Source organism: Trifolium pratense, linkage group LG3, assembly GCF_020283565.1.
Source record: "Trifolium pratense cultivar HEN17-A07 linkage group LG3, ARS_RC_1.1, whole genome shotgun sequence".
In the NCBI taxonomy this organism is placed as follows: Eukaryota; Viridiplantae; Streptophyta; class Magnoliopsida; order Fabales; family Fabaceae; genus Trifolium; species Trifolium pratense.
Window position 1 is genome coordinate 54,032,044 of NC_060061.1, and position 279,967 is coordinate 54,312,010.

At 33.6% G+C, this 279,967-nt stretch overlaps 35 protein-coding genes, 1 long non-coding RNA gene and 3 pseudogenes across 79 annotated transcripts; 22 read left to right on the top strand and 17 right to left on the bottom strand.

Annotated features, from left to right (window-relative positions):
• Positions 1-5,136: 5,136 nt before the first annotated feature.
• Positions 5,137-10,001, top strand: LOC123917446 (SUN domain-containing protein 4-like). Of its 6 annotated transcripts, XM_045969169.1 has the most exons (7): positions 5,428-5,681; positions 5,834-5,870; positions 6,103-6,292; positions 7,058-7,195; positions 7,326-8,611; positions 8,733-8,818; positions 9,715-10,001. In XM_045969169.1, exons 3-7 carry the CDS (start codon positions 6,133-6,135, stop codon positions 9,959-9,961), a joined length of 1,917 nt encoding a protein of 638 aa, XP_045825125.1. In that variant the 5' UTR covers positions 5,428-5,681; positions 5,834-5,870; positions 6,103-6,132; the 3' UTR covers positions 9,962-10,001. The 6 variants fall into 6 exon arrangements, with proteins under 6 accessions (XP_045825124.1, XP_045825126.1, XP_045825128.1 ...); XM_045969168.1 differs by lacking the exons at positions 5,428-5,681; positions 5,834-5,870 and adding an exon at positions 5,137-5,359; XM_045969170.1 differs by lacking the exons at positions 5,428-5,681; positions 5,834-5,870 and adding an exon at positions 5,194-5,393.
• A 1,064-nt stretch (positions 10,002-11,065) lies between these two features.
• LOC123915432 (glycerophosphodiester phosphodiesterase GDPD4) lies at positions 11,066-17,936 on the top strand. The gene is made up of 7 exons (XM_045966543.1): positions 11,066-11,573; positions 11,649-11,746; positions 12,546-12,606; positions 13,933-14,013; positions 14,879-14,971; positions 16,377-16,466; positions 17,545-17,936. The coding sequence occupies exons 1-7, from the start codon at positions 11,334-11,336 to the stop codon at positions 17,839-17,841; spliced, it is 960 nt and encodes a 319-aa protein (XP_045822499.1). The 5' UTR covers positions 11,066-11,333; the 3' UTR covers positions 17,842-17,936.
• Positions 17,937-18,390: 454 nt separating this feature from the next.
• Positions 18,391-32,066, bottom strand: LOC123915433 (sister chromatid cohesion protein PDS5 homolog B-like). 2 transcript variants are annotated; one of them, XM_045966544.1, is made up of 28 exons: positions 31,810-32,066; positions 31,264-31,497; positions 30,959-31,140; positions 30,456-30,582; positions 29,811-30,041; positions 29,431-29,650; positions 29,084-29,229; positions 28,852-29,009; positions 28,614-28,763; positions 28,480-28,528; positions 27,134-27,322; positions 26,571-26,750; positions 24,645-24,784; positions 24,240-24,360; positions 23,743-23,883; positions 23,545-23,619; positions 23,319-23,459; positions 23,093-23,194; positions 22,678-22,835; positions 22,130-22,247; positions 21,667-21,801; positions 21,281-21,459; positions 21,027-21,171; positions 20,821-20,934; positions 20,580-20,681; positions 20,057-20,485; positions 18,865-19,443; positions 18,391-18,792 (listed from the first exon to the last, which is right to left on the bottom strand). In XM_045966544.1, the coding sequence occupies exons 1-28, from the start codon at positions 31,909-31,911 to the stop codon at positions 18,550-18,552; spliced, it is 4,890 nt and encodes a 1,629-aa protein (XP_045822500.1). In that variant the 5' UTR covers positions 31,912-32,066; the 3' UTR covers positions 18,391-18,549. The 2 variants fall into 2 exon arrangements, with proteins under 2 accessions (XP_045822500.1, XP_045822501.1); XM_045966545.1 differs by lacking the exon at positions 18,391-18,792 and having other exon boundaries at positions 19,355-19,453.
• Positions 32,067-33,820: 1,754 nt separating this feature from the next.
• Positions 33,821-37,197, top strand: LOC123913641. Its single transcript, XM_045964446.1, has 5 exons — positions 33,821-34,055; positions 34,651-34,721; positions 35,624-35,729; positions 36,411-36,543; positions 36,758-37,197. Exons 1-5 carry the CDS (start codon positions 33,979-33,981, stop codon positions 36,920-36,922), a joined length of 552 nt encoding a protein of 183 aa, XP_045820402.1. The 5' UTR covers positions 33,821-33,978; the 3' UTR covers positions 36,923-37,197.
• Positions 37,198-37,965: 768 nt separating this feature from the next.
• On the top strand, positions 37,966-42,870 carry LOC123913639. 2 transcript variants are annotated; one of them, XM_045964442.1, is made up of 4 exons: positions 37,966-38,303; positions 38,760-39,261; positions 39,379-39,618; positions 41,447-42,870. In XM_045964442.1, the coding sequence occupies exons 2-4, from the start codon at positions 38,760-38,762 to the stop codon at positions 42,508-42,510; spliced, it is 1,806 nt and encodes a 601-aa protein (XP_045820398.1). In that variant the 5' UTR covers positions 37,966-38,303; the 3' UTR covers positions 42,511-42,870. The 2 variants fall into 2 exon arrangements, with proteins under 2 accessions (XP_045820398.1, XP_045820399.1); XM_045964443.1 differs by having other exon boundaries at positions 38,302-39,261.
• A 2,760-nt stretch (positions 42,871-45,630) lies between these two features.
• Positions 45,631-52,063, bottom strand: LOC123913640 (hydroxypyruvate reductase). Of its 2 annotated transcripts, none has more exons than XM_045964445.1 (10): positions 51,942-52,063; positions 51,292-51,430; positions 50,201-50,345; positions 49,998-50,125; positions 49,035-49,106; positions 47,683-47,806; positions 47,477-47,583; positions 47,213-47,254; positions 46,095-46,307; positions 45,631-45,942 (listed from the first exon to the last, which is right to left on the bottom strand). In XM_045964445.1, the coding sequence occupies exons 1-10, from the start codon at positions 52,043-52,045 to the stop codon at positions 45,874-45,876; spliced, it is 1,143 nt and encodes a 380-aa protein (XP_045820401.1). In that variant the 5' UTR covers positions 52,046-52,063; the 3' UTR covers positions 45,631-45,873. The 2 variants fall into 2 exon arrangements, with proteins under 2 accessions (XP_045820401.1, XP_045820400.1); XM_045964444.1 differs by having other exon boundaries at positions 47,677-47,806.
• A 3,339-nt stretch (positions 52,064-55,402) lies between these two features.
• On the top strand, positions 55,403-57,122 carry LOC123915424 (glycine-rich cell wall structural protein-like). Its single transcript, XM_045966536.1, has 3 exons — positions 55,403-55,522; positions 55,746-55,805; positions 55,891-57,122. Exons 1-3 carry the CDS (start codon positions 55,432-55,434, stop codon positions 57,120-57,122), a joined length of 1,383 nt encoding a protein of 460 aa, XP_045822492.1. The 5' UTR covers positions 55,403-55,431.
• A 1,098-nt stretch (positions 57,123-58,220) lies between these two features.
• LOC123914388 (DNA mismatch repair protein MLH1) lies at positions 58,221-68,044 on the top strand. 3 transcript variants are annotated; one of them, XM_045965519.1, is made up of 15 exons: positions 58,221-58,856; positions 59,501-59,573; positions 60,006-60,140; positions 60,285-60,495; positions 60,968-61,116; positions 61,956-62,054; positions 62,727-62,796; positions 62,889-63,024; positions 63,828-63,922; positions 64,615-64,723; positions 64,941-65,106; positions 65,792-65,953; positions 66,321-66,492; positions 67,308-67,468; positions 67,661-68,044. In XM_045965519.1, the coding sequence occupies exons 1-15, from the start codon at positions 58,480-58,482 to the stop codon at positions 67,703-67,705; spliced, it is 2,160 nt and encodes a 719-aa protein (XP_045821475.1). In that variant the 5' UTR covers positions 58,221-58,479; the 3' UTR covers positions 67,706-68,044. The 3 variants fall into 3 exon arrangements, 2 of the variants coding, with proteins under 2 accessions (XP_045821475.1, XP_045821476.1); XR_006811819.1 differs by having other exon boundaries at positions 58,366-58,856; positions 65,792-66,027; XM_045965520.1 differs by lacking the exons at positions 67,308-67,468; positions 67,661-68,044 and having other exon boundaries at positions 58,364-58,856; positions 65,792-66,046; positions 66,321-66,438.
• A 1,459-nt stretch (positions 68,045-69,503) lies between these two features.
• Positions 69,504-71,364, bottom strand: LOC123914390 (E3 ubiquitin-protein ligase RNF170-like). The gene is made up of 3 exons (XM_045965521.1): positions 70,906-71,364; positions 69,947-69,998; positions 69,504-69,806 (listed from the first exon to the last, which is right to left on the bottom strand). Exons 1-3 carry the CDS (start codon positions 71,320-71,322, stop codon positions 69,694-69,696), a joined length of 582 nt encoding a protein of 193 aa, XP_045821477.1. The 5' UTR covers positions 71,323-71,364; the 3' UTR covers positions 69,504-69,693.
• A 2,919-nt stretch (positions 71,365-74,283) lies between these two features.
• On the top strand, positions 74,284-78,497 carry LOC123916489. Of its 2 annotated transcripts, none has more exons than XR_006812155.1 (10): positions 74,284-74,471; positions 75,554-75,819; positions 75,898-75,944; positions 76,033-76,080; positions 76,204-76,271; positions 76,367-76,719; positions 76,795-76,957; positions 77,078-77,213; positions 77,300-77,595; positions 77,834-78,497. It is a non-coding gene; the product is annotated as an uncharacterized LOC123916489 (long non-coding RNA). The 2 variants fall into 2 exon arrangements; XR_006812156.1 differs by having other exon boundaries at positions 76,841-76,957.
• Positions 78,498-79,456: 959 nt separating this feature from the next.
• On the top strand, positions 79,457-82,314 carry LOC123917459 (lysine histidine transporter-like 5). Of its 2 annotated transcripts, XM_045969184.1 has the most exons (8): positions 79,457-79,528; positions 79,641-79,867; positions 80,350-80,736; positions 80,827-81,223; positions 81,342-81,447; positions 81,576-81,667; positions 81,775-81,843; positions 81,953-82,314. In XM_045969184.1, the coding sequence occupies exons 2-8, from the start codon at positions 79,644-79,646 to the stop codon at positions 82,052-82,054; spliced, it is 1,377 nt and encodes a 458-aa protein (XP_045825140.1). In that variant the 5' UTR covers positions 79,457-79,528; positions 79,641-79,643; the 3' UTR covers positions 82,055-82,314. The 2 variants fall into 2 exon arrangements, with proteins under 2 accessions (XP_045825140.1, XP_045825141.1); XM_045969185.1 differs by lacking the exon at positions 79,457-79,528 and having other exon boundaries at positions 79,636-79,867.
• A 2,179-nt stretch (positions 82,315-84,493) lies between these two features.
• Positions 84,494-87,720, bottom strand: LOC123916540 (putative methyltransferase At1g22800, mitochondrial). The gene is made up of 10 exons (XM_045968013.1): positions 87,381-87,720; positions 87,214-87,292; positions 86,992-87,136; positions 86,838-86,907; positions 86,605-86,669; positions 86,439-86,517; positions 85,720-85,807; positions 85,314-85,378; positions 85,087-85,176; positions 84,494-84,875 (listed from the first exon to the last, which is right to left on the bottom strand). The coding sequence occupies exons 1-10, from the start codon at positions 87,579-87,581 to the stop codon at positions 84,762-84,764; spliced, it is 996 nt and encodes a 331-aa protein (XP_045823969.1). The 5' UTR covers positions 87,582-87,720; the 3' UTR covers positions 84,494-84,761.
• A 364-nt stretch (positions 87,721-88,084) lies between these two features.
• On the top strand, positions 88,085-93,109 carry LOC123917430. The gene is made up of 10 exons (XM_045969135.1): positions 88,085-88,347; positions 88,433-88,471; positions 88,893-89,016; positions 89,239-89,300; positions 89,786-89,853; positions 90,692-90,741; positions 90,929-90,998; positions 91,625-91,748; positions 92,302-92,418; positions 92,836-93,109. Exons 1-10 carry the CDS (start codon positions 88,150-88,152, stop codon positions 92,932-92,934), a joined length of 951 nt encoding a protein of 316 aa, XP_045825091.1. The 5' UTR covers positions 88,085-88,149; the 3' UTR covers positions 92,935-93,109.
• Positions 93,110-94,002: 893 nt separating this feature from the next.
• Positions 94,003-95,378, top strand: LOC123918724 (glucuronoxylan 4-O-methyltransferase 3-like). The gene has a single exon (XM_045970854.1). It carries the CDS (start codon positions 94,354-94,356, stop codon positions 95,251-95,253), a length of 900 nt encoding a protein of 299 aa, XP_045826810.1. The 5' UTR covers positions 94,003-94,353; the 3' UTR covers positions 95,254-95,378.
• A 2,776-nt stretch (positions 95,379-98,154) lies between these two features.
• LOC123918726 (splicing factor U2af large subunit B-like) lies at positions 98,155-103,938 on the top strand. Of its 10 annotated transcripts, none has more exons than XM_045970857.1 (13): positions 98,155-98,349; positions 98,704-99,068; positions 99,254-99,373; positions 100,318-100,388; positions 101,084-101,154; positions 101,241-101,294; positions 101,400-101,459; positions 101,697-101,757; positions 101,841-101,953; positions 102,052-102,504; positions 102,600-102,735; positions 102,931-102,998; positions 103,096-103,938. In XM_045970857.1, the coding sequence occupies exons 1-13, from the start codon at positions 98,215-98,217 to the stop codon at positions 103,108-103,110; spliced, it is 1,722 nt and encodes a 573-aa protein (XP_045826813.1). In that variant the 5' UTR covers positions 98,155-98,214; the 3' UTR covers positions 103,111-103,938. The 10 variants fall into 10 exon arrangements, with proteins under 10 accessions (XP_045826813.1, XP_045826811.1, XP_045826814.1 ...); XM_045970855.1 differs by having other exon boundaries at positions 103,539-103,938; XM_045970858.1 differs by having other exon boundaries at positions 101,247-101,294.
• A 1,194-nt stretch (positions 103,939-105,132) lies between these two features.
• LOC123915895 (GDSL esterase/lipase At1g33811) lies at positions 105,133-107,453 on the top strand. Its single transcript, XM_045967172.1, has 5 exons — positions 105,133-105,676; positions 105,780-105,904; positions 105,995-106,243; positions 106,670-106,928; positions 107,038-107,453. The coding sequence occupies exons 1-5, from the start codon at positions 105,418-105,420 to the stop codon at positions 107,253-107,255; spliced, it is 1,110 nt and encodes a 369-aa protein (XP_045823128.1). The 5' UTR covers positions 105,133-105,417; the 3' UTR covers positions 107,256-107,453.
• Positions 107,454-107,937: 484 nt separating this feature from the next.
• On the bottom strand, positions 107,938-111,030 carry LOC123916255 (GDSL esterase/lipase At1g71691). Its single transcript, XM_045967670.1, has 5 exons — positions 110,744-111,030; positions 109,154-109,275; positions 108,756-108,995; positions 108,399-108,648; positions 107,938-108,294 (listed from the first exon to the last, which is right to left on the bottom strand). The coding sequence occupies exons 1-5, from the start codon at positions 110,976-110,978 to the stop codon at positions 108,074-108,076; spliced, it is 1,068 nt and encodes a 355-aa protein (XP_045823626.1). The 5' UTR covers positions 110,979-111,030; the 3' UTR covers positions 107,938-108,073.
• A 646-nt stretch (positions 111,031-111,676) lies between these two features.
• Positions 111,677-114,386, bottom strand: LOC123915425 (annotated as a pseudogene).
• Positions 114,387-117,292: 2,906 nt separating this feature from the next.
• On the bottom strand, positions 117,293-119,908 carry LOC123915427 (beta-galactosidase 15-like). The gene is made up of 2 exons (XM_045966537.1): positions 117,703-119,908; positions 117,293-117,639 (listed from the first exon to the last, which is right to left on the bottom strand). Exons 1-2 carry the CDS (start codon positions 119,906-119,908, stop codon positions 117,293-117,295), a joined length of 2,553 nt encoding a protein of 850 aa, XP_045822493.1.
• A 310-nt stretch (positions 119,909-120,218) lies between these two features.
• On the bottom strand, positions 120,219-123,235 carry LOC123915428 (cellulose synthase-like protein G1). Its single transcript, XM_045966538.1, has 6 exons — positions 122,843-123,235; positions 122,642-122,743; positions 122,295-122,507; positions 122,095-122,197; positions 120,925-121,454; positions 120,219-120,806 (listed from the first exon to the last, which is right to left on the bottom strand). Exons 1-6 carry the CDS (start codon positions 123,149-123,151, stop codon positions 120,333-120,335), a joined length of 1,731 nt encoding a protein of 576 aa, XP_045822494.1. The 5' UTR covers positions 123,152-123,235; the 3' UTR covers positions 120,219-120,332.
• Positions 123,236-131,425: 8,190 nt separating this feature from the next.
• Positions 131,426-137,532, top strand: LOC123915928 (agamous-like MADS-box protein AGL11). 2 transcript variants are annotated; one of them, XM_045967217.1, is made up of 9 exons: positions 131,426-131,600; positions 132,434-132,615; positions 135,445-135,526; positions 135,640-135,701; positions 136,000-136,099; positions 136,205-136,246; positions 136,366-136,407; positions 136,900-137,054; positions 137,219-137,532. In XM_045967217.1, the coding sequence occupies exons 2-9, from the start codon at positions 132,434-132,436 to the stop codon at positions 137,220-137,222; spliced, it is 669 nt and encodes a 222-aa protein (XP_045823173.1). In that variant the 5' UTR covers positions 131,426-131,600; the 3' UTR covers positions 137,223-137,532. The 2 variants fall into 2 exon arrangements, with proteins under 2 accessions (XP_045823173.1, XP_045823172.1); XM_045967216.1 differs by having other exon boundaries at positions 136,891-137,054; positions 137,219-137,521.
• Positions 137,533-139,366: 1,834 nt separating this feature from the next.
• Positions 139,367-140,120, bottom strand: LOC123918459 (eukaryotic translation initiation factor 1A-like). The gene has a single exon (XM_045970520.1). It carries the CDS (start codon positions 139,992-139,994, stop codon positions 139,557-139,559), a length of 438 nt encoding a protein of 145 aa, XP_045826476.1. The 5' UTR covers positions 139,995-140,120; the 3' UTR covers positions 139,367-139,556.
• A 2,909-nt stretch (positions 140,121-143,029) lies between these two features.
• LOC123915429 lies at positions 143,030-163,774 on the top strand. Its single transcript, XM_045966539.1, has 23 exons — positions 143,030-143,527; positions 143,657-143,763; positions 143,863-143,958; positions 144,089-144,187; positions 144,288-144,367; positions 144,773-144,871; positions 145,704-145,836; positions 147,371-147,492; positions 147,831-148,323; positions 148,490-148,579; positions 148,698-148,816; positions 148,897-148,927; positions 149,761-149,774; positions 151,993-152,145; positions 152,549-152,923; positions 153,018-153,263; positions 153,778-153,882; positions 154,342-154,749; positions 161,206-161,586; positions 161,737-161,982; positions 162,364-162,468; positions 162,794-163,354; positions 163,457-163,774. Exons 1-23 carry the CDS (start codon positions 143,382-143,384, stop codon positions 163,715-163,717), a joined length of 4,470 nt encoding a protein of 1,489 aa, XP_045822495.1. The 5' UTR covers positions 143,030-143,381; the 3' UTR covers positions 163,718-163,774.
• A 597-nt stretch (positions 163,775-164,371) lies between these two features.
• On the bottom strand, positions 164,372-168,902 carry LOC123916853 (putative methylesterase 12, chloroplastic). The gene is made up of 5 exons (XM_045968418.1): positions 168,246-168,902; positions 166,670-166,909; positions 166,430-166,573; positions 165,480-165,614; positions 164,372-164,910 (listed from the first exon to the last, which is right to left on the bottom strand). The coding sequence occupies exons 1-5, from the start codon at positions 168,495-168,497 to the stop codon at positions 164,638-164,640; spliced, it is 1,044 nt and encodes a 347-aa protein (XP_045824374.1). The 5' UTR covers positions 168,498-168,902; the 3' UTR covers positions 164,372-164,637.
• A 2,577-nt stretch (positions 168,903-171,479) lies between these two features.
• LOC123916136 lies at positions 171,480-175,764 on the top strand. The gene is made up of 5 exons (XM_045967515.1): positions 171,480-172,417; positions 172,810-173,271; positions 173,492-173,869; positions 173,955-174,022; positions 175,316-175,764. Exons 1-5 carry the CDS (start codon positions 171,770-171,772, stop codon positions 175,524-175,526), a joined length of 1,767 nt encoding a protein of 588 aa, XP_045823471.1. The 5' UTR covers positions 171,480-171,769; the 3' UTR covers positions 175,527-175,764.
• An 881-nt stretch (positions 175,765-176,645) lies between these two features.
• Positions 176,646-183,362, bottom strand: LOC123913712 (O-fucosyltransferase 9). 7 transcript variants are annotated; one of them, XM_045964536.1, is made up of 11 exons: positions 183,280-183,362; positions 182,615-183,116; positions 182,436-182,508; positions 182,098-182,165; positions 181,306-181,394; positions 180,197-180,394; positions 179,085-179,289; positions 178,334-178,501; positions 177,751-177,918; positions 177,456-177,646; positions 176,646-177,317 (listed from the first exon to the last, which is right to left on the bottom strand). In XM_045964536.1, the coding sequence occupies exons 2-11, from the start codon at positions 182,945-182,947 to the stop codon at positions 177,143-177,145; spliced, it is 1,668 nt and encodes a 555-aa protein (XP_045820492.1). In that variant the 5' UTR covers positions 182,948-183,116; positions 183,280-183,362; the 3' UTR covers positions 176,646-177,142. The 7 variants fall into 7 exon arrangements, with proteins under 7 accessions (XP_045820492.1, XP_045820497.1, XP_045820496.1 ...); XM_045964541.1 differs by having other exon boundaries at positions 177,461-177,646; positions 183,280-183,355; XM_045964540.1 differs by having other exon boundaries at positions 177,461-177,646; positions 183,284-183,353.
• Positions 183,363-184,175: 813 nt separating this feature from the next.
• Positions 184,176-186,218, top strand: LOC123913714 (pentatricopeptide repeat-containing protein At1g59720, chloroplastic/mitochondrial-like). The gene has a single exon (XM_045964542.1). The coding sequence runs from the start codon at positions 184,575-184,577 to the stop codon at positions 186,000-186,002; it is 1,428 nt and encodes a 475-aa protein (XP_045820498.1). The 5' UTR covers positions 184,176-184,574; the 3' UTR covers positions 186,003-186,218.
• A 2,666-nt stretch (positions 186,219-188,884) lies between these two features.
• On the bottom strand, positions 188,885-191,817 carry LOC123913715. Of its 3 annotated transcripts, none has more exons than XM_045964544.1 (3): positions 190,985-191,817; positions 190,648-190,827; positions 188,885-189,311 (listed from the first exon to the last, which is right to left on the bottom strand). In XM_045964544.1, the coding sequence occupies exons 1-3, from the start codon at positions 191,688-191,690 to the stop codon at positions 189,199-189,201; spliced, it is 999 nt and encodes a 332-aa protein (XP_045820500.1). In that variant the 5' UTR covers positions 191,691-191,817; the 3' UTR covers positions 188,885-189,198. The 3 variants fall into 3 exon arrangements, 2 of the variants coding, with proteins under 2 accessions (XP_045820500.1, XP_045820501.1); XM_045964545.1 differs by having other exon boundaries at positions 188,885-189,930; XR_006811695.1 differs by lacking the exon at positions 188,885-189,311 and adding an exon at positions 189,398-189,930 and having other exon boundaries at positions 190,107-190,827; positions 190,985-191,816.
• Positions 191,818-192,695: 878 nt separating this feature from the next.
• LOC123914042 lies at positions 192,696-211,278 on the top strand. Of its 2 annotated transcripts, XM_045965015.1 has the most exons (17): positions 192,699-193,586; positions 193,694-193,768; positions 193,853-193,915; positions 194,179-194,355; positions 195,050-195,619; positions 195,737-196,462; positions 198,040-198,318; positions 198,437-198,592; positions 199,200-199,564; positions 201,941-202,400; positions 202,638-202,958; positions 205,068-205,842; positions 205,931-205,989; positions 207,013-207,489; positions 208,351-208,389; positions 208,829-209,079; positions 211,087-211,278. In XM_045965015.1, exons 1-16 carry the CDS (start codon positions 192,885-192,887, stop codon positions 209,012-209,014), a joined length of 5,430 nt encoding a protein of 1,809 aa, XP_045820971.1. In that variant the 5' UTR covers positions 192,699-192,884; the 3' UTR covers positions 209,015-209,079; positions 211,087-211,278. The 2 variants fall into 2 exon arrangements, with proteins under 2 accessions (XP_045820972.1, XP_045820971.1); XM_045965016.1 differs by lacking the exons at positions 205,931-205,989; positions 208,351-208,389; positions 208,829-209,079; positions 211,087-211,278 and having other exon boundaries at positions 192,696-193,586; positions 207,013-207,175.
• A 659-nt stretch (positions 211,279-211,937) lies between these two features.
• Positions 211,938-214,565, bottom strand: LOC123914043 (basic leucine zipper 6-like). The gene is made up of 4 exons (XM_045965017.1): positions 213,782-214,565; positions 213,120-213,195; positions 212,900-213,026; positions 211,938-212,512 (listed from the first exon to the last, which is right to left on the bottom strand). The coding sequence occupies exons 1-4, from the start codon at positions 214,294-214,296 to the stop codon at positions 212,307-212,309; spliced, it is 924 nt and encodes a 307-aa protein (XP_045820973.1). The 5' UTR covers positions 214,297-214,565; the 3' UTR covers positions 211,938-212,306.
• A 2,269-nt stretch (positions 214,566-216,834) lies between these two features.
• On the top strand, positions 216,835-220,331 carry LOC123913329 (phenylacetaldehyde reductase-like). Its single transcript, XM_045964041.1, has 5 exons — positions 216,835-217,152; positions 217,247-217,608; positions 218,078-218,240; positions 218,760-218,946; positions 220,007-220,331. The coding sequence occupies exons 1-5, from the start codon at positions 217,032-217,034 to the stop codon at positions 220,149-220,151; spliced, it is 978 nt and encodes a 325-aa protein (XP_045819997.1). The 5' UTR covers positions 216,835-217,031; the 3' UTR covers positions 220,152-220,331.
• A 6,255-nt stretch (positions 220,332-226,586) lies between these two features.
• LOC123917606 (MICOS complex subunit Mic10) lies at positions 226,587-231,621 on the bottom strand. The gene is made up of 3 exons (XM_045969372.1): positions 231,351-231,621; positions 227,299-227,438; positions 226,587-226,856 (listed from the first exon to the last, which is right to left on the bottom strand). Exons 1-3 carry the CDS (start codon positions 231,481-231,483, stop codon positions 226,836-226,838), a joined length of 294 nt encoding a protein of 97 aa, XP_045825328.1. The 5' UTR covers positions 231,484-231,621; the 3' UTR covers positions 226,587-226,835.
• Positions 231,622-234,785: 3,164 nt separating this feature from the next.
• Positions 234,786-236,570, bottom strand: LOC123917417 (carboxymethylenebutenolidase homolog). The gene is made up of 3 exons (XM_045969119.1): positions 236,234-236,570; positions 235,556-235,839; positions 234,786-235,444 (listed from the first exon to the last, which is right to left on the bottom strand). Exons 1-3 carry the CDS (start codon positions 236,372-236,374, stop codon positions 234,922-234,924), a joined length of 948 nt encoding a protein of 315 aa, XP_045825075.1. The 5' UTR covers positions 236,375-236,570; the 3' UTR covers positions 234,786-234,921.
• A 1,170-nt stretch (positions 236,571-237,740) lies between these two features.
• LOC123916877 (DNA replication complex GINS protein PSF1-like) lies at positions 237,741-244,420 on the top strand. 8 transcript variants are annotated; one of them, XR_006812274.1, is made up of 9 exons: positions 237,741-238,011; positions 240,359-240,477; positions 240,867-240,934; positions 241,172-241,285; positions 241,363-241,525; positions 242,500-242,652; positions 242,730-243,001; positions 243,757-243,876; positions 244,006-244,420. XR_006812274.1 is itself a non-coding variant. In XM_045968454.1 (8 exons), the coding sequence occupies exons 3-8, from the start codon at positions 240,403-240,405 to the stop codon at positions 242,754-242,756; spliced, it is 600 nt and encodes a 199-aa protein (XP_045824410.1). In that variant the 5' UTR covers positions 237,773-238,011; positions 239,533-239,599; positions 240,359-240,402; the 3' UTR covers positions 242,757-243,004. The 8 variants fall into 8 exon arrangements, 5 of the variants coding, with proteins under 5 accessions (XP_045824409.1, XP_045824410.1, XP_045824407.1 ...); XR_006812272.1 differs by having other exon boundaries at positions 243,757-244,420; XR_006812273.1 differs by having other exon boundaries at positions 243,762-244,420.
• On the top strand, positions 242,871-244,420 carry LOC123916879 (annotated as a pseudogene).
• Positions 244,421-248,344: 3,924 nt separating this feature from the next.
• On the top strand, positions 248,345-252,170 carry LOC123916779 (protein TRIGALACTOSYLDIACYLGLYCEROL 1, chloroplastic-like). 3 transcript variants are annotated; one of them, XM_045968310.1, is made up of 4 exons: positions 248,345-248,547; positions 250,029-250,654; positions 250,744-250,899; positions 250,978-252,170. In XM_045968310.1, exons 3-4 carry the CDS (start codon positions 250,853-250,855, stop codon positions 251,996-251,998), a joined length of 1,068 nt encoding a protein of 355 aa, XP_045824266.1. In that variant the 5' UTR covers positions 248,345-248,547; positions 250,029-250,654; positions 250,744-250,852; the 3' UTR covers positions 251,999-252,170. The 3 variants fall into 3 exon arrangements, with proteins under 3 accessions (XP_045824266.1, XP_045824267.1, XP_045824265.1); XM_045968311.1 differs by having other exon boundaries at positions 250,491-250,654; XM_045968309.1 differs by lacking the exon at positions 250,029-250,654.
• An 884-nt stretch (positions 252,171-253,054) lies between these two features.
• LOC123915734 (UPF0301 protein Cpar_0662) lies at positions 253,055-256,513 on the top strand. Of its 4 annotated transcripts, none has more exons than XM_045966946.1 (4): positions 253,055-253,213; positions 253,383-253,571; positions 253,894-254,033; positions 255,469-256,513. In XM_045966946.1, the coding sequence occupies exons 2-4, from the start codon at positions 253,394-253,396 to the stop codon at positions 256,141-256,143; spliced, it is 993 nt and encodes a 330-aa protein (XP_045822902.1). In that variant the 5' UTR covers positions 253,055-253,213; positions 253,383-253,393; the 3' UTR covers positions 256,144-256,513. The 4 variants fall into 4 exon arrangements, with proteins under 4 accessions (XP_045822902.1, XP_045822905.1, XP_045822904.1 ...); XM_045966949.1 differs by having other exon boundaries at positions 253,063-253,209; XM_045966948.1 differs by having other exon boundaries at positions 253,086-253,254.
• A 1,852-nt stretch (positions 256,514-258,365) lies between these two features.
• Positions 258,366-262,871, bottom strand: LOC123914102 (protein NRT1/ PTR FAMILY 5.10-like). Its single transcript, XM_045965104.1, has 4 exons — positions 262,568-262,871; positions 261,082-261,299; positions 260,503-260,990; positions 258,366-259,756 (listed from the first exon to the last, which is right to left on the bottom strand). Exons 1-4 carry the CDS (start codon positions 262,689-262,691, stop codon positions 258,943-258,945), a joined length of 1,644 nt encoding a protein of 547 aa, XP_045821060.1. The 5' UTR covers positions 262,692-262,871; the 3' UTR covers positions 258,366-258,942.
• A 7,769-nt stretch (positions 262,872-270,640) lies between these two features.
• On the bottom strand, positions 270,641-272,227 carry LOC123916631 (annotated as a pseudogene).
• Between the last annotated feature and the right edge of the window lie 7,740 nt (positions 272,228-279,967).

The window sequence follows — 279,967 nt, forward strand, 5'->3', positions numbered from 1 at the left end:
TGTTCTTGTGATAAGAACATTGTTCTTGAGATAAGAACTTTATAGTGTTGGTTCTACCGGCAGGTCGCGGTTAGGGTCGCACTTTATTTGATAACTTTGGTTCTACCGGCAGGTCGCGGTTAGGGTCAAGTTCCTCTATATCTTGATAACTTTGGTTCTACCGGCAGGTCGCGGTTAGGGTCAAGTTCCTCTTTTACCTGTTTTCAAGACGATCCTAAGCAGTCGCTTATCAGTTGGTATCAGAGCTTCGGCTCTTGAAATCAGGTTTGATCTATCATTTTTTTTTATCTTGTTAAAAAAAAAAGAGTTGAAAAAAAAAATATGGAGGAAGAAAAGCATGTCTCCATGAAATATTTGGAGAAGTTATTATTTCAAGAATTTCAAAAGCTTCATGAAAAGTTTGATCGCATAGAGAGGAATTATAGAAAAAATTATAAAAAAAGAGACGGAGAAAAGGAGATAGAAAATAGAAGAATGAAAAGTGAGGGACAAACAAAAAAACATATTGCAAATTTTGATGTATTTTGGGGTAACTTCCAAAATAAAGAGATTGATAGAGAGAAAAGAAAACAAGAGAGCAAGGAGAAACTTGAAAGGGAAGTGAAGGGAGAAGAGATTATTGAAAAAGAAATTGAGAACATTTTTGTCGCTATCGAAAATGTCACCATTCCTAAGAGTGAGAAAGAAAAAGAAGAGATTATTGAAAAAGAAATTGATAGCATTTTTGTGGCTACCGAAAATGTCATCATTCCTTCTAATAATGCTTCTTTTACTTCTTGTACTCTAGAGTCTTTATCTCAAGGAGAAGTTAGTGAAGAAGATAGAAATCTTACTTTTGAGAGAAGTAAAGAAAATGAAGTAGAGAAGATGGAAAATTGTGAGAGAAAATATAATGATGTTATAGAAGTGGAGGAGAAAGAAAATATTGAGAGAAAAGAAGAAAAGAAAAATGAATGTGAAGCAAAGGAAATTTATGAGAGAAAAATAAATGAGGAGGTTGAAAAAGATGTCAACTTTGAGAAGATTGAAGAAAAAAAATTCAACTTGCAAAAAGAAAGGGAATATCCAAAAGAGAGAATTTTTTTTACTAATCCTTTAGTTATTTATGCAGGTTTGGATTTGAGGACAAATCCTCTTGAAGAGGGAGAGAATGATACGATCATGAGTTCCCTAAACATGTGGAAGGAAACATATAAAAAAATGCATAAAAAAATATTTGGATGAAGATGCTTGAGCCCAACTTGAAGCTCAATTCATATGATAAGAAGCATCTTTGCGCTGAATTGTGGTCTAATAATATTGGACTAAATAAAAAAATAATTAAGTCCAATTTTCTTTATTTTTTATTGTAATTTTCGTTTTTGGTATTATGAGGGTTTTTAGATGACCTTTAGTTGCTCCCTAGGCTCTCTAGATGCTTCCTAGTGGTGCACTAAGTCATTATAGTGGCTTGTGGGAATTTATAAGCATGTTAGTGGGAATTTTCTAAGTCCTATGGTGAATGTATGGTAGTGGACAATAAATCCTACTATGTAAGGATATGCTATAAATAGGACTATCATGTACTTTTCAAAGAACTTGGAATATAATCTAATTTGAGAGTTTCTCTTGTGAGAACTTTTTATTTGTTCTTGTGATAAGAACATTGTTCTTGAGATAAGAACTTTATAGTGTTGGTTCTACCGGCAGGTCGCGGTTAGGGTCGCACTTTATTTGATAACTTTGGTTCTACCGGCAGGTCGCGGTTAGGGTCAAGTTCCTCTATATCTTGATAACTTTGGTTCTACCGGCAGGTCGCGGTTAGGGTCAAGTTCCTCTTTTACCTGTTTTCAAGACGATCCTAAGCAGTCGCTTATCAGTTGGTATCAGAGCTTCGGCTCTTGAAATCAGGTTTGATCTATCATTTTTTTTTATCTTGTTAAAAAAAAAAGAGTTGAAAAAAAAAATATGGAGGAAGAAAAGCATGTCTCCATGAAATATTTGGAGAAGTTATTATTTCAAGAATTTCAAAAGCTTCATGAAAAGTTTGATCGCATAGAGAGGAATTATAGAAAAAATTATAAAAAAAGAGACGGAGAAAAGGAGATAGAAAATAGAAGAATGAAAAGTGAGGGACAAACAAAAAAACATATTGCAAATTTTGATGTATTTTGGGGTAACTTCCAAAATAAAGAGATTGATAGAGAGAAAAGAAAACAAGAGAGCAAGGAGAAACTTGAAAGGGAAGTGAAGGGAGAAGAGATTATTGAAAAAGAAATTGAGAACATTTTTGTCGCTATCGAAAATGTCACCATTCCTAAGAGTGAGAAAGAAAAAGAAGAGATTATTGAAAAAGAAATTGATAGCATTTTTGTGGCTACCGAAAATGTCATCATTCCTTCTAATAATGCTTCTTTTACTTCTTGTACTCTAGAGTCTTTATCTCAAGGAGAAGTTAGTGAAGAAGATAGAAATCTTACTTTTGAGAGAAGTAAAGAAAATGAAGTAGAGAAGATGGAAAATTGTGAGAGAAAATATAATGATGTTATAGAAGTGGAGGAGAAAGAAAATATTGAGAGAAAAGAAGAAAAGAAAAATGAATGTGAAGCAAAGGAAATTTATGAGAGAAAAATAAATGAGGAGGTTGAAAAAGATGTCAACTTTGAGAAGATTGAAGAAAAAAAATTCAACTTGCAAAAAGAAAGGGAATATCCAAAAGAGAGAATTTTTTTTACTAATCCTTTAGTTATTTATGCAGGTTTGGATTTGAGGACAAATCCTCTTGAAGAGGGAGAGAATGATACGATCATGAGTTCCCTAAACATGTGGAAGGAAACATATAAAAAAATGCATAAAAAAATATTTGGATGAAGATGCTTGAGCCCAACTTGAAGCTCAATTCATATGATAAGAAGCATCTTTGCGCTGAATTGTGGTCTAATAATATTGGACTAAATAAAAAAATAATTAAGTCCAATTTTCTTTATTTTTTATTGTAATTTTCGTTTTTGGTATTATGAGGGTTTTTAGATGACCTTTAGTTGCTCCCTAGGCTCTCTAGATGCTTCCTAGTGGTGCACTAAGTCATTATAGTGGCTTGTGGGAATTTATAAGCATGTTAGTGGGAATTTTCTAAGTCCTATGGTGAATGTATGGTAGTGGACAATAAATCCTACTATGTAAGGATATGCTATAAATAGGACTATCATGTACTTTTCAAAGAACTTGGAATATAATCTAATTTGAGAGTTTCTCTTGTGAGAACTTTTTATTTGTTCTTGTGATAAGAACATTGTTCTTGAGATAAGAACTTTATAGTGTTGGTTCTACCGGCAGGTCGCGGTTAGGGTCGCACTTTATTTGATAACTTTGGTTCTACCGGCAGGTCGCGGTTAGGGTCAAGTTCCTCTATATCTTGATAACTTTGGTTCTACCGGCAGGTCGCGGTTAGGGTCAAGTTCCTCTTTTACCTGTTTTCAAGACGATCCTAAGCAGTCGCTTATCACAAAGGTTGTTACCCAAGCAGGTATGAGAATAGATACATGTATTTTTTCAACGTGCGGGTATGGGAATAGGTATCATAGTACTCTTACCATACCTTACCCATTGTCATCCCTAATAATCAAAATATTTATCATAAAATAATTATACATAAATATTTTCAATGATACATCATAATTTTAGTCTAAGTTTTAATCTCCCAAAATTTTTATCTTTAATATTATAAAAAATTAATTTTAAATTTAATCCACCCGTGCTTCGCACGGGTAAAACCCTAGTCATGTTAACAAAAGAAACTCTCCGACGAATACCAAAAAAAGTAAACTCTCCAACTATCAATATTAAGATAAAATAAAAAGTCCCACATGTAGGAAAAAATATATCCACCAATTTCTCGTTGCCTTGTAACATTTGTTTTGGTCAACTTGAGTTGAGGATGTGGTGTTGTTTTTTTCATTTATTTAGCCAATGAAAATTGAATCTAAAATTTCATACATACTACTCAAACCTTTTATCAATAGATAGATTAAACATAGTGATTTAGGCTGTGGTGTTTAAGGCAAGGTAATATCTTATAAAAATAAATATTGAAAAGGAAATTTAAAAGTAGTTACTACTAATAAGGTCGAATAAATATATCTAGAGTAAAAAGTTTTCCAAATAAACTCAAAAAAATTATCTTATCCGTAAAAATCTAAATATATTAATGAAAAATTTTAATAAGTTGTTTTTATGAGAATAAAGTTTAAAAGCTATTAAGAGCTCGTTTGGATTGATTTATTTTTAAGCTTATATGAAATAAATTATGTAAATAAATAAGTTTTTATGTATTATTATATGTTTTTCAAGGTAATTTATGAAAAAAAGCTTATAAAGACACAATATTTATTAGTTAAAACTTATGAATTAATATTCCTTAAAAAAATTTATTAACATAAAAGTTTATTTATTTGCATAGGTTAAAAATAAGTCAAACCGACCCTAAATTTTACACACACCTATTCACATTTTATCATCTTATCACAATCTCACTTTTAGTGTAAAAACTTTGTACACATTCATTCAATAATGTGTTGCCATAATATATCATGTTTTTTTTATTGTAGAACATCGTGTGTTTTTTTTTTTTGACAACAAAATATTGTATGTTTTTAAACACAATACATGATGTATTAATATATCACAGGACGTATGTGTAAAATAATTTTACACGAATAGTGTATATAAATTTAATTCTAAAGTTTTTATTAAGTAAGTCCAATTTAAAATAAAAAAGGAAAATGTAACAAACTACCGTTTAGAGAAAAAATCTTAGTTATCGTTTGACCTGACTTTTTTCCTCTTATTTAGAGCTTATGCAAACAACTTATGCAATTTTTATATATTATTATAAGTTTGTCAAGGTAATTTATGATAAAATAGCTTATAAAATTACAATTTTTACTAGTGTGAACTTATAAAATAACATAAAACCGAATTTATATTGCATAAGTTATTTGCATAAGCTCAAAAAAAGCTAGGCCAAACGGACCCTTAATATTAGTTAATTGATTAAAAAGCAAAAGTGAATAAAAAAAGCCTACCCTGTTCAAAAAATTAATTTATTATAAGTCAAAAAAATTAATTTATTTACCCTTGAATATACAGTTTAGTTTCAGCAATAGTAACGTTTTTCGTTGTCCTATATAATGAACAGAGACACGAAGAGAAAAAAATAAAGACTCATTTTTTGAATTTAAAAGAAGAAGAAGAAGAAGAAGAAGTTGACAGTGGACAAGACAACCTGGATTGCTGATTCCACGCGTTGTGTTTTCATTGCTTCTTTCACTCATCTTCATGATTCTCAATTAGATATCATCATCATTCTTCAATCCCAAAGGTCATAATTCAATGTTTCCTTTGAACTATACTATGTATGATGTAGATCCAATATATCAATTTCTTTATGTTTCTGCTTCAATTCTTGTTTTTTCTTAATACCCTTTTATATTTCATGTCTTTTTCTGTTCTTTATATGTTTCTTTTTTATGACCCATTTCAGCATTGTATTGCATATTTGCATGCTTATTGTTTTGCTTCAATTTGAATTTGGATCTTATTTTTGCTGATGAGATTGAATTGAGTTTGTGTATTGGGAATTTGGGTTGTTGAAGTTTTGTCATTATCTTTCTTGGTGACACTTTGCTCCATTTTCTATAAAGGTTATTCTTTTACTTTACTATTAAGATTTGTGATATTTTTGTCCCTTGAAGATTTTCTTAGAATTGAAAATTTTCTCTTTCATTGGTGGAAATGGAATATCTTTATTTTACTACATATACTCTATCGTGGTAAACCGAGGTATCCTCTGCAGAGACTAATCCATCGAGATAATTGAGACTCGTTTAGGGGTTGGCCTCTCTTCTTAGATTTTTTTTTTATATTATTTTATATTTTAATATTTTTTTTATGTTATTTATATATACATTGTGTCCTTGCATTTGTGACCTTACATGGATTTTAGAGCCTTTGTTTATCTGTAACACTTTGATCAACTCAAAAGTTGGTTGAAAATTTGAAACACTTTTACTACATTTTATGAAGCTTTGAATTGAGGAAAAAAGATGTTTTACCTTTCTGCAGAGAAGCTGAACTGAATCGGATTGATGAACAATGCAGAGATCGCGTAAAGCTCTTCAACAAAGAAGAGCTTTAGAGAAGGGTGCAAGTGGGAGAAACTGTCTTTATAAAGTTTCTCTGTCTTTGGTTTTTGCTTTGTGGGGATTGGTCTTCCTTTTCAGCTTATGGATAACTTGTGGCAATGGATATGGAGGTACATTTTGTTTTCTAATCACCTTTTTTATTGAAGATATTGAAGTATTATGACTTTTTTTGGGATTGGTAATGTTAGTTTATTAGTTGATATGTCAGTATTTTCTCGTTTACTCTTGGTCCTCGGGTTGGATACTGAGTGTTAAAAAAAATCTTGTTTATCAGAGTTTGAATCCTGATCCTTTAACTTTTTCAACTTGTTGGTAGATGGCTACATGGCATTGTTTTGTGATTAAACTGCAGTTTTTGCATTAGTTGTCCTATTTGATCTTTTTCTAGAATAGATCTTGAAAATTGTAGAAAATTGATTTCTTGACTTGGAATTTCATTTCATATTTTATTGACAAATGTTGGTAATAAATTTTTTCGGAGAAATTTGTTAGTGGCAGGGATCAAACCCTGGACCTAATGGTTTCACGATGAGTTTATAGGATGAGCTTGGTCCAAATGATTACTGTTTTTTTTTTTTGGCTTAAATCGTTAGAAAACAAGGCAGGTTCCATGATATGCTAGTGGTTGAATTGAATGTAACAACTTATTTACTAGATTTGTAAGTACTGTCTGTGCTTAACGACATAAGCAAGCAGAGGTTCAGATTTGTGTGTTACTGCAAAAAACATTTAAGTAACATTTGGAAAATAATGATTACAACAAAGAAATAATTTAAAAGAAGCTGAAGATTTTAACCTTAGAAATTTTTTATAACAATGATTACAACAAATCAAAATTCTTGGTCTGATTGTCATATTTCACTTCAATTATGTAGCACTTGTTTGGTTCCGCTTGCAATTTGTGATCCTCACATCCCAATGTAATTTACACCGCAATTTTACGAAGCTAGAAATTCAAGCTTCAGTCTCGTCGCACACTGCCATTGTGAGAAAAAACACAAATGTAGTGGAAGGTAAAAGGCTAGAAGTCTGCATGTTTTTGTTTTCTGAAAGAAAAAAAAAATCAAATGCTGTTTTTTTTATATTGTCGGTGCTTGCAAATTAAACCAATTCTTATGTGGTCTGCATATTCTTTATATGTAGATATTTCCGGAGAAGTTCCAGTTGTGGAATCAAACTGGAAAGAAAATGAGCACGGACAACGTAAAATCTCCAAATCGGATGATGAATATTTGACTAAAGGGACTAATGCTTACATTCCTTCTGATACTTTATGCTCTTATGGTGCGAACACTGATGATTTTATCGGTGACTCGCTTTTCGTAGAAGAAAACATGCACTATTTTGATCACTGTGATAAACAAAAGTACATTTCACCTAATAGAAAGGAACATGAAGTTGAGAGATCTGAATCTTCTGTGAAAAATGAAAATGATGTGCAAAAACTTGATCGCTTGTCTGCGGCCGTGCCAATTGGTCTCGATGAATTCAAGAGCAGGGCGATTAGTTCCAAAATTAATTGGAGTACTAGTACATCCGGAAGTGTAATACATAGAGTAGAGCCAGGCGGTGATGAATACAATTATGCTTCATCATCAAAAGGTGCAAAAGTTTTAGCTTCTAACAAAGAAGCTAAAGGAGCTTCTAATATATTAACCAGAAACAAAGACAAATATCTTCGGAATCCGTGTTCTTCGGAAGAGAAATTTGTCGTTATAGAACTTTCGGAAGAAACTTTGGTAGATACAATAGAAATAGCTAATTTTGAGCATTATTCGTCTAACTTAAAAGATTTTGAATTGCATGGTAGTTTGGTTTATCCGACCGATGTTTGGCTCTTTCTTGGGAATTTCACTGCCTCAAATGTGAAACAGGCTCAAACGTTTGTTCTTCAGGAACCAAAATGGGTCAGATATCTAAAACTGAATCTTCAAAGTCACTATGGATCAGAATTTTATTGCACGTTGAGCATAGTTGAAGTTTTTGGTGTTGATGCTGTTGAGAAAATGCTTGAAGATTTGATATATGCTCAAGATAATGTTGAAAAGAAGGTGGCAATAGCATCGTCCGATCGTAACTTGTTCGAGGAAGATGGCGATGAAGATATTTGGAAAATCAATTCTGACACTACTTCAGAAACTTCTTCTGCGAATGATGAAAGTGTAGATAGAAAAAATGTTCCCGATCGGATCGAAGAAACCCGGCAACAAATTGGCAGGATGCCAGGGGATACTGTTCTCAAGATTTTGATGGAGAAAGTTCGGTATCTTGACTTGAATTTGTCGGTTTTAGAGTTGTATTTGGAGGACTTGAATTCTAGATATGTGAAAATTTTCAAAGAGTATGGCAAAGAGATAGGAGAAAAAGATATAGTTCTACAGATGATCAAAGAAGACATTAGGAGTTTCCTTGTCAGACAAGATATTATAGTACGTTAAATTTCTTCGTTGATCTTTTTGTTTTTGGCAATATTTGTATATATAAACTATATTACTTCACTATGTTTTTAGTTTGTATATTGATTATAGAAATATTTGGTTTTCCTTGCAGATGAAAGATGTTGGTGATCTTGATTCTTGGAAGTCCCAATTTTCTGCGCAGTTGGATCATATACAAAGGGACAATGCTGTTTTGCGGTGAGAATTTACAAGTGTTTGTGTTGATTAGTTTAACCACGTTCGTTTGTAGTCCTTTTGTACCCGACTGAATTGGCTTGAATCGTGGTTTTGCCACAGTTGATTCAACTGAATTTTGTTTTTAAATAAAACATTTTAAATACTTTTATTAGTCATCCAGTTAAACCATGATTGAACCATGACCTGGAAGTCTCACTGTTTTGATCTCTGATCCAGTTTGGATAACATTGATGACAACTGACATAGTATGATTAGGTTGACATCAATTTGATCCTTAAAAGATACTAAGTGTCATCAATTTCATCCTCTAAGAATATGACATCAGTAGTTCAATAATAGAACGAAAAAGAGGGCGGACAGTTGCATGATGTACACAGTCTTGCTGTCACAAGTGGATAGGTTGTTTGCGTGATTTGAGCTTGTGACCTGACCTCCAAGTGACAAGGCAGCAACCTTACCGTTACGCTAACTCTTGCCCTCAGTTCTATAATAGAAAGGCGATATAAAAATAAACAAAGGAAGTGATCAAACTAGAGTTGGTTGGACACCATGCTGATCTGAATTCACAAGTCATTGAAACAGTTAATGTTTCTGTTAGAGGTATATAATACAAAAATAATAGGGTAAGTTTTTGAAATATATATTATTTTATAGACAGATGTTAGAAGTTAGTTTGTTAATTAGGTCGAATTTTTAAGCAACAGAGAGATCGAACTCGAGACTTCCTTTTTAATACTCCTGCAGCATTACAGCTCATACATCAAGACTTTTGTTAAAGATATAATTAAATCCTATAATTAATATAAAATCATTTATGTATCTTAGAGAATTTTTTTTTTGAGATAGTTGGATTATGATGATTGCTATTAATTTTATTTATTTTTTAAATAATGCAGGTATGAGGTTGAGAGGGTACTGGAAAATCAAGTATCTTTGGAAAACAAGGGTGTATTAGTCTTTTGTGTATGTGTTATTTTTTCATTGTTTGCTATATTAAAGCTATCTCTAGATATGATTATGAGCATATATAGAGTATTAAGTTTTAATAGAGCAATTAAATCCAGGAAATTTTGCCAAGGTAGTTCTTCCTGGTTTTTCATATTATTGAGTTGTAACATTATTATTTTCATATTAACTTCGTAATAATCCATTTTTAATTTAAGTGAAGATGATTTTATCTTCAGGGGTAATTGTGTTGATTTTATTTTATATAGATTCCAAAGCTTTTTTAAAAGGTTCAGTTAGTGCTTTTTTTTTTTTTGGAGAAAAAATCACACTGTAAGTTTAAATAATGAACTGTTTTCATTTAATTCTAGTTTCTATGCATTACCTTGAACTTGATGTTTTTTTTTCATTGAAAAAACAAACGAAAAATATAATATAGCCCAAATACATCACTTGTGCAATGAATTTAAAAAGATGAAATTTACTTATAAAATACGGAGGGAGGATTTGTGCGAGTGTATGCATCTGTAAAAATAATTGGACACAAAATTCATATACTGCATGACATGACAAATTGACAATCAAAATCTCATGATAACCTTATTTTCATATCTAGTTGTTTCATCAAACACTGTATTGTGACATGATATGATACAATTATCATATTCCAACTCTTATCCTCAATATCAAACTAGCCCTTAAGTTATTGGTGAGAGCTTAGAGTATTCGCAATGCTGAAATCAATCATATATAATATTTTAATAATAGTAATTAATAAGCGACTATTTTCTTCAACTCAGCACCTCAAAAAGAAATTAAGTTATTAAATATGATCCACTACTAATATTATATCATTTATTTTTTGACACAATCCAACTTAATTCATTTTATTCATAGTTATTTCAATACATGGTGGACAATCATTATCTTGGGGACTAGATATAAAATAAGTCGCATTAGTTAAAGTTATGAACTATACGATTTAACTAACCTAACAATAGCTGAAGCTGAAGCCTGAAGCTACAGGGATGATGAGAGAAGCATTGAATTGGCTTTGGCTTCATTATAAGGAGGCTGCTGGTGGAAAGTGATTGCCTTCAAGTTGTGCAGGCCATCAATTCAAACTGAATTTGGTAGCTTGATTAGTATATAAGGTCAGTAAATTGTAAGGTCAGAAAAAATCGTGTATATATATATATATATATATATATATATATATATATGCATACGATTTGTTTGTCTCCTAACATAACTGAAATATTAGTATAAAGATAAATATTAGTATATGAGATATTATTAGATTTGTCTTGACAAGATACACAACTAAAATATTAATGATCAAAATTTTACGTTGACGAGTGTGTAGTAGTAAAATGCGACTTTGAGACGGGACAGGGAGTAAAACAAACTCGAACTTGTGTGATTTATATTTTGTGGAGAGGAAGTAGTTACTACCACCATTGCATATTCTAGAGTTGCTGCTCATGCTGTGGTGCTTCATCTTCCCGGTAACGAAGAGTAACAGAAAAAAATTAGGGATTTAGAATTCAACAATCAAGTACTAGCAACAATGTTGTATAAATCAAGAGATTCAAAATTAAGATCAAGATCAAGATCAATTTCAAGAAGATTATGTTCACGGAAGGTGATGATTTTGTGTCTTGTATTTCTAGCTATTTTGCCTCCAATCTTCTTCCATTTCCGTCTCCGTCGTTTCCATCAGATTCAACTCCGGAGATGCGGTTGGGTTAACAATCCTCCTCTTGTTTGTGCTCACGGCGGTGATTCTTCCAACGCATTCCCTAATACCGTACGTATTCTTCTTCTTCGCTTTCAAATTCAAATTGAAATGTAAATTCGAATTGAAATGTAAATGCAAATGTAGATCGCTGCATATGTCTCTGCTCTTCAATCTCGAGTTGACTGTATTGAGATCGATGTTTCTCGTTCTTCGGACGGAGTTTTGTTCGCTCTCCATGATAGGTAGGTAGTACATTCATAATTTTCTTCTCAATTATTTATATAGTAATTTAATTATTTGAGAAATAATCTAATTGTTGATATGATAGATGATAATTGAAGAGTTTAGGTTATGTTTGGTTAAAACCAGCTGATAAACTAGCTTGGAGCTGCTAAGCTTGCAAATTGAATTTGAAGATTGGTTAAATTTGCGGTTAGACTAACTTATTATTAAATGACATAAAAAGACCCATTTAGTTAATATTTAGGCTTTGTTTGGTATAAAATAGCGGATAACTGATAAGTGAGCATATAGTGAATGACTTCTAAGCTAGCTTATAGCAGAAACAATAGCTGATTAAATTTATAGTGTTTGTTAAAATTGGTGGTTAAACTAACTTATAAATATAAAATGACAAAATGCGGTAAAATTTGTAGTATTCGGTAAAATCTTCAGTTGAGCTAGCTTATAATAGCTAAATTAAAATTCATAATAAAATGCAGTTTAATGGCTATGTAGTAAAACAATATTTATTTACACAATTTTCCAATCATATCACACTCTAAATATTTGTTGAGATATTTTAAGATATGATATAATATAACAGAGCATTATAGTGAAATATCATTGAACGATTGTTTTAAATTTTGTTACATAAATTCATAAAATAGAATATGGAAATAGAAAATATTTTCTAAAAATGATCAGGTCCTGTATTTTCCTATTTTATATTTTATTTATCTAACTCTTAATAAAATCTCATTTTATGTAGTTGTAGCTTTATAGTCACTTTTGAGATTAATTCTCATATAATGCAGGCAGGGATTTGCAGCGGTTGTCTGGAAACACGAGTTCTAGAGTTGGTTACATGAGCTCAAAACAGGTGACACTGGAACATCATTTCATTTTCATTTTATCTGTAACCTATCATAAATGTTGCTATTGTTTTCTTGTTGTGATTTCCAATTTTATTTTCCTAAAATTGTATGTAAGATTTTCTTATTAAGAGTTTGGTCAGCTACCACTCTAATCTATTAGAGTTGGAAGTGTTTCACATACAAAGGATACTCAAACACTCACACTTAGAGTAAAGAATCACACAAAAGAAAGTGTTGAATCAATTGAACTGAATGCGAGGATCATTTCTTATATTAGATGTATTTCTATCAAGCACAAGTATTGTTACAATGATGCGTACTTAGCACAAAACAAGTTTTTCAATGTAACTAACTTTTAATTACTTAGCAGATTGGGATTAATTACAACATAATCAAGTTGGTTGCTAACATGGGTATGAAGAAGAAAAGAAAAAGGAACATATATGTAGTTTATATATTGAGTTTTTCTATTTATCAGTTGTTTGCCTAAGTGTTTGGGTCAGTATAACCTACCCGCTGTGATTGACATGAAGTTCTTAAATTTATCATTGTTAGTAGAATTGTTGTACTGACAATATAAGCTAGGAAACATTAAATCAAAAGATAAATCAACTGTTCACTTGACATGATCCCTTAATGGTAGTTTGGGAACATTATCATGATTATCAAGTGTGAAAGAAAGCTTTTCCGTATGTTTCTATCCCTGTATGTGCATACGTGTGCATGTAATTATTTTTTTCTTTAGTGCACTGATTTCCAGGAAACAACCATCACCTCTGGACATATTTGGGTTTCAAACATGTTAGATATAAAATATCATTCATTTGTCATCTCCAAATAGTTTAAACATTATGGATTCATGTAGTCCAGAATTTTGTTCGTATGTCCCTCTTTATTCTATATAAAGATTAACTTTCAACACATGGTATTATACTTTCTTCATGCTTCAAGTGGAAAGAGCACTAGCATGAGGAGGTTTATTACCATGAAGCCGTTCATGTGCCTTCACCCATGGGATAATTGGTTCATGACTAGAAATTTTGACAGTGCTCTAGTTGAATTAGCTGTAAATTTTGGCATGTTATATTTTTCTTAAATGTTGATCGTTGAACGATATTAAGCCTCTTCAGAGTTTGTGGGATTGCTTTTGGCAATATTGACATTTGTATTTGATGAAACAGAGAAAAGAATGCATTATATGGGATAATTTATTCTAAAGTAGTTGATACAAACTTTTTAAAATCGTTTCCTTTTGTTATATTTTCTTTGCTTTATTGAGAATTGTGTTAAAAAGAGTAACATTGACAAGTGTGTTCTGTTTATTTCTGTAGATAAGAGAGCTTAGTGCTTCACATCAATCTACTGATAAGGTTAATGATGAAAGCATACCCACAATTCAAGATGCTCTGATGGTATGATTCAGGATTCAGTAAATGCTATTCCATTCTCTTTGTTCGGTTCACATGGGAAGGGCTTATGATGAGGGGAAAGGAATAATATACTTTATACACCGTTATAATATTTCATGTTACATTTTATGTAAGGATATGTTTAAATTAATGTAATTAAAATACTTAACCCATTTTGTCTCCCTTTAAATCCTCCAATATTGGAGGGGAGCTGATAGAATGTTACCCAAGCCCAATCCAAGTGAAGGGGATGTGTTAGTGGGCGTGAACCTTGCTAAGTCCAAGGTTTAGAGAGTTTATGAGAGGAAGAAGAAGAGAGAGAGGAGTGGAAGCAGTAGAGTGCCAGCTGGCCAGTTGGTTAGAATATTCTCCTAATAAGTTAGGAGTAGGGGAAATGAAAAAATCATCCAATCATTTGCTTTCTTACCTTTACTGTTAGGCAGTTAGAGAATAGTTTTCTCTGCTGAGGACCTATCAGCTCTGAACTATCTTGTATTCTGGTTTCCATAATTCCATAGTAGTCAAATAATTGCTTCCACCAATCCTACTTTGTTTTACCCTTTACTCTATCAGGAGCCAAATTTGAGTGAGGAATTTTGCTCCCCTTTCCTCCAAATTGTTGGATCAAATCCATTTCCCTCTAGACAACCAAACACCCTGGAAAGGTTTTGCTTGTAGGTATATATGGTTCTTGATCCCATTTATAGATTTACTATTGAACCAATTTTGGTTTGCATGCTGTCCTTGGCTGTATAGCCTGTATTCATATTCTGTCATTGTTGACAATTTTTTCCCTTATATGTTTTACTTGTCTTTTGAATATTATTATCATTTTTTTTAACTGTAGTGAAACTGTACTTTTTTCTAGTTGGCTGCAAGTTCTGTACGAAAGATAATTCTAGATGTTAAAGTTGGACCCCCGTTGTATGAGAAAGGGCTTGCCAAAGATGTTCTCTCTATTGTAAGTATGATGGTTCTGTCCATTCCCCATTGTATGTTACATTTCGATACAACCTCTAGCTCATGTAGAAGTTAACCTTGCTTTGTATTCTCATATTTTCAATATATGTTCTCTCTTATGGAGACATTAAATATAAGATTTTGAAATAAAATGAATTGCAAAAGCTATTTCAACTTATGTGTCAAACTATTAGTTGAAACACTAATAGATAGGAATAGTAAATTTTATTCAAATCAAATTCCAATCCATCTCAGTTCAATTTTTGTTATAAATGTGATAAGTATAGGCCTAAGTGTGTCTATGTTCTGTTAATATGCTAAAAAGTTAGATAATTGGGAAATAAGGCATGTTGCTAATGAATAACAGGGGAACCTTAAAGAGTGATCTGTCTTGTCATTTGTATAGACTCGGGGCCTGTTAGTCAATTAGGGTAGTCTAGAGTCTCTCGAATACTCTAGGAATAATCCATAATTAGGGGTTTTCCCCAATGTTGGCATAATATTAAACCAGTTGGTTCCTATCGAAATGTAACTTCCATACGGGTAAAATACATTTTTCTGTTTGAAATCAGCGCCCACTACCACAAACTTAATACACCAAGTTCAAAAGCCAACAAAACCCACTTCTATCTTGATTCTAGTTGAAATGTTACTTTCTCCATTATGCTGGTTTGGATTTCTCCCAGTGTTCATTCATTGTGTATCTCCCTTTCTTTTTCATCATTACCTTCCCCCCTGTATGGTTGCTTAAATTCAAAATCAAGTAACACACGAGTTCTACTACTACTACTACTACTACTACTACTACTATCTTGTTCATCTTTCTATTGAAACCTGACATAACTCCTCCTATACCTCCTAATTAGTTGTGGTAGCATGACTTTAATATTGACTACATTCTTTTTTCCTTCATGGTCTTCAATTTACTGGGTCATTTATGGCTTGCAAGTAAATGGAGAAAGAAAGAAATTAATGAGCTGGTCTTGATGGAGAAATTGGGAATCTACGGACTAGCTTCTTTACCTACATCCATCAAAGTAAGATGTGAGAACCCTTTGCCTACTTTGCACCACTTGTAGCTCTTCTTATGTAGCGTATCTTGTTCATTTAACATCATACTAGCAAGAATATTTTTTGAGTTTTCGTTAATGCCCGATGGTAGAACTTTCTTCTACAAGATGCCACACAAAATTATGTTAAGTGTTCTACATTGTATGGGATGAGGCCTGAAAATGTGTTTATAAGAGGTGGCAGTAGTCCTCACCTTACAAGCCAGTTTTGTAGAGGTTGAGTTAGGTCCAACCTAAATTCTAAGAGCTTATGATACATTGTATAAGATATTTTCTTTAAAATATTTCTACTTTTGCAGCAATGAAATTTCAAAGTGTAAACACAATCTCTTTCAGGTGGAGCAGGCAGAGTGCAGAAACTGCATTGTATGGGCTAAAAGTGACAATTTAGCAAGAGATGTCATTAAACTCTCATCAGAAATTGCAGTAAGAAGCAATTCATTTAGCTCAATTTGCAAAACTTTATCTATTTGTATGGCTAGAATTACCGATGAAAATTTGTGCTGTCTTGTGTCATGGTTTTTCCTATACTGTAATGTTTTTTCTTTAGGCCTCTTTTCATTTTAATATGGCAAGGGAAAAGGAATGTGCCTTATATTCTAAACAATTGATTGGCAGGGGAACATAAGAACAAAAGCTTGTACAGAACTTTTGGGTTTTGGCTGCACCATATACTTATATACATGCTCAGCATTAATTTAAGGCTGTTGTTATCAATGATTTAATATAAAAAGTGAATGAAGTAATGCGTGAGTGCGTGACAATAACATCATGTTTCTTAGGAATACAGCAACATTCTTTCAGAAAAGCATGGAAGGTCTAGTTTGGTGCCCAATCTGGTCTATTAGAATGTTGAATATTTAGTATTCCCGAAGTATTAACTATTAAACTGTGTTTAGATACTATATTAGACATTTTATACATTCTTTTTGTAATAAGTAAACTTGTACCACTTTACGAGTTGAGTCTAGGAGATTTCCATAAGTATGATGACAACCTTGTTTAAAATTGAGTCTAAACCAGTCCAACATCAACCCAAACTATTAGCCACCAAAATAAATAACTTGCCGTATGACAGTGTAATACTAAATGACTATCTGCACAAGTAGGAGAAGATCATAATTCCAAACATTAGGTGAGTTTTTTGTGATTTTTCCTTTTGGATGGTAATCCTGTTAATAAATATTCCAGTACAAATGAAAGACTTAACCTTAATTGGAGAGTTCGATTTTCAAATTAATGTAGCAAAATGAAGATTACCCTTGTTTGGAGATTACCCTTGTGTGGAAAAAAGATTCATGTCACTCCGCATGATTATTTATAAGAACTGAATTTAAGCCTTTACATTTGTTATGGCTGATTAATTTTTGTATTGATTAATGAGAAGTCATTCACATCATTACATGGCTACAAGCTGGAATTTTATTGTAGATGTGTGTGGCTTTTACGTAGTTTCTCTCGTGTCTTCAACATCTTCCACACAATTTAATTTGGGATTATGCAGGTTGGCTATATAGTCATGATCGAACCCTCTACAGGGGCTAGATCAACATTGTTGAGGATAAAAGGTGCCGAGGTTGTTGGTGTCTACCACCCATTGATTGATGAAAATCTTATGAAAGCTTTGCACAGGAGGAGAAAAAAGGTGTATGCTTGGACTGTTGATGATGCAGAATCCATGGAAAGGCTATTGTTTGAGCATGTTGATGCTATTGTTACGAGTAACCCAACTTTACTTCAACGCCTAATGCAAGATAGCAAAACACAATGTCTGGAAGAAGGTTTTTCATTACCAGACTAACATTTGTTTCAAAACATACATCTCTGATTAAAAGATTCCTTGTACATTGTGATTTGTAATGAGCATAATACCAATCCTATGTGTAACTTTCATTATTTTCTTTACAAATGGACGTTATTTTACTTTTTTTAGGCAGGATATCAACTGTCAGATTGGGAAAAAAAAATTCACATGGCATCAAAGATGGGACCACATTCAAAACAAAACAAACAAAAGTAGTAGAACACAAGAACTTATGTGGGTTGGCAATTCATGTCTACAACCATCAATTTTGTCCAAATAAATGGTTAAGGCTCTTGATAACCTAAATATAAATTTAAGGAAAATTTTTGTTAGCTATTCCAATTTCCAATTGCATATACATAGGCCCCATTTATGATTATCCAATTATTATTTAGTTTATTCGTAACTGAAGGTCTGTGCAATCCCTATTATCATTAAAATTTGATTTATTTAGTGATTTAGGCATATCTCCTCCAATGTCTGACTCTATAATTCGAACCGGAGGAAAACTATAATGCATAAAAGGACTATAATCAAAGACAAGAATGGATATAGGTAAGTTCACTATCAAAATATCATTCTATATATGATTAGTTTTATAATTATATACATTTTGTATTCCATTCATCTTATATCGAAATATCATTTAAGATTCTAATCATATACATTTTAACTGATCTTTGGTCTGGTCTATAATTTCACTTTTTACACCATCTTCAAACTTTGTATCATTTTATCTTTCTCAAGATCTTCAACCTTTTTATCATCTTGAGGTTTTAAATCATCTTCAACTATCACACCACCACCACCACCATGAACACGATTTAGCTCAGTATACCAAATCATCCTTTGAACATATCTATCCGGCCAGTTTGATGCATCTGGTCGACGGTGTTTTTCCCACAGTGGACTTGTAGGAGGTAGTGGACATCCGTTCATCAAATGTATCTGTAATAACGAGCACGATGGTTACACACATGCAACAACACTAAATATAAATTTAAAAACAAATAAATTTACCTGCATGAAATGATTATTATGCACATATCCAAGGCACATGAGTTGTTCGGGGTCTTTTGGTGCACCATCTAATGGAAAATATGTTTCTGAGTACCCAAACCTGCTAAGTAATACTACAACATATTTGTATCTCTGTGCAATAAGAAACCCCATATCTGGCATCATCATCCATTTATTAGTGTAACCGATCCCAGCATAAGTCAGGGCATACTCAATGTCATTGAGTCGTTTCTCCGTCCCAAACATACTAGTATAACCTTGGCGGTTCTTGTTTAACTCATTTCTAAGTTCAAAACGGATGGTGTCATATTCATCAACAGACCGGCCAAGTAGTCCAGAAACAGCACGGAATCCACAGTGTCCATCTCCGGCAACATCAATCACATCTTTAAAATATTGATGCATAAATAGAGGAAGTTCGTCTTGGTTTGGGAAGTTGCGCGGATTGGGCGACTGATTAGTATATCGTGCACTCTTTCTAGGTAGGTCTGATGACTCCGAATGTGAAACATGTGTATCTCGATGCAAAGAGTCCACATGCTCAACAGAAGATGTTGAATGCTTAGCGGAAAGATCATCCTGGTTATAACTAAGACATGTTAGAAACATGAGGGAAAAATATTAAACGCGTTCTATTTGGAGGTAGAAAAGTTGATGAAGAAATGTTGTTTTTGTCTGAAGGTCAATGCATATATAAGGAACATTTTGAATTATAAAATTTGAATCTACAATTTGAAATATGAAATTTTGCAAACAAAATAAAAATGTGGGGGAAGTGAGGGGGGCTAACTCAACCCCTACAAAGCGGATTTTATACTAAAGAGTTAGACCCAATATAAAATCATAAATGGTATCGGAGTCTAATAGCGTTGGGTATGAGGGGTGTATTGGGAAAAACTCAAGGCCTAAATAAGCTTATACAGAATGATGATACCTCTGACCTTACAAACTGGTTTTGTAGGGGTCGAGTAGAACCAATTCAAGAGTTATAATAACATGTCAATAAGACAAGACATCACAAATGTATGCTGTTACCAAAAGACTAAGAATAAAAATTCTTAATGCTATAGACAAGAACAAAGAGGAAACTGACATATTGTTTCTATTTTTTCTTTGTCATATGTTTCATCATATCAGTTACAAAATTAAACATGCAAGTATGAAATAGTATAAATCTTTTGATCATTAATACCTTAGAGCCACATGTATCTTCGGTGTTGGTTCTAGGGCGTTTGAAATATGGATCAGTATGTATACTACTTGTCACAGTATGGATAGTACTTGTCACACCTGGTTCGACTAGAGAATCCTTACAGCTGGCAGAATCACCAGATGAAAACTGGTTTCTTTCAGGAGTATTTTCAACTTGTTTTGATGGTAAATTTTGTTGCTTCACAATTGGAGAGGATTCATGCAAACGTATTGATCCAGAATCAGACGTAGGCATATGTTTTCTCCTTTTCTCTGAAGATATACCTGGCTTCACATTATTAGCATTTGTTATGTCTCTCATTGGAGAACCGGCTGGTTTGCTGGAAGATATATTTCGCTTCACATTAACTTTGAACCTTGGGACATTCTGTTGATCCTTGCGAGCAGGTCGACGAAGTGTGTTCACAGGCTACGAGCATAAAAAGGAAAATAAATAAAAATAAACGGCAGCGCCAAAATGAGCTATAAAATGTTTACGGCCTAATTTTCATAATCAAATATACCTTTTGAGCATATCTCTGAGAGGCAGCAGAGTTTTGAAGTATGTCAAAGACTCTACTTAGAAAACTTTCATAAAAAAAGGACTCCGGAAATTTTGAAGTAGCCTGCAGTTAACAGATTCACCAAAAAACAGAAACTCATGAATAACAGAAACTAAAGTGTAGTATAAGTGAAAATTGAAATAAAAAGAATGTGTTCTATAAATAGAATGTGATAGAGAAATTCATCCCTAGTGAGACTCACTTTATACAATGACGGAGGCAGAGATAATTGTTCCGGGGCTTGTGATACAGAAATTTCACCGGGATATAATGCCTTTAAAGTGAACATGCCAATTTCAGCCAGCTTGTGCAGTTTCTGCATTACATGAAGTTTATATTAAACTTGTAACAACGACGACGACAACAAAAATAAAACAGTAGTTAATGAACATGTTGAAAATGTTTTACAATGGTTGTTGTGTGTGAATCCACAGCCTCAAGGTTTTCGATTCGTCGAAAAATGGCAAATATATACAAGACAGTGTCATTAACAAGCTCTCGGTCACGAACAATACTGATATCAACCAATGCTTGCAGGAGAAAGAAAAGTGGTCTACAAAAATAAGCGATATGTGTCACCATCATAAGCGCTGAAGTTCATGTCATGATTAATAAAATTAAAATGAGACCGGATAATATTATTAACAACAACAATATATTACCTGGAAATGTCAGCATAGACTTCTGCATTTAGATTTGCTTCAGGAAAGTCGTTACTCCAAGCAAGCACGTGAATCAAGAACACCAAAATGTATTCAGGGTAATAGCAAACAGAAGAAGGTCGTCGTCTGCAAGCTGGTATACTGTAATCCTTAATAAACTCTGCCATATGTTTATAGTTCTAAAATGATCAGAATCAGTAACCATTAATTAGCACAAACATACCTCCTCCAAATAACAAAAACAGGCTCTAAAGCATAATAATAAGAACCAACATACTAGCTTAAACTTTTGGGATAGTAGGTTCATGAGAAAAAGTAATACAGTTTAATATGAATACAAATAATAAAAAATAGCAAGAGTGGCATGCATATAAGAACAAACGTACTTGAAACCGCAGATTGTCAATTCTCTCGGTAGTTGCCAATGCAAAAGCACAAGCAAATCTGATAGGTAGTTTACGCTGCTTCAGCAATTTCTGAGTTTTACTGAGAAATTTGCTCCTAACAAAATATGAAGAATCCTGGAATACAAAAATAGGTGCATTAAAACATTGAAATGAATAATATATATAATTGTAAACAAAGGAGAATTGGTAAAATATTTATAGTTCAGGTATAACTCATAAGAAATAATAACTTTGGCTTAACGTAGAACTAAATACACATAATTCCTTCCGATGAATATTTTTTCGATTATTCTAGAGAACTAAATATTTTCAAGGAAGCACAACACTACAAAACATTAGTTGTACCACGTACCAGTGACAAACGCGTATTCATGTGTTGGATGCTTAGTAGTTTATGATTTTTTTACTTTTATTTCAAACGGAGACAGGATAATATACATACCTTTACAATCAAAATAGTTAAGCGAAATTGTTTTGGAGTGATATCAAAATCCCACATCTTAGCAAGATGAAGAATTGCCGTTGCAGCAGCTAATCTGATGTGAGCCTTATCCTTTTCACTGCACACAGTAAACACAAAACAAAGTTCATAAGCAAGTTTAATAGTTAAGTGAACATCAAACGACGTGGAAAGAAAAAGAAAACCAACCAAAAAAGTTTTAACAAATCCGTTTGAAGTTACATAAATAACATAATCACTTATATTAGTCCCTGCCAGGACTACATCCTCACTCACTGTAGTATCTCTCTGTAACTATCTCCTAAAAATCAGAACGTCTAGTGAAGGATCTATAAATAGATCCCACATGCATTGTATCAATCAAGATTTTAGAAATACAAAACTGAATAACAGTTTCAGTTAAACCTCTTCCAATATTCTCTCAGAATGCATGAGATTCTTACAATTCTAACAGGAACAAGGCATGCCCAAAATTACATGTTAACAACACTCTCCCTTGACTACAAAAATCATAAGATGAGTATGTATACCTATTAACAAAACTATCACTTTTCCGTAGCATTCTTGATAAAATATCCAAGAGTTCTTCTTTTTTTTTGCGAAAACCCAAGAGTTTAATAATGTTCTGCTTCGTCTGGTTCCCTTGGTCAGGAAAAAAGCTTTTTACTAGTGTTTTCAGCCCATAAATCTGCAAAACAAGGATGCCAGATAAATTACAAAGCCAATATGGAAGAAATATAATGCACGTCAGATAAAATATTCACCGTCTTCTGTTTTTTCACAAGGTAAAAATTATTTTAGAAATATTTTTAATAATTAGTATAAGTATTAAATAGTATCTGTCCTTTATTGTAACATACTTAAAAGATATGAGCATTGGAACATCCCATAGTCGAAGGTGTAGTAAAAATATTTCAAATGCTTTATCAGAATCCTCATACTAACCTTCAATTGACACGATTTGCCGCACTTAGGTGTATCGTGCAAGAAGTTCAGATCATGATCATCATCACCATCATCATCATCGTCATCATCCAAACACTCCATCTGATCAAACATGAAACTTATTCCATGAACAATACAAGCAACTGAAAAACTTCTACAGAACATCAACATTGTTCTGGCTAAATAAATTTAACAGGCAAAACAATTGATGGTTAAATTCAAGTACTTTAATAATCCTCTCGCATATATCTGATATGATCTCTTCAACTTGAGATCGAAGTTCTGAAACGGAGCATTGTGCGATGCATCCCAGAGATTGCAAAATTGTTGGAACATTCCACTGGCAATTTAAACAATAATTTTTTTCCTGGGAACACACAGAAGAACAGAAAGATATAAACTCAGCTGTCACAAGTAAGAAGTAAATGCTCAATCAGATTGATCATAATTACCTTCAATTGACAAGATTTGCTGCACGGAGAGGAACTATACGAGGATGTCAGATCACTATCATCCAAAGACTCCATCTGATCAAGCATGTAAATTATTCCATGGAAAATACAAGTAGCTGGAAAACTTATAATGAACATCAAGATTATTTTGGCAAAATAAATTTAACGAGCAGATTATTGATGGTTAAATTCAATTACTTGACTAATCTTCTGGCTTATACATGATGTGATATCTTCTACTTGTGTTTCAAAAGAAGAAACTGAGCACTCTGCGGTGTATCCCAGATTTTGTGTAATTGTTGTGACATTCCATTGGATATTCAAAGAATAAATTAGTCTCTAGGCACACAGAACAACAGAAAGATAGTCAGCTTGCATTATTAAGAAGTAAATCATTTAACATAAATAGAATTCCTAAAATTAGCTATACACACACTTAGAATTAGGATTAGGCCAAAATCAACTCCAAAAGCTCGCTCAATTGGTGAGAACCGCCATCAATTAGAAATATGGTTGAAATAGTCCTTAATAGGCTTGGGCGGTTCTCACCAATTGCACATGCAACGTAATAGATGCTTTGATTGGTTGAAGTAGTCCTTAATAGACTGCAAATGTTGTTTTGATTGGGCATGCAACGTAATAGACTAAAAGAAATATTATAACGCTACAAATAGTAGCCGACAAAAAATGTGTACCTCAACTAATTTTGAGACAACTGAGTATTCAAAACCCAAGGAGACAATAGCAGAGACTGCAAGTTTGGCTTGTCTGCGAGTTCCACGTAAGCACATTCTCTCTAGAAATGGAAAAATGCCACTGAAAAGTAAAAACAAAGAGAGTAAATTAACATAGTAGTCAAAGATTACTTTACAATAATGAAATGGTTGATTCAAAGCCAAACTTTCTCCATCGAAAAGCTAAAATAAAACTTGGTAAAGCCCAAAAGAAAAGACCTATTTTCAATGGGATATGTTATGTTTGTAATATCTATCTTTGTGTATTTATAATGTATTTCCAATAAATACAATGAATGCGCAAGATAGTTCTGTCAGAAACACAGGTTAGAGTACTTAAACATAATAGGAAACACCATAAGCTACCTCAGATTGAAAGAAATGTTAGGACCTTCCTTTGCTATAATCTCAATCAGTGTGTCATTTACAGGACATGTATGCTCCAACAACATTTGAAACTTCTCTTCCGAGTCTTTCAGCATTGAGGGGAAAATTATAGCAATAGCCTTGGTCGAGTAAATGGAATAAGAATTAATCAAAAAATCTACATTAAAAAAAAAAAATATTCCCTCAACTATTCCCTGATTCCCACAATCAGATAGCTTTCCTTTAATTTGGCTACAATAGCCAAAATACTCTAAATATCTAAGTAGCCATTGGATCATTTCACATTTGAAACTCTACTTTTTGAATTGATTATTTCACATATCATGAAGAAAATGTTACAAAATACACATAAAACATGATAATTGTTGGAATATATATATATAAATAATAGTGTATTCAAAGAAGTGCATTGTGTTGGTTAGGAGGAATCATGCAATTAAGGTAACAACATAACTGTGTAATTATTACCCTTAATTCTAAATATTTTAGCACTAATGTCTAACTGCACAGACACAGTTAGGTGATCTATGTAATTACTATACACATAACTATAGTAGTTTAAGTCCTATACTATACGCTCCAGCGAGATAGATGAGTGGTGTTAGACTACATGTAATTGATGAAAACAAGTACAGCATATTGACTAAACAATTAGGTAAATATAACCTATGTACTTATGGTAATGACTACATTTTAGTATGTGATGTATATAGAAGAAAGTTCCTTGACTCTTTTATGCATTTGTCAAAAATTTCCAAATATTTTGAAGCATGATTGAAACAACTCAAGTGTTCTAAAACATATAGACCTGTTTCAACTCTCTTCAATACTGCCCAAAATATGAAAGCCAATAGATAGTCCCATAGGCAAAGGAATGGCAAGAGGGGCATGTGCACAGTATGCACATCTGTATCCCACATTTCTGATACAAATATGACAACTCCTACATTTGCGGCCTAATTCAATCTCACAAAATCAGCTTGGAAGGTGAAGAGTGCACAAGCTCTATACGCTTTTATTCGGCACTATCTCTAATGAATGTGTTACTTAGGTTATTTTTCCAATATGTCTCTTTAAACCCAGCAGTAATGACTTGATGTGTGAATAGCATTGTGGGAGATGTTAGCCGCCAACATTTTGGTGGGATTTAGTCCCACATCGGATAGATAGGATTCTTGAGAAGAGTTTATAAAAAGGAGGCACTCCTCACCCCGTACAAGCCGGTTTTGTAAGGATGAGTTAGGCCTTGATATTCATGACATGGTATTAGAGCCTATCGGGTCTATCGTTGGGATTCCTACATCGTTCACGCTTCAGGCCCCTTGGACCAGGCTGAAGCGTGAGGAGGGGGTGTGTTAGTGGCCAACATTTGGTGGGATTTAGTCCCACATCTGATAGATAGGATTCTTGAGAAAAGTTTATAAAGGGGAGGCACTCCTCACCGTACGAGCCGGTTTTGTAAGGATGAGTTAGGCCTCGATATTCATGAGACGAGATAGGTGAGGAATACCCAAGCTTATAATCTATTATTAGGCTAATAAAAAGAAATGCAGTTTTAGTAAAAGGAGAGTTGATTACTTGGGGCATATTATATCTATGGGCGGGGTTTAATCAGGTATTATCTAATTTTACAATGGCCCATTCCCAAAGAAATTAAAGCAATTAGGGGATTTTTTTAGTTTATTCGGGTATTATCCTCACTTTGTTATAAATCATGGCAAGAATGTTCGACTCTAACCCAACATACACTCACCTAATTTGCATTGTATAGTCTATAGAGCCAACTTTAATTTTTCATACAACAGGGTCAAACGATTTATTCCCCCCCTTCCCGTAAAAAAAAAACACTAATTAATGATGCAAAAGAATGTATGTTAAGATGCACTAAGAAGTAACTGTTATTACCAGCAGAAGATTTCCAACAGAATCCTCCAAGTCCTTAAATATACATTTATCATTGGAAAGATAATTTAAACTACACTTGACGTGCTCTGAGCTGAAAATGTTAGATGAACATTTGGAGAAGAGTGAACGAAAAAATTCATAATTTGGATTTTTGTCTCCAATCATTACAAGAAGTTCATTCTGCCAACATAAAAACAAAAGAAGTGAAACTTAAAAAGGGGAAAAGCATGGTCAAAAACAAATACAAATAACATACTTAGGGAAAAGCATGGTTAAAAACAAAAGAAGTGAAACTTAAAAAGGGGAAAAACATGGTTAAAAAATAGGGTGAATGCTAAATGCTATTATGATTTATTCCTCATCTCATGGTCGATTTAAATATAGAGGATACAAGTAATTCTCTTCCTTGAATCAGAGAGAAAATAATTACAAAGGAAAATAAAAAGAAACAAATGAAAATATCTAGAAGTGCGTACAAATAATAAAAAAGGAAAATAAATATTCATGGATTCTACAAATAACATACAATTTGTGAAATATAATTGGATATACAAACAACATACTTTGATGGTTCGTCCTTTTGTGAAAGTTGGTTCCTCCAATAATTTTTCAAGAGATTTAAAAAAGTTATTATCTTTGATTTGGTTTAACTTGTGAAGGCACTCTTCTGCTTTGTGAGAATCTGAGAAAGATGCAGCTATTTTTGTAAACACATTTTTTATTTCCTTCTGTATTTCTTCGGCACAAATTTCCTGAAAAAGTAATAAGGCTCCATTACTTCCAATCCGTCAAATCATTCAAAGAGCATAAACGTGCCCGAATACAACATGCTGACAAGATAATAATAATAATAATAATAATAATAAAAAAAAATGTTTAATAGTCAATGAAGGAAGATTTATACACCATAAGAATAGCAACCTGTACTTATTAAATTAAATCATAAGAAGCATGTAAGCAGACCAAACCATTACTCTCCAAACCCTCATTATTTTTCTGCTATCAAGAGAAAACAACATTCTAGTTTCATGTCATCTTAAAGAAAACTTGATGAATCCCACATATGTAGTACGGACACGATATGATGTGGATACGTGAATATGGGAAAAAAAATCCAAGATACGGTACTGCTTTAGATACAATGGCAAAATTTTATAAATAAATTAATAAAAAACTTTAGATGCAAAATGCTTGTAAAGAATGAGACATTGATCGCTCCTCATTAATGTATAACTATATTGATCATAACAAAGTTGTGGAGTTCGGTTTGTTTGCGTAACCAATCATGGCATGCTGTATCCCAAACCTCTCCAATAACCAATTTTTTAAAAATATTTTGTTTTAGATACTTTTGAGATGTATCCGAATGTATCCTAGGAGTATTTGCATCAGACATAGATACTTCACCCATTTTGAGTATCCGGACATCATAGCTTGAGGTTCGTAGCTACCCAAATTACAAACATAAGATTGTATAACAATAGCACGCGCCTACTCTCCGTCCCAAAATATAAGAGCTAGTTTGACTAATGCACGTATGCCAACACACAATTTTGATCGTTAATATTTTTAATTCTCTATTAGTAAAAATTATAAAAACTTGATATTTTGAAAATACTCATCAAAACGAATCAAACAAGATCTTCTATGCTAATATTTATATCTATATATTATTAGAAAAATACGGTCAAAGCAAGATAAATGAATAGTGTCATTTAGTCAAATTAGCTCTTATAAAATGGGACGGAGTGCAATATATACTTTGTAAGACATTTTATCGCCAATGACCAATATATAAAAAACTTATTACTATTATTATTATTATTATTATTCCACCTACTATAAATAGAAAGGGGCCGCATGATCTTCCCTTTGTTATAAGAAAAACCACTAAATCGTTGCATTTTACCTTTAATTTCTTCCGTATAGCCAAATAGGTTTTCATCTCATCCTGCAACCTGAAAGATAAAAGAATAATTTGTAAATATTTCTAAAATTTCACCTTCCAACATACATACCACGTAGGTATTGCCAGATTGCTACCTTCTCTTTTGAATCAAAATAGTATTCAGTGCCTTTTCATGACAAGAACTGAAAAGAGAAAACATGTGTATCCAGTGATTTGTCCTTTCCTCAACAGAAAGATCATCAGGAAATAAATTATCAGCAAGAATCAATTCCATGCTCTGTGATCTGAAATTCAATTAAAAAAAAAACGCTTACTTATGACAGGATAACTTAAATTTAGATTCAACTAGCAATCTAGAGTGCATAAGCTGACCTGAACTCTTTGTACTCGTTATCACAGCAAAGCTTTAAAATTTTACATGGAATCTCTTCAAAGTCATCATTAATTATCATGCTTCCTTCAAAACATTTCTTACAATAATCTCGATATATTTCCATCAACTTCTGCAAGGCCCTCTTTCTAACAGATATCTGGAAAAGTATTTTGATTGTTAGGAATCATATATTTTGTCCTTGATCAGGCAAAAAAACTCATCAGCACAAACCTTTTCATCCTGAAGTGTCTCGATGGCTTCAGCCATTAGTTTCACGGGAACACACTGCGAGTTTGAACTGCAAATATCACAAACTACAACAACCGCATGCATCCTCACTTGGGCAATAGGGTCAGATAATAGACCTTCAACAGAAGCTGTTCAGTTGAAAAGTTATCAGTAATTGCTAGTACGAAATTATTGGGGCATTGAAAATTAAAAGCAGAACTACGCAGTTGAATGAATATCAGAAATTACTAAGATGAAATTATTAAGGCATTGATATATGAATACAGAACCAAACTAAATAACATAAACCGACATTAAATAAAAACAAGAATATCAGTTAAGCAGCTTACTGATAAATTTTTCAAGTGATCCACTCCCAGAAGGATTCGCCTCATAGAAAGCTTTGGCACAATTTAGAACACTAATTCTTACATCCACAGATACATCATTAAATCTCTTCAAAAAAACCTCGAAGAGATCACCAAACTTCTGTGCAGCATGTTGTTCAGGAATTGCAAAAAGTTTCCCCACCAAATTAACAGCTTTTAACCGAATATCAACCTGATCATCCTACGAAGTGGATTGTAGATATAGTAAAAATGGTAAGTAAGAATAAGAATATAAATATATTTGAAGAAAAGAAACAGAATAAACATATCCAAAACTGATTTCGACCAATTGAACCCAGCTTGTATATAATATTAAATCTTGACTAGAAGGGAGGATATACCTCTAACTCTTTAATCAAGCTAGGGAAGATCGGAACAAGCATATGAGGTGCACACTGAAAAATTTCAAAGATAATTTCATGGTAATATTCTTTAAGCTTGCAGTCCACAGCGTCTTTGTCATGTATACAAGAAGATATAAACTTGCAAACTAGGGGCTTCAGCTCATCATCCACTTTAGGAAGAGTTTTGATTACTGATTTAGCAAGTTCATAAGAAGCGCGAGTTGCACCCTGTTGGACAAAAAGGAGTCATAAAATATAAATATAAGTATATAACTACCACTTCATAAGCTAATGGTATTCTTATTAATTAATTTGAAATTCAAATTGTTATATTCATTAATTTGAGAATGAGAGGATAGAAGGAGACTGTTAAGCATTCCAGGAGCATTATCAAATAGATTGTGTTCCTTTAAGAGGGAAAAAAAAGTAAACATAAAATTGACCAGAAAAATAATGAACCTTATTTTTTAGATAACAGACACATTCTTGGGAGAAAAATGGGCAAATATACAGAATGTATTACACACAAAATATTTGACATCACATCCAACTTCTCTGTATAAAACTTTTAATCGTGAAAGAAATATTAGAAAACTAAATATGTATACTAAGGTTAAAATGAAAGAGAAAACAGGTTCTTACTTTTTTTAGCTTTATAAGATTTCGTAATATCACTTCTAATAGTTCCTGAGAAGCATCTTCGCTCTCGTCCAATATGTTTCTCATCATAGAAGACATGTCCTTAATCAAGCGATCATCATGATCATCTCTGCAGAAAAGGGTAAAGTAGATTAGGTGTCATTAATTCTTGCATTAAAATTAACAATCATTCTGAACTGATTTTCTGTAGTTACTAAGGTCAAACTACAACCTCCCACCAACTGCCGCACCTCATCACTTTATGATATTGTTAAGGGAAACTAGATAATACATGACCGATTCACTATACCGTAAAAAATTAATACTTTAGTCTCACAATCACAAATTAAACACTGTAAGTGCCAAACGTAAAGACCTTCTACCAATCAAACAAAATGCAAAGTGGTTGACATCCCAATTAAATAACAAGCTCAGAAATCAAGTTATACAATGAAGCACGAGGAGGGGCAGAGAGAATGCGATAGAATATAGACATAGATCTGAACCTCACAACTGAGAAGAAAACATTGAACATCTCAAGAACAAGGTCTTTGCAGTCAATCTCCAGCATTAACACGCAACAATTTAATTGAGCCACAGTATTCAATACTTTAACTCTTTTTGAAAAGAACGGATTTGCAGTATTAGCTAGTTCCGCAAACAAACCAATGATGAGTTTAAATACATCCTGAAATCAAAGAACAAATATATTTATATTTTATACAACAAAAAGGTTAATAAATGGGAAGAAAAGAAAGGTTCACAATCACAGACTCGGGTTTCAATTATGCATAATATAACTAACAAGTACCCTTAAATGCTGGTCTTGAAAAGGGGGTTCAGGAGCCTTGACTCTAAATAGTTCAGTTACGCAAATAGCAACCAGAAGCTTGACATCGTTATCCTGATGACAAAGTAGACCGCGACAAACCACAGCATCAATCAGTGGCTTCAAAGCATCTTCTTGTTTCTTAATAGCTTGTACTTCCTTGGGCGTTTGCGGCTCACCAGACTGTTGTAACTTAGACAAAGCATCTGCAGCTTCCTATACAAGAACATGATAAAATAACAATTAATACAATACAAGGGTTTAACAGAGATGCTAAGTGAATGTAAAACTATTTTACACGGTGATTTAATGAAATTTGCACGTAAGTTGACTCTGTTACCGCAATTTATTTAACAATAATTGCAAAATGGTGGATTGTGATTGAACTCTGTTACAGTAAAACTAGTTTGCACTGACAATACTACTAGGGATTGGATTGGAGTGATTGAGAAACAAATTATAGAATTAGGTTTGTATTATTATTATTATTATTATTATTATTATTATTATTGAAGAAAGTGGACTTACTTTAAGAGAATTGATGAAGAAGTTGTTGTTAGGACGAGTTCGTTGGGCGAGGCGAGTTCCGATTTGGGAGAGTCGTTGCAGCGAGGATCTGAAACTCACCATGCTTGTTTGCAGCGCCGACGCAACCAGCAATTAGCATTGAATGTGTGTTTTAATTTAAGCTCAAGAAAATCCCGCGTCATAACTAAATAACCGCCGATGCGATACCAAATTCAAAACAGGAGGCTTAGGCTAGGAGTAGGATAAGACGACCTCTTTTTTTGTTTTTTTTTGTTTTTTTACTATTTATTTCCCACTTTCCGATATATAATAGGAGTAAAAGATAATAAAAGTTTAATGGATATTCATATCCTCCACTAACTCAAATAAAAATCAAGTTTTTTTTTTTTTTTTTAATGTTAAGAATAATGGTGATTAGCTAGTTATCTTGCATTAGTTAGTTAGACTATTAGAGCATCCACAATGGAGATACTCATTTTTGAGTACTTAATTGTACCTCACGTGTACACATCACTCATTTATAGTTTGTTAATAATACTCCCTCCGGTCCTTATTATAAGAAACACTTTGACAAAATCACACAGACCAAGGAAGGTAAATTTTCTCATTAATGATTCTAACATTTTATGTTATATTCCAAAACTAACCTTTGACTAGCATGAGAAATAGACTTCTCTAATTAATGCACTAGCATTATAATGAATTATTTGATTGTATTTAATAAGGGTACAAATGGAATTGTGTCAAAGTGTTTCTTATAAAAAGGACCAAATAAAAATTCCAAAGTGTTTCTTATAAAAAGGACCGGAGGGAGTAGTACCTAATAAGTACTCAATCCCTCCAACCCAACATCTTTTAAAAGTTCTAATTAGGCCCTACCAATAACACATCTCACCAATAACTATACATCATTATAAATGGGACCCACAAAAACAAAATAGGTATTAATGCTTATTGTAGAACCAGTACCTATTAGGTACTCAAAAGAATATTGCTCCAATGGTAGTACCTAATAAGTACCATGAGTACCTAATAGGTACTACACCATTGGAGATGGTCTTAGTTAGTTGAAGTTTATATTAGTTTGTTTGAGCTTGTTATTAGGTAGTTAGTTAGTTAGTTAATCCTCAAATTGCTTTATATAAAAGCTATCATTGTACTATTTTTATTATCTTTTATCAAATATGAATCCTTATGATTTTTACTATCTTGAAGACTTTCTAAAGTTTACCCCAAATCATGCAAATCTTAACCGTTTACAATGATCAAACACACGACTTCTAATATACTAGCCAATTTTTTATCGGTGGACTAAATTTAGTGGCTTAAAAATCAAGTATTTTATTATGTCGTACTAGCTGTCGTTCCACGTGTCTATTATACAAATTTATGTAAAAAAAAATTATATTATAGTGAGTTTGTTATTAATAAAAAAGTTTTGTTGTTAAAAAAATCTCAAAGGTATTATTGATATTATCAAAATTTCACGCCAATTTTTTTTATCCTCTTTATAAAGAATATGTTTCGCAATATATATATATATATATAGATATGTGTCTTATCTTATACTAGCGGGCCAGACAGACGCGTTCCGTGCCTGTCTGTGTCTAACTTATGTCCAACAAAAATCGACATGTCTTATGTTACGGTGAGTTTGTTAATAAAAGATTTTTATCGCTAAAAAAAATAAGGGTATTGTTGGTATTATGAAAAGTCCACACCAAAAATTATTATTACATTATGTATAGAATAGAATAGATGAAGGAAAAAATTGGCAAATAAAAATCCACACTAAAAAATGGTTATGCACGCGGTTATCAATTCCTTGAATCAACCACTCATGTATGAGAGGGTAAAGTTGAAAATAAAAAAAATCCACACCAAATAAAAGTATCCTCTTTATTATATGTATAGATATAGAATAGATATAGAATAGATATATGTATAGATATAGTGTGAACAAAAGAACTATTTTTTTTGGCACCATAACAATAATAATAAATAAAAATATAATATAATAAAGTAATTAGATTGTGTTTTGGTGTGGAAGTGGGGGGTTTCTTGCGGTGAGAGAGAAACTCTGATTCTGTTGATTGGAACCATTTCATTTCAATCTTGTTGATTACCCTTTCAATTTTCAAGCTTCAATTTTTAAACTTTGCTCGAAAAATGGCGATTGGGAATACGGGAATTACCAATTGGTTCCACAAGAAAATCACTGATCCTCTTCTCGCCATTCTACACAGGTACTCTTCAAAAGTTCCACTTTTTTCTCCCTTCCTCTCTGATCCACTATTCATTTCTTGTTTTTTAATCACTATTAGATGTGATTCTTATGCATTTTGTTTCTGTAATTGTTATATGAGATCTGTTTTTGGATTCTAGCACTTGTTTCACATGTCTCAAATTGTTAACTTGTTCAAGTTTGTTCTTCATTTCAGTTATCCTCTAAACTAGTTTTTGATTATGAACTATAGGACCCGCTTGTTACGGATTATAGAAAAAAGTGATTTTAGTGTTCTGTAATTTAAGGATTATTTTTAGACATTTTTAAGCAAAATTAAGCTGTTTTTGTAATGAAAAAACACTTTTTTTTAATCTTAATAGAACTTCTAAAAGTGATTATTTTTTGTAATATTTTTAAAAAAATAAGAGGTAACAAACGTAAAATTATTGTGCCTGAGCTCTTATTTGTGTTTGACAGTCATGTAATTATGTTTTTATGCTGAAAAATTAGATATCAAATGTCTTTATGGAACATAAGTTGTGATGTTCTTCATTTTGAAATCTTTGTTTATTGGTTATATATGTAATTTGATTATTTTTCTTTTTTTATTTCAGAGGAGCAGAGCCAAACCAGTTGGCTTTCTCTGCTGCTCTTGGCATTACTTTGGGAGTATTTCCTATATGTGGTATGTTGTAATTAATTCACCTTAATTTATGCATATTACAATTCTCTGTATGTAGCATCGTTCAGAAGATCGTATGTAATTCCTTTCCAGTGTGGTTAACATTCTGATATACATTATATTGGTCTATAAAATGGCTGATTCCATTTTTACTTTGGTGAATTGAGATCATCAGCGGCGGTTTGTAAGGGAGGAGTTTTCAAACGATATAGTTCCTAATTATTAATATGGTGATAAGTTGAGAATGCAGCATAGGTCTAAACTAGGTTCATCAGTTTGGTCTTTGTCCCAAAATGAAACTTGGCTGATCCATAGTGTAATGTTTTCCCGACAGAAATGGTAGTGTTCATCCAGGGTTAAAGTCTTCAATAGAATTTTTTTTAGCTGGCTCTCACACCTCATTCATCTGTTTGCGATGAGGTTTTTAAATAATCATGGCATAATCAGTTTGGGTTTTTTGTCTTTATATGATTGGACATTAATGACATTGTTTGATCCATGTAGCCAACAACAACTACTAGAAAAAATTTATATTGTTAGTGTGTGCGTGTGTAGTTCTTATAATTTCACGAACTATGTACTTCCATAAACTCAAAGAGTGGTAGTTATTGGAAAATGTAAATGTTAGCTAACATAATTTCAAAACTACGTGTATGGATTTTAGTTTAAAACGGAGAAGAAACTAAAGTATGTGTATGGATCATTCGTTGTGGCTGTACAGTGAAGCACAGTGCAGAGCAGCTGGATTAAGTGATAGAAAATCCAGTTTATTTTTTCTCACTTAAAGCAACGGCTCTGCAGCGAGCTGTACTGTGCATCACAGTAGAAAATATGATAAAGCAAAGTAACTTGAAATGTGGCAGTTCTACAATTTGTTAAATACCAGACTAATGTTTTTTGAATAGGTGTTACTGTATTCCTCTGCGGAGTGGCTATTGCATTGCTTGGATCATATTGTCATGCTCCAACTTTGATGCTCACAAACTTTATGGCTACTCCAATAGAGTTGAGGTAACACATGCATTTAGAAATCAGAGCTATCTTTGCTATACTTTCCATCCATATTGTGAATCATTCTGTTTATATTTTGCTGATCATGTTAGAACCAAGATTTTTTATGCAACTATATCCTAAAGAACTTCTTTACGACACATTTTATTAGAAGCATGTCTTCTTACTTTCCTATGGAAAACAACATACAATTTCTAATCGAATTGCATCCTAGGAGGACAAATAGAGGCTCCACCAATACGTGGATCAAACGGAAGACAGTTCAATTAGAAAAATCTAAGAAAATTCGATGATAATCCTAGTTGAAAAGATCTTAACTCTTAGTTCATTGAAAATTTTGTTTTTGATAGAGAACTGTGGCGTTCGTTGACCCGTGTAATCAATCTTGCCTAGTGAATAGGGCTTGATAATTAATGTTAAATTAAATCCTAGGAGTTTGGAGTTGAGGAGGTTTAGACTGTAGACATTATCTATGGTAAATCATGTTAATACAGTAACAACAATTTTACATCCGTGTCTTTTTATTGCCCCTGTTATTTCATGTCTTGGACATTTAGCTTCTTTTTCTTATTCCCATGTCAATGTTTGTTGTGTCTCACAATTGATGCATTTCTGTGCTGTTATGGTTATTCTTGTGAGAAACTTTGTTATTGATTATTTAATATTTATTCGGAATTTCAGTCTGATTGTACCTTTTCTACGCTTCGGTGAAGTTTTGTCTGGCGGACCTCATTTCCCTTTAACATCTGATGCTTTAAAGAAAGTTCTTACCGGTCAAGCTTCACATGAGATCATATTAAGCATTGTCAATGCGGTAGGTGCCACTGTACCATCATATTTTCTTGTGGATTTGTCTTAAAAAGACTGTTAGGTCCATGTATATAGTATTTACCCATATTAAGTAATGTGATTTTCTAGCTTGGATCAATTTGCCTTTTGCAATGCATGATTTATGCTTGATTTCCTGTCCAAAGTTTATACAATGATCAATTTTTAAAATTAGTTATTTACTTATCAAACTTTTGCAGTTATTAGGGTGGCTGGCTGCGTCACCGTTTATTCTCGGAACATTATACATAGTTTTTTTACCATGCTTCAGAATTCTTGTTCAGAAATTCTCAAATGTACCTTTAAGTCCAAAGAAGCCGCTTCTTTCACACTCAGAAATAAGGTTAAAGGTAAGAGATGTTTGACAAATATAGTAACAAGCTATGTAGCACCGACAATTCAGATTGAAGGTGTGTCCGTGTTGACATGTCAATGTTGTTATGTTGTCTGTGTGTGTCTATGTCAGAGTGATCAGTTATGAATATGATCTTTCGTTGACACAACTTGTACATAATCATCAAAGATTTGTTGCTGTTTATAAACTGAGATTGATGTACCCTATGTTGTAAAGTATGTTGTGACAAAAAGTAGTGGACTATGAAACAATGAAAACAAAGATTGTTCAAATTCTTCTGATAAACAGGTTCAAAGAGATAAAGGTAATTCAGAAACAATTTTTTGACAAGGAAAAATTTACTTCAAGAACATTGTGATAGTCACCATATCATATGAATGACATCATTTTGTTCCATATCTTTGACCTTATTTCTCTATAATTGACGGATATTAATTAAGGCAAAAACTAACATGTGCCCTTTTGGGGGGCATTTGTTAGTGTACTATTTGAATAAACTTTGTATTGAAACTTGTGTACTTTATGATTTTAGAAGTCAAAAATTTATTTTTTCAAAACAAAATTACTAATTAAAGTAACCTTAACAAGGGCACATATAAGCATGATCCATTAATTAATTAATACGAGAAAACTCTATTTTCTAAAATTCAAGCATAACTGTATGTGTCTCGAATAAATAATGTATACAATTTTTTTTTGTCCATTTTGTCTGTCTTTCTAAAATTGTAGATGATAATAGAAGGATGTTTTTGCAACACAAATACGAGTTTGTGTTATTAGTATCTTATTAACCACTTATTTAGAAAGATAATAATAGTGTAGTTATAAAATGAATGTAGTATACAAATATTGTATTACGCATTTTTTTTTCTTCACCACCAGTTTAATCTGGTTTGGAGTCGGTTTTGGCATGAAGTGGTTTTTAACCCCCTTCTAGTTGCAGTTGTCGGGATCGAACCGTGATCTTTCCTACCAAATTCAGCGTTAATTATCTTTGAACCAACTAACAATTAATATCATCACTATAATACAAATACTGGTTATCTACTTAGCATACTTCGGTTTAGTGGTCAATGGACTACATTATCTTGAGATGTGAAGTTGGTGCAAATTTTGTATTTTTATTTCTTTTTTCTCTCTCAAACCAAATATAGCCATAAATTTCAATCAATGAATCAACAGAAGAAAAGACGTTGAAAAGTATTGAAAAGTCAGTGTTAAAGTGTGTGTGACTAGTCCATTCCAAAATAAATAAATAAATGTGTGGGTGACTGTGTGTATATATTGAATAGATCGGGTCATTATGAACGGTTCGGGTATTGAATGAAAACGGGTCACCGCTCCAACTCGTCCACATTCTTCTTGTTCAACGCTGTTTCAATCTCTTTCAGGTTCGTTCGTTCGATTCTGAAACCATTTTCTGATCATTATTATAATCAAAATTGATTTCATATTTCATAAAAAATAAACAAAACTATTATTTAAATTCAATTAGGGTTTAAATTAGGGTTTATATTAACAACACAAGCTTCACTACTTCACTACTCGAATATTGTTTTGAATTTCAATGAATTAAGCTGAATTCATATTAATTTGGCGTTTGAATTAACAACACAAGCTTCACTTCACCACTTGATTTGATTCATGTTTTCATCAATTTATTTTTCAGTTTTGTTTTGAATTAAGCTGAATTATTATTATTTTAGCTGAATTAGGGTTTATATTAGCAACACAAGCTTCGCTTCACCACTTGAAACTTGTTTTCATCGATTTATATTTTTCAGTTTTTTTTTTTTTGGATTTGAATGAATTAAGCTGATTTTTTTTTTTTGTTTATTTTCTTCAAGATGACAAACTCCATATATGATGCATTAGCTTTAATCTCAGCTGTAAAAAGTGTGTTTAAAGATGAGAATGGGGAAAAGTATGAAACTTTTTTAGAAGTTCTCAAGGATTTTAAGGCTGGAAGAATTGATAGAAGAGATGTCAAATATAGAGTGTATGAGTTGTTTAAAGGTCATCAAGATTTAATTTTTGGATTCAACAAATTCATGCCAACTCAATATGAAATCAAACTTCCAATGGATCATGATGACAATGAACAACAGGGACGCCAATTAGAGACAAATGATGCATTAGCGTTTCTCAAGAAAGTAAAAGATGTGTTTCAAGGTAAGAATAGGGAAAAGTATGATGAGTTTTTAGAAATTTTAAAGGATTTCAAGGCTCAAAGAATTCATACAAGTATTGTTGTGGAAAGAGTCAAGGAGATGTTTAAAGGGCATACAGATTTAATTTCGGGATTCAACGTCTTCTTGCCAAACACATTTCAAATCCAGCTTCACACTGGTTAGTATTTGGCATATATTGATAAAAAAAATTATTGTATATTTATTCATACAGTTTTTTTTAATCAATATGAAACCAAACTTACATTGGATAATGATGATATTGATGAACAACAAGGACGCCGATCAGAGACAGAAGATGCATCAGCGTTTATCGAGAAAGTAAAAGATGTGTTTGAAGTTAAGAATAAGGAAAAGTATGATGAGTTTTTAGAAATTTTAAAGGATAGCAAGGCTGGAAGAATTGATAGAAGTGTTGTCGCGGAAAGAGTCAAGGAGATGTTTGAAGGGCATACAGATTTAATTTTGGGATTCAACGCTTTCTTGCCAAACACACTTCAAATTCAGCTTCGCACTGGTTAGTACTTGACATATTTGATAATTTTATATTTTTTATAAATTTATATATGCAGTTTTTTTTCCTATAATGAATAATCTGCCATAGACTTAGTTATCTAGTTATATAAAGTGTCTTTAATTTGGTCCGTCTTTGACGTATTGAGAGAAATGAGTCTAATGGAGTCTTAATATAGGGACCAATTTGATGGTGTTTTGCATGATTAAGGGATTAAGTTGCGACGCTTTGCATTTGTTGGGCATGACTCTTAATTTACTGATATGTGGGCAGGTCACTCGAGGTTTAGGGAATCTTGTAAACTGAACTTTAGTATTTAACCACCAATAATCTGTAACCCTAAGTTTGAATGATATAAAGGTATTGAAGTTGCTCTACAGTTGGAGACGTAGGCACAATTGGCCGAATGCCGTGATTAAATCTTGTGTACTATTTGTTTGCGTTTTTGTATCAGTTTAATTTTGAACATTGGCTGCTGTTCTAACTGAATTGACAATACAAGTATTGCATATAACAATCTGATGGAGGCTATATCTTTGGAGTATTGAAAATAGGGGTTAGTGGTTCATGCATTTTATGTCCATGAGAAACTAATGTTCACTGATAAGAGCTGTCTTGATTAAAACAAAATAGAGCCGAATCTCCCTGCAACCAGAAAATACTCTCTTTCTAAAATAAACATGTGTGCCATTTTTCCATCCTTTTCTAGAATATTATATGGTCCATAGAATTGAGGGCTTAGCTTCTCATTTGTCTTGGGAGCCATAAGCCATTGAATTGAAATGGCTTGTATCTAGTGTAATCTTTCAATAGGTTGTAATCTGTGTAAATCCCCTTGATCAAGCAATTACACCAAATAGCTGAAATTATTTTGTTTCTTAAATTAGTGATACGATCTTGATGCACGCTCTTTATAAGATTGTTCAATGAATATCAATTCCACAACTTGTATACTCTACAATGGAAGGGTAATCGTGATTCTTAAGTTGGTCCATCTGCTCCTAACTCAAACGTCATGATTTTTCATGTTGGAAAAGAACACGGGGATCAAAAACTTATCTCTAGATTTTTAAGGTGTACTATTATACTAGGATGTCTTCATGTAATCAGTTGTTGGAGGATATTGAAAAGTTCTAGAGCTTTGGAAGCTCTTTGATAGTATCTCTAGTCCAAATATCTTTGTTGTTGTTTTTCTTCTTTTCATGCAACTAAAATAAGACCTTTATCACCTTGTAGGTTATTTTTATCTTCGATAGCATAAATGGTTTATTCTGTTTGTTTTCAACCCTCTAATAATTCCACTCCACTGTATTGTTTTTCTTCGTAGCGTTTTCACTATTTCAATTTTCAGTTTCATCAGTATTCTAGTATCTTTTATGTTTAAGATTTAATCTAAATTTTCCATTTTCTCTCGCATGATTGCAGGAGAAATCACATGGAAATGTTTGTTTCATCTTTATTTGGCCTCTCTCTGTTTCTTTTTCCTTTTTGTTGGGGACTAGGGGTCAAATAAATGTCATGTCTATAAATATTTTCTGCTTTCAGTACAAAGATGAGTGATCATGCCACTGTACTATACAGTTCACTCATCACTGAAATGGGAAAACAAACTACTCACACTAACAAAAGAGGATGATGATAGTAAATAATTGTATTATCCGTTGGTCTTCATTTTTGTTTGGGAATAATGGGGAAACAAATCTTTCTTTATTTCCTCGTTTTCTATGATAGAATAAGATGAACAAAACAATACAAAACCATATCTTTCACAAATATGAAGGAAAAAAAATGTTTGTAAATCACCTAACATTGTTATTGTTGTGATACAAAGGGGGAAAAATGAAGAAGTTATCAGAGAACTGTGAAATTCCTTGGGATCTGCTTGATATCATTTCCAGAAAACTAGATTTTGACGACTTCTTCGAATTTGCTGGTGTGTGCAAGAATTGGAGGGAGTTTCATAAAATTTATTGGAGAAATTTCTTGGCATCCCAAGAACCATTACTTGTTCAAAAGTCTTGCCATGATAAGAAATGTTTTAACTTCATGAGCATACCTGACCAAAGAGTTTATCACTCGAAGATGATCAATCATTACTGGGACTTTGCCTATTGCGGGTTTTCTAGTGGATATATGATCATGATAACGCAAAATAATTCATTTTTGCTAATGAATCCATTTACCAGAAGAAAGAAGATAATCCATACATCGGCCTTTAAAGTAAAATTTTCATATTTTGCTTACCATGTCTTACTTGCTTTTTGCAAAGGCTCAGAGGAATTTGTCTTTGTGGCTTTATGTAATAGCTCTGGCAGTTTGCATGTTTATCAATCTCGAAACTCTTGCTGGGTTACTTATTCAACAATAGGAAATCCATGGAAGGTTGTTGACTTTGTTGTTTTGTATAATACAATATATGTTGTCACCGACAAAGCCATTATAGGTGTACTCGACTTGAATTCCGCAAATATAAAATTTTTAGAACTGAAGAGTACTCCTGCCGTAACATCTTCCTCGCACCTAAGGTTGGTTAGTTGTGATGGACAACTTTTAGTGATTCATATTACATCTGAGGAAATATTGAATGTGTACAAGATAGACTTCTCAACCAAGAATTATGTCATGCTGGAAACTTTGGGTGACATTGCATTATTTTATGCTTCAGGAGAATACTTCTATGCATTGAGCAACCCGAGAATGTGGGGTTATGAAACCAACTCTTTGCATGTCATCAATCTTTCATGTACAAAATGCATAGTGTGTGTGGGGGATGACAACAAACTGCCAGAATACATTATGCATGATACACATAAAGTTCCTCCAAGAGAAGGAGGCTACTTGTTGGACTGGTGTTTTAAACATCTACACTATGAGGTGGATTATTCTCCAAGTTAAGTAACAGTTTAGTTTGTAATCTGTGTTTGGACATTGTTCCTTGAGTTTCCTTTTTTTTTTCTCCTGCCAATAATTTGACTAGTCTGAAAAAAATTGTTATGGTTTATGGTTTTGATATTTGAGAAGTATTGAGATGAAAAGTAGTTGAATATTTTCTTGATTAGGGTATGTTTGGATATATTTGTAATATAGTTGATGGTATAGGAAAACATTGTACTATCCTTTATGGCTGTGATTAGTTGTGAATGTCATATGTGATTAGTTGTGAATTTAGATCACATTAATGGGATTGTTGTCTTCTATCTTTAGGTTCATTCATTGCTTGGAAATTTAAAAATATGTTCGATTTTTTTTTCTTTCGGTAATAAGTTCTTGTACTTTAATTTGATTTTGTTTGAAGATTGTTATTTCTCGTATTTTGCATTTGATGGAAGAGGGCTTGTTTTCTAAAATGCTATACAGGTGTATAAAAGTATACTTCTGAAATGACTATGGGAGTGGAAAAAGAAGTTCCCCTGATAGAATTCATGTTCAATTATTTGCAGTAGCTTGAATTTCATAAATGGAAAATGATCTCAATTGATAAAACATGTTGATATTATCCATGAACTCTTTACATAGTTTAAACTATAGAGTAAACTTTTCATGATAGTTTTTTATTGGCTTAAATATTATTTGGTCCCTACAAATATGGCTCATTTTGATTTTAGTCCCTGGAAAAATAAAATATTGATTTTTTTTTGGTTATAGTAAAATTTTGATTCATAACCCTACAAAATCACAAAAGTTTTAAAAAAGCACCTGAATGAAAATTTTAGCTGATTTAGCAAATTTTTACTTATGTGGCAAATGATGACTGTAAAGTTAGCTGACATGTATTTAACATTTTTTTCAAATATTGAATTATTCAATTAAAATAACATCTCCATTTTTTCTTAAAAACAGAATTTATTTTAGGTTAAAATAGAAAGTAGGGGAATGGGATGGATGGCACTGGTCTTTCTTTCTTTAGAGGACAAGGCAAAGACATATGGCTATTTCCGATCCGAGCAGTTAACGGATATGGGCTGCGGTAAGCATTCCTTGGATGAAGAGCATTAAGTTGTTCCAGAAAAATTGAAGATTCAGGGCGTTGATTGTTCATGTTTGATGCAGAGAGGAAGAAGGGGAAATCACGTTTGTGTTTGATCCTCGTGATAGTGTGAAAATTGTGATGCTTAAATGACCCCTTCGTTTAATTCCCTCTATCTCTCTATCACTCTCTTTCTGTCACCACTCACTGTTTCTGGGTTGAAATTGGCAAAGTGGTGGGGGCTGTTGCGGTGGTGGTCGTGGAATTTTGGAACTGGTGCGGTGAGATGGGGCTGCCGCGGTGGTGTTGAGTTATGATTGGTAAGTGATAACATATGATGTCAAGGACATCAGATCTGAATCTTTTTGGGTTAAATAAGTAAATTTTAAAGTTCCTTGTTGTGATTGGTAAGTGATAAGATTGTAGCTTGTTTAGAGTTTCATAGTTTTTAAGTTCCTTTGTTTGTAGTGCTGCAACCTTAGTTTAGTTTGGATATCTGCATTGTTTGGGTGGGTGGATCTTTTGTTTATGTAATCCATTGATTGTTGGGAGTGGTTGTGTTGGATTTTGTTTGTTGCACTGCTTCCTTGATTAGCTAGTCTTGTGCTTAGCCTTTTGATTTAATATAATTTTGCAGTTTTAAGAAAACGAATATATGGTTGAGAGTCTCTTACAGAGAGATTGAAGGGTATGGAATATAAATTTATGATAGTATGGACCATGAAAAACCCCTCAATAGTCACTACAAAAAAATTGACTTTAGAGTAGCTTGCTTGCACATAGTGATTCTACCACTATGCAAAATGATTCAGTTTTGTTAAAAAATCAGCCTGGTTTGCATAATGAATTGAATACTCAAAAAACAGGCATCATAATAGTATTATATAACATATTCAGATCAGTTAATAATGCATTATACAAGATTTAAAGCAAACATTCAGAAATTTGTGCAGCACTTAGCAAACATTATAAAATCTAAATTGTCCCTCAAATCATAGAAAATCAAATAGATTTCATCAACCAACAACAACTCAAACAAACAATTCAAATTAACAACAAATTTTCAACCACTAATTAACAATGATCCAACAAGTACTGGTAATAGGAAAATGCATAAAATAAATAAATTAACCATATAATGTCGTTAAGAGCAAGGTGATATCAAACTTTCAACGTAGACTATTGGGTACGTCCAACTAGCGGTGTTTTGATTCTCAGGGTTATTACCATCTTTACTCCCATAAACAAGCAAGTTCAATATGCCACCTCCCATGTAATAATAACTCATCAGCACTTGGTCATCTTGTGAAATATATAAAACATTGGGGTAGAGAGAGAAACCATGTCCCACCTTGTAAGGAACATGGTATTGTCAACCAATTAACAGTGCCACTCACAAATACTCCCGGTCTATCACATGGGCCCAACATGGGGCTAGAACATGGGAAGTCTTGTATCCTTCTCCAGTAATCGGAACCCATAATATTAACCCTATGATCAATGACGAAACAAAAGATACCATCACAAGTGGACACATTGTAAGGTTCAACGAGTTCATGAATTTTGTTGCGAGTGACAGGGTAATTGAGTTGAGTCTGTGTAATGGTAGAAGTTGACGACAAAACAGAGGATATTGGGGAATTGTAGAAAAGCAATCCACGTGAGCTTAGCATGAGGTGGTGGTGTTGCTTCATGCGAAGGTGCTTCTTGGCGAATTTGGGATCAGAGGTTAGACAATTAAAAGATTTGCAGAGACACCGAAGTTGCACAAGTAATCTAACAGGAAGCTTACAAAGAAAAAAAATATAACTACATGAAAAAAGAGAAGAGAAGAGAAGTAGTAATTTTAGTCCATCAAAATAGAGTAAAGTAGTGGTTTGATCGGAATATGGTAAACCAAAACCTCGTCTCATCTCAATAAGGTTTTACAACATAGGTAATAATGAGACAAACATCACACCATTTATTTGGTTTTCACAAACACCTACTAAAGAACAAGTAGTTCACTACAATCTACGAAGCACCGACACATATACGATACATGACACTGATAATAATTTGAGAAAAATTAATTGATTGAGTGTAATCATGTGTTGGTGTTGGACACCGGACACGCCTTCAATTAGATGTATCGTTGTTCTAGAGACTACAATAATAGAGATCAAAATGCTCAATACACAACCATTGCCTGATCTCAATTTTATATATAATGTCAAAGTGTTTCTGCACTATTGAAAATGATCATAAACTATGAAAAAAGTTCAAGAAGTTGATGAACCTTTTGCACTAATTCAATTGACTAACTCAATCCCTGTCAAAGGAAGCCCGTCATGAAGTTGAAGAACCACATCACCAACAACCTATAGTAAAACAATAGCCAAGCAAAATATCAGATTTCACAGTATTTTTGCTTTATTTTTCATAAGAAATTCAATGGTAAAATATGATTCAAGAAAGTATAAAAGCAATTTAAGCAAAGCGAATAAGTGGAATATTATACAGCCACACACACCTTAGCCATGGATCTATAGGAATGTTCTGTAACGCCTGCAATATGAGGTGTCATGATAACGTTCTTAAATTTCAATATCCGGTCGTCTGGATCAAATGGCTCCGTCCATGCAACATCGGTGCCTAACCCTCCTAAATGACCAGATTCAAGGTGTTCGACAACAGCCTCATAGTCTAAAAGACGGCCTCTTGCAACATTCACCAGAAGCGCACCCTGAAATATAACTATAATTGTTTAACTAGACAATAATTCATCAAAAATTACAATTAACAAGCAAAACAAACTTGTAGATATTTACATTAATTCTTTTCTGATTAGGATCTGATAATCTCTTCACGTATCTAAGCCTATATAAATAACTATTCACTTCTGTAATCATATCTTTCCAATTATAAATACTCGTCGTAAGTCTCAAGTTAAGTTAGTATTCTTCCCCTTATCTTGATCAAAAGTCTCTTTTGTTACAATTCATATTAGACAAATTCTTTCAGCATGTGTCATACCTAACCATAATTGAGATCAGCATGTGACTGGAATCTTACCATCACCGATAAAAGCTTTGGTAATTTGGCCTAATTACATCCCTAACCATAATTGTATCGCCGTCTACTCATGAGCGGCATCCCTCATTACTTGTTTTTATTAGAGATAACTATTCAATTAACAAAATCAAAATTCAAGCAATGCTCTTAGGAGAGTTCTAGGAACGAGTTACTTGCATGTTAAACTAAAATTCAGATTTTCTTACATGAATTTCAGAGCCTCTCCAATCACAGCAGAGAAGCATTTCAATAGTACATTTTACTATAATTTGTTTCACACAACATTATTTCACTCTGATTTTTTAGAAACTTTGCATTAAGTAAACATAACCAAGGCTCGATTGTAAGGGAAAACCCCAGGAGAACAGTTTTTCTCCTCGCGCAATTCACTTCACAGTTAAACCATAAAATCACTCCACTCTTTTCTCTATTTCCATTGTGTTCCTAAAACACAATGAAACTTGATCCTAAATATATCTACACCAAAAGATAATGACATTGACACAGTTCCTAACATCATCTGCCCCAGAAAATGAAATAAATAAATTTGAGGAGTTCGTCAAGGATGGTACAAACCTTTTTCATGGAAGATATGAAGTTATTGTTTATAATACCAACCTGAAAAAACATCATCTCCAAGTCAATAAGTATGCGTGCCAAAATTACAGCATACTATGCTTAGTTCATTAAAAGCATTTAAAATCCAAAAAAAACAGAATCACGTGTAATTGAAGCTTTCAAGCACAAGCAAATTGTAATGAAAAAACAAATATGCAACCGAACGTAGAAGCTTAAAAATTCACTAAAATGAAATAAACGAAAAGTTGGACAAGGTTTGACCGTTTCACTGTTTAAGATTAAGCAGCAAACAACAATGTCAGCTTTCGCTGCGAAGTCATATATATCTTCATGACTACCCTTCACATCAACAAGAGCATCAACATCATCTTCAAAAAATAATACAGAACACGTTAAGAAATAGAAGAACAAACTAGTCTTATTAAAAAGTAATAATCCACGACTATAGGGAAGGAAAATACTTTTACTTAATTCGTTGGTGTTTTGTGCATATGAAGCCCAACTCCGCTTTGTAGCAATAACTTTTACGCCAAATGGTTTCAATCGCCGTGCTAAATCAACTCCAATGCTACCGAAGCCCAAAATGAATACCTACATTATCATAAAAAAATAGTTTTTCCACAAACAGTGTTAGATTTTGCAAATACTACCACCATGTAAAAGTTGCACAACATGAGGAAACAGATGTTAACAGAGAAAATATGATCTTTCATGGTTCTTTTATCAACTGTTCCCCATAACTAGGAATGGAACAGGTCAGGCTGCTCATTTGAGCCTATGGCCTAGCCTACATCAGAGCTAGATTGGGCCAATCTTATTAATTGAATAAATCAGGTCAAGTAGATAAAAAATAAAAAATTGACTTAAAGCCGTCCAAAATTTTCACTAATAGTACATTCCTACTATTATTTGCTTCACACAACATTATTTAACAAAAAAATTAATTCAATCGATTTTCATGAAACGGGAAATCCCTTAAAAAAATAAAAGCCATCTATATGTAATACATGTTATCCATAATATTTTTTAAGTCCATTGGCCAACTATACAAAATATTTCTTAGACTGTAAATCCCCTTAACCCTACTTTAAAGGTAGAAATATAGGTTTTACTTAGGTAGAATATGTTGAGAACTTGAGATCCATTTTAATCAATGTATGCAACTATACTTGTTGGATATTCCGCCTTCATTGCGGTCCACCCCCATCTGCCTAATTGCGGCATTTGGGTTGCCTTCATTGCAGCCTCCAACACCTTCATTGTGTTGGGTGTGAAGGGGTGGATTTAGTCCCACATTGCTAAGAGATATGGCCTGTGTAGCGTTTATATAGCTTTGGCAACCCTCACTTTACAAGCTAGCTTTTGTGGTTGAGTATAGGCCTCTCAAATTCTGACATGGTATCAGAGCCTATCCTAGATCTATTGTTGGGCTTCCCGCATCGTCCACGCTTCAGGCCCATTGGGCCTGAGCGTGAGGGGGTGTGTTGGATATTCCGCCTTCATTGCGGTCCACCCCCATCTGCCTAATTGCGGCATTTGGGTTGCCTTCATTGCAACCTCCAACACCTTCATTGTGTTGGGTGTGAAGGGGTGGATTTAGTCCCACATTGCTAAGAGATATGGCCTGTGTAGCGTTTATATAGCTTTGGCAACCCTCACTTTACAAGCCGGTTTTGTGAGGATGAGTTGGGCCAAATATAAAATCTCACAATACTCATGCATCTAACCATCAACAAAATTAATGCCCGATAACATATTATAAAACAAGAACAGAAAGCAGTAAGAGATGCAGAATACTAAACGGAATGAATATACTCACAGTTTTCCCAAATAAAGCATCACCGGTAGGCTCTCCAAGCTTCCTTTGTTGTATGGCAATCGCCATTTCATTCTACACAGACGATTTTATTTTATTTTTCGTAAATTAAACAACATTCAATGAACATATTTCGATATAAAAATTCATACAGTATATATACTAAGCAGATTGAAACTTAGGCACAAAAAATCAAAGCATGGTAGATTTGTTGTGGCGAGATGCACAAAAAGGGTAATGGAGAGACGAGAAAAAGATGCAGCGATTGGTGTATTTTAATCTACAAATAAAACTCACTATGATCAACAAAGATTAGATGAACACACAAGCCGTTCAAAAAAAAAAAAAAAAGATGAACACACAAATTGCTCAACCAAGCTAATACCAATACAATCATAGGTTTCCCATACCCAAGCTTGAGAACATGTTAGATAATTCTATAGGATCTAGTTTCTTTTAGTTGACCTGCAAGGTGGTTCTTGACAAATTGGATTGGCTTTGGTGATGAGTGATAAATTGTTTTTAAAACCGAACATGGCTTCTATAACTGATTAGTTATGTCCTTTGATTTGTCCAATGCTCCTAGTTTCGTCATGCGGATTATTACATAACCTACAATAGTTCTATAGCAAAAAAATTGAGTTGTCCCCAACAGGAAAGAGAAACTAAACACATATTCTTAAGCATGACTAGGCTAGGTATTTTCTTCTCAATTTTACTCTGATCTATCAAGTAAGACAACTAAGGTCAAAGGGTATGTTTGGCTTGAGGAAACGTTTACTGTTTACACTTCTAATTTCACAAATGCCCCCATGCTTTCATTTTGTTTTCTATTTTCAAAGACTTGCTAATAAAAATGTGGACAAATAGTTATTTTCATTGTGCAACCACATTTCGTAACCCTGTGTCACCTCATTTAGAAAGAATGAAGGGACATTTTTTATTTCTAAATTGAAGATACTGTACTTGCTTACGGAGGAGACCCAATGTTAGATATATGGCCATTTCAGCACAAGAAGCTGCATTTCCGGTAACATCACCAGGAATCCTAGCAACTTTGATTCCATGCTTTGTTGCAGCATCGATGTCAACACCTAATTGATCACGGAGGAAAAAATGAAGCTTTCTGAAATCCATCAATAAAACTCAAATGACAATAATTGCAGTACCTTCCAGCCCTACACCATACTGCATTATAAGCTGCATCTGAACTGCACGAGAAATTAAGTTTGAATCTAGCTTCATCATTTTTACTATGCAAACATGATAGTTCGCAATAGCCTTCGGCACTTCTTCCAAAGGGAGAACATCAACCTACAAAGGCAAGGCAAGTTAACTGGAATTATTATTTTTCCATTGTAATATAAAAGTGGTATAACTGCAAGGCAAGTTCAAATACAAACTATGAATTTCTGTTTCAAAAAAAGGGTACAATCTAGGAATTGTATTAGCTTAAATTACTACAAGTATCGGCATTGACAAGAGTTACAAGTATATAGAAAATAGATAGTATAAAAGCACAAGCACCAGTTTTAATGATTGTCAGATTGGCATCCCAACCATTACATATTCTAAATTATCCGATGCCGTCCTATAGGAGTCCAAAGGAAAGCACCGAAGATAGCTAATTCATTCAAGGTAATATGCTATTAACTAATTTGAACTGTACAGTCATGGAACTTTAATTCAAATACATTGTCAGAATAGGAATTGAGTTGCCTCCGGTTCAACATACCTATCCTTCTTAATTCGTAATTCTACGAGGTTGATCAGCTTTATTATAAGTCAAATAGGAAGCTATGTTAAGCAACAAAGCAATGTTTTTATTCGTCAAATCTCTTCTATTTTTAGGCATGAAATAACCCTACCAACTGAGAGGATGATCCCATATTTTCTTTTGTTTTAACCCTCCGGTTCTCAAGGCAACGTGGCCTTGGAAATCCGGAGTTCGGCCAGGAAGTAAGTTAAGTTTGGCTAAAGATTGTTCTAACCATGGATCGAATTCAGGTACTACCAATCAATTCGGTCTTAACTGAAACTCATTAATCACTTGAACCCAACTAGACTAAAAATGCAAGAGACAATTATAATATTAATATCATTTATTGTTATTGTTGGAAATAGTAGTAGAATTCAACATGTGGTTTTGATGTATCTATCTTCTTTCACGCAACGTAAAACATCAACATATGAAAAAACAGAGAAAATATTAAAATGAAAAGAGCTACAAGACAATATATATTGTCTAATAAAGAGGTACCTTGATAAATGAATGATTCTGCAAATACTCTGTTGTATATAGATGAGAACCTGGGAACTGATGTCCACAAAATAAAACACGAGTGATTTTTCTCTCAATTTCTTTTGTCATGTTCCCATTTTTCTCCATCAGAATTTTCCTACACAATAACAATATGAAGCAGGTGTGAATGAAATCACTTAAAAACATTTAAAACAAAAACCTCAAAGTCTCATTGGTTCCTCTTCAATTCATCCATTCAAACAAGACAGTGTGAATCTATGAAACATGGCATGGATACAGACGCGGACACCAGACACAACACTCAGACTTGACACTGATGATAATTTGATAAAATATCATAAATTCAATATAATCATGTGCGTTGGACTGGTGTCGGACACCAGACCATGGCTGATCCTAGCAGTGTCTATGCTTCATAGTTGTGAATTGCAAAAAGTGAAGGAAACTAAACATAGACACGACACTAACACCTGGACACCGATAATAATTTGAGACAATGACATAATTCAATATAATTATATATATCTGACATAGGGACACAGCTAATCTAAGGAGTTTCCATGCTTATATATTGAATTTGAAATTAAAAATGAAATTTGAGTGATTCCAACAAGAACAAAATGGTTAAAAGAGAGAAACATAGCAACCTCGGATCCTGGGTAGCAGTAGAGTAGACAAGTGACTGTTTGGAGTTTGGACCAAACAAAGATTTGCTGCTCCTCACTAACAACCTCACACTCTCTCTTCTCATTTTACTTTTATTATTGTATTTTATTTATTTATTATCAAATTATTACAATATCTATCTGATTTGAACGTGAAGGGGGTGTAAGTAACTCGACTGTAGGTAGTAATTATGATAATGGGGGGTGCTGATAGTGAAATTAAACAAGCCCATGATAGCCTATTGAAAACATGACACGGCCCAGTTTGGCAGAAATAAAGAAAATAACATGCGGCAGGATTAATCGGACGGGCAATATTTGGCCAAAGGCAGGGTGCCTTTTCCGCGTAAATTAAGGGCCCGTTTGGTGCGCAGGATAGCATAGTGACAGGATAGGATATAAAACAGGATAAGGATAGGATATGATAACAGCAGGATAACAGTTATACTCAGTTATCATATCCTGTGTTTGGTGCACACAGGATAACAAACATGATAACTATTATATTTTGTTTTTAATAGCTCATAATAATATGATAAGATATATAACATATTTAAATGATAATGACAAAATTACTATTGTAAAACAATTGTTATTTTTTTAAAATTATTTTGTAATACTTTTAATTTTATAAATAAAAAATATGAATAGGTAATCAAATAACTTTATATAATTTCAAATAAAAATTATGAGAAAATAATCAAGTTTAATTTTTTATATGAATCATGATCAAATAAATAACTCAATAATATATACATGTTAGATAAGCCAAATAAATATATGATATATCTCATACGTAAATAATCAAACTACTATTGCAAAAGAATTATATTTAATTTTTTATAAAATTTAAATTAATATTCCTATTTGTCAATTTTTTAATAATCATTTTACTTTAAAATATTGTAATTTTAGTAAAATTTTGATTTTTTAGAATATATAAATTACAAAATTACCCCTGTGAGAAAATCACATATATATTTAAAAATTAATTATTTTATTATTTATATTTTATTAATTTTATTTTATGTATTTTAAAATATATTTTATAAAATAAATCAGTGTTTTTTTTTTCTTATCCTATCCTGCTGGTAACCCAGCTCAAATTCAGGATAAGAATTATAACTAGAGAGACAGGATATGATAAGCTTCAGGATTAACTTATCATATTCTGCTGTATCACCAAACACTGAATTGCGGCAGGATATGATACAGTTATCCTATCTTGTCTCTTATCCTGTGCACCAAACGGGCCCTAAAAGTCATCTAATAACAGGTAACAAGATATCATATCCATTCAGTTAATTTCTGATGGAACTTGAGTTCATGTAATTCATGTACCTTGTCCTTATGTAAGGCAACAAACTTTACTTTACCCTTGTAATTCGACACTATAATTTTAATTATCCGGTACCAGTTGTACTGTCCTGTATAAAATCCTAAAAATTCATGTATGTATGTGGGGTATTAGCTAGTTAAGTAGCTAATGGAATTCTCTACTTAAGTAGAGAATGTTGTAAAATCCTGAAAATTTCATGTATAGGGGATGTTAGTGGGTTAAGTAGTGAACTCAATCCTTAACTTAAGCAGCAAACGTGTAAAACCTTAAAAATTCTATTGGGTGTCGGCTAGTTAAGTAACAAATTCAATTTGCAAGTTAAGTAGTAAGAGGGTATTTTGATAATTTCACGGGGCGTGCGAGGAAACCTAAGTGGCGCAAAAAGAAGATCTCATTCAAATATAGTTTCTAAAGTTTCTCTTGTGTTTTTAGTGCTTATCTTTTAAGGGTGTGAAAGACCTTTTGGACTCTATTTATACTTGTATTGTGTTTTAAGTTGGAATGTAGCTTCCGGATTGTAGCAGTACATAATACAAAATTTAAAATTGTTGTTTCACAAAACAATAGGTTAAAAGTGCACATTATCTTATCTTTAACACAATGTTGATTTGAGATCCAAGAAAATGAAAAATTGTAATTTTTAGAGAGAAAATGAGATAGTACGATGAATAATAGTTGGTGTGTGTATAAACCGGCATAGTTTGGAACGTATAATCCCACCAAGCAGATTATAGAACCTGAAGTATACATGCAATTCGGAATTAACGCAACTTCTAAATTGTGTTGAAGGGGGGAAAACGAAATTAAAGAGAACCATAAATAAACCTTCACTTTAATTTTCTATTTCCAAGTTAACAGAATGGAAAGAAACGGATGCAAATTGCATTTTCTATTTCCAAGTTCATATTGGTGAAATGGTAAAAAAGAAAAAAATTAAATATGCAGATAGATTTTTATTTTTCTTCATAAATACAATTTAGACATGTCTCTAAAAAATATCTTATGACACAAAAAACTTACAAAGCAATTTTATATTTATCTTCTTTATAAGTAGAGACTAGCGAGACTCAAACCTAAAACCTTCTAATTAAAATCTATCTTTTTAACGTTAGACTGATTTCCAAAAAATTAAATATGCAAACAATTAATTATTGCCTTTGTCCGCAGTTATACACCGTAAACATCTTTTAAGAAAAAATTGTATTATTAAATATACGCATATTTTAATTTACTAGATATATTTATTATTAAATTTAAAAATATATTATTTATTAATACTACTGATTTATTTTTGGAGATAAAAATTCATAGTATGATATATAAAAAATAATTCAATATATTTATACACAAAATAGACTCTTCAAAATCTCGATCAATTTTTCATAAAATGTGTAAAAAAGAAGGAAAAAAATTGTAAAATGCCACCAAGGTAGCAACTCATTTTCTTTTTTGGTAAACAGGTAGTAACTAATTAAGTACTAATGAATTTAATTAAATTATCAACTAATTACCACTCATATTTATTTATTTATAACGTGGCCCCAATTTCATAAAATTTAACCACAAAAAGACATTGCCAACCGACCTAGTCAACTTTGTGACCCCATTTTCTTTTCCTTTATTAACAAGTTTCATCACTTTCATTTCATCAACTTCCATTACCGTCATTGTCATCACTCTTAACTTAGATCCCTTTTTTCTGTGTCCTCTTTTCATTTTCTTCTTCAATAATCCACTGAATTAATTTAGCTAATTATAGTAAAGAGTTTTCTCTTCTTTCATGAACACACGTATTCTATTTCAAGGTGGCACAACAACATGAAAATGTGCTTCATTATCTTCATGTATGAACAATTAAAATGTGAAAAAACTTTAAAGTTCACACTTGGTAGTGGCAGATTATATATGGAGTATGAAACTGACTTAAGATATGGTTGAAATTTAAATGAAAACAATTAATTACATCAAAATATGATAATGTGACAAAAAATATGGTTAATGGGTAGGTCACACTTTTCTACAGCATTTAATTCCATGATACTCTTCATGCACTATAAATAAGGCCCTTTGTGAACCTTTGCATTCATCAATCTTTTCTCAAAGTATTGTTGTGTGTTCTGTTTTCTAATTACAATGATGAATTTCAAACCTTTTGTTTTTCTCATACTTCTGTCTGGTGTAGTTCTCATCTCTGCAGTGGTGGCTGATGAACCTGCACCACCAGGTATGAAGGCCTCCAAATCCACACTAGTTATTTTATTTATCAACTTTGTTAAATATTTTGGTGAAATGCATGTGTGCATGAAATTGATAAAAGCTTTTAGGAATAACATTCATATGATGAATAGTTCTAAATATTAATTTTCTACGTGAATGTATTTGGTTTATAGTTACAATTTTATAACCCAAAGTAAGTTAATTAAATATACATGTTTTTGATGAAGCAGGTAGAGGGACAACCCGAAAGGATGATGAGCTTATGGGATGTGATCACAAACAAGAATATGGTAAAAAATAATTTAAACTATTTTGATGGGATTGATATATAGTGTGAATGATGGTTATTTAAGTTAATCGTGTAATATTATGCAGTTTTAAGTGGAAGGAAATTGACATTGGAACCACTTCATGGTGGTAAGTGCGGAGGAAAGGGAGGAGGCGGATCTGGTGGTAGTGGGGGTGGTGGCGGCGAAGGAGGAGGAGGAGGTAGTGGAGGTGGTGGTAGTGGTGGAAGCGGAGGAGGAGATTATGGAGGTGGCGGAAGTGGAGGTGGAGGCGGTAGCGGTGGAAGTGGAGGAGGAAGTTCAGGCGGGGGTGGAAGTGGATCAGGTGGTGGTAGCGGAGGAGGAGATTATGGTGGTGGAGGAGGTGGTGGTAGTGGAAGTGGTGGTGGCACAGGTGGTGGAAGTGGAGGAGGAAGTTCAGGTGGGGGTGGAAGTGGATCAGGTGGTGGTGAAGGCGGTGGTAGCGGAGGAGGAGATTACGGTGGTGGAGGAAGTGGTGGAAGTGGAGGAGGCGGTGGAGCAGGAGGTGGAAGTGGAGGAGGCAGTGGTAGCGGAGGAGGAACAGGCGGTGGAAGTGGAGGAGGCAGTTCTGGTGGTGGTAGTGGAGGAGGAGACTATGGTGGTGGAGGAAGTGGAGGAGGCAGTTCTGGTGGCGGCGGCAGTGGAGCCGGTGGTGGTAAAGGCGGTGGTAGCGGTGGAGGAAGTGGAGGAGGTAGTTCTGGTGGTGGCGGCGGTGGTAAAGGTGGTGGTAGCGGAGGAGATTATGGTGGTGGAGGCAGTGGTGGAAGTGGAGGAGGCAGTTCCGGAGGCGGTTCTGGTGGAGGAGGAAGTGGTGGAAGCGGTGGTGGAAGTGGATCAGGTGGTGGCGAAGGAGGTGGAAGCGGTTCAGGTGGCGGTGGAAGTGGAGGAGGAGGATATGGCGGTGGAGGAAGCGGAGGAAGTGGTGGTGGAAGTGGAAGCGGTGGTGGTGAAGGAGGTGGAAGTGGTTCAGGTGGCGGTGGAAGTGGAGGAAGCGGAGGAAGTGGTGGTGGAAGCGGTGGTGGTGAAGGAGGTGGAAGCGGTGGTGGTGAAGGAGGTGGAAGCGGTTCTGGTGGCGGTGGAAGTGGAGGAGGAGGATATGGTGGTGGAGGAAGCGGTTCTGGTAGTGGTGGTGGTGGAGGAAGCGGTGGTGGTGGAGGAGGTGGAAGTGGAGGAGGAGGTGGTGAAGGAGGTGGAAGCGGAGGAGGAGGATATGGAGGTGGAGGCAGCGGAGGAAGTGGTGGAAGCGGAGAAGGTGGTGGTGAAGGAGGTGGAAGCGGAGGAGGCGGTGGAGGTTATTAATGCGATTATATATGAGACCTTTATATTTTATGGCAAATATCAAAAGAGAATATATACTCTTTTGAAGTTTATTTTATCTTTAAATGTTTGTCATATATATGTATCGTCTCAGTTTATGTGTAATACATAAATTATGAATGACAAGATATTAATAATAATCATAATCCAATGATTCATTACATGTGTTAGTGATAGAGAAGTATCCATATATAATTTAAATACAAACAATGCTCAAAGACTCTAACTATAAGAATGTTGTGAACAATGCATCAGTAATATCTTTTTATATATTTCACTCAACATTATTCAACAAAATAAATAAATAAATTAATTCAATCAATTTTTAGGGACTATCTTATCTATAAATATTTTTTAAGTCCTTTAGCAATGGATAAAACCAAATATATCATGATGCTTCAAACCATCATGAAAAATCAATGTTCCATGACATAAACAAGAACATATATATGTTAATATATATATATACTCACAACTTTGCCCAATGAAGTATCATCAATTGGCTCTCCAAAGTTCTTTTGTTGTATGGAAATTTACAGTCGAAGCATGGTATGTGAGAATGAAACTAATACACATAAAATAAAAGCTTAAATGATACTGAATCGAGAACTAATTAAGGGTCTGTTACTTTGTCTGTTTGATTTCAAAAAACTTGTTTATTTACATTTTTTGTTACAAAAATAATGGCATGCTTTCATTTTTATTCACATTTTCATGGATTTATTTTATACGTAAAAAATGTGGGAGAAAAAAAAAGTTATTTTTATTGTGTCAATGAATGCTTTTATTTTGTTCACATACATTTTCAGAATAGCTATATTATATAGCCAAGATCAATTAGCAAAACTATATAACAATTTGTGACTCAATTTGTAACAGAAAATACAACTGTGAATGTGATAATGAAAAGCTTCAAGAATTATTATTCCCTACCAAGCAACCACCAGTGCCTTTGTAACATCTTTATAGTCCTCTCTTAGACCCACTTGGAATTGACTCTCATCCTTCTCATAATAATCTCATGTAATTTGCTTCCAATTTCCTGATCTTTATTCATCTTCTGTTACATTGATTCAATTTAGTTCGACACTCAATACAATACTTAAATTACTCTTCTTACTCTTTTATATATATTTTCATGTACACGGATAATAATGGTCTCAATAATATTTTAAATTAGTAATAATGCGTTTCTTAGTTAAAACAATCTTTACAATTAAATATATCGGACGGCTCAGAGTTATTCTCGTGTTCTGCTGTCACAGCAGGAAATCCTTTTCCCGCCCACTACACTCGCGCGAATTTCATTTCCTGTCAGTCAGTCACTACGACGGAGGAGATGGAAGAGCCACCCAAAATCCAGCGACTCAGCGAGTCGGTTGTTAACCGAATCGCCGCCGGTGAAGTCATCCAGCGTCCTGTATCCGCCGTAAAGGAGCTCGTCGAGAACAGCCTGGACGCCGCTTCCACTTCCATAAACCTTACTATCAAAGACGGCGGCCTCAAACTCATCCAAATCTCCGATGACGGTCACGGCATCCGTCACGATGATTTACCGATCTTATGCGAGCGTCACACGACTTCCAAGTTGTCTTCATTTGAGGACTTGCAGAGCATCAAATCGATGGGGTTTAGAGGAGAAGCTCTCGCTAGCATGACCTACGTTGCACATGTCACCGTTACTACCATTACCAAAGGCCAATTGCACGGTTACAGGTGGTTACTCTCTCTTTAATTTAATTAACCGCTTAAGGGCCCGTTTTGATTTAGCTTATGAAAATAGCTTATGCAAATAAATAAATTTGTGTTAATTCATAAGTTTTCGCCATCAAAAATTATATCTTTATAAGCTATTTTCTCATAAACTAGCTTGAAAAACTTATAATAATACATAAAAGACTTATTTATTTGCTTAAGTTGTTTCGCATAAGCTCAAAACTAAGTCAATTCAAACAGGCGCTAAAAGCATAATCGCTTATGCTTATGTATAAGTTACTTCTATAACAAAAAATAAATAAAATCCAACTGATTCCATATAAGCTATAATGGAATCAGTTGTCAATTATGGATTGCAGAAAATAGCGGTTTGTTCAAATTACACTATGCAACAGTGTTATAGCGCCAATATTTCACAATATTTTGTACTAAATAGCATATTGCAAAATAATAACGATTTATCTAAATTCCACTATGCAATAGCGCTATAACCCTGCTATTTAACAACACTAGTTTACCTATTGTGTATGCCAATAGGTAAAACTCAAATAAGTCAATTTAAATGTGCCCCATGTCATAATGTGTTTGAGTATGATGATATTGAGTATTGATTATTGATTTTAATTCCGTTGATTGTTTTTTAGGGTATCTTATAGAGATGGTGTCATGGAGCATGAACCTAGGCCATGTGCTGCTGTAAAAGGAACACAGATAATGGTATACTACTATATACTATTATCTTATATATATTCTCATTATTTTTTATTTTAATCAATTTTCTATATAATGAAGACAAATTGAAGTTTATTAGGATGTTGTATTTTGATTACTCATTGATAGAAATGATAGTACTCTTTTGGGACTATCTTGTGACTAATGCTAGTGCTTGTTTAAATCAGTAATTGAAATCGGATGAACATTAATTCAGTCTCTAAAATTGTAGGTGACAGGCAATTTGGTTTTTGAAATTAACAAATCTCGATAATATCGGTCTTATTAGATTCTTCAATTTAGTTCGTGATAATGTGGTCGAGAAATTTTGAATTTTCGTTGATTTCAGGAACTAAATTAGTGATTCACTCAATTGGAATTGCATTCTGTATTTAATTGATTGAGATTCTCATGCCTTTTTTGCGCTTGTGCTGCCAGGTTGAGAATCTATTCTATAACATGGCTGCAAGGCGGAAGACACTACAAAGTTCGTCGGATGATTACTCAAAGATAGTAGATGTTGTCAGTCGGTTTGCTATTCATCATACTAATGTCAGTTTCTCTTGCAGAAAGGTTTGTTTTTTTATCTTGAACACTAAAACTAAGCTTATTTACGACTACATTCTTATAGCTGCATGTGTTATGACTTATGACATGTGAGTTATATATGTTAATTAATTTTCATTGACCAATCTGGGACTCGACTGTTATTATCAGCACGGAGCTGTTAAAGCAGACATTCACACAGTGGCCACATCTTCAAGGCTTGATGCCATCAGAACAGTTTATGGGGTCTCAGCTGCTCACAATCTGATTGAAGTTGAAGCTTCAGACGATGATCCGTCTTCTTCGCTTTTTGAGATGAAGGGTTATGTTTCTAATGCTAACTATGCTGCCAAGAAAATCACTATGGTGCTTTTCATCAATGGTATACATTAGCTATATAAACATAAACTATGGTGCTTTATGAAATATCTAGGTGTTTATTTTTATTAGATGAAGTCTGTCATTATTAGTTTATACCGTCAGATAATATGTTTTGCCACATAGTAATTCTTATCCTGAATGCTACGGTGCATAACATGTAAAAGCTTCTTTGTGTGTTTCTCTCTATACCTCTTTCCTTTTCTCTCATCTTAGTGCACAATCACACAACTTTATGGGTGGAACATAGAGAAACTCTAAAATATTGTACTTAATTTTACATATTTTTCTTTATTTCTTTCTATACCCTTCTCAACATCAAACAAGGTTACATGTTATTCTGCCCAAGTACTTAATTTTAATTACTTCAATTTTTTCACTGAACAATGTTTAACATTTATATCTGAAACCTGACATGAGCTAATGACCAGTTGTTTACAAATTCTCATGAAAATCTTCTTCTCTATGTTCTTCAGATAGGCTGGTCGAATGGTCTGCATTGAAGAGAGCTATTGAAATTGTTTATGCAGCAACATTACCTAAAGCAGCCAAGCCTTTTATATATATTTCAATTGTTTTACCACCTGAGAATATTGATGTCAACGTGCATCCAACAAAAAGAGAGGTAAAAACTTAATCAAGAATGTAAATGTGTATAGTGTGCATTCTTTATTTGTCATTTGCTGAATTCACTTTCTTGCTGAAATAAATTTCCATGTAGCTGGCAATGACCTTCAATTTTTATGACGTTGATCTGAAAAGTCTTCTAAAATTCATACTTATTTTTACAGAACATGCTTTGTGTGCAGTGTTGCTGTCAAGTTGGTTAACCATTTCTTTTTTACTTTCTCTTTTATTTGTTGTAATTTTGAACAAACTGTTGGTTTAGTCTTTTCTCAGCATAATTACCCATAATTTATACTCTTTTGAATGATGCGTTTTTTTTTCTCCTGACTTTGGTTTATTTATGTTGCAAGCCTACAACTAAAACTTTAGGTAGTCAACCAATTATCCCGAGAGCTTATTATTTTAGACAAAGGCTTGTGAATGGTTTTATATCTAACATTCTCTCTTGCAAGAACCCTCTTGGCTTGAACTTTGAAGCGTAGACAACACAGAGGCCCATTGTTTTTTGAAAGCATCAATGGGCCCACTCTACCTTGGTATGAAATTTGACTTTTAATATAGAGTTGTGGACAACCATCAATTGTGATGTGCCAAGGATCAAACAGTTACATGTTGGACAAAGACACCATCGATAGGGTCCATTAGTAGTTGTCTTAAACAAGCTAGGAAGCAATCTTATTTAAAAAGTGTGTGGATAAAGTTCTATTCCCGAGGAATTGATACCATCTTACCCTACTATGTAACTACCGTTGAATTTAAGCATTTGTTAAAGTTTTAAACCCAACATTTACTAGTTCTCTCTTTTTTATTGAAAACATTGTGTTTGTTTTCATTTAGGTGAGCCTCTTAAATCAGGAAGTTATCATTGAGAAGATACAATCGGTGATTGAATCAACATTGAGGAATTCCAATGAGGCTCGGACATTTCAAGAACAAGTATGTTTACGACACGCTTTCTATTTTTTAGCAGTTAGAAATATTTGCTAATTTTGAGTATACTGTGCTTTCCTCCTTCAATTGAATGCACGGATAAAAAAGGGAGGTGCCAAATTGTTGTTTTATATACCGACAGTAAATGAACTTTTCCTAGAACTGTTTGCAAATCAACTTTTACAATTTCCATGGTCTTGCTTTCACCAAAGTTTTATCACTAGTACTTACTCCATATGACACCGTGACTGTACACTGTACAGTCTCTTTTTAGAAGCTTTGCAGAAACCTAGATAATAATTATTAGAATGCAAAAACATAGGCCAATTCCTAAGTGTGATAAATTAGAATGCTGCTGTATCTAGCACTGCTTCGTTTCACAAATAATTAGATTAATTTTCTTTCTTTATAATGAAGCCAAAGTTTATAAAAAGTTTTATTGAAATGATGTGCTCCAAGATCTAGTTACCTTCAATCTTTATTATGTATTCTTACTCAAATCCCATGAAATATATCCTGGATCACGTTTTTAAATTTCTAAAATATCTCTTCATTTTAAATTATTAACAAATTTCTGGACAACATGAATGCAGATTCTGCTTTATTTCACGTTTTATTAAATTATAGTCTTACTCGGTACCTGTATTTTCTGTGTATTTTGTCTCACACTTGTGGCAGACAGCTGGACAATCTTCTACCTCTCGTATTAATAAGAGCAAGGAGGTTAACCTAAGCCCTATGCCATCGGGTATGGGAAATGTTCTTGTTATTTTGTGTTGCATGCCTTTTGTTTGTTTTTGGTTTATACCCTTAATTTGTTTCATCTTTTATTGATGATAGGCTCGAGATCAGAGAAAGTGCCAGTACATAAGTTGGTTAGAACAGATTCATTAGATCCTGCGGGAAGGTTACATGCCTACATGAAAGTTATGCCTGGTGGACATCTAGAAAAGAATGTCACTTTGAATGCAGTAAGGTGACTAGTACTACCATTTTCTTCGTGTACATTATTGTATCAAACAAGCTAATACTCATTTTCAAATTGATTTTTGTTTGCGGTTATATCTTACTCCTTTCACTTGCAGCATGTTTAAGTTTCTCCAAGTCCTGTTTTACTTTACTGTTTTTGGAACTTTTACGTATTTCTTTTGTTGTACATGTTTATGCATCTCTACATTTCTTTATACTGATCCATGCAATTGTTATCATTCTTAAGCATAAAATCTACAAATTATATTAACCATATAAACTCGAAGCAAACAAACCATTTAGGCAAGAATAGAAATGGGAGAGGTACAATACAGAAGAATTGAAAACTTGCTGAATTGCTTTATTCCATATATTTCTAGAATATACTGAGTACAGGATTGGGTATTCTAGGAAACACAACTGTACCATCAATCTATTAATTAATACATTGATTCTAATTAACTCATAGCCAAATGAGTTAATAAAGTAAACAATAACTAAAAGAAAAATTAAATTATGAAACTAAATTTCTTCCCCTTATTTGGGTTATATTTGATGTTTAACTAGTAGAGTTATGATTCTGATATGTATATTTTTTGTGAATTATTTTCCATTTTCCTAGGTTCTTAAAATTAGAGATTGTATTCATGTTTTATTTTATATATTCAATCACGCTAAGGATTTCGTCATGCAATTTAGAAATATACTATCCCTTTTCAAGTATATTTGGCTGCTAGAAATATGCAAGTATTGGACTCCTATGTAATGATTGGAATATATGTATTTGTAATTTTATTTGTATGTTGCTAGGTCCTCAGTTAGACAAAGAAGGAGCCTAAAAGATTCTGCAGAACTCACTAGCGTAGAAGAACTTCTTGACGAGATCAGTAACAACTATGATCCTGGTATGCCACTAGATTAATCATAATGATGACTTTTGATGTAGCATGTGACCATTAATTTCTATTCTGTTTTGAGATAATCTGTTTCCTAGTTTCCTCTAATTAGTTTTGGTTTTGGTTCTTGTTAAGAGTCCTAAATTGGATGTGATATGACTTGAAAATTTGTTTATAAGTGGGAGGCATCCCTCACCTTACAAGCTGGTTTTGTAGGTTTGAGTTACACCCCACCCAAATTCTAAGTTTTGTCTTGATGTTTTGAGTTAGTTAGTTTCATAGTTGTTGAAGTTATGGGTTTTATACAAAATAAGGAGGAGAGAGATTATAAACACTTTCAATATGATAATGATTTAATACTAGTTTGATACAAAAGACTAAGCACCAGTCGCTATTCATTGGGATAACATTTAAGAAATATGGAAAATAATCTTAAGAGGCGATATAAGATAGTCTATGATTGATCCTCCAAGATAAACTAAGACACTCTAATATAATATCAAGATATTATAAGATGTTTTCTTATCATTCTGAAAATAGTTTTCATTTTTATGTTAGTTTCCTTTGTGGTGTTATTGTTTGAGAAATTCCGAATAAAATATTTTCTGGTTTGTGATCAAATCTATCCTTCCGCTGCACCAACTCTATTCTGTGATGTAGGTTGATTTGGAAAATGTTACATACTGACATCTACCCTGTAGGAATGATGGACATTGTAAAGCACTGCACATATGTTGGAATGGCAGATGATGTTTTTGCTTTGCTTCAGCATAAAACTCATCTTTATCTTGCAAATATTGTAAACTTGAGGTATTGATATTTTGCTTTTGTTAACTTAACCTATGTTGATATTTTTTGTTATTAATTTGAAAGTTAACGAGGTTAAACAGACCTGTAAGTATTCAGACTTCAAGCTCAATGAGCTCTTGTATGATGGAGCATGTTATAGACATACAATATTTTTTGCCATCTATCTAACAGCTTTTTAGAATTGATAATTGACAGTCTGTCCTTGATCTATTTGCAGCAAAGAGCTTATGTATCAGCAAGTTCTGAGCCGTTTTGGTCATTTCAATGCCATTCAGCTAAGTGATCCAGCACCCATCAAAGACTTGATTATATTGGCACTGAAGGAAGAGGATATAGATTCAGAATGTAATGATGATGATACATTTAAAGAGAAGATTGCAGAAGTAATCTCTCTTTGGCTTTCTAGTACTTCTAATTTTATAAATAATATATATCTCCTGTCATTGTAGCTTTTGTTTACCCTGTCGTTCAGAATAGTGATAGATAAACCAGTTATTCATTTAGTTACTTGTTAGATTAGGCTGTGATGCATATAATGATGCGGAATGGATTAGAGGAAAGGGGATTGTTTGGGAGAATTAGGGCCTTTGGGTAATTGAGAGGTTTGCAAACAGTTGAAATTCTGCTGTATTATAGCCTCAGTATTTCCCATTGAGAATATAGACCCTGCAGAGTTCAAAAAGTATGTAATAACATGGGATCAATGGATCAAATGAACACCGTACAACTTGTGGTTAGTTAATAGTTGGAATGTCAAATGCTTCTTCATACCACCTCGGAAAAGGAGTGCTACAGCCATCTGACGCACCACCTCAACGCTCATGCTGTCACACCAACTGCTTTTGGTCACGTTGCTTTTACTATACAAAGTTTATTTTACATCTGTCTTCATATGATTCATCTAGCTCTTTTAGATTTTAAATTTTATAGGGAGACTAATTAATGCAATTTGATTGCTAATGTCGATGTTGGAAATTAATTTCTTGGACATGCATATTTTCATTTGATACTTTCCTTTTCTATCTTCCTTTATGCATATTTATGGGTGTTTCCTTTCCTGTTCTCCAGATGAATACGGAGCTGCTGAAGCAAAAGGCTGTAATGCTGGAGGAGTATTTCGGCATTCATATTGATGATCTTGGAAATATCTCTAGACTTCCTGTGATACTTGACCAGTATACTCCTGACATGGATCGCATCCCTGAATTTGTGCTTAGTTTAGGCAATGATGTTAGTTATAAAACTCTCCATTCTCTGCCTCTTCATCTGTTTATGGAGAAGTCTCCACAATTTTTGTTCCTCATGTATATGTCTGACTAATTGGTAATATTATCAGCTGTTTATATGTTCCCTGAATTCAGTTATGCTCCAAAATGATAAATACTGTCATACTATCTACACATTTTTTCTGCATTTTGATTACACTTTTTGTTTTTGGGAGCAAACATCTTGTGAATCTAGTTGTTATTCCATTGAAATTTTTGCCAACTAAACATTCAACTGCATGCCTTTTGATAATTTTGAACATGCATAGTGTTTTCCAATCACCTCTTTTTTCTTTGCATGTTGAAAATTGTGGTATGCATTTTAATGATAGGTTGACTGGGAAGATGAAAGTCACTGCATTCAAGCCGTATCAGCTGCTCTGGGAAATTTCTATGCTATGCATCCACCGTTGTTGCCCAATCCATCCGGTGAGGGAATGCTTTTCTACAAGAAGAGAAAACTATTTGACGGTTTTGCCCTGGAGAATACCTGTGATAGTACTGGTATGGACTTCATGCTTAGATCACTCGCACTCATACATATATATTCACACTTACCAATTATCATTGAAATATGTATACTTTTAGTGTAGTGAACAATAAAAATCTACCTAACTAGGTTTTGCAGGAGACAAGTTTTGGAACTATTCTTGTTAAATTTTGGATGTGGTGTCACATAGTAGTTATTGAATTCATACAAACCCGCAGATGTTTTATGCTGTATCACAATAGTTTGCTTCCCCTCTAGAACTCGCCTCACAATAAGAGTACATCTGGTTTTTACAAGTTGTCCAAATTTTGTAAAGGAAGGAAATATTCAAAATAGGCCCTTCCCCTCAAGTCCTTTGGGCTTGGACCCTTGTCATTGCTGAAATCCCTCAACTGCTGAGCAAAAAACAATCAATCTCTGAAAATAGAGTATTTCGTTATTCCCCACTCTATGTCTTTGGGGCAACTTTGTTATATATATTTGAAAATATAGGAAAAACACAACTTTGGATTAGAAGCCACCTTATTATCAACTTTCAGTTCAACCGTGCTTATTCAGCATATTGCATATACTTTTTCCTTTTAATACTGCATGATGTGATTTAATGTTTGTTGGAGTGTAAAAGCTTGAAAAATTCAACTTGATTCAAACTTTCATCACATGACCTGCAAACTTGTTGGTTCTTAATTGGGTAAATATATAGAAACTTCTATTAAGAAAATGTCATTAGGGGGATGCAGTAAAATAGAATTGGCTTGGAATTTTATTCTTCCATTTAAGTTTTTGGTGGATGTTACTGGATTTCAACGTAAGTGAATTTTGTGTTCAGGGAGTGATGTTATTGACAACAATATTGAACAAGAACTCCTTTCTGAAGCTGAGACAGCGTGGGCCCAACGTGAATGGTCAATACAACATGTGCTTTTTCCATCCATGAGACTTTTTTTCAAACCACCTGCTTCCATGGCTACTAATGGGACCTTTGTTAAGGTAATGTGTGTGAGTGATTATTACTAAAATATATAATGGAATCTTCCTGTATAGCTTACCATATGCTCCCTTTCCCAATAATGCATGACCAAAATCCTTACTGTTTCATTCTTTTTTATTTTACTAAGTATCGAGAGGGAATTTTACTAGCACCATCTTTGATTTATTTCATTTTCTCCTTTCTTTTTACAGGTAGCTTCATTGGAAAAATTGTACAAGATTTTTGAAAGATGCTAGTCAACCAAGTGGATTTGGTAAGACTGAGGACATTGATTTTGCACTGGGAATTATGATTTTATTGCTTACACATGTGTATATGTATCTACTAGTATATAGATGATTAAAGTGGCCTAGTGATCTTTTTTGCTAAGCGATTTCGAATGTATAGGCGTGATACAGTTGATTTTGAGAAGTGATGTATTGTGTGTGTCTTATGTATCTACTACATCTTTTATTTTGTGCAATCTTCACCATCAGTACTATGCTTAGATCATCAAATGGACTCTATAAGGCTTCAACTACGTGCATAAAGATATTGATTTTACTTTTGAATGACACATATAATATTGAAATCAACTATGTGCATAAAAATGTTTTTATATGCTTTTGAATTTTCTATTACTTTCTCTCATCTTGGATAAAAAATACACTCACTGTCTTGGGAGTGTATTGTCTATATCATGTTGCGATTCCATGTCGAAACAACAGTACTAGTTCATTAGAATGATTCATTGACGTTTAGAATGTTTTACACTTATTTGGATTTGGATGGAGAGAAATTATGTAATAAAAAAGGTTTTCAATTTTTTAAATGTGAAGACTAATATTTTCAAATACAATAATGTCTATAATATTTTTTTAATACACCTGTTTATTTATGATTATTTGTTAAAATGTTAAAGACAAAATTTCTGTAAAAGTAATAAAATAGATCGATCACTTTAACGTGATAACTAAGCTCCAAAATCCAAACAGTCCCCCTTGCCAATTTGATAACTAAGGATTTCAATTTAACGTGAAAAATTGATGAACTGAACTAATCTGATTGGCACAATGCCAGCAACTATCATACTCTCTCGCAAGGTAAAAAGAAAGAAAGAACGAAAGAAAAAAGTTACACCGTAAATGGCAAGGAACAAAAGGCATCAATGCTGACAAGTTTTAAGGTCTATGTTAGGACCCCGAATGAGAAATGTGGACCGAATGGGGTGTTAGAAGAATAGCTGCAAACCCCTAGCCTAGTATCCAATTGACTTAGTGATGTAGGGTGGGGAAACATGCAAGTTAATCGTGGAGAGGAGATTTTACCAGTACCATACCATCATTGATTTATTTCATTTTCTCTATTTTTTACAGGTAAGCTTCTTTGGTAAAACTGTACAAGAATATGGACATCCCTTTTGTGCTGGAAACTATGGTTTGGACTCTTTGCATTATCTATGTTCAGTGCTACAACTTTTATCACTCAAACATGTGAATATGTATCTACTACTATCTAAGATTATTCAAGTGCCCTTTAGAAAATTTCTTGGCATACTGTCAGATGTATGGTCATCATTTCAAAGATGCAGTTGGTTTAGGAAAAAGTGATGAATTCTAGTATGTCGCAAACTCTTAAATCTCTCATTTTGTTGCAATCTTCATAATCCATATTATTATGCTTTAAAAGATCACGATCTTAGACTGCAACATCGTGTTTTTGACGTTGCCACAGCAACAATTAAGGTCATGTCCGCGTTTGAATGCAACTATCTGTCATATCTTTGCTTATTATAGTACATAATGAAGGGATGGACTTCACTATTAAAACTACGATTTAAAACCTTGCTTATTATACACTCTAATGTCCAGGGATGGACTTCCCTATTCGTCTATTAGTTTTCATGGGAGGTTAGAACAAATACAGAACCATGTTCCCAAATTCACATCATTTATGCTCTAACTTGACTAGGTAATCTAATGCTATAAATGAAATAGATGTGTGTCATATATAGCCAGCAGCATGTATGAACTATGGTAAGATAAACTTTGATAATTCTTTTGGCTCAACAAAATATTTGAAATTTAAAGGAGGAGCTTTTCTGTTGGCCTCTTGTTAAATTCAATATTCCAAACTTAACTGTGTCTATGTACAAAACAAGGTATTGTCAATTTTCAAAAGATGGAAGTAAATGCAACATCTAAATTCCACTGTTTTACCTAAAAAATTACAAAAGATGGATAACTCATGAACCCCCATGGCGGATGTAAAGTACTGATCTATAAAGGGCAGCAACATGTAGGAAGAAGATTAGTGCAATTAGGACATCATCCAACAGACCAATTATTCCCAATATCGCTGCAGACAAAAGGAACAAAATTCATGCATAAGCAATAGATAGTTACAAAAACAACTACACAAATCCAGCAAACTAGCAAAATATAACTGAGAAATTAAATTGAAATTGAAATCAATATACATATGTTATACTACATTACCTTCTGGAATAATGTCAATAGGGCTTAAGATGTATATAACACTCAGTATCATCTGTATAAAAGAGGCAATGTTAGTGTCAAGATCCACACTACAAAAGTGTTACAATGTGCCAAAATTGGTTAAACATGGTTTTAATAAAAACACATATGCTTGATTACTATTGATTTGAACCTCCAAACCTTAGTTTCACTTAAACAAAATGTAGTTTTATTGTTGAGTTGAAAATTTTACACAACGTTTTATATCCAAAAAAAAATCAGGTTAATGCTATTCAAACATAAACAACTCCATTTAACCATCGATTCAATCGGCAAACAACAAAAATGAAGCAAAAGAAGAAGCACCAATATCAACATTTGCTTGATTTCTGTCGCATAAAAATAGCTTTTTAGTTGGTTGAAAATTTTCTTTCAACACAATCTTCTCAACATATACTCTCTAATTGGTTGAAATTCAAGGCCACACATAAATTTAGTGAGACCCATTTAAATTTCAACCAATGTCTCTGATGAAAATAGTAGGTTGCTAGGATAATTCTTCAAAGTAATACATACCATCAAACATGAATTACTTAATTTCACCTACAAAAATTGATTCAATTGGAGTCCCCTTGAGGTAAGTTCAGCTGATAGAGATATCACATTCGAACCTCAAACACCCCACTTATTCACCTTAAGGGTGGAATTTCTAGCCACAACTAATTGACCCAACAAAAATTGATTCAATTAGCAAACACTAAATATGAAGCAAAAAAAGCAAATCCAAAATCAACACATTCAACAACAACCCATTTCTAGACATGAATTAATGTAAAAAAATAAATTAAAACATTAAAATAATCCACCCCCAAAAAAAGCCTAAACCTAATAAAATTTGTTTGATTGAATTTGAAGTAGAAATTAATAAAGATTTGATTTTGAATGAATATAAATAAGAAGTTGAGTTATGAAGAACTAACAGTAATGAAGACACGAGCTCTGATAACAAGAGGAAGAGATGTATTAGGATTAACAAAATCCCTAAAAAGTCTCCTCAAAAGAAATGGAAGATCACGGATTCTCTGAGTAATAGGAGCATTAGATTGTTGACCAAACATACGGTTATAGGTTTGAAGATCAGACATAGTTTGAGGATCGTCATCGCTGTTGCTGCTGTTGTTGTTGGTTGGAACAAGAAGGTTGATGGGTCGGCGACATAGAGGACATTTACAAGGTTGAATGCCGGAAGAGTGTCGCCAAAGAAGCATAATACAATTAGCACAAAACCAATGAGAACAGTTAGCTTGACATGGATTCTGGAAGTTTCCATGACATATTGAACATAAATCGTTTGATGGTGGACCTTCTTCTTCTTCTTCCATCCTCCTTGAATCCATATCTTTCTTTCTCTGTGTCGTGAGTGATACTTCTTTTTTTGGTTTTGTCGGTGATAATAATAATAATAATAATAATAATAATAATAATAATAATAATAATAATAATAATAATAATAATAATAATAATAATAATAATAATAATCTATAACAATATATAAAGGGGATAAGGGAGTTTGGGCTGGATTTTTTTTGGTCCATTTTGCCCTTAACTTCCTTTATGGTTTTTTAATTATTCCATAATTGCCCTTAACTTCCTCTCTTTTTTTTTTATGGTTTTTTCATATATATTTATTCTATACTATAATATATAAAAAGAATACATGAGTTTTGGGGTAGAATTTTCATAATACCAACATTACCCTTGCTTTTTTTTAGTAGCAACAAAAATCTTTTATTAACAAACTCACCATAACATAAGGCGTATCTTTTTTTTTGGTACATAAGTTAGACACAGGCAGGCGCGGAACGCGCCTTCCTGGCCCGCTAGTAATAATAATAGAAATGAAAGTTTAGACACATAGAGATTATTAGTTGTTTGTGTAACATTATCTTTTAATCTCATAACAATAAGAGTTTAATGAATATAGACATACAGAGTAAAAAACTTTACACACTTAATCAATAAGAATGCTTCAACCTTCCCTGTCATATTAAGAAAGTAGGGTTAAGTGGCGAAAAATATGATTGTGATTGATTGACGGTGTAAAATTATTTACACTGTCTGTCTGTGCATATTCTTTTTTCTCTAATAATAATTAATAATAAGAGTTTTTATATCATGTTGCACATATGAAATTTAAAATAGTAAGAGTGTATCAGAAGTTGTGCATTACTCCATTTCATATTAAATGTATAAATTTTTAATAAATAATTGTTGTTTTTTATTAAAGGGTAAATAGGTGTTTACCCCCTGCAAAATACGTGATTTTTGCATTACCCCCTGTAATTCATTTTTTTTAGATTACCCCCCTGCAATATGGAGATTCTGTGTATTACCCCCTGATTGAACAAGTTGGCAGATGACTGGATCACTAACATGACGTGGCACGTACACGTGGAATTAAATTATTTTATATTTATTTTTAAAATTCAACTCATTAATGTATGTGTAATTATTAATTTTTATTAAAAAAAACTAAAAATGAAAGAATAGGTAGAACAACAACATCTCATCCCGTACAAATAAAAAAAACAACAATAACTTCTCATCTTCTTCCTCCAATCTCAATCTTTTATTTTGTTCTTTGAATTGCAAAAATTTTATTGAAAGGAACTCATAGTACAAGGACAACACAGTAACACTACATCACATCATCATCAACATCATCATTGTTTCAAAAACTCATAGATGAACAGTAACTCATCTTCTTCCTTGAATCACGCCTCTTCAGCGCAGTTTCTGTTTGTTTCGAGCGATTCCTGACCTATGTTCGATTTCCATTTCATTTGATTTCTTTGTTCTTCAAATCTGAGTTTCTACAAGATCTATGTTCTTTGTAGATCTATTTTTTCTAATGCTGTGTTTTTTAGAATGGTTTTATGGCAATGGATTTGATGAATTTTGTTGTTGTTGTTTTTTGCTTTTTTTAATGTTGTTGTGAATTTTGGGAATGTTTCTGGGAATGAGTTTGAGGGAGGGAAGAAGAACATTGTTGCTATTTTTTTATTTTTTTTTAAATTAATCAATTAACATAATAATTGACGTGGCATTAAAAATTAAATAAAAACTAAATAAAGTCCACGTATAACCGCCACGTCAAGATTCTGATCCAGTCATCTGCCAACTTGTTCAATCAGGGGGGTAATACACAGAATCTCCACATTGCAGGGGGCAATTTCAAAAAAAAAATTTACAGGGGGTAACGCAAAAGTCACGTATTTTGCAGGGGGGTAAATACCTATTTACCCTTTATTAAATATTCCCTCTAGTCTTAATTAAAAGAAAAAAATTAACTTTTTAGATATATTCAAAGTTTGATGTATCTAGACTAGATACAATAAAAAGTGACTCTTCTCTCATAATTAGGACCGGAGGGAGTAGTTACTACTTTTGGTTATTTAAACATGTGCAATATTGCACATTTTAGACACTTACACTAGTGGGTTAGATTAGGGATAACAATTTGACCCAATTTGACCCAAATCAAGTGGATACCAACAACGGGTAGGGTTAAAAGTTTGAATTTTAGGTATGAGCATGGGTACGAGTAAACCGCAAAAATGAGCGGGTATGGGTGTGGGTACCGATACCTAAGTATACATCTCGCTTCATACCCATATAATATATATTTATTTGTTTTATATTATTAAATAATGTTATATGTGTATCAATCTTTAAAAAAATATAATAATATTAAACTATTACACATTTTTAATAAAAATGTTTATTTATAACAAAATGAAAATATAATGTGAATATGTCAACAAATATATGAATTTTAGTATGGGATTAGTAATAATTTTCAAAAATCAACATTAAAATCTTTGGAATTTTTTTTATTTTATTAAAATAATATGATATTTTAGAATTGATCGAATTATTTTTAGCAAAAATCAACATTAAACACTAGTGGGTTAGATTAGGGATGACAATTTTGTTTCTAAAAATTCATAAATATTTTTTTTGCACTTAAAAATTCATAAATAATTTACTCTATGTTAAAAAAATACTAAGTTTTTTGGGAGAGATTATTATTCTTATAATATTATAAAAAAATATGAAAATAAACAAGATTTAATTAAAAGTAGGCATCAAAAGTTGTGCTAGACAAAATTTGAGGTACCAGAAGGGATACGGATTTCGTGCAGTCATGCAGTCGGTCACTTTATGGTCGTCCGATCAAGATCGGACGATCATGATTTAACAACTGTATTTTTTACTGTATTTGTTTAAACAATCCGATCGTGATCGGACGGCTATCAAGTAACTGCAGTGAAAATTCGAATGCACCTGATCCCAATTCTTCTTCTTCAGTCTGATCTGAAAATCATCTTCAACACATATTCAAGAAAAAGGAAAAAAAAAAAGTTTTATTCTAAGTCATTTTTGGCGCCAAAAAGACCACTCTCAACAGTTTGGATCGCTGCTCATCTTCAACACAGACTCAAGAAATCTCAGTATGCTTCTACTCACATTCCTTCCACAGTTGGTAAGTCCCCTTTTCTTAAAAAAAAAAAAGAAAGGAAAGTTTGTATTTTTCTCAAAATTCCATCTGGGTTTTTTTTTGGTTACAAAATTCCATCTGGGTTTGAGATTATTTGAAGAAAAAAATCTTTTGTTTTATCTCAAAGTTTTAAAGTTTGCATTTTTTATCAAAATCCCACCTGGGTTTTCGGTTGATATTCTTTGAGGGACAATGTTACTCATTCTACTGGGTTTAAATATTACATAAATTTTGTTAATATTATTTTTTATTGAAAACAAAAAGATTCTTTGAGTGGGTTGGGAATGGGGGTGTTTAAGACAATTGATAACCTTGGAAATCATTCAAGTTGGTAATTCCTTGAATTTGAAATTTATTTATTGAATTTTGGTGGTTCACAGTTTCTTTGATTGCATGATAGTTTTATTTTGTTGTTCTAAACTTGGATTTAGAGAACTTTGTTTTTATATTGCTGTTATTGTAGTGGTTAATTATTAATCTTAGTATATATGTCATGTACATAATAATTTTAATATTATTTTAATTTTTGTTAAACTCGTACGATTTTACGTGTCGAGTTTACATAGACAAAACGAGTTGAGGTAAAAACTCGATCTGACAACCTTGCTTAAGAGTTTCTTTCAGAACACATAATTCCTTTAGAAACAATGTTACTCGCAAAATTTATTTTTTTCTATTGAGATTGTTTGAGGGACAATGTTACTTATTCCAGCGGGTTTAAATTTTCCATACAAAAATTTAATTTTTATTGATCGGAAACAAAAAGAATGTTTGAGTGTGTTGGTTACTCTTGTGCTGTGTTAATGACTGTTGAGAACCTTGGTAAAACTTGAGTGTTAATGTTTGAATAATATGCGTGTCGAAACTTGAGGAGATGTGGTCAAGTTGAAAAGTAGGTTTTAGAAGTCTTACACATAGTTGCAAAATATTATCAGCGAGCTCAATAAAATAGTGTGAAGTCTTACTTTTTTTTAAGTGTATAGAGGTTTTGCTCTTTAAAAAGTTTGTTAATATTGTTGTTTTTATTGTTGTTGTGACCAATAATTGATTTTGAATGTTTCATTCAGAACATATAATGGATCCTGGGGTTCCGATTGCATTGAGAATGTCAGCTCACCTACTCCTAGGTGTTGTTCGTATTTATTCAAAAAGAAGTTGATTATCTTCTTAACGATTGCAATGCTGTTCGTACTGTTTTGTACAAAGTATTTCCTTCTGTTTTAAATCATACTTTACCTGAGGATGCGGGGCAAGCACCTGTTCATTCTATCACCATGCTGGCCACTTTTGACCTTGATTTGCTCACTGTGGACTATGAAATAGATACTGACGGGTAGAGTGTGCTTTATCTTTTCAAATTATTACCAAAATCTATATACAACTGATATATAATTGGATGTGTGTGTCTTAGGTATGAGGATGTTCACACAAGGAGTCAAGAAGATATTGCACTTCCAGGTTATTTAAATAGATCCATAATTTTAGTTATGTGCTTTTGAAGTAATACTAGAAAGTTAAAAATATTTTAATGCTACTTCATTTGCAGATCAAAATCCTATTGTACAGGATAATTATATGACTATGTTTCGATGAGGTGCATGTTTTTTCTTCCCTTTTCATTCTTTTTTATCTATATTTAACTTATGCTTTTAATAACTGGAATAATTTTTTCTTGAGTTACAAATTTATTTCATCTACTTGTTTTTGGTTTTTTTAGGATGAAACATTTGGTTATTTGAACGCACAACAGCTACCAGATTCTGAGGCAACACCAATGGAGGAAGTGTAAGCTTTGTTGGTTTTGGTGTTTAGTTGCTTTTTTTTTTCTTCTATATTTTCACTTATGAACCAATAGAATAATACATTGTTTGTTCTTATAGTATTATTTCCCAATCTCCATCGACAAACATAGTGGATGTTCAAGACGGTGGTCCAAGTTTCCGCAGAGAGTCACATACTACCAATCATACTGGTGATGATAACCTACGTATCTTTCAGGATCCTATTATAAAAGAGACAATGCCAGTGGAAGAACTTCGTAATCCCTCCAACGATTATGATACTATTGGAAACTTACCAGACCTTGGGTTTAATGAGACTGAACCCAATATGGATTTCAACCAAACTGTGAATGAAAAAGATCAAACTGTTGAAACCTCACCAACACAACCAGCTGGACCACAAACTCCAGTTTCTACTCAAGATGGTGCCTCAGATGCACCAGTTTGTGGTGGTCAGCACTTATTTGTCTCTTACATTTACATATGAATCCTAGAATTTAAAACTGATTTTTCACACTCAATTGTAGGGCATGATTCTAGACCAACTTTTGAGTGTGGTTCTGTTGAATTTAGGCCTATTCATACCCCTCAAATGGAGCAGGGATGACAGGATCAGGTACAGGATCAAAGGCATCAAAGAGGAAGGAAGAGAAAACAATTCTTTGATGATCCCATAGTGTTACCAAATAGGTAAATTTTTAATTGTTTGATTCAACTGCTTTCATCAGTTTCATGGCTTACAACATATAGTTATTTTTAGAAATGTCTGGTTTTTCCATGCTTGTTACTCATGTTTGGATGCCTCTATAGTTTTATGAGGGAAACCCTTAATGATACACGCAAGATACTGCATAAGAGAAAGGATGTTACTACCTATATACTTTTGATTCATGGGAATTGAAGTGCAAACGATTGGAGGATGTTTTTGACCAACCTTTATTTACAGGTTGGCTGTTCATTATCTTTAATTTACAGATTTTGTACTTACTACATTTATGAATTTTTATTTGAAACTTGTGGCTTCTTATTCAGGGACATGCAAGGAACTTATAAACATACACAAAAGGGAATATATACATTCAAAACCCCACTTGGTCATCTCATCTCTGAAGAAAACCATGTCGCTGATGAGCCAATAACCAATGCACCTGAGATTATTGTTAATGCATCTGATGAGCCAATTTTTTGAAGAAGCTAAATTAGCCCACCCAAATTGGCACCAGAGAGAATCGAACCTCAGACCTCAAGAGGAGCACACTCCCAGGTTCCAAGCCAATACCAATGCACCAACCCAAATGGGTCTTGCCCGGATGTTCTTTGAAGTTTCGGTGAGTTTCATGACGTTTCTATCCATTGAAATGGACTTCATTTATGTCCAAAGAATTATAATATTTGTGGCATGTTGAATTATGGTTCTGATCTGGTTTACAATAGTGTCTTCAAAAGAAACCATTCTTGTGAACAGCTATATATTTACATTGCTACACTCTTTGATTAATTTTTTTGTGAAATGCAAATTTTTGTTTTATGATTGATGTGGCAGTTTTATTTGATGTTGCATTACAGGTGTTAAAGACTCATGATCTTATTGATGTAAAACAAGAGGAGCCTTATGGTGATGTCAGCTTCAAGTTGACCCCAACACTTACAAAAGCTAAAATTTGATATTTTCAGTTATCTATAGTCAGTCAGTCCTGTGCAGTCCCTGATGTAGATAGGCCAGGTTCTACAATTTTTTGAGTAAACTTTTTAAGACTGATAGTGGAAACATGTAGTTTATTTGGCATGATGAGAAATGTATATTTTACCTTAGAGTAAATTACAGGCTAACCCCTTGGAAGTGTTTCTTCAGTACTACAAGTTTACAACTCCTAGTTTCAAGTGTTTTATTATAGATAGGCTATTGTGTTGTGTTTTAGGTGTGAATAAACTAACCTAAACTAGCTATTCTTTAAACTGTTAGTTAGAAAAGCTCACAAGATCACATGTTCTCAGTTTTGCTATGGCTTTGTCGAGCATTTGGAAGCGGCGGAATGAGAAACTTTGAAATGGTGTTTTACTGTAGCCACACTTTTCCTTTCATCTTGGTTTCCCTTCTCGGAGTTCCACAACCAGGCGGAAGCTTGGAGTTTAAAAATGCAACAAATTGGCTTGAAGGATAGGGCGTCACAACAATTTCTATTGGACTTGACCGTAACCGTAAGCTAGCGGTAGGGCGGTATCTATCTTGTACTCCTGATTTTGGTTATATCTATTTGTAAGGCTTCGCTACATTTTCTGTCAAATTTTATCTGGAGACATACAAACAACGTTGTCCAGTACTGCTATATGGTACGATGAAAATTTACAAGAAAAGCTAGAATGTATACGTGTCAAGCATGAGATAAATCAAATTATATAATCTCCTTCAATAGCGGAAATCATGCTGTGCCTTTGGTTTTAATATTGATTCGCGTATTTCGTTTGTTGATATGCTTCGTATCAATAAGCATTATTCTTTTGCAAAACTCAGCCAAATTTATAATTTTTTAATATAAAATAAAGGTCATGTTTGGGGCTTTGCACCCTTTATGTACCAAAAAAATTTTAAAAAAATAAAGGTCATGCTAACTAGTGTCCTCGGACACAAGTTAAGAAAAAGAAAACTAAAAGGAGTAAGTTTTGCATTGAAAAAAAATATTTTTTATACTTTTAAAAAGTAGATCACACAAATTTCAAGTCTTCTAAGTTATTTAGTATCTTAACCAATGCTTCAGAGACACTAATTAACATTTTTCATAAAATAATGTCAAATATCGAATAAAAATCGATAGACTTATGTATTCGCAAAAAAGCGACTAAAGAAGATATCATCTTCAATATATATTAAAAAGAAGAAAGAAGATATGTATACAAAAAAGAAGTGACGAAAGAAGAAGAAAATAAATAAATTAGAAGAGGTATTTGAATGAATTATTCAACAATATATCCCTATTTTGTTGGATGTATAGGCATTAGACATGTTTTAATTGTGTGTGTTGAACACGAACACATAGTTAGAGTGTGATCCTATTATTACTCGATCCACACACACCTTAGTCACTTACTTCACTCACTCACTCATATGGTTTACACTTGGCCATAATATTCCCCTTCATTTTCTCATACCTCATACGACTAATTCAACACCCTACTTTATATATTCATCCACAACAATCCTACTAGCTGCAAAACTCTTAGAACAGTATCACTAATTAATTCATTATTACGATAATAATTGTGGTAATCTCAAAATCATTATTATTAATATTATTTCTCTTGGTTCAGTTATACAGTGATATATGTGATTAATTTGTTGTTGTTGTTGTTGTTGTTGTATTGATTAATAATTCAGGAGATGAGTGGTGGCAATGCTAATGTTAATCAGAATGTTCAACAAGATGTTGAAAGAGAGGGTGGTGCAGCGAATAATAATAATAATAATCAACAAAATTTGGAAAATTGGTTGCCAGTTAGTGCATCTAGGAAAGCAAAATGGTGGTATTCAACCTTTCACAATGTCACTGCTATGGTTGGTGCTGGTGTCCTAAGTTTACCATATGCTTTATCACAGCTTGGATGGTATTTTTATATCTTAATTCATTTCATTTCATCACTTCATTCATTAAGTGGCTATACAATTGAATGTAATCACACGTGTCCATATTATTAATACATGTCAGACATGCTTTCGATCACAAGTGTTGGAAACATTAATTAGCCGACAACACCTATAATAATGAGAAGATGAATTAATTAAATGTTGTCACATGTGTCAATGTCATTGTTGGACACACTTTTGATTCAATCACAAGTGTAGATGCTATAGAGCTATAATTAGCAATGTAGCACTAACACTGACACATCATATCAAAGACATGTCTAGTGTCCGACAACAATGACCCACATGATTGCATTCAATTACTTTTATTTCATCCGACTACTATCTATCAATGTCATTACTGCTTGCTTCATAGTTAGCTAGATGTAATGTAAATAATTTGATTTGAAACATTAATGCATACTAATTAAATATTATTTTGATGGATATATTATTTGTATAGGATTCCAGGTATTTCAGTGATTTTAGTGTCATGGCTAGTGACATTTTACTCACTGTGGCAACTAGTGCAAATGCATGAATTGGTTCCAGGGAAGAGATTTGATCGATACTTTGATTTAGGAGAACATGTATTAAAAGGAAAAGTTGGATATTGGATTATAATGATACAACAACTAATTGTTCAGGTTGCTTCAACCATTGTGTACTCTGTCACCGGTGGAAAATCACTGAAGAAGTTCTGTGAAATAATACCTGCAAAAATATTTGATGAAATCAGACAAACATATTATATTGTCTTCTTTGTTTTTATACAGTTACTCCTTTCACAAATTCCTAACTTCAATACTTTGAAAGGAATCTCTTTGCTTGCCGCATTCATGTCTGTCTGGTACGTACCTAGTGACCACGGTTTATACTATGTAATGTATGCATGCCCTTTGAGATTATAATAAGACTAAGATATTGTGATGGCTTGCAGTTACTCAGTGGTGGCATGTGCGACATCAATTGCAAAGGGAATCGAACATCATCCAACTCACTATGGCGTTCGATCGCATACTACTGCTGGGAAAACTTTCGATGTTTTTAATGCACTTGGAACAATAGCTTTTGCCTTTGCTGGACATAGTGTGGTTCTAGAGATTCAAGCTACATTACCCTCTACGGAAGAAAAACCTTCCAAGATACCAATGTGGAGAGGTGTGGTTGTTGCATACACCATAGTTATACTTTGCTATCTTACCGTTGCCATATCTGGTTATTGGGCATTTGGTGATTTGGTAGAAGATGATGTACTCATCTCACTCGAACGTCCTGAATGGGTTATTGCTGTTGCTAACTTTATGGTTTTCTTACATGTTCTTGGAAGTTATCAGGTACCTGATTCTAATTAACATTCTCTTTTCAACAAGTCTTGATAAAATTGTGGTATTTCCATAAATTTCAATGAATGATAAATGAACTGATACCAACAATTTTTCCTTTATGTTCAAGGTTTTTGCAATGCCGGTTTTTGATACGATAGAGTCTTGTTTGGTGCAAAAGTTTAAATTCAACCCCTCAAGTATGCTTCGTCTCGTTGCACGAAGCATCTATGTGGGTAAGATCATTGTGTAAAGTAAATAACATTTTTAGTTACCATTTGATGTAATAGTTAAACATCAATTATAATTTTCACATATATGTTATTGGAAATAAATTTAATATAAAATTTTCATTTCTTTATAGCTGTGGTTGGATTCCTTGCCGTAACCTTCCCATTTTTTGGAGGATTGTTAGGATTTTTTGGAGGACTAGCATTTTCAGCAACATCATATATTGTAAGAATTAATATTCATTATTATATTAAACATGTCTTGAAATATATATATATATTTTCATGTATTAGTTGTCTTTTTACTAACTAAATTTGAAATACTTGATGCAGATACCTTGTGTCTTATGGCTTTATGCCAAAAAACCAAAGATGTGTAGCTTTCATTGGATTGCATCGGTGGTAAGTACATTTTTCGTTGAACTTATTCATACATAAGTTTAATGTTCATAGCAAATAATTAATAATGTATCTAAGTTATTTACTCTTTGTTTTTTTTTTATTACTACAGACTTGTATAGCCATTGGCGTTACAATAGCAGTTGTTGCACCGGTTGGAGGAATACGAACAATTATTGTTTCTGCACAAACTTACAAGTTTTATTCACGATGATAATTAGAAGGTTAATTAATTGATTGATTGATGTTCTAAGTATTCTTTTTAATCACTAGAACATCAGACTATAGAACTTACTAGTTTTGTTTTTTAGTTTCTAGTATGTTCGGCAGAAATTTTAGCTGCCTAGTGATTAATGAGATTTGTAAATTATTAATCCAAGGATTCTATGTTGGCTTAGCAAATGTTATGCTAACTATGGTTGAGATTAAGGTTAGGGTGTTAATGTGTTATGCTAGTTATGGGGAGAGTAAGGTTGGCTAGGAAAGACATATTAACGTTGTATTTGCTTTCAATTTTGTAACGGAGATATTCATTTCATGCTTGCTTGTAAACCAAGTCAAGCAATGCGAGTTTTTTCACAATTGGTTCAGTTCAAAGTTCTCTTTTATCAATTTGATATTTCATTATGTTTTGTAAATGAGTTATACTATTTGAACAACTAGTTTTTTAGACGTTGTATGTCACACCGTATATTTCTATTTCTCATACAACTTATTCAAATTTCGCCAATACACCAAAAAAACAAAGGACACCATATGATGTCCCCATTTTTTATATTCAAAAATATTTTCTCTTTTTAAATTTTCATTCACTCAATTAATAAACTCATTTGTACTAAAATATTAGTAATGATTACATACTTAAATAATTAGGAGAGCGCATAGTTATTGTATATTTGTATGTATGGTGCAAGTCTCAAATAAGTAATAACATTCTTAACTCACTATAACCTTTTGCAATGATTTAAACTGAATGGTGAGTCCTTGCACGTTGATGGAGATTATGAGTTAGATTATACTTAGTGACAAATTTCACGTTGATGGAGATTGGAATTATGTTTAGCGAAAAATCTGTTGTGGCATGTTTTTAGAGAGTGAAGTTGTTACAGCATCATGTTACTTGTTCAACGAGCTTCCATGTGTGCAAGTCAGGTGTTGAAGATGATTGGCATACGTTTATTGCTTGTGAAACAGTCCGCGGGTGTTGGTCCAATGCAGGCCTGGTGCGTGTGTTGATGCCAAGGCTGAACAAGTTTGATAATGTAGCAGAATTTTTTCTGGATATATGCAGAATTGAGTGTAGAGAGGTAGCAGGTCGCATTGTAGGTGTAGCAGATTTAGCATGCTAGCAACCAATGATCTGGTATGGAATGGTAATAGAATTAACTCAAATATTGCTAGATTGCAAGCATTTAATTCCTGGCAGCAGTGGCACGGTCTGAACCAGGTGCAGCAGAGGCGAAATGAAACGGTTTAGCATCAAATTAGTTCAGGATAGGAGAAGCCTAATCATGGATGACTCAAATGTAACTTGGATGCGGGTTTCATGCACAAGAGGGTATCACTTCCTTTGGGCGTCATGTTACAAATAATAATATGGTAATTTTGTGATGGCACAAACAAGTTGGAAGAAAGTGAATACGTCAACTATTGAAGGCGAGTCTATCGCGTTACTTAAAGAAATCCGGTTGGCCAACATGAAAATTTCTCATCCCACTACCCACTTTCTCACCACACCCCTGGAAATTCCATTTTTGCCCTTGGTCAAAAAATTCGGAATGCGTTTTCCGAATTTTTTTAGTTCAAATTTGGAAAAAATTCGGAAAACACATTCCGAAGTTGTTTTTGAAGGCAAAAAAAATTCGGAAAACGCATTCCGAATTTTTTTACCAGGGGCAAAAATGGAATTTTCAGGGGTGTGGTGAGAAAGTGGGTAGGTGGGATGAGACAACATGGAATGGGAGAATGTGATTTTTGAAAGTGATTCACAAGTTCTAGTAGACTCAATTTATTCCAACTCTAGAGGTCCTTCCGAGTTTAGCAATATTGTTTCTAGCATTATTTTTAATTTGTCTTTACATTGTAGCTTTGAGGTGAAGTTTATTAGGCGTCAAACAAATATAATTGTCCATACTCTTGTAAGGACTGTCATTTATTGGACTAATCATCCTATTATTGAGTTTATTCCTTGTATTGAGTACTTATTGATTAATAATATGAGTTAAGTTGTTGTTTGTCTAAAAAATTGGATGGTAGTGTATCCCAAACAAATTTTATGTAGAGAAAATATTAATTATGTGTATCAAAAGAAACATTTTACAATTAGATGTTCTATGCCTAAAAAGAGTTAGATGAGCCAAAACAAAATTAAATATTCTAATAATATGGATTTTTGTATAAGCTAGTAACTTTTTTGACGGCTTGTATAAGCTATATATTTTCATTTAAATTCAACAAAACTCATAGACCTGGTTGTTACTATCCAAGATTTGAACCATAGACCTCCTTCTCAAATTCATTCAGTTCAGATGTCCCAACTCAGCTACTTGAGCTATTTAACCAATCCTAATGAAGAGTACTCGTGGATTTAATGATCTTGATACATAAATTAAACATAGCACTAATGAGAATTAAGTGAAAGGAAGAAATCAACTTTGGTTTCCAAATTGCATTTGAATATCCTTGAATGAAACAGTAGCTGGTCCTCTTCGTTTCGCTTTTTATTGAGACAAATGTTCCTCCCAACCCGTCAATAATGATCGTATCGTTTATCATTAGTAGTACATTATGATTTCGAACCTCAGAAACCTAGTGTTGAATGGCTCAAAGTGAAAGTCATATGCTTTTAATGTTAATGGCCTTGATACATAAATTAAAACTTAAATGCCACAGGTGAGAATAAAATGAAAGGAAAAAAAAAGTTAACTCTGGTTGCCAAACTGAGTCTGAATATCCTTGAAAGAAACAGTAGCAGATCCTCTTCGTTTTGGTTTCTGTTGAGAAGAATGTTCCTTCCACCCCGTCATGTATATAACCTATTTAAACATAATAATGACCATATTGATCATAATTAGTAGTACATTATTATATCAACGGGTTCAAGAAGAAAATTGTAACTACATGTAAAAGAGGACATAGCTATATAACCATATTATGAAGTAAAATATGCACGAAACTGACGAACATAAACATGTGAAGTTTGAGCATGGACCAAGAATTATTTCCTTGTACTTCTATTTTGATTACCTGGAAGGTTGCAGGTACAGTGCCATCTTCTGAAGCAAACATTGAATCATAAATAGCTGCTGTTGCTAAGGCTGTGTCCCTCTTCAGCATCTATTTCATTTATGCACAACTTTTTTTCAAGATGAGATGAAACAACATCCAAGGTTCCCCATTTGATAAAATGAAATTCTATTTAACATCTATTGCACCCATTGCAATAGAAAAAAGAAAGAAGAAAAAAACTTTACCGTGTTCATTTGGGAAAGTGCATTTGTTTCACCCATTGCACGAAGATGTTCTATAAGCTCAAGGGCTGTACTAAAGAGAGATAAGAACAACCATTACAAAAATGAACCACTTAAGAACAACCGGTACAAAAATGAATCACAAGAGTAAGAAGGTTATTGAAGACGCGTACATTATAAAGAACATGTAACAACTTGAATGAATGTTATTATAACTTATTATAAAGCCACCTTTATTTACTATACGCCCATTTTAGTTAGCAATAAACATTGCCTTTATTAACTTCGTATTTGGACATCAACTAAGAAAGAATCTCAGTAGCCAATGTTTAAGGAGAACTCACAACTTGATTAATTTATGCCATGCATTTAGAATATTTCAATTTCAGAACCAAGTGGAAAACCTTACCACTTTCATATTTAACTGTATACTCGTCAACATCCACACCTGGAAGGTTGAATCCTGCCCTAGTCAAAAGATTCCCAGCATCTCGAACCTAATGGGACAAAAGGTGTTTTCAGTTCCAGCTTCACTTTTTTACTTGTAAGAAATAAACTCTTGTTTATAAAGCATTAAAGTTAAATCTAGCCAAATTAACCAAAAGATCATAAAGAGGTATGCTAGAAAGACTAATGTTACCACGGCAGATATGTGACAAACAAACTTATGAGAAATGATATTTTGACAGAAATTTGACACATCAATCCCCGGAGCTAATTAAGCGCATCGGTTTCTACTAGACACCCAAAAAAGTCCCCCTAAAGATGACTATGGTATCCCCGTAAATTCCCCTCAACCAATGTAAGATAACAACCTCAGAAAAATCAGCTAAGAAAATGGTAGAACAGAATTATATAACCTATGGAAATGACAAACAAAATAACTGTGTAACCGACCTTCACTAGTTAACATCCCCTGTTCACACATCATTAGCTGGTTTATTTTTCTACTTATACTAGATTTCCTCATGTAAACTCTTCAAGTGCGGGGATTAGTATTATTATGGATCAGGGGTCTAACAGAACCTTATTATTCTATATGAATGAAACACCATTACATAATTAATATTCATTCAACATGCTAATGACCTTAACTAACAAGTAAATAAGTTTTGCAATAATGCATACCTGTGCTAAAGGTGAAATTCGAGGACTGATCCCTCCCTCACGCTCCATTTGTGCTACAGTACAAGCTATTCTTAGTTCCCTGATAGCAGCAAAATGTTATAAAAATGGTGGAGACATATATTGGTGTTGGAAATAAAGGTGTAAAAATATAAGAAGAGTCAGTGACTTTAAGGTTTCTCCTCCGAGGATAGCTGCTAAAAATAGGCCATCAGGCTTCAATGCCAACATAGACTGTGAAAGATGAAAAAATGACATTATAATAAGTGAAATATTTGTAGCATGATTTAGTGGTGTTTTTGAGATAGTAAGAAGAAACAGTGAAAGTGAAATAGAAATGAAGCCTTATAATAAGCAACATGATGTATCTGTGTGTGTGTCTGTATAAGAAAGTAAGTTTACTTGTATCATTGCTCCTGGCAGATCATTTGTCCAGTGTAGCCCCAAGCAACTAATAACCAAATCCACAGAGCTGGGAATGATACATGTATGTAATATTAAATCAATAAATATGAAATGCAAAGTATATAATTAAATAGAAAGCTAACTCCCACACTTTTCTTTGATAGGCAAGAATTCTTCGTCACCAACTACAAACATTGTCTCGGTGTTATCGGGGTTGTTGGATGCATGGTAATCATTTTGACAACGCTGTACCATGTCATAAGATGCATCCATGACAATAAGCTTTTGTATGGCATCTGCAATCAATCAATCAATCAATTTTCATATTATAATGTGACGCTACTGAAATGAATGTTAGTTATTTAGTTAGTACCTCGGGTGCGAAGAGAGCGAGTGATGGCTTGTAATGAGCCTCCCAAACATAAAGCAGAGGGAAAAGTCTTCTTAACATCCTAAATAGATCATAAATTGAAATTGATATTGAAATTGAGAAGTAGTAGTAATTAGAAAAATAGTTAGTTAGTTAGGATGGATACCTACCTGTAAGCGATCTAATAGATTATCAGCAACGGTGTGAAGTAAAGGATCGTTTTGGGGCATTAACCATGCGGCACGGTCACGCTGATTGCGTTTCAGTTGCCGATCGAAGATGTTCACTTTAGAGGTTGTTGAGAACGGCGAAGAAGAAGAAGAAGAAGAAGAGGAACTGCGAAAGAGGGAGAATAGTGTTCTTCTCATCATTTCCACTTTCTTTCGAGACTACTCCAATCGAGAATCACTCTTCACTTCCAATATCTCATCTCGTCTCATCTGCTTCGCCTCCTTCAACTCTTTTCTTCACTTTCATTTTCTATTCTCAATTTTTTTATGTTTATTACTCTTTTTTTTCTTTTTGTTTGTGAATTCATTTTTTATTAGTTTAATCATAAAAATATATATTTTTTTCAATAGTTTAATGACTATTTAAAATTAGAGTTTTTTTTTTTTTTCTATCAAAAAAAAAAATTAGAGTTTTTTTTTCTCCTTAATTTAGTTGACAGACACATTGTATTATACATGTAGAGCCGGCTTTGAAATTCGAACACTCCACTTCTCTTAAAAAAAAAGTTGAGAATTTTTACTTTTGTACTATGAACTAGTCTAGTCTACAGTGACATTAGGAAATCTACTTGAGTGAAGATATTAAGTGGATTAAAAAAAAACACTCTTTGGCCTTTATATTTATTTATTTTAAAAAAAGTAATAATATCCGACATAGTGTAGGCCACTTCCGCATGTAAGTTGAGAAGAAAAAGGAAGGAGAACGAACATGATGTCGTTCCAATGCTCTTACTCCTCCTCTTCAGTTCACCACCAGTACTCTATTATCAGCTGCATAACCCCAATAATTCCCACTCTCAAACTCAATAACAGATTCAAAATTCATGCAAAATCAAATTCAGATGCTGCACAATCCACTTCAACCTCCTTTCTCTCCTTTCTCTGTCCCTTGCTCAAGCTTTTCTCTGTAACTTTTCTAAACTATCTCTATGTTACATTTATTTATTATATTCTTAATGTTTCTCATCTTATGCCTCTCTCTGCCTTGCCAGGGAGGAGATCCTTCTCGACAACGTAATTTCGCTTTAGAGGTGACCTCACCTCACCTCACCTCACCTCACCTCACCCTTTTACTAAATAATTCAATTTAGTTTTGGTCCCTTTATTTTCTCTCATTCATCATTTTCATTCAAATCCCACCATTTTGCTCAAACAAAATGGTATTCATTCAGACCCTTTGCAAATCAACCCGACCCTTACCCTTGAGGTATTCATTCAACAATGTTTCGCAAACAAAATGTTATTCTTGTATTTGGGACAAAAATCCTGAATGAAGCAAAATACAGGGACCAAAATTGTAGTGTAGTATCTAATTGAGGGACCAAAATAGAGGGACCAAGTACCTTTTTTTATATGATAAAATGTTCTTTTGTCCCTGCGATAGAGTTGTGCGCTTTGTCAAATTGACTAATCTTTTTGAGTTTTCATGGTGATGATGATTCATGATGATAGCTAGCAACATCTTCCTTGGCCAGCACATCAAGGTTTGCATGGGGAACAAAATCCGTAGTTGAGAATGCAGCTAGTAAAGAGATAGATTCAAATCCTCCTCTTAGTTTACAGCTTTTTGAATTTGGTATGTTTTTTAGCATAAGCATCAGGCTTGATCTCACTGTTGATAATGCTATACCTTGATACAAAAAGTTTCTTTCTTTTACCAGTCCTACAACTAAACCTTTATTCAACTTAACATTTTCTCAACCTTTTATATTATTGTGGTTTTCACTACTGTTATTTATTAATCATAAAAGTTTGTAATTGTCCCTTATTTAAAATCTTTCAAACTATTTGTCAACAGAGGCATGCCCATTTTGTAGAAGGGTACGAGAGGCAATGACTGAACTAGATCTTTCTGTAGAGGTTAGCTGCAGATTCACCACATTCAATGTCTTTATTGTTCTTTTGAGTGAGTTTTGTCTTCACATTGAGGCACTATTATTCATTGCCATCATAACAGGCTCCATGGTTTTGGGATCTTTGTCTACAACAGTTGAATCTAGTGTGTTAGCTTTTCAACATTTAATCCTTATGCTATCAAGTATGAAACACTGACTCTGACATGGATACCAAACACGGCACTGGCACGTTCACATCAGTAATAACTTGAGAAAATAGAAGTAATTGAATGTAACCACACGTGTCAGTGTCGTGTCGATATCCGAGATTGGACACACCTTCAATCTGAAGTACACCAACTCCTATCGGACCGCTGCTATTCAAATGAATTTCAAGATAATTTGATTTAATGTCTTATGTCATACTTATCAATGACATGAGAATTGATTTATGGTGACTTCTTTCTATCAGTTCCCCTAATATATTAACACTGTTGGTGTTATCAATAGGTTTATCCTTGTCCTAAGGGTTCTGTAAGACACAGAGAGGTGGTCAGAAAAACTGGTGGCAAAGAGATGTATGCTGTTCTTCATGATATTTTTTGTTTCTTTTTATCTATTGAGTGTTGCTGATTTTATTACAGTATTATTCATGATTGTTGTAAATCAAAAGCTGTTTTTTTTAGGATAGTCTGTTAGGAACCAAAAACAAATTCTGAGTTTCCTGAGAGATGAGAAAAAAGGTAAAGGGAAAAGAGGAAGAATACTTCTGCAGTGTTTATTAACGAGAATCTCTTCTTCCAAGAGTACTCTGAGATGGAATATAAAGGAGTTATCACTCTATTGTTTGGATATTTTATGTTAGAATGGAGAAAAATACTTGCTTCATCCCATTCCCTGCAAATTGAAGGGGGTAAAAAGTGGGATGCTTGATGAAATGAGATGAAATGCACTCCACCATGTTCCATTCTATTTCAAGTTTCAACCTATTTTAACAAATCAAACAATGGAATCTACTTTGATTCCGTTCCATCCCATACTGCCAATCTAACTTAACCGAACCCTTTCCTATAGTTAAGCTAATACTAAGTTTTCAAATTGTAACAAATCAGTGTGTCTCCTATTTTACCCTCTCGTCCAATTTAAGCTAGTTCCCTACATTTAACACTAACCACCCAAAAATAACCATTCTAACTAACTCTCTGGCCATACAAGTATCTCAGCTCATTTATTTTATATTATGTTGATTGATCATGGTAAAACAAGTTCAATAGAACTTACATGTTGATTTCCATTACATTTTTGTTGCGTATTTGCATTTTCAACATATTCATTACTCGTTGATAAATTTGATGTTTTCATTATCTTTAAAAATATTTTGTTTGTTTAAAATATGTCACTATGTTGTTTTTGTAGGTTTCCTTTTCTCATTGATCAAAATAGCGGCGTTTCTATGTATGAAAGTGGTAAGAAAGGAAGCTTTCTCATTCTTTCTCCAAATTCATAGTTGTTAGTTAGTTTCGATTCATTCATCTCAATGGCTTATTATTCTTCTTCTCCCCTCCACATTTTCTTACCTAAGTTTCCAATTATGTTCCTGTGTCAGTTATGTTTGTAAATGATTTTGTGTATTTTCTTGGTTTCTTGCTGTAGGGGATATTGTAAAATACTTGTTCGAGAGATATGGAGAAGGTAGAAGTCCATCATTGGGGCTTCTAGAGAGGTATAGAATGTAAATCTTTTTTTTTTTGAATGAGTACATAAAATATTATTAATAACATTTTAGGGGAGGAAAACTGAGTTCAATATTCACCACACAAATTTGCTGCATTTATAGGTTAGGAGGGATTATAATATTTATTGGTATATTTGTTTGAAAGCATATTAGCCTTCAACTAAGTTGCGTAACATGCCTTTGACATAAGCATGCCTTTGACATAAGCAGTATATTCCTCATCTTAGGCAACATAAGTGATGATTGTGAATATTGTGTGTTGAAAATGTCTCATAATTTACCGATAAGTGGGCAGGCCACTCGAGCAGGACTGCATCCCTAGCTTATAAACACAAGTTGTATTTTGTAAACCCTAAGCTTGTATTTTGTCTCTAACTACTTCGAAGTTAGAGACGTAGACACGATTGACCGAACTCTGTGATCAAATATTGTATGTTCTCTGTGCTTTTTTCCGTATCTTTATACTTTTGAACTGGGTTGTTGTTCTAACATTGTGACAAAGAGATGATGAACCATTACCAAACACTGTCTATCCTGAGCGTTACTGCATGTTTCATGGTTTTCATCCATATATATGTTTGACTTATTTGCGCTTAATAACCATTCATGTGCAGCACTATTTTCACGGGATGGATGCCTACACTTCTACGAGCAGGTAGAGGAATGACATTGTGGGAACGTTCTAGGGTTGACCTTCCTCCTAGAAAGCTGGAGCTTTTCTCATACGAAAATAACCCGGTACGATAATACTTTTATGTCTCCAATTTGTGGAGGAAATGCAAAAATGCAGAGGACTGTGTCTGTGTCTGTCTAGTTGTGCTGTGAGAAAAGTTGCTTTTGAATGAATGTGAAGTGGGTTAAGTTTAGATATGTTCACGTAAAAGTGGGTGAAAAAATAAATTTGAGAGTAAAAATCACATTTGGAGTTAAAAACTACAAATCTTAGCTTCAAGTTAAAATCAACTCTATTGGCAAAATTAATTCTAAACAAATCACCGAAACATGTCAAAATCGATTTTATGTGTCTCAAATCACTTTTGTATCCCCCTACCGTGAAACCAAACACACATCTATCTTGTCAACCTTGATGGAAAAAGACATTCATATAATGTGCTCAAGTCATGCATTTGATTTCTAACAAGGGTTAATATGTAGGATCAGAAATGTTTTGCTATAATTGTCATGTTTTGAACTTGTGATTTAGCAGTCTTTATGTACAATCAAATATCTCTCTCTCACTTTGATGTTGGGTATATTTTTTGTTCTAACTTTATACATTTCAATTTTCTAGAACGCTCGAATTGTGCGTGAGGCCTTATGCGAGTTGGAACTTCCTTACATTCTTCAAAATGTAGGAGAAGGATCCCGCCGAATGAAGTTACTCTTGGAGGCCTCTGGATCAAAAGAGGTAAGAATTTTATTAGCTTATAAGTTTATCCTAAAAAAATTGCTTCTGGGTTTAATTGAAATCAAATTTCTATGCTTCTAGATCTTTTGGTTATTTGTCTACAATTTGAAGTTCTGGAATTGTTTTGCTGCCATATATCACACTATATTTGTAGTTGTACTGAACTAGGCACCATTTTCTCAAGGACAATTTGGCGTAGTAAAAAGAAAATGCAAGGTTATATTCGATTGGAAAATACATTCAAATGTAAAGTGAACTGCTCATTTTAGAAGAGCTAAAAAAGTAGATAACCGGTTATGTCGAATAATGTTCCGAATAATAATTGAATATCTTGCTAGTCTTTTTCTAATATTTCCTGGTCATGTTGTAATTTATCAATTTAAACCCTAAGATGAATATGATAATTGTCCTCTGCAGGTTCCTTACTTTGTTGATCACAACACTGGATTTCAATCTGGGGACTACAAGATGATCTTACCTTATTTGTTTGAAACCTATTCATCGGCTAATTTATAATTTCCACATTCTACAAATGAAAAACTTTTGTGCTTTCAAGTCATTACAAAGCCTGTTTAATGTTGTATTATTATGTGATAAACAAAATCACAGGTACATGTAATAGAAAAATTGTAAATAATTTCCTATACAAAAAGGTTAAGTCGAATAACTTTTTATTTGGAGTTGTGACCAAGCAAGCTTCTCTTGACATTGTTTTCTAGATATTCGGGAAGATTTTTTTTGCCATTTGGAGTGGTTAGACCTCTTGTTTAGTGGCTGTATTGTGCCAAAAAGAAGGAAAATTAACACAACTTTGGTTATGAGCATCTGCAGAACTCTGTTCAACCTATTTTGTGTGTGTTTGGTATGTACATATAGTATAATGTCCTACCAAACTAAGTTCACGAGAATATCACGGACTGAGCTAAGGTCACGGGAACATCACAGACATGCACTTTAATCCTTTATTACTATTATTTGATTCTTGATGTCCAACTAAACATAATAATTTTATAAGCACTCAAATCAAATATAATGTATCTCAATTTCTTGTCAATAAAAAAACAAAGCTTAGTAGCTTTCTGGTCATAATCATATGGGGCCAAAATTGTTTCCTTCATATTTAATTAATATATTTTCCATTATGTCACATAATAAAATCATTTCTGGTTGGCACCTTACCTGCTTCTTTTCTTCCTTTTGTAGTCATCCCCTCCGTTACAACGTGTCACTATTGGTACATATTATAGTTTAAACTTTAAATATACAAATTTTTAATTATTTGACATAGAAGACTATGTCTATACTCCTATAACATGGTAATTAAAGTTCAAATTTTGGCTAAAAGAAGTATTTAAATAAATGTTCAACACGTCTTAAATAGATTATCTCTACTAAAAAGATCTTTATAGAAAAACAATTACAACCAAGTGTTGAATAAGATAACTTTAATTAGAGTCAAACATTTTTAATAATGGTATCCAAAAAAAACATTTTTAATAATTCCATATTTATAATTAATTTATTGTATAAAAAATCTTTACAACTAATCTAATCTTTATATATACAGTTAACAGTTATACACCATGACATGACTCCTCCATAATCTCCAATCCATTCAAACACCAAATGTTAGGTGTTCTGTTCTCTACCAAATAATTCCTTTAGTTGGTGCAATCCAATTATCCAAATAATATTTGACACCTCAAAAATCAATATCATCAATCCTTTGTCATCAACTTCTGAATCTTACACATATTCTATTCCCTTTCACTTTACTCTCAAGCAAATTCACATCTCCAATTTCCAACAAACACCTCTCTCACAACACACATAAAATCTTCAAAATCAAACTCATTTCATCTATCTACACCACACCCTTAACACTTGAGATTCAAAAACAAACACAGATTATTTTTTTCTTCTATCAAAAAAAACATGAGATCCAAAACACAACTCTCATGCAATCTTAAACTAGTCATAATCTCTCTAGTGTTTCTCTTTTTCTTCATCATGCTATTCAAATCATCAACATTCTCATTTTCTCAACCACCCACAACTACCTCAAACACCAACGACCTCTCAATAATTTCATCACAAGAAACAGAAAAAACAACAAAATTACCAGATTGCCCTTCACTCCCTTTAACACCAACATGCACAAAAAATCCTCCATCATTAGCCAGTGCATTAATCCATTATGCAACCACAAATATCACACCACAACAAACAATTAAAGAGATTTCAGTCTCAGCCAAAATTCTTCAAAAAAAATCACCTTGCAACTTTTTAGTTTTTGGATTAGGCCATGATAGTTTAATGTGGACATCATTAAACTACGGTGGCCGGACCGTTTTCCTCGAAGAAGACAAATCATGGATCGAACAAATTCAAACAAAGTTCCCGAGTTTAGAATCACACCATGTTGTGTATGATACAAAAGTGCATCAAAGTGATGAACTAATGAGAAGTGGAATGGAACAAGAGGATTGCAAAAAAGTTAGTGACCCAAGATTTTCAAAATGTGAATTAGCACATAAAGGTTTTCCAAGTGAAGTTTATGATATTGAATGGGATGTGATCATGGTGGATGCGCCAACAGGGTACTTCGAGGGTGCGCCGGGGAGGATGAGTGCGATTTACACGGCAGGTTTGATTGCTAGGAACAGAGAAAATGGTGACACTGATGTGTTTGTTCATGATGTTGATAGAAAAATTGAGGATAAATTTTCAAAGACTTTTCTTTGTGAAGGTTATTTGGTGGAACAAGAAGGAAGGATTAGGCACTTCAATATACCAAGTCATAGGGCTCGTTTGGGTAGACCATTTTGTCCATGAAATTTATTTGTTATCATTTTTTTACTCAAACATTCTGCTATATTAGTTTAAAATCATATATGTCTTTGCTTTTTGGGATACATGTTATATGAATAAATTTAAAGATTTTTTATTTGCTAATAGAATTTAAAGACTTTTGTCCCGTCAACTTTAGTTCAGAGTATATATATATCAAGCTGTGGTTTGAATCCTTAATAAAGAATTTTGCTATTGAGATAATGAGATAAAGAGTTGTTTTATTGGAAGGGCAAACCAATTATTAAATTCATTTTGTGTATAAGGGTTTTTTTTTTTTTTTTTGGGTACAATGTAGTATATATATATATATAAGTGTATTTTTTCTTTTGCTTAAGGTATATAAGTGTATTTAATATTGAGTTTTTATAATCGAAGGTCAATCGATAGTCTTAATAAGAAATATATTTCAAAAGAGTAATATATGTATCTAAAATTATTTGAAGGTCAATCAATAGCATTAATAAGAAATATATTTTTAAAAAATAATTAATATATTTAAAATTTGTATAGAGTTTTACAGGGACAAACAAATTTTCTAAAAAGCCTTATAGAGAGAGAGTTTCATATAGGGTGTGTTTAGTAAGTCCAATAAGCTAGCTTATTGAACTAGCTTATAAGTTTGTTTGAAAAAAATAAAAGTGTTTGGTAAAAAGCTTTTCTCACGAGCTTATAGCTTTTTTTGAGATGCTATTTCAAGTAGCGTTTGAGCTTATAACTTATAACTTTTTACAGTTTTTTCCATTTCCATGAGTTTTATGGGATTGGTTTTCAAACAACAAAAGTCAATATACTAGTTATTTTGGAAATTATCGTGAATCATAACACTTTATGAAATATTTTTTATTTGTATTCACAAACTTACTTTCTCAACAATACTTACGATGACCAAGGATATTGAGCACTATGAGTATACTCTCAACATGAAACAATTTACATCGGTTGAAAAATCTTCATGGAGATTGGATCAAGCTTAACAGTGATGGAGCATACAAGGATTCAATAAACATTGCAGGTTGTGGTGATTTTTTTCGAGACTCATATGGTCGATGGCTAAAAGGGTATACACAAAGGATTGGAGATTGTGATGACCTTCATGCTGAAATGTGGAAAATGTATACATATATGGAAATGGCGAGAAGACAAGGGTATACACATCTTACAGTGGAAAGTGACTCCAAGCTTCTGATTTATATGGTAACGGGAAGGTGCAAGCTCAATGGAAACACTCATATCTTGGTTAATTGTAGGGGTGTGCAAAAAATTTGGTTATCCTTAACCAAATTACTAACCAATCCATATCCAATTTTAGTTTGCAAAATCCAATTAAAAAAAAAACCACACCACTCCAATAAAAAAACACCAATTATAAACCATAACCACATTTTGTAATTTGGTTTGGAATTGGTTTGAAAATTTAGGCCCAATAGCTAATTTAGGCCCAATCTTCAATTTTTTAAAATTCTTTATTATATAATAAAATAATTAATTAAAAGAGGGGTGGAGGACCGGTGGTCAACCGGTGGTCAACGCCGGACCACCGGCGGCCGGTGCGGCGGCGCTCCGGCGGCGGACGGCGGTTTCCGGCGGACCTCCGGCAACTTTCACGGCGGCCGGCGGTGGTGCTCCGGCGGCCGGCCACCACCAACCACCCATACTATTTTAATATTATTTTATTTTAAAAATCAGATTTTTAATAATTATTTTAAAAATAATTAAAAAAATCAGTTTTTAATGTTTTTAATTTTTAAAAATAATTAAAAAATTCCGTTTTTTTTTTAAAATAATTAAAAAAATCAGTTTTTAATGTTTTTAGTTTTTCAAAAATTTAGTATTTTAATTTTTTTCCTATTTATTAGTTTTTTTTGTATTTAAAAATCAGATTTTTTAATTTTAAAAATTACTCTTTATTTTAAATAATAAAAAATATTTTTAAAACAATATAAAAAATAAGTTTTCGGCTAAGTAAAAAATAATTTGGGTTTAAAAAAAATATTTTGTGGGTTGATTATAAACCAATTCAATCATAAAATTAATGAAAAATTATGTTTTTAAAATAATTAATAAATCTATTTTTTTTAATCAACTAATAAAAAAAATTAGTTTAAGTAAAAAACCTATTTAAAATTGGATCATGTGAATAACTTAAATTTTATTACAAACCGGTTATAAATTGGTTCTATCCGGTTAATAACCAAATCCAAATTAGTTTTAAAAAATAACCGGTTTGTTATTGAAATGGTTTTGGTTTAGAACCAAAACCATCAATTAGGTGTGGTGTGGTGTGGTTTCCAAACCATGCACACCCCTAGTTAATTGTATCCAAGATCTCTAAAACCTACGATGACACGTTATTTTTAAGCATACATGGGGTGAAGGAAATAGATGCACAAATTGACTAGCTAGTTATAGTCTCAACCAAAGTTTACATGATGTGAAAATTTTGGAGGGAACTCCAACAACTCATCTTTAATGATATATATATCCGGAACTTGCATGCCTAGGAGTGTTAGAGTATTCTTGTAGTTTTTCTTTTTCTTTTTCTTTTTCTTTTTCTTTTGGGTTTTGCCCTCTTTATCCACAAAAAAAAAAAACCTGTGTATTCCGTCAAATTACACAAATCATAAAATTAGGGTTACGACATGAAAAATTGATGGTTTGATGTCGGTCGACAGTCGTGTAGGTAATTGGTGTATGCATATAAAATTCAAAGATAAAATGTACGGTTTCATTTCATAAAAAATGCAGGGCAAGGGTATAAATGTACGGGTGCAAGTAGATATTTTCAAAGTGAAATGATATTGGGCTGTAGCCCAACTAGTGGAATATTATTGGTGGGCTGTAGCCCAACTCGTTCGCAGGGTAGATATATATACTCATCTAATTAACCGAAAATGAACACAGAATTGAATTCATTGATTCGAGAGAGTAAGAGAGAAACGAACGATGGGTGAATACGAATTCGAAGAAGAGAGAAGATACGAACAACCAGAAGGAGAAGGAGAAGATAACTATCACAATGATTCCTCTCCGCAACCACCTGCCGCCGCTGATGAAGATCTCACCGACTCCAAATCTAACGTATTCTCCTCTCCTTTATCTCTCTGTTTAGGGTTTTCTGTTCATTCTGCCTTTTTCCATTGTATTCTAATAATCACAATTAGGGTTTCGTTTTGCTTCCAATCGAAATTCTAAAACCGCAAATTAGATATCTGTATGTTGTGATTTGGTTTGGATTATTTTCTGTTTTAATTACATATTAATTAGAGATTTGTTTGGTAATTGTTATTTGTTTTTGGATTATTTTCTCATTTAATTGTATAATAATCTGGTGAAGCTTCTTAACCGAACAATTCCGTTTTTTTTTTTTGAAGTATTTGATCTGTGCACATGATTTTATTTTTGATTATTTTAATCTTTTGATTATTTTGGCAGCATGTTTCTCGTGATAATGACAGAGAGTCCTCCAAAAGTAGGGAAAAGGACCGGGAGAATGGGAGAGAAAGGGAGAGAAAAAGGGAAAAGGGAAGAGACAGGGATAGAAGCAGGGACAGGGATAGTGAGAAAAGTAGGGACAGAGAGCGGGAGAGAAGCAGGGACAGGGTTAGAGATGGGGAGAGAAGCAAGGACAGGGGAAGAGATGGCGAGAAAAGCAAAGACAGGGAACGTGATCGGGATGGGGAGAAGGAAAGGGACAGGGACCGTGACCATCATCATAGAGATCGACACAGGGATCGTAGTGAGAGAAGGGTAAGGGATAGAGATGACGATGATTATTACAGAAGCCGAGGCTATGACAGGTAAGAGTTACTTTTGGGTTTGGTGCATCAGAATCAGTTTATTTGCATGTGATCTTACATGACAATTCACAATTTGATAAGATAATTAGAAATGTTTTATTGTCAGCCAATTGTTTTACTTAGTATTAGTATTAATATTCTTTTTCCAATTTTTATTATCTAACTTTTTTTTTTGTGTGGTATAGACGAAGGGATTATGATCGAGAGGATAGGCATAGGAGTAGGCGCAGGTCTCGATCTAGATCAAGGTCAAGGGCTCGATCTGAGCATAGATCAAGGTCACGTTCTCGTTCACGCTCAAAAAGGTAAGTCACAGAAAGATGCTTGTGATTTGTTATTTAGGTGTGCACTAACATACATAATCCTTGTGCTGTGTATGCCATTTGTAAAGTTTCAAGCAGTGTTTAGTTTAACAAATAGCTAAAGAAGGAAGATGCAACAGGAACTAACCTTGTTGTGAATGCATGTGGAAGGGACTAATAATTTATTTAGTTAATTTAAGAAGCCTTTTTATTTTAGTTTTCACGTCTGATATATCCTTGATAATTTTAATTTGGTTAAATGATTCTTTTGATTGTTATTGTTTTCATTAATTAATTTTTTTAATTAGTGGAGTACAATTTATAACTCAACGTCTTTATTATTTTATGATTTTGTAAACAAGTCGCTTAATGCTTACACTACAAATTTGTTATGTTGACTTGAAATTTGTGATAACGACAATCATTTATTCATAAATATACATTCAAGTGCTGATATGGCTAAGTTCTATGCTCTCAATTTTGACAAAGTCCATGGTATTAGACTTAGTGGAATTTTAACAGTGTTTTGGTGGCCTTTTAAGAACTTAGTATGTGTTTGCTATGTGTTGAAGCCACAGGCACAGCGGTGTTTTGAACCTGCAACAATAAGTTGTTGCAGCCGAGTCCAATGTGCATCAAATATGCATGAATGCGAAAACAAACACACTGTTAATTGCAAAATTTTGGAACTACATGTGCTTAAAAGTAACCCTTAAAACTAAAGGGACTTATGCAGTAATGCAACCCTTTAATGTATGGAATATTATGATAACATCACCTATAGTATGGCCAACTTATAATAAGGTTGCCTTTCTGCTCAGTTTTTGTAACATTTTAAAAACTTGTGAAAGATGAGTTTACTTTGAATTATTCATTATTTATTCATACACATCCTCCGCATGAAAAGTAACATTCATTATTGGGAAACTAATTTGATTTATGTACAGCAAAAGGACTAGTGGTTTTGATATGGCTCCCCCTGCTTCTGCGATGTTGCCCGGTGCTCCTGTTGTTGCAGGTACACTAGCTCATGTGAATATCACATACAGTTTTAAACTTAACTTTTTTTCTTTTTTGTTGTTTTTGATCCTAGTATGGAAAATTCAATATCGAATTACACGGTGTTTACTTGGTAAGATAAGTTTCAGTTACTACTGGGTGGGTATATAATTCTTGAATACCGGTTTCCCTTGGTGTGTAATTTTGTCTTTATTTTTACTTAGTGATATAATTCTGGAACTAAATGGTGCTTTGGTTTTTGTCTTGTGTTTGGTGTTTGTTTGTTTTGTTGTATGTCTTGTCTTATGCTCTAAGAAGGCAATGTTGGGCTACTAGCCCCACTGTGCTGACAATGGGCGTGAGCCGACCTCTGTAGCTTTTATGTCCAAGGAAGAATCAATGCACCTGTTTTTGGTGGGTCTTGTTCGTCTTCAACTGGAAACTATTACCTACTTCGGTAGACTTACGAATATTATCTCTAAAGCTTGTTTACAAATTACAATATTATATATCTAAAGCTTATTGATAAAAATACATTATATAGAATAAAAATATAATAAAATATAGCGATGAGGTAAATTGATGCTTAAGCTGAAGCCAGTTTTAGCAGGAGTCAGGTGGTACTTAATTATCATGTAATTAAATTGCAAGATGAAAGGTTGAGGTTTTTTTTGTTTCCCTTTTCTGAAATGCAATATGCCTTTTCACTTGCAGGTCAGATAACTGGGGCAAATCCTGCAATTCCTGGAATGTTTCCAAATATGTTTCCACTGGCTACAAATCAGGTATTTTTATTTCCATTCCCAACTCTGGTTGTGCTGTACAATTTTTTTTTATCAAATTCACCATATTTTTGTTTGTCTTTTTTAAGGTTCAGCCATTTAGTGCTCTTCCTGTCTTGCCAGTTCAAGCTATGACACAACAGGTAAAGATGAATTTCTGTGAGATGATGACGTTTAACTTTTTCACCTTTTAGCATTACTCTACTTTCGCTAATTTTGTCCCCCTTTTGGATGTACAAAATATATAGGCTACACGACATGCTAGGCGGGTGTATGTTGGGGGCCTCTCTCCTACAGCTAATGAGCAGGTAATGTAGAGAAGCTCAATATCTGGTTTCCATGTTTCATAAAATGTTGAACCTTTTTAGAGTATATTACTGGCGTACTGCACACACACTATTACAGTTTCTTGTGATTTGACTTTAAAAAGCAATTGTAATAGGACATGGTTAAGTGGAGAACATGCTGATTAAATTTTTTTATCTTGTTTTGTTTGTACTGCTTTGGGATTTTAATTTTTTGCTTGTAATTTTGTTATACTGCAGTCAGTTGCAACTTTCTTCAGTCAGGTTATGGCTACAATTGGAGGAAACACTGCTGGTCCAGGTACATAATTATATCTTAAATGGATTATGCCAGTACGCTGACCTTGTAATATTCATAATTGATTTAATTTTTATTGTGTGTAGGTGACGCAGTTGTGAATGTTTACATTAACCATGATAAGAAGTTTGCCTTCGTGGAAATGAGGTCCGTTGAGGAAGCCAGCAATGCAATGGCTTTGGATGGAATTATTTTTGAGGTATCTTTTAATTATAATTGATGCTTGAGATTTTTTTTTTTTCTGTGAGAATGTGAGTACATACATTGGTGTTAATCTAAATTTCATTTTTAAATCAGGGTGCACCAGTGAAGGTCAGGAGACCTACTGATTATAATCCTTCTCTAGCTGCCGCCCTAGGACCAAGCCAGCCTAACCCAAACCTTAATCTGGGCGCAGTTGGGCTATCACCTGGGTCTGCTGGGGGACTTGATGGTCCTGATCGGATTTTTGTTGGTGGAGTTCCTTATTACTTCACTGAAACACAGATCAGAGAGCTTTTAGAAACTTTTGGTCCTCTTCGGGGTTTTGATCTAGTGAAAGATAGGGAAACAGGGAATTCAAAGGGTTATGCATTTTGTGTTTATCAAGATCTTGCAGTTACAGATATTGCCTGTGCAGCTCTCAATGGAATAAAAATGGGTGATAAGACTCTTACAGTTAGACGAGCTAATCAAAATACAAACCCAATGCAGCCTAAGCCTGAGCAAGAGAGCATTTTAATGCATGCACAGCAGCAGATTGCTCTGCAGGTATGATGGGATTATCAATTTGGATTATATTTCTTGCATGGACCTTTTTTGAATGTGTTCTAAATTTAATTGCTATGTACTTTTGATTTTTGTAGAAACTTATGTTACAACCAGCATTGGTGGCAACAAAGGTGCTGTGTTTAACTCATGCAGTTTCTCCTGACGAGCTCAAAGATGATGAGGACTATGAAGAGATTCTGGATGATATGCGACAGGAATGCTCCAAATTTGGTAATTTCTGATTTAGTTTGCTTATCTGTCACTGCAACTTGCATAACATGTAACATACTATAAATTTTGTGTTTACAGCCTTTTGTAATATTACAGACAGAAGCCTCCATAACTTTCAGTCTTTACGCATACCATTTCCATTGTATCCCTTTGAAAATGTGTGAATAATTCAGTTTTTCTTTGCACAATATGCAGGTAATCTGGTGAATGTGGTGATCCCTCGCCCACGACCCGATGGAGAACTGTGCCCTGGAGTTGGAAAGGTTTGTTCTTTTGACCTATTTTGGAGATTCTCTTCCCTTTTGCCTCTGGTCATATTCATAATCTTTTGTTTGTTGTTTGTCTGTGTTTCTGCTTCAGGAAATAATGGCGTGATTCATGCAGTCAATCTCACCTAGCAAACAAAGCTTTTGCTGTTGTTTTTTTTGTTATATAAAAATTTGATAAATTATTTGGATTTAATTTATATACAATACAATACAATGTTGGTGTAAAAAAGTTTTTACCCTTTCATCCAAAACGAGTATGACAATTCATTTGTTTAACTCAATAATTGATGTGGGTTGCACATTATTGGATGCATATGTAATCTTTTTTTACACCGACCATGTATATAAATTAAACTCCTTTTTTTATTGCCAATGCTGCATTATTTATTTTGAAAAAATAATGGGTATTTGTCATAAAATTATTTATGAAAAATGAAAACATTAAGTTAATTATTTTCTCATGAATGTGCATTTTTTTGGGGGGCAATATTCAATAAATTGTGGCTGTGAGAACCTATTTTGTACTTGTTGCAGGTATTTTTGGAATATGCTGATGTTGATGGTTCTACAAAAGCCCGTGCTGGTCTTAATGGAAGAAAATTTGGAGGGAATCAAGTAGTAGCTGTCTTCTATCCGGAGAACAAATTTGCTCAGGGTGATTATGAAGGCTAATGGTGTTTGTGTTTGGATTATTGTATCTTCATTGAAGATTTATTTGCAGGGATTATTATATTTTGTATTAGTGATGAGTTATTGGGGTATACTACAGAATTGTTCTATTCAGCTGGAGTAGCACATGGAGAGTTTGTTAATAGGTTTATTCTATACAATACAATAGATCTATGTTGTCGCTTGAGTTAAGTTTGTTTTGAAGTAGACTTCATATACTGTTTGTTAATCTAGGGTTTGTGCAATATTGCACACTTTAATGCAACTTAAAGTAGTAATCTTTTATTAAAAGACAACAATTACTTATTAGTGTTATAACATTTAATATAAAATGCACAAGCTTTAACACAAATTTACTATTTTTAACTTAACATGTGTAAATTTGCACATGATATAAAAGCCTATTAATCAAATTCAAACTTGTTTGCCCCGGAACTAATTATAATGACTGTTCGTGTTTGAAAATAAGTAGCAACTACTTACCGTATTTAAGAACTGAAACAAAACCCTATCTAATATACTCGGTACTAGTATCACTATAAAATGAGGGCTTCAACTTATTTAATTTGAAATGAAATACTTATTAGGACCCTTTATCCCTCTACTGAGGTGAAGTTCCACAATGTGTGATTGATGCAAGAGAACCAGTAAAGATTTTGAACCAAGAAAAAAGTCAGTAACCCATCTCATCTTTCGTGCGCTTAGACTTATCATGAGGTAAGTTATATCTATTTAAATGTTGTTCGCTTTCAACAAATACTTTTTCATACACAGGCTAGAGATTGAATTCAGAAAGAGATATTTAGGAGGCCTAAGTATCTACTACTTATATCCGAACAAATTTTATCCAAACAAATTTTGGTTTTAAAAATGAGTTTAAAAAAAAAAACAAAAAACTGAACACCACTTTGAACATACTCTTGTTTTGTCTCATAGTCTATTAATGTCCTCATTTGTATTTTTCACGCATATTAAGAAAAATTGATAGTGTGATTTATAAGCACTAGGTTTGGTCTAATGGTGAGGGGTATTTAATACATGTGTCTAGGTATTTAAAAAGAAGCTTATAATTAGTAACGTAGCGAGTAACTGTTTATTTTCTTCGGGGATTACGAGAGGAAAAGCAACAGTGGGAGTAAATGAGAAGTGAGAACACTGTTTTTCCCTTTCAACTGCCTCATTAAATTCTTACAAACAAATAATACTAGTAACTGCCACAAGCCTCTTTCTATCCTCACCCATTATTTAATCATTAAATTGGTTGTTCAAATCAAACTATTGGTTCTTTCTAAATTCTGATAAGCCATTGTAGAACTTATCCATGTGAATGTTATTAAGTCTAATCAGATTGGAAACAATTTCACATAAAGTAAGTAACCAATTTGCAACTACTTCATTACAGTATTTATTAGTAACTCTAACCATTACATTTCTTGGAAGGTACGTTCCATTAACAATTGTTGGTCACGAGATTGAGCCTCCAATCACCGTGTAAAGTAAGTCTCATCTTGTTAAACACCTTACCAAAAAGTACCACAAAAAGCTTCTCTTGCCATCTTCACATTTTCCCAACCAATTACTAGCAAATTAAATACTACTAGAACTAGACTTAAACTTATCACATGAATGCCATTAATATGTTGTTACCATGAACACAACTATCTCTAGTTATAGTAAACAGAACCATATAAGAATGCATAATCCATTTGTGGCAGAATAGTTTGATTGAGTTTAGTTTACTAAAATGAAGCATTTTATTTTGACATTCACCTGTATCTGGTTGAGCCTATGTGCTACAAAATGTTTGTCTCAGGTGCAGCCACGGCTGCCGGAGGGACAGCAAGTACCATGCTTCTTCATATTTGGCGACTCTTTGGTTGATAATGGAAACAACAATGCGATTCTAACACTCGCTAGGGCCAATTATAGGCCTTATGGCATTGACTTCCCACAAGGTCCCACCGGTCGCTTCACCAATGGTCGAACCTATGTTGACGCATTAGGTATATTATATAGAATTACTTTACTATGCATTGATAATGTAACATAACAATATAACATCATGATGGTGAAATATCTGTGTGAATAAATTTTTGTATATTGCAGCTCAGCTTCTGGGTTTCCGAACATATATTCTTCCATATTCAAGAGCAAGGGGTTTGGATCTTCTAAGAGGAGCCAATTATGCATCTGGAGCTGCAGGCATCAGACAGGAAACAGGAAGTAACCTGGTATACATTAATTCAACATTACTGATAAGTACAATAATATATACTAGTTATTATGTAGTATGATTTTGTTTTAATTGTATATGCATGCAGGGGGCACATACATCAATGGATGAGCAAGTGAGTAACTTTGGGAACACAGTGCAGGAACTGAGAAGATTCTTTAGAGGAGACAATGCTTCACTTAATAGCTACTTAAACAAATGCATATATTATTCAGGGATGGCAAGCAATGATTACCTTAACAACTATTTCATGACTGATTTTTATTCAACTAACACTCAGTACACACCTCAAGCTTTTGCATCTGTTCTTCTTCAAGACTATGCTCGCCAACTATCTGTAAGTTAATTAAGTAGATAACACAAGAATACAAACAATTAATCAGGGCCTTCGACACCAGAGCGGTTGTAGTAGTTTTTCTGTAATATGCATACTAAGGTGTACAAAGTACAAAATTGTGTCTTAATACTTTTTGTTGGTATATCAATTGTGACTAAAAGTCCCACATTGAATAGAATGGTGGATATTGAGCAATATATAAGTGAGATGATCCGTATATTAAATTTATGAAATGTTAAATCATAAGGAATATTTGGTTATCATTAGCAATGTTGTTATTTCTCTCTATCAAGATTGAAATTGATAAACAAATATTGCTTATTATTAACATAATTTTTGTTCTCTTCTACTTTAAATTTATCACAGTAGCTTTATTTTCTTCATTTTTTTTATTTATTATTAATTTGTTGACTTAATATTGTCCAGCAATTACATTCATTAGGAGCAAGAAAAGTGATTGTTACAGCAGTTGGGCAAATTGGGTGCATACCATATGAATTAGCACGTTTTAATGGTAACAACAGCAGATGCAATGATAAGATCAACAATGCCATCTTGCATTTTAACACAGGTCTTAAGCAGCTAGTTCAGAATTTCAATGGAGGACAGCTTCCTGGAGCAAAGTTTGTGTTTTTGGATTTCTATCAAAGCAGTGTAGATCTAGCTGAAAATGGAAAATCATATGGTAATTTTATTTTCTAGAGCCACTACTTAATTAAAAACACATATATGGTGTCACTCACTCAAAAGCTGATTTTGTACTACTTGTTATTATGACCACACATACATTACAGGGTTTGATGTTATAGACAAGGGATGCTGTGGTGTTGGCAGAAACAATGGACAAATAACTTGTCTTCCATTGCAACAAGCATGTGAAAATCGTAGCAAGTACTTATTTTGGGATGCTTTCCACCCTACTGAGATGGCAAACATCTTACTAGCAAAGGCATCATACACTTCACAAACATACACTTATCCTATCAATCTTCAACAATTGGCAATGCTTTAGAACTATGTGTCTGGTGTTTATGCAGTGCAATTTCATCATCAAACTTAATCACAATAATGTTGTCTAATTAAGAATGTTTTCATGTTTCTTAAATTTCCTTTCTACAAGTATGGATTGATGTCATTTGTGTTGTAATAATAACTATGTTTCAGTCTAACTCTAATCATTTATGAATAAATCACCAATCTTCAAATTTTATTATTTTCCCTTTATCTAAGTTTAATCTTCCTATTTTGTCACATTTATAATTTTTATCCTTTGAATTACAACATATTCATGATTTAACAATTTTCTCATTGATGCATATGTGGTTGATTTTGATGATTTGGCAGCTGACATACAGACAATTGAGTTGACGACATTGAAACGATGTATTAAGTGAAAATCCACTTAGACATTGTTTTACATAAAATTAAGTTGTTTTTGCGATATTAATATATTTTGACGAAATAGAAATTGTCATGTCATCTAGTGAGTTATCACATAAACATCGCACTTGTTAAATTATTGAAATCCATTTTTAAATTATATAGGTGGAGGAAATGTCAATAATTTTAAAATTTCGGAGATTAAAATTGTGGATTTAAAAATAGGGGGATTAAAATTGTGAATAAAACACTATTTGGGAGATAAAATGTAAATACTTAGTGTAGTTTAAAAAGCATAATTAGGCACAAGGTAATTGTTTAACACCACTAAATTATTCATCTTCTCTGATAATTGTAAATGTAGGAAGCAATACATGATAGATATTGTTCTCTAATAATTCCTTACACTAATAGTAATAATTGAAAAGATAAGAGAAGAGACAACAAGATTCACAGTTGAGCAAGTTGCTGAATGTTTAGAGGATAAACAAAATTGGTGTTGCCACTAAAAGCCATCCTTCCCATCAGAATGTTAACTGCTTCTGTTGGATGGAATGCATCCCAAAATACATATTGGTTTCTATTAGGACATGGTCTTTGCAATGGTAGACATGTAATTTGACCTCTGTTTCTTCCAAGGCCACAACACCCTTCGGTCACATCAGTAAATCCTACACACAACATAAATTAATTCAACTATTTATTAGTCTCATGACCAAAAATATGTTACAAAATGTGCATTCTAGTCTAGCGTGTTAATGAATATGATTCATACCAAGAGATCTAGCATTGAGAAGGATTTCCTGGAACATGCGAGAACTGTCGATGAATATGAATCTGGAATCAGGTAGATTATTGTTGAGATTGCTTAACATGGTCTTCACATTTTCATTGAAAGGTTGCACTAACATGTTCACTTCATCAGAGCAGCTTCCACTATTGCTTTGAGCCAATATGCTTGGAATACATCCCAATAGCCCTAATCCAGCAATCACAAATTTCCTTGCTCCAAGATTATAAAGCCTCTATGAATTAGATGAATACCAAATATGAAGCACGGATACTCCTTGAATTAGATGAATACGACATAGACACCAACACATATAATAATTTGAGAGTAAAGAAATCTTACAGTCAGTTGGTTGTTATATGTTTGAACCAAGAGATCAGCATACTGTTGTCCATTGTACTGATTTCTGGTGTTATAATTAGGCATAAGGTAGTTGTTTAGGTAGTCATTGCTTCCCATTCCAACAAAGAATAAGCATCTTGAAAGCTCTGTCGCCAGATTATCGGCTCCAAGATTTCCAGTAATATCATTCAATGTGTTCTCAAAGTTCCTAAGTTGTTCATCAAATGGTATCCGCCCAACCTGCTCAAAACATATATAATCAGTTAATTCTTCTGCCGTGACAAAAATTGATACTGACTATAATTGAGTTTAATGTAAAATTATTTATGTTTGGATATGTTCGGATTGAACGATGAATTAAAGACTAAAAATCAATAAATGAGAGTTAGTCTACTGACAAAGTTTCTTCCAGTGGCATCAAGGATTCCAGCAGCAGCTGAAGCATAGTTTACTCCATTAAGCACTTGATTCCTTGTGGCTCCATTGTATGCAGGAATTAAAGGAAGTCCAAGTAGTTCAGCTGCATTTATTCATAACAAGCACACATCATTTTCAATTAATAGTACATAATTCAAAGCAAGCTACTTTGACTAGTCAAGCAAATATTTGTGACAAAACAGAAATTTATGGGTCTCATCTTAACATGAACTATCGTTTCGACCAATGTTTTAAAAATCAAAACGGAGTTCAAATCGATGAAATTTGTGAGTCATGGTTCAATTACATTTGAACTAGATGGGATACAACCGAAATTAAATCCACTAACAAACTAGTTAGTTCCTCATTTAACCGGCCAATTCAGTCCAATTTTTAAAACATTAATTTAGACAATATTAATCATATAATGTCACACAAAGATTTATGTTAACATTAAATAATACAAATGATTTTGTGTGTGTTGTTTGATTGGTTTAATTAATCTACCCAATTTGAGGAGGCAGAATCTACCCAACCATACCATCTTTAATGCATCATTTACTATTTTAAGAATGCAATGAAAGAGATTTGTCTAACCTTTTAATCATGTACACAAAACAAACATATACTACTAGTATGTATATAAAATACATTCATTCATTCATTGAAGTAGAAATGAGAAAGTCACTGTTAGCAATTACTTCAGATAATAGTCTTAGTTAGGCTGTTAGGTGTGGCAGTTGTTTACCCTATTGAAGGATAGATGGAAATGAGACAAAAAATGACAGCTTGCGACTTCCAAATAAACTTTAAAGCCAAAATGTAATAAGTTAAAAAAAAAAAAAAAAATCAAAATCTGTCAAGACAATCAGTCCTTAAGCATGGAATATGAAATTTTTGTCACTACTAACTATAGCTAAATTACAAATTAGAAGAATATTATTTTAGAATTTTCCTTCTAACAAAGGTATTCAAGTAAAGCTTACTGCCAAATAATACACAATTTAATCAACTCCCAAAAATAAAACTAACCTTGAGATAACAATTTATTCCAAGGGTTGTGAAATGCATAATTTTCTCAAGTGGTTCCTCTAAACCACAATACTACGGTGCACAACTGTAGATATATACTAATTTAACAAGATATCAACTTAAGAGATTGACTTTGTTTAACAAGTGATTTTTCAACATAAACCAAAGAACGAATTTCTGACCAAATACTTAAGGGATCGAAGTGTATGTTTTTGTGTTTTGGACTAGAAATGCACGTCCGTCCGATGTTTCTACCGTGATTTCTAAGAAGCTGCAAAACCAAGCTTCTGCGTTGCCATTGTTTTTTGCAAATGTGACGCAGATCCAAATAGACGCAAAGTATCTTTTACTCGTGTCACATTATATTGGTTAATAAAATGCATACTTAAAATGCATATTATGAAAACACAAAAAAAAAAAAAAAAAAAAAAAAACTGTTTAGCTTAAGATTAATATTTTAATCATTTATGGAATGTGATAAACTGATAATGAGAATTAAGTATATATAAGTAAGAAAATTGATGATTAAGAGGGGGTACCTATCTCATCAACAATGGTGTAACCATTTGAGAAACGACCAGTAGGTCCTCCATTGAAGTCAATACCATATGGAAAATAGTTAGCCTTAGCTAAGGAAGCCATATTGTTGTTGTTACCATTATCAATAAGTGAGTCACCAAATATGAACATGGCAGGAACATTTTGGCTTGTGACTACACCATTCAAAACCATGAAAAGCACCAACAATATTTGAGATACTCCAAACTTAGCCATCAAAATGTTTGTAACTTGTAAGAACAAAATGAAGATAAAATAGTTATTAAATTTGAATGGCATTGAAATGAGGGGAAAGAGAGTTTAATAGGGAGATGATGGTATTGGCGGTTGTTGAAAAGCAATTAATATTTTCACCTGTTATCTACCTTGCAGTAATTATACTACTAGCTACTATTCGCTCCGTCCCAAATTGAGCGACACAATTGACTATATTGCATTATTCACACATATTGTTTTGACCATATTTTTTTACTAATAAATAAAAATAAATATTAGCATATAAGATGTTGTTGGATTCGTCTCGATGAGTATTTTCAAAATATCAAAATTTTATAATTTTTACTATAGTATAATGAAAAATATTAATCATCAAAGTTATGTATCGGCATACGTGAAATAGTCAACTGTGTCACTCAATTTGGGACGGAGGAGTAACATCCAACATTTGTGCAGGCTTTTGACCATAAGTTGCTTAAAAAAAATAAAATCATAAGTTATCTTGGAGTACGTTTATAGATTATACTACTGCAATTTTATCTTGTCTTAAAATCTTTAAAGCTAGCCAGTACAGGTTCAAATTTAGAGCAATACATACAGTAATAATTTTAGAGCATGGAAGTGAGAAATAGAGATAAAAGAAAGAGAAGTTGCAATGAAGATTAAAATAAATAATTTTTGAATGAAAAAGATGCAACAATACAGTCTACTCTACTCCATCGAGATGAACACATTGAATCAAAGTTCATCTTCACCTGGACCAGGCATATTAGTTATGAGATTTTCAAGTTCTTCATGTAGATTCTTCACCCGTTGTTCTGGACTGATTTTAGGATCATACCAATCACATTGGAGTTGCACAGCTAATCTACTACTACCATCACTGCCAATTAGTTTTAAATTAAATGTTGAACTCCACACGTCAATTGAACATGATTGTTTTCCAATACATAGATTTTCAACCACCGAAACACTGTCCGGTGTTTTCCATTTCCCTCTTTCGAACGATCCACACTTTCCACTTGTATCACCATAACTAACGAATTCAGTTTTCGAAAAAACTTTTCCATCTGGGCATTTCAATTCTAATGTTTTGCCATCATCAGAACCATCTGCACATATATAACCAATTGAAATTGTTTGAACACACACATTCAAAGGGCTTCCTCCACCCATTTCTTCAAACAAAATCAATGTGTTGTAACTTTTTTTCTTTTTATTTAAGAATGACCTTGGTACATGGTAAAACCTCTGAGATGGTTCTCCACAACCACTCAAACATTTGTCAGCTACATAACTTCCTCTATAATCACAATTGTCACTGTCAATGCACCCATTTGTATATCAGCTATCATTGCAGGCCAATACCTTCCAATACTATGACCATTAATCCATGCTTCTCCTTTTGTAAGGCCTAACAAATCCAAGACTACAGAGTCATTACCTTCAGGAGTCTTGAAACTGGTCTTGTACCAAGTCATTGGTTTTCCTGTACCAACATTATTTACCTGATTCCATTGTACTCTATTACTACTAAATTTAGGATCATAAAACTTTTTAGCCTCACCATTTAACCCAACCTTGTATGACCAACTAGATTTTGATAAATCCAATGTAGTAGTATTGCTTGAAGCAATGAGTTTCACAGGACCGCCTACAATGCCGGTATTTACCATATCAAAGAATGGGCCGTAATGTGCATGACCAACTGTACCACTAAATAAACTTATAATATTGACACCTTGTTTCAAAGAATTAATGGGCTTTTCATATATAAAAGAAAGTTTATCATGTGTACCCCATTGTGTACCAATATATTGTCCATTAACATAGGCATGAAGAACATGACCTGTTGTGTTCACTTGCAAATTTGAATTCTTCCAAGTAGATGTGTCATTGATGTGAACTGTGGTCATGTACCACAAGTAATCGCTAGCACCAACGGTGATAGCCTTTTGTTCCAAAAGTTCAGATGCATTAAATATCCCGACGCCTTGTAAGGTGTCTTCCACTGGTTCTGATGTCCACGTCCAGGTGAGTGATGAGTTTCCAGCTGGTTTCTTAACATATTTATTTGTTTGCACTTCAACATTTGCAGTGTTGAAAATTTCAACTTGGCAATTTTTGAGGATAGACACTGACCAAGCTGGCACATAGTATTTTATATTAGGATATAACTCAACTTGAGCATCCTTAGAATTATGTACATTGCTCAAAAAGCAGAATGATTCCCAACTGCCCTGCATTTTATAACTTTTCACATATACAGAATCTCCATGTTGCTTCTCAGTAATTGTGATACTGGCATTGGTGAGAAACTTTTCTCCTGATTTTATGGCAGCATGAAGTTGTTTAAGATGTCCCCATTTTGGTTGGTTCAAGTTACCATATTCATCAAGTGGTGCATCATAGTCATATGCTGTCATGATATATGGACCGCCTGCGGTTCGCCCAAAATTTGTTCCTCCATGATACATGTAGTAATTTTGGAGGACACCGCCATTTTGAAAGAAACGTGCAACTGCGAATGCTACATCTTCAACAGTTCTGTGTGGCCTCTTTTCACCCCATTTTTGGAACCAACCAACCCAATTTTCTGTAAACATTTTGGGACTTTTAGGGTTGTTTGGCTTGAAATCGTCACAATAATAACCATTGCATGTGTTGATAATAGGCGATGGAGCATTACTTTGCTTGCACATGATCCATGGAATACCAACATTTTGAGATAAGGCCATCTGGGCACACCAATTAATGTATTGAATTTCCCGGTTCTCCGTAATGACTCATGACATCTCCATATTCATTCTCAATTTGAGCTAAAATAATCGGTCCTCCTTGTGGCGCAAATAATCCAGCTTCTTTGCACATGGTCACAATCTTTGTTGTGAATATTTTCATTTCTTCCTTAAATACTGCATTGTCTGTCCTTAGCTGAATCCCTGGCAAGTTATGTAACCACATCGGGAAACCTCCGTAGTTCCATTCATCACAAACATAAGGACCGATTCGAAGCACAGCATAAAGTCCCGCTTCATGGACAATTTTTAGAAACTTGATGAAGTCTAGATCTTTAGAAAAATCATATTGGCGCCGGACAGGTTCGTGAAGACCCCAAAATATATATGTTTCAATAGCATCAAGACCACCATCTTTTGCTTTCTTTATAAGATCCGGCCACATTTGCGAAGTACTGCGCGGATAGTGAATTGCGCCAGATATTATTAGTCGTCGTTCTCCATTGATAATAATGGCATTTGCATCATAATCAACGGTTGTTGCTAATGAGATCGCACACAACAATGTTGAACATGCTATCAGAAAGATCACAATCCTAAGATTAAACATATTGTTTTGTTCTCTAGCTAAAAAGAATATCATTAACTGTGTTTCATCCAAGGCCAACATGTTTTTATAGGCACACTTTTTGTTTTTGTTTTTGTTTTTTTTTTTTTTTTTTTTTAAAAATTTTTAGTTTATTTGTTTGCTATGATAATATCCATGCAATCAAATAAGATAAGAATGTGCGTCTCAAATTAATTTCCGACTGTACCTTGAAATAGTCTTTTGATTGCTTATCAAGAAAACAAAAATAGTCTTTTGACTAAAATTTTGTTCCTTATAATTTCTGATTATAAATCGTCATTCGTTTTCTAATGGAACAGTTGATTTTGTAAAAAAAAAAATATATAGGTTAAAAGTTAAAAATATGCATAGACATATATAGTATTAGGGTCCGTTTGGTGCAGCTTTTTTAAGAGCTTATGCAAACAACTTATGCAATATAAATTATGTTTTACTAGCGAGTCAGGCAGGCGTCATCCTGCCTGTGTCTAACTTATGTTCACAAAAAAAAATGTCTTATGTTATGCTGAGTTTATTAATAAAAGATTTTTGCTACTAACAAAAAATATGTATCTTATGTTTTGATGAGTTTGTTAATAAAATATTTTTTGTTACTAAGAAAAATAAGGGTATTGTGGTTATTATGAAAAGTCCACACCAAAACTCGTGTATCTTCTTTATATATAGTATAGATGCTATTTTATAAGTTCACACTGGTGAAAATTGTAATTTTATAAACTATTTTATCATAAACTATACCTTGACAAACTTATAATAATATATAAAAGGCTTAAATGCAGTTTTACCCCCCCTATTTTAAAATGCGGAATTTTACCCCCCCCTATTTTAAAATGCGGAATTTTACCCCCCCTATTTTATAATTTGTTGGATTTTGCCCCCCCACCAAAATTTTGCACAAAATCTGCTTCTGAGCCTCAAGTTCAAAGCTACGCACAGAACTCAATTTGGATCAATAATTCACCAAACTGGTACCGAAACGACCGCAATCGAGTTAGTTTTCCACAGAATCAAACTCCACTAAATTTGGAGTTACAGAGAGAGATTAATTACTGTTTTAGTGAAGGTCTGTTCAAATTAATTATCGTATGAAACTACTACTGGTATTCTCGTCATTCCTCTCACCCTGTAGCTCATTTTTTAATACTATTTACATGTATTGAAATCTAACGAAATTACCCTTGTTGGCATTTCAATTTCGTCGAATTTGGAGTTACGATGTGTTCGGTAGACGATGTTGAATTTGAAGATCACAAGTAGATTTCTGCAGAATTAGTAATTGGACAGACCTTCACTAAAACGGTAATTAATCTCTCTCTGTAACTCCAAATTTAGTGGGGTTTGATTCTGTGGAAAGATAACTCGATTACGGTCATTTCGGTAGCCATTTGGTGAATTATGGATCCAAATTGAGTTGTATGCGAAGCTTTGAAGTTGTGACTCGAAAGCAGATTTTTTGCAGAATTTTGGGGACATACCTTCACTAAAACGGTAATTAATCTCTCTTTGTAACTCCAAATTCAGTGGGGTTTGATTATGTGGAAAGATAACTCGATTACGGTCATTTCAGTAGCCGTTTGGTGAATTATGGATCCAAATTGAGTTGTATGCGAAGCTTTGAAGTTGTGACTCGAAAGCAGATTTTTTGCAGAATTTTGGGGGACATACCTTCACTAAAACAGTAATTAATCTCTCTTTGTAACTCCAAATTCAGTGGGGTTTGATTATGTGGAAAGATAATTCGATTACGGTCATTTCGGTATCCTTTTGGTAAATTATTGATCAAAATTGAGTTGTGTGCGAAACTTTAAAGTTGTGACTCGAAAGCAGAATTTTATGGGGGGCAAAATCCAACAAATTATAAAACAGGGGGGGTAAAAGTCCGCGTTTAAAAACAGGGGGGGTAAAATTCCGATTTAATCAAAACAGGGGGGGCAAAACTGCATTTAAGCCTATATAAAAATTGTTTAAACTGTTTACATAAGCTCTTAAAAAAAGTTGGGCCAAACGAAACAAACCCTTAGTAAAGAAACTAAAGCGAGCTATTTTATTAATCTAATCATAACATAAAGATGGAGATTTAATTTTAAGGTACAAATACTTGTTGTAATTAATGAATATATTTTAGTTCACCATGAGCTTAGTTCAATTATTAGTTCAATTCTAAGGACATCGCACTATAAATAGCAGATTTGACTCACTTATAACTTATTTTCCAGGTTTTGTAGATGGAGAAAATATAATTGAAAATAAGACCTCACTAAAAAGTGGTTAGTACAATTTTTTGGTGGAAATTACTCATCACTAAAATTAGTAAATACTCCGATCCTTTTTATAAAAATCAATTTGAAAAAAAAAAAAAACACACACACTAATGAATCTTATCTTTCTTATTAAAAACTCTAAAATTTTACGTTCTATTTCAAAACTAATATTGGTGTATTAATTTACCCTTGTCTATTGTAATATTAGGGAATATGTCATGTCACTCTATCTAGTTAATGCATAACTTTAGAATGAATAAATTTAAATCAATTAAGATTTTTACTTGTTTTTCTTTTTTGACACACAAGGGGTGGAACATAGGATGATAATATATAGAAGTAATGTTTGGCATATTTTGCATATATTGCAGAAGATAAGGTTAGTTGACTCAAATGAGCTATAATTGTAAAAAAAAAAGAAGACGGTAAGGAAGCAAGTAAGATGGGTCATAAATGTATCTCAGTGTCAAAAGTTAGTTTATACAATTTTATCTTCTCTTAATTAATAATAAAATCTTTAAAGATAGTACCTTCAAATTTTAGATCATTGAAGTGAGCAAGAAAATATGAGATAAAGATAAAATAAACAGAAGTTGCACAGAAGAATATAAATTGTATAGCTTTCAACATAATTTTTTGAATGAAGAATTTAAAAAAGATGCAAGAAAATAATACACATGAACACAATCAAAGTTCAGACTCAGGACCAGACTCATTAAGTGAGAGTTTTTCATGATTCTTCACCTTTTGTACACGACCGATTTCAGGATCAGATCCATCACATAAGAGTTGCACAGCTAATTGACCATCATTACCACCTTGGTTGTTTATTTTAAATGTCGAACTCGTCACATTAACTGAACATGATTGTTTTCCAATACATGCATTTTCAATCACCGAAGCACTGTCGCTCGATTCCCATACACCTACTTGGAACGATCCACATTTTCCTTGTGGATTACCATAGCTAGCAAATGCAATTTGCGAAAAAGTTTTTCCATCAGGACATTTTATTTCTAATGTTTTGCCATAACCTACAGTTGCACATATAGAACCAATTGTAATTGTTTTAACACACACATTGATAGGGTTTCCACCCATTTCTTCAAACAAAATCAATGTGTTACTGTTTGTGTTTGTGTCATTATTTAAGAATGATCTTGGCACATGGTAAAATCTCTGAGATGGTTCCCCACAACCACTCAAACATTTGTCAGCTCCATAATTTCCTCTATAATCACATTTGTCACTGCAGCTATTGTTATCAGCCACCATTGTAGGCCAATACCTTCCAATACTTTTACCATTAATCCATGCTTCTCCTTTTGTAAGGCCTATTAAATCCAAGACTACAGGGTCTGTACCTTCAGGAGTCTTGAAACTGGTCTTGTACCAAGTCATTGGTTTTCCTGTACCAACATTATTTACCTGATTCCATTGTACTCCATTACTACTAAATTTAGGATCATAAAACTTTTTAGCCTCACCATTTAACCCAACCTTGTATGACCAACTAGATTTTGATAAATCCAATGTAGTAGTATTGCTTGAAGCAATGAGTTTCACAGGACCGCCCACAATGCCGGTAGTTGCCATATCAAAGAATGCGCCGTAATGTGCATGACCAACTGTACCACTCAATAAACTTATAATATTGGCACCTTGTTTCAAAGAAATGGGCTTTTCATATATAAAAGAAAGTTTATCATGTGTACCCCATTGTGTACCAATATATTGTCCATTAACATAGGCATGAAGAACATGACCTGTTGTGTTCACTTGCAAACTTGAATTCTTCCAAGTCGATGTGTCATTGATGAGAACCGTGGTCATGTACCACAAGTAATCGCTAGCACCAACGGTAACAGCCTTTTGTTCCAAAAGTTCAGATGCATTAAATGTCCCGACGCCTTGTAAGGTGTCTTCCACTGGTTCTGATGTCCATGTCCAGGTGAATGTGTTTCCTAATTCTGTAGCTAGTTTCTTAACATAAACATTTGTTTGCGCCTCAACTTTTGCAGTGTTGAAAACTTCTTTGTTGCAATCTTGGAGGATAGACACTGACCATGCAGGCACATAGTATTTTCCATCCTGTTGTAAATCAACTTGAGCATCCTTAGAATTATGCGCATTGCTCAAAAAGCAGAATTTTTCTCCAGTGGCCTGATTTGCATAAGTTTTCAAATATACAGAATCTCCATATTGCTTCTCAGTAATTGTGGCATTGATGGTGAGAACCTTTTCTCCTAACTTTATGGCAGCATGAAGTTTTTTAAGATGTCCCCATTTTGGTTGGTTCAAGTTACCATATTCATCAAGTGGTGCATCATAGTCATATGCTGTCATGATATATGGACCACCTGCGGTTCGCCCAAAATTTGTTCCTCCATGATACATGTAGTAATTTTGGAGGACACCGCCATTTTGAAAGAAACGTGCAACTGAAAATGCTGAATCTTCAGCAGTTCTGTGTGGCCTCTTCTCACCCCATTTTTGGAACCAACCAATCCAATTTTCTGTAAACATTTTGGGACTTTTAGGGTTGTTTGGCTTGAAATCGTCACAATAATAACCATTACATGTGTTGATAATAGGCGATGGAGCATTACTTTGCTTGCACATGATCCATGGAATACCAACATTTTGAGATACGGCCATCTGGGCACACCAATTAATATATGCATTTCCCGCTTCTCCGTAACTACTTATGACATCTCCATATTCATTCTCAATTTGTGCTAAAATAATCGGTCCTCCTTGTGGCGCAAATAATCCAGCTTCTTTGCACATGGTCACAATCTTTGTTGTGAATATTTTCATTTCTTCCTTAAATACTGCATTGTCTGTCCTTAGCTGAATCCCTGGCAAGTTATGTAACCACATCGGGAAACCTCCGTAGTTCCATTCAGCACAAACATAAGGACCGATTCGGAGCACAGCATAAAGCCCCGCTTCTTGGACATTTTTTAGAAACTTGATGAAGTCTAGATCTTCAGAAAAATCATATTGGCGCCGGACAGGTTCGTGAAGGTCCCAAAATACATATGTTTCAATAGCATCAAGACCACCGTCTTTTGCTTTCTTTAAAAGATCTGGCCACATTTGCGGAGTACTGCGCGGATAGTGAATTGCACCAGACATTATTAGTCGTCGTTCTCCATTGATAATAATGGCATTTGCATCATAATCAACGGTTGTTGCTAATGAGATCGCACACAACAATGTCGAACATGCAATCAGAAAGATCCCATTAATCCTAAGATTAAACATATTGTTTTGTTCTCTAGCTAAAAAGAATATCATTAACTGTGTATCATCTAAGGCCAACAAGTTTTTATAGGCACACTTTCTTGGTTTTCTTAATTTTTATTTTTAGTTTGTTTGTTTGATATGATAATATCCATGCAATCAAATAAGATAAGAATGTGTGTCTCAAATTAATTTCCCACTATACCTTAAAATAGTCTTTTGACTGAAATTTTGTTCCTTATAATTTATGGTTATAAATCGTCATTCGTTTTCTAATGGAATGGTTGATTTTGTAAAAAAAAAAAAAACCAAAAATGATTGGTTAAAAGTTAGAAATATGCATGGACATAGTCATAGACATATATTAGTAAAGAAACTAAAACTAGCTATTTTATTAATCTAAACATAACAATGGAGATTTTTCATTTTAAGGTACAAATACTTGTCCATTTTAGACTCTTGAAACAGTCTAATCACACTACCCACTCTTACTTTTCATAGTTATTATGCCCTCAAAAATGGGATAACTAAGAGCCATTACATAGCTAACTAGGAAAAGTTGACCAAACATATCTTCAAAATCTCTAGTATTGAATAGTCTCCATAAACCACCAAAGAAGCAAACAGTGTTGACTATGAGTAAAACAACCATTGGAGACATGTACAAAGCTGCACCTTGAAAATCAAACCTACCTTGTTCATATTTCTTTATTTTCTCTTGGTCTTTGTCAGCTGCTTTGTTTGATAAGTTGAATTTTTTCTTGTTCAATCCTAACCATTTCTTAACTGCCTCTATCATTGCAAATAAACTTGTTACTGATTTCAGAATCCAAATTCTTTGTTCATCCCACCACATTGAAACTGATCCATCACCAGAAATGACTTCTATTAAATGTTGAATTTGTGTGGCAATATATAAGAATGCAAACACTGCAAACCAAGGGTCTGTCACCTGTAACACCAATAAATTAAACACATGTTCAATTATAAAAGCAGGACAAAAATATTATAGATTTTGAAGTATATAATGTAACGGTCTCGCAACCGTGATTTCAAGAAGCATTAATTACCTTTGGAAAAACAGGTATTCCATTGAAGAAGCATACTTGAGGTACAATGCCATAAAGGATGAAACCAATAGCATAAATGGATGAAATTGACATGAAGCAATAAGTGAAGTTATGAATAGCTGACATTCTTGAAAATCCATAAGTAAAAGGGCTGTATTTAGAGACAGCAAGCAAGCAAAGTTCAGACAACCACTTCACTAATTGAAGCATTCCTTCTTTGATATCAGTTGGGGCACATCCTAAGAAACATGGTGTTTTTGGGTAAAGGTATGCTGATTTCCATCCTCTACAGTGCAATAGATAGCCAGTGATTGTACTCTCTAGTAAGATACCATATGAGAATCCTACCTCAGTGCCCCATTTAGTGTTTGATTCATAGGAAGAAGATGCAACAACTTGAGCTTCACGTAATATTTCTTCTTTTGAAAGAATATTGTTTTTGATAGTTTGTTGTCCACGGATGGCCTTGAGTGATTCTATGTATGAACTTGACTCACCAAAGTAGTTTTGGGCATCAACAAGATAGTCATCTGCAATCATAGATTAAAAAAAAATCAACTTTTGTTGTGGATCAATGCAACTCATGTCATTAAATAGTACCCAAATTTTATGTGTTAATAATAGAGTGCTATTTTTACTTAGATTTCTTAAAAAACACATCTTCTAGATTTGTCAATTTGACGGAGAAAAAAGTAGAAAAAAATATACTATTTTCTCATGAATAAGTAAATCCAAACAAAAAGAACTTTTTTTGTCTGAATAGATAAATTTAGACGAAAGTAATTTTAAAAATTACGTAGTAGATAAAGAATTTTCCTTCATAGCAACGGTGAAACAACTAAAACCAAATTTACAAGACAAAAATGGGTGGATCTATCTATGCATAAAATTAATTTAGGATAGGTGGTGTGTAAGGCTAAAAAGAAGGGTGGCTTAGGTGTTAGAGACGTTAGATTAGTGAATGTGAAGTTTCGTCAAGGATATATAATGTTATGGCATGCAAATGCAACCCTTTGGTGTCTTTGGAAGGCAAGGAATAGTTCTAACTTTAATTGTCCTCTGTTGTAAGGTGTTCTACACCATTTTCTTTTGTTTCTAGCTCCTTAAATACTCCTTGTATCGAAGGAATTAAGAAAAAAAAGTAAAATGATAGTTTGAGGCAATATGTACCTTTTTGATTAGGACTCCCAAATAATAATGCACTTCTATTCAAGTAATTACCAGTGCCAGAAAGACCTGGACCTCTCAATCCATCCATCCCTTGCCACATTGTCTAAAACAAATTGGCAATTTATATGATCAAATCAAACACAACAAAATAAATGAAGGACTAATTAATGAATATATATATATATATTTTGTTGATTTACCTTAAAAGCAGTCCTAGATTGATTATCATAAATGTCTTTTTTGCTAAGGTTGTGAAACATTTGAGGGAATTGAACAAATGCAATATATTTAGAGGTTTCTGGATCAAGAAAGAAACACATTGCTTGTTTGGCTGAAGATGGGTCATTGCAATACATATCACAGTCCACTGCAAGTACATAAGGCCCATTACTGATCAAACCTGAAACTCTTAGCTGCAACCACAATAAAAAAAAATATAAGTAGTGTTAAATTTATTAAGTATATGCCACAGAATAAATTAAAAAAAAAACTATTATTTAATTTTATTATATAGAGAAAAGCATGAATTAAATTCAAAAGTACACACCAATGTATTGAGGGCACCTCCTTTGAACTTGTGAGGAAGTGATGGTCTTCTTTCACGAGACACATAAACAACGCGTGGAATTTCTGGTTCGTCATTTATAATCTAAAATAAACAAATAATAAGTGATATTAGGAAAAAATTCTTCAATTTTAAACAAATAATAAAAGTTTAGTTTGTGCACTTTATCTAATGTTAACAAACAAAAATCTTCAAAAAATGGTGTTTATTTCCAAAAAATATGTCGAGTCCCGGTAACTTGTCATCGACTGGTAATTTCTCGATCATGACCGAACGACTGACCGGGCGCCACCGGTATGCTTGGTTGAAAAACCACATAATTGATAGAATAATTTCAGCTAGTGTCATTAAAATCCATGGATAGGAAATAATGAAATTGTTGATACGATAGTAAAAGAGAAACAAGACACATATGAAGTGGAAAAATATGTGAAGTCTGCTTAGAGGTAACCATGATTGAACTGTTTCTTTGTGAAGTGTGAAGGTTGCCATAACAAATCAATAATAATTTGACTACTACAAAATTTGTATATCTAAAAAAATAATAACATGTGTGGCTAAATAAATAGTGCAAAATGGAATTGGAAATGTACGTAATAGCTAGTATAGTATAGTATAGTAGCTAATTATAATAATTTATTTAAAAGTAGGTCTCGTGGAACTCGCAGCAACGTTATTATTTGTTTATATTAGGAGAAAACAAAAACCACCAGAGCCCTCGTGACTCACGTAGTTTGCTGCGTGGCTATTTTTTTAATTATTATTATTATTATTATTCTAGGTTTTTATTTTTTCATTATGCCATTTCATATATACTAACAAGTTAGTGAAGCATGGGCATCATGTTTGATTTTTTTCTTCTTTAAAGCCTAAAAAGATCGAGGAAGTCTTGAGTTATCACAAAAATATGATCTTCTATTTGGTATACATACATATTTGATAAAATGTAAAAAGATAAAATAAATAATTAAATGGTGTGTATTTCTGAAATAATTAAATGATATATATTTTTATGTGACCATGACCAAGTAAAGTGACGGGAATTTCTTTTCGTGCCTCCTATATTTTCTGTTACACCTTATAAAATTTCTAAATATCTCAATCATTACTTAAGTCGTAAACTCAGTTCACATCTTAACTATCCTAAAAATCTACTCTTAACTGTGACTCTATCACAACCCCTCTTATTTTGAGCTTAGTTATATGTAAGGGTAGACATATATGTGGTCATATTGAGTGGAAAATGTTATTTTCACCTGCCCCATTTAAATTTTGGCCTTAGAATAAAAAATTGAATTACCATAAAATTTGAGTGAATAGTTTTGTTGGTCCTTAAAGTTGTACTAATCAATCATTTTTGTCGTCAAATTGATGAAAATTATCCTATTTCTTTCTTGTTTCTCTTTAGTTTTTCCCTTTCAATTTACTTCTTCCTTGTAAAATGTTTCATATTTTGTTCTTCGTTCTTCACTTCTCTAAGAACCCTAAGTTTCATTCATCATCGTCTTGTAAGTGTGGAATTTTAGGGACTAATTTGCTTATATTGACACTTGTTTGAACCAATGAGGTATGAAATGAGAGGTCCAATAATACATGTTGATGGATTTGTGGTTTCAAACATCCACAAGAGGGTTCACACCAACAAAATTTTCTGCGCAAAAAGAGAAATCTAAAGATAAAGCATCAAAAACTAAATCGCCTTATAACACTCTCATTCCTAAGACTATATGACACAGGATGTGAGTGTAGTGAACTAAAATTCAACATTTCATTTCAACACCAAGGTTTCCACCAAATAAAAATTTACTAGTACTAGTTGCTTTTATTTTTGGATTTGTAAAGACTTAATTGTGACATTTGTTGTCTTTATTCGTAAGGATCTAACTATGACATTTGTTGCCTTTATGACACTTATCATATTTATTTTGAATTTATAATGACTTAATTATTGTAATTAATTAACGCCTATTATATACTCGAATCATTTATTTTTGGAGACTGTTATGTTAAAGAAATAAATATAAAAATTATTTAAATTTTTTACATTATTAAGAATTTCTATAATAGTATATTTTATTATGTGCCTTTATGACACATATTAACATGACATTTATTTTTATGTGTTTGTTTCATTTATTGGTTGTATCATTTACTCTATTAAGATCAATGACCGATCTGAATATGTAAGTTTGATCATAGGAACATATATGTATATTGAATATACGTAAATAAATTAGTTGATTCAGTGGTGATTGACGCTGAACTTTGTAGGGATGATTACGGTTCGATCCCCCACAACTGAATTTTGGAGGGGACTGGAACCACTTGATGTCAGAATTCGCCCCGAACTCTGGACAACTAAAAAAAAAAAAAAAAAAAATTAGGACAACAGAGGATACACGTTAGAAACAAATGACATAATTACAAGATAAGCACTAGATCCCATAGTTATAATCCCCTCAAGAATAGGATAACTTAGAGCCATTATTAATGAGGAAAAGTTGACCAAACATTTCATCAAAATCTTTCACTTTAGTAGTCTCCATAAACCACCAAAGAAGCAAACAATATTTATTATTATGAGTAACAAAACCAATGGTGCCATCAACAATGCTGCACCTTCAAAATTAAACATACCTTATCTTTCTCAATTGCATGCGTTGTTTGATAAAGTCAATTTTGCCTTGTTCAACCCAAGCCATTTGAGATTACCTCAATAAAATGCTGAATTTGAGTGATACATATACAATACTATAAACCAAGGTTCTGTAACATGTAACATAGCTTCTTATATGAAGAATTCTTAGATTTTTTTTCCTCGGATTACTATTATTTCTTAAATCCTGAACAAATGGATCAAAACCTCTAAATTTTTGTTCTTCAAAAGTGTTTACCATGAAAAATTGCAAAAAACTATAGCGTATTTTTTTTTTTTTTCACCTTCTATTGTTATAGAAATGACTAATACATAAATATTTATATCTTGCACTTAATTAAGCTATTTATCCATATTTTTACCTTTGAAAATACAGAAATTCCTTTAATGAAGCAAATTTGAGGGATGATTCCATAGAGGTTGTGCTCAAAAGTGAATGGGCAATCTTAAAAGCCCAAAAGTGAATGGGCTGTATTTAGAGATTCCAAGCATGCATAATTCAGCGCATTTCTTTTCGCGTCCCCATTATTACTTGTGTGTCCCTGCAAATTTTTAAAAATATTATGCTCGCTATTTAACACGTGTACTTAGTTTGTACCTCAACTAAATTTTTTTCATCTCAGCCCAACATTTTCACCAATCACGACTGCAAGAAAATATACTGAAAAAACACAATTCGTTATTTAATAGTTTGCACTTTAACTATTGAACTTTATAGAAATTTAATCATTTTGTTTCCACACCCCTTCCTTCACTCCATAAAAATATTTTAAATAAAATATTTCATGAGTGAGTGATTATAAACAGAGGTTTAAATTTTTAGAATTATAGGGTGTGTGATTTGTCATGGAATATCACAGCCCTCGAAGACCGATCAAAATTGGTCACCATCCAAGACCATATTTTGATTGGCCATTGGAGTGACTGTGACATAGCATCAACCATCACACTCTTCGTAGAATTCTGTAAATTAAAACCTCTTTATTCATTTTACAATCACTCACTCATATAGTTTAACTCACAAAATATTTTTATGGGGGTGATGGAAGGGTGCGGAAAAAAAATTAGATTTTTATAAGGTTTGCTATTTAAAGTGAGAAATGAGTTTCCAATTTAAGTAGAGTGAACTGTGTTTTCCTATATTTTGCATTCTTACACACTCATTACTTACTTAATCTACAAGGGGTAAATTTGAAAAGGCAGGAAGCACATGAGAAATGACAAGGGATGTGTGAGAAAGGTAGACTTGATAGGAGGACAATTGTTCGATCTCCCGCAAGGAAGAAGACTTGAATCACTTAATGTCAGAACTAATCTCCTAACCAAATTAGGCAGTTCAGTGAACCGAATACTGATGGTGAAAAAACAAACCTCACTTGTACATATCAATCAAGTTAATTATGAATATGAAATGTCCAATGTTTTAATTATAAAGAAATGTTTATTTAATAATTACAGAGAATTTTCTCCACCGCTAAATTAAGGACTTATTTTATTGATGGGCATATCAAAGAAATGCAATAAAATGTATTTACATTGGGTTGAAAATGTGAGTAAAATTTGAACATTCACTCACTCATATAAAGAGGTGATCATAAATGGAAATTTTAAAAATTTGGGACATGGTCTACTTATAACACCATTGCTGCAAAGTACAAAGACCTTAGATCTGATTTATGTAAAAAGTAGAGTGGGGGTGTCTTGAATGATGAATTTTTTATTGCTTGCAGTGCCTGACTGAAAATGACATCCAAATGGAATCAGATTGGAAGAATGCTTCGTACCAATTTCCAATTGGCTAGCTGGCTTCCATATAGTCACCATAAACATAGATAGCGATTGCCAACAATTAATCAAACTCATTTTTCTATTATGTGTTGATATGAAGACATAAGAGGGTTTGATTTTGTAATTTTAAAAGTTGGTACTATTTTAATATCTTTTAGAGCGACTACAATATTCAATATGATCATCATTAGTGTGACTTTATAATGTGCATAGAATGGCATATATTGCACTATTAGATGTTGGAATTTACACCTATATAAATATATGAAATGTTGAAGAATAATCTTTTGTGAATTAATAGAAGACAAAACTTAGACAAATGTTATATCAACAAAGGAACATGTAGACTTTGGTCGGTTCATTTGAACAAGAAGAAATATGATTACCCAACAAACAAACGTAACTATCTTTGGTGTGCCCACTAAAGTGGTCCTTAATTATTATATTATATTATATTATTCGTTGATGAGATTGAGACATGAGAGGGTCACATTCATTTTCATTTTGAGGACCACTAACTAAATAGTGACACTCATGCAATGCAACCATTTCCTCGTACCCGCTTTTTCTTTTTCTTTTTCTTTTTCTTTTCTTTTAGTCAGGCACTCTCGTTACGTTCGTGTATACATACATGTAAGTAATTAATCTTCTATTCTATGTAAATAAATCAAATAACAAGCCACATACACTATAGATTGTTGCAGCGACAGACCGAAGCAACAACGTACATATATATGTCTCAGTGGATGATGATGTATTAGGATGTGTTCGAGAAATGAACATAACAAATTTGTAGCGTTAAAGACACCTTGATATATACCAAGGATCACCATACATATATAATCTTATGATGCGGAAGCTTGTAGTTTAAGAGCCGCTCTCATCATGTGACTTACAAGTATATATATATGAGTTTAACTTGAGTGTCAAGTCTCAATGAACTTGATTTTGTAAGAAACTTGTTGACACCATCTACTATAGCAAGCTTTAGTATAAATATTATGATTTTAGAGCTATTTTAAACATGAGTAAGTATATTATAAATCTTTTCTTTGTAAATTACTAAATTTTAAGATAAATTTTATTCATATACAAATAAATAGTGTCGCCCATTTATTTATTAACAAGGGGTCATTGTTATATGCTACTTTTTAAATAATTCATGATTATATGTCATCTTGTATTATGACTGCAGTTATGAATGAAATGATGTTTCTATTCAAAAAACAAATTGTTAAAGATTATTAAAAAAAAATCTATTTAATAAATTTAAAGATTACATTTTACTCCATATTATAAAATATATATTAATTTTAAAAAAACAAATAGAATTTATTTATATTTGTTTATCATAATGAAAATATTTTTTTAAACAAATTCAGGTATATATCAAAAAATGACTTTTCTAAAAAACTACTCAAAATTCCCATTAAAAAAAAAAGAAGAAGAAATTACTCAAAATAGTTTCTCACTTGAAGTAGTTTTTGACTTTTTCCTTTTTTCTTGATGTTTTTTTTAATGCCAAAATATATTATATATAAAATGCAATAAGAACAAGATAAAAGTCAAAATACATAGGGATATCATCAAAAGTATATCCTGCCAACACCAAACAAACTCTAAAACACACACAACTATACAAAAAGACACATCAAAAACTAAACACATATAATCAACTACCGCAAAAAGGTCCGAAAACCCATATGAGGGAGGGTTAATTATCATTTACCAATAAGGCCACATACATGAGGCTTGCCTTCAATCAATCAGACTTCATGAAGACCCGTGTTATTTGTTGATGATTACTTTTCTTTTCTTTTTTATAAAAGATTTACTTTTTCTTCTTCTTAATGTTTTAATTTTATTTCTATATTTTGGCGCAAACATTATGTGGAAAGCACCAAAAATGTAATTCCACAAACATTGTGGTTTTGAGTATTCACCAATTACAAGAGTTGGAATAGCCTTAATTGTATTGCTTAATCCTTTTTTATAGGTTAATTAAGGCTTACTACTAACTTAATACTGCTAGCTTCCATCCAAACTTGAAGTTCCATAGGGCTAGCTAGGCAGCTCCATTATGCCTGAACATTTTTGCACCGGTAACTATTTATAGGAGACTGAAAGTGATAGATTTTGTCCAGGGGTAATTTAGTCATCCAAATTTCAAAATGCGTTAATTTCACGCAAAAGGATAAAGTGGATTGCAGAAAATCATGACCTCAAGCGATATCTTATGACCTAATCCAAGATCTTTGTGTTTTTATCTATAAATAAATATAAAATTCCCTTCTTATTCAATTCAAAATACATTTAGTTGACTAGTAATTCACCCAAATTAAAGATATATTTTAATGATTTAGTTACTTTTAATATAAATGTAAAGTGAAACATTTACGATGAGCTGTGATTGAACTCAGAACCTATAACGTACGTATTATCCAAATCTCTCGTCACTAGACTAAATCTAGTGGTTTAAAGTGAAACATATTTAATTAAGAGTGATATGTGTAATTTAGATGCTATAAATTGAAAATAAAAGTATTGTTGTATTAAAAATTGAAATGGGTAATCATTTTTTAAATATTTTTTTTTTTTGGAAACAATTCAATTATTTTGGGACAAACAGAGAAATAAAAAATGACTAATTATCAAAATCAAATCATTAATAAATTGCAATTAGTTAATTTCAAATTGGTCGTTTTAGTTTAATATTTAGTTAATTTCAATTTTTAATAAATGGATGCAACCATCTTCTTAGTACAAGCCAATTTTGTACAATTTAAGTTACTACGTGAAGAGAATGTAGAAGATGATGTACACACTTTTTTCACCTGCGTTTTTGCTCGATCTAGTTGGCAAACGGATGGACTGTCATCTGTTTTAGGTTTCGCAGCTTATCAACAAGGTAGTGCGACAGGTAGAGTGTTTGTCTTGTGTCAGAATGAGGACTACGCTACTATAGGTAGAGTGGCTACGCTGTTTTGGAGTATATGGCACAACCGAAATGATAAAATTTGGAATGATAATGTAAGAAGTCCAAACCAAGTTGGTCAGGCTGCGTTTGACCATTGAAATGAGTGGTTTGCAGTCCATAAGATGCGAAGTAATGATGATTATGATGTTCCGCTTGTAAGCACAAATCGGTGGGAAAAGCCTCGTATAAGATGGTTAAAGTGCAATGTGGATGCATTATTTTTTGTCGGCGCAGGAAGGACCGCGATGGGTGCTTGTTTTCATAATAATTCTTGTGAGTTTAATGCTGGACTCACATAGTGGCGACAACTGACTTTATCAACAGAGGAGGTCGAAGCATGGGCAAGTCGAAGCATGGGCATTATTGTAAGCCATGAATGAAGCTAAGAGTAGAGGTTTTGAACGCGTCCAATTTGAAAGTGATTCTCAAGTGTTGGTTGATGCTATTCATACCGAGCGGCGAGTTAACTCGGAGTTTCTTTCAATCATTAATGAAATTAAGTTTCTCATGTGTGAACTTTGAAGTTAAGTTTTCAGGAGACAAGTGAATTTGGTTGCTCACATTTTAGTTAGGACGGCCAATTCTTGGACTAGTTTCCATGATGAAAGGTTGAACATACAGGTTGAAAACATTCTAAAAGACTTTGGAGATAAACTTACTGGAAAATGAGATTTTTGTGTGTAAGTACAAAAATAATATTTTGACCATTTTGATTTTAATTTTTTAATTTAAAAAAGCAGCCTTAAGCGGTGGATTTGCATGTTAAGTTACCGTTCGCGTGTTTTTTGCGAAAATACTCTCGCACCATATAGCATAGTTGATTAATAAAATGCATTAAGTTTGTTTGGTTTAAATAAATTACTACACTTCTATTGGTGCACGATTATTAACACATATTATAAGTAAAATATATTTTATATAGGTTTTTTTTTTAATGTATATATAGATACTTATAATAATGTTTCATTGATCTCTTGAGAAATTCAGTATTATTTATTTTCCAACATACAAGAGACAATGTTATTAATATATATACATATGTATCTTTGGTATATATACTTTAGCTGTAAATGGTTTGGTTTGACCATCGTCTAATTTTCCAACATGAAATTATCCAAGAATTAACCAAGCAATATTTTTTTACCACTCAATTAATTAATGGCAGTCATAGTAAAAATTGAAAATGAAATAAGAAAAGAAAAAGTTTCTGTTTATGGTGCAACTTGAGAACTGGAAAAGATACATTGTTTAGCTAAAACATCAACCTCTACTACTCACTTTGAGCAAAAAACCATTTCCCTCCATCAAAGCATCTCTCTCTCTCTCTCTCTCTCTCTCTCTCATGCGTGTTAATTATTGGTGTTGGTTTGAAAGATAGAAAAATAAAATATACAAAGAAAGAAAGGGCTATAAATAGGGAGAGATAGAAGTAGAACAAATTATATAGTGAAATTTCATTTCTTTGGGATTCCAAATTTTTCCAAAACCTGAAATTTGAAACCATCAAGCCACTCAGCCAGGTCTGTATACAATAATTTGTTCTTTTGTTCATCCTATAACAAATTAAAACTACCCCTTCTTATGGAATTGGAACCACCACAAACTACTTATTATTTATCATACCTCCAACTTTCTTTCTCAATTTTCTACTATTGTTTTCTCTTCAAAACTTTTTTAAATATCATTTTTTTTTTAATGTGTGAGCTCATTATTTAATATCTTTGATTCCTTCCCCATAAGATGGTCTTTTTTTTCTTCCATGATGAAAAAATAGAGTTTAATTTAGGTTTGATCACTATTTGTGTATTTTAAATAAAGATTTTTCTTATAATTTTTTTTATGATTTGTGCTTTGATCTAATAAAACTAAAAGTGTCTTTGATCTAATTAATTTCTTTTTAGTTCAACAATAATTGTTTGAGAAGATGAGGGTTTTTTTATTTTATTTTATTATGACAAGGGGTTTTGGTTATAGAATGAAAAAATATATGAATTTTGATTTTAATTTAATTTGTTTCAAAGTAATCACATAAATCATCTCCAAAACATGTTTATATTCTTAGATCTTGCTCTTAATAATTTTGATCTGAATTATTCATCATTCAAAAAAATTGAAGATTATTAGTTTTTTCTCTTACCCTAGGTGGCTATACTTTGTTATTTTTATTTTTAGCAAGAAAAGAGGGATTCTCTATAAATTAGAGTACATGATGTATACATATATATATATATATGGTTGAACACATTAATCTTTCTCTCATATATCTTAGATCTATTATTTATGTAGGAGAAATTAATTTTGATTTTTGTTTTAATAAATAATTAATTTCCATTTCGAGGAGTACTATATATAGATGGGAAGAGGAAAGATAGAGATAAAAAGGATTGAGAATACAACAAATAGGCAAGTGACATTCTGCAAGAGAAGAAATGGTTTGTTGAAGAAAGCTTATGAGTTATCAGTTTTGTGTGATGCTGAAGTTGCTCTAATTGTCTTCTCCAGCCGTGGAAGACTTTATGAATATTCAAACAACAAGTATGTATCTTCATTTTGCATGGCCTATTTCTCTATCAATTTTCTGCTCTACGTGCTTAACTATAGTTAATTATTATTATAATTAAAATTGTTATAGTTAATCATTTCATTAGTACTCATTACATTAATTGTTGGTCATTCTGTGTAGATCTATTCATAATTTCAATTTGGGCCCGTGAACTAGGACAGCACCCTTGATATATATAGGAAAAAAATTAAAACTACAACTTAATTAATGTTATATATTCTTTAATTGGAACTGGAATCAATCGCCACTTTGCAAGACTTTTTACTGCCAAAGGACTTACGGTTAAAAAAACTACTAAGCTTAAGCTAGTCTATTTTTTTCTTTCAATTTTTACTTATTTTTATAAACATTTTCAATTATTTACTTAGAATAAAGTATTAAATAATTTTACATTTATTAAAATATCAAATTTTTATATCTTTTGTTTTATGTTTTTCTCTTAAAAAATTGTTTGTATTATCATTATGCCTTCTTTTAAAAAATATTTTTTGTTGTTGATACAATCTACTTTATTATCTTAACCCTAAAAGCACCATGAGTAAATTTCAAGAGCTTAATCTTACCTAACCTATAGTATAAACCATGTTGCGTATAATGGTGAGAATAATTGTATATGTTTGGTTCTATTTTTGAAGGTGTACTCAATTAACTTTAGGGGTGTAAAATTAATTAATTTTTACATTTTCAGAAGTTTTTAGGTAGAATCCATTTTCCTTCCTCAATTATCCTATAACTTGAAGTTATGGTTTGTAGAGATTTTTCTAAGCATCATAATTATGGGTCTGTTTGGATAAGCTTATTTTTGAACTCATGAAAAATAACTTTAACAAATAAATAAGTTTTTATGTCAATTCATAAGTTCTTGCTAGTAAAAATGTTTAAAAAGAAAGGTAGAATTAAAAAAAATTTAAAAAAAAAAAAAGAGTACTTTTGTGTAGTAATTAATGATATAATGATGAAGTTGACCTGCAAGAATATAATAGCAACAAAAAACGTATCTAGAGATCCTGTGTGTAAGAAGAAGAAGAAGAAGAAGAATGCAGAAGCTAGGATTTGTTTTGTTCACGTACACAGCAGAGCAGAGCACATTGCATTGATACATATCAATCAAAACTTGTCTTTTTGCCATACACTTTCGGCTATTCAATTCTGTTTCATGTTGAAGAGACAGAGTGTGTGTGTGTGATGATTTTATGTTTAACTTATTGTACCATATAGTTTGGGTTATATATGTTACTAACTTTCTCCTTTACAAAGGTCGATTTGCATAAAAAGGGTGAAACATTAGATTTTGTAGGATTTCCATTCACTTTGTTTAAAACTTATAGTACTACACAACACAACACAAGAGTGAACAAAATTCTATGTCTCATCGTATTCATATATATATATGGACTTTTTTTTAACAATATATATGGGCATGTTATGGAGTGAATTTAAAAAATAAATCATAGTACGTACTATAAATTATAGGTTCTATTTGATCTATAAATAAATATATTTTCGTCAAAAAAATAATTATCTTTATGTATTAATTAATATCCCATAAAGCAAAGTGAAACCTGAAAAAAGTAAGTTAAGTGAGAAATGTGTAACTTAACTAACCATTTCAGAACTAACAAATGAAATTTGACCATCAATAATAATAATAATAATGAGTACATTGTTGGGCAGCAACATTATAAGAGACACACACTCAGTTTTGCACTGAAATGGAAGCATGCAGTCTCTGTAATTTTTTTTCCATTTGGGTGATAAGAAATATGAGAATCTGTGCACATATAGAGAGAAAAAGAGAGTGAAGAAAAAAATTACTAAAAGGAAAAGTCTTGGTTATTCAAATTTCTGATCTGAAATGAAATCTGAGTTGCTTGTTGTTGTTGTTGTCTTCTTTAGAGAAAATCTCTTATCTTTTCAAAGTTCATCATTCATTGATCTTCTTCTTGTACTTTCACCACTTTTGACCAGTCTCACCTCAAGTTGTTACTTCCTTATACATTTGTCCTCTGTACAGAACCTTTGTCCTCTATTTGAACTATTTCCTTTTGCAACAATTAACTAACTTCAAAAGAATATATAATTATGGACAATATTGGATGCTTGCACCAATTCAAAGATGTACTATCACAATAATTAATACTTAAAGTCCTGATTTGTAACTTAGGTATAATTAATGATTTTAATGGTATAAAAAATCTACAATATTTTTAAAAAATAAGTTGATTAAATTTTTTAAAATTTCAACTCAATTAAACTCAACCAAACCAACCAATTTTATTTATTTTTTGGTTTTGTTTGATTTTTGTGAAAAAATATGCAGAAAACCGAATCAAACCCCGGTTAACCAAGTCTCTTTTCTTATGGATGATTTTGTATCAAAGGAAATAATTTGTGGTACCTAATTTGTTTTATCTTTGAATGGAATCTATGAATGCATGGGAGAATTCAATATGAAGTTTGAAAAGTGTTGTTGAGAATGGCTAAAAGTTAGACAATGTATAAAGTGATAAAAGTACAAGATATGAACATTGAAAAGATAAGATAAGAGATTTTCTATGAGACAGAAATTAATTTGACCAAGCTAGCAAATTGAATATATATAGCTGATACTTTTTTTCTTCTCTCTTTTTCTCTCTCTCTCTCTCTATATATATATATGCACAGATTCTCACATATCTTATCACCTAAATGGAAAGAAATAGTAGCATGCATGCATAGTTCCTATTGGGTGCAATGTAACTTGTAGTTTGAAGTGATTGTATATATATGATATGATTCCTTGTTGTTTCTCTTTGTTGCAGCATAAGATCAACAATTGATAGGTACAAAAAGGCATGTTCTGATCATTCGAGTACCACCACTACTACTGAGATTAATGCTCAGGTAATTTCAACTAATTACACATTCATCCTTCTTAACTACTACTATATATATAGTTAGTTTTAATTGATTCACTTTTATTTTTAAAACATTCAATGAATTCAATATTGTGGCAGTATTATCAGCAAGAATCTGCAAAGCTGCGACAACAAATACAGATGCTGCAAAACTCTAACAGGTATATAAATTGTTGATGTACTATATATATTATCATCAATTATGTGAAAAAAATTATTGTTTTGGCTTTTAATTAAATTGTGGTCTGCAACCACAATTGCGGCCATAATATAAAGGTTTTAAAAATTTATGCAACGGCGCCGCAATTGCAGCATTTCTTACATATTCCCGCAATATCATAGTTTGTAGCGTAATTGCAACCACAATTTAGAACATGTCGAACTATCTAGCTAGTATCTAGATTTAACTTTGATTAACTATTTAATTTGTTTGTCCATTGTGACTTCTTTGAATTGTAGGCACTTGATGGGTGATGCTTTAAGCACATTGACTGTGAAAGAACTTAAGCAGCTGGAGAACAGACTTGAAAGAGGAATCACTAGAATTAGATCTAAGAAAGTAAGATTAAATACCTTAAGTAATTATAACATGATGATTAAGTCTTTTTGGTCCCTCTAATATTTGCTATGTTTCTTATTATGTTTTCTTTTTCAATACTTTCAGCATGAGATGCTGCTGGCAGAAATTGAATACTTTCAGAAAAGGGTAATTCACCCTTTTTCTTTACTTTTTTCATTCAATTTATTTATGGGTTATCTTTGATCATCTTTCCACTGAAAATCCTTATTACTATCCTTAATTAATCATGTGCATTATTTACTTAGGAAATTGAGCTGGAAAATGAAAATCTTTGTCTTCGGACCAAGGTTAGTATACAAAAATGCATTTTATTCTCTTCCATTACTTAGTTTCAAGTATAATACTAATACTCATCCTAAATGGTAATAATAGGCTAAAAAAAATTCATCTAATTATTGATTATATTTTAAATTGTATTATTTGGAATAATGTTCATTACTTTGGAACCATGGTTTAAAATTGTGGTTGTGTGGTTACACTGCAAAACCTTATATTGCGGCAAAATGTGATCAACACGGTCGAAATTGTGGCTGTAATACCGTTGTAGATACCCTAAAATCCTTTATATTGCAGTTGTTGTTACAGTTGCAGATCGCAATATAAAACCATATTTTGAATAATGCCTTTTGAAATACTATTAAACTCTTGGTTGAACAAAATTTTGGTTTTGTCCTTTACACTATAGTATAAATTAAATGCAGTATTTGGTGTATTAAGTACTAAGTGATGTATAAGTAATTTGGTTTTTTTTCCTTTAAACTATATATAAGCAATTGCAGATAAATGATGTTGAGAGGCTTCCTCAAGTAAACATGGTTTCTGGACAAGAGCTGAATGCAATCCAGGCATTAGCATCTCGTAATTTCTTTGATCCAAACATGATCGAAGCTGAAACTTCCTACCATCAATCAGATAAGAAGATTCTTCATCTTGGGTAAATATTCTTCTTTCATTCTATTTTCACTAGCTAGTAAATTAAGTTCAATTTATTAACCATCCAATTTATTTTCAAGGAGTTGGAGGGGATAGTTGATTGTAGAAATTTTCTTGCATTTTAAATCTCATTTTCTTTCTGATGTGTGGCTTTTGCTAATGCAGGTGATCAATTAATAAGTAATAGCATCCACTATATGACCATCTATCCTATATTAGTTATTGGCTAAACGTATTACTTAATTACTGGTACTATTTTCTATTTATGCTCATCAATTAGCCCAAGTGACTAGTTACGTCCTTAACTTTTCTCAAATTTATATTAAGGATTTTTTCTTTTGCGAGGACATACTATGGATTTTATGTATGTGGTGGTGATTGTGTTTATAATTTATGATAAATAATGTTTTAAACAAAAATTGTTATGGATATGTATGACTATTGATGATGAGCTAATATTATGGTATTGTGGATCTAAATATTCTTATAGTCTCTAAATATACTTGTCAAAAACAAAAAAACAGTCTCTAAATATATTAAAAATTACAATTTAGTATATCTTTTGCTAATAATTTGATGAATCTATAACTGACTAATAGACTTACACATGCAAACACTCATCTATTTCTCAAGTAATAGCATGCAAACACTTTCTTTTTTTTACAATGAGCTGGGGATTGAACCCATGACCTCTAGCATACTACTCAAACCCCTCGTCACTAGACCAAACCTAGGGGCTTAGCATGCAAACACTCTTTGTTAGGAAGTATCTTGTTTTTCTCAAGTAATGATCTTACACAAACAAAGATTTACACATGCAAACACATCTATTTCTGAATCATTTAATTTACCTCTATCTGTCCAATGACTTCTCTATACAAAGAACAAACCACACTGCAACCTTATTCCTCAACAATTTTTTATCTCTTTGTTCCCTTCAATTGTTGCTATTATTCTTTTTAATATTTTTTCTAAATAAACTAGAGCAACACAAACAAAGGAATCATTATAGAACATTGCACAAATATAAGTCTTGCGACACCTGAAGCACACAACATATCAGTCATCATAGGAATAGCACCAGTTTAAAATGACAACAATGCACATACCAGTTATCATGTTTTGACTCTTTTTCCCTTCAATCTCTCGTTCATAATAAACAAAGGAATTATGAGGTTGTGGCTCTACAAAACTCATTCATCATAGTGTGCTCACTTTCCATCTTTGTTGTAGTAGCAGAATCAGGTTCTTGAGCAGGTACAAGAGACATACTTGACCAAGCACAACTAATGTAAGCAATACAAAAAACTGATAACATACAAAAAAAACAGAGGAAAAGCCAATACAAGAGTTCGTCTCGTACCTATTTGGCAAACTATAAACTAATGTGTTTGTTCTCAAGCTAAATAATCACATAAACAAACCCCACATTAAGGGGCTTAGCACAAAACAAACACAATATCATGACTAAAGATTTGGAAATTGTTCAGATATTCTTACAAAACAAATGCTAAAATAAATATAGGCTCAAACAGCACACTCTGCAAAGATAAGATCTGTTTAAGCATCACACACCTGGCAAGATAATGTTTTCTATTCAACAACACTTCCCAGCTCACATTATAACATCTGCATATTGTTTTCAGGCTTTTAACATGTGTATTCAGCTGCAAGTTATCTTATAGATGAAGGTTATATCCTTTGAGTATGTAGTCTGAACAAAAATAACTTTGCAAATTATATATCGTCATTCTCATTACAACCCCTAAAAGCAAAACCACAATCAAGTACATCCATCAAGTTCTAGTCCCCGCTTAATCAATTCTACTCCCCTGAAGCAACCAGCACATCAAAACCCCAGTCCATGTTCACTCATCACCACATCAACGGCAAAAATACAACATAATGAAAACAAACAGAACACCACAGCCAAAAATAATAATAATAACAACATCAAGAAGAGTATCATCCAATAAAATCTAAAGAGACCATCATAAACTAAGATGAAAACAAGCTACTATTATTAAACATTCAAAATTTCCATATCATCAATATTATTATACCCCCACAGTAGAGTACAACATAAGAACCCAAACACACGGTCAACATACAGCTCTAAAGTCTAAAGTCTAAACATTACATATCAAGTTAATTCCATCAAGTTCTACTTCTCCTAAAGCAATCAACTAACCACACAATGAAAACAAACAGAACACCACAACCAAAACAACAACAACAACAACAATAATAATAGTAATAATAACACAATCATCATCGAAACAAACTCTAAACAGAGGATGGAATAAACTAAGATGATAATAAGATATTATTCTTGTGCATTCAAATTATTGAAATGATCATCCATGTGATATCCAACAGTAGAGTACAACATAAAACCCCAAAAATTACATATCATCATCATGATCATAATGATCATCAAAGATATATAATAATGATAATAATAATTAGAATTCATTAAGACTTTAACCAAACAAAAAGAAATTTAAATTTTATCAATATCTTCATCTTCAAAGTCGATGTAATCATTAACATCACCATCCTCTTCATCATCAAGACCACCACCAATAAGTTCATTAAGTTTAGTACCCTCAGGAAGCTCACCATAAGCTTTCAAAAGACGAGCCTCATCAGGCATGAATTTAAGGATAACATCAGCCTTATCATCCTGATAATCACGGAGTCCGACGAGGATTATATCGCCGGCAGCAATCCAAACCTTTTTGTGCATCTTACCACGGATGTGACAGAGACGTTTTGTGCCGTCGATGCACATAGCTTCGCATCGACCGTTACCGAGCATACGGAGAACTTGAGCGTATTCTTGACCATCTTCTTTGAAAACAAGCTCTCGTTTCTCGTCGTCGGCTTCGTTCTTACCTCTCTTTCGATTCTTTCCTCCCTTTCCCTTGTTCTTCGGCATGATTCAGCTCTCTCGATTCGATTTTCGATCTGTGTGTGTGTGGATTGATTTTACCCTAATTTAGCGACTTCGTTTCTGATTCGTCTCTCAGCCGAATCTATTTCTTATTTGTATGAAGCGAGCTTGAGTAACCTTAAAACAACAAAAAATAAATTAAAATAAATTAAATTATCTCAAAAAGAAATTTCAAGTTATAAAAATTTCATTTTAGTGAATAAGGCTATGTTCGCTAAAAACAAGCTCATAGCTAAAAAGCTAGTTTATAGCTGGTAGTTTATAGTTGAAAAGTTAGTAAAATAAAATTAAAATGATTAATAAATTTAGCCGTTGTAAGTTTAAAATGACATAAAAGTACATGGTTAGTGGTAGGTAGGAGACAGTCTTGGTTAGGCACATATCCAACACTTAATATTTGGACGCACCCAACTAAATTTTGACAACACATTACTTTTTTAAAAAATAAAATAATAAGTGTTTTTTCTTCTCTCTCCGCTCTTCCTCTTCTTCCTCCCTAAGGCTATGTTTGGATTGGCGGTAAAGGATGGAATGGAATGAAGTGCTAACTAACTAAGTTCCATCGTTTGGATTTGCAAAAAATGAATGGAGTGGAATGGAACACAATGGAACCCATTTCATCTCATACCATCCAATCTTCTAATTTTCTTTCCCCTCCAAATTGGGGTGTATGCAATGGAATGAATATTTATAAAATATATCCAAACAATGGAATGATATCTTTACTCCATTCCGCTCTGTTCCACTCCATTCCATTATGTTCCATTCCGCTCTATTCCACTCTATTCCATTATGTTCCATTCCGCTCCATTCCATTTTGTACCACCAATCCAAACATAGTCTAATATCTGCAACAAACACAACATTTCCATTTCTTCCAAACTTGGATCTATCGCCAATCTCTCCTACTATCTCACTTGGAAAAACAAATATTTCAAAAAATCAACAAAACATTTAATCAGCAACAAAACACTTTGATGGAAAAAGTTTTGAAGAAATAAGATTAACTTGATTTCATTCACCATTTTGGGAAGTAAAATTTAATTCACCACTCAATCTTTTCAATCAAGACTCTTTGGCCATGGAAATCTTACAAAATTCCTACATGATTGTTCTACTAATGATTAAAATTTGATGAAATTATTAAAAAAATATACAATTTTTAAGGTGAAGAAATTTTGGATTTATAAGAACTTTCAATTAAAATATAAAAATTTATAGAAATATGACTAAACAATAAGAACATAGATAAAAAGTATGATTTTTAGAAGTCCGTTTGAAAACAAAATTGTAGTGGAAATGTGGAATAGTAAACCATATATGATGCACAAAAGGGAAGAAGGAGGTAGATCTACCAACAAGAACATGTAGAGAAAGAAGGCGGAAGAGTGGAGAGAGAAGGACATTTTCTTTTTTTTTTAAGAAAAGTAATGTATTGTCAAAATTTGATTTGATGTGCCCAAATGTTAGGTGTTGGGTATGTGCCTAACCAAAACTTTCTCTAGTGGGTAGTTTTTTTTTTTTTGTAAGTGTTAATGGGTAGTTATTATAATTTTTGCAAAATAAAAAATAAAACTAATAAGGGTAAATATGGAATAAAATGTAAAAAGGTATAAGTTATAAGCTTATACGCTACTTGAAAATAGCATCTCAAAAAACGCTATAAGCTAGTTAGAGAAGCTCGTTATCAAACACTTAACAGTTTTATCAAACAAGCTTATAAGCTAGTCCAATAAACTATAAGCTAACTTATTGGACTTATCAAACAGTGCCTAAGTGGGAGGATTGGGGTTCCAAAACTGACCTAAGCTCACAAGATAAATAGTTTTTTTTTTTAATTTTATTACGCGGTTTTTTAGAGGATAAATTCTTCATTCGTTCCTTTGACTATCATTTTTGAGGAAATTTTACCCTTTCATAGAATTAGCCGAATTTACCCAATCAACCTAGAGTACAAATTGTTGAACTTTTTTGTTTGGTGCAATCTAATTCAGAAAATACATAATTGGTTTGAGTTCTAATTTTAATCAAACCTAATTCAATCCAAACTATGTATAACCCTAATTTAAGCACAGTACGGAGTAGTGTTTTTAAATCCGCACATGTGGTTATTAAGATACACATTATTCTTTAAACTCACATATCTAATCATAAGATATACTCAGGATTAATAAAATCTCTGAACCATATGCATTTGAGATCGAAATGCACTGAAACATATATACCAAAGTTGTAAAAGCATCATGGCAAACGATGCCTTTATTATCACTGTAAATTTAACATTTTTTACTTCTCAATAGAAATAACTCATAAACATTTTAGAATAAAAATGGTGTTGCAGATTGTATTTTTTTTTTCTTTTGAAGAATTATTATTTTTTGGTTTGAATCTTTCAAGGTTTACGCCAGATGAATTAGTTGAAAGACATACAATACCTTAAACTTTTGATCCATTTCATTGAGATTTAACATTCTCATTGCCTTTGTCAAAAGCGAGATCGATCGCATGGCCATCTGAAGCATCTTTCCAAGCGGAGAACTTTTTATGCTTATCCATGTGTTGGATGTATTCAATTGCTTCTGAGTCAGTGTCGCTCTCTAATCTCTTGTAATATTTAACGTTACAACTCGACGACAATTGACCTGAGTATATCTTATGATTAGGTGTGTAAAACGACCACTCCATAAGTAGAATCAGTGACTTTAATTATGGGCGTTTTGAATTGAGATAGAAAAGTCGGAACTTCGAGTAACGACAGCCACATCTTTGTATCAAATAAATGAGTAACCCTTTGATATGGGTTCCATCATAGTCTTGGTCCACCATAAGAAGGATATGATCGTATCACAGACAATTGAAAATATCATTGTCATCCTTTCCCTCAAGATCTAAACCAAGAATTTTGGTTAGATTGTGTATAACTTTATCTTTTTATCAAATTTCTCATGAATGCTACCGTTATATCACTATTTGTTCAAAACTATGCAGTTAAACAAATTTATACATTAACCTAAATACAATTCAAACTTTATGTTTTTATGAATGACATAAACAAATTCTTTATACCTTTTGAAATATATCATCCAAATATTTACTTGTAAGTATTTGTCAGATAAATTTTTGTTTGAAAGTAGAGTTCCAGTGAAGGGTAATTTTGTCAAAAAATAAAAAAGATTTCGGAGGTGTATTTTAGGATAGCGGGGAGGTGGAGAAAAGAAGCTCCCAGATAGAATGGTAATATCGATGAGAGCCCAGTTTGTGTTGTGTTGTGTTGTTGAAAAATATTATTAGTACTAAGAAAGAAGAAATCATCAAAGAATAGAATAGAATAGAATAGTTTGGGTGATTTGAGAAGAGAATAGAAGAGAGAAGATGAAGGTACGTTCTGAAAGGGGAAGAACGAAAGTAGTGATTAGGCATTTACCTCCTTCACTAACTGAATCCGATCTCCTTCAACACATCGATAACCGCTTCGCTTCTCGCTACAACTGGTTCTCTTTCCGTCCCGGCAACACCAGGTTTTTCTTCTTCTTCTTTTTCTAATTATTATTACTACAAAACCCTAACAATTCTGTTCCATTTTCCATTGCTATTATTATTGATTATTGAAAATTGAAAATTAATATCTGCTGTCTGGCTGGCTGCAGTCACAAGAATGAAAGGTATGCTAGAGCCTATATAGACTTCAATTCTCCCGATGATGTTTTGGACTTTGCTGACTTGTTCAATGGACATGTTTTTGTTAACCAAAAAGGTATGTTAGCTAGGTACCTCATTTTTACTACTGTTTTTCTTTTTCATATGATATGGATGGAATCTGATATGATGATGATGATGATATTGAATGAATCAGGTGTCCAGCATAAAGCAGTAGTTGAGTATGCACCTTCTCAGCGTGTTCCAAAGAAAACTACCAAAAAGGATGGCCGCCAAGGGACTATATATAAAGGTATGTATGTATCTATATCATATCACAACAAATGCTACCTCTCTACTCTACTCTAGGTTAATGCCATGTATGTATGTATGTGCTCTTCGTGCTTATCATTATTATTATTGTTTTTTTAATAACCACACAGATCCAGACTATCTCGAGTTCCTCAAACTCATCGCAAAGTCTCAGGAACATCTTCCTAGTGCAGAAATACAATTGGAAAGAAAAGAAGCTGAGCAAGCTGGTTAGTTATTTCAAGGTTCCCAAAACAAGGTTTTAGGTTAAATATATCTGTAGCCAAATTTCACTACCGTTCGTGTCTCATATTTACCCCTCCTTTCTAGGGGCTAGCAAGGAACCACCTATCGTCACACCCCTGATGGAATATGTTCGTCAGAAACGTGCTGTTGACAGTGGTCTACTGGTAAATAATTCTGGAACTTCTCAGTACTTTTTTTTTTCTTTTTTTCTATCTCTCGTGTTTATGTGCTCCCGCAGGTCAGGAACAGTTAGTTTGGAGCTTTTCGCTTTATTTATAATAAGAAGGCTTTGTATTCATCTCCTTTTTGTTTGTTTGTCTCGGGTCGATAGTTAGAAGTATAGTGAATAAATCGTTCTATTATTTTGCTATGCACATGCTTGATTGTAGAGAAATTTTCATATTTCATGTTTGGCACGTGCTCTTACTAGATTTCTTCGTTAGTTGAGTTTTATTTCTTCAATCAACACAGTCTTAAAAACTGAATATTTAGAACAATTATTAGTTTTGATGGTCTCCTGCTTGGGTATATGTATATGGTAACATGCAATATTCTACATCTTGTCTTAGGTTTCATCGGCGGCAACAAGAGTTGGCAGAAGAGCCAGAGCTGCTCTGCCCTGCAAGCCTGGGCCAGGTAATACCAGACGAGCATCTGAAAAGAAAAAGGTAAGCCTTTGCAATCAAATGTATGTATATATTAGTATACTGATGGAGGCATTGCATAATCACTTGACTTGTTTTGAATGTCATGACTTTGTTGCCATAAAAATTGCAACTTTTCTATCAATTTCTATAAATTCAATAGATACAAGAGAAACCATGCTGGCTGCTGCTATTGTCTCCTTTGTAGACTTTTAATCGTAATTCCATGTATAGCATTTTAATGTTCAATTAGTATTTGCATGAACGCCTCGCCAACACCTGCAGCTAAGGAGGGGACTGGCCCATTGTGTTGCCCCTGGCCATGCCCACAGAATAAATAAATTAATAGGTTAGGTCTTTAAGTCCACTCAAGAAGGGGACCCATATTCAATGGGTTATGTACGGGGCCAAATGGGTTGGGCTTTTCTCTAAACCAAATTTTTTTCTAAACCTTTCATTTTTTTTCCTTCTAGTAAACAATGAATTAATTTCCTCAGAAAAAAAATCAATTAAGAAGGAGCTTAGTAAACTATTCCCTTCCAGTCTATTATCTTCTATCTCGTGCTTTTATTTCTTTTGTCAATACAAAGCAAAGCCAAACAGTTGGTCAACATTTCTCTATTTGTATTTTGATTTATTTCCTTTTTCTTTGTGTGTGGCGACATGACACACGTGTGAGGTGGTTGCATTGACCTAGATAGATATGAATTTAAACAAGGGATTAATTAAGTTAGGGTGGTAGAGGGAAGTTTGTCTCTGGATAGTCTGATTCTCGTATTGTTTATAGATGTTCACTTTGTGCTTGTAAAAGCACATCGATTTGTGCCACTAAATGAAAATTAGTTTTGGTTGTCAGTATGTTCAGAAGGACAATATCAAGAATGCTAATCGGAAAGACTCGAGAGACAAATCAGCCTTTACTGTGGTCCCCAGGCGCGAGGATCAGTCTGCTGAATCAAGTATAAAAGGAATTTATGAAATTGACTCTTGTAAGTCATCTTTTCTGCCTTTAGATTTTGTTAGATCAGCTTTGTCTTGTGAATATCTCTGGTGTGGTATAGTACTATAGTGTATCAGCATCCAATGTTTTGTAATCTACTTTCAACTTTGTATGTGTCAAGTTCCTTATTTTTTTTTTATTCTTTTGTCAATAGCTCAATATGTGTAATTTGCTTTTAATTGCTTCCATATGCGATATTTATGGCATGTAATTTTGAACCAAAACAAAAGCCTCTTATATATCCAACTCCTGATCATATCTGTTCATCACTTATGGTGTATTATTGGCATGATCTGAGAGTCTACATAAATTTGTGGAGCTTTTGTAGACTCTACTTGTAAGAGTTCACACAATATCAAAGAGACCTATAAATGGCATATATACGTATTACATAATATAAAACAGTTAACAACAATAATTCAACATTCCAACTCCGTAATAAAGCAAAGTAGCAAACCGCGCTAATAAAGTGTGCTAATACATTAGTACTACTAGATAGTATCATACTACATTAATAACTAAATCATACATAAATTCATAAATTAATTACTAAGTGAAGATTTTTTCAAATAACGTGTTAATTTGATCAAACAATCATAATCATTTGACGAGGAGAAACTGGGTGGGGAGTCATTCATTCTCAGGTTATCTGTATTTTGTATAGTTTCCATTTGTTTCTTTTCTTTGCTGCAACTTTCCAGTTGTATGTATAGATGACTTCCTCTGAATTCCAGGAGTCAGTCTACATTTCCTATATGGTGAAGTTTCAATTGATAACTTTTCCAGGACACAAACCCATTCTTATTTGGGTCTGCTTCACAAAATTTATCAAACAAGATGGTCTCTTTTCAGATCGTCCACCAGAAACTCTTTGTAATTGTTTTGAGACTATCGGTGTGGAGTATAACAGAATGATAATTAATGGAGGAGTATACTGCACAAACAAGTTTCCATAAAAATAACCCATCAACCAAATCAGCAGCAAGTATCTTTCCAAGTGTCCAAATGCTTAAAAATATTACTAATTGCTTGGTTCCAGTATAGGAATTATCTCTAGATTACACTAAAGAAAATTAAATGATGGAATCAAAGTAAGAATCACCACTGTTTGAAGTATTATAACAGAATCATAAATAACAGAGGGGAGTGTTGCAGAAACAAGTTTCGGTATAAACAATTCATCAACCATTGTTGTGATAAGCATCTTTTGTGTCCACTAGCATCCTTTTAATTGAATATGCATTTTTTTCTTCTTTATGATTTTGTTTTGAAGTATCTGGATTCCCTGAGTTGATACGCCTTTTCCCCTTCTCTAAAAGTTGGTGTATATAATATTTTAAAAACATATGGGAATCCACCTACTTACTTTCGGAGACAAACAAAAACATCACCCAAAATATATTTCTCAATTTTTTTTTTGAGGATTCAGCAATTGCAGTTGTGCTTTTATGTTTTGTTTCCAAGTTTCATGTGTTTTAGCTGATAAATGTTTTGGTTTTGTTTTGTGATCGATGAATATGCAGTTGTGATTGATGAATATCCAGTGCATGGTATTGAAGGTTCCATCTCTGGAATACCGCTGACTTCTGACTCAGGAAAGAAAAAAATCCTTCTTCTGAAAGGAAAACAGCGGGAAACTCCCAAAGTAGGTTTAATTTTACCCGTTAAATTTTCATTTCCCTTCATCGGTATCTTGCTCTTCTCCACTTCACTTACTTTTATTAATCATCTTAAAGTCTCTTATTTCCTTATAAGAAAATAATGTTCTTCATACAAGCAAGGAAGAATGAAGTTTATTTTTCTCCCATTCTATGTTAGTTTTGAGGTATTCTTTGTTTGGGTAGACATCCGATTTTTTTTCTGGTCAGAAATATTGAGTATTTCCCTTCCCTGAAAGTTAGTTTAGAGTAGCAGAGTAACTCAAACAGGAATATGATATCCTCATTAAATTTTTCATTCTGAACTTATTTATGGAACTTTCAGGCCACCGAAGGCATGGTAAAACAGCAAAATGCCCAATCTGCAAATTCACCCATTTCATCTACTTCAAAACAGAACCAAAGGCGTGAAGCCGGTGGAAGATTGATTAGGAGCATACTTCTAAATAATGAATCTCGACAAAGTCAATCTACATCTGCTGCACAACATAAGATTCAAATCTTAACTTCTGAGAATGGGAAGCGGCCACCTCGTCCTTTTGGCTCAAGGTCTGGGTTAAGTGATCAAGTGTCTAATCATGATGCTGGGCAAGTTAATTCTGAAGGGCATTCTAAAAGGGATTTGGATGAAAAGTTTGTAAGGAGAGATTTGCATGGTTTGAGTATTGCTGATAAAACGGAAAAACGTACTAGAAACAAGGACAGGCCTGATCGTGGTGTCTGGACACCTCTTCGCCGTTCTGATTCTTCACATAGTATTGAGCACTCATCATCCTCAGTGGCACAGCCTACACCGTCAAATCCTGAATCAGTTGAAGGTATATGACCATTGACCAGACAACAAGTTGTTTACACACAAAATAGATGATGTATTTCTGTCCAGTATATATCAATACTATGAAATCATTTTGCCCACTTGAAATTTCAAAACAAAGCTAAGTGATTGAAATCTATTGTATGGTGGTGATTTTCAACTTTTAGCAGGGGAAGTAAAAGAAAATGTTTATTCAGGAAACAGGAGTGGGGAATTCTCAGCTTCTGCAGGTGGACGTAGCAGTTCCTTTGTTGAGAATGGTTGGTGTCTCTTTACTGATTATGGATAATAAATAAAAACTCATGATATAAACAATCAAGGGTATTTATCTGGATTCTAATATATAAATCTTTCAAACTGATTTTTTGAGCTCTGTAGGTTCACAAAGAATTTTTACTCGCCGCGGGGCTCCCTATATAGCGAAGGATGATGGTGCAGTCAGTTTGAATGAAGGGAAACTTTCAAAGAAAGGTGTTGTTGGGCATAGTACTCATGAGGTATATATGTTATATTGATGTATTCTGTCCTACCTCTTTGCTTGAATGAATCACCCTGTAAAATGCTTTTCTGTCTGCAGAAACAAGTTTGGGTTCAGAAATCATCTTCAGGCTCTTAAAATATTTATGGTAAGTCGTTAGTTGTTTGCATCTAGTTTAATTGTCTTTTGTCTCTTCTAAATGAAATTCAGAGCTTATTGCATCAATGGGGATCAGTAACTCATTTGGACATAAAGACTTATCTTTCAAAATCATTTTGTGAAACTAACCAAGTGATTAGTCTCAAGTGATTAATGAGTTCCACCTAAGGACGAATCATTCGGGGGAACTCGGGTTCAATTTTTTTTTTATCGGAGGGTTAACACACACAAAAAAAAAAAAAACATTATGTGAAATTTGTGGTTAGTTGTGATTCACAACTGTGATATATTTGTGATTTGTTTGAGCTGTTTTGGCTCTACTTGTTGAACTCTAAGTGCCTGTGGAATGGATTGTTAATGTTCACAAAACCTTTGATCTATTACTCCTAATTCTTCTAAAATAATCATGTGAATCTGTAGCAATTTTCAATATTAATAAAATTGCTATATAACAGCTGTTGAAAACCAAAACATTTTTACAGTCTGAAGTGGGTTAACCTTGAAATATTAATCCACATGAAACTAAAAGCTTTTGAATCCCTGTATTTGTAAATATACACATGTGTATTTGTGTTTAGAAGTGAATGCAGAACTGTTAAGTCAAAGAAGTAGATTACTTAATTCTTTATTATCATGAGGTCAAAAATTCTAAATAAACTAGTGTGTAGAACATCCAAAAGTTTACTTTGACTTTTTGACGACATGATAGTCAAGATTATAGTTGAACTAATGTGTTTTAGTAATCACAACTGTTCTTTTAGCCAGTGATCTAATAGTATTGTCTGCTTTCAATTTTGCAAACAGATAATGGACACTTGGTCAGTGCAACAGTTCCTTGAAAATTTGAGGGGATCATTCCTGCTACATTGAACTAGGGACCCATTTTAGACATCATCCGCGACCAATTCAGGTCAGCATGAGCCTTAGTGACTTGTAAGGTCTGTGCAAATTTAACTTATGTTAATGTTAATACGAATTTACTTGAATGTGGTTTTCATTCTTCAATTTTTTAAATTTCTTTGGGTTGTAATCAAATATCAAATGGATTTTTACAGAAAGATGATCTAGATGTTGCCTGACGGAGCCTGCATAATTGAAGGAATGCAAAATTACAGACCTCCTTGACATGATTATTTACCGAAAACTGACGGACATTGTTAATCATGTTGATGGGTTAGACCCTTGAATGATTCGTATCTTTTTGAATGGTTGTATATTTTGGATTTGGGAAATGTTGGTGTTTGGAATTTAACTGTATAGTCTTGGTACTTGCAATGGGATAGTATGCTGGGAAGAGTGAATCATTTAGTCCGGTTCATTGGATATATATATATATATAGTTTAATAATAGTGTTTGTATGAAAGGCCTTAGTGTTTGTATGAACGGCTTATTACTTGATTTTAGCATGCACATTGTGTACATGTTATTATAAGATAAAGATGCTAACATGTCTATGTCTTGGGTACACATTCCAAATGAGGGATTTCTTTCTGAATACTTCTTATTAAAGAGGAATAAAGTATTACAAAGAGATGGGGAATGAATGATACAGGGGACTAAACTATAAATTATTGCATGGATACGTACCATCTCGTGTTCTTTCATGTTTCAAATTCTGCATTCAACCAACTTCTATGTTTTATTTATAAATTCCAAAATCATCAAGGGCCAAGATTAATTCTTTCATGTTTCCCAGACTAATTTTTTTAATGTTGTTGGTTTCATCGTGAGAAAAGTTGTTCATTACGATAACAAAGACATTAAACTCAAGTGGTTAACAAGTTCTCCCTAGAATCAACGGTTCAAGATTTGAATTTGATTTTTAGTGAGGTCAAGTGGTTAAGCAAGACATTAACTAATTATAACACTCATGTGATGCATGGGGAACAAATTGTTGATATAATGTATTTGATGTAATTTAATCACGGGGTGAGTAATATTAATCGGATCACCTAGAACATGCAAAGGTTAAATGGTTAGGAAAGTTACCATTTAGCTTGGCAGAGTAACATTATTTATGTGGAAATAAAAGAGGGAGAAAAGAAAATTACATAAACCAATAAATGAATTTAGAAGTCTAAATTCATTTATCTATGGTGTGTTTGTATAAATCAAATAAAAGCAATTTGTATCAATTTAAATTGTTCGGATAGTTTAGTAAAAAAAAAAAATTGTTTGGATAGTTGAATCAAAATTATTTTTAAATGTGTAATTATCAAAATAAATTTTAATTCTAAACTTATTGTTTTTTGTGGGGTAGTCTAATGGCTAGAATTTCATCTTATAAGATGAATAAGTTGGTGTACCGAAATTCGAACTATGATCCCTACTTGTATGCAATATTCTTACAAACTGAGTTATGTTCATGAGACTAAAATGATGTTGATTGATATGATTATATTATTTTTGTTTTAAATTTTTGGATTTGTGTGCCCCAAATAAATATTATTAAATATTATTTGGGTTTGTGTATGTACAAGTCTTCCTCAAAGTGTAGTATAGAAGGAAACCTGAATTGTTGTAGTGCTCATGTCCACCATTAAAATTCCATATATTTATTTTGAATTTTTGATTTTATAATCTGATGGTCTATATTTCACTGAACAGTCAGTCATGTGACTGTAGAAAATCCCCACCCGATAAATTAAGATTCTCCTCCTAGGTAGATGAAATGATGAAAAATGGATTTTGTGTTGGAAAATGCAACATGATGTGAAGGAGGGAAAAAAAGTGGAACTGCAGTGCAGACTGCAGAATACGCAGTGAAAATGCTGTACTATTTGTTAGCTTAGCTAATCACTATAATATCCCTGTGGTTTGGAAGGGCATTTTGATAATTATTCTATTCCTGGGTAGACGAGTATATGCTTCTTCTTTTTGTTTTTCATTGTACTAGTAGTATGAACAATCAAAATAATCAGATTTTTGTCTCTACTCTTTGATTTCCTTCTTCTCTAATAAGTTTTGATCAACAGACTCACATCACTGTCTATCAGTGTCATAATAATGTGAAGAATGTAAACTGAGTGAGCTAGGAGGAATTAATGGAATGTGCAATGAAGCATCGCCGGAGAAGCTGTGTTCGGTCATCAGCACCACCGGAGGAGGAGGAGGAGGAGGAGGAGGAGAAGGATTCCAAACATTTTATGAAAGCCATACTTCCTCCACCCTTTCATTCCAAACAAATTGTATGTTGTTATATATGTTTCACTTTGCTTACTGTGTTTCTCTTTGCTTTTAACTTTCTAAAAATTTATTTTCATTCATTATGTGTTTCATGGTGAAGTGTGCTCATAAACTCATCTCTTTTTGAGTTGAGTGGAAACTGACTTTATTTATGTTTGGATACATTCCCTTTAATCTGAATATCAATGACACTTCAAATTCTGGTTTATTCTAGCTACACTCAAATAACTGAAAATCAATATTATGTGTTTGGTATTTGCTTCCTACATAAAAGTGGATCCAAAAATGAACTTAGCTGAAGCCTTTTTATGAATGAAGTAAGTTATATAGTGGAAATCTCATAAATGTGTCACCCCTCTTTTCAAGTTTGGTCCTATAAAGGATGAATTGTTGTTATCACTGCAGAGAATCCCCGATGAGTTTATAACAAGATTTGGAAATGAACTCAGTAATGTGGCTAAGATTACTGTTCCCGATGGTCGTCGTCAATGGAATATGGAACTCAAGAAATGTGGCCGCGACGTTTTCCTTTGCAACAAATGGCAAGAGTTTGCAGAATACTATTCTATCAGTTATGGTTGTTATTTAGATTTCAAGTATGAAGGGAATTCAGAGTTTAATGTTGTTATATATGATACAACTTCTCTTGAAATTTCTTATCCATCCAAAACTCCAAGTACTAATGGAGAATCAAACACAAAAGATACTGCCAATGAATGCAACCCAAAAAACCCTTCTTTTCGTTCAAAATACATGAAGGCTGCACGGGGCCCATATGTGGTGAGGATTTTACTTTGTTATTTTTTATTTAAAGTAATGGTTTGAGTTATATATTTATAGTTTTACTTCAATTGATCTTTCCTCCACTATGCAGTATGTTCCTTTTGAATTTGCTGCAGAGTATCTGAAGCTAAAGGTTCCATTCATGCTTCAAAATCCTCAAGGAAAACAGTGGAAAGTTTCTTGTATAATGAATAATAAGCGATCATCAACAATGCGAATAATTAAGGGACTTCCTATTTTTGCTAGGGAAAACAATCTGTTAAGGAGATGTTTTTATGTGTTTGAGCTGATCAAGACGAAGCCTGTTGTTGTGCTACGAGTTACACCATCTCCCACGGTTAAAAATTGTTACACATTCATTTATTCATCACTCCTATTTTTATTTTTTTAACACTTTTTTCTTCGTCCAAATTTTTATACCTTCTTTCCGTTAGTCGTCTTCTTATTTTATTTTTTCCATTTTTAATGATACCATGAATCAGGTTTTTAATCTCAGTTTTTTTCTGTGTGTGTCTTCTTTAATGTCTGAAATGTTGTATTGTAGTTCAAATGACTGTTAGCGCCTAAGCAATAGTTATATTCTGTTACGAGTAGTTAAGTTAGTTCTTAGATTTGTTGGTAACTAATGGCTGTCAATAAGCAATGTGTGATTAAGTTTAGCCCATATTAAGGAATAGTCAGTCAGAGAAGTTTAGCCCATAAATTGCATGTTCATTCTTTCTCGTCATCTAAGTTCAAATGCTCAAAGTGTGTGTGTTATCTTTCCAAACATCAACCACTTTCACATCCCGTCACATATGAGTTCGTTATTCTTTATAATGTGAACATTTTTATTACTTATTGCAATGCAGCTTCGCCAGAAAAATTCTGTCCCGTCATCGGCAGAGGAGGAAGTTAGGGAATCCAAACATTTTAAGAAGGCCATACTTCCCTCCCCCATTCATGCCAAACAAATGGTAACATCTCTTGACCTCTCATTTTCAGCTCTTTACTATTATTTAGTAATTATATTTGTCAAGATAATTCGTCTTTTTTTTATTTCTGGTATAATTTGGACATTCCATGCTTTACTATTATCCACTTTTTTGTTGTTGCTTCTGTTATTTTTGCGCGGAACTTTGAAAACTTATGTAGTTTGGATTGGAATTTGGAACTGTCTTTTGTGCTAAAGCGGTATATAAGTTGAATTATGTTCTTAGCTGAAGCTCTCTGTGAGAGTAATGGAAATTAACAAGCCTTGAAGGTTCCAGCTTAGATGAAGATAGAGACAGTATTAAGGCGTAACAATGTGTTCTCAGACTAACTTTGAGAAATCTTGTAAAGATGTCACCCTTCTATTAAGTTGAATTATTCTGGTCCTATAGTATAACTGATGAGTTATTTGTAACCAATTAAACATGTGATGATAACTGCAGAAAATTCCAGATAACTTCATAACAATATTTGGGAATGAACTCAACAATGTTGCTAAAGTTACTGTTCCTGATGGTCGTGTATGGGACATAGAACTGAAGAAATGCGGAGAGAATGTTTTCTTTTGCAACAAATGGCAACAGTTTGCAGAATTTTATTCTATAGAGTATGGTTGCTACCTGTCTTTCAAATATGAAGGGAATTCAATGTTTAGTGTTATTATATTTGATGCAACTTCTGTTGAGATTGTATATCCTCCATTCAAAACTAATGGAGAACCAAAAAGAAAGTGTGGACGTCCTAGGAAAAAGTCGAGGGTTGAAATGAATGATGCTGATGATTTAGCGAGTGCTGAGGATCAAGGATCAAAGAACCCTTCTTTTACTTCCACCATAAGGCATCAACGTATGGTGAGTGAGGATTTTAGTTTTCATTAAAATAAATATTAATTTGTGACAACTAAATTGATGTGTCGTCTCGTCACTCCGTTGTGCAGTATATTCATGCTGATTTTGCTAAAAAGTATCTGAAACCAGATGTTGCTGTGAAGGTCCAGAATTGTAATGGAGAGCAATGGGAAATTGATTGTGTGCCTAATGATTATAGAAGTTCAGCAATGCGAATGGGGAGGGGATTCACTGAATTTTTAAGGGACAACAATCTGTCAGACGGTGATGAATGCAAGGTTGAGTTGATTAAGGAAATGCCAGTTGTGCTAAAATTACTCAGTGTTTCACCTGCTAGCTAGTATTATTATTATTACTTTAATGAAATGCTTTTGCTCTCTTTTGGATCTTGAAGCTTTGTAAATGATTAGTTCCAACAATCTGTGTGTGGTGCAGACAAACTAAATTGGTAGGAGTAGTTACTTGCATATGTGTGTGAGTAAACGAAGGAACGAACACATCTGTATGTTAGCATATCTAACGGTTGAACTTGACGGAGGAACACATTTAATAGACATTAAGCAAATTGGCTTGGCTAGCTATTTTGAAATATCCATCAGGACCAAGTAACATATTCACTCAAATACTATCATGTGTATAAATAAATTAAACTCTATTTCAAGAATACACTTGTAAAAAATCAACTTTACACATTACGCTTGTAAATATTATTACTAAAAAAAAATCAATATTATTAGGCTTGAATGAAGACAAATGGGCAACAAGCTCCACCGCTAACCTTTTTTAGATGGAAAAATCAATCCTCTTGAATGTTAAATCTAGAGACATAGAAGTAATTCAGTACGGTGTATATTTAGAATGTGAAGTAAAGTTTGAACATTTTTCAGTCAGAGCTGTGTGTGTTAATTGTAGAACCAATTTTTTGATAACTTATAGAACAAGTAAAATATATAGAAGGAAATGTGGATTGACACAGAAATCAATGCAGATAAAAAATTATTCAATGAAAACTAAAATGAATTTTATGAAGAGTTGTTCATAAGTTCTGTTTCAGTTATGATCGATCATTTGCAACCATGAAGCCTCGGCAGAGAAGGTGTGTCCGGCCAACGGTGGGAAAGGAATCAAAACATTTTATGAAAGCCATACTTCCCTCACCCATTCATGCCACTAAAATGGAGAAACAAGCACAGAGTGTCCTATTCCTACGAAAAGGTCCAAGGTTGAAACAAGTTCTGAGAATCATGAGAAACAGGTCAAAAGCAATTCTTGTTCCTCGCAGTTGACTATCGCGATTAACAACTTGTGTATCTTCGCTACTATGATGATGAATGAGACATGATGTCGTATGCTATATGTAGTTTTGGTACTAAGTAGTAATAGGCAGCATTTGTGTATTCTGTGTTTGATTGTTTGCTTTAATGGGATGTTTTTGCTTCTTGCATCATGAAGCAATTTGTTGAAATGGATTCAGGTGACAAGTTTTTAAAGATTAGATTAAGAATGTATTGGGTTGGGGGTGTTTGTTCACTTCAGTTAAATCATAGTTGACTAGTTGTTATATCAGTTTAGACAGAATGTATTGCTAAAGTATTTTTGTTCCTTAAAAAAGTGATGTAACTCTTTAGGGATAACTATGTTACTAACACTGATTAGTCTGCTTGTTTTCTGTTGATGGTGTTTGGATATTTAATCCATTCTTTGAGATCAAAATTTGATTGGCAAGAACATGTTTCTGGAGGAAGGAATTGTGTAACCTTGGCAAACTCTAATCCAAGTTAGAGGTTTTGAGTAATTTTGGCAATTTGTTTTCATTTTGTGTGTGTATTCCTTTTTCCTCAAATGCTGATCTTCATATATGACACACTTTCACTAACTAGAATAACTCTTTTCAAATGGGATTATCTCTAGTCAAAATATCACTAAGTCATTTAAATATGTTTTTGAAATTCATCTATATCCAATTTTCTGTTTTTTAAACAAAGAAAAAATAGAGAAAATTACTTGTATAATATTCAACTTAAAAATAAAAAATAAACACACAGAATCAATTTAAGAGAGGTAAAAATATGTTGGATCACTAAGGGCAACTATAGAGATAATCCACATCTACATTGGCGGATTAGAAGCAACCCTATAAATGAGTTAGAACTCACATTTTTACCCAAAATCTTAAGGCATTAGGGTTATTATGGGTTATCTCACTTATAAAGTGTTCAACCTCAATTTTTTTAAGCAACGTGAGATTTAACTCATCTCACACTTGCCACAACAAAATGTAATTTCGATATTAGCGAGGCAAACTCAGTTGGGTATCAATGTCCTTATTATTCGCCCACAACTATCTTTTGAAATCGGAGAAAACCAAACTCAAACTCGGTCAATTAAGGTTTTTCCGTCAAAGTTAGGCAGATACCTCGTGTATGAGTTTTATTATCATACTTAATGGCAGACATTGCATAAAACATACATATGCAATCACAAGATCTTGAATTCGAACCTAGATAAAATGTTCCACATAACAATATTGGCACCATTAACTTAACAATGTGATTTTTTTAGCCTTTTTTTAATAACAATATAAATAAATTTTATTAAGAGGAAATATTACTTTATTTGTTTTTCATTGTTCAATGTTACTCCTCCGACTTTAATTATAAGAAAATATTTTTTAGCCATTAGTCATCAACTATAAACTATTTATCACTAATTTTATCAAACATCTCAATTAACTTATTAACTATAAACTAATAACCATTAACCATCAATTATAAACTACAATTAGCTAGCTTATAAGTTCTCCGGTAAACAAGAAAAGCAGCTTGATGACCTAAGAGGAGGACTTTGTCTAACATGCACAACCACATTAAGTGGTGCATGGTGCACAAGTTAGTCATATCACTATAACGAATACGAATTTTACAAAATCTACAGTTGGATGAAAAGTTTATATCGTTTAGATCATCCATAAATTTTTAATTTTTTTGAAAATCATTTGATATGTTATTGAGACCCATCAAGATAAACGGTATTAAATAAAAATCCATAAACTGTTAATTTTGATGAATCTCAATAACCTATCAAATGATTTTTAATTTTTTTCAAAAAAATTTATGGGTGATCTGTACAATATAAACTTTCAATCCAATGATGAATTTTATAAAATTCGTATTCGTTATAGTATTGTTTTCGATTACTTGTGTATAGTGTACAACTTGAAAGACTTGTGCACTTAAACTTTGCCCTAAGAGGAGATATAATATATGATCTAGATTACACGTGGTAACTGTTTCTAGCTTTGATCTGAAATCAACGTTTGAGATAATTTTTAATTGATTTTATTAATTTATAATTTGAACAGTCGAATCCAATCATAAATTAAGGCTCTCGGATTCAAAACAATATGAGATGAAACTGCATGCTATATTGATCGCAGGCAATCATGATCCAAAAATATCCTGGTTTGTCTGTTTCTTTGCCTTTGGACCTAACCAAACCTTTTCTTGTATTTCTTCTCTAAACTCTGAATCACAGTGTCTAGTCACTTCACTAACGTCTATCACATTATTTTGCTTATTCTTATGGATAAATAATACTACTCCCAGAGGAAATCATAGGAAGTCTCCACTGTACACTGACACAACAATTTTATCACTGTCATTTTCTTTTTTAATCTATGTGAAATTTTTAAATGCGATGATTATTATGAAATACTTTTTCCGATCATCGTTATAAATAATTTTTTTTTTTTTTTTACAAAGTAATGTATTTATTTATAATATGGACTACAAATGTCACTTTTTCATAGTACCAAAAAAAATATACTTATAATAGTGGCAAGAAGAAGTAGAGTATTAGAGCAATGAAATTTGGACACTCATGCATCTAGATTGGATTATCTCCGTTACAGGAGAGAAATAGTAGAATCTTAGTCATTGATTTGTAAAGGGAGATAAAAGAAAAAAAAAAGAAAAAAAGTGAATTAAAATGTAGAGATTGAAGAAATCGAGGAAATTGAAGAAAATAAAAGTGACATAATTCATTCTCCTGCATCCACCATATAAAGTAGAGTTGTCAAAAAGGGCTAGCTCGTATGGGCCGGCCCGTCAAGCCCGATTTTTTCCCGGGATCGGGCCTTGAAAATCCTAGCCCAGGTTATTTTTGGATTTTTTATCCCGGCCCGATAAAGCCCGATTAAAATATGGGCTAGCCCGAATGGGCCACGGGCGGCCCGCAAGCCCGAAAAAATTAAAATAAAAAAATTAAAATTAAAAATAAATATAAATAATTTGTTTTGGATGATTTGAACTTAGTTCGTAATATAAATTATAAAACACCTCCGCTACTTAAGTAAAAATAAGGCACCCGAGAAACTCGTAGGTAGCGGATAAGTTAAAATAGGGCGCGCGAGAAACTCGTACGTGGCGGTTGAGTAAAAATTGGGTGCACGAGAAACTCGTAAGTAGCGGATGAGTAAAAATAGGACACGCAAGAAACTTATAACTAGCGGATGATGATTATTTGTATATAAGGGCATTTATCTCATGTTAGAGAGGGCAAACACACACCTATCTAACGTCAGTTTCGCTGTACTGGCATTTTGCTCTCATCGATGGAACTACTTCAACGAAAAGATTTACTTGATTGAATGACTGGTCTAGGGTGAGAATAGCATGTATTCTCTTCAAACTAGGTTTTCATGGGCGGACTAAAAATAGGGCGCGCGAGAAAGTCGTAGGTAGCGGATGAGTAAAAATATGACGCGCAAGAAACTCGTAAGTAGCGGATGAGTAAAAATATAGGGCGCCAGAAACTCATAGGTAGCAGATGAGTATATATATATATATATATATATATATATATATATATATATATATATATATATATATATAATGAGTAAAAATAGGACGCACGAAAATTATTGAACATATTTATAATGTTGAGTTTGAGCACAAATGTAAAATAAAAAATAAAAAAATAAACCAGGCGGTCCGAAAGCCCGACAACCCGTATCGGGCTGGGCTCGGGCACTAATTTTGGTAGCCCGTTTTTTATCCAGACTTTTTAGCCCGGCCCGATAAAGCCCGAAGCCCGACCAGGCCGCCCGTTTTGACAGCTCTAATATAAAGAGTCATTGTGATAGATGTAACATGTTGGTGGGGATGCGATGACAATAGAGATTAAAAAACACGCTTAAATAAGTAAATGATCCTTATAGTTTTTCAAAATTTTATTTTTAGTCCTAAATTTTTTTTTCCCACATTTTGGTTCCTAAAAATTTTTCTATCACAACGTTTGGTTCATACTTTTAATTAAACTCTTGTATACTCTTACATTTTTTAATGATTTTTTGTATTTATGGTTATAATATTATAAGAGCATATCTGATTAAAAAAATTAGAACTTTTTAACATAAGACAAATTATTTATGAATTTTTCTATGCAAAAAACTTTAAAATTTAAATTTTTGCAAGATATTCGTATAATATATTAAACATGATAGTATAAAATAAAATTAAAATTTCAAATGATATGCATAGGTTGAATGAAAAGTAATGACCAAAAACGATGAAAGAAAATACTTCATGACCATTTATGAAAAAAAATAAAATTATAAGACTTATTTAACTATTAAAAAATAGGTGAGTGAGGTTTTTTGTCTAACAAACTGTCAAATACCCCTTGAAATTTTAAAATTCGTCAAATACCCCATAAAATTTGTAAATAAACAAATACCCCCTGAAATCATAATTTTAGGGAATATTTGCCTATTTTCAAATTTCGGGAAGTTATTTGAAGAATTTTAAAATTTTAGGGGGTATTGAACAGTTTACTCGTATATAAAATTTCATTTTTCTCTACCAACAAGTGTATTAAGTATTACTACTACTGAGTATTATTGTAAAATACAGTACTATTTCTGCAGTAATGCAGTATCGCCGGAGAAGATTTGTCCGGCCATCGGAGGAGGAATCCAAACATTTTATGAAAGCAATACTTCCCTCACCCATTCATGCCAAACAAATAGTAAGTTTCAGTTTCTTTCTATGTGGTTGTTAAGTTTCAGTTCTTCTCTGTATATCGTTTAGTAGTTACATCACATCATATGCTTGTAGGAATTGTTTAGTACTTACTTACATCAACCTGAAGCTAGAATCTGGAGTTTGTCTCTACACACTACAGTAACTTTATTGTTACATTTTACAATACTGTGTTAGAGTTAAGTTAGTTATTTAGGTTAGTAAGTTAAGATATTAGTTAGCTTAATTGGCTCTATATGATCTCTATCTTTGATAATACTTATGTTTGATTACATAAGTGGAACCAAAAATGCACTAAGCTCAAGATCTTTAATAGAGTAAGTTAAATTGTGGAAATCTCATAATTTTTTCACCCCCTCCTCTTTTCAAGTTTGGTCCTATATATAGTAGTATAAAGGATGGATTGTTATGACTGCAGAGAATTCCAGATGAGTTTATAACAAGATTTGGAAATGAACTCAGTCATGTGGCTAAGATTACTGTTCCTGATGGTCGTCAATGGGATATGGAAGTCAAGAAATGCGGCAACGACATTTTCCTTTGCAACAAATGGCAAGAGTTTGCAGAACACTATTCTATCAGTTATGGTTGTTATTTAGATTTCAAGTATGAAGGGAACTCAGAGTTTAATGTTGTTATATATGATACAACTTCTCTTGAAATTTGCTATCCATTCAAAACTTCAAGTACTAACGGAAAACCAAACATAGAGTGTCCTAAAAGAGCAAAAGATGCTGTCAATGGAATCAATCCAAAAAACCCTTCTTTTTGTTCCAAATCCTTTAGAGACAACTTTGCAGTGAGTATTTAACTACTATATAGTATATTTGGCTTTGAGTTATATATATATATATATTTATGGTGACACTTAAATTGATCGCTCTTGGGCCTAGGACCCGTTTGTTACTAAAAAAAAATAAAAAATTTTGATTGCTCGTCCATTGTGTAGTATGTTCCTGCTGAATTTGCTCCAAAGTATCTGAAGCTAAATGTTCCATTCAAGCTCCAAAATTCTCAAGGAAAGCAATGGGAAGTTTCTTGCGTATTCAATAAAAAAGGAAAATCAATGCGAATAACAACAGGATTCCGTAAATTTGCAAGGGATAACAATCTATTAAAGGGAGTTATTTATCATTTTGAGCTGATCAAGAGTGAGCCGGTTGTTGTGCTCCAAGTTACAGAGGCCCCCCACACGGTAAACAAACAACTATTTCACTTTGATTTATTAATCAATTATTTTATTTTATTTTTTCACACTTCTTTTCTTTTAATGTCTGAACTGTTTGTATTTTAAATCATATCACAGTTAGGCTTCTAGATATATTCTGTTATAGGTAGTTTGGTTAGTTGTTAGTTTTTTAGTTACATTACATCAATGAATGAATGACCAATATGGACTAACTGTAGTTAGTAACAGAAGTATAGTGTAGTAGCCATGAATGAAATTTGTGTTCATTCTTTATTTGGTTCGCAGCATGATCAACTCTCACGTCATGTCATTGTCACACACGAGTTCATTATTATTCCATTTATAATGTGAATTGGTAAATTTATAAGTTACTTTATTGTAATGCAGCCATGGCAGCAAAAGTGTGTCCGGTCATCAGAGGAGAAGGGAGTTAGGGGTTTTGAACATTTTAAGAAGGCCATACTTCCTTCACCCATTCATGCCAGACAAATTGTAACATTCACTTCTCTCGCTCTTTTGAGATAGTTGCTGTTATTTTGTTTTCTCTTATTCTCTCATTTTCAGCTCTTTGCTATTATTTACTATATAAGCTCTTATCTTGCATGTTCCTAATTCATTCAATTAAGTCGTAGGATTGAATCAGTTCATTTTGAAGAATGTGCTCTCAAAAACACTTTGAGAAATCTGATAAACATGTTACCCTTCTATTAAGTTGAATTATTCTTTTCTTTTTCTAAAAATAAGTTGAATTATTTTGGTCCTATAGTATAACTGATGAATTATTTGTAACCAATTAAACATGTGATGATAACTGCAGAAAATTCCAGATAACTTCATAACAATATTTGGGAATGAACTCAACAATGATGCTAAAGTTACTGTTCCCGATGGTCGTGTATGGGACATAGAACTGAAGAAACGCGACAACGACGTTTACTTTTGCAATAATTGGCAACAGTTTGCAGAATTTTATTCTATAGAGTATGGTTGCTACCTGTCTTTCAAATATGAAGGGAATTCAATGTTTAGTGTTATTATATTTGATGCAACTTCTGTTGAGATTGTATATCCTCCATTCAAAACTAATGGAGAACCAAAAAGAAAGCGTGGACGTCCTAGGAAAAGGTCGAGGGTTGAAATGAATGATGCAACTTCTGTTGAGATTGTCTATCCATTCAAAACTCCAAGTACTGATGGAGAACTAAACACAAAGTGTCCTAGTCCTGGGAAAAGGTCCAAGGTTGAAACAAGTAAGAGTCAAGGGCAAAAGCTCAAAAGCATGTCTAAACATGCTTCTAAAAGAGCAGAGATTGCTGCCATCGAATTCAAACCAAGCTACCCCTATTTTCGTTCAAAAATTTGTGAGCGAAGATATGTGGTGAGGATTTTAATTTATAGTTTTGGGTTTAAAGTAAATGTTGAGTTACTTATTTATACGTTGCCACTAAATTGATCTCTCATAGTCTTATCCATTGTGCAGTATGTTCATTGTGGTTTTGCTGCAAAGTATCTGAAGCAAAATGTTCCTATAAAGGTCCAAAATGCTCATGGAGAAGAGTGGGAAGTTTTCTGCACCCCGAATACTTTTGGGTCGTCGGAGATGCGAATATCGAGGGGATTTGCTTATTTTCAAAGGGCCAACAATCTATCACACGGAGATTATTGTGTTTTTGAGCTAATCCAGAAGAAGCCGGTTGTGCTAAAAGTAACAATGTTTCGCATGGTTGACTACCTTGATTAACAACTTATGCATCCTCTCTACTCTGATGAATGAGGCATGATGTTGCATGCTGCTATATGTGGTTTTGGTACCAACTAGTAATAGGCATTTGTGTAGAATATTACAACCCTACCGGCAGCTTTGATAAATTGTTGTATTAGGAGTGTGTTCAAAATACTACTAGTAGATAACAGTTAAAAAAAAAAAAACATATTTATGAGAAATTACAATGGATATTATAATTTATTATAATTGGTAGAGACAGTTGACAGTTATGAACTTATGAGGGAGGAAAATACAGACAAATATTAGTTAATACTGTATGATATAGTATTAGTAGTCAGAGTTTGGATATTCTTCGTAAAAGCATTCAAGTGTTATACTTTTCAGCCACTTGAGGTCTGTTTTGGGCAAGTTGTCATTGAAAATATGACATCTGCCTAATCTATTTTGTTGTCAATATTAAGGTTAGTAATTGAAATGAGATAGTTTTGAAAAATTGCATAGATAATAAGATAACTTATTGTAAGAAAACAGTATATATAGAATAGTGTTGTAAGTTTTTGTCGTTTTCATGATAGATAGAAAATGAAGCCACAGCAAACGTCGTCTATGCAGTTTTTACTATGTGTTGAATTGAATAAACAATAAATATTGGTTTTCGGGGCCAAAATCTAAAGTACAAAAGTATTACTATACTATACATATGAAGTAAACCAAAAACAAAAGAGAAGTTTACAGAAGTTCTTCACTAGTTGAATACTTACTACATTGTCTCAGGCAATAAAATCTTGTTCTTCCTCTATTATATTTCATGATTATAAAGAATAAAATAAAATTCATCTCCCGGTTGGGCCATATGAACTCTATTCTTTAATTTGGTGAGTTAGGGGTATGGAAAGATAAAAGTAACAAATCATGTATTGTTGTTGATCATTAAGCTACTGAATTTGAGCAATTTCCACTAAAATTTTGTGGAGAGATTGTGGTTTGGAGAAGAATGGGCAGTGGTCACTGCCTTTGATTTTGAAAACTCCTTCAGGTGGATTTTCCCTCACTAGCTTCTCTTGGACATCAGGTGAAAGAGCGCGATCATCCAGCGTTTGAATGTAAAAGCGGCGTGCAGTACCATATTTGTCAGGAGATAAACACAGCTTCTCCATGATTGGACCAATAGGGCTCTGTCTCATTGAAACCATGGCTAAAGCAACATCCTGTAACACACCACATATCAAATTTTACCAGATCAGATGCTAATTAGAATCTATGATTCTAGCTGGAAATGAAGGTAATAGCAATGCAATACAGAATAAAAATAGGAAGAAGGGATTTTGTTCTTTAATCTTGAAGCCAGGTTGAGGTTCAATACCAGCCGGTTATTTAGGAGTTCTGAGGGCATTATCTGCCAGTGTAACGGGAATTTAAGCGAACAACAATATATATATGTATATGTATTTCTAAATAAACCCTCCAACCAAAAAGAGAAGCACATACTTTTCCAACTATCTACACAAAGCTTAGCATGCAGAAAAAAAATGAAAGAAGAAAAAAAAAAGGGAGAAAGTAATGAAAGAAGAAAAATGAAATTATTAAGTTGTATATGCTTTTTTCAACCATTTCTTAAAAATGAAAGAAGAAAAAAAGGGAGAAAGTAATGAAACAGCTTTTAGTTCCAAACTTTTACTATCTATCACAAGTTGTACATCTTTCAGTAGCGAACTTAAATGAAGCAGCAAAAAATCTAGAAGGTAAAAAGTTAGAAATATTCTCAAATCCTGCATACCTTTGTTGGGGATTGATTAAAATACAAGCCTTTCATCTGCTCTTTCTCAAACATAAATCCTGTTGGGGGCTTTTCTTTACCATTCCCGTGGATCAGAAACTTTGATTCTTGCATAAACTGTTCAGCAGATCCTAGCTGCAGTATAGAGGATTTGGTATGACAATTATAACATCTTCCAAGACAAATGCAAAACAAGATGTAATTTGACAAAGGAAAAAAAGTTTATTGGTAAATGATATTCAATCATAATAAAAAGCTTTACTTTTGAGTTCCAAATGGAGGAAAAACATCCAAGCACCACTCTAATCATGAACACATTTTGATGTGCTTTTTACTAAATATTATAAGTGCTTTTGGTGTCTTAGATACAAAAAAAAAATCATCTTTCTAGAAACAGCTGTTATCTTTATTTACTTTTTTTACTTTGAAGAGCCAAAATATTTAACTTTTCCAAATTTGTATAGTTTTACTACTTTTGTGGCTAATAAACATTTTTTACTGTGGCAGATTGTCATAAGAAGCATAGTATAGCAATGAAAAATTCATTGGAATGTTTGCCTAAGACTTCAAATTATAACCATAGAGTCTGAGTTATTGAACTTTTTTTTTTTGAAACAGCAAAATATTATTAATCATAACCGGTCTCTGCACAAGACGAACAGAGGCCGGGATAAACGGAATTACAAAACAAATGCGCCGTATTTAAGCGGAACACCAATGAAAAGCTAAAAGACGGACACCACCTAGTACACACTCCACAGTAAAATTTGGTATAATAGATTAAGAAACTACCCCAATTAGTTGGGGCACTATACATTATATGAAAATGTTTTAGCATGTATTATTATTAAGGAATTTGAGTTTGGTTTTTGGGTTAACTCACCATATAGTATGTAAACTCTCAAAATTTCAACCAGTCACATATGTAAATGAAGAAAGTACTGAGATACCTGATCAGCGAAAACATCAAACGGCCGTTGACCATCAGTCACCATTGTAGCACAAAGGAAGATCGCTTTCGAGATCTTGTGTGGATAGTGTTCCAATGCATATGAAATGCAAGCACCACCAATGCTATGACCAACAAGAACAACCTGCAAAATTTCCATTTTCTTGAAATATATACAACAGAATGCAGGACAATAAATGCTTTATAATTCAAATACAAAATTTCAATGTTACATCTGAACCTTTTCGTCCTCAGGAAGGTTTTCAAGATAATTAGTTAGAGGTTTTGAATATTCTGCCAATGTGGTGACATTGTTGCTGTCTGTGAGATCAATTCCAGATCCTGTAAGATCTAAGGCAACAGGCTGAAGTCCTACTTCTTCTAGAAGAGCAACAGTCTTGTACCAACACCATGCTCCAAAACCTTCTCCATGGATCAATACAAACTTCTTTGTTTTCATGTTCTCCAGTAATTCTGAATCCTGGACAGGATATAGCAGGTTATAACATGCACAATCGAAAGGATTAAAACAGCATTTAGTAAACCCAATAAATAAATTCTAACACATGACTAAAAAAGTTTGTTAACAACTCATTTGTGCAAACACAAGATTGTGCAGGCCATATATATTGAACACTCAAAGTCAATTCTTTTTCATTCTAGGTTCAAACAAGCATTTGCAGCTACCATGAAAACATTTAATTTCAATTCTATGCATAAATCCCAACAACAATACAAATAACCTTTTAAAAGAAGGATGTAGTTAAAGTGTGTGTGATTCAACAGTGGCAAAAAATAATATTGATTGAATTGATTTTATTTTTTGGGGGGTTTCCACCACCAGTATCCAACCCACGGGATCCCCTAATTTGGTTCAGGGTCAGTTCTGGCCTCAAGCGGTTCCATCCCCCTTCCGGTCGCAGTTGCGGGGGATCGAACCGTGGTCCTCTCTACCAAGTCCAGCACCAATCACCACTGGACCAACTAACAATTGGTTGATTGAATTGATTTTAGTTAAAAGTGAGTTCAAGGCAAAAAGATCTATGTTTGAATTGATATTAAATTTGAGTGTAAAATTCATGTTTGCAGGCAAAAGCTACAAATCATACCAGAATCAACTTTGATTCTTCAAAACCACCGTTTAAATCTCCCAAAAGTGAATCCAAAGATGCAATTAATTTAGATTAAATGACAAGCAATCCAACTGTATAAGAAAGAATTAAGCACCAACCACTAAATAGATGGTGACCTACTTCAATAAAAGTAGTACATGCTCAACATAAACTAACTCCAAACATGAAACATCCCTAATTGTCCCCTTAGACAAATTGTTATAGAGTCTAGAAATGAAGAAGAAAAACATGTTCCCTCCCAATAATGGTCAAGAAAAAGTAACTTGGTTAAAAACACATGAATATTTAGTGGAGTCAACACTACAAACACACAACACAAGTGAGCAAGCACTTCATCCTACACAACACAAGTCAGGGAAGTGGGGTATGTATGTATGTATTTGTAAAGGAGTATAGAAAATATACAGGCAAATATTCATAAATTAATTTCAAAAAACACAGTGAACTGGTCCTGTAGATACACCACCTTTATAGCCTATAAAAAAATAAAAAGTAACCCTTGATTTATTTTTTAACTACACTTGTCAGTCAGACACATCATGTTTCCATTTACAATTGAATAATTGTTGGAACCAAGTTAACTTTAAGATCTTAAAAAATGAAGGCAACCCACTTTTAACAAGTGATGAAATGATTGAAAAATAAAAACTTTACAATGAAATCAATAATAATCAGGAGAAGAACCTGCTTGTTGTTGTTGAGTGGGACAGAATCAGGTAAAGTGCGTCTTCTAGAGCTAGTTGAACCAGCAATTCTTCTAGACATAGAGCCTTCGAATCTCTGAGACAATTGATGCTGTTGAAGTGCCATAGATAATGCTTGAAGATGCAATTCTTCTTCAGAAACAAGCTTCCTCTGTGATCTACCCATTCTTTTGCTTCTTGATCCAACATCTTTTGACTCCTTTTTTGTCATGCAAATGAAACGATTACCCATTTTTTTTTCTTTTTCTTTTGAGAAATGAATGAAACTTGAGTTTGATTGTTGTATTGTACAGCAAAAGGAAGAGAAGAGGAAAAGGGGTATTTAGTATTTATTTAGTAGTATTGTTGTTGATGTAAGTTTGATTGTGTTTTTGTTTGGTTTTGGTGGTTTCGGAGAGAAGATGGAGTTGTTGGATATTAATGCAAATAAATAAATAAATAATTAATTAATTAAATAAATAAAAAACAACGTTATTATTTGCGAATGAAAGAATTGAATTCACAGCACAACACAACACAACACAACACAACACAACACAACACAACACAACTGATTTTTATTGCTTTTATTAAATGTTTGCTTCTCTTCTTTTTATTTCAATTTCAACGATTTCATACTTCATCATTTCATATTTTCAACGCTCTTTTCAATTTTTATAATTATATATAATAATCTATTTTTCTTTGTAAATAAATTGAACAGAAGAAGTGAATAACAGTTGAAGTAAATAAATAAATAAATAGTGTAGTGTAGTAACAAGAGAGAGAGAGAGAGAGAGAGTGGTTCGTGAGTGGAGACGAGACGAGACAGACAAGGTATCCTGAAAATAAGCGCATTATTGTGTGTACTTAACTTACTTACTGTAGGAGTAGTTTTGAACGTGCATTCAGGGCAAACATATGTCACCATGCCATCACTCGACTCGACTTCCTTCATAAATCGTCAAATTCTTCTTTTACCACTTGATATTTGGGTAGTATGTTAAAGGCTTGAGTTAGATTTTGAGCTTTTATCGTAAACAAAAAAAAATACTTAAACATTTTATGAAAGATAAATGTTTGTTTTCACAAAACTTTGTTAAGACAAAACACAAGTAAATCCAAACGAGCTTTATCTATGTCATCTTTTCGATTTTTTCATAAGCTCAAAAATAAATTAATTTAAAAGAGCCTTATTTATGTCATCTGCTCGCTTTAAATATTTTATAAGAAAAATAATAATATAGACCGACAATATAAACTAATTTTACACTATTAATCAATAGTAACATTATTTAATGTCCTAAATTACTAAATCACCACGAACTAATCTGGACTTTATCCTTCACCAAATCTTCTGATCTCCAAGTCACCCTATCACACCACATTTTATTGACATGATACAGAAGATTAGATTATTTATAAAAGATGTTAGTATAAAATTTCTATTAAACTCATTTCATAATACAGTAAAAAAAAAATTAAAACAAATGTGTGAGAAATAAATAAAAAAGATTATGAAGGTTCTGCCGTCCACGCTTTTGTAAAATTAAAAAAAAAAAAAAAAAAAAGTAGGAATGTAGCCCTGAAGTCCGAATGCTATGCAGCGGAAAAAAGGCCTAAACAGGCCCATGAGTATTGCAAAATCCCTTAACACATGGATAACGGTGATGCTGTTGGCACCCCTACTCTTTGCTACTATTACTTTTTTGCATTTTTTTCATGTTTAGGTATCAGATTTTGCGGGGATTTATGTGATATCACTATCAGTGTCTTTCAACAGTTATTGTGGTTTTAAGTAAAGAAGATATATGAGTTTAGTTGTTTGTAGTTGTTCATAAAGTGATCAAACCCAAAATAACAAAGAGATGAGTTTTGCTAGGATTAGATTTTATTATAAAAAAAAATTATTAACTATTTTCTTTTGTATCATCGATTACATATGTTTAAATTTCCAATAATATTTTCATTTATGATTTATCGCTCTTTGTATGTTTTCATTTCCTACAAATGACAAAAGAACTATTATAATGATTATTTTCTGATTCGACACTTAGTTAACTTACAGTAACATTACGTTTTTGCGATGGATTGTGAATGTAAATTTAACCCCATTCTCGACAATTAGTATCTACAAATGAGTATGTTTTAGATTCGTATTTAAAAAGTCTTTTACAAATAGTTTATAAATCAAAAGATCGTTTTCGAAATTGTCAGTTCGAAAAAGCATCGAGAAAACAATCAAACATTTGATATAATGAATAACAAGATTATATATAATCTTTGGATCATAGAAATACAGATACCAATCGTTAGTTGGTTCAGTGGTGATTGACGTTGAACTTGGCAGGGAGGACAACAGTTCGATCCCCCGCAACTACGATCGGGAGGAGGCTGAAATCACTTGATACCAGAACTGATCTTCGAACCAGATTAAACTGGTGGTGAAAGGGAAAAAAAATACAGATAGAATTGTTAACTTGCATTTAACACCAACAACAAAAGAGATAATTAGTCACTCGTAGTAACTTTACAATACATAATGTGAAAGAGATTAAATCGATTGTTGATTTTATTTCTCAGACTTCGCGAATCTTGCTTCCCTCTCCAAACTTGATCCTTTGAAAAAGTCAATGTTTTTCTTTTTTAAAATATTCATAATCTCATGATATATTTATTTTGAGAGTACTATAAGTTAACATTCGTATTTCTTAGAAGAAAGATACTTAATAATTTATAGTTCAATTGCAAAGTAAAAAAAAAATATTTTTCTATTAATTAACTCTTCTAAACAATTTATCTTAACTCTGTTTTTTCTTTAAAAAAAAAGTTAAAAGGTCTTTACTTTGGTAACCGTTTTTAAAAAAGAGTTTATTGCTTACAGTATATTACTAGCTTATAGCTTGTTTTTTAAACAATATTTCAAGTAGCTTATGAGTTTATAGTTTATCATTTTCTCTTCCAATTTTATCCCTATCATCTTACCTAAAAAAAATTAAACATATGTTTTATGTCATTTCATACTTATAAGTTAGTTAAACCGTTAATTATATCAAACACTATAAATTTAATCAATTAGCTTATCCACTATAACCTAAAAACTAACTTATAAACTATCAATTATAAATTCATCCGCTATAAATTAGGTTATTAGCTATCCATTATTTTTTTACCAAAATAACCTTAACTTATTTAAAGATTACTGGTATTTAAGCATGAAAAAAATAGTACTAGTAATAAAAAGAAGAAAAGGGTAGGGTGGCTGACTATCTCTCTCTCCTGTGATTTTGAAAACGGTGTGTGTTGTCTCTCTCTAGTCTGTACTCTGTACTGTAGGATATATCCATTCCTTCCTTCCTTCCTTGCTTATTATCGAAAACAGCGCAGCCCCAGTCCCAGGCAGGGTAGACACCCAAAACAAAACCCTTTCCCTTTCCTTTAGAGGTTTATAACATAATAATAACAATGAGCGAGGCTGCGACGTTAAACAACAAATGTTACTAAGAAGAAGAAGAAGAAGTAGTAATGCAGAAACTATTACAGCGCCCAACTTGTTCTTCACTCCCTCCTATTCTTTCTTCTTCTTCTTCTACTACTAATACTGTTACCGTTAATGCCCTCTTTCTCCCTTTACCACCAAAACCCTTTTCATCTTTACTTCATTCTACCACAACAACAATGGCGGCAGCAGCGCCGCCTTCACAATCTATTGGGGTTTCCTTATCCCCTTCTTCTTATTCTTCTTCGAAGAGGACTTATTCTTCTTCCTATGTTCGTACTACTAAATGTTTCTCTCCATCTCTAACCCTAACACGCCACACTACTACTAACAGATTCCTTCCCTGTCTTCCACTTCACCACTCTTCTTTTCATAATAATCATCATAATCAACAACAACAGGGTACTACTACTACTACCACAGAGGACGACGACGAGGATTCTTCTCTTCTACACACCAACCCTTCTTCTTCTTCTTCTTCTTCTTCCTCCTCCAACGCCTCCAGGCTAAATAGGAGGCAAAAGACTTCTTCTTCTTCATCTCCTGAATCATCATCATCACCCAATCCTCCTGATTTGTTGGCTATTCCCGGCGTCGGTCCCAGAAATTTCAGAAAACTCGTTCAGAAAGGTATCCAAGGTGTCGCTCAACTCAAACAACTCTACAAAGATAAGGTTGCTACCTCTCTCTCTCTCTCTCTCTCTCTCTCTCTCTCTCTTCTTCTTTTTTAGGGTTTTTCTCAATCAATGTGTACTATGTGTTAAACTTCATTTAGGGGTTTGTAATTCACTCTATCAACTTGTTACTGTAATATCAAAATTAAATCTTCATTCTCTGTGCCACTCTCACTCACATTGTAGTATCAAAACATCCCAACTAACACACACATTTTGGGATGATATGAAAATCACAACCCAAATATACATTTCGCCATATTCATTCAGGAATTACAGTGTTACTTATTCCTTTAATATCAATGTTCAATCCACTTGATTTTCTATTATTAAGAGCAATACAAACAGATACAATGTTATCATGTAATTTTTGGCCGTTTTGTTGGCTGCAGTTCATTGGCAAATCTAGTGACCAGATGGTTGAGTATCTACAGAGTTCTGTTGGAATCATCCACAAGAACCATGCTGAAAGTATAACTACTTTCATTAAAAAGAGTGTTGATGAAGAATTAGACGATACTTCCACTCGGAACCGGCCTCTGCAGAACAAGCGCCTTACTTTCTGCGTCGAGGGTAATATCAGTGTTGGCAAGACTACTTTCCTTCAGAGAATAGCCAATGAAACTATTGAACTGCGTGATCTTGTTGAGGTGGTTCCTGAACCCATTGCCAAGTGGCAGGATGTTGGACCTGACCACTTCAATATCCTTGACGCTTTTTATGCTGAGCCGCAGAGGTATGCATACACCTTTCAGAACTACGTATTTGTTACTAGGGTCATGCAGGAAAGAGAGTCTTCTGCTGGAATCAAGCCTCTTCGATTGATGGAGAGGAGTGTTTTCAGTGACAGGATGGTGAGTATTTTCATCCCTTTCTTCATATTCTTGTGGTGTGAGGCTGTTGGTTTTCTGTTTCCTTCTCATGTCGATACACCTTCTTTCTTTCTTCTTTGAATGTGTTTTCAGCTAGAAAATGATGGCATTTCATGGATTTGAAACTGTGAAATTATTTTCTTTTCCTGTTTGGTTTGATTTGAGATTGACAGATTTTATCATCCCACTGTGTTCAATAAAGGTTTTTGTACGAGCTGTTCACGAAGCCAATTGGATGAATGAGATGGAGATCAGCATTTATGACTCTTGGTTTGACCCTGTTGTGTCCACCTTGCCCGGCCTTATTCCTGATGGTTTTATCTATCTTAGAGCAAGTCCTGATACTTGCCATCAAAGAATGAAATTACGGAAGAGAGAAGAAGAAGGTGGAGTCAGCCTAGAGTATCTACGTGGCCTCCATGAAAAGCATGAGAGCTGGTTATTCCCCTCCCAAAGTGTTAATCACGGGGTATTATCAGTCAATAAGCTGCCCCATCATGTCGACAAGTCTTTACACCCTGATATAAGAGATCGTGTATTTTATCTCGAGGGTGACCACATGCATTCCAGCATTCAGAAGGTGCCAAGTTTGGAAAACCCATGTCTGATTTTATTATTTTTTTAATTTTATAATAGTCATGCTTAATTACTTTAATTACAAGCAGGTTCCTGCATTGATTCTGGACTGTGAACCCAATATTGATTTCAGCAAGGATATTGAAGCCAAGAGGGAGTAAGATAACTATCTCTTACTCGAAACTTTTGTTCCACCAGATACTTTTTTTTTATTTTTTTTATGTTAGAATATTATGATTTTTGTTGTCCTTGGTGTCTTATTATGATGATATGTTTGTTGTTGAGCTTTGCTTTTACTGGTTGAGTGTTAGGTTCCAAGTGTGAAGTATGGAACTTGAATTCCAAACCTTAAGTATTGAAACTCAATGTGGGGTTTATATGTAAGGACTTGAGCTCTCCCTCCACAATGGCTAGATTTTGTGGTGTGGTTCTCCCAAGGTTTGTTTCAATTGGTCTTAGGTACTTCCATCGCATCTCGCAGTTGGTAATGGCATCATTTGCAGGTTTTCGTGGGACTAGTTAAGAGACTAGACTATTGCACGACTAGCCTGTGTGGGTTTTGTGAGTGTGTAACCTGGTGGAATCAGGTTTTGATTGCAAGGTATAGGACTCCAATAGAGTTATTTGTATGCCACAGTAGCTAGCTTTGGTGGTCTGTTTCTCACTAAACTTTTATCATTATACTACACTTTTAATTGACTCAGATTGTTGGCATAATCGAGAGTATTGTTGTGCTCGTAAAATGTAAAAGTTAAAGCTATTACTGTTCATATGAATTTTATTCAGTAGTCATCATCTCAAACTATTTAGGGGGGGTTGGAGTGAAGTTCATTTTTCATCCTAGTTGGGCAAGCTGTGTAATTTTCTTATGTTAATGTTAAGTTACTTTTTTTAGTTGTAAATAGTAGGCAAGTATAGCACCTGCAAAAATAGGTAAGTAATTTCTCTGCATTCTGAAGTAGTGGGCCTATTATCACAACTACAACTAAGTGTTACCGATTCAACACATATATTTTCTTTCATTTGTGTCAATAGACTGTTCCATCCTATGATAAACTGGGAGTGGTATGTCAACAGATGACATATTTGTCCTGAAAGTAAATAATTTTAGCTATTATTTCAAATCCTTCCTTAAGTATGACTAATATAGCACAGGACTAACTTACAGCAATGATATTCATTTAATTGCTTTCTTTACAAATTCCATATGTCTCAAGTTAATCTCATTGTTAGCGGGTGAATGCTATGTTTTCTTTTCTGTAATTGAATCTTGGAAAGTAAGATGCCAAGATACCAAGTTCTATGTTGTTTTTTGTTTAGTAAAATTCTTAGATTGTGCTGTGCTATTTTTAGAATCCATTGGTGAGAGGTTTTGTCTACAATACATTAAACTGCTAGTTCATTGTTCACTAATGCATTGTGCGTGAATTTTTTTTTGCCTACGGTGCAGATATGCGCGCCAAGTTGCAAAGTTTTTTGAATTTGTCAAGAAACAGCAAGTTCTGTCTCAGGAAGCTCTTGTAGGTGATAAAAATAGCCAAGGCCATCCACAGGTGCTGCTACCCCGTGAAGGTAACCTGTGGCTACCAGGTGGAAAGCCTTTCCCAGGGCCACCCTTTGACTTCAAAAGGGCAATGTCATATATGTCTGGTAGTGGCTGATAACCTTGTGATTGAGATCAAGATATACTAATATCCCCCTGTTTATGTGTTCATGTTTTTTCTGCATGTAGAGAGAGATCTTAACTTAGACTTCGACTATGTAAAGTTGGTAGTTATTTATGGTAATACTTTGATAGTTGCTACTAATCTAGAGACTACTTGTTTTGTATTTCTTTGGTTACAACGATGGTCTTGGTACTAATTTGTCGTTGTTAATCGTTGATAAGGGTGTTCATAATTCATAGACTCTTCACGTCGTTCACCCAACAAGCTACTAATTGGCGTTGGGTTTGATTCCGTATTACAATTACACTGAAAATAGTTACAAAGCGGGTCTCAACCTACTACAAGACTACCTGAATTTGACTTGATGTTGGAAAATATAAGTCTGCTCGTTATATTTTTGAGTTCCAACATTTCTTCCTTTTTTTACTTTTAAAACATGTTAAACTCGAGGTTTTAATGTATCATTGCTCTTCAGATAATGCCTTACAATTAAATTGGAGTTAACAATAAAAACAATGTATATTACGAGAAATGTGAACTATTTTTTTGTCAGGTAGTCTAGTGGTCAGAAATTCAGCCATTAAGATGGATAAGTGGGGTGTCCGGGGTTTGAATTCTGACCCCTGCATATAAAATATTTCACATCATTTTATCCATTTCATATTTTGGAGTTCATTTGATCCCATATCACTTTTATTTTGTTTAAATTAGGTGTTAAATCCAATTAAATGTTTATTTTGATTACTAACATCGGTAATAAAGCCCATTTTACTCCATCTCCATACTGTAATTTTATTACTTCAATCTCTATAATATGATGATACCCTTTTAATTAACTTACAAAAATTTAGTTAGTAAGTGAAACTCATCTAATTCTTTCAATTTGATCAATATATTCATTATATTTCTATCACACTTTCTAGCTTAACCTATTCATCTAAACTGTTCTAACCAAGTGATTGAGGTTAATTAAAAACAAACCATTTAGGAAAACATGAGTTCAACTCTTGACTAAAATAGTAAATTCAATTCGGAACATTTGAAGTGTTGCGAAAAATGACTAATTTCTGATGATGTTGAATATACGGACAACAAATATAGCAATAACAAAACTGAAAACACTACCCCAATTTCAGCCTTCTTATTTATGCTAAAACTTTTAAACTATTTCTAGTTTTCTACAATGACCGGTTATTATACAATACAAAAATAAAATTGCTAAACTATTTCTGCACATGACATATGAGGAAAATGAATCATCTCAGCAACAATAGCAACCAACTGTTATATTCTTTTATCACTGGTTAAATGAACAGCTTGGTTTAGTAACTTGAGTAGTCACAAAGCTCGTCAGTCCTCCAAAAATGAATCTTCATAATCAGGTGCAAGCCTGTCTTGGCTTACAACAATCTCATGAACAAAGAATTATAATTTCACATCTAACTATTATTAATAAATCAGAGAAAAAAAAGAAAAAAGTGAAACCTTAGTCTATGGCTTTTCTTCAAGTTTGAATCAAACTACTTTTCTTTTGTGAATTCAAACTTAATGATATAGATATAAATTACATCTACTGAACAATTTGATTTCCTAAAGACAATTCTTTACATTTATAATTTCAAATTTTTCCCGATGTTAGCATTTTCATTTTTTGGTTCTACCTGTTTACACATGCAATCTGGCATGGGAAAAGTATATAGGGAACCACCAGCCTTTTTTACCTCGGTTCCCTTTAGATCACTATTGTGAAGCATGTCTTTCATATGTTGCTTAAATACTTCCCATCTGCAAAATCAGTAGTAATAAATATCAAACAACAAACGTTGCAAAAATAAATGCTAATCTAATCAAATATTTTAATGTCTGGTGCAACATACAACTTCATAAATAAATGCTAACCAGTAAAGATGGCCAAAACTGTACCTTACATGAGGGTTATCGAATAATAGAGCCAATCTTCTCTTATCGGGTTTAATTGTCTTTGAATGCCCGCCATACATATATCTCCTGTGACCCATCAAGAAGTGAGGAAAATTTCCACCCTGAGTTGTAACAAATACTTCACTATGAAGGCAAACAGTATAATCAAGAGCAGCCAACCTAGATGAGTGGCCCTGCATCATAAACACACGTTACAAATTTTGTTCTCCTGGAATTCTCTTACAGAATAACATGGATTGTTCTTGTTTTAAATAAGCACAAATAACTTCTCAAATACCAAAAATTGGGCAAGCTCTTCTGGAGTTGCCAGTGTATTTTTCGTTTGTAATCTTGGAAACATCTGTTTAAGTGGTGCCATGTACTTTTGTTCTTTATAAATTTTTCCTGCTGCAACATATACTAAGGTTGTATTATCGAAACCCATGCCTCTAAGCATCATTCCTACCTGCAGCATAAAATAAACAAAATGAGCTGTAGAATCAGATTTATGTTATTCTTCAAAAGGTTGTATTATCCTTCTGATTTTCTAGTTTGATTTAGCATTTGAATATTTCTCAAGCTCAATTTTTAATAAAGATATGCCAGCAGCCCTATCATTGGAATTTATGATTGATATACATCATATAAGATTTCAAATTATATCTTTAGGAAGCTAAATTAGCAAGAAATTAAAAATAGGGAAACAAATTCCCATTCAAATAGTTGTGTCCTACTGAAGTTATGTCTACTGTCCCAGCTGCAGGTAACATAAGCTTCTTTTAAAAGAAACACAGATATTAAATTCAAATCAGATCCTGTTTGCAAATACGAAAGAGACAAGAAACCCAAGAAAGGATGGAAAAAAATTTGTAAGTGCATACCTCCAATGGAGTCAAAGGACATTTTCCATCCACTCGATTTACACCAGGATTTATTATCCTATGCTTTCTTTTGAATTTACCTCGCCAACTCCTTTCACGAGCAATATCCATTTCATGTTTCTCCTCCGCCCCACCGTCATACTCACAACATGAAAATGCAACCATATCCTTCACACACAAAATATATTATGATATATAATTGATCCAGCACTAACCAAATACACAAGGAACTCGTGCGAAAATTGAAAATAGCATTTCATAATCATTATTAGACTTGTAGTCTACTCCCATCAAATACACAAACACTTAAGTTAAAAAAAAAAAAAACTACTTAGATATAAGGCAAAATCATTAAATTTTTACAACTGAATCTAGAAAGGATTATTGGCAATATCAACAGGTCTGTTGTATGCATTTATGGCACACAGGAACTGCAGTGCTTGCCCGATTCAGAGTAAACTGGCAGAGAAAAGGCTTCCGGCCCAATTCTGAAACTAAAGTGTTTGCCCAACTCATAGAACTAATTACTAAGTATCAATTGATGTAGAACCAGGGAACCAAAACATATCTGGAAAATAAAATTGGCAACAGCCCATTCAAAAGACATCAATACATAGCAATCAATTGGCCATTTGTAAGTTATAATCATCCAGTAGGCATCAAGTCAATCTCCAATTATTACATATCCATTCTGCATATATAATGTGTGTAGTAAATCTAACAACACAAGTACAAAGATATTTTACAATACCTCCTCAAAACGAAGATGCACTGAAACATATTTTCCACCACTTTGGGAACTAAGTTTAACCATCCGATCGACCATACTTTCCGCAAGCGTTCTAATAGGTTCCGAAAATCTAAGAGCTCCAAAGTTGGAAAAGCACCTAAGCCCTTGGATTTTGGAGGGTACTGACTGAGCTAATCTGTTGGAGAAAGGTGCAATACGAACAGCCCTGCAACAAGAATGAACAAAGTCCTCTTAGGAGCCAAAAACAAGATATTGGCAAAGATATGCGCTTGTAAGAGAAAAATAGTTATAGTAATAAAAAGGAAAATTACATAAGGATCCTTTATCATAATTTTGTGTCATCGTAGTTGTTAGAGTTCTTTTGAAAGAACACAATAGTTTTATTGATTGAAAAAAAGAAAATATGCAGAGGAAGATACTCCCCTAACACTCGAAAGTTTCCAGTCAAAGCTAAAATGTTCTAAGATAGAAATGGTAGCCTTATATATAGACCTCTAACTAACTAACAACCAAAACAACTAACTGACTGACAATTGAGATAATAATTTCCATCAAGAGCTGAAATAAAATACTATAATTGAACATTATTATAAATATTCAAACTCACTTGAGTTGAACTAGTGGTATTGGCTAGGGACCTTGGAGTGTGCTCCTCTCAAGGTCTCAGGTTCGGTTCTCCCTGGTGCCAATTTCGGTGGGCTAGTCCATATAGAGCAAAAAAAAAACTGTGGCTTTAAATGGGGCCAGCGGTGGGATTGGTCCCCTCGGATTAGTCGGTCCTTGGGCCGGATACCGAGTTTAAAAAAAATTTAAAAAATAAAATATTCAATAAAGCTTGATTGTCAAATGTCTCCAGTGGTTGAAGACTCCTTAAGTACAATAGTATAAGAGAATGAAGTGATTATATAAGTTTCTGTGCATAACTCAATGGGAATACTAAAATTACTTCCATTTATAAAATGTGTTTGGCATTCCAGTTTACATCTTTAGCATTTACACAATTTGTAGGATAATTGAACTTCTTTAAAAATACAGCTGAAACTACTTTCAAGGCAGAAGAACTGGAAGCCAACCAGTGAGGAGGAAACAGAAGAAGAGAGAAAGGCACACACCTCATTTCCAAAAGCTCTGGAAGAACCTTCTTAAGATAGTGAGCTGGACTAGACCAGGCCTTTACTCTAAGATTGACAATGTTACTTATGTTATTGTCAAACAGTTGAAGTATGTCATCTGGAAGTTCTCTTACCACATGCACATGTTTCTGAAGTGATTGTATGAAGAAATCTTCGTCGAAAATGTCACCGAAATGGCTGCATGATGAAAAATACGTAAACTTGTCTAATTTAAACAAGGAATATTGTAAAACTTAACAAAGGTTGCATATCAGATGTCTCAGTTAAGCACAAAATGGATTAAATCATTCTATTGAAAAGTAGTTCCTTTGAATGATGAAATATAAGACCATGCTGTGGCAACTAATGTAATGGACTCTCAGTTCAACATCTGTGACTGTTACTTATAAGTCTTGCATCCGTAAGTAGGTTTAAGATGACTCTGACGTTCAGGATATTCAAGTGGTCTTCTATTGGAAGTGAATGGTGCTAGATATGTCAAAAAAGCAAAAGACCAAACACAAACTGATGAGGTATGCAGGGCATATCTGTTTTCATTTACAAAACTTATCAATTTTCTGTAAGAGATAAATTACAGGGCAGAAATAATAATTAAGAAAACAGTCACGGTAGAAAAAAAAAAGTATGCTCTATATATATAGTATCTAGCCTTGCTTATTTTCCCTCACTAAGATGCATGGTTTATTGGTTCCTTCCTATGCATATATTACAATCCTTAAATTTGAAATCCATTTCAAAGATTTAATACAACAACATTAGGCTTTTCCATCAGCCGGTGTCAGCTACAAATATTTATTAAAACAATTCAAGGTGATCTTCTGTCCCCAGACCGAATAATCTTTTTAAGCTGAGATCTTATCAGACTTGTCTTTTGCACATGACTCATAAATGGTAGATGTAGAGGAAGTAGAATGATGAAGCAAGTTGATTTTCCAAATTCAAATGCAACCATGTGAATGATACAGTTGAGAAGAAACTCAAAAATAGTTTGACTATATAGCATTGAGATTTGACAGGCAAATAAATGCATAAACAACCACCATAATCATGTTACAAATTTTAAAAGCAAGCATAACAAAAGCAAATACCTTGAGTCTCTCCATACACTATTTAAATGAAATAATGGAATAACAAGAGTTGCATTTAGCAATCCAGCCACAGCAACTGCGTCACATATCTGCACAGCGAGTAGTATAATAAGCGCCAGAACAATGTGGACACCAAATCATTGATGTTCATCAAATAGCATTAAATATGCATCATGTATGCCTGGAAGTCTATCATCATACTTCATTCAGACCAAAATAAAAAATATTCAACAACTTCATAAGGCAAGCACTAGATATAACTCAATGGACATCCATTTTTGGAAACAAATTATCGCTGCGGAAAATCACCATTAACAGCATTTCTATTCCTCCTACCAACCTACGTACATGATTTCAAGTTTTCTTACACCCATTCACAAGGAACTCAAATCTTACATGGCAAGTCCATGTAATGAGAATGGCCATTACCAGTCAAATTTGGTTGCATTAGGAACTTAAGTTTGACTGAAAAAACACACATGCCTGTTATGAGAAAACAAAGCTTAACTTTTCTGAGGTCCATCTTATATATGTTTATTTATATGAAGGTTCAAGAGAGTAATGTTCAAAATAATTTACATTTGATTCTTTTATTTTTTTACAAGTTGATAACAGAAACAGTTGAATAGAAAAGAACAGTGTTATGAATGATGATATCATTTTTTCTGATACCAAAAATGGGATGAGAGGGCATGAAATGGAATCAGTATTCCTGGGTACTACGTAAGATTCCTAAACCTCAATAAATAAACCAATAATTAGTAAAATCTTTGGTGTAATAAATAGGCATACCGACAAGCGTTGCTGATTGAGCCCACCATTTGCTTCAATTATAAGGTAACCGTTTGACTTGGGAAATTCTAAGCAAAAAGAAAAAGGACAAGAAGAAGTTAGCAAATTGTTTCAACAATGATAACACACACGGATAGAGGAGATAAAATAATAATGAAACTGAATATTCTTTATGTATAGGTGAAATTGAATTGGAAAGCTAAAATAGCAAAGAAAGACATTATATTTATAGTGAGAAAGAGGAAAAGCTAAGCAATGCAAAAGTGGAAAAGCAAATATTGAGAATCAGAGAAAATGGTTTGCCATAAATGGAGAAAACTGAAGGAAATAAAAAAGACCTATTTGAGGAAGAGTTCTATTAGCACAAGGCTTCCACTGTCTATCCTCTTTGACATTCCAAACTTTCATCAACTGCATCAATGAGTGAATGAAACAATGATTAAAGAATTAAAGTGCATTTAAAGTTAGTTAATTAATAAATTAAAGAGTGCAGAAGAGAGAGAGAGAGAGAAGTTACGAGATTTGTGGAAGTTGCGTTATTATTGTTGGTGTCGGATTCGAATTCCATGAAAGGCCAAAGATGATGAAAGAGTTGAGGACTTGTATAAATAGAACCAGGAAGAGGAGGAGGGTGTTTTTGTACAAGAACAACATCGAAGCTTAAAGAACCCATATACAATAGCATTCCTGAAATATAGAATAAAGGCGCAAATAGAAGCAACCCTCGTCTTCTGAAAATGGCAGACATAAGAAGGAATACAAATTTGGAGCATGTTGATTTTGATGAGGAGGATGAGGTTCCAGCGAGGCCGCCGCTCTTGGTCCTTCCGAGGCGGCTGTGGCCATGCATTTGTTATTATGAGATCGATCCCAATCCAATCCCAATCCAATCCAGAAAGATATATAGATAGATAGATCTCGAGAGTAGTAGTAGTACTCAAAAGCAGTAACTGTTCAATTTTGTTGTTGTGTTTCAATTTGGTTGTACATATTCTTCAATTCAATTCAATGCATCATATCTGTGTGTGGTTCAGAGCTCAGATCAGAAACAAATCACTGTTATTTCTTACACTATATATAAAAAATAATAATAATAATAATAATAATAAAAGCGAGCGAATGCGATAATAATAATGGAGAACAAAGAAAGCAAGAAAAGAAAGTAAGTGCATCCGTGCGTACCTACCTTCGTCGAAATTATCATGCGTGTTTGTGTCACTAATTCAGACCTGTTTAATGTTCTCATAATTACTATAATTATTTTCAACTTATATCTTTGCCCAATTCTTAAAATTACTTATATTAGGAAACTAAATCTTTAAATTCTTCTTATTAGCACTCTAATTATTACAGAGTATCATAAAAAAAATAAATGTATCAATTTAAAAACTAAATACTATATATAATTAATCGTGATTGAATTCAAAAGGTTAATGAATACGCAAATTTAGTTTGGTTGGTGGGGACATCACATGTATTATGGAGAAGTCAGAGTTTGAAGTTTGAACCCCAAACAAACTCAGGATATTCAACTTATTCACTTTTAAGGTGAAATTTCTAACTTCTAGACAAAAAACAAAATAAATTATTTTTTTTATTGAGTAATTTAGTGGTTAGAATTTTACCGTAAATAAATAAATGTATCAGGATTTAAATATATATTATATGCAATATTTTTTTTTTTTTTTTTTGGTTACAATATGCAATATTTCTATCAACCTGTTAACTCAATGAACTTAACTTATAAATTAGCTTATAAATGGATCAGGGTTTAAATATATATTTCTATCAACCATACGATTTAAATTAAACTCTAACTAAATTAATATATTATTCGTTCTCGTGAACTTAACTCAGTCGGTAGAGACATGTATATATTATTATGCAAGAGTTTGAGTTTAAATTTCAAACAATCAATTTATTCACTTTTAAAGTAAAATTTCTGATCATCAGACTACTAAAAAAAGTACAAATTTTAATTACGAACTCTTTTATTTATTTTAAATTTTTTATTTTAAATCAAACATTTATTAAGATAGTAAAAAAGATAGAGGATCCTCTCAATTTTTTTTAGAGACACCTTCTTAACTAAATAACTGGTCTACTAGTAGTTAGTTAGTACCTGTATTGTGTACTGTATTGGTGGTGGGGAATGAATGACAGAGGAGCAAGCTTCTTGTTTGAAGAAGACATACTGTATCACGCGATATGCGCGTGCGTGTGTCTCTGTTTTACAAACTAAACTCAAAATAATTACTCAATGTATGTCCGTCGGTTTGGTTGGTAGAATGAGATTTTGATGTATTATTATTTTACACACAAAACCGACGGCGCTGGCTGGAGAATCAAATCCGAATCTAACTAACTAACAAACTTCAAGACACCACACCACATCCATCCACTTCGCTGCTTTGTGTTGGTGTTTCCTCAATTTTGTCGATCACATCACATATTTCAAACATAGAAAAGTAATAATAATGAGTCCAAAAAGCATAGCCTCTTGGAAAGCTCAACAAACTCTCATCAATCTTATCAACAACCATTGTTCCACTGTGAACCATTTGAAACAGATACATGCTCGTATTATCCTAACTGGGTTTCACCACAATCTTATCCTCGCTGGAAAACTCATTATGTTCTCTGCTCTTTCCAATATCAATTACGCTCTTTCCATATTCAACACTATTCATAAACCAGATACTTTTCTTTGGAATACCATCATTAGAGCTTTTGGTAATTCTACCCAACCCACAAATGCTATTCATTTCTACAAAACAATGCACCGCCAGCCGAATGTCATACCCGATACTTTCACTTTTTCTTTCCTTCTTAAAATTATTGCTAGATTACCAGGATTTCTTACTTTCGGGAACCAACTGCATTGTACCATCATTAAGTTTGGTCTTCAAACTCATACTTATGTTAGGAATTCTCTCATCCATATGTATGGTATGTTCAAGGATATACAAGTTGCACACTACTTGTTTGAGGAAATGCCCAAACCCGATTTAGTTGCATGGAATTCTATCATCGACTGTCATGTGCATTGCGCAAATTACAATCAAGCCCTTCAATTGTTCGCCAGAATGCTGCAGCACAGTGGTACGGAATTGCAACCCGATGATGCCACTTTCGTAGTCACCCTCTCAGCTTGTGGTGCAATAGGAGCACTTGATTTTGGGAGGAAGGTTCATTGCTTCATTCGAGATAGTACTGATAATCTTGGTGAGTGTATATCAGTCTCCAATGCCCTTGTTGACATGTATGCTAAGTGTGGTGCAGTGGAAGACGCTTATGACACATTTAACAACATGAAAAGGAAGAACATAGTTTCCTGGAATGTCATGATTCTTGGGCTTGCTTCTCATGGTAACGGAAAAGAGGCTTTAACACTTTTCACAAGAATGCTACAACAGAATGTTGAGAGACCGAACGACATTACTTTCTTGGGAGTGTTGTGTGCTTGTAGTCACGGAGGATTGGTTGATGAAGGAAGACGATATTTTGATATTATGAATAGAGACTATAACATCCAACCTACAATAAAGCATTATGGGTGCATGGTGGACCTTTTGGGTCGTGCTGGTTTAGTTGTGGAAGCATACAAATTGATCAAGAGCATGCCAATAGAGTGCAATGCTATCATATGGAGGACACTGTTAGCTGCGTGTCATGTTTATGGAAATGTTGAACTTGGTGAGAAGGTAAGAAAACAACTATTGGAATTGGAACCAGACCATAGCAGTGATTATGTTCTTCTTGCTAACATGTATGCAAGCACGGGTCAATGGAATGAAATGAGCAATGAGAGAAGATCAATGCAAGAAAGGAGAGTTTGGAAACCAGAGCCCGGTAATAGCTTCATCGGCATTCCTGGAATGAGGTTGGAGAGAGAGACTGTTTAAAGATTGTTGTAATGCTGCCGAGAAGCTTTCCTTTATGCTTAAACAACTGTCAACAATGTGGTTTGAAGGTTTCAACTGACTTAGTAATTAATTGGTCTTGTAATTAGTCAGGTTCCAGCTACAGTTTTTGAAATATTGTAATTTATACTTGGTAAGCTTTTGTGGAATCTGGATACCTATTTTGGAAAATGGTACTATAGTTTTTATTTTACCGTATTATATTCTTTGATCAGAGTTGTATGACATATCCACGGTGTTTCATTAAATACATGTATGCTCATGATGACGACTTGAAAATATACAAGAAAAAGATTTCTGACTAAACAGAAGGAAAAAATAATCTTATACTAGTCATTGTATATCTCTGTTTTCTCCTTTCAAGCATTACCTAAAATAAATAGAATGTGATCAACATCTTGATCAATGATCAGTAATTTTTCACCTCAATCCATTTAGTCTTTGTAAATAGAACCTTATTAAAATTATAAAGTATTGACTTTTAGATATCATTTGGCTATGTAGAAACTTACTAGAATTAAAAATTGTGTATAATTAGTGAAGCCTATAATAAGTACACTACATATTTGAAAATTAATTGACTGATTTCTTTCTTGAACTTCATTTTCTGGAAAGAACAACTACCAGCCTGCAGAAAGGGACTGCCAAGAGCCCGAGAGTTTTCAAAAAGTGAGGAGCTTCCTTTAAGTTCTATTGGTAATAGATGTCTTAATGCAGCAGGGCCTCAAGTCTCAACTAACTTTATTGTCTTCTACCATTCCTCCTTTCACTCTTTAAGTAAGCTACCATGAAAGTGAGTTCATAGATTTGATGTTTTAATTACTTAGTTGGCAGATGCAAGAGCAGCCTGAATACAATCAAAAAACTTGGCTAAAAGTCTATACCTCTCAAAGTGCCAGTGTTTACTTGGCAAATGTTTCAAAATAAAATTGCATCGACAGATAGTTTGTTAAAGAGAGGAATTATTAGTGCGGATGCAACCTTATCTGTAAGTGGGTATGGGGAGTGTGAAAATGTTAACCACTTGTTCTTTGAATGCCCTGTCTTTTCTACAGTTTGGGGGAGAATTTATTTGTGGCTTGGTGTCAAGACAACAATGAGCAATGAGGTCTGTAGTCATAAGGACTTTGAGCAATTTGCAAGGGTATTGGTGGGAGGAATTATGTTGAACAAAACATGATGGTATTATGGTTTGCTTGTGTATGGCACATTTGGAAATTAAGAAATAAGATGTTGTTCCAAGGAAAATGGTTTAAGATCGAAGAATTAGTGGAGGCGGTGATGATCACCTCTTAGAATTGGTTGCCAGTCAAAGGCAAAGGAGTGTATACTCAATATCTCAATGGTGTTCAAGTTCTATAGGGTGTTTGGGATGCTGTGAAAATTAAGGTGACAAATATGGAGTCCTTGATGGATAGTTGGTTGGTGAGCTAAGGGACACCGAAGGAGGTGCAGAATTCAAATCTTGAAAACTAACATGACCATTAACTTACTTATATTTGCCTATAAAAAGGTGAAAAATATGAAAAGATAATTGGTAAAGGAAGCTGTGAGTGACTAGCAGTAATACAGCTGTACACTCTGGTGAATTCAAGACAGAATTTTGAATTAGGAGCACAAACAAGGCTGCAACGAGGCTACAGCAAACTGTGATGCCAATTAAGTGACAATGTTTGGTATCTAATAGCAATTAGGGATTAAAACGAAGCCTATGGTCTGGAAAGATATATTAATATGTTTATTGTGCTTGTTTTGTGAATGGGGGAAATGAGGCAAGAGCCATATGTGATATGGAAAGAGATAATGCTACAAGTGGGATTTTTGGCATGACCAGAATAATGGCACAGTGAAAATCAAGGTTGAAGTGGGGGGAGTTGAAATACGAAGAATGTGTGAGAACTGAGAAATAGTATGCACACTCGGGTGATGAATACAAGGCAAGGAGGAAGGAACATCAACTGCTGGAATGGAACAGGCGTCGATAGGGATAAAGGTAAGGAGTGAACGGCAATAGAAGCTATGAAAGCAAAAGTGGATCTAAAAGTGGAACAGTAATACATAAATCACTGCAGTGGACCATTTGTGTGCTATCAAAATTGTGGAGAGGTTTGATATGAATGGAAATGTAACTGAGGTGGTGAACTTTAATGAAGTGGAAAACAAAATGCTCTGAACTTTGATGATATGGGAAGCTGCTATGCTTGAGGTGCTGTTTGGAGGGTAGTGAATCGTGATGATGTATGTGCAACAGTAAAGGAGAAATGAAGCTGAACTTTAGTGACTATAACACTTGGTGATCATATGGGAAAGGTGTATTAGAGGTACTGGCTGTTTATGTTTATAGGGGGATCCTAGTCAATTGAAGTTTCAAGTTAACGTGTGATTGATTGTGATTGGTATTTTTTTTTTTAAAAAATTACTTAGTTGGCCGTGGCGCGGTGCCTTTGCTAAAATTCAGTTGCTATGCTTCTGCTCCATTAAACAAACAGCATATGTGAGTATCTAGTAAGTAACTTCATTTGAGACAACCATTAAAAAATGCAAACTACATCTCCGGTTCATCAAAATTGAATCCAAATTACATTGAAATAAAAAAAAATAAAAAATTACAGTCTTTGTTTCATCCATTACATGAAAATATGATTATTCTTTTTATGAGGGTTAAACCAAGATTATTATTATTTTTTTTTTTGCGGAACTAATACGAGAATCCTCAACTGCAATCTTTACTTGAAAAGTTGCTACTATTAAATTTAGCACCACCATAAAAGAAAAGATTCTTCTTCCAAATAGTTTCAACGCTCAAGGGAAGCAAATACTCCCCGTCTCATAAAAGATATCTCATTTGGAAGCAAATACTCCTCTTCTCATAAAAGATATCTCATTTGAGTTGTGTGCGTTTTTTAAAGTACAAAGAGCATCCAAACCCAGTGCCTAAACTTGCATTACAAAGAGCAATCAGATCACAAAATACAGTGCCTAAACTTGCATATATAACCCACTGATGACCTAAGTTGAAGACAAATATGTTCAATCTAGAAGCTTGTACTCAAAGAGCATCCTAACCCAGACATATTGCACATAAAAAAGCCTACCCTAGTGCAAAACTTAAAACTTCTAAAATACTAAATTGAAAAGGCCCCTTAAGAAAAATACCACAACATTCATGACTTCAAATTTAGTCTTTCCCAATATTAACAGGGAAAAGTCTACAATCTGCCTCAAGCGTCCACTTTGTAGGTGTATAGTTGAACCTCGAACTGAAATCATTATCCCCTAATGAAATAAGATCTGGATGAAGCAGAATTAATTTGCTGCAGAAATAAGGCACTAGCAGAAAAAGGTAGTTTAACGTCATCAACGTCCTTAGAAAGACATGGACAAGATGGAACAAATTTTTCATTGTATCATAATTCAAAACATAAATGTAAGCTGATCTTATTACATGGCATGTGGCAGCCACTATTGTGATAAAGTAAAGAAAGGGTTCATCCTTATTATGTTTATTAACTGACTAGTATTAGAACTCGTACAATGCACAAAGAAATGTCTCCCCAATAACTGATCCAAGATTGGTTTGTCGTCAAATCCGGTGGCATAAGTCGATGTAGTCATATTCCAGTGGCATCACAGAAGAGCACCGTAAAGAAGGAAGCACATAACCCCAAAAATATCATCAAAAAGTAATATGATTTTTTAATTTACTTCAAATGGGTTCCTCTAACTAAAACATCATTGGATTCAAAATAGGACCTTTTTACAAAGTGCAGTTAATTAATGAAGGAAACATCAAACACATAGGAACACAAAATCTCATATCAGCTCAAGAAGAATGACACAGTAATGCTGAACCAAATCAATCCATAATCATGATGCCCATTCTTCACCCATGAACTTAAATTTTATGTACCTATGGCATGAAAGTAATGGTACTCAGTAAACCATAGTTTGCTTCTCCTGTTCTCTTTCCATTTAATTGGGAGTTAGAACCATGTTTCAAATGCAAAATAATTGGGCAAAGAGTGGTAAAAATTGCACTTAGTCTTGAATAACATTCAAAACTGGTAAAAAAAAGCACAAACTTACCCTGATACTCTCCCACTGTCAATGAACCAGTTATGAGAGAAACTTCAAACACAGATTCCTCTCACAATACCATTTCCAGCATGCCATAATTTGAGAACATGTGCCAATTCAATTCTAATTCCTATCAAGCTATTGCAACTATTTTCAGCTTGCATACAACTCAAAATTACGGAAAGAAGTCAACAACATAACTCCTCTCTTTCATTCTCTCCAAATACTTTGCTAAGGCTAGAGTTCTACTTGAGGAAATCCCATGAAAATATATTCACCCCGTCTCCCGTGAAAATTCAGCTCAGGCATTACCCACTGTTGTCAGGCAGCAGAGCATTCGTTTTCAAACACTTTTAATCATAACATATTAGTTGTTTTTCCAAAATCAGTATGCTATGCAGCTTTTCTTTGCGGTGAGAATAGTCTTCAATGTTTATCATTTCTTTGGTGTATGAAGGCATTAACTTAATAATTCGAAATGAAAGCAACAAATTTATCGATGTCCATGTAGGCTATGATAATTAGATAATTAATTCTAATTGCCACTAACCTGTTCTATCAATTGGAAAAGGGCTCAAAAGTCTTGTCTTTAAACAATAATCTAGACTAATAGCAGCAGAAAGAAAAATGACAAGATTCTCAGACACATAAATTGTTCCATCCCAGGCATACGATAATAAGCTTTCGAAGTTCAGTTCAAGAAGTGATCCAGCACTGAGGATTGCGAGACCTGCAATGGCGATTTTATTTCAGTGTTACTGTTAACTTAGATCATGACATTACAACAAAACATACAATTTTTTTTATCTAAATTGAGTTGATTAGATACAAATTTGAGCTTATTTAATTTAACAATCAGTAGAGCATATGCATGGTGAGTTGATTACCTTTAACAACAGCAAAAGCTGCTGCAACCCCAGTCTTAAGCTGAAAATCATCCAAATTTGTCCTTACGGTGTATCGAAAAGTGACTCCAAACAATGCACAAGATATGAAATTGATTGCCAAAGAGAGAAGCAGTTGAGTTGTGTTGGTGGACTGAGCGAAGCATATGGGAAGCCATGAGAAAGTGCCAACAAGGGCAGAGATAGATGCTGCTTTTAGTGATTCCAGTCTCTCTTCATCACGATCAATTTCTTGTTCTTCATTTATCAAGAGAGATCGTTCTGCTTCCTGAAGCATGGCTTTTGCCTCAGAAATTTCTCTTTGACTTTGTGCAATCTGGGAAGCTTTTCCTTCAAGCTGTTGAGTGTAATCCTTGAACTGTTTTAGAGCAAGTTCCTGTTTTTCAATGAAAGCAAGTTCAGTCCTAGCAATCTCAACTCTCTGTGATGCCTTCTCTAACCTGTCCATCAAAATCTTATTCTCTTGTCTGCTCAATAGCTCTTCAACTTGCTCGCCCATCATTCCAGACAGTGCGTCTTTGAAATCGTTCTCATCCGAGTTGTTGTTGTTGCTGCTGCTGCTGCTGCGGCATTTGAAGAAGAATGTGTTTGGAAATGTTTTATTAGAAGAAGAAGAAGATGATGACAGAGAAAGAGGAAGAGATGGAACCCTAATAGTAATATTAATAACGGAACTGGACATCATCATAGCGTTAACCAATCAATCTAAGCACCAGAAAGATCAGATATTCATCACTCTTCTTATCCTTATGCAATGCAACTATAAACATGCCAAATCAAATCTCTCACTCAGCCACAACTTTACTGGGACTCAATTTTAATTTTATTTTTATATTGGAATTGTTTTTTATTTTCCAAAATTATTTATTTGGACATAATAACTTTGCATAATAGAAACTACGGACTCCGACACGGACACCGCGACACGATACCGACACAGACACGACGACACCGCTAATGTAAAATATATAAGACACCAACAACGCTATTTATTTATAAAACATATAAATTTAGAATCAAAATATATACATGTAAATCTAAGTTGAGCAAATTATTTATTAAAAAAAGTTTTAAAATAAGATATAATAATATTTCAACTTTTATTTATCCATCTACTATCGAAAAAACTAAAAATATTGATCAATAAAATATTTTACCTTTTCTGTACCTTTTCAACACATTTTTAACTCTTGTAGATATGTCTGTTATGTGTCTAAGTAGAGTATAAGTAAATAAAAAACATTTTTTTTTGAGACACTTGTCCCACACGTGTCGTATGAGTGTCTTACAGATGTCGGACACCGATCAAAGGAGTGTCAATGTAAAAGAAAAATTGACTTTTTTTGACACCGGTCTGACCTATCTGACACGTGTCGTAGGAGTGTCATACGAGTGTTGGACACCGACACATGTCGGACACCGCAACACGCTTAATCATAGAGATGTCGGTACTTCATAGATAGAAACATAGAAGCAAAACCCGCCCCGTCTTGCCGCTAGTTAATTATAAAAAATATATTTATTATTTTATTAATTTTCTGACACATTTATTATTTATTAATTAAAAGTAAATTAACTAAGTAAAAAAAAAAAGTAAATTAACTTAAAAAATTAAATTATTGATCTGGTAGTAAGAAATTTATGTAGTATGTTAGATGTCGTATCTTCGATCGTAAACAAAAAAATTAAAAGTAAATGAATTTTTGGACAAAAGTGCTTATACTATTTTTTCCCACCGGTAGATAGTCCACTGAACTCTCTAGTTCTGAGAATATAAAAGGCATTCGTTGAATTCGGTGTTTGTTTGTTTTCGGTTACAGCATATCTGTGATCATCAAGGTGGTGACACTGACACTCCGGTTGAATAGTAGAAGAAAAATCAATGGACTCTGCGTTGAACGCAGCATTGGAAGAGATATGCACACACGTTGAAGAGGGAATCACTCTTCAATCACTCTTCTCTAAACTCCAATCAATCAATCTCAATCTCACTCCTTCCTTCCAACAATCAATCTTCACTAATCTCCTTCGCATTCCCACTCTCCGTTTCGAACCCCCTAACCCTAACCCTAATTACGATCAAGAAGATCACAATCTCATCAAAATCTTCCCTCAACAAACCCTCTCCCACAACTTCGTCGGTATTTACGATCCCCAATCACTCCAACAATCTCAATTACGCGTCCTTCATCTTCTCGCTAATGCTAAACACAACGGTATTACTCAAACTCAACTCTCTAAACAATTACGGATTGATCCTAATAACTTTCACTACGTTTTGAGGACTTTGGAGTGTAAGGGCTTAATCGTCAAACGCTCTGCCCTTGAAAAGAAGACACAAATTCACACTTCCTCCTCTTCCTCTGTTAATTATACACCTCTTAATATTACTACTCATTTGGTTTACTTGCGTCGCTATGCTAATAAACCACTTGCTCAGCATCAAAGATTTGAATTTCAAATCACACAATTCAATCAACCAGACTCCCAACAACAACAACTACTTCAAACCCATGTTCGTCTTGCCGATTATGAACCTCCAATCAAAGCTATTTGTGACAAACTAGCAAATGCCAATGGCAAGGTTCTTATTTTATTTTTTCATTCAATTCTCATTTTAACCACTGTGGTTGTCTCATTGTAGTATTACATTAGGCCCAAATCATTTTATTATGCTCATTTTCCTTGTAGGTTCTTCTCGTGTCTGATATTAAGAAGGATCTTGGTTACTGCGGATCGCGTCCAAAACAAAGAGCTTGGAGACAGGTCTGTTTAAAACTTTCCAAAACTGTTTCTGTTATATGTAACTATTCATAGATTACCTTATTGCAATTTTCATTGTGTCATTAGATTGCTGCCAGGTTGAAAGCGCATCAAATTGTGGAGCAGTTTGATGCTAAGGTCAATGGCAAGGTCAGTTAGTTAATGCCATTTACCACTCAACAGTAACTGTCTCCTCTCCATTCATTTTTATGATTCAAGTTCCGTTTTTTGAATCGTGGGTTTAGTCTTTGCTGAGTGCCACTGTCTGAAAAACGTCTCTCTTGAAAAGTGTTGGAAATCTTCTCTTTATGTGAAACAAATTCACAGTATTTTATAAAACTAAGTAAATAAAAAAAACAGCTTCTTTTTGGTTGTTGTTATCCTTAGCTATAGAAGTTTTAACTTGTTTTCAGATAGAGGCTTGTCTGAGGCTTCTTGACCCAATAACTACTGAATCTGGAAATGAAGATAAAAACTCAGACTCTGGGAATATATGTCAACTCACAGATCAGTTGGTGGAGCTTCCTATTGAGCATCAAATTTTTGATATTATTGATACTGCAGGATCAGATGGCATTACTATAAAGGAGGTACACACTTGATTTGTATATTGTTTTCTTTGGTAGGACATATGAAATGGTGTCAATGTGGGAAAAGATGATTTGTATATTGTCTTCTTTCGTAGGATATGATTATGTGGCTTGCACGGCTTTGTATTCCGTGTGCCGCATTGTAACAGATAAAAATGGGAAAATTTGTCCTAAATAAAAATTTGAGTAACTGCTTTTGCCACCCAATAATGAGAACCGATAGTGTTCAGCTCATATAAATCCTTTAGGGGACTGAATTGTGTTTATAACTTGTATTGGGTATTTTGCTTGGCACTGCTTGCTACGCGTGATATGCAGAGACTGGGGTGGGAGGTTGGGTTGGGTGCAAAGTTGAGTTGTTTTGTTTTACTTTTACTCTGGACCTTGGAGGATGTCTTTTCCTCTACCTAAATTCTATTCTGCCTCCTTTCACTGTACTAAAAAATTATTTTCTATAATAGTCTTTAGGAACCTCCCTCCCGGTACATTTTAACTCATCAACTGCAATGAGCTTCATTCTTTTCCCTCCTTTTTCTGTAATAAAACTTCTTTTCTATAAAAATTGTGTATTTAGGCCTTTCTATCCCCCCCCTCCTCCGCCTCTCTTCCATATTCGACTGTGCTGGTTGTTTGTTTAAATATGCATAATGTTTCCCTATCACTTTTAATTTATTTGGATGTTTCATATAAACAGATATGTGACAGGCTTCAGATTGATCTGAAAAAGAATCACATTCGACTTGTAAGTCTGTGCCACAGGTTTGGAATGAAAGTGCAAGAAGAACAGTGCCTTAAATCTAAGACAATTAGAGTTTGGACATCTAGAAATTTCAATTCTGAACTTGAAGTTGCACTTATTCACAAGCTGGATGAAAATAAAATTTTGGACCATCACCTGTGTGATAGTTCTTCAAAAATAAGAACTGAATTTGAGGCTTCAACTTTCAAAGGAGAACTTGTTGACCCTGACAAATTGGAAGATGTAGGAGCTGGTGCAAAACTATCATGCGCATCTCCAAACAATGTAGAGTCTAACTATGTAGAAGCACCAACAAATTTGCAAGGGCCGGTCCCTGACCAAAGGGGTACCACTTCTCACAGCAAACCAGTCAGTTTACCTATGGAGGGAAACATTGCATTATCAAAAGCTTTTCCATCTGATGCATTGACACCAATCTCTGCTAGATCATATCAAAGATATGCAAGTCTATCGTTGTCAGCTGATGGCACTAAAAAGGCTATCAGGATACTAGAAAGATTAAAGGTCTCTGATATATTTATTCATCGGTATACCTATTGCTGAGGAAACAATTGTTTATTGTCTTAAAATATTTATTCTCTTTTTCTAAGACAAAAATGTTTTTCATTTTTATTTGTGCAGGATGAAAGGTATGTTTTGAGACCAGAGCTAAATAGATGGCTCAATACCTTTGAGAAGGATAAGTCTAAAAAAGTGGACCGTAAAACTTTAGATCGAATATTGACTAAACTTCAGGAACAAGGGCAATGCAAGTGCATAAAAATACGTATCCCTGTTATTGCTGAATATTCAAAGACCACAGATTGCGTGATTGTTGTGCATCCATCCGTAAGTCTATCTCCTGAGTTACATGATGAAATGCAAGATAAAGTGAGATCATTTAAAAATGATATCCACAGCAAAAGCACCCGTCCACAGAAAAATGATGAATTGATACCTGTAATGGAGAATGTTCAGAAAACTCAAAGCCTTATAGTTCCAGGTCATCAGGCTGATAAAGCAGAAGCCATGCGTGCTAATGGATTTATAATAGCAAAAATGGTTCGTGCAAAGCTGCTGCACATTTTTCTTTGGGATTATCTGCATAGGTCAGAAAACTGTAGTGATGCTGTATCATCTAATGGGCTAGCTGATAATCCTCATAGTAGCAGCAAACTATTTTCTCTAGACGCAGCTATTAACGCAATTCCAGTGGAACTATTTCTACAAATTGCTGGCTCCACTAAAAAATATGAAGAAATGATTGATAAGTGCAAGAAGGGTTTATGTCTCTCTGATCTTCCTGCAATTGATACTCTTGCAATTGGAAGACTGTCATTAATTATTGACATTTTAAGGCGGTTAAAGGTATTCCTGTTCAGCTAAATTTGAGGTTTTCCTTTTTTGTTGGAAGATTTTAAAACTTATAATATGCCATTGCTTTTTTTTGGAAATTGGAAAGTCTTTTATTTCTTTTTGGAAACTCAGTATCGGGCCCAAACGACTAATATGGGGGACCAATTTTCCCACACTCCAAGGTCCCAAGCCTACACCACCAGGCCAACCCCTGGGGTTAAACTAGTTTCATCTTATTAAGGACTGGGAGTGGGGTCACTATGTGCTTAGTGGTGGAGTGATAAACCATTTTGCATGCTAGAGTAACTTTTAACAAAAAAAGAAATTCCCTTGAGATGATACATTCATCATTGGTGGAGAATCTACTCTTTGATCTCTTGTAGCTACGTTATCAAGGGAATCAAAGTTGCTAAACAGTGAATCACTGTCTCTCGAATTCAATTCATTTTGGCGGAATATTTCTTTAGGGTTGGTTATGGATTGAAGATTAATTTTGAAAAGAGTAGTTTATGTTAGGAATATGATATAGAATATTGGATAATTAGATTAGAGTAGTCAAGATTTAGTTAGTAGAAGTTTGTTATATGGTTGTCAAGATTTTTTTTTTTGGTAATTCTTAGAAGTCTTCACATAGCCCTCAAATTGGTGGGGGAAAGATAGCTTTGGATAATTAAATTTTGCAACTAGATAGAGAATCATCTTGTGTGAAAAGAGAGTGCTCCTTCGGGGTAGCCTTGTGTGTAAGGTTATCATCTTCATTGTAAACCTTTTGTATCTTCTCTTTCAATCTCTCTACACCAATAAGAAATCTTTCATTTATTATCCTAACAGTTTGACCGGTATAAACATGTTCAACTTATAGGTTTAGAGTTAGGGAAGAAGAACAAAGAGACAAAGAAAACTAACGGTAGTAACCTGAAAATGTGATTGATAGTTATAGATATAGGGTGTGTTTGCTTAAGCTTTAAAAAAAAGGCAAAATTACACCAGAAGTCCTTTATCTTTTTTATGTGTAACACTTTGATCCTTTATCTTTTATTTGTAACATATTGGTCCTTTATCTTATTTATATCTAGTTTATATGTAACACTTTAGTCCTTTATCTTATTTTTTTCCCATATAAGTCCTTTATCTTTTATAACTCACTCAATATAAACCTTTTTCTCATTTTTTTAAATTTAAAAATTCTCGAGTTTTTTTTAGGGCTTTTTTTAAAAATCTGAAGTTACTTTCTGTTTGTTTACTGTCTAAAAAATCATGTTTTTTAAAATGTGAAGCTCCTACACCTAAGTTTCTTGTTCTTTAAAAATACGTAACAAACGCACCCATAATGTGTTACAATACACTAACATCCTAATCATATTATGTTAATAATTTGGTCAAGTACTAGTATTAAGTTGTAGACCTAAATGAGTAAGAACGGTGTTATCTAAGGTAGATGGCGTCTCATGGTGGTCAGCCAAAAATTGAAAGTAGAGAACTGCTAGGAAATGCAAAAATAGTAGGTTAATATATGTAAGATTACTATTAAATTAAATTGCATTGTAAAATTCGAACAAAGCTTGCTTGATGTGTATTTCTTTTTGTAGCTCATTCGGGTGATAATTTCACAATCTATAGATGGAGTTAAAACCCCACATGCTTTGACACACATGATGGAACTTAGACCTTACATTGAGGAACCCCTTTCAAATGACGCAGCATCTTTAAATTTTACGTCTCTTGATCTTCGACCAAGGATTAGGCATGATTTTGTTCTGTCTAATAGATATGCAGTTGATGAATATTGGCGAACATTGGAATACTGTTATGCTGCTGCTAATAGAAAAGCTGCTTTATATGCATTTCCTGGATCTGTGGTCCATGAGGTAATATTATATTCAGTTTTGATGCTTTATATCAGATTCAGCGCAATATTATATTTTGAGACGTCAATTCCAGTCCAAACTTTGAAGATAATTATTTTTCTTCTTTTAACTTTGTTAGGTTTTCCGCTTCCGGTCATGGGCATCTAATCGTCTAATGACAGCTGAACAACGTGCTGAGCTTTTAAAGCATGTTACTAAGCATGATCTAAGTGAAAAAATTTCGTACAGGGACTGTGATAAGATTGCAAAAGATCTGAATCTTACCTTGGAGCAGGTTGGTTTGTTTGTTTCAAGTTGTTGGCTTGATTTTGTTGTTCATCTGTTTTGGAATATGCAATGTCAGTTTTGTATCCCACCATCAAGATCAGTAGCTTAGTATATCTCTGAGGGAACATAGATTTCATGGGCTCCTGTCATGTGTCAACCAAATAGACACTGTTACAAATTTCTTGCTTAAACTAAGTGTTTAAATGTTTATCAATTTTATCTGCTTCCTGGAATTTGTCTTTTATATTATTTTGCTGTTATCTGCAAAAGCAGATTTTTTTAGCAAACCTTCTTTTATAAATTATTGTGAGGAATTAATGGCTTCAATCTTTGATCCATTAGTCATGCATATGAACAGGATGATCCAATTGGCCTGTTGAACCTGTTGTTTCTTATAAATTTAGGCACAAAGTTGGCAATGGTAGATTAAACTGTCAATGGGAAGTAAGCTCATAGTTTTGACCTTTAAATGAGGGATTTGTTAGTTTTGTGAAATCAAATTTAAGTGAACTCATTTGAGCATTTGTGCCGCAGTTTACTGTTTCAAGATGACTGTCTGTTGCTACTTTTTCAAACATGTATTTATTTCTTATTTATTTTAATGTCACTTGCAGGTACTTAGCATGTATTATAGTAAGCGTCGCCATGGCCTTAATCAGCTCAATGATGAAGAGAGTGAGGATAATTCACTTGAACGCAAAGGCAATTCATCTTTTCGCAGGAAGAAAGATTCTCCCGAGTTGAGGCCAGCAAAGCATGCAAGAATTGATGCAGCAACTGGTGTTATGGAGAAACACATAGATGACCAACATATGGGTATTTATTCAGAGGAGCAAGCGACCCATATGCAAGAGTTTGAGGAGGTTAATTATGAAATTGAGGGTTCTCCAGACTGCTCTCCATGTATTAGCCAGCGTATCTTAACTGCAACGAAGGCACCACGCCAAAGAAGATTCATATGGTCAGACAAAACTGACAGGTAAGAGAAATTTTGGGGGCCTGTTAAATGATAAGTCGAATAATTGTTTTACTGTAGAAAAATAGTGGCTCTTTGAAGATGGGTCATTTATGTCCAAGCCAACCTTGACAAAGGAATACAGCTTATTGTTGCTTGTATTTTTAGTTTATTGGGTGGTAGTCAATACACTGACTGTATAGTCGCACATTAATGCAAGATCAAATCCAAAAGATTTCTTTAAATGGTTTAATTTTGGTTTAACTGAAGTTTTGGTTCCCCTTTTTCTAATATCAAAATTTTGGTCCTCAAGTTTTTAAAGTTTATGACATTTTTCGTAGTTGCAAAATTGGTTTCCGAAGATGATGTGGCAATTAATAGGCTGACATAGTGTTTGATTGGACTGTTCCAGTGTAGTATGTATTAATATTGGTACATTCATGTCATCATTTTTTAATTTAAAAGTTACCAAAAATTACACCGTTGGATGGCATGAATGTGTACACGCACACACTCTCCACCTAGACAGTTCACTCATATGCCAGGTCATCACATCCCCAAATTTGGAAGCCAATTTTACAACAGGAACATCTTATAATAATTAAAAATTGGGGGACTGGAATTGCTAAGCTATAAAAAAGGGGATCAAAGTCTCAGATTGATTATAATTAGGGGACCAAACTCCAATTAAATTAAGCCTTTTATTTTTTGTACCCTGGCATTGGGCTTAGCAGTTTACACAAGTGACTTGCAAATGCCATGGATATTTATTGTAATAATTTCTTACAAAATCTACTATAGTGACTGTTCTTTTGCCTTAGAATGAAGAGCACATACTTTTTTAATCTCTCCTTTAAGGCTATGGATATGATATTACTTACCTTATTGTCAGGCCCATCATAGGCCCAACATACAAGTATATAGGAGAAAAGGGAAAAAGAGTGGAGAAAAAGAAAAACGGGCCTGGGATACAATGGAAGCAACTGGGTGAAGGAGAAAGAAAAGGGCCCAATGATAGTTGAGTTAGTGGACACGAGGCATAGGGGGGAGTAGAGAGAGAACGGGAATCAGATTGGAAGGGAGAGTAATGATTATTAGAGTGGCTAGTAGCCGTGAGGGGTTTGAAGAATTTCTAGGTGGTTTGGGGACGGTTGGGGCTGAGAAGAGAGGCTGTTTTTCTCAGAGTTCCTGGTGTTTATCCATCTTTTTGTTGTCATTTTGCAATGAGCTAGACTCCATCCATAATTACCGTTTTCTTTCTTTTTTTACCATCGATATTTCCGCAGAGAGAAGTGCTACTGTCACACCTTCTAGCACACTTCTCTAACACACTCCAATAGCAATAAGCCACATCATTCACTTTTTTTATCCATTAACTTGCTACTGGTTTCATATTGAGCCATTTGTTTTATTTTATTTTATATTATTATTTGAATAAAAAAACTTTTCATCTTCTTGGTCATTTTTGTTCTTCCTGTTCATTTCAACCTCCCACCACCATCTGTTTCGTTCCAATAATTCCATAAGAGAACCTGTTAGGAACAAACATTATTTTTTACTTACAATTTCTTTCATTCTCAATTGCTTTGAATTTGAACCCCATTAAAGGGTTATCATCTGGGTACCCTTTATTTGCACATGGATTTTTCGTAAAGGTTTAATATTTCCTTTCAATTTGATGTACTGTAAATGGGTTCTTTGGATTCAATGGTGGTGGCTAAAAATTTTCAGAAAATGAAGAGGAGTTTGAGGAGAGTGCACAGTGTCGTCCATCACCGATTCAAGCACACCACCGAACATCATGAAAGCGTCCAGATCTCGAGTATCATCCCATTCCCTTCAGTCCACACAAAGCCAACCATCGGAGAGTTACAACCATATCGTCACCGTCAGCTATCGTCCAGCCGGGGAGCATGCTGGTCATACACCTACTGCTGCTGATTAATTATCTTGTTCTCTCTTCCAACAAATCAATAATCCCATAGTCGATAATCACATAATCGCTACTTGCATAATTCAAAACATCACAAACAACAACAATAAAGCTTCGCTGGGTAATGGGCAGTGGAAAAGGCCGAGAGAAAGTGATCAATAATTGTAAAAGAAATTTATAAAAAAAATAATAAAATAGAATAACCTCTTTAACCGGTCAACAGGTAAAGGTTTAAAAAAAATAGCTTATGTGGCCCAATAAATTGCAGTGTGTTAAAGAGAGTGTGTCCAAGGGTTTGTCCCTAGCATTGCTCTTCCGCAGATGTCAGAAGAGGAATTAGCCTCTGTTTTAATATTAAATACCAATTTCTTTTTGATTCAATACCAATTCAGGTTCTGTCTATTGATGTTTTGTGTATTTCTGTTCCTATCACTTGTCTGAGTATCTACAACTGTATCTTCTTTCAGGCAATTGGTGATCCAATATGTTAGATACCGCGCTGTTCTTGGTGCTAATTATCATCGTGTAGATTGGGCCTCACTTTCTGATCTTCCGGCTCCTCCACGTGCTTGTATGAGAAGAATGAATTTTCTGAATGCTAACTTAAGATTTAGGAAAGCTGTGAATAGACTCTGTACCATGCTTAGTGAACAATATGCGAAACAGCTGGAGAAGTCTCAGAACTTGTCATCAAATAAAGATGATTGCAGACTGTTTGTGCAATCCCAGTCTAGTAAAGGCGTTCACAACAGTTTTACTCCAGATGTTGAAATTCACATGAGTAGTCTAAATGGAGAAGTGTGGGACAACTTCGAGAATAAAAGTATTGAGACAGCCCTTGATGAGATCCTGCGCTGCAAGAAGATGGCCAAGCTGGATGCCTCCTCACAAAATGATCAATCGCAATATGAAGATTGGAATAGATATGTAATTCTCTAAGACTTAAATAATAATAATAATAATAATAATAATAATAATAATAGCAATGTCACTTATCCAGTTGTTGCTTTCCATGTTTCTATGTGAGACTTCACTTATTTTGTCTTTTCTAATATTTTATTATTAATTTCATATCCCTTTTGGAGGAATGTTTGATGTAATACACTCTTCAGTTATTTTGAAAGCTGTCTGTCGTCTGACTTAAGGAATCATTTTTTGTCGCAGGAATCTCGAGAAAATGGAAAAACTACAGCAGCTATTCCTAGTGAGATTATTCAGAGCCATCACGGGAAGCCCCATACATTTTCTTCCCAAAGATCATGTCTTGATATGAAATTTTCTAGGTTTCTAAACAACAGGCCTAGTAGTTATGGACAAGTATACGAATCACTGGCTGTTTCAAATGCCGTCGAGCTATTTAAGCTTGTTTTTTTAAGCACTGCTACCAATCCACAGGCACCAAATTTATTAGCAGACATTCTTCGGCATTACTCAGAGCATGATCTAGTTGCAGCTTTTAACTACCTTAGAGAGAAGAAAATAATGGTAAATAGTTCAGTCACCTGCAGTTTGTATTGATAGGAGATGTTGATGGACTGCGTGCTCAAGTTGACCTTATACTGTTGCTTGCTCTAGTCTTGCTTTTAACTGAGGAATATGTTTGCATGTCATGTTTACTCATAATAATTTAGTCAATTTCTAAAGCACTTTGTTATGGAAAAGAAATACATCTAAAATTGAGAGAGACTTTTAAGTCTGTCAAAAAATGTAGTAAGCTGTATCATATAGAAAGTGGGTTGTAGATTAACATTGGGAGACTGTATGCAACATATAAGGTATACATTTGAAAGCTGTAGCTTGGGCAGAGACAATGAGAACATGTCTGCGAACATGTGTACAAAGGTTGTTATTGAGTATGATTAAAATACTTGTATGTTGCAGGCTTTTTCTTACACTATTTGTTTAGAAAATACTATTCCCTCAGGTCCTAAATATAAGAATGTTAAGAGTCCCACATCGGTTGAGAGATGGTCTGACTAAGTGTTTATATACTAGAGGCAATCCTCACCTTACAAGCCGGTTTTGTAAGGATGAGTTAGGCCTCGATATTCGTGACATGGTATCAGAGTCTATCCTAGATCCATTTGTTGTTTGTTGTGGAGACCTCCCATATTTGGGCCACCCGTTGTTGTTGATCCCACGTTCCAGCTTGTTCAGTTCTGGACGTGAGGGGGTGTGTTAGAAGTCCCACATTGGCTAGAGATATGACAAAGATAGTCTTTATAATGTAGTGCAAACCTCAACTCTCAAGCTAGCTTTTGCGGTTGAGTATAGGCCTCTAAAATTCTAATATGGTATCAGAGCCTCTCCACGATCCGTTGGGCCACCTGTTATCAGGTTTCCGCTATCGGGCCACCTACCGTTTATATCCACGCACCAAGCTCAATAGTGCTGGGCGTGAGGGGGTGTGTTAAGAGTCCCACATCGGTTGAGAGATGGTCTGACTAAGTGTTTATATACTAGAGGCAATCCTCACCTTACAAGCCGGTTTTGTAAGGATGAGTTAGGCCTCGATATTCGTGACATGGTATCAGAGCGTATCCTAGATCTATTGCTGGGCTTCCCGCATCGTCCACGCTTCAGGCCCATTGGGCCTGAGCGTGAGGGGGTGTGTTGGATATTCCGCCTTCATTGCGGTCCGCCCCCATCCGCCTAATTGCGGCGTTTGGGTTGCCTTCATTGCAGCCTCCAACACCTTCATTGTGTTGGGTGTGAAGGGGTGGATTTAGTCCCACATTGCAAAGAGATATGGCCTGTGTAGTGTTTATATAGCTTTGGCAACCCTCACCTTACAAGCCGGTTTTGTAAGGTTGAGTTAGGCCCAATACTCATTTCAATATGGTATCAGAGCGTATCCTAGATCTATTGCTGGGCTTCCCGCATCGTCCACGCTTCAGGCCCATTGGGCCTGAGCGTGAGGGGGTGTGTTGGATATTCCGCCTTCATTGCGGTCCGCCTCCATTCGCCTAATTGCGGCGTTTGGGTTGCCTTCATTGCAGCCTCCAACACCTTCATTGTGTTGGGTGTGAAGGGGTGGATTTAGTCCCACATTGCAAAGAGATATGGCCTGTGTAGTGTTTATATAGCTTTGGCAACCCTCACCTTACAAGCCGGTTTTGTAAGGATGAGTTAGGCCTCAATATTCGTGACAAAGAAGAAATCTATTTTTTAGATACATTGAGAATCTAATGTATCTAAAAAGTAAATTTTCTCTTATATTTAGGACCGGGAGTACTAGCCACATACTATTAAATCCCAGTGAATATAACATCAATCAGGTGTGTTGCAGTCTTGTTCTTACTTATTAGGTTTACCAAAACCTAACTAATAAGTGAATAACTATAACTGCCATTTTTCTTTGAACTCGATGGCATTATTCTAGGCTCCTGGAGAGGGTTTAAATCATGATACGCTGCCTAAAAATTTGTTATATTTGTCTGGTATTATTGATACTTATTTGAATTTGATTCTACATTTTGAGATTTTCGGCTTCCTGTTTTGTTTTTCTTCTCCACTTCTTCTGTTACTATTTTATATAGACAGCCTGAATTTGTGTGTGTTTGAACAAGCTCTAATTACATTGGCATTTCACAGGTTGGGGGCAATGGCAGTGATGAACGATTTGAACTATCACTGCGGTTCTTGGATAGTATTTCTAAGTCACCATTTCCATTTGATACTGGAAAGCAAGCTGTTAAATTTTCTGCGTGGCTGAAGGAAAGGGACAAAGACCTTACTGAAATGGGGACTGATCTTGTTGAAGATCTTCAATGTGGGGACACTTTTCATTTGTTTGCTTTGATCTCATCAGGAGAACTTTCAATTTCACCAAGCTTACCTGATAATGGTGTTGGAGAAGCTGATGACTTGAGAAGTGGCAAGCGTAAACCTGATGCTAGCGGGTCTTCCTTTAGTGACAAAGCCAAAAAACTGAAATCCTCGTTTGGAGTAGAGGGTGAAATTATTTCTCGCCGGGAAAAAGGTTTTCCTGGTATAATCATTTCTGTTCACCGCACAGAAGTTTCAAAAGCTGACATTTTAGATTTGTTCAAGGATAATGATAACAATAACCAACATTTCAATGGGAATGTTCAATTAGACATGGGCCAAAATAGTAATTATTCACTTACTGATCATATGTTGGAAACCTTTAACTCATGTGACCCAGTACCTGAGGAAAAAGATCATATTGAATCACCCTGGGAATCTATGGCAGGGTATGTTAGACGTTTGATGAAGGTACCTTATAGTCAAGAACAAGAATGTGCTGTGTGTGCTGAGGTCTTTGTGGTTGTTTATGCTGCCATCCAGAAGGCTGGTGACCAAGGATTAAGCATGGGAGAAATTCACCAAGTTATAAACTTGCCAGGTATGTGATTGGTTTAAAATCTATAAAAAAATTCAATTATTTAAGTTCTATTAGTTTGTTCATTATTTTATAGCTTTATATCTTTTAGGAGCAGACATAGATGGACTGATTGTTGATGCTCTTCAAGCATTTGGAAAAGCTTTAAAGGTCCTCCCTCCTTCTCCTTGTGCCAATTGTTATAGCATGTTTGGATTTTAGTTGCAAATCACCGTTGGACCAAATGGAAAACTACATTTTTGCACTTCTATCCTCCATGGTTTGAAACTAAAATCATGTTCAAACCTATTATTAAAACCGGACTAGCTGGACTTGGAAATGGACTGTTGTCTTGTCTAGATAACCCATAGTACCGTTAGTTGAAGAATCGGAACAAAAATCGGAGTAAACTCGCAGTTTGCTTGGTTTTTACAGTTCTTCTTGGTTTGCTTTTCCCTTTTATGTTGGCTTTTTGCTTTTCCCTTTTAATTTTAAGTTTAATTGCCATGTATTCAGGATTGTAGTGATTTCAAAAAAGAATAATTTCTAGTTTTTTAAAATGATATGAAGCTAGATTACTTAATATATCATGAAAGTTGTCATCTTATTATTACCAATCCTACCACGGTTAGACCATTAAACCTTGAATCAATACTTTTTCTGGTCCATTTTTAAAAGCATTGGTTCAAAGTTCAAACATAACCGGACCATGATTTTTCCAAACATCTTATTTGTGGATATAATAGAGTTTAGTACAAACATTTACTTATTTGTGCTACTACTGATTTCTGAATTTGAGTTTCGACTGATTTCTGAATTTTTAAAACTGCTGCTGTTATACATATTTGTGCTGCTATTTTCATTGATAAGTTACTCTGTATCTACACTTCTCTCGGTGGAAGCTCTAATACTGTAATCCTTGTTCTTCAGTAATTCTTCTTTGATTGTTTTTCCCCTGTTTTTCCTCTGTTTTGTCGAGTTCTGGTATGAGTGCAAATATATACTATTTTGCCAGTTTCAAGCTATGTGTGACAGCTGGAACTATCTTATTTAGATTTTGCTGTAGTTTGAGACGGCAGTATTAGTTTGAGCCATTTACCTCTGAAGAAGTTGAAAGTTTTTGCTGAAAATTATAATAGTTTATTCTCAAGTTGGTTCAGCTTCAAAACAAGTTTTCTTTCTTTCTTTTTTTAGGTCAATGCTTATGATTCTGTTCGTATTGTTGATGCTCTATACCGTCACAAGTACTTTATGACAACTGTGTCTGGTTTTCATCCTGTTGTTCAACCTTCCTCAAACAAGACCATTAAGAAAAGTGATAATACATGCCAGCTTCCCAAATCAAAAGAAAGCAACTCTGCTTCTGCTGAGGTTCTAAGGGAAAGAAACTCTGCCCTTGATAATGTGCACAAAGTGACAATTCTTAATCTTCCACAAGAGGACGTGGATCCTGAAAATAAAGCTTGTGATAGGAATGAAGGTTGCATGCAAGACAGACCTGGCTCGTCGAGAGGTGACCATGAGAAAGAAATGGTTAAAGTTTCTTCTGGTGAGTTATGTATGCCAATATTGCCATGGATAAATGGAGATGGGACTGTCAATAGCATTGTTTTCAAGGGACTCAGACGTCGCGTTCTTGGAATAGTGATGCAGAACCCGGGGATATTGGAGGTATATGAATATATTGATCTTTGATTATTCAAATTTTCATAGAACTTTCAATTTCAAAAAGGAGTTTCTAGTGAGTGTTGTTGCATACTAGTTTTTTGCACTAGTCCAAGTCAGATGAAAACAACAAACTGGAAAAGTATCAATTTTTAAACATAAAAGTGAGAAAATTTTGAATGAGATGCAGAGGCTGACAGCTGTACTTGTAGGGATGGCAACGGGCGCCCATGAGTGCGAGTTTGACACTTACCAAACCCACACCCGAAATCATCACCCAAACTCAAACCCAAAGGCTATTGGGTGGCAAAACAACACCCACGCCCACACCCATTGGGTTCGGGTTTTTTCCACCCAAACCCAAACTCGCAACACATTTGAAAATAATTTGCAAATTTAAGAAATTAAATTACAACATAGACTTTGAATTAAATTACAACTAAAATTAAGGTATTCCAAGGAAATTCAAACATAGACTTTCAAGAAATTACAACATAGACTTTCAAGAAATTAAATTACAACTAAAATTTAAGGTCTTCCAAGGAAATTGAGGGAGACTATGGGGGTAATTAGGTAATTATAAAATATTTCGGGTGGGTGTATGGGTTTCGGGTGTGGGTTTGACTGATACCAAACTCACACCCATATTATCGGGTGTCACCCGAACCCAAACCCAAACCCAGTCAAATTGGGTTTCGCCCGTTGACTTGGGTTTGGGTGGGTCTCTCGGGTTTGGGTTTTTTTGCCATCCCTATGTACTTGTTTTGAAAATAAGAGTCTGGTGGTTTGCAGCCCAAGTTATACCTTTTCAGTATTTCAATAAAAAAGGGAAAAGCCCACTGACAGTTTCATTTTTGTATGTGTTAGGATGATATTCTACGCCAGATGCATATGTTGAATCCACAGGTATCCTTTCTTTGATTTCTATTCTGAAATTTCTGGTTTGGTTTCACAATATATTTTTTGAGAAAAAGTTTTTATAACCTGCAATTTATAATCAAGTCATGATGACTAGGGCAGTATGTTCTTTGTTCCTACTTGTATTCCTGTCCTCTTCTAGTGTTATCCAACATATTCTCATTTTTTTTCAACAAATTTTTTTTCAAGATAAGATTGACTGGATAACCCTTTTCTCCTAAGGTATTATTGAAACTTGCTACCACACCCCTCAGTTTTCAATTTATGCCCTGCTTGCTTGTTAAGAAAGCTGTGCTATATTAGTTGTATCATTAATATGCTGATTGTAAAGCTCGACTTTGATGTCATATGTTTTTGCTATTGTTGCCTATTTGCTTCCCATGTTTGTGTTCTCTTGTGGGTAAATGCTGATCCAAGTTTCTGACAGAGCTGTAGAACTCTTTTGGAATTGATGGTTCTGGATAAACTCCTAATTGCGAGGAAAATGTACCAAAATATATTTGGCGGAGGCCCCTCCATGCTACAGAATCTTATTGGAAGTAAATCATGTCAACGGAAGTGGATTTGCGCAGAGCATTTCTTTGCCAATCCTATGAGTACTTCGTTGTTGTAGGGAATATGTGGTATTGGATATGTAAAATAGATAGTTATCATGTATATATATATATATATATATATATATATATATATATATATATATATATATATATATATATATGGGGTTTTCTAACTTAGACCCTAGTTAGGTCTAAGTTAGCAAGGTGCACCTTTTCAATTGGACCAAAATACCCATTCTTTTAATTTTTGAAAGAATAGAGCAACAGGGGCATTTCTGTAATTTTACATAAAAAAAAATAACAACACGCGCCCCACCTTCTTAAACAATTAATAGACGTGGATCCAGTGTCGCGCGCGTACGGAAGGACCATGGTTACAGACCGTTGATTTCCATCAGACAGCCAAGATGTGATCTCATTAAGACTGTCTGATCAATCAGACAGCCCAGATCATCCTGATCTATCAGATCATCCTGTCTGCGCCACACTAGATTATAAGCTGGAGAGAGAAAATTTTGCTTTTGAAAAAGGCAGCCACGTGTCAGCATATGAATGGGTTTGCGTGATTTTTTTCATTTTATACTTTAAACTCGATTATTTCATCGTAAATTAATTTTTTATTTTTTATTTTTTATACCAAAATTCATAATTTTTTTTTCTCTACAAATAGAGACTTGGTTCGTTTGATTTGGACACCGAAAAAAAAACGCAATTTTTCACTACTTTAAACTCGATTATTTCGTCGTAAATTAATTTTTTATTTTTTATTTTTTATACCAAAATTCATAATTTTTTTTTCCCTACAAATAGAGACTTGGTTCGTTTGATTTGGACACCGAAATCCTTCTGAAACCATTTATATGGTAGAATGGTTTCAGAGAGTTGTAATCTGAAACCATTTTGCTGGTAGAATGGTTTCAGTAAGTTGATTATTAGTTATTTGCTTCTGAAACCATTTAGCTTGTAGAATGGTTGCACATAGTTGTATTCTGAAACCATTTTACTGGTAGAATGGTTTCAGTGAGTAATTTATTAATTGTGTTTGCTTCTGAAACCATTTATCTGGTAGAATGGTTTCAGAGAGTTGTAATCTGAAACCATTTTGCTGGTAGAATGGTTTCAGTAAGTTGATTATTAGTTATTTGCTTCTGAAACCATTTAGCTTGTAGAATGATTGCACATAGTTGTATTCTGAAACCATTTATCTGGTACAATGGTTTCAGAGAGTTGTAATCTGAAACCATTTTGCTGGTAGAATGGTTTCAGTAAGTTGATTATTAGTTATTTGCTTCTGAAACCATTTAGCTTGTAGAATGGTTGCACATAGTTGTATTCTGAAACCATTTTACTGGTAGAATGGTTTCAGTGAGTAATTTATTAATTGTGTTTGCTTCTGAAACCATTTATCTGGTAGAATGGTTTCAGAGAGTTGTAATCTGAAACCATTTTGCTGGTAGAATGGTTTCAGTAAGTTGATTATTAGTTATTTGATGAGATTAAGGTAGTGAAAAATTGAGTTTTTTTTTTCTGTGTCCAAATCAAACGAACCAAGTCTCTATTTGTAGAGAAAAAAATTTATGAATTTTGGTATAAAAAATAAAAAATAAAAAATTAATTTACGACGAAATAATCGAGTTTCAAGTAGTGAAAAATTGCGTTTTTTTTTTCGGTGTCCAAATCAAACAAACCAAGTCTCTATTTGTAGAGAAAAAAAAATTATGAATTTTGGTATAAAAAATAAAAAATTAATTTACGACGAAATAATCGAGTTTAAAGTATAAAATGGAAAAAAATTAACGCAGCCAATCACATCATGACACGTGGCCTGCCTTTTTCAGAATTTTCTCTCTCCGCGTCATCCAGCAAGCACCACGCGCGTTTGTCGGCGCGTGTGATGCACGCGCGCTGATCTTGTCCACTAACACGCTGCCACGTGTCCTGGGGGGGGAAAAAGAAGTGGGGGCGCGTGTACTGTTGCGTAAAATTACAGAAATGCCCCTGCTGCTCTATTCTTCCAAAAAATTAAAAAATGGGTATTTTTGTCCAACTCAAAAGGTGCACCTTGCTAATTTAGACCCAACTGGGTCTAAATTAGCAGCCCCCTATATATATATATATATATATATATGAACAAACACATGGATAGGCGATTTCGGATACTAGTACTAGTCTTGAAGTTCATATATTTTGGAGAATCACAACCTAGATAACTTGTAATACTAGTATATGTTAAGCTTATGAGCTTTCAGAACTCTGATCTGTCTTAAGAATATGTTCAATGTTGAAGTTGAAAAAGAGTCAGTGTTATTAAAACAGGCCAGACAGGTTTATTTTTATTTTCTCTTTGTTTTGTAATTGGGGGACTCCCTTCATTTTCACTCACTTTGATCTTCTAAAAATGGAGGACAACCCCGTTAGGATATTTTTGGATGGAGGATTTTGGAGAAAAGGTGAGGGGAGAATTTACTTTTCTTTTTTAAATTACGACACTATAAAATTAATTAATTATTAAGTTCTTTAAATTTTTTCAAAACATTGAATATATTTTAAATTATAGATATGCATTTCAAAATTTTCCAACAATTCCATCCCAAACAAACTTAGTCTCTTTAGAGAAAGGTATATGTAAATCCCTTCATGAATGTTCTATAAGTCCTAAAGTCTTATCTTAAAATCAATGTCTTGGACTATGACACCAAAATCGTACAATGCAAATATTTTGGGACTAAAAGTGAAAGTATGTTGAATATGTCAAATTAAAGGAAGTTGGGGACTACCTTTCAAGATATTCGAACTAGTTCTTGTTTCCTTTGTTTACCTTGTTGAAGTTATGTATCTAAGAAATCAATTTATTTATAATCAGTTTGTGTATAATATTTGGAGATATATGCAAATCCTTCCACTAAACGTTGATTTAATGTAATTCCATTGTAGACATGATATTATTTAATTGTAATATAGAAAATAAATGATAGAATGTATTCTATTTAAATGAAGGGTTAACATGAAGTTTATTAAAAGAATGTAGAGTTTACATAGAGAATTTTACACCCTACCAGAACTATATTCTATTGTCAATATTTGGCAACACCAGAATACTGCCACTAATGATATAGCAGCCAGCCAATTTGAATTTGAATAAACTTTCTTCTACAAGATCCATTCTACTATACATTCTTGGGACATTAACTCTACTATGTAAACTAGAATAGATACTATACACACACACACACATATACATATATGGTTATATATGGATGACTGTGTTGTGAACTGTGATGTTACTGTATGTGTGTATTGAGAATATATGAGAGCTCACAAAATCACAATACAATCTGATCAAAATATCTATCTGGCTTTCTGCGATGATTCGGTTCCCTTATTTTTCAAAGAAAGTTTGGCAATTGATGACTCAAGATCTTGACGTTGTTTAGATCGATTCCTACCATGATGCTTTTGTTGTTGCTGCTGCTGCTGCTGCTGTTGTTTGTGTTGTTGTTGTTGATACAAATTTCTAAGTCTTGTGATTTCTCTCTCAAGCACTTCCTGCTCCACTGTATTATATATTTGCCATCCACATATAACATACACGATCGAAACCAATTATAAATTATCAAAAGTATGAGCAAGTAACATAACATAAGACCACAAAATATTTTATCAACAAGGTTTATTAAGAACTGCGATCTGAGTCTGACTACTAGACTGCGGTTAAGGCCTCCTGACCGCATCAGCTGAATTTGATTTTGAATCTACTCTATATACTAAATTGCAGTTATACTGCGAACTTTGATATTTCGAAAAAATGTAGCCTTTAAAACTTATTTTGGTTTCGCGCTTGCGGTAATTTAAAACTATGGCCGTGATTTAGGTATAAGTACAACGATTAAATTTGCTGTATTGTTGAATGAAAGTTGTATAAATAAAGAAATGGTACTCACAACATTTGACGAAGTGCTCCTGGGATAAACTGTCCAACCGTTGTTTGAGGGCCCTATTCTCCATACCTAATATGAGGTTTTGCTGATCAAGAAATTCAAGCTCTGCTGAAACTTCATATCCTTCTGCCTACAAAGTAATTGAATGACAAAGACATCAATTATTAATGTGTAATACTTTCTATCTACTATGCCAATTTAAAAATTCATCTATTAGCCTTACCTGTAAAGCCTGGATACTTCTTTCTAGTTCTCCAATGTATTGAACTTTCCTCGCTCGATATTGTTGAGCTGAATGCCTGTATTGTATTGTGTTGTAATATTGTCTCAATTTTTTTGGATTCAATCATTATACAGAACAATAGATGCAACAATTATAAAAGTAATTTTTTTTCTCTTCACTATCTTTTGTGTTATTGTTGATGGATGCAAGTTTCGAACTACATACATTATGGTTGAAGAAAAATCTTCAAACCAAAAAGCCGTGCAGAAACTGGCGCTCTTCACCATCTTTTACTTACTGTGAAATGATGAAATTTTCTTTTGATGAAACTTCTGTTGGCGCACTTTTTCACAATCTTAACACATCTTTTGATAAAACTAAATTCCTAATGAATCTAAGAAGTTCCAAGTAATTAATTCTAAGATTTAGGCAGCACTTTTTGACAATCTTAACACATCTTTTGTCAAAACAAATATAAATTCCATAAGCTTGAAAAATTGAAGGATATCGATATCCTACAAAAAAGAAGTTGAAATAGCAACAGAAATTTCGAGACAGAAAAGAAACATTGTCTCTAAGCAAATGCGGTAACCAATTTCATATCTGAGACATCATCTCTAATTTTGGTTGATATTTCAACTATTTTTAGTAAATATATGTACCTTTTACCGCGTTTTGAATGATCGGTTCTAGGATGATTTTGGTGCAGAAAGGAGGGTTGTTGGTCTGCAGCTAGAAGATACATATTATTTTGTTCCTTCCTTTCTGGAGAATATTGAAGAATAGTTTTATTATTTAAGTATGCCAAGGAGTCACTTGATGATCTTCTATGAGCCTTGCTGCTGTTGCTGCATGCATTATTAGTACTAGGCTGCAGCTTCTCTTCTGATTCTTCAGGCTCATCGTTATCATCATCATCGTCATCAAGGAGATCTTTCAACCAATAAGGTACTTCCTGCTGCTGCTGCTGCTGCTGTTGCTGGTGCTGCTGCTCAGATGCTAGCATGCTATCCGAATATGTTCGATGATATCGCCTTGGTCCGCACTCTTTGCCTAATTGTGACATCAATCCTTCTAAACATGATTCACTTATTTCATATTTACTGATTTTAGGGGGTAATGATGCGTGTTCTTGAGAATAATTTCTCATGTTTTGTGAACTATTTGAAATTTCCATGTGGTTTGTTATAGCTAGCTGTATGATCCTGACTGCAGTTTATGGCTGATAATCATCACATCACATGTTTTGAAATGAAATAATAATAATATTATGAGATAGAGATCAGACAACATTTCATTAATTTTTTTTATAAAAAAAAAAAAAAAAAAAAACATGAAAGTAGAAAAGAATGAATGAATTACCATATTATTTAGGTGCAGGGAGGGAGTGGGACATAAACCGGTCGGATTAGTTGTTTTGACCGGTCACCCCCCATTTTTATTATCAATTAATTCCAAACTAGTTTCTTTTATTTATTGAAACAATTAATTAAGAAGCTTTTGTTTTGTTGCTTGTGTTGTTTCTTGTATAATAAGGAAGGTAAGGAGAAGGGGGAGAGAGAGAGAGAGAGAGAGAATGAGTCCGAAAAGAACGTAGGAAGAAAGACCGTGTTTTGCGTAGCTATCTATCTATATATGCGAGGCTTTAAAAACCTCATCTTATATAGTGGGAAAGAATATTGGGAAAAACTAATGAGGTGAGGATAGGAAAGCAGCATGAAATTGAAAATTTTGAAACTAGCTTAGATGGGCCATTTTGTATTTTCACATAATATGTGTAGAAATTTCATATTGTATTTATTTGTATTTTCACATAATACGTGTATAAATTTCTTTTATATGTAATCTTTACAATAATTTTTTAATATTATTTTGTTTTACTATTAAGTTTTAAATTTTTATAACAATTAATCGATTAAAAATAATAAAAACTTCGTTATTTTTTATTCTAATAGGGCTACATAAATACAATTCCAAAAAAAAAAAAAAAACTCATTTGTCAATCCAAACATGTACTTAATAGTATTAATGGGCATGTTTCAAGTGAGAGGACTCCTTAATGTGAGAGGTGAGAAGATTAAGTATTAGCCATATGATCAAAATCAACAATTGTAATCTAATTTTTGTTAAAACTGTGTACGACTTATTTATTTGTTTTATTGAGGCCGATTAGTCTTCTATCTCCTTCTCAGATGCATAAGTTCAATGTGCTTCTTCCTTGCCATTGAACGCCTCCCCGGAATCCTAGATACTTGCACGACTTCATTTTTCTCTCTTATGTTCATTCCGAGCGATTAATCTTCTTGTGCTGATTTTCTGAAACCTTATTCGTTTAGAGTCCCACTAAAAATTCTTTTTCCCAACTGAGAGTGTTTCCCTTTTGTTTTTCTCCTATCTGCCATTAACAAACCCCGTTTTGGTTTTTAGAAATTTTTGTCGCCGCCTTTTGTGTACAATTAGTATCTTATAATGAAATGAAATTCTAAAGTTTTTACGCGATTAACTTTTCTAATTGATTAATTATATATGCATTTGTGAAAAATACAATTTTTGTTTTTGATACATGTGAAAACAATACACAATCTTATTTTCAATTAGCAGCTTTTTGTTTTCTTATTAACTTGTTTTTGTTTGAAATTGAAAAGGGCAAAATCCCCAATTTATTAATTCTCCTTTGACGCGAGGGTGTTATGGATTCCATTAACACTTAACATGGAGCACTGGATATAGTGGATTACATACAAAAATCCCCAATTTAGGAGCTCTCCTAATTTCTATAGTTTGAGAGAGGGAGAGATATATGCAAGAGAGAAAGAGATAAATCCACAACACAGTAAACGATAAGCACCAAAAGTAAAACTAACAGGCGAGACAGAAAGAATATGCTAGCGGCATAAGGGCAAAAATTATTATGCATAAGTCTTTTCTTTATGCATGGTGCATAAGGCAAAAAAAAAAAGAAATCAGACGCGGGTCCTGTGTGCGCGCGCGTATCGCAGAGCTCTTGTTACAAGTCGTTGATTTCCATCAGACGGTCAAGAGTCTGCAGCATCCTGATCTCATCAAGACTATCTGGTGAATCAGACGGCCCATATCACCCCCCTGATTTTTTTTGCTGCGCCTTGGGCCTTCTTGTGGGTTGGGCCTGTATTCTTTCCTGCCCCCTGCACCTCGCCTGCTTACTTTCTGCAGCCCTGTGATGTTATTTTTTTATTTTATTTATTTAATTTGTTTAATTTAAACCAAAAAAAAAGAAGATAAAAACCTAAAAAACAAATTGTAATTAAACAATTTGAATTTAAAAGGGGACCGGTGGGTTTACATCCGCTCATCCCTCGAATGATCGAACGCTGGCCGTGCGCTTTGCCTACCGGTTGTTTGTCTTCCGCAAATAAAATTAACAAATAAAATTGGATTAAAAAGGGGACCGACGGGTTTACATCCGCTCATCCCTCAAATGATCGAACGTTGACCTAGACAAACTAATATTAAGCTAGACAAACTAATATGAATCCTATTTGGTATTTTGTAAAGCCTTATCATCTCTCTTTAGTTCCTTCCGTTGTAAAACAAATTTCTGTCTTTGTTCAGCTTTTTCAAAATCACTTTGAAACCAAAATAATTGTGGTTTAATGATTTTGATAGTCTTGTATGTGAGACCAAAATAATTATATAATGGTTTCTAATAAAATAAAAGAACAATGAAATTATTATTAAGAATTGATATACTATTAAGAAACCATTTTCAAATTTACTACCGGTAAATAGTTAGGGTACTACTATAGTTATTACTACGGTTGTTGAGTCTAATAGTAATAGTAATATATAAGGAGAAGAGAAGCGTGTGTGTGACTGCGAAGTTGGTTGGTTAGTAACGTATCGAAGAAAGAGAAAGAGAAAGAGAAAGAGAGAATGAGCAGTAACGCAGGGAAGTTGGTGTGTGTGACTGGTGCTTCTGGTTATATTGCTTCATGGATCGTCCGCTTTCTTCTCCATCGTGGTTACACTGTTAAAGCCACTGTTCGCGACCCAAGTAAGTTTCTTCTTTCTTTTCCTTCTTCATTCTTATCATCATCTTATCGATCGATTGATTTATTGATTTCATTTTGTTGCAAACAAACAAATAGATGATCCGAAAAAGATCGATCACTTGCTTAAACTCGATGGTGCTAAGGACAGATTGAAACTGTTTAAAGCAAATCTACTCGAAGAAGGTTCCTTCGATTCTGTTGTTGAAGGCTGTCAAGGTGTATTTCACACTGCATCTCCCTTCTATCATGATGTCAAAGATCCACAAGCTGAATTGATAGATCCTGCTCTCAAGGGGACTCTCAATGTTCTCAATTCATGTGCTAAATCAACATCTCTCAAACGTGTTGTTTTAACATCTTCTATTGCTGCCGTTGCATACAATGGAAAGCCTCGAACTCCTGATGTCCTGGTTGATGAGACTTGGTTTACTGATGCTGATTTCTGTAAGAAATCAAACGTATGTGCCTACCTACAACAACCTAATTCCCTTTCTTTATTGCTTTGCCTCTAGGATACCTTCAATTCATTACTTTTTTTCCATTAAGTTCTCGGATTATATCTTAAACGAAAAACAATTTCGCTTTATTTTAGCTTTTGTAAGAGAAACTGCTTATACATAATAAGTGCTTAGTGTATGTATGTTTGCATGGTATGTTGCGTCGTCTCCTAGATCAGAGGATTGGTTTTGCCATCCAGAAAGGATCAGCAGCGTACCTTGTGGTCTGTTTGCCTTTCATTCAAGTGTAATTATCTTATATGTATATATATTAATTAATATAAATAAATAAATAAATAAAACCCACCGGTGGACTACAATGCTAATGGTTTTGTTCCAATGGCTGCATAGCATGTCTAATGAGTTATCATGTAATTAAATTATCCTATCATGCTTTTAACTTGTTTCTATTTTGTATTGATGGTTTCAGCTGTGGTATGTGGTTTCAAAGACATTGGCTGAAGAAGCTGCCTGGAAATTTGTTAAAGAAAACAACATTGACCTGGTTACTATTAACCCTGCAATGGTCATAGGCCCTCTCCTGCAACCAGTCCTAAACACAAGTGCTGCTGCAATTCTAAACCTCATTAATGGTAATTAATTAAAATTTGTATGTAATGCTCTAAAAAAACACTACTATCGTTTTCTGTCTGCATCTTACTTACATACTATTTTTCTACTAAACTACTGCCTTTTCTGCATCTAGCAATTTTTTTTTATCAATCTGCATCTACAGTTATGAAAAGGAGGGTTAATGTGCATTTTAATCGTAGCAATTATTGTTGACCTGGATGATATGAGAGTCTATTTCCTTTTATTTCTGGCTTTTTCTTCATAGGTTTTTAATCTTAATCGTAACAGTTATTGTTGAGCTGGATGAGTATATTTCCTGTTATTTCTGGTTTCATCGTTGTTTAATCTTTTATTTATTTTCATTTCATATATGACATTGATTTTTCCACAATTTGTCTATTGTTGCTTATTGAGTTTTATCTTGTTGTTATTTTAATGAATATTAGCAGTTTGTATGTGCTTCAAATATATTTGTCTTCCATAGGACACAATTTTGTCCTTCTGTAGATAATAGAAGCTCTCTCACTGTCTTGATACAGGTGCACAAACATTTCCAAATGCTAGTTTTGGATGGGTGAATGTGAAAGATGTTGCAAATGCCCATATTCAGGCTTACGAGAATGCTTCAGCTAGTGGAAGGCATTGTTTAGTTGACAGAGTAGTGCACTACTCAGAAATTGTGAAGATTCTACGTGAACAGTACCCTTCGTTACAACTCCCGGAGAAGTAAGATTAATGATTTCTATAACTTAAAGATTCTAAATAATTTATGTTCCTTTATGAATGCAAATTCTCATATGATGTGCTGCACTCTTTAAAGCTTTATTTCCTTGTTTGAAACACAATCAATATAGTGCTAAAACTGAAAGGATTCATTTGTCAAAAAAAAAAAAAAAAACTGAAAGGATTCAGTTATTAACTAATATTTGAATCTATGTTTGGATTGATGGAATATAATGGAATGGAATGGAGCGGAGCGGAATAGAGTGGGGTGGAGCGGAATGGAATAAATATTCCATTCCATTGTTTGGATATTTTAAAAAGGAGAGGAACAAAATTGAAGGTAAGTGGTGGTATTGGATGAAATCTATTTCATCCCATTCCATTATTATTTTACAAATCCAAACAGTGGAACATTATTATACTCCATCCCGTTCCATTCCATTCCATTCCATCTCATTCCATCAATCCAAACATAGAAAATTGTGTCCTTTTTCTGCATTTTGTTTATTATACTCCATCCCGTTCTTTTTCTGCATTTTGTCCTTGTGGATGAGTAACTTGAATTATTTAATGCATACAGAAAAAGGTAAGTAAGTGAACATATGCAGAAAATTTCAACAATTGAGAGGTCATTGAATGAGTTGAATATTTTATAATAAACATGGTTAACTTAACCACTTTTTTCACCGTGAGAGGGAGGTCATTCAGAACAGAACCCGCAAGCTCCAATCCAGAACCGGTACAAGTTTATATAGAAAATCTCTCAAATTAAGGAAAAATAAAAAATTAAGGGAAGTATATCAGTGGTAATAAACAGAGAGAATAATTCTAATTAGCACTATAATCACCTTCTAGCACGCATCCAGCTTGGTTTATGTATCAATCTGTGCTCCCCATAAAGGTTTGGTGAATGCATGGGCCAACTAATTATTGGAGCTCACTATATGATGCCCGAAAGGATTCATCATTATGTCCATTTCTGTATTTACCTTTAAATAATTCAAGTTTAACTTGTTTAGATTTCTCTAATACCATTTTCCCTCGTTGTCAACAATGTTACTAGGTGTGCGGACGATAAGCCGTATGTACCTACATATCAGGTTTCCAAAGAAAAGGCCGAGAGCTTGGGAATTGCATTTACTCCTTTGGAAGTGAGCATCAAGGAGACTGTGGAAAGCTTGAAAGAAAAAAAGTTTGCCAACCTTTAATTTGTGGTATCTTATGCTTGTGAAGAAACTTCGTAGTATGTGAAATAAGGGTCTGGTACCAAGTATACTGAAATAAGTTGTTTATTAATGTATGGTTTGGTTTGTACTTGTGATGGAACAGAGAATGAGTTAAGGTGAAGTTAGGGTGAACCCACCTTTTATATCCATTATATTAGGTAAGCTGTGTTTTTGTTAGTATTATTTTAGGTGTCATGTTTTCAGAATTAAGGTCACCCGCTAGCACAAATAGGAAGCACCGTGAGTCATCATGCTCAAATCAAACCCTTCTCTCCAATATAAGCTCGGTGTGTGATGGGAACAATGAAAGTGGGAACATGCTTCCACTTTGTTCTAACTCCTAACTTCACGATAAACTTATAAAACATGGATTTCTCGAAAACTTATGAATGAATGTTCTGAAATATTCAGAACTCAGAAGAAAATTTATATAAAATGAAAGGGTAATTTGGACTTAAGATGTGAAGGTATTGAGACCGACATGGGGCTGGAGGTACAATGAAATCCTAGCCATTGAAAAAAACAGAGATAAGAGGTTTAATGGTGTTAGATTGCTTCAGTGGAGATAACTGCAGAGGATATTACGGGAGGAAATCCACTCATCTGACTTGGGGTTGGGGTGGACAAAAAACAACTACTTGTTTTAACTGTAAGTGAGTTGTGAGGCTAATTAATACCACGGGAACTTTCAAATGAGAGAGATTTTAAAATTAGAGGGTGAGAGAGTTAAATCATAACCATTAGATTATTATTTCTAATTCACTTTTCTGTCCAAAACCAAATCAACGCCAACAACACGAAATCATCATTCATCATCATCACCGTCACCGAAACCATCATTCATCGCCATCACATAGCTCATCACCATCGTCGGCCACACCATAACATCACGAGAATCATCATTCATCTACTGTTGATTCTTGATAGTGACAAAGTCACAAATTTTTGTTGCTATATATGTTACTTCTGAAATTTGAACGTGTTTGGAGGATCGTCGTTTTGGCTATGTGAATTGGTGCAGCCTGCAGAAAATTGTTGATTCATTGTTCTATCGTATCTGCTGAGTTATCTCTGAAGATGGACTTCCATGGTTATGCTTTTGGTTCTTCCCTTTCTTTGGATTTGAAGCTTAATTGCAACGAATTTGAGTTGATTTCTGCAATTGAAGAAATTTTTGAAGATTCCATATATGTATAATTCTCGAGGTTTGTCTTTCAAGCTCATCAGATTTTGTTAAAGGTTAGACTGTTTGATTTGAAAGATTTATGGTGCATTTTCGGATCTTGAGGTTTTGATTGAAACTCTATTTGGTTCATTTTAAAGTTTTGGAAGTTTCTATTCGATTTTACCCCCTAAGCCATGATTTGTTGGATGGTTTCATAGTGTGATTCTCTAACTCTGTTGCTTCTTATTGATATTGGAAAATGGAACATTAATTTGGAGCTGATTTCGTTAGTCAGTATATGCTCTGAAGACTCTGTAGTTTTGTTAAATAGGGAAGTGATTACATTCATGGAGGCAAGTGAAAACTTTTGTTTGTAATTGATAGTAGTTGGTTTTTGCTTTTCTGCCTTCGGATTGTATTTCCCTGATGGTGCTGTTTGTGGCTTCTAGTGCTATTGTCCTTGCTAGAATTAATTGGTAATTCACATGATTGGTAATTGATGGGCTGCAAGTTGCAGAATGTTTGTGTGTATTCCTGCACCATATTAATGGTTTGATGCTTCTCTGTGCAAGACTGGTTTATAGGTTCAAGGCTTATGTAAAGGTTTATGAGAGAGTGCACTTTGTGTTGAGAATGTCTCCATTGTGAATATATTACTTCTTGGTCTCAGTTTGCGCATCACTTCATACTAGATGGTCTTTGATTTTCTTGTGAACCATTTAAAGCTCTCAAATCATTTGTTGTTGCGACACTACATAGGAGTTGTTACCAATTGGAAGTAATATGAAGCTCCATGTTTCTCTCTTTTTCTGGGAACAGTGCCAATTGGATTGTTGATTATGGATGTTTAATGATAGTTTTTCCCTTATAGTGAAGATTGAAGACCGATTTGAGTTCTTTGATTTACTCGTTGTTTCCTTGGTAGTGATTTGCGTTATTGGCTTTGCTGGATTTTTGCGGTATCTTGAGCAAGTTATCTTTGCTTGCTTTGTTAAGTGGTTAGTTGGTTTTTAATGTGCTATCTCATCTTGAGCATAACATTGGTATTGATGCTTTACTCTCTAGCCATCAACCATGCTACTTGATCTTTCTCCTTGATTTGTTGGTCCTTAGATGAGCTAATTACCTTTAGCACAACTTGAGTATTGATGCTTCACTTTGTAGACATCGGATCTCTTTTGACATTCTCTATTTTGCTTCTATCTTGAGTGATTGAGTGCTCTTGATGGTTAAGCTTTGTGTCTTTATTGGCTTTGTTGATTTGCTTCTGCCTATGGTGGTGAAGCGTTGATTTGTTGCTTCCTCCGAGTCGTTTAGCCTTGAGTTGTGGCTTCTACTTGATGGTTAAGCATTTTCCCTTAGTTGGTTTTGATGGATTGCGTTTCTTCCTTGTGATGGTTAAGCACAACTAGTTGTATTTGAGTTTTTGAGTTGTCCTTTTAGGCAATGTATTTCTGCAAATCTCATTGTATTTTCCTTTATTTTGATGTACTTTTTGTATTAGTTATCTCAAGCTAGAAGTGTTGTGAACACGTTCTAGTTTGCGGGAGGGTGTTAAAGATATAGTTAGTTAGTAATTAGGAAGATTAGTTAGTAGTTTGTTGATGCCTATACATAGGCTTTGATGTAATCTTTTACTTTCACTTTTCTCGCTTGTAATATTTTTCCTTCATCAATATTATACATTTTTGAGCTATTTTCTCTCATTCTCCTATGAATTTCATGTTTCTTAACACCTCTTACCTAATCTTTTATCCTCTCCCTCTCTCTGCCGCCGGCATATTTCTTTTTGGTTGCTTTTTTCTTGGTTTATCAATTAAAGAGGAGTGGTTTAGGATCAATTTTGATCCGGAATCATCCCTCTTGATTGTTTTTTATTTCTTTTTATTTAAATAATTGATATTCACATTCTTTTTAGGTTTTATTCGAATTTTCTTTTTTGTGATTTTTTCATTTGGTGTTGTTTTAATTTCATCTTAGTGCGGAGTCTTTGTTTTGATTTTCCGTCTTAGTACGATGTTTGTCCCGTCTTGGTACGATGTTTGTTTTTGTTCAGATTTGCAGGTTTGTTACGATCCCAACTCATTGCAGATTCAATGACTTTACCATCGTCAATGTTGCAAATCCGGATAGATGATTATTCCGGACATTTGAAATTTGTCATCTCAATTGTAGGTTTTGTCTTAAACATTAGGCCGTTTTATGCTATTAACTCGGATGCTGTGAGTCTATTTGCAAATTTTTTCTTATTAGTTTTTAGCGAAATTGAATTTTTAATGATTTCGATTGATATATTCCCTATAAATTTGAATGGATGAATATTGTTGTTTTTTAGTAAAAAAAAATAAAAATACTACCAAACCAAGACAATGCAATAAATCAATTTTGGCAGCAACTTCCCGTTTAATGATAAACTACATTTAACATTATGTTGCTAAACCTAACAATTTCTTCTTTTTTTTTGGATACAAAACCTAACAAATTCTATGTCAATTGAAGTCGTGGAATGTAATAATTAGCATTCGTTGTTCCATTTTTTGCTTAAAAAAAAAATTGCAAGATAAGATAAAATAAAATGAAGATGATTTAATTGAATACACCTTCGAAAAGAGTTATAGTTTACGAGTGAGTAGGCGAAAAACATTCATACGTGGATTTGATTGGAGTTTCACCACTTATTGGATTGAGGGCTGAGACTTTTACTGCGGTCAGACAGCTCTCAAAGTTGCTTCAAGTAAAGTGATCAACCATAAAACATGTTCTGACAATCAACATATTTTCATACCATTTATATTTGATACTTTTGGCTTCCTAGCACCAAAGATTGTGAGTCTTCTGCAAAGAGTTCAAAAAGTTATGAATAACAATGTGGTGTCCCCTAGAGCTATGCATATTGTTTTTAAGAAAATTGGTTTTGTCATTCAAAAAATGTTAGCAGCGCACCTTGTTGTCTTTCATTCATATGTGATTATCCTATATTTATTAAGATATTCACAAATTAGTTACACCTTCATGTTTGTTAAGAAAGACACGTTGAGTTGGCACATTTGTGGGACGAGTGGACTGATAATTTGGCATGGACTAAAATGACAAATAAAATATTTCATTCTTCTTCATATTCTTCCTCTCATTCTTCTACATACATTCATAATGAATATATATATATATATATTTTTCCCAACTCACAGTGTTTCCCATTTGTTCTTCTCCTATCTGGCTGTGAGTACTACCATTAACAAACCCCTTTTTGGTTTTTAGAAATTTTTGTCGCCTTCTATGTACAATTAGTGTCTTATAAAATGAAATGAAATTCTAAAGATTTTACGTAATTAACTTTTCTAATTGATTTTAAATATGCATTTGTGAAAAAATATAATTTTTGTTTTTGACACACGTGAAAATAATATACAATCTTATTTTCAATTAGCAGCTTTGTGTTTTCTTATTAACTTGTTTTTGTTTGAAATTGAAAGGGCAAAATCCCCAGTTTATTAATTCTCCGGGTGTTATGGATTCCATTAACACTTAACATGGAGTACTGAATATAGTGGATTACATACAAAAATCCCCAATTTAGGAGCTCTCCTAATTTCTATAGTTTGAGAGACGGAGAGATATACGCAAGAGAGAAAGAGATAAATCCACAACACAGTAAATGATAAGCACCAAAAAAGTAAAATTAACAGGCGAGACAGAAAGAACATACTAGCAGCATAAGGTAGAAGATGAAGAGCTGAAAAGAAAAGATTACCTACAATTATAAAAATTAAGTAGCATAGTAAAAATTAATCCAATGGTTAGGATTTAACCCTCACCCTCTCATCATTTTAAAATCCCTCTCATTTGAATCTTTCCCTACACACATATATATATGGGTCAGGATCAAATGACACCAAATAATTTGACATAAAAAGAAAAACTTAGGATTATTTTAACCTTTACGCAATTAGCATTAAAATTACTCCTCATATTTGTTTTCTCTATTATTCAACTGAGTTGGTAAGTAAATTTTTAAAACACGGCAAAATACATGGATTAATCATCAGTGATACATAACAGCATCCCTTCACTCTTTAGGATTAGGATAATTAACAATAACCAGCATTAGATTTTAAAACAAAACGAATAACCAACATTCACTCTTTAGGATTAGGATAATTAACAATAACCAACATTAGATTTTAAAACAAAACGAATAACCAACATTTTTATAAATTTAATTATGTTGTTTATTTTATAATTAGGAAAATGATAACTAGTGCCCAGTGCCACAGGGCAATAGTTAATAAACAAAAAATAAATAATATTTCTTGAAAGTATAACTAATTTTAATATCGTTATACAACTAAGGCTTTGTCTAATATGAATAAGTGATACATGTCTTTCACGGTGCACGACCTTTAATTACCATTGGATTAGAACGGGTTTATTAGATTTTCAAGGGGACCTTCCACACAGAATCATTTAACCTTTCCCTCACAAATTCCAATCCCTGTAGCACCACTCCACCGACCACCCACCCAACCCTCTCTCTCGGTGGTATACGAAGCAATTTATCATACAAGTGGCCAGATCTTGCATTGTCAAAATGAGCAAGGATGAAAAAATAATTAGTTCCAGTTTAACCTTATTAGACATAACATGGATTTAACCTTGTTAGTTCCAGTTTGAATTTCTAAGTTTTAAACAAGAGATCTTGGCCTATGCTAGCAAACTTCTCGTAATTCATTTTCTAGAGATCCACCGTCAATGTTGTAGATTTGTAGTCTTCCACTAAGTGTTGTTACAAGAACGATGCAGATTTGGGTCATCGGTGGAGGAATGTCGAAGTGTATTTTTTTCCGATGAGTTGTTGTAGAGGCGACGTCAGATGATCTGAGTTGTTGATGGATCAGAGGGATGCCGGAATGGATTTTTGCCGATGAATTGTTGCAGGAATGGTGCCAGATTTGGGTCGTAAGAGGATGGGAAGCAGATGAAAAATAATTTAGTGTGGAAGGAACACCATAAGATCTAATAAGACTACATAATCTAATGGTAAATAATACTTGTGCACAATACAAGACCTATTGCACTTGTTCACATTAGACCTCGCCTACAACTAAACGTTTTGACAAGTTAAATAACTAATTTTACTATTAATTGAAACATAGTATGCAAAAATACTGGTAGGCAATCTTTGTTTTTTATAGCCGGTTAAACCTCCAATTCAACTGTTAAAACAGTGGTATGCAAAAATCTAGTAGATAAGATTGAAGTCAGCAAACAGATAATTATATCTGCGGAATCTTTTTTTAATCTCTTATCTTTCACCAGACAAACATAGTGCAGGACTACAGGAAAACAAAAGGATAACAGCTTGGAAATGAATTTCCATGAGTGATGTTAATTTATGATCATAGAGTGCAACATTTTCAATAGCTATAACCGAGTACAGGAACCATCAATAGACACAAGAATCTTCGGTTTCACTGTCCAGGAACCAGGATCCATTGTAGCGTCTACTCAGAGTCCTGCGTATTCTGGAAACAAAAGAATGCAATATGCTAGTCAGGTTCTCAACTGAGTTCACTAATGTAGTAACCAAATACACTAGTTACTACACCAACCTCAATTGCTGACACTCAAATTAAATATAAGAGCACTTAGAACTAGTTCACTGCTTTGTGAGAAAAAATCAAATATGGAAGTTCCAAAGGCAAGTGTGCTAATTTAGACTGCTTCTGCTTCCACATGTTATCAAACACACAAAGAACATCTTTCTTTGATTGCAACTTTCTCTGCTATAAGCCTTCTAATTATCCCAATTTTACTATTACCAGTTTCAGTTATACAGGAAGAAAGTATTTTTTAACCCTATGTGTCTATGACTCAACCACCTGGTAGCTATTGACATATCATATATGTATTTGAAGAATCATGCTAAATGATATATAAACAAAAAAAATAAAAGACAAATCCCACCTGAATAGGAGCATCTGAGCCCTTGGGGAGTGCTAGCTTTGTTGGAGGTCCATCAAACAGACGAGAACATTCCGTGTATGCAGATCCTATTCCCACTCCAGCACCAAAAGCAATAGATGCCCAGCGAGTCTGAGGACTCCCTAGTACAATCAAAATAACTGTATTAATTCAATATTTATATTTTGGGGAGGTCTCAAGGCTGTAAGAACTAAGAACTCCATTATATTTGAGTGAAAAGCTTGCAAAAAAAAAAAAAAATACTCATAAAAATGTATTGTATAACTCAATGTTTTGAAAACCGGACCGGACCGGCCGGTCCGACCGGTTCGACCACGAACCGGTGCCCTCGGCGGTCCGGTCGACTAGCAAGAACCGCTAGTCAGTGGAACCGGTCAAAAACCGGTGTGAACCGGTATGAACCGGTGTGAACCGGTGTGAACCGGTGAACCGGTGAACCGGTGAACCGGCCGGTTTTTCTCTCACTTAAAAAAAAAAAAAAACCTGATTTTTTAATTAAAAAAAACGATGGATTGAAATTGAAAGGTTAAAAAATCAAAAATCTTTCCTTTCCAACCATAGACTCAAACACGTGAAAAAATTATATGAACGGTTCAATATAAACGGTTCAATAACGGTTGAACCGATCCGACCGGTTGACCCTTGAACCAGTTGTCACAACGGTTCGACCTCCGGTCCGGTTCTTAAAACATTGGTATAACTATCATAAAAAGATACCATAAACACAGGTTTAAATCACCAAATAATAAGACTCTTTATAATAAAGGAATCTGTAGAGCAAGCCAATTATTATAAGTACCAAATTTTTGAGTCAGGTCAAAGTCGGACTACTTATGACAAGACTAGTCATTACACTCAACAAATTTATAAGTCGTGAAAGAATGACCTGCAGACTTTGCAAAAGAGGTGATCATTGAACACAAACTTAGATGATAATGATAAGGTATCATCTGATACTTATGATAAGATAAAATTTGATAGCATAAGTTCTGATAAAAACACTTGATCAGTGTAATTTTTGGCACACTTGGGGAAAATAACTATTATGTTCTAGACTTGTTCAACAGTGCTCAAAATCTCAATATTGTGTGTTCATACTATAGTCTATACAATTCTGAGTTTGACGAACAGGGTTGTCAAACAGGTAATCAAGAGTGTTACTCTTGATAGGATACTCCCTTTGTTTCTGCTCAGGATTTTCATTCCCTTGACACCCCCATGTCGTTCGTTTACTTGTTTTATTGACAATCTTTGCTTCTAGTCTTTTTAAATTGTCTCCTTAATCTCTCCAATGTAACTTTTTGGGTTACACTCAATCCCAAAACGGTTGTCGCTGTTATTCACCTAGTCTCCGCAGGTACATTGTCTCAACTAGTTTGTACCCTTTTTTGGACCTTCCACATGTACAACAATGTTGATCACTTTAACTCATCCTCTTGTCTTAGCTAAGTAAACACCACCAAAAGCACTCTAAGTTCAAGACAACCCTGCTCTTATATGTGCACCTATGCCTACACTTACCTTGATGCAGATGTGACACATGGACTATTCTCCACCTCCACAAACACCGACCCAACCTCCAAAACTTTATCTTCCTATTACCAAGGTTGTGAAACTCAAGAGTCTAGGTAAACTCATGCAGCCGATGTAGAATCGACTCATTAACTTGTATGAGTTTACCTAATATTAAAATAACCTATATATGATACATATATAGATAATATATTACCACTAATTAAAATAACAATAATTCAACATTTCATTGCATGCACACGAAGAAGGCATTATTGACATCATGTTGGTTGAGAGGCCAGTAAGTGCGCACTGTAACTGTTTTATTTTAACGATTGAAGATTACGTTTATGCAACTCCATTTTTAGTGAACCCCCTTTGCACCAATCAACAAGTATTAAGACATGATGGAGTCTTAAACTAGTTGACTGATCCATCTGTACTCTCCTCTCACACGACACCCGCTTAAAATTTCATCAAACAAAACCGCTTAAAATGACATCAAATATGTTATTCATGGTTAGTCAGAATCACATTTTTAATCAATTTTAAGAGTAAAAACGCATGATTTTGCAATTTTAGTTGCCCTTAGGAATCTAAAGTCCTTGCAGAAACGGATTATGGTGGGATTGGGTGTGAAAGCAGCATTTAATTGTGGAATCGTTTTATCTGCGATTTGTTTTACAATTCTGTGATTCTGGGTTGGATCCTGTTTAGTCTTGCAGTGCACTGATATGGGTTAAATTTGCCCCAATTTTTAGGTAGGATTTAGAAGAGATGGTCAATTTCAGTACACATGGGCCAGAAACAACCCGTTTAGAAAAATAGGGTTTTAGGGTTAAAAATGCACCTGTTTATTTTCCGCTTCAACCCGTCTGTTCTCAAAGTCCTTCAAACTGTCAGTTTCAAACCCTGTTCTATCTCACAAACACAACTTTTTTCAAGTCACACGACCAAAAGCATCTCTTGCATTAGCCATTATTGTGTGTGCATGCGCATTCTCTGTTTATGTTTTTTGTTGCTAACCAGAAGATTTACTCAATCGCTGTGAGGTTGTTTTTTGTTCATTCAGTCAGATTCTGTTTTGTTTTATCTTTATTGCTAACCAAGTGGCTTCAAATTCAACTGTTGCTACGGTGAGGGATCAACTACTTCCTCCCATGCCCCTAGTTATAGAAACAAACAAGCCTAAGAATGCTCCTGGAAATAGAAGCGATGAGGCTTGGAAGTATGGAGTTTTAGTTGATGGAATTGCTTTAAAACTGAAGTGTAAAACAGCGTGTAAAACAGTCACTAATGAGAATGGTTGTTTAAAACTTACTTCAAATAGGAAAACCAGTGAAGTGTAGGGGGTTGACAGCATCAAAAATATTTTTACGATGGGAATTAGCTCACAAACAAGCCACCATCAATAACAAGTTTAAGAATGAATTGAAAGAGGATGCATGTAGAGATACTACTATCATGGCTAATGCCAAATTGTCCAAGAAGAAGCAATTTAGAAGATCACCGAGAAGATAAAACTTGGTGATGTTTCATCTGATGATGAGTGAATTGTGAAAGGAAGTTGAGCAAATAAAGATTTATTGAATGATTTCCAATTAGAGGGTAGTTATTTTACTAGCTAGTGGTTTTGTTTGTGACTTATGACTTTGCATGACTTTATTTATGGGCTTACTTACACTTATAAATTTAAGTTTAAGTATTTGAAGTATGATTTATAAGTTTCCTTTCTCTTGTGCTATTTTATTTTATATACATATATACGTGTTTCATGGATTTTGTATGTCTTACAATTTTATTTCCCCTGTCTGATTTTTGCATAAAATCTCGATTTTGCTGGAACAAGAACCAAGGTCCAGGTGCAGTTATTAAATAGTATGCCAAATACAGCTGGGAGTGGGACACTCCACTATAAAGTTCCTTACAATAAATGAAATCACTCCAGGGAAAGAAAAAAATTATTAATTTCAAGTTTTTGGTGCACTGTGGTCAAGCACACAAGTGGTTTTCTGCAGTACAAGCTCTACGTCTGTCTGCAACCAAGTATGGTTGCACTATACTCGGTCTAATGATAGGTAAATTGGACTGCAGATTAACATGCTTCGTAGTTAAATGCCTCTTTCCCACTCACTTGCCAGGAAACAAACAGAACCAATTCTGGCATTATAATTTAGGTGGGGATGAGTGCATGGATCAAATGACAAGCTAATTCATTATCTATCTATCTATCTATATTGAAACCAACAAGTTTAGTTTATTGGCAAAACAACAAAAAGACAAATAATAATTGTGTTAGAAAAGGAGTCCATCGTGATTCGTGAACATTAAAATTAAAAGAAACAATAATCATCATGTTATATAGAATGAAATTAGAGTTTGTGATATGAATGAAAGTGAAGACGCAAGCCCTAATTACTTTTGGGAATAGATTTAAATTACAAAGCATCCATACATACATCCGATTGAGAAAATAAAATGAATAATAATAATAATAGAATGAAAAGAGAGAATGTACTGACTGAAAAGGAGGAGACCGCCAAATGCACCGGCAAATGAGGAGTAGACGAAGCGGCGGACGGTGAGATCAAGGCAGGCATCCCATTTGGCATCAAGATCATAGTGTCGGGGAATTATTTCTTTGTTGTCAGCCATAGGAGACGACGGAAAGAGAGAGAGAGAGAGAGACTTCCGACGACAACCACCCACACCTTAGTTAGTAGAATCAATGAACGAATGAATGAATCAATCTTTTTCTTTCTCTTCGTTTTGTCGCCGTGTGCGTGCTCTCAACAATTGATAGTACTATCGTTTTGTTAATTCATCGGGTCGGGTTTGCTTTTCAACCACTGTACGGGCCTCGGCCCAACTAATTTGGTTCACCCTACTTCCACTGAGTTAGGATATCTCCATGTTTTCTCTTCCTATCCCGTGAATCTTTTATCTCTTGAAATTACAATTTTGCCCTTGAAAAAACTTTGATTCGTAGAAACTGAAGTTGTTTTTTTTTTGCCTTGAAAACAAATTTCGGTTTCTAAAAACCGAAATTTACTCTGAATTTGCACTAGTAAAAATTCGGTTTTTGCGAACCGAATTTTTCTGCAAGGGCAAAATTAGAATATTAGGGGTATAAAAGATTCACGGGAGGTGGGAAGAGAAAATATCTCTTTATAATAGGGTGAATTCTAGTATGGGTGATCTGGGAATGTCTCCTACTAGCAAAATACCTCCTATAGAAGGTGCAACCGGTAATAGGATTTTTTTTATTTATTTATGTTTTTTAAATAATTGTGACGGTATGCTTCAAAAAAAATAATTGTGAGGGTTATATCATTTTTAAACAAAATACTTTATTTAACATAAAATAAAAAAATGAAAAACTGTTTTTATTTACCTCCGATTATATTTTCAGTCAATCTAAAACACATGTCATATTTTTTATTTTTAAAAAACTAGTTTTTTTTATCGCTCAATTAATGTAAATGAATAAAAATTAAAATTATAAAGCTGCTATTACTTTAGCAGCAAGTAACCATGTTGCATCCCAGCCGCTTATTTAGTTTTCAAGCAATCAAATGGCTAAAAGTTGGTCTCCCACTGGTAGGAGAGATTTCCTGGTCTCTCATGCTAGAATTGGCCTTATAATAATAGTAGTAAAGAAAATAAAAATAATACAACTTAAGTACTTAACTAGCTTCCACTATCTTTCGTTGCTCATTTGGAAAGAGCATATATGAAGAGAGAGAATAAAAAACTACGCTAGTAAATGAAACATTTTTTTATTTAGTTATTTTAGATATCAAAACTCTTTTTTTTGTTACTTTCACCACCAATTTAATTTGGTTCGGGGAATCGGTTCTGACATCAAGTGATTTCAATCCACTCTCGATCGCAGTTGCAGGATCAAACTGTGGTCCCCTATCAAGTTCAGTGTCAATTAACACTGAACCAACTAACGATCGATGATATCAAAACTTTTATTTTCTTTTATCTTATAAGATCAATCAATGTGCATGATTTTAAGGTGAAAAACACAACAAAAAAAAAGAGTTTTGAATTGCGTTAGTCAAGTTTCACTATTTAACTATTTTTTCCAAATATTTCTATTTTCTATGAGAATTGGTGGCGTCTATGTGATCCAATTTGATGAAAATAAAAACATATTAAAAAATGTGAATGGTTTTGATCTAACCTGATGATCAGAGAGGTTGAGGCCGGTCCGTTGAGCAAGCGTCCACACCGAAGGGGGGGTTTGTACCTGCAGGTGCTCTGATGCCTAAGTCAGCAAGAGAACAAGAGATACAAAAGAAGAGAGAGAAAGTAGAATGCAGAATGATTCAGAATATCTGGCTCTCCTGTCTAGGAGAGCTTATATAGTTGCCCCCAGCGCTGGGCCAAAGGTTGGTCTATTGGGCCGGGATAACCGGCCCAATAGACTCAACTGTCAAGATAGTCCCTGTATCATAGGGGAAGCCGTTATTTGCCTCTATCTTGGTTGGAGCCGTTCCGCTATTCGCGGGTAAGGGATAAGCTCCGTGACAGAAGTGGTTGGATGAATGAGCACGTGCTAACGTGCTGCTTAGCTGTTAAGCTACGGTAGAACGGATCATCATGCATGGATAGATGAGCACGTGTTTAACGTGCTGCCTATCCGTTATGTCGAGCAGGGCACGTCATTGGCTGACGTGTCGGGGAAGTCTCCCCTTATTGGGCTGTGCCCCAAATGTCGGGCAGAAGCGATTGGGCCAGCTCTTGGCCCAGTCCAGAACAGGTTTGATGAAAACAAAAAAGTATAGAAGTTATTTTTTGTTCGAGGGAAGAAGTTATTAAAAATTTAAGATAGAAGTTATTAAAATGAGCTATGCTGTTTATCGCGAAGAAAATCTCACGAAATTTTCACAAAGGAACAAAACGCTTGGTTGACTAACCGTTTGACTATTTCTTTTCCATTCTGATTTTTAGCACTCCAATTGCAAACATCTTCTTCCAACTTTTTCCCCTATTAAGCTTAAAGCACCACTTCCACCCCCAAGTCTATGAATTTCATCATCAGCAAAGGAATAAATGGCCATGGATGTGTAACATCACATGTTTTTGGGAGCTTAATTTAAGATGTTTATTGCTTTCAGCCAACAGAAACACAAATATGACAAATTTATTGTATTTAATTCTGATTCCAAAGTGAAAATAATAAGACTAAGCCATTAAGGAAGAGTTGTATATTCCCTTCAATTCACCATATAGCACAAAATTCTTAAAAGTCACTTCGAATTTGAGTGAAGACCCAAATCTGGAAATTGTATGCCATGGAAGCATGGAAATGGAACTATGGAAACTGAAGCGGTGTTGAAGAAGAAATAAGAAATAAATAATAAATAATTGAAAAAATTGGAGAAAGAAACAAGACGCATGGTAGGTAAGTTGTCCACTTGTCTTGCCACCTGGTTCGTGATGTTCTCGCGAAACGTTTTTCGCTACATTGAGCATTTCCCTATTAAAATAGAATTTAAGAATAGTGTTAAAAAATGTTGAAGTTAAGAAGAATTTAAAAAAAAAATGTTAAGGGTATTGTGAGAATTTTTTAAAAAAAAAAACAAACTACACAAAACTATGTTAAAAAATGTTGAAGTTAAGAAGAATTTAAAAAAAAAAATGTTAAGGGTATTGTGAGAATTTTTAAAAAAAAAAAACAAACTACACAAAACTAAGTTTCCCTTTATATATTAGTAAGTGGCTTTGGCTAAAATGAAAGAGTTGGATTAAGATATATAAGACTAAGATATATGTTTATCAACTTCACATGAATTCTGGGTTTTAAATCTATTGCTATGTTGAGCTCTATACTCAACCTGATCTACAGCCTAACTCACCGGTTACATGTCCCTAATTCCAACTACCAAATTGGGTATTTAGTATTTAGGTTGCTATTCTTCCATAGGAAATTCATTGACAAAAAATAAAGTAAAATAAAATTGGATTCATAATGATCACAAAACAATGTATAGGAAAGTTCATTACAACCTCAAAAATCATATGCATGTTAAGTCGCAAATGCTGATACAGTTATTTACATAGTCTGAAAGCATTTAATTTTTACACCACCAAATTTTCATATATCCAATCTCTCATGATTACATAGGCTTGTTCAGCATCATCATCATCTTCCAGAGATCCAGGTCGGTGGGCAAATCCATGACCTCTACCTGGGAATATCACTACTTTGGAGCCTCTATCAATTTTCATTTGAATATTTTTTATCTCATTTACAGTACAAAATGGGTCATTGTCCCCTAAAATAAACAAGACAGGAACTTTTACATCAGAAGCAATAAGGGGATCTATCTTTGTACCATAAAAGGAGATTCCAGTACCAAAACAAGCACCTTGGTCTTGGGCTAGCACCTCTAACACTCGACCACCTCCAAAGCAAAAACCAATTATGCCAAGTTTTTTGGAAACTCCTGCAGTCATGAATTCATCAGCCAGCCATTCTGTCCATGCAGTAATGTCTTTTGCAATCCTCTCAGGGTTATGTCTAGCAATCCACTGTTCAAACAGAGTGTTTGGCTGGTCCTTTGTCCATGGATTTCCGCGAAATAAGTCTGGAACTAGAATGCTGCAAATTGATGCAGAAGTAATAAATAAATAAATAAATATGTTAAGAATGATCACACAATGTGCATTTTGAAACCAATACGCTGAGGATAATTAGAGTTGAGAAACGAACTTGAAACCATTGCAAGCTACCCGATACGCAAAATCTCTTGTGAAGGAATCCTCAAAACCATAAATATCTGAAAGAAGCAATAGGCCAGTTCCATTATTATTCTTGACTGCCTTGAACAGATAAGCATGAATATTATCATCGCCATCCTCCAGCGAAAGCTCCTCTCCACTGACTAATTCACATGCGTCATCATTTATCCCACTTTCCACATTCAGTACGCTACATGATACTTTTGAGTCTGCAGTATCTTGAACTGAGGTTTGAAGATTCAATTTGCACTTTTTCTGAAAACAAACTGAGGAATTGCATTCAACAAGGTAAACACAGTGCATAATAATATAGTATATAAATAATTAGCTATTAGGTATATGATGTAACTAAGAAATTTCAGCTAATTAATAACTCAAGCATGAACTAAATTTGATTTTAATTTCAAGATTAGGTAGAAATAAGTAAAAAAATAACCACTCCCTAAACGCAATGTCTCCACAGGTACAAAGATGATCGAGTTTAGCCATTGGGATTGTTTGTTTAGTAAATATGATTAGCTATATGAATTTGAAAAAAAGACAATGAGCAGTGATGTGTCTAGTTAATTGATCGATTTAAACACACGAGTGTAGTGTAAAGAGAATCAAGGGCGGGTAGAAATAAAGAGAACATGTGTGCTGTACATACATATATAATGGTCTTGGAAGGAAATGGCAGTGACGAACGAGGATGGAGGAGAGGCTTTGCGAAGCTTGATGATGATGATGATGATGATGCAGCACAAACGCAAAAACTTGCTCCACTTGTTGCTGCTGCTGCTGGCCCCATCTTAATTCGTTTACTGCTTGCTGCCCACCTCTCTCAATAATCAATCAATAAATATCTTGCTTTTTTTTTTGTGTGTGGCTGTAAGTGTAAGTGTAAGTGTAAACCAATCCGAAAGCATCAAAAACAAACAAACTTAACTCTTACGCCATCTCGGGAACTTATTTTTTTAAGTAAAAGTATCTGATAATACCTCCATGGAGCAAAACGCAAAGAGAATTTAATAAATACGAGTTTTACAATAAAGGGTTTGCTACGAGTGCTCCGGGGCACTCTTTAAGCATTCCATTAAAAGAAATTTTTTATTCAAAAAATTAAACATTCCAATTTTCAATGCGTTGACTTTACGTATTTCCATAAAAATTCTACTCCCTCTGGTCCTTTTTATAAGGAACACTTTAGAATTTTTATTTGGTCCTTTTTATAAGAAATACTCTTTAAATTTATTCTTTATTAAATACACAATTACATTTGTACCCTTATTAAATGAAATCAAATACTTCATTCCAATGCACTAACATTAATTAGAAAGACATATTCCCCATGTTAGTCCAAGGTTACTTTTGGAATAAAACATAAAACTTTAGAATCATTAATGAGAAAATTAACTTCCTTGGTTTGTGTGTTTTTTTCAAATTGTTCCTTATAAAAATGACCGGAGGGAGTATAAAAAACTTACTATTTAAAGGCTTAAAGAGTGTCCGGGGCACTATTTAACATTAAAGTGATACTTATTTTGTTTTTGTGGGTCCCATTAATAATGATGTATAGTTATTAGTGAAATGTATTATTGGTGGGACCCCTTTAGAACTTTTTAAGAAATTTGTGTCGGATAGATTGAGTACTTATTAAGTACTATTTTTTTTTTTTTGAGACAATACTTATTAAGTACTATTATTGAAAAAACAAAAATAAGGAAATTCTGTCTTGGAACATGTGTCCCGAGTGGTTAAACACATAAATAAGGAAATTCTGCCTTGGAACATGTGCATTCAATACCAACATTAATTTTATACTTTATTTAGCATGACTCATTAAAAAATTATAAATGAGTAATGTGTACACGTGAGGTCTAGTTAAATACTCAAAAATTAGTATTTTCATTGTGGGTGCTCTTTAAAACTTTTATTTTAGTAATGTGTTCATTTTACCCTGATACATCATTTTGATGGTGAATATCTTTTGTTTTGTATTATTAAAAATTATGAAAAATTGATATTTTGATAGTACTCATCGAGATAAACCTAACAAAATCTCATATATTAATATTTATCTTTATATATTAATAAAAAAAATATAATCAAAGTAGCTTATATGTGTACACGATCAAATTGCGACAATTATATTGGGACGGGGAGTATAGTTTGGTCTCTCCTGTTAAAATATGGTGATATTTTAAATTAAAATTTTTCCTTACAATTTCATCCATGCTTGTATTTTCTCATCGTATATCACATCATCGATTTATAGTTAAAAAACTATCTTGGACTTTCCCTCCCGTCCTCTTGCAAACACTGGGTGTAGTTTTCCCTCTCGTTCCATTTGCATAGTCTCATATACTTGCAATTTTGTTCAGTTGTTCCTTCACAACTCACATCCCTTTGCCCACTTTCATAGATCTCCGATTGTTTGAGATTCAGGTTAGCATTCTCACTGATTTTGCCTTTTTGAGTTTTTAGAGATTGCATGTAAACTGTTCGAGAAATGTTCTTGTTAGTTGTTTGTACCTAAATGAAAATACACGAAGATATTGTGAGTCAGTTGTTTGTAAGTAAGACTATTTTATTGCGTGTGTTGTTGTTAAAGCTTTTACTTGATTGTGTTCAACAAGTTCTTTTCAATCATCCACTCCCCATCACTGTTGCAATTCCTTCCTTAATTAGGGCAGCCAGCCCTCATATTGCTCATCCTTATCTCCTCAATTGACACTTGTCTCACTTCTTCCTCAAATTATATCATGCTTAGGTGTATTATCTCTAACGTATTTTAGATCATAACAGTCTTCTTTCAAGTTTAGCACAGACACTTCAGATTGAACATGTGTTTGGTGTCTGACGCTAACACGGCACCGACACATGTGGTTACATTCAAATATACTATTTTCCCCAAATTATTACCGGTGTTAGTGTCTCTGTTGGCGCTTCATAATTTGAGCTTCGCCAAGTCAAAAATTATTATGAGCAGTCTATATGATTACTAACACGATGAGGAAATGATGTATGAAATTTGATATTGATTGGATGAATTTTGAGCCCTCAAATGAGATGCTAAAGGTGCGTTCTCTTTGCTGGAATCTCTGTGATAACTGTTTTTGTTTGCAATTTTATGCACTATTCCGTGAGCAATTAATTCTAGTAAAAGCATGGATATATTATGGTCTCTAATGTTTTACGAATCTGCCTCATTTTTTTAATGTACATTTTCATGAAGGTCTGAGTGCCATAAGTGGTGAACGTTGTGTGATGTTCATGCTGAATATTTTTGTAAAAGTCGTCTGTTTTGATTCATTATGTGTTGAAGTTAAGACTGCATGACATTTGCTGTGCAGAATTTTCTATTAACATAGTTTTATATGGTTATAATGTTTCTCTCTGTTCTAACTGAAATGTCTATAATAAATTGTACGATAGTACAGTGTCAGGAAAATGTGTTTAGATTTACTAGACTTTATTTCAAGTGCATAGTAGCTTGAAATTCACAAGTACTCAAGTTGATGTTCATGCAGACATTTTTCCCTCTTTCAGATGATTTGTGTGTGAATGATCAATGTGAATGCGTGTGTGATTAATACAAATTCATATCATTATCATCGACTGGAAAATTTTCTATAGGACAATTGATAGAACACCAAGATCCAGTATGCTAGCTAGCCCAATTATTGGGGCCATTTTACATGAGCACTCTTTCTATAAGTAATTAGAATGGGGGAGAAGAAGGGTTAGTTGCATTTAATGGAAATAAATTATGAAAGAGAAAAGGAAGGAAGGGGTGAGGGAGGGCATTAATAGTTGATAAGAGTTTGTTTAGGAGTTCTCTGCAACTCTGGTTTATACAGTTTCCTTTATCGAAATTCTTGAGTTCTATCAACAATACTTGGTACGAATCCAGTAAAAAGAGTCGGAGAAGAACAATGTCATAATTTGGTATGGATAATGTAACAGAATTGTAAAAAGGGTCCAGGAGGAGTATTACCTTATCGTGGAGCAGTTCAGTTTATCCTTTGATTTGGTAATTACCTAATATGTAAAGTAACTTATGATGAATTCTTCTTTCAAATTGTATATTTTAATTAGTATAGAATATGCATCGATAGTAGGGCGTTTCAGTTACAATTTACAGATATCCAAAGCAATCTTAGCATTTGTGGTCATATGTGTGGTACTTTTTTTTTTTTTTGCAAAAGTATTGCAAATATTTATTTCTTCCCCTGCTTTATATTATTAGAAGAATCCAATGAAGATTTATTTATGAGATTCTTGGTATCGACTTGAGGAGATTTTCCTCATGTTACTAGAGTATTATAATAATGATTAATGACAATAATCGTGATAATTATGTGTGATAATTTATTAAAATTTAACGGGCGGACTACCTAACCTGTGGATTGGCTTGAGTCTCTCATGGACTTATGAGCCGGTGGACTTTTTGGCCTTAACCCTTAACCTTAACCCATATGGGCTGGGGCGAGTAGGGGAGACTTTACCATACTGCGGCTCTAAATGTATAAAGCCCACGCTTTATTGAGGAGTTTCATTGAGTCTCACTGTTGCAGTTTGCTAAAGCCGAAATGCTTATTGAATTCCATTTTGATGTTTGATTTGAATTTCTGAGAAACAGCCTGCCTATTTGAAACCTTCATTTGTTAGCTGCTAGGCCTTTCTTGCATTTGCCCTCATTTTTGCAACTTTGGCTAGTACATCCATTTTCCATTGTGGTATTCAGTGCTATCTACTCTGTGTAGTTCTCAACTCATCTTTGTAATCTTAGGGGAAATTTGTAATCCAGTGTGTAGTCCAATCAAGATACTCAACATGTATGGGAGAAAAGCTTGCCAACTTGTGAAAGAATTTGCAAGTGGAGAAAAGGGCCAGCTCACACCATTTAATGTAAGTCCAGGTCTTCATTTTTTTGAGTTAGACAATCATTAATTATTATATTTTAATTATTGGTTTATGTTAGAACTTGCTTGTGTTGTGGAAAATGATTTGCATGATTGATTTGATTGTAAACCTTATTTTTGCATGTATTATTTAGCAAAACTTGATACTCTTGTGTAAAACCAATTTAAGATGTTCCCACACTATACCATTGGTGTTTTGGTATCACTAATGATTTATGGTATTGCTACATATTATCTCGTGTCACTTTACTCTTAATATTTATCTATGGACCTTTTTCCCATACTCTGATAAAAACTTATTAACCAATCTTTATACTGTGTGAATATGTCATATGTGCTTGCTTTTGCTTGATACTTTTTCCAATGATCTTGTAGAATGACTTGTTTGATCAAGTAGTTGCAGAATGCAGCCAACACAACGGTGAGCTCCAGTCCATGATAAGGTAATGGTTAAAATAATGTCCTGGTTCTCTTTTTCCGGGTGTGTCCCTTTTTTTCCTGTTGGACTTGGAGTATGATATCTCACATGGGTATGAGTTTTGTTGAATGTGTGCCTGAGTTGGTCTAGCCATATTGCAAAGTTAAATGTAAGGCAATACAGTGTCTTGCATATTTTACTCAAAAACCCCTTTCCATTGTTTTATGTTTTCTATGGCATGAGTTTAGTGTTGTGTAAACAGGAAGATGCAGGAAGAAGGCTTGGATGTCCAAACTGCTAGAAATGCTGACCACTACGGAGCCCTCATCCACCTATTTTCTATAGTCCGAAATAAACATTGTCTAACAGCCTATGTGTAAGTATCACTTTCAAATGCCACCTTCCTTTCATGTGTAGTTCCTATATTTTGACTCTGAACATATCACCATACAGGTATAACCGAGCAGAAACTATACGGAACTTGTTATGGAAAATAGGGCCCGTGATCCCTAAAGAAATTGAAGAGAAGCTTGATCATTGGGAGGAAGAGTATTTCAAGAAGCATTCTTCAGCATTAAAATCTTATATGTCAAAAGTGCTGGTTGATCTGACTGTGGTAACCTCTCCCTCCCTTCTCTCTCTCTCTCTCTCTCTCTCTCTCTCTCTCTCTCTCTCTCTCTCTCCCTCCCTTCTCTCTCCCTCCCTCTCTCTCTCTCTCTCTCTCTCTCTCTCTCACACACACACACACACACACACACACACACATCCACAGGTGTACCTTCACATAAGAAAAAGGTATTGCCTTATGTTACAAATATGTGTATCAATTTATGTCTTCATGATCTTTTATCTGTAATCAATCGTTGCTCTGTAAATTTAGCTTTGTCTGCTATTTTTAAAGGTACCACATGGGTGCATCTCAACCATGTGTTATACGTAGTTCAATAGTTCAATTGATGTTGATTCAACTAAGGAATGTTAAGCATCTGTTTCAGAAACGTTTATGATTCTAGTTATACAAATGGGACCATCATGTGGATTTTTGTATTGGTGCACCTTAAGTTCTGTCACTGGACAGTTTAATTCACATCAATTAAAGAGCATTCCATTGACAACAGTCTTTGGGGATTGAGAAACATGTATCTTATCATGTTAAAACTACTGGGCTTGGTTGTTTGAGGTCCTCGATGTGTGTTTCTCTTGGATTTCAGTTATTGAATAGCTGGTAAGAACACCAATTTGAAGGTGGGGAACAATGTTTTGCAATGCATCATCTATATACTATCTATATCTATATATTTATTTATTTTTAAGCCCGATTTTGCTGAGGGCACATGTCAGTTTCCTAGAAGCAAATTAACATTGAGGAAAGACATGTCAATTTATGAGCACCCGACCACTTACTGTAGTGCAGTAATTAGTTGCTTAACACATGAAGTCAGAATTAACTGCTAACCAAAACACAGTATCAATTGTGGTTTTTCAATCCGCTTCTAGCCCACTTTTACTTTGCAGTTCCTTGTTGCAGAATGAAGTTGTAAGTTAACAATAGATCAATGAATTGCCATTCATGAAATCTGATTTTGATAGGATATGGTACCACCAAAAGATCCATACATCCAAGTAAGGGTCCTTGAAGACATAATAGAAGGCATAGTACTTAGTGATGATAAGAATCCCAATTTTGCCCGGCATTCAATGCATTTTCTGAAACGAACTGATGCTGAGAAATATATCTCGCGGGTAATTATCTTGTAACTTATAATTTGCATTCCAAATAGTCTAAAATGCCACCTAACTATTTTATTTTCTCTCTACAGGGCTTAATGGAGGAGCTCACTGGTTGACCTTCTAGTCCTTTACCTGCAAGTCTGGAACAAAATGTAGATGAAGAATTGAAGATGAGTATTACAGATTTACCTTCATCACTTTTCGCCTAGTACTTAATGGACACGTTATTGAACAGTGTTGACATTTTGTTGTTGGTTTTCTTGTTGGACCACCACAAGATAAATTGAACGGGCTGTTTTTTGTTATCAATTAATTATACACATGCATATTCGCAGTGTTTGCAATGGATTTGGATTAGCAGGTATATACAGTTTTTGTCAACGTTATGACTAAATTTATATAACTTATGATAATCTAGGGATACAATTAATTGATTTTATAAAATTCAACTTCATCTTCGATCTCTTCTATCTGACTATCTCTTAACAGAAGATTTATAGTATTAGAAAACTCTACATAAACTTTAAAAATGTCTAACAAAATAGTTGATTTAAAATTTCATATGTCTAGCCGTTGTGAACAGTGAAATTTTTGTACATTCATCCGAATTTCAAAATCAATTAAATTGGTCATGAAAATGTGGCCACAGTCAACACCGTTAACAACTTAAGTTGATAGATAAACTAATTTAATATAACTTTCATAAATTTAGAAACATTTTAGCTATTTCAAAAAAATTCAAGAACGAATTTATTTATTTATTTTTGGTAAAGATTCAAGAACGAATTTAATTGACGACTAAAAATTCATTTTAAATATTAATTTTCTTTTTATATTATTATTAAATATAAAATTTGGATATTTATCTCATTCATATTTGTGCCCTAAATTTTTTGACGGTTTTGGTTTCATCTGCGAGCTCTCTCTCACTCTGTTTCAACACCTCTGCGGTCTGCCACCATCCGCTCTGCCACACACTGCTGTCCCTTCCCACTTTTTTTTTTACTGATTTGATTAGGTTGTTTTTCTTGTTTCTATTGATTTTCATATTGTTAGGGATTTTTATATGTTTTGGCTGTTGCAACTAACTGATTTCCTTCTCTTGATTTTCAAAAGGAAAGGCACAACGACAGCCAGAACACCCACTGAATTTCGACTGTGCTTCTCTGATTCACAACTTACATTTCAACTCTTATCATTCACGGTGAATGCAACAAAGGGCATCTTTATTTCCTGGTTTGTTACACTTACTCTTTTATTCATTCACTCATTCTTATTCCCATTTCAACCTGCAATTTGCAAACTTTGCTTCTATCATTTTGAACGAATAAATGTGTACTGTTATGTTGAATACTGAATTTGCAGTGACTTTACCTAATTACCTATGGCTCAATATATCATTAATATGAATGCTTCACTGTCTGCATCTGACAAATTCATAATACATATCTTGGATAGTACTCACATGTTTGTTCAACCCCATGTCGAGCTAATGATTCGAAGTCAAATTTCAAAGTTTAGAGAGGACAATACATATGTCAAGCCGTCTTGATTCAATCTGTGGACAATATGTTTCTTGTATTTCAATTTCGTCTTAGTTCATAATTATGTAACCTTTCTATACGTCTGAAAACACATTTCCATTAATGTTGTGAGTGATTTTCCATTTGATAAGTTGTATAGACACATAATACAGCTATCTTGATTAAATTGATGAAGAACTGGTGTATTATAAACATGGCCAAGTTCCTAAATAGGAGTAAGCATTATATTTCGCGAATTTTTGCCTGCCGTAAAATTTGGTTGACTTTAGTGCGACACTTTAGTTTATTTTATTTTACTATTATTAGACTTTGTGGTCATAAAATATGTTTAGAACAGTTTTGGTGGAATCATACACCTAACACTTATTTAGAGCAGTTACTTTCTTTCCTGATAGCACTAATTTGTTTACTGATTGTTAAATATAAAGCTTTTTTGCTATTTGATTTTAGAGAAGTATGCAATTGCCATCTTGATAGCATCTATGTTCAGCATGTGTGGATCCATTTCATATCACTTTCTTTTTGTGCTAAATCTGCCACTGTGAAGTTGTGTTGCTTGTCAAAATTGTCTCGGGCTTTTCTTGGAAGAGAGCTGAAACAGTAGAGGAATGTAAATAGAGAAATTTTGGTAGTTAAAACTATTGGAAAGAGAGGTTAACTTATTAGAAAGCGTCTTCTAGTTTTGGCATTTAAGCTGTTATGACTTACTCCCTCCTTAACACTTTATAAGCAAAAATTCACTTTTATCTAGCCCATAATATAGACCAGATACATTAAATATACAATGAACCTAGAAAGTGGATTTTTGCTTATAAAGTGTTACAGATGGAGTATGATTGATTTTTCAGACCTGGATTGACCGTAAACTACTGTTTAACATGGTATTGTGCTCATGAAGATTCTTACAAAATGAATCATGTCCCTACAATTGACAACACTCCTTAACAGCTTTTTTAGCAAGAGTAAGTTCCTATCTAAATAAAACCATTTACATGAAATTATGTTTTCTTTCTCATGCCAATTTTAAGCTATTTTTATTGTTATGATAAGTTTATTATTTCTATACTGGCTTAGCGCAACCCAAAACTGGATATAGAATAAGAAAATGTGTAATAATATTGTCTCACAATTACTTCATAATCGTATTCCGTTTAAGTTTAATTTGGCATTCAAATGAGTCATCTCTCTGGGAGATTTGGTTGACTCTATTTTGTGTGCTGTTAAAGTGGAAACCTCTTTGCACTTGTTTTTGCATTGTGACTTTGCTTCATTGGTATCGTATGCAGTTTTTAGTTGGCTGGGTGGTTCTTGTGCTTCCTCCAAATCTGGCCATTCTTTTTGGTTATATGTCTGCAGCAGCTTCAAACGAGAAAGTTAGAAAAGGTTTTGGGATGATACTGCCGTTCAAAAAAAAAAAAAACTTATTTATTTGTATAAGCTATTTTTTCTAAACCGAAAAATAAGTTAACTTAGACGGGTCCTAAATGTAGTTTAGATTCAATCGGTTTTTGGTTTGACCCAATTTACAATTTTAAAGACAACTGTTTTTTGGGATGCACCAGTTTCTCTCTCAACTTGAAAATATTCTCTTGTCTCAAATCCTCTGGCGATTAGATCTCCGCCTCCTCCCGTCCAAACTTTCGTTTTCAAGATGTAGACTTGTAAGCTGGTGACGTGCTCGACCTTTGCGGCGGCGCCACCAAAAAACCTCATTCGAAGTTGTTCAAATAGTCATCGACTCCACCTTTGTTGAATTAAAAAGAAACACGTTATTTTTGTACTTTGAAGTCATGCTGAACTCAACCGCCATAAGCTAATTAGAGTTGATCGTGTGTCATCTCAAACCATAAGCATTTAAAAAAAAAAATTATTGAGTCACAAAAAAAAAAAAAATTCACTTTTTATCTTCGTTCTTTTTATTTTACTAAAAATAAACGATATTTATCCATTCAAATTGATAAAGTACATCTATTCAATACAAATTCAAAGTCGCTAAAAATAAAAAGCATAAATCTGCAAACAAAGTCAGCATCCATGTTAATAGCATAAAACAACAAATTACATAAGCGCTTATAAAAAAAAAAAAAAAATTACATAAGCCTACATATGACTATATTGAAGAGTATGAAATATTCATGTCTTCGGATCTGTAGTGTTGATGACGCAAATTTTCGTTGCCCTTTTATATAGTGGGATATCCTGCGGCTCCATTAATGGTTAGGGGAGAAAAATCGGCAAGCTTCAAGTAACCAATATACCCTTCACTTACCCTTTGTTTGGTTGTAAAGAGAAAGTGGGAAGAGAGAAAAAAGTGAGAGAGGATATGAGAAGAGAGAAAGATGTGACTAGATTTGAACTATTGTTTGGTTTAAGAGAAATATAAGAAAAATAAGTGTTGGTTAATTTTAAAAGTACAACGATACCCCTGTTTTTATAAAAAGAATTTTAATTAAAAAAACATAGAAAAGTAGAAAACTATGCTACTAACAAATTTTAACCAAAAATATATTATTTTTTTTGTGAGGAGAAAAAACAACATAAAAAAGAAAGAAAATGACAATAGGGAGGCTAATGCCTCAAAAGAACTAAGGATTTGCAGATGAAAAAAATAAACGGTGCTTCCTTTTTTTCAAAAAATAAATAAATATAAGGTGTTTCTATACTTGAATTGCAGAGAAAAGAGGACAAAATTGGAAACAGATGTAAAAGTGAGACTTTCTTCGCATGAAAACGGTGGGACCCACATTGATTCAGTCTCTCTTTGCTATGTTTCTGTGCCCCAAACGAGAGAAGTACCCCATTTCTCTGCATTCTCTCTTGTCCCAGTTTCTCTCATCTCTCTTTCTCTCAAAACAAACAAATGTGTGTTTGGTTTGACACAAAGAGATAGGAAAAAGAGAAATAAGAGAGAGGGAAATAAGAAAGAAAAAGACAAATTTATCCTACATATTTAAAATTCAAATAGTATAGTTAAATATTAAATCTCAACAAATTTTGGGAAATTGCAATTTTCTACTCCTTCAACTCACAAATTTCACCTATCGAAAAGACATGTGAACCATCTAAAAAAACTTCTATCTCTCTTTCTTTATTTATCTCTTCATAATATCTTATTTCTTTGTTATCTTTCTTCTTTACTTCTCTCTTTCATAAATCTATCAAAATAAATATAATGCCAAAGAAAGAAATAGGAAAGAAATAACCGTGTTTTTCTCTCTTCTTTGAAGCGAGAATACATTTTCCTTAAGGGTCCGTTTGGTGCGCAGGATAGGATAGTGACAGGATAGGATATACAACAGGATAGTGATAGGATAGGATATCAGCAGGATAACAGTTATCCTATCCTGTGTTTGGTGCACACAGGATAACAAACATGATAACTATTATATCATATTTTTAATACATATTTGTTCATACCAATATGATAAGATACATAACATATTTAAATGACAAAATTACCCTCGTAAAACAATTGTTATTTGTTAAAAATTATATTGTAATACTTTGAATTTTATAAAAAAAAATATAAATAAGTAATTGTACAAAAAGAAAAAGTAATCAAATAACTTTAAATTTTAAATACAAATCATGAGAAAATAAACAAATTAAGTTTTTTATATGAATCATGATCAAATAAATAACTCAATTATACATGTTAGATAAGCTAAATAAATATATGATATATGTAAATAATAAAACTACCATTGCAAAAGAATTATATTTAAGTTGTTATTCAATTTAAATTAATATTCTTATTTTGCAATTTTTTAATAATTATTTTAATTTAAAATATTGTAATTTTAAGAGAATTTTGATTTTTTAGATTATATAAATTACAAAATTACTCTCGTGAGAAAATCACATATATATTTAAAAATTAATTATTTTATTATTAATTTACTATCAAATTATTTTATTAATTTTCAATTTTTTATTTTAAAATATATTTTATAGAATAAATCAACGATTTTTTTTTTTATCCTATCCTGCTGGTAACCCAGCTCAAATTCAGGATAAGGATTTTAACTAGAGAAACAGGATAGGATAAGCTTCAGGATTAACTTATCATATCCTGTTGTGTCACCAAACACTGGATTGAGACAGGATATGATATAGTTATCCTATCCTGTCTCTTATCCTGTGCACCAATCGGGCCCTAATATCTTTTTGTCATTTATCCCCACAAATACCTTCATCGCTTTCCCCTTCACTCCTCGCGAGTATGCTCTCCCAGTCTCCCTCGCCACTGAACACAGAACACGCTAGCCACGACCTCGCCACTGGACTCACCTACATCTCTCTCTCTCTCTCGACTCGACTGTCGCGACTCCCCACGCTCGCCCCCGCTCTCCTACCACCACCTGTAAGTCCTATTTTAAATCTCCTTCGGTTTTTTGAATCTCCACTGTGTTGGTTTGTTGTTTGGTAATGAATTTGATTTCCCCATAAATTTGGTATTTGAAAATAGATATGATGATCTTCATGCTTTTATTCTGAACTTTATATGTCTTTAAACTCATGTTTTGATGATCTTTTCATATAACAAAAGCCATAAATTCCAACAATCACATGCAAAGTAGCTCAAATTAGTAATAGAACTAATATCAGCATGAAGGTAACTTTATTTTTCTTAAAAAACTATTATGTGTGCGTGCGCTAGTAGCAAGGTGGACTCAGAGTGTAGCAAATTGAGAATCTGAGATAATGGAGTTGGAAAATTGTGAAAATTAGGATCCAGGTCTCATCTCATGAGAAAGATTGAAAAATGCTAATTTTGATGGAAACTTTTAATATTGTCAAATTGAAATAGGACAAGGAGGAACATGTTGAAGGGAACTTTGTGGTGTGAAATTAGAGCTGGTGGGAATTTAGATTGTGAGGTGGCAAAAGTTATTCAATTATTGGAGAAGAAATTGACATACGAGTGAAGGAAGGAATAAATGCAAAGAAGAAGAGTTGGCAATTGAGACTTTGTTGTGAGTGGAAATTTGGAAGAGTTAGAGCATATACATTGGAATTTGAATGCAATGTGACATAGATAGATCTAAGGCATGTGATGTTTTATCTATATTTGACTGTATTGCCTATGCTATTGTTTGTGAAATACTCATTTGCCACAATGTGAATGCTATTGTTTGGAAGACTATATCTGACTGTAGTGTCTGTACTATGGTTTCTTGAAAGTACTCACGTTGGCGGGAATCCTGAGCTTTTTGGCCTAGCTCTGCCACTGAGTGCGACGATGCGGTTCCAGTTTCTATGAATCAATTTTATTTGTATTCTAAATTGAAACTTATTTGCTTGTTTTTAATTCTGTCTCTGTGTCTCTATTTTGCTGTAATATTATTGGGTATTGAAATACTGTAATAGCGATTTAGACATTAAAGAATTTGGCTCCTCTAAAGTGAGGAAAATGAAAATATTATGATTTGTTATGATATACTTTGCAATATTCACCCATGATTTGTTAATCAGTGGTCCATATACATAATACTCACTTTATTATCTAAAGTGTGATGCTCACTTTGGAGGAGTCAGATCACATAGACTACATTTTTTTCCTATTAATTAGTGCTTTACCTTTGTGATTACTGATTAGAGTCACTACTTAACCCTTTCAGCCGTAAAATAAAATCAACATTGTCGATGTTAGTAATTAGTTCACACAATTAGCTTTAGCGTAATTTGTCTTTAGGTTATTAAGTAATTAGTTTCCACTTTTTCTTAAGCATAATCAAACTCCCAAACCAGATCTCTTTTCTAGACCAGTTTGCAAAGTCTTTAAGATTTTCCCTTTATTTTCATTAAATGAAAACTAATGCCATCTCCTAATTTTCTTTACAGTTTTGGTTGCCTCTCATTGTGGTACCCTTTGGATACCTTGTCACACCAATCCTATATATTCATACCATTTTAATGAAAAGCCTTTCCTTTATGAAAATTGGCTTGGTTCTGCTGTGACAAAAGTTGATTTTGATTGGATTGATTATATAAAATTGATTTTGGTTGAATGAGGGTTGAACATAAAGTTTGGATACATTGACGAAAAGAAGTGATTTTTGTAAATTCATGTTTGAATAATTGTTTTTTTGTGTTTATATATGTCCTTAATTATGTCATCCACGTTTAATAATTTTGAGAATTGAGTCTTGATTTTGGATATGAAATCAATTTTGAGGCTGGAAGCTAAACGTAACAAATTTGTAGTCAAATCACATCAATCCAAACATGATTTTGGGAGGTATAGACGTTGAACAAAACATGGCTTAGTCTTACGACCCACCTTTTTTTTTTCAATGGAAAAAGAACACTTATTAGTGAAGAGTGCTACAATGAGGGATGATAAGTTGTTGTCCAAAACAGAGAAATGAAATAGTCAGGAATGTAGAGAAAGGTTGTCTAGTCTATCTGCATGTCAGAAGTAGAAAATCCCATGAAACTGCCACAGACCCAAATATGGGAGCCATAGTGTAATCTTTCTACTTCCTTTTTATTTCATAATATGTTTATTTAGTCTGTTCTCATTTGTTTATCAAGATTTTGAAATTGTGACATACAGATTGTAGAGCTTTGATACTTCAGTCTATCACACTTTGTGGATTTCCTTAATGTATTAAATTGGATTACCCCTTAAATTCAATCAGAGTCTGTAAGTCAAGGATCTGACCATGCACACAGCATTTTATAGCCATCATGTATTCTGCTTCTCTTACAGGTTCGTTCTCGTTTTTTTCTCAGTTTTATAACGTCAGTTTTCTTTAGTAATATTTAATTGATTGTAACCATATTGCAGAAACTTGCGTACAAATGCAAAGAGTCGTTTGGTGAAGATTCGTGCACCATATATCTCTCAATTCAATTCAAAATGCGAATTCAATAGGAGACCTTGTATTTATAATTCTCCTGTCACCATTAATCAAAAGAGATTGTTTGTGCTCCCTAACACAAATGATGGCCACCCAACTGCTTCTACAATGGATGATGAAATGAACACAAACCATGTTCCTAATGTTATATCACCAATGTTTCTCAGCAATTGGTCACCACCAACCTACCTATGGAGGGGATTATCAGTTTTAATCCTAGCAGGGAAGGTGATTATGAAGATTTTAAAGGGAAAGGTTCATTGGAGGAATACTCTTCAACAACTAGAGAGAGTTGGTCCAAAGTCGGTTGGAGTGTGTCTTTTAACCTCGGCCTTTGTTGGCATGGCATTCACAATACAATTTGTGAGAGAGTTCACTAGGTTAGGATTGAATAGATCAGTAGGTGGTGTTTTAGCTTTAGCTTTCTCTAGGGAGCTAAGTCCCGTGGTTACAGCGATAGTCGTCGCGGGACGCATTGGAAGTGCTTTTGCAGCAGAATTAGGAACTATGCAGGTTTCTGAACAAATTGACACATTGCGAGTTCTTGGATCAGACCCTGTTGATTATCTAGTGACACCGAGAGTGATTGCTTCTTGTATTGCTTTACCTCTTTTGACCTTATTGTGTTTTACATTAGGGCTGGCGTCTAGTGCCCTACTCGCTGATGGTGTTTATGGAATTAGCATTAACATTATTTTGGATTCGGCTCAGCGATCGCTCAGAGCATGGGATATTATTAGTGCAATGATCAAGTCAGGAGTTTTTGGTGGTATTATATCTATTGTGAGCTGTGCTTGGGGAGTTACAACTATGGGAGGTGCTAAAGGTGTTGGAGAATCAACAACTTCAGCTGTTGTTATTTCTCTTGTTGGTATCTTCATTGCTGATTTTGCTCTTTCTTGTTGTTTCTTCCAAGGAGCTGGAGATCAGCTAAAGAATTGCATCTAAGCAACTGATTATGTGTATGCAGATTTTGCACATATGTACAAAAAAGAGTTTGGTATGAATTTAATTTTTATTTTTTTTATAACGTTGCATTTGTTGTACAAGTCACGTTCTTTTCCATAAGTTGTTTCACTTGAATAAATAAACAAGAATTGGCCCCGTTGTTACAGTTAAAGTAATATTTTTATAAAGTAATATTTTGCATAAGCTCAAAAGTAAAACATGTTCTTTACATATAATAAATATTTGTTTATTTTATATGCGTAAATCCTAAATTTTTATGTCTTGTTAATTTGTAATTGTAATTGATATATAAAATTAATACGATAAAATTTTGAAAACTCATGGTATTTTCAAAATTAATATATATAATTAATCTCATTGGTCAAATAAATAATTATATATCATATTTCAATTTTAGTTTATAATACGTTGTAATGAAGCAAAAAATTAATGTAGATTAATAAATTTAAATTATTGGAAAAATTAATCGATTTATAATTTAATCTAAAATAAAAAATTTAATAAAGAATAATAATATTAATAAAAATATTATTCGTATTTCCTTAAGTAAATCGGCTTAGCATGCCTTATTTTTTTTTTCCCCAAAATATAAGTAAAAATGAGTCAATGAAACTTGATGTATTTAGTTCAAAATTTGGTCCAAATATATTTATTTTTGTTGATCATATTTTGCTTATATTTTGGGACGAAGAGAGTATATCAATTTTAATTTATGAGATGAATTTATGGTAAAGGGATAGTGCCTCAATCCAAGGCATAGAAAACCTTGCGGCTCTTAAAGTCTTCTAAGCATTGATACTCAAAAAATTACTTCTGAATTATATTTGTATCCGATATACCAATACACAGATACATTGTCCGTAAATATCGGTAAGTATCGAATGAGTATCCAAATTTATTGTTTAAATAATATTTTTGTTTATGAACTAAGGATCGAATCATGACCTATAACTATCCAAACCTAAGTGGCTTATAAATAAAATATTTTGATACAGAGAGACAAGACAACGTTGAGATACGCCATCGATACGTATCTTATACGTCTCGGATACACCAGGTTAGTTAAGTCGCGGTGAAGGCAATTGAGTCGAGTGAAGCTAACATGCGGTGAAGAATAGAATTGGGTTAAAATAAGGAGCATATTCTCTTTCGTTCTTTCCATTCCAAAGCGTCATTTTCATAAATAATTTGTTGGTGATCTTCTTTTTCCATCTTCCCAATCCAATCATCGACTAGTATTATTTTTCTTTAAATTATTATCAGTATATTTATTTATTATTTGTTTCATCTTACTTACCTTACCCGTTCGTTCGTTTGTGATGATCGTTGGTTGTGTTTAATCTCTTGTTTGTTTTGTTTGTAGCCCAGAGGAGTATGGATCTGTGTGCCGTACACGTGAAGAACCTTTTCCACACAAATTCATTCTCGGTAAGAACAAGAATAATAAGAACTAGAAGCTCGGAGATCACACTTTTGAGAACAACTAACTCTAAACAACACATTCGCAGCCCGTTTCTTGTCGCTGCTTCCGGCAACAACAACTCTTCTTCTGGTCTCTCTCTCTCTCTCTCTCTCTCTATCTTCTAACTCCTTTTCAGTTTTGATACTGTTTCTGTATATTTATTTCCACATTCATTGTTTATGGAATCACTTTCCCCCTTCAAATTGAGCAATATTAGGGTTAATTCTCGTGGAGAGCGTTACTTAGTTAGTTAGTAATCAGAACATTGGAATGTTGGATTGATATTAGCTCCTTAAATGGATGGAGATGACAAAATTAATGTTTTGTTCTGTCTTTCGCTTAATAATAATATTAATAATATACAGAGTACTTTCTCACGAGCTCCTTGTTGTGGATATATTCATCATTACAGGTAATGGTGAACAGTCTATTCCAGAAGGAGATGGTATTAGAGGAAACAATAATGCTGATAAATCAAATAACTCTGACAAGCGTCATCATATTAATCTGGATTGGCGTGAATTCAGAGCAAAACTATATAGAGACGAGCTGGTGATATATATATTCATTGCTAAATAGGATCTATATATGCTATATTCTGTTACTGCTTACTTATTAGCTTTTACCTATTTTTTAAGCGGATGGAGTCGGCTTCATGAATTTTCAAACAATGATGTTTTTAATTTTTTTCAGAAATAAAAATATTAAGATAGATACATGATTACACAAGGGAAGATAAGATTAGGAATACAGCTGTTAGAGACAAAATTGGAATAGCTTCCACTGTAGAAAATAAGATATAGTCTTGTCACAAGTGCTTTGGACATGTTTGGAAAAATCCATAGAAGCACTATTAAGAAGGGATGATCAGATGGAGGTTAGTTCAATATTTAGAGGTACAGAGAGACTAAAAAACTATAGGATAAAATATTCAGAGAGATTTTGAAGTTAATGTCTATTTGTGAACTTAATACATGAGAATTATAGCATTGTTTGATTCATTTAGCTGACTTCACCTAGTAGGATAAAGGTTAGTTGTTATTGTAAGGTACTAAGGTCTTAAAACATATGTTACATTCATGCCTATGATTTGTTGCAGCAGTATAATCATGCTTAATAGTTGGAGATTCAACTCCTTTTGTTTTGATGAACTTTTTCATCAATCTAGGATGCCTCCTTGGTTGAGGTTGACAACATGACTGTATATGTCCCATTAAGGTGTTTATTGTATAATGGTTTAAAATGGTGACCAGGATATCGATAAATGAAGGGTTGATTTGTGTCACTTTATTCAAGGCTTGTTTAGTTTAAGAAAATGTCTTATTTTAACTAATATTTACTATCTTATTTTTAATTTGTTGTTTTTAAAGATTCATACAATAAGTGGTGATGAAAATAGGAAAAGAAAACATATTTGTAAGTAAGAAAAAACTATGGTCCTGTTTACTTTTTGAAAACATTTGTTGTTTTCATTTTGTAGAATGTGTTCATTTTAACTTGCTATTAAGAAGATGAGTATCTTTTAAAAATAGTGAGTCATTGTGATGGAGAGAACATAAAATGCTAGGGGGATGATGCATTTCCTTCCGGAAATAATGAAAATAGTTCTTTTGACATCTTCATTGTTTCCGGAAATGCTAGACAATTTATCACTTTAAGAGCAAGTCTCTTTGCTTCTTGGTAACAAGTAAAACTAACCCAACTTTTAGAAAATAGAAATTTAAAAAATGTTTCACAAACAAAATGGGACCTATGAGTTTTTCATAATTATTACTTATTAGTGAAAATAGAAAATGGAAACAAGAAACAATTTGTCAAAAACTAAAAGAATCCTTTTTTTCTTTTTGCATTCTATGTTACTATAGTTGAAGTACTTATAATTATTGCTGTAGAAGCTATTGGTTATAATAGGGCATAATCTAAGAAGCAAATCAGTAACTTAGTGGATGTTAGGTTTCATTAACTATGTTTTTCTTGACTTTAACAGAAAGAAATAGCAGATACTGATGCACACAAACAAGGTGCGATATTACATAATTCCAAACCTCTTGGAACAAAGTGGGCTCATCCTATTCCTGTACCTGAGACTGGCTGTGTACTTGTGGCTACCGAAAAGCTTGATGGTGTTCGCACCTTTGAAAGAACTGTCGTTCTGCTTCTCAGATCTGGAACTAGACACCCACAAGAAGGGCCTTTTGGAATTGTCATCAACCGTCCTCTTCATAAAAAGATTAAACACATGAAACCTACAAATCGTGATTTAGTAACCACCTTCTCTGATTGCTCTCTGCATTTTGGTGGACCTCTTGAGGCAAGCATGTTTTTGCTAAAATCAGGGGAGAAGTTGAAGGTTCCAGGATTTGAAGAGGTAGTCCCTGGGCTATGTTTTGGAGCTCGGAACAGTTTGGATGATGCAGCAGGGCTTGTGAAGAAGGGGATTATCAAGCCTCATGATTTCAGTTTCTTTGTTGGTTATGCTGGATGGCAAATGGACCAGTTGAGAGATGAAATTGAGTCAGACTATTGGTATGTGGCTGCATGTAGCTCAAGTTTGCTGTACGAGGCTTTGACAGATTCTTCTGAAGGTATGTGGGAGGAGATTTTGCAACTGATGGGTGGTCATTACTCAGAATTGAGCCGGAAGCCAAAGCAAGACTCATAGGTACTAATATACATGGTTTCAGGTTTAGAGACAAATTGATACACGTAAAATGGTGGTGTTACGAAGCAATGTGCAGTGAAGTTTGCACTAATGTCAAATAAGTAGGTAATTTAGTCTCCCATCCTGTTTTTATTGTTCAGCATAAGAGGAATGGTGCTTGTAATTATGCTTGATATATTTGCATGTAAGTATGAAATTAGTTTTGGGTTAGTCATAGTTGTATCCAAAGCTTAAAAACAAAACAAAGTCCGCAGCGCCTTTGAATCAATGTTTTATCAATCTATGATCGACGAAGGGACATGCAGTGCACGAAAGCAATCAAGAAATTTCTAACAATGGTAAATTATAGTACTTCTCTCTGAAGCATAAATTATACTTTCATCTCGTATTTCATGAATGAACTTTTTAGTGGAGCTTGAAGATTATGAACCAGTCTCAATCCTGAAGGTTATTTTCCCCTTTTGTTTTCTCATTCTGCAATGTTAGTCACTTTGGTCCCGGCGTTAAAAATGACCGTTAACTTTACAAAAAATCTGATGCCAGTTTTTTTGGACATGTGGCACGCTGAGTTGACACATTTGTGGGACATGGACTGATGATTTGGTAGGGACTAAAATGTCAATATTTTTGTTTTGTTTTCTTTTCATTTCTTCCTTATTCATCTTCATCATCTTCATGCATTCATCAATAAAACTTAGAATTTTAAACCCAAATTTCAAGAAAAATCATCAATAAAAAATTTGCAAAATTTTAACCCAATCTTCAAACAAACTGTTCATTCTTGAAAATTTCACCACCATTAATCCTACACAATTCTGTCACACTGTTCATTCTCCATTTCTTTCTCACAAAATGTCACACTCTTTGGTGATGCTTCTTTGGTGATAGCATAAGGTTTGAGGGAGTTTATTCGAAGATTTGGTAAAAATTTTGCAAATTTTTTATTGATGATTTTTTTAAAAATTTGGTTTATAATTTTGGGTCTTATTATGAAAGCGTGTTCTGACAATCAACATGCTTTTATATTATTCGTGTTTGACACTTTTAGCTTCCTAGCACCAGATCTTTTAAAAAGAGTTCAAATGATCATGCATAACAATATTGTCTTTCCTAGGTCTATGAATGTAGTTTTCAAAAGGATTGGTTTTGCCATCCAAAAAAGATTAGCGGTGCAGCATGTTGTCCGTTTGTCTTTCACTCATGTGTAATTATTTTGGACATATATATATAGGTAAATGTCAACTAACCCTCAATTTTCTAGTGTAAAATAAGTAAATGTCAAGAGTTTTTTTTTCCAAAGTGAAAAGGTGCACATTGCTAATTTAGACCTTCATGTTTTTAGGTAGGTCTAAATTAGCAAACCCCATATATATATATATATATATAGGGGATGTTTCAAGTGAGATGACTCCTTAATGTGAGAGATGAGAGGATTAAGTATTAGCCCTATGATCAAAATCAACAGTTGTGATCTAATTTTTGTTAAAAGTGTGCACGCCTTATTTATTTGTTATTCAGGCCGATTAGTCTTCTATCTCCTTCTCAGATGCATAAGTTCACTGTGCTTCTTCCTTGCCGTTGAGCGCCTCCCCGGAATCCTAGATACTTGCACGGCTTCATTTTTCTCTCTTATGTTCATTCCGAGCGATTAATCTTCTTGTGTTGATTTTCTGAAACCTTCTTCGTTTAGAGTCCCACTAAAAATTCTTTTTCTCAACTCACAGTGTTTCCCCTTTGTTCTTCTCCTATCTGAGTACTGCCATTAACAAACCCCTTTTTGGTTTTTAGAAATTTTTGTCGCTGCCTTCTGTGTATAATTAGTGTCTTATAATGAAATGAAATTCTAAAGGTTTTACGCGATTAACTTTTCTAATTGATTAATTATATATGCATTTGTGAAAAATACAATTTTTGTTTCTGAGACACGTGAAAACAATACACAGTCTTATTTTCAATTAGCAGCTTTTTGTTTTCTTATTAACTTGTTTTTATTTGAAATTGAAAGGTCAAAATCCCCAATTTATTAATTCTCCGGGTGTTATGGATTCCATTAACACTTAACATGGAGTAGAGCTCTCCTATTTTCTATAGTTTGAGAGACGGAGAGATATACGCAAGAGAGAAAGAGATAAATCCACAACACAGTAAATGATAAGCACCAAAAGTAAGATTAACAGGAGAGACAGAATGAATATGCTAGCGGCATAAGGTAGAAGATGAAGTGCTGAAAAGAAAAGATTACCTACAATTATAAAAATTAAGTAGCATAGTAAAGATTAATCCAATGGTTATGATTTAACCCTCTCACCCTCTCATTTTAAAATCCCTCTCATTTGAAAGTTCCCCATCTTATCATGTCTCTTCCAAAGTCTTGGAGTTCCACTTTCATTGCTCCTCCAACTCCATTGTTTGATCCAACTCCAAAATAATCAAGCAAAAGTCATTTCTATATTCTTCCAGAAGTGACTATTGAATGGGAGAAGCTACCTACATACTTGGTCCAGATTGATGAAAAGACATTAATCACCATGAGATGTTATTACAGAATAGTATATCCTCGTATCCTGGTAAAAGGAGGGATCCAGCTATCATTACATTACATCTTAAATAGAACTATCATTATCATTAATTTACTTGCACAAGTTGGCCTTTATTAGTCTCGCATCATATCTATTTTAAAATGGATCAACAGGTGGTGCAATGTCTGATAAGTGAATTTTAGAAACAGATGGTCCACCGAAAGATTTGAAATTCTTTTCCAGCAACAAAGTTTTCTTCATATCCTTCCAGTCTCTCACTCTACGTGCTTGTCCTCTTATAAACATAAGATTTTGAGAAAAACCAGAAGGCAGATAATTCCACAGCACTAAGAACAGCCAGAAGAGCATAGAAATAATCAAGATGCGCACGATTAAGATTAGTTGCAAACCAGCCATCACATCCATCTTTACTTGTTCCTTTTTGAATAGCAGAGATGAGAAAGCTACTCAGAAAGCTCCCAACCCCAAAAATACTTAAATAGAGGGCAAGACCCACACTTCTCAATTCATCTGGGACCTGATCATAGAAAAATTCTTGCAGACCTACCATTGTAAAGACATCGGATACTCCAAATAAGACATATTGAGGAATCAACCACCAGATGCTCATGGGTATTGTCACATCTGGCATATCAATTAGCCCGTGGTCATGAGCCATTTTGAGTCTTTTCATCTCGACAAAAGCTGCAATTACCATAGAAATTACAGAAAAAAGCATCCCAGCTCCAATTCTCTGTAGCATTGTGATGCCAGAGGGTTTACCAGTAAAGATTCTTGCTATAGGAACGATAATGCGGTCATAGACAGGAATAAAAAGAACTATAGCGAGACTGATAAAGGATTGAAGAGAAGCAGGGGGTACATAAAAACCAGGCAAAATTTTCCTGTCCATTGTAACACCTTGTTTGGTGAAGAAGGTAGAAGACTGAGCATAAACAATGGCAAAAATTAAACTTGTAGCCCATATTGGAACAAGCCTTAGGATTGCCTTTGCTTCTTCAACCTCAGAGACACTACAAGCTTTCCCCTTTTCCTTTGACCCTTCTGATGCAATTAATGCTTTGTTCAAGAATCTGCCATATTTGAGAGTAATTTGCAAAAAAATATTATTTCCCAGTACAAATTTAATAAAATACAACATGACAATCTCATATACTGTGATTATGGTAGAAATTCTATTATTCCTTTAAGAGAGAGTATTACTATTATGGTCCTTGTAGACTAATTACAGTGACAGCGAGAAAATTAATCATTTGCAATTACAAAGACATACAAATTTATGAAACAAGTTACAGAAAAAATGTTCAATTCAAACATGGTAAAAATAAAATACTTTTATGCACATCAATTAATAAAGACCCCTAGGCATGGTGGGGCAGATTGCCACCAAAATAAACCGAGGCTTCGTCGGAATGCTACGCAACTTTGCAGATCCCTGTATGTATCGTGATAGAAGTAGCAGCAAAAAATGGGCTCAAAATTCGAATTATAGGTAAAGGTGGCCACAAGAAACCGTTTGTTGAACTTTTGCGATTTTGCATGCGTTGGTCGAAAAATCAAAATAGACCGAGGCAACATTAAAAATATTGACACAGATTAAGGTTGTTGACAAAATTGATGACAACACAACTCTGAAGATGAATATATACATAAATATAACTTGACATGACTACTAGGTCAAAACAAAAGTATGGCGAGAAAACGAGTTTCCTTACTACATGATGCTTTCTAAGTGAAATTTCATTTGATAAGTTTAGAAGAATCCACATTGTATGAAATCTTATTATCAAAATGTATGAAGAAATGGTAATGTAGTTACCTAAATTGTTGAGAAGGTTGGTGAGGTAGAGATGGATGAGGTTCCAACTCTTGGGTAATTCGGAAGTTGGTGAGTGCAACAATAAACACCCTACCAATTCTGGAAAAAGTGCCCTGTTGTTGATCCCTTGGAATGGTAAACCGGTATGTCCAAGTACCAAGCAAGAAAAGAGACAACGCAATTAGCATTGCAATGCAAGGGATACCAAAACCAAGAAGCCAACCGACATTATCTTGAACATAGTTCAAGATATTAATAGTGGCAAGGCAACCTGCGGTAAAGGTAAAATACCACCAATTGAAAAAGGAGCATCTAGACCTGAGTTCCTCGGGGTGGTTGATATCAAATTGATCAGCTCCAAATGCCTGAACACAAGGCTTATGTCCACCTTGTGCAAATGCAACAAGATATAGGGAAACGAAGAACAGTATTGCTTGGGCGTTGCCATCGGAAGGGAGTATAGCGGACAGCGTCAATAGGCTCAGTGCCTGCAGGCAGGCAGATGAGATTGTTTGTCACTACTTTTTAAGTTACAGAAACAAACAAACAAACAAAGTGTTTAGAAAAGGAATTACGTACCAGAATATAAATAAGGGAGGCAATAATGATAGTGCGGTAACGGCCAAGAAAAGAATCAGCAAGAAAAGCACCGAGAAGAGGGAGTAACGAGGCTGTTCCAGCCCAAATGTTGACATTCTCGGCTGCCGTTACCGTGGATTGACCAAGTGGCCCAGTCAAATAAGTTATCAGGTTTGAACTGATTCCATAGTAAGCAAACCTCTCCGCCACTTCCACACCTAGTTAGTTGATAGTTAGTTAGTATGTTTGTTTGTTAGTCAGTTCAAAAAATGAAAGAATTACTCCCTCCCTACCGGCTTTATATTAAGAAAGGTAATTAATGTTTTATGGAAAAGAGAGATTATGAATTGATTTACAAAATTATCTTTCTATTTATGGTATGAAAAAATAAATTGAAGAATTGAAAGAAAAGAGAGTAATAAATAGTTAAGATTATAATAGAAAAAATAACATTAAATGTTTCTTTGATAATATAAGGCAATATATATTGTGGTACAATTTTTTTCACCATGGGGAGGGTTATATTGACTCCAAGAGTAACTCAAAAGAGTTACTCCACATCCTAACCCTTTATTTTGTTTTAATCTAATGGACCAATATTAATCATCATTAGTAATTATGTGACCTCATGTTTCTTAACTATTCACACAATATTTATGGATTCCATTTTATTTATTTCAATTTATGGTTTCCATTTATTACTTTATGTATATTCATTTTTTCCTAAAATATTAATACAAGAATCCAAAATTAATTATTGGTAAAAACAAAAACAGAAAGAAATGGTGCTGTTTTTTCCCACATTTTTTTCTTCTTATTTTTTTTTTTTTTATAAATCGGATATTTTCCTCTTCCAATTTACTTTGATCTTGATCTCTTGCATAAAAAAATAAATTACTTTGATCTTACACTAGGACGTATGGCAATCATGAATTTCTTTTGGTTTTTTTGGTTGATAAATAAGAAGAAATGGTGAATGATTTTATGATAATCAATGGAAAAGAAAATAATGATTTATTTTTTTCGAAAAAAAAAAGACTTTTTTTTTGGTTTACGATAACCGTGGATCGAACCCAGGACCTATAACATACTACCCAAATACATCATCAATATACCAAACCTAGTGACATTAAAAATTAAATAAATAATACTTTTTTGATAGAATAAAAGGAAATGTAAATATAGAGTAATTAAAGGAATCCATAAATATTGTGAGAATAGTTAAGAAACATGAAGTCACATGATTAGTAATGATGATTAATATTGGTCCATTAGATTAAAACAAAATAAAGGGTTAGGATGTGGAGTAACTCAAAAGAGTTACTCTTGGAGTCAATATAACCCTCATCTTTCACCATAGTGAAATATATTAAATATATTTGTGGTACGGACGGAGTATATAATAAGAACCATACTACCCACCCATATACTCCTCAGTACAGTAGTAGTATATCAGATTAGAGACGAATGAAATAAATTTACTTACTTATAATGAAGGCAGCAGCTTTCCAGCCACCAGAGGTAGATCGTAGGACAGGGCGACCCTTGAAGTCGACGACACCGTCTACCGTCTCCAACAGCAGCGGAGTTTCAGAATCGCCGGCGGCCATTTAATGTGCGGAGGGAGGGTGGAAATCTAGCATAAGTAAACAGATGAATAAATTGCCATCTCAATCATAAGGACCTAAATCATTTTGGGATGACGTGAGCTCATAGCGGATATGTTATCTTACTTAAAAGAAAGATACCGTATTACATTAGTCTCTCTCTCTTTTTTTTAATTTTTTCACAGGTTAAAAATTTTATATTTCCTTTTATTTTAGATTTTAAGTTACAAAATATTATACAATTTGTTTCTTAAACTTGGCTACATAAGTGAAGGTACAAAATTTTCGCGTCATTTTTTACATAGAGTACTAAAAAAATACATAGAGTGAGTCTACAAAATTTCGTAGTATTCCGACTTGCCGGTGTCGTTTTTCATTGTTTTTACTCCACGAACGTGCTCAAAGTCATGTAAAAAAACTGTAACTTGGCTACACCGGCGTATGAATAGAAATTTTGCGCCATTTTTTCCACAGAGTACTATAAAAATGCATAGAGTGGGTCTCAAAATTTCGTAACATTACAACTTTCCAGTGCCGTTTATCATTGTTTTTACTCCAAGAACGTGTTAAACGTCGCGACCAGGTAAAAGAACCGAAAATTAAACTAGGCTACACCGGCGTAGGAATATAATTTTCAAGACATTTGTTTGCATATAGTACTATAAAAATACATAGAGCGGGTCTATCAAATTTCGTAGCATACCGACTTGTAAGTGTCGTTTTTCATTATTTTTACCCCACAAAAGCGTTCAAAGTCCCGTTTAGGTAAAAAAAATGTAACTTGGCTACACCTGCGTAGGAATAGAATTTTTGCGCATTTTTTTGCATAGAGTACTATAAAAATACATAGAGCTGATCTACAAAATTTCGTAGCATTCTGACTTGCCAGTGCTGTTTTTCATTTTTTTTTTACTCGACCAATACGTTAAATGTCGCGCCTAGTAAAAAAACTGAAAACTAAACTTGGCTAAACCTGCGTAGGAATAGAATTTCCGCGCATTTTTTTGCATAGAGTACTATAAAAATACATAGAGCGGGTCTACAAAATTTCGTAGCATTCCGACTTGCCGATGCCATTTCATTAGAAAAAAATCACGATTCAAAAAACGCGATTTCAACGTCGTGAGTATTTCCAAAAAGTGAAACTTGGCTACGGCGGTATATAGGAATAGAATTTATGCTCTTTTTATTTTCATAGAGTACTACCAAAATAAATAGAGCGGGTCTACAAAATTTTGTAGCATTCCGACTTGCCGATATCATTTCATTAGAAAAAAATCACGATTCAAAAAACACGATTTCAACGTCGCGAGTATTTCGAAATAGTGAAACTTAGCTACAGCGGCATATAGGAATAGAATTTATGTTCTTTCTCTTTTCATAGAGTACTACAAAAATACATAGAGCGGGTCTATAAAATTTCGTAGCAATCCGACTTGCCGATGCCATTTTATTAGAAAAAAATCACGTTTCAAAAAATGCATTTTCAACGTCGCGACTATTTTGAAAAAGTGAAACTTGACTACGGCGGCATATAGGAATATAATTTATGCCCTTTTTCTTTTCATATAGTACTACGAAAATACGTAGAGCATGTCTACAAAATTTCATAGCAATCCGAGTTGCCGTTGCCATTTTATTAGAAAAATCACGATTCAAAAAACCCGTTTCAACGTGGCGACTATTTCGAAAAAGTGAAACTTGGCTATGGAGGCATATAGGAATAGAATTTATAATCTTTTTCGTTTCATAGAGTACTACAAAAATACATAGAGCGGGTCTACAAAATATCGTAGCAATCCGACTTGGCGATGCAATTTTATTAGAAACAAAATCACGATTCAAAAAATGCGTTTTCAACGTCGCGACTATTTCGAAAAAATGAAACTCGGCTATAGAGGCATATAAGAATAGAATTTATACTCCTTTTCTTTTCATAGAGTACTACAAAAATACATAGAACGAGTCTACAATGAAGGTGTGAAAACACAAGAAGGGGGGGTTGAATTGTGTTTTAGTCAAGTTTAAAACTTTTTCAAGTTCTTAACTTAACTTCAACAGCAGCGGATAAATAACTCAATAAAACAAGTTAAGAGAGAGAGAGAGAGAGATCACACAAGCAATTTATACTGGTTCCTCTCACAAATCGAGAGTAGTCCAGTCCCCTTGCACTTCCAAGGGATTTCACTATAATCACACAAGATTACAACTGCTCAAGCACACAAGCAAGAGACTTCACCACAATGCTCAAGCACACAAGCAAGAGACTTCTCAAGTACAAATGTAATGAAAAATAGAATGAATACAACAGCTCTTAATCAGAACCTAGAAGAACAAATACTAAATATTTGAACTAAAAGTGCAACAACACAGTTCAGAGGTTCAGAGCTTTGTATGAGGAATTCAGAGTTTGTTCGTGCGTGTTAATAATCCTTGATTATCTTTACAACTGATTCCTTTAGTATATATATGACTAGAAAAGAGTCGTTGCAAAGATGACCGTTGAAGTAGATAACCTTTTGTCTTCAAGCAGCCTGTCTTGATGCAGTTTGGTTGTATCTAAAACTGAGTAAGAGTTTCAGGTACTTTGACTTCTGCAGAGAAGACTTTCCTTATTCAGCTAACACAACTGATGACCCACGTTCTCAAAAGAGGACAGACAAAAAGAGAGTAGCTGTTCTGATCAGGCTTGAAAGGTCCTTTTCTTCATTGGTAGAAGAGTTGACTTGCAAAAGAGAATCTTTACAAACTTCAAGAAGATCATCAGAGTTTGATGAAGCTTAGACCTTAAGAAGTTCTGAAGAATTCATCGTCTGAAGATTACAACTTCTGAGTCTCACAATCTTCTGAACGCTTGCAAACTTCTGAACTCCTTATCTTCTGATCTTTAATCAGAGTTTAATTGAGTCTAAGTCCTGCACACTTAAATTAAATTTTTAGTCCTTCCAATTGTTTATTAATACTTTGTTATCATCAAAACCTTAATAGATTTAGGGGCAAACATTTTTAAATCAATTTTGTTCTAACAATCTCCCCCTTTTTGATGATGACAAGCATAAGTATTAATTGACAATTGTTGTTAAATTAACTTATCATGTTTCTCTTAGGTTTATGAGGTTTGCAAGCTCCCCCTAAGATTGATACTCCTTAAAGCCTAAGCTTTAAGTTTTATCCATGATATTTTAATTTAGTATAAGATTAAGATAATTTGGAATAAAACAAATTTCATATCTTTCTTCAGAGTGAGAGGTTTGCAAGCTCTCCCCCTAAGTCTCATAAGGCTAAGTTAAAATTGCACTCTTAACTTATCCTTACTTATGAAATTTATTTCAGTTTCAACTTACTTAGTCTCCACATTGAAATACGTAAAACAACTTAAAAGAAACAACTTTTAACTTAACGGATAAAAGCGTGAGCGTGGTTTCAGCTTTGAAACTTATCACTTATCAATTAATGCGTAACCTACTCCCCCTTTTGTCATTATCAAAAAGTAAAAAAAATTAAGATAACCAAGACAGTCAAAGAAGAAGAGTGGTTGTTACAAAGGTGAATTTATTTCAAAAAACGAAAATCAACGCGCTAAAAGGTTTATAAAAGGTGAACGAGTTAACACACATTCTTCACAACAAAAAATAAACAAGCATATCAAGAAGAATCAAGAAGAATGAGAAGATTTAGTTCACGTATTGCAGAGGTTCGTAGAAAGAAAGAAGAAGAAGAACGCGAAAAAGATGAAAAAGATAAAGAAGACAACAAGAAACCACAAGATGCTGAAATTATAATCATTTCATCAGACTCTGAAGCTGAAGAAAATGAAGATGATGCTGACTACGTTGAGTTCTTGGCTGGCTATGTTCCAGAAGAAGAACAGGAAGAAGAAGAAGAGCAGAACCCAGAGCCTATTGAAATTTCATCAGAGGATGCTGAGGAGAAATCTGAGATTTCTTTTGAGTATTATCCATCTGACTAGGATTAGGTCGTCTTGTTCTTTTTACCAATGTACTCATCGTTGTCAGATCAGCAATAAAAATTTTCGTTTAAATTCACCTTGTGTTTTTATGTTCTTGTTAATCGTAAAAAAAATAAAAGTAAACAGCACACAAAAATATCAAACCAATAAATAAGTTAAAATTCAAAATAAGATTGTTCAGAGAATTTAAAAACACAAACATAACATCAGAAGCAACTAATAATGTGCATAGAATCCTAAGGTTTTTGGAGAAAGGCTAAGAGCTGGTCAAATTTATCGTTCAGGGAACCCACGTTGGAAACTAGACCATCCACCTTAGATTCCAAATTGAGTTGAGCTGTCCTTTGCCTTTCCAAACCTTCTTGTTGTTCCCTCAGAGCTTCTTGAAGAATCTGCAGCTGATCTTCAACCAAAGGTGCCTTGCCTTTATCAGAGGAGGGTTCACCATCCTCTGGATAATCAATCATCAGAGTATCAGCATATGGAGCAACCTCTTGGTTCAGCTCAGGAATTTCTTCAGCAAGTCTTGCAGCAGCTTCAGCCAGACGTTCATTCTCAATCCTTTGATCCTCAAGACTCTTGAAAAGCTTGGAATCCACCCAGCACTCCTTAAAGGCAGTCATACGCCTTGCAGTAGCAGAAATAGCAGCCAGCTTAGCACGCTCATTCTCTTCATGGCTATACATAGTCAATCTTTTCAAGCTAGCCCTTGCTAAGCCTTCCTTCATCAGATGCACCACTTCCAAATCCCGTTGTCCAATAACAGTCTTGATCTCATCACCCATTGCATCCAGAGCATTACAGATTTTAGCCTTAATTAGTGACACCTCCATATCCACATCAGAGGGACACACCAAGAACCTGTCCTGAATGTGTGATAACCTAAGTAAATCATCATAAAGCTGATTGGAGAGGTTACCAAAAGGGTCAGAGGATGAGGGTGAGATATTGGGAATGGTAGAGTGTTTTGTTGATTCATTAGCAGGGTTGTCAATGATGATAACATCTGCTTCTGAAGGTTTAGGGGCACAAGTGTGAATACGTGCAGGAGAAGCATGCTCAGCACTCGGATTAGGATGGGGTTCAGGAGTTGATTCAGAAGATGTGTGGTCAGATGTTGATTCAGGATATATGTGTTCAGATGATGGTTCAGGAGATTTGTGTTCAGAGGTTGGTTCAGGAGATTTTTCAGGTGAGGGTTGTTTTGTGGGAGAGGCTTGATCAGAGGTAGGATTATCTGGTTGAGGTTCAGATGATGAAATGTCAGGTGATTCTTTTTGTGGTTGTGGTTGAGGTTGAGGTTGAGGTGATCTTGTTTTAGAAGGTGATGAAGATTTGTGGGTTTCATGAGTAAGAGGTTGATTATTGAGGGGGTCAGGGCTAAGATGTTTTTCTAGTTCTGAGAGGGGGTTATCAGAAGTTGAAATGTTGGGAAGGATAGTTCTAAGAGGTTTGGTAAACCCTATTCCAATTTCAGCTTCTTTAAAGATGTACTTAGGAGACTTACCTTTTGGGATCAGGAACTTGTTTCTGATGCATCCTAGTACTCAGAGTTTCCTCATCAGACTGAGTTTCTGAAGAGTCACTTTCTTCACTTTCCTCTTCATCAATAACAATAGGCTCCTTTGATGAAGTTGCAGCAACTTTTCCAGAAATAGCTTCATGTTTCCTTTTCGTTCTTTGCTCAGCAATAGTTTCTTCTACTTTAACCTTCTTCTGAGCAAGAAGATCTGGTTTTTCTTGATCAGCTTTCCTCTTAGGCTTCCTCTTAGGATTGTACATGTTTACAGGAGCTGGAGGGACCATACTCCTATCAACAGTATACCCTTCTTTTCTAAGAACTTCCAGATAATCTTGAATGATGTGCTCAACATCCATTTCAGAGATTACTGGATATCCATCCACATACAGGCGATCTTCAAGACGAGCTGTAAACTCTTGTGGAGGTTGAACCAATTTTGATGAAATAAGACGCATCTTGGTTAGAAAACTTGCATTCAAAATTTCAGGAGTAAACTTCTTTTCCACAAGTTCTGGATGGAACTTCTTCAGATTATGAACAACATGACCTTGATAAAGAAGATCTGAAAGTAATCTTGGATAAACGATGGTTGTTTTCCTCTGAGATTTGCTTGAGAAGATTGCTTCACAGATACTCTCAAAGAAGTATTCTCCCAGATTCACCTTCGTTCCTTTCAAAAGGAAGTAAATCAGATGACGATGAGTCCAGGAGATTGTATCAGTACCACCAACTCTTGGACTGATAGCAGCAAGTATGATCTTGAATAGCACTCTGCAAGCATCAGTCAAACCCTTGACTTTACCCTTCAGTTTCAGATCTATACACATCAGATCCAGAAGATCATCTCTATACCTTGTGTCCTTCTCAAAAACATCTAACTCTATCCCAGAGTTATCCAAACCAAGCAGAGCGTTGAAGTGAATAGGAGAGAAGGCCAAATTCATACCACAGATATTAGACCTAATCTGTTTTCCAGTAAACTCCAGTAAACCCATTTCTTTCCTAGATTTACCTTTTAAACTAGGATCTCTTTCAATAGCAGCACGTTCTTCCTGCTTAGCTTCAAACTTATCAAAGACCTTAGCCTTCATCCAGAATTTCTTCAAGAGATCTGGGTAAATAGGACCATTAAGCATGTCGAAGTACTTATCCCAGCCTTGAGTGGAGAAGTACTGTTTCACATCGAACCCGTTCGCCTTTAAGCTATCAAAATCTATCATCTTCTCAGAGAGAAAGGTGAGTTCAGATTCTGGAAACTCCATTTCGTTCCCAACGATTTGAAGATTTCTGAACATGAACGGAGGAATCTTTGATGAAGAAGAAGACGAAGAACCAGCCATGATGGAGTTTAGGTAAGGGTTGGATCTAACGTGAGAGAAAGAAAAATTTTGTTGGAGGTTTAGAGAGAAAAGAAAGTGTAGGTTGTGATAGTGAGAAGTGTGCAAGTGTATTGTGTAAGTTTTATTTAAATGCACACAGTTAACACAAAAATAGCAAATTTGGGAAGTTACGCTAATTGACAAAAAGTTGAATACCAAAAGTCATCATTAACCACCCACTACCTGACACACGTAGACCACGTGCAGAAATTTACTCGGTAACTGCTATTTCAATGGACAACTGTTCAATAGTGAATACTAAACGTTTTCCATTTAAATAGTTCAGAGCCTCTGAGATTTTTAAAATACTCTATCAGAGTTAAGTACTTCAGAGCTTGTGTTTCAGATGTTCTGAATTATAAGTTCTGATATACATAACCTCTTACACTTTAATAGCCAAATAAAATTTTTATTCAGAGATTGAAAACATGTTCAGATGTTTCTTTATAAAATCAAATCTTTCAACAGGTAAGGCTTTAGTAAATATGTCAGCCCATTGATTTTCAGTATCAACAAACTTAATATCTATAATGCCTCTCTGAACATAATCTCTGATAAAATGGTGTTTGATTTCAATATGTTTGGCTCTAGAGTGTAGGATAGGATTTTTAGATAAATGAATGGCTGCAGTATTATCACAATATAAAGGAATATTGTGACTGCTTACCTGATAATCTTCTAACTGATATTTTAACCAGAGTAGTTGTGTGCAACACTTAGCTGCTGAAATGTATTCTGCTTCTGCTGTAGACAAAGCTATAGTAGTTTGTCTTTTACTAGCCCAGGAGATAAGGTTTTCACCAACAAATTGACAATTGCCACTTGTGGATTTTCTTTCAATTTTATCTCCAGCATAGTCAGCATCACAGAATCCATTTAGCACATAATCATTGGATTTCTTATAGAGAAGTCCAAGATTAGTTGTTCCTTTCAGATACCTAAAGATTCTCTTTTCAGCAGTAAGATGAGATTCTCTAGGATCTGACTGGAATCTTGCACATAAGCAAACACTGAATAAAATATCTGGCCTAGAGGCTGTCAGATAGAGTAAGGAACCAATCATACCTCTGTAGACATTTTTTGCCACCAAAATAAACCGAGGCTTCGTCGGAATGCTACGCAACTTTGCAGATCCCTGTATGTATCGTGATAGAAGTAGCAGCAAAAAATGGGCTCAAAATTCGAATTATAGGTAAAGGTGGCCACAAGAAACCGTTTGTTGAACTTTTGCGATTTTGCATGCGTTGGTCGAAAAATCAAAATAGACCGAGGCAACATTAAAAATATTGACACAGATTAAGGTTGTTGACAAAATTGATGACAACACAACTCTGAAGATGAATATATACATAAATATAACTTGACATGACTACTAGGTCAAAACAAAAGTATGGCGAGAAAACGAGTTTCCTTACTACATGATGCTTTCTAAGTGAAATTTCATTTGATAAGTTTAGAAGAATCCACATTGTATGAAATCTTATTATCAAAATGTATGAAGAAATGGTAATGTAGTTACCTAAATTGTTGAGAAGGTTGGTGAGGTAGAGATGGATGAGGTTCCAACTCTTGGGTAATTCGGAAGTTGGTGAGTGCAACAATAAACACCCTACCAATTCTGGAAAAAGTGCCCTGTTGTTGATCCCTTGGAATGGTAAACCGGTATGTCCAAGTACCAAGCAAGAAAAGAGACAACGCAATTAGCATTACAATGCAAGGGATACCAAAACCAAGAAGCCAACCGACATTATCTTGAACATAGTTCAAGATATTAACAGTGGCAAGGACACCTGCGGTAAAGGTAAAATACCACCAATTGAAAAAGGAGCTTCTAGACCTGAGTTCCCGGGGGTGGTTGATATCAAATTGATCAGCTCCAAATGCCTGAACACAAGGCTTATGTCCACCTTGTGCAAATGCAACAAGATATAGGGAAACGAAGAACAGTATTGGTTGGGCGTTGCCATCGGAAGGGAGTATAGTGGACAGCGTCAATAGGCTCAGTGCCTGCAGGCAGGCAGATGAGATTGTTTGTCACTACTTTTTTTTTTTAAGTTACAGAAACAAACAAAGAAAGAAACAAACAAAGTGTTTAGAAAAGGAATTACGAACCAGAATATAAATAAGGGAGGCAATAATATGATAGTGCGGTAACGGCCAAGAAAAGAATCAGCAAGAAAAGCACCGAGAAGAGGGAGTAACGAGGCTGTTCCAGCCCAAATGTTGACATTCTCGGCTGCCGTTACCGTGGATTGACCAAGTGGCCCAGTCAAATAATTTATCAGGTTTGAACTGATTCCATAGTAAGCAAACCTCTCCGCCACTTCCACACCTAGTTAGTTAATAGTTAGTTAGTTTGTTTGTTTGTTTGTTAGTCAGTTAAAAAAAAAATGAAAGAATTATATAAGAACCATATACTCCTCAGTACAGTAGTAGTATATCAGATTAGAGACGAATGAAATAAATTTACTTTACTTTACTTACTTATAATGAAGGCAGCAGCTTTCCAACCACCAGAGGTAGATCGTAGTACTGGGCGACCCTTGAAGTCGACGACACCGTCTACCGTCTCCAACAGCAGCGGAGTTTCAGAATCGCCGTCGGCCATTTAATGTGCGGAGGGAGGGTGGAAATCTAGCATCTAGCATAAGTAAACAGATGAATAAATTGCCATCTCAATCATAAGGACCTAAATCATTTTGGGATGACGTGCGGTCATAGCGGATATGTTATCTTATGTATCCCTCCTGTTCTAATTATAAGAAAAACTTTATTTTTAGATACATCGAAAGTTTTATGTATCTAGTCTATATTATAGTTTAGATACATCAAACATTCAATGTATCTAAAAAGTTTATCTTCTCTTATAATTGGAACTAGAGGGAGTATATATTAATGTCATTAGTCTCGCTTTTAATTCTATTATAATAAAAAAGAAAAATGTTATAAACTATTTCTAAGCATGGACAATAATATGGAAGAATAGAGAGGAAGAAGAGAAAGGGATAAGAGAAAGGAATAAACTTATTCACAAGTGTGTGTTTACATGAAAATAAGAGTGTCATTTATAGGACACACTAGGGGACAAGAAAACCTACCACATAATGGACATTCATTACATATTATTCATAACACTCCCCCTTGAATGTCCATGAAGGATATTCTTTCTCTAAAAAAAAAAAAAAATCAAGTGAAGGAAAAGAGTACATCATCATTTATGTGTGAACTGCCTCATTAAAAACCTTACCAGGAAAACCCAGTGGGATAAAACCATGGTGAAGGGAAAAAGAGTGCAGTAAATATTTGTGTCTCCCCCTCATAAAGACAAATTATACATGAGATGAAAAACCAAATAATCTCCAGTACTAGTTGATCAAAAGCTTTACTTGAAGTTGACTTTGTAGAAAGATCTGTCATATCTTCTTTATTATGTTCTTCTCCAAATTAGCAGTGAGTCCGATATTATCTTCATATTGAATTGTTGCATGAACCATCCTTTTGTAATAAAAACATCAAGTTTATTGTATGTGTTGAATTACAGACCTCGACAAAAACGTCTTCTCAACTTGCTTGATGTAGTGCTGAAATCTTCACACGATTGGATGATATTGATGTTTCTTTAAGGTATAAATATTATGCTTGACTTTGTTCCAATATCTGTGTTAGCTGAATAAAATATCACGACATGTATAACTATAACTATATATAGTAAAATATATCAGTGTCTTTAATTGAATTAAGATATGGTACTTCAGGACCAATTCAAATTGTTCATCATTTTCTAGATGCATTACACGATCTTTGCTCAGATCAAATGACATCACAACCATTTTAGTACACAACAGATTTGTCCATGTCAAACTGTTCTAATACTTTTGCTATATAATTTTACTATAAATTTGTGATTCCAAATAAACTTTGTGCATTCAACATATTTCATTAATCTACGAATTTCAGAAGCTCTTTCAGGAGTTCTGATAATATTTATAGTAAATGATATTTCTCAACAAATATATTAGCATTTGATATATGGTACTTCAGGACCAATTAGTAATTCACTATTGATGAACTTACAACAATTTCATATAGAATCATGTTTTATATAAGGTTCATGATTCACGAAGCATTCTTCAAATACTTATTTTGTAAGAAATGACAATATCTCAAGCTCTTCAGGAGTCTCTTGATCATATTTTTATCATCGATATAAATCTTATTGCCAAATATTTTCTTAAAATGTACAAATTGTCATTTTCATATTTCTCACTTGGAAATATTCAACAAGAATATTATACAACATGCATATAGATGTTGCCCGAGTATATAAGGAGAGTTATTCATGTTTATAAAGTCATCTCTCCAATATATATGTGTCTTACGAAAATTAAATCCTTTTAGGATTTTCATATAATCATCATTATCAAGTGAGCCAATCAAATACGTTAAAACACATATTTCACATAAATTGAGTATTTCATATGCTACTCAACTTAATTAATTACAAAGAAGTTTTGGAATTCACTTTAGGTGAATATGCTTCTTGAAAATCAATGATAGACATTTATCGATATACTTGAATAACTATTCAAACTCTAAATATTTTATTTTCATTATTTTCTTTTTTCTTGAGAACTTATTCATATCGAATTGTTTCCATCTGCAGATGAAATGGACTACTAGTCCAAGAATATTTCGCTTTGCAAAGCTACTTTAATATTGTATCAATCACGTCTATCTATTTAGTCAATAATTTCATTGTCTATAATCCTTAATAGACTTTGATTCATGATCCTCATTATTTCTTGTAATATATAGCGCTATATTATATAAATAATCATCGTCAACGTTGATTTTCTTTCGGTTTCATCGTATTCCATTCATGACATAATTCGTCGAGATCTCTTTATTTTCATAAATTTCAGGTACCTGATAAGTTCTTCTGAACTGCAAAATCAATTATGTCGAATGTTCTTTTGGAATTTTCATATCCTCACTTGGGTCATCTTTGTTTTTAGCTCCTTTTCTTATTTGAGGATTTTTATCTTTGGAACCGACTGACCTACCACGCTACAGGGTGGTTAAAATTCATTTGCAATATAAGATTGTCCAACAGGGACATCTATTTTGATTGGAGCATTAGCAGCTGATAGTTGATTTCATAGACTTTGCAAATGATATATCTTTTGAACATCTGGTTCAATCTATTTTATATGAGGATCAAGATGAGATAATAATAATTATTTATTTCAAGTGATTCATTTGAACTTCTGGTTCATATTTTTCAGCTGCTTATTCCCTCCCCCTAATATTGGGAAAACTAATTCATCATCACTTGAAAATTATCCTTCTGGGTTATAAACAAGTCCCTAATTATTGGCTCAATATAATTTATAAGGGATGAAGAGTCATATCAAATATAGTTTCCCAATATTCTTTAATAATTCATCGTATTGCATTATATTGGAGCAATCGGAACATACCAACACATCCAAAAATGCTTATATGAAAATATTAGATTATAAAACTAAACTTAATTGCAAGTTAAGGGGAAGACTTTTGTATAATAACATATTGGCTTGAGCGAATCAATATCTCAACATATATATTTAAATGTTCCCAAAATATAAAATAGAACTTGAAGTATTGATCTCATAAGTATCGATCATGTAATTAACTTTAGACGTCTAGAGAATGGATCGTCAATTCCATTATTTTTTCTTCTTGTATTATCATATTCTACGAGATGTTCTATATTATTTTAATTGACATTCGATACTTATCAAATACTTTCTAGAAAATTAAATATTAAATGAGCTCTTAACCAAATTAGTAAAAATAATCTCACAAACTTCTGGTTGTGAGTTGACAACAAACACACATGTGACCATTTCGTTGTTGCATAAATTAAAATTATAAAGTTCTAATTGGTTCACATCATGATCGGTGTATTGATTTATAAATATCACCTTTCGTATATTCTAAAAATAAAAGATGCTCATTTACTTAATTTATCAACTTCTTTTGGGAAGTAGTAACACATAAAAATGATTAGATTGAAGAAACTTCAGGCCCTTCAATACATATAATATTATTTTATATTTCGCATCATAATAGATTCGGGATGACCCATCCGATCTTGCCAATTACAAACTTAATATATATGATTTAAATTGTAAACTTCTGGTTTACTTGAACATGTGCTTGAGTTGCACAAATATTATAAGTATTTCCCAAACTAGAGACAAAAGGTTGATACTTTCTTTAAAAAAACATGTCTCGTAATATTGAGATACGAGGTCTCCTTCGTTTTAATAAATTTCTTGGAGACTTGAAAAATATAATGTATTCTCAACGCGTTCTTGTTTTTCCTTCATATGTAAAAATATATTAGCTCTTCCGGAGCCATATTTTTGCATTGTGCAACATTAATTTCTTCAATTTATTTAATGGGTATAAAAATAGAAGACTATCAATTAAATGATTGAATAAAAATAATAGACAATAAACGGTTTCTTATGTTCCAATGGCTTATCATTTTATTTAATTATGGAGAATTAAAATTAAAATATTTAAAATCAATAAAGGTCATGTTATGAGTATAAGTTAAACTGTAACTGAAACATATAAATCTTACACTAATTATGTAACCGATCTTACACTAATTACACTAACATTACAAATAAAAATTATGAAATTTTAATAGGTACTCATAGTAGCTATAAAAAGTTATGGCAATGTGGAATTTATTTTGTAACCGAACTTATTCAAAGCCAATTCATACAAATTAATGATTAATTAGAACTAATTAATAATTAATATAAATAAACTCACTCAAAATTGTTTTTAATCTTTACAAAAACTCAATCATCCAATATTATAATAATAAATTAAAATATACAATAAATTGAGGCACAAAAAAAATTAAATTAAATTCTGATATAAAAGTGAAACGTACACCAGAATAAGATAAAGTGAAGCAATCAATTTGTATAGAATTTTTTTCTAAATATATCAATTAAAAAAAATAGTAACTGTTGCTATAAAATAATTGAGGGAATTTAAAAGCAATATACACCTTTCACAATCCTATTATTTTAAATCAATTGTATAATTTCTTTTTTTTTTTAAAAAAATTAATTGTATAATAATGCATAATATATCGAAAAAATATATATAGAATTGTTGGAGTAAGCCCTAAGAGCCAATCTATTTTCATAGTATTTGCTTTAGGAGTTTGAATATAAATATGACATTTCTTTATTATATTTGTAAGGTTGCAAAATAATGAAGTCCCTAGAATAGAAAGTCCGTTTAATAATTAAGTGTGACTTAATCATGAGATAATATTAAACATAAGGACACTATTCTTAAAGTATCCGTAGTCGAGCTTTAAGGTAAAGGGGATAACCTTAAAGCATAAAGACTATTATGAAGATAGACTGATGATCACATCTCATGGATCATGGGATAAGGAGTTATCAAGTCTTGACGTAGGTATAAATATTAGGAGTAATATTTATACTGGATTGACCCGCTATGAGAGTACTACATGCAAAGTTATGCAAAGTGTCATAAGTTACTCTCATGGTGATAATGGTGTAAACCGCCCTTAGACCTGAAACCACTTTGTACCCTAGATGTGGAGTCAAGTACTTTGTTGCTGATCTAACGTTGTCCGTAACAGGATAACCATAAAGGCAGTTGATGGGTACTTCACAAAGCATGCTGAGGGACAGTAGTGACCTAGATGGAATTTGCCAATCCTGCATAACAGGATAAATGTCATGGGCCCAATATTGAACTGGACAAAGATGACACCAAGTATGTTTTGTGTTCAATATAGACATAAAGGGCAAAGGGGTAATTATACACACTGATATTATCACAAGAGGTTATGTTTAGATCACATGTTAATTTCTCGTAACTTGAGTAGCAGTGATGTGTTGCTAGATACCGCTCACTGTTTATTGTAATAAATAGTGATTTATTATAATTGTCAATGTTACGGAAACCTACAGGGTCACACACATAAGAACAATCTAGTGAGATTGGAACACCGTAAGGTACGGTGCACCTTGGAGAAATAAGGAAATATGATAAGGGTATTATGGTAATTAAAATGAGCATTACATCATATGGTATGATGTAGCAAGAAGGGGGTGCAAATATGTACTAGACATATTTACATGAGAATGGCGCCCACTATAGCCCATTTAGTTAAAAGGGCTTTAGTGTAATTTTGCCATGGCAAGTGGTTCTATAAATAGAACCCTTGTGGTAAGGAGAAATAGTTACACAATTTTGTTACTCATTCTCATGAGCCTTTGTTCTCTCCTCTCTTGAGAAACCCTAATCACCTTTCTAGAGTTTTTGTGAAAAACCCTAATCCTTATTTTGTGCCTCCTTTCTCCTAACCCTTCAAACCATTGGAGCTAGCACTCCATTGAAGGTTGTTGTTCGTGTGGACTGGCTAGAGGCGTTATACCTTTAACGCTTGTGATCAAATTCGTTGGTGACTTGGTGGTGACCTTGTTCGTGACGGTTCGAGGTTCTTGTTCGTGACCTTGTTCGTGATTCGAAGTGTTCGATAGCCGTTCGTGATTTAAAGGGAGTTTTCGAACCAAAAGGTAAAACTCTAAACACAATTCATGACCATTCGTAAGGATCACAAAAGGAAAATTTTAAAATTCCGCTGCTTTTATCGTATCAATTTTCCTTCAGTGGTATCAGAGCCACTTACGAAACCATGAATTGATGTTTGTTTAAATTCATGAATTCAGTTTTAATATGATTAAAACAATTAATAAAAGATTAAAATCGAGTAATTAAAATTTGACGGTTGTTTGTGTATAAATTGGATGATTAACATTGAAACGGCTCCGGAATCCGACACTTGTATGGTGGAGCATGCGATATGTTGATTGTCCTAAGGTTACACGAACAAGAACGGTCAATACTTACATGTGATGTAAGTTTTGTGTATGAATTGGGTAATTAACATTGAAACGGCTTCGGAATCCGACACTTGTATGGTGAAGCATGCGATATGTTAATTGTCCTAAGGTTACACAATCAAGAACGGCCATAAACTTATATATGATATAAGTAACCGTAATGCCAAATGGTGTATGTGATATACCGTTAGTAATTTCGTTAAAATTATTATGAAAGTTATTCAATTAAAGCGAGCCGTGTTCATTTGTTTCGGAATCCGACATTTGTATGGTGAAACAATGACATGTTGATCAATTGGATTGAATTTGGTCATAAGGAATTTTGACGGCATGAAAGGGTTGCACAAATGTTGTGTCATTAAAATTAGGATTTGCAAAACGTATCAAGTGTTGATGCGAAAAGTAGATGATAAATATATTTAATTTTGAAATCGTTTCAAAATTCTAGAAATATCTTTTAAAATTGTTTTAAAAGATAATATCATCAATTTTGGAAATATTTTATTCAAAAGGGTTTTGATTAAATAATTTTCCATATTTGACAAATATATTTAATTATGAAATCGTTTCAAATCTCTAGAAATATCTTTTAAAATTGTTTTAAAAGATAATATTACCAATTTTGGAAATATTTTATTCAAAAAGGTTTTGATTAAATAATTTTCCATATTTGGAGAATTGTCAAAAGATTTAATTCTACTTTAAAATAATGTTATTTATTTTAGCAAATTTTGATTCGAAATATTTAATTGTGAATTAAATATTTGAATCAAACTTACCTGATTTGATCAATCGCCGGATTTAATTAATTATGAGACTTTAATAATAATAAAGTTTGTTTGTTATTATTATATTTGATGATCGGTTATGGCCTTAGTTTATTTATTTTATTGCATTTGGTTTTTAAATACGGCCTGCGTGTCGTGCCTTATCTCTATTCTCTATATTCTCTTCTCATCCACTCCCTCGTATGTAAAACGAGTATTCTTTTATATTATTATGTAATATTATGAAGAAGAAGAACAATGGAGGTCAACCTTGGAGATCATGCTTGGAGAAGTATAGATCGTTTTAGGTTAGATTAGGTTCTCTCATTGGCTTGGGAGAACAAATGCGCTATGGGCCATAACTGTTTCATTTTATTTATTTATGTATGTTGATGCATGTGAGTGACGATTTATATGATAAATAAGCCGGTGAGATCAAATTAAATAAAAGCCCTCAAAGGAATTTATATTAAGTTTTATTGCTTTCCAACAAATAGCGCCCTTCAAGATCAATATCGATCAATGTAGGTTTTGCCAACGCGAAGTGCATTGTCAATATTGATAAGTTGCGGTGAGGTAATTTATTTATCCGATCGCTATTTAATGGGTCTAACTTAACTAAAGAAAATATAATAAGATTATATGACTTTAGAAGCAAGTATTGGGTTATTCCATGTGATGGATTAG

Bases quoted from the DNA above. Each gene is read 5' to 3' on its own strand.
- LOC123917446 (XM_045969168.1), top strand. From the start codon at position 6,133: ATGCAGAGATCGCGTAAAGCTCTTCAACAAAGAAGAGCTTTAGAGAAG. The intron at 7,196-7,325 runs GTAAAAGGCTAG...CTTTATATGTAG, and splicing joins AAACACAAATGTAGTGGAAG to ATATTTCCGGAGAAGTTCCA. The intron at 8,819-9,714 runs GTGAGAATTTAC...TAAATAATGCAG, and splicing joins AGGGACAATGCTGTTTTGCG to GTATGAGGTTGAGAGGGTAC.
- LOC123915432 (XM_045966543.1), top strand. From the start codon at position 11,334: ATGTTGTATAAATCAAGAGATTCAAAATTAAGATCAAGATCAAGATCA. The intron at 14,014-14,878 runs GTATGATTCAGG...ACTTTTTTCTAG, and splicing joins CAATTCAAGATGCTCTGATG to TTGGCTGCAAGTTCTGTACG. The intron at 14,972-16,376 runs GTAAGTATGATG...AATCTCTTTCAG, and splicing joins CCAAAGATGTTCTCTCTATT to GTGGAGCAGGCAGAGTGCAG.
- LOC123915433 (XM_045966544.1), bottom strand. From the start codon at position 31,911: ATGGTGAGTTTCAGATCCTCGCTGCAACGACTCTCCCAAATCGGAACT. The intron at 31,141-31,263 runs GTACTTGTTAGT...CTTTGATTTCAG, and splicing joins TTCAAGACCAGCATTTAAGG to GATGTATTTAAACTCATCAT. The intron at 20,486-20,579 runs GTATATTTGATT...TTATGCTCGTAG, and splicing joins CTCAGAGATATGCTCAAAAG to CCTGTGAACACACTTCGTCG.
- LOC123913641 (XM_045964446.1), top strand. From the start codon at position 33,979: ATGGCGATTGGGAATACGGGAATTACCAATTGGTTCCACAAGAAAATC. The intron at 35,730-36,410 runs GTAACACATGCA...TCGGAATTTCAG, and splicing joins GCTACTCCAATAGAGTTGAG to TCTGATTGTACCTTTTCTAC. The intron at 36,544-36,757 runs GTAGGTGCCACT...AAACTTTTGCAG, and splicing joins TATTAAGCATTGTCAATGCG to TTATTAGGGTGGCTGGCTGC.
- LOC123913639 (XM_045964442.1), top strand. From the start codon at position 38,760: ATGACAAACTCCATATATGATGCATTAGCTTTAATCTCAGCTGTAAAA. The intron at 39,262-39,378 runs GTTAGTATTTGG...ATGAACAACAAG, and splicing joins TCAAATCCAGCTTCACACTG to GACGCCGATCAGAGACAGAA. The intron at 39,619-41,446 runs GTTAGTACTTGA...TGTGATACAAAG, and splicing joins TCAAATTCAGCTTCGCACTG to GGGGAAAAATGAAGAAGTTA.
- LOC123913640 (XM_045964444.1), bottom strand. From the start codon at position 52,045: ATGAGAAGAGAGAGTGTGAGGTTGTTAGTGAGGAGCAGCAAATCTTTG. The intron at 50,346-51,291 runs GTACCTCTTTAT...TTGCCTTTGTAG, and splicing joins AGAATCATTCATTTATCAAG to GTTGATGTTCTCCCTTTGGA. The intron at 47,255-47,476 runs GTCAAACCTTGT...ATGTTTTTTCAG, and splicing joins TAATCTTAAACAGTGAAACG to GTTGGTATTATAAACAATAA.
- LOC123915424 (XM_045966536.1), top strand. From the start codon at position 55,432: ATGATGAATTTCAAACCTTTTGTTTTTCTCATACTTCTGTCTGGTGTA. The intron at 55,523-55,745 runs GTATGAAGGCCT...TTGATGAAGCAG, and splicing joins TGATGAACCTGCACCACCAG to GTAGAGGGACAACCCGAAAG. The intron at 55,806-55,890 runs GTAAAAAATAAT...AATATTATGCAG, and splicing joins TGATCACAAACAAGAATATG to TTTTAAGTGGAAGGAAATTG.
- LOC123914388 (XM_045965519.1), top strand. From the start codon at position 58,480: ATGGAAGAGCCACCCAAAATCCAGCGACTCAGCGAGTCGGTTGTTAAC. The intron at 60,496-60,967 runs GTATACATTAGC...TATGTTCTTCAG, and splicing joins TATGGTGCTTTTCATCAATG to ATAGGCTGGTCGAATGGTCT. The intron at 62,797-62,888 runs GTATGGGAAATG...TATTGATGATAG, and splicing joins CCTAAGCCCTATGCCATCGG to GCTCGAGATCAGAGAAAGTG.
- LOC123914390 (XM_045965521.1), bottom strand. From the start codon at position 71,322: ATGGATTCAAGGAGGATGGAAGAAGAAGAAGAAGGTCCACCATCAAAC. The intron at 69,999-70,905 runs GTTAGTTCTTCA...TCTTTTATACAG, and splicing joins GAGCTCGTGTCTTCATTACT to ATGATACTGAGTGTTATATA. The intron at 69,807-69,946 runs GTAATGTAGTAT...TTTTGTCTGCAG, and splicing joins TATTGACATTATTCCAGAAG to CGATATTGGGAATAATTGGT.
- LOC123917459 (XM_045969184.1), top strand. From the start codon at position 79,644: ATGAGTGGTGGCAATGCTAATGTTAATCAGAATGTTCAACAAGATGTT. The intron at 79,868-80,349 runs GTATTTTTATAT...TTATTTGTATAG, and splicing joins GCTTTATCACAGCTTGGATG to GATTCCAGGTATTTCAGTGA. The intron at 81,448-81,575 runs GTAAGATCATTG...ATTTCTTTATAG, and splicing joins TGCACGAAGCATCTATGTGG to CTGTGGTTGGATTCCTTGCC.
- LOC123916540 (XM_045968013.1), bottom strand. From the start codon at position 87,581: ATGATGAGAAGAACACTATTCTCCCTCTTTCGCAGTTCCTCTTCTTCT. The intron at 87,293-87,380 runs GTAGGTATCCAT...TGATCTATTTAG, and splicing joins ATCTATTAGATCGCTTACAG to GATGTTAAGAAGACTTTTCC. The intron at 85,379-85,719 runs GTAAGGTTTTCC...TCTTTAGTACAG, and splicing joins TACAGTTAAATATGAAAGTG to CCCTTGAGCTTATAGAACAT.
- LOC123917430 (XM_045969135.1), top strand. From the start codon at position 88,150: ATGATGTCGTTCCAATGCTCTTACTCCTCCTCTTCAGTTCACCACCAG. The intron at 88,472-88,892 runs GTGACCTCACCT...TCATGATGATAG, and splicing joins AACGTAATTTCGCTTTAGAG to CTAGCAACATCTTCCTTGGC. The intron at 91,749-92,301 runs GTACGATAATAC...TCAATTTTCTAG, and splicing joins TCTCATACGAAAATAACCCG to AACGCTCGAATTGTGCGTGA.
- LOC123918724 (XM_045970854.1), top strand. From the start codon at position 94,354: ATGAGATCCAAAACACAACTCTCATGCAATCTTAAACTAGTCATAATC.
- LOC123918726 (XM_045970855.1), top strand. From the start codon at position 98,215: ATGGGTGAATACGAATTCGAAGAAGAGAGAAGATACGAACAACCAGAA. The intron at 101,460-101,696 runs GTAATGTAGAGA...GTTATACTGCAG, and splicing joins CTCCTACAGCTAATGAGCAG to TCAGTTGCAACTTTCTTCAG. The intron at 101,954-102,051 runs GTATCTTTTAAT...TTTTTAAATCAG, and splicing joins TGGATGGAATTATTTTTGAG to GGTGCACCAGTGAAGGTCAG.
- LOC123915895 (XM_045967172.1), top strand. From the start codon at position 105,418: ATGAAGCATTTTATTTTGACATTCACCTGTATCTGGTTGAGCCTATGT. The intron at 105,905-105,994 runs GTATACATTAAT...ATATGCATGCAG, and splicing joins AGGAAACAGGAAGTAACCTG to GGGGCACATACATCAATGGA. The intron at 106,929-107,037 runs GTAATTTTATTT...CATACATTACAG, and splicing joins TGAAAATGGAAAATCATATG to GGTTTGATGTTATAGACAAG.
- LOC123916255 (XM_045967670.1), bottom strand. From the start codon at position 110,978: ATGGCTAAGTTTGGAGTATCTCAAATATTGTTGGTGCTTTTCATGGTT. The intron at 108,996-109,153 runs GTCAGTAGACTA...TGTTTTGAGCAG, and splicing joins ATGCCACTGGAAGAAACTTT to GTTGGGCGGATACCATTTGA. The intron at 108,649-108,755 runs GTAAGATTTCTT...TCTAATTCATAG, and splicing joins CATATAACAACCAACTGACT to AGGCTTTATAATCTTGGAGC.
- LOC123915427 (XM_045966537.1), bottom strand. From the start codon at position 119,908: ATGATATTCTTTTTAGCTAGAGAACAAAACAATATGTTTAATCTTAGG. The intron at 117,640-117,702 runs GTGGAAACCCTA...GTGCAACTGTAG, and splicing joins GATTTTGTTTGAAGAAATGG to GTTATGGCAAAACATTAGAA.
- LOC123915428 (XM_045966538.1), bottom strand. From the start codon at position 123,151: ATGGCAACCTTCACACTTCACAAAGAAACAGTTCAATCATGGTTACCT. The intron at 122,198-122,294 runs GTAAATCAACAA...AATTTGTTTTAG, and splicing joins AATCTAGGACTGCTTTTAAG to ACAATGTGGCAAGGGATGGA. The intron at 121,455-122,094 runs GTACATATTGCC...CTATGATTGCAG, and splicing joins TGGGAGTCCTAATCAAAAAG to ATGACTATCTTGTTGATGCC.
- LOC123915928 (XM_045967216.1), top strand. From the start codon at position 132,434: ATGGGAAGAGGAAAGATAGAGATAAAAAGGATTGAGAATACAACAAAT. The intron at 136,100-136,204 runs GTAAGATTAAAT...CAATACTTTCAG, and splicing joins CTAGAATTAGATCTAAGAAA to CATGAGATGCTGCTGGCAGA. The intron at 136,247-136,365 runs GTAATTCACCCT...TTATTTACTTAG, and splicing joins TTGAATACTTTCAGAAAAGG to GAAATTGAGCTGGAAAATGA.
- LOC123918459 (XM_045970520.1), bottom strand. From the start codon at position 139,994: ATGCCGAAGAACAAGGGAAAGGGAGGAAAGAATCGAAAGAGAGGTAAG.
- LOC123915429 (XM_045966539.1), top strand. From the start codon at position 143,382: ATGAAGGTACGTTCTGAAAGGGGAAGAACGAAAGTAGTGATTAGGCAT. The intron at 144,368-144,772 runs GTAAATAATTCT...ATCTTGTCTTAG, and splicing joins CTGTTGACAGTGGTCTACTG to GTTTCATCGGCGGCAACAAG. The intron at 152,924-153,017 runs GTGAGGATTTTA...TCCACTATGCAG, and splicing joins CTGCACGGGGCCCATATGTG to TATGTTCCTTTTGAATTTGC.
- LOC123916853 (XM_045968418.1), bottom strand. From the start codon at position 168,497: ATGGGTAATCGTTTCATTTGCATGACAAAAAAGGAGTCAAAAGATGTT. The intron at 166,574-166,669 runs GTTCAGATGTAA...GAAATTTTGCAG, and splicing joins ACCTTCCTGAGGACGAAAAG to GTTGTTCTTGTTGGTCATAG. The intron at 165,615-166,429 runs GTATCTCAGTAC...TCTATACTGCAG, and splicing joins TTGATGTTTTCGCTGATCAG to CTAGGATCTGCTGAACAGTT.
- LOC123916136 (XM_045967515.1), top strand. From the start codon at position 171,770: ATGCAGAAACTATTACAGCGCCCAACTTGTTCTTCACTCCCTCCTATT. The intron at 173,272-173,491 runs GTGAGTATTTTC...TGTTCAATAAAG, and splicing joins GTGTTTTCAGTGACAGGATG to GTTTTTGTACGAGCTGTTCA. The intron at 174,023-175,315 runs GTAAGATAACTA...CCTACGGTGCAG, and splicing joins GATATTGAAGCCAAGAGGGA to ATATGCGCGCCAAGTTGCAA.
- LOC123913712 (XM_045964536.1), bottom strand. From the start codon at position 182,947: ATGCATGGCCACAGCCGCCTCGGAAGGACCAAGAGCGGCGGCCTCGCT. The intron at 179,290-180,196 runs GTGTGTGCCTTT...TTCTTGTTGCAG, and splicing joins CCAGAGCTTTTGGAAATGAG to GGCTGTTCGTATTGCACCTT. The intron at 177,318-177,455 runs GTACAGTTTTGG...CTGATTTTGCAG, and splicing joins TTCGATAACCCTCATGTAAG to ATGGGAAGTATTTAAGCAAC.
- LOC123913714 (XM_045964542.1), top strand. From the start codon at position 184,575: ATGAGTCCAAAAAGCATAGCCTCTTGGAAAGCTCAACAAACTCTCATC.
- LOC123913715 (XM_045964544.1), bottom strand. From the start codon at position 191,690: ATGATGATGTCCAGTTCCGTTATTAATATTACTATTAGGGTTCCATCT. The intron at 190,828-190,984 runs GTAATCAACTCA...TCGCCATTGCAG, and splicing joins AGCTTTTGCTGTTGTTAAAG to GTCTCGCAATCCTCAGTGCT. The intron at 189,312-190,647 runs GTTAGTGGCAAT...TGCTTCATCCAG, and splicing joins TTTTCCAATTGATAGAACAG to ATCTTATTTCATTAGGGGAT.
- LOC123914042 (XM_045965015.1), top strand. From the start codon at position 192,885: ATGGACTCTGCGTTGAACGCAGCATTGGAAGAGATATGCACACACGTT. The intron at 195,620-195,736 runs GTCTCTGATATA...TTATTTGTGCAG, and splicing joins GGATACTAGAAAGATTAAAG to GATGAAAGGTATGTTTTGAG. The intron at 198,319-198,436 runs GTAATATTATAT...TAACTTTGTTAG, and splicing joins CTGGATCTGTGGTCCATGAG to GTTTTCCGCTTCCGGTCATG.
- LOC123914043 (XM_045965017.1), bottom strand. From the start codon at position 214,296: ATGGAAATTTCAAATAGTTCACAAAACATGAGAAATTATTCTCAAGAA. The intron at 213,196-213,781 runs GTACATATATTT...AATACAATACAG, and splicing joins CATTCAAAACGCGGTAAAAG to GCATTCAGCTCAACAATATC. The intron at 212,513-212,899 runs GTGAGTACCATT...TATATAATACAG, and splicing joins GGAGCACTTCGTCAAATGTT to TGGAGCAGGAAGTGCTTGAG.
- LOC123913329 (XM_045964041.1), top strand. From the start codon at position 217,032: ATGAGCAGTAACGCAGGGAAGTTGGTGTGTGTGACTGGTGCTTCTGGT. The intron at 217,153-217,246 runs GTAAGTTTCTTC...ACAAACAAATAG, and splicing joins AGCCACTGTTCGCGACCCAA to ATGATCCGAAAAAGATCGAT. The intron at 218,947-220,006 runs GTAAGATTAATG...CAATGTTACTAG, and splicing joins TCGTTACAACTCCCGGAGAA to GTGTGCGGACGATAAGCCGT.
- LOC123917606 (XM_045969372.1), bottom strand. From the start codon at position 231,483: ATGGCTGACAACAAAGAAATAATTCCCCGACACTATGATCTTGATGCC. The intron at 227,439-231,350 runs GTCAGTACATTC...TGATTGTACTAG, and splicing joins TGGCGGTCTCCTCCTTTTCA to GGAGTCCTCAGACTCGCTGG. The intron at 226,857-227,298 runs GTGGGATTTGTC...TTTTGTTTCCAG, and splicing joins GCTCAGATGCTCCTATTCAG to AATACGCAGGACTCTGAGTA.
- LOC123917417 (XM_045969119.1), bottom strand. From the start codon at position 236,374: ATGGGGCCAGCAGCAGCAGCAACAAGTGGAGCAAGTTTTTGCGTTTGT. The intron at 235,840-236,233 runs GTATGTACAGCA...GTTTGTTTTCAG, and splicing joins CTTCCAAGACCATTATATAT to AAAAAGTGCAAATTGAATCT. The intron at 235,445-235,555 runs GTTCGTTTCTCA...ATCAATTTGCAG, and splicing joins GTAGCTTGCAATGGTTTCAA to CATTCTAGTTCCAGACTTAT.
- LOC123916877 (XM_045968453.1), top strand. From the start codon at position 240,403: ATGTATGGGAGAAAAGCTTGCCAACTTGTGAAAGAATTTGCAAGTGGA. The intron at 240,935-241,171 runs GTAATGGTTAAA...TTGTGTAAACAG, and splicing joins GAGCTCCAGTCCATGATAAG to GAAGATGCAGGAAGAAGGCT. The intron at 241,526-242,499 runs GTAACCTCTCCC...TGATTTTGATAG, and splicing joins TGCTGGTTGATCTGACTGTG to GATATGGTACCACCAAAAGA.
- LOC123916779 (XM_045968310.1), top strand. From the start codon at position 250,853: ATGCACACAGCATTTTATAGCCATCATGTATTCTGCTTCTCTTACAG. The intron at 250,900-250,977 runs GTTCGTTCTCGT...ACCATATTGCAG, and splicing joins GTATTCTGCTTCTCTTACAG to AAACTTGCGTACAAATGCAA.
- LOC123915734 (XM_045966946.1), top strand. From the start codon at position 253,394: ATGGATCTGTGTGCCGTACACGTGAAGAACCTTTTCCACACAAATTCA. The intron at 253,572-253,893 runs GTCTCTCTCTCT...TCATCATTACAG, and splicing joins CAACAACAACTCTTCTTCTG to GTAATGGTGAACAGTCTATT. The intron at 254,034-255,468 runs GTGATATATATA...TGACTTTAACAG, and splicing joins AACTATATAGAGACGAGCTG to AAAGAAATAGCAGATACTGA.
- LOC123914102 (XM_045965104.1), bottom strand. From the start codon at position 262,691: ATGGCCGCCGGCGATTCTGAAACTCCGCTGCTGTTGGAGACGGTAGAC. The intron at 260,991-261,081 runs GTACGTAATTCC...GCCTGCCTGCAG, and splicing joins CCTCCCTTATTTATATTCTG to GCACTGAGCCTATTGACGCT. The intron at 259,757-260,502 runs GTAACTACATTA...CAAATATGGCAG, and splicing joins CAACCTTCTCAACAATTTAG to ATTCTTGAACAAAGCATTAA.